At 37.8% G+C, this 280,462-nt stretch overlaps 7 protein-coding genes, 3 long non-coding RNA genes and 1 pseudogene across 33 annotated transcripts; 6 read left to right on the forward strand and 5 right to left on the reverse strand.

Annotated features, from left to right (window-relative positions):
* Positions 1 to 9,894: 9,894 nt before the first annotated feature.
* LOC109034203 (histone-lysine N-methyltransferase NSD2) lies at positions 9,895 to 40,259 on the reverse strand. Of its 3 annotated transcripts, none has more exons than XM_019047215.2 (21): positions 40,111 to 40,259; positions 36,887 to 38,379; positions 34,669 to 34,905; positions 33,777 to 33,919; positions 33,192 to 33,298; positions 31,750 to 31,915; positions 29,974 to 30,267; positions 28,848 to 28,982; positions 28,123 to 28,340; positions 27,611 to 27,811; positions 25,695 to 26,022; positions 24,840 to 24,993; positions 23,499 to 24,316; positions 22,530 to 22,675; positions 21,838 to 21,989; positions 21,312 to 21,468; positions 20,215 to 20,428; positions 19,462 to 19,681; positions 18,023 to 18,176; positions 17,222 to 17,501; positions 9,895 to 11,307 (listed from the first exon to the last, which is right to left on the reverse strand). In XM_019047215.2, exons 2-20 carry the CDS (start codon positions 38,313 to 38,315, stop codon positions 17,486 to 17,488), a joined length of 5,289 nt encoding a protein of 1,762 aa, XP_018902760.2. In that variant the 5' UTR covers positions 38,316 to 38,379; positions 40,111 to 40,259; the 3' UTR covers positions 9,895 to 11,307; positions 17,222 to 17,485. The 3 variants fall into 3 exon arrangements, with proteins under 3 accessions (XP_018902760.2, XP_072160383.1, XP_072160382.1); XM_072304282.1 differs by having other exon boundaries at positions 34,669 to 34,901; positions 36,883 to 38,379; XM_072304281.1 differs by lacking the exon at positions 40,111 to 40,259 and adding an exon at positions 39,755 to 39,997.
* An 83-nt stretch (positions 40,260 to 40,342) lies between these two features.
* LOC109034204 (uncharacterized) lies at positions 40,343 to 49,274 on the forward strand. The gene is made up of 8 exons (XM_072304283.1): positions 40,343 to 40,600; positions 42,089 to 42,737; positions 43,685 to 44,071; positions 44,965 to 45,158; positions 46,570 to 46,663; positions 47,003 to 47,131; positions 48,042 to 48,303; positions 48,947 to 49,274. The coding sequence occupies exons 2-8, from the start codon at positions 42,308 to 42,310 to the stop codon at positions 48,966 to 48,968; spliced, it is 1,518 nt and encodes a 505-aa protein (XP_072160384.1). The 5' UTR covers positions 40,343 to 40,600; positions 42,089 to 42,307; the 3' UTR covers positions 48,969 to 49,274.
* Positions 49,275 to 54,266: 4,992 nt separating this feature from the next.
* On the reverse strand, positions 54,267 to 61,773 carry EloC (transcription elongation factor elongin C). The gene is made up of 4 exons (XM_019047217.2): positions 61,619 to 61,773; positions 61,217 to 61,284; positions 59,611 to 59,804; positions 54,267 to 58,793 (listed from the first exon to the last, which is right to left on the reverse strand). The coding sequence occupies exons 2-4, from the start codon at positions 61,229 to 61,231 to the stop codon at positions 58,652 to 58,654; spliced, it is 351 nt and encodes a 116-aa protein (XP_018902762.1). The 5' UTR covers positions 61,232 to 61,284; positions 61,619 to 61,773; the 3' UTR covers positions 54,267 to 58,651.
* Positions 61,774 to 65,244: 3,471 nt separating this feature from the next.
* Positions 65,245 to 67,926, forward strand: LOC109034270 (uncharacterized). Its single transcript, XR_011900528.1, has 2 exons — positions 65,245 to 66,114; positions 66,829 to 67,926. It is a non-coding gene; the product is annotated as an uncharacterized lncRNA (long non-coding RNA).
* Positions 67,927 to 84,846: 16,920 nt separating this feature from the next.
* On the reverse strand, positions 84,847 to 95,114 carry LOC109031322 (cytoplasmic FMR1-interacting protein-like; annotated as a pseudogene).
* A 4,362-nt stretch (positions 95,115 to 99,476) lies between these two features.
* On the forward strand, positions 99,477 to 139,727 carry LOC109040515 (uncharacterized). 15 transcript variants are annotated; one of them, XM_072304288.1, is made up of 9 exons: positions 99,477 to 99,495; positions 102,741 to 102,847; positions 104,983 to 105,126; positions 107,209 to 107,384; positions 108,709 to 108,857; positions 109,597 to 109,653; positions 110,200 to 110,281; positions 111,348 to 111,469; positions 111,883 to 111,948. In XM_072304288.1, exons 4-8 carry the CDS (start codon positions 107,293 to 107,295, stop codon positions 111,439 to 111,441), a joined length of 474 nt encoding a protein of 157 aa, XP_072160389.1. In that variant the 5' UTR covers positions 99,477 to 99,495; positions 102,741 to 102,847; positions 104,983 to 105,126; positions 107,209 to 107,292; the 3' UTR covers positions 111,442 to 111,469; positions 111,883 to 111,948. The 15 variants fall into 15 exon arrangements, with proteins under 15 accessions (XP_072160389.1, XP_072160388.1, XP_072160394.1 ...); XM_072304287.1 differs by lacking the exon at positions 99,477 to 99,495 and adding an exon at positions 101,686 to 101,704; XM_072304290.1 differs by lacking the exons at positions 99,477 to 99,495; positions 102,741 to 102,847 and adding exons at positions 103,045 to 103,332; positions 104,500 to 104,628.
* On the forward strand, positions 115,173 to 135,337 carry LOC109035691 (V-type proton ATPase subunit H-like). 5 transcript variants are annotated; one of them, XR_011900526.1, is made up of 8 exons: positions 116,646 to 116,788; positions 118,494 to 118,698; positions 120,074 to 120,158; positions 121,622 to 121,800; positions 123,102 to 123,329; positions 123,976 to 124,089; positions 130,357 to 130,436; positions 131,481 to 131,678. XR_011900526.1 is itself a non-coding variant. In XM_072304285.1 (6 exons), the coding sequence occupies exons 2-6, from the start codon at positions 118,643 to 118,645 to the stop codon at positions 133,229 to 133,231; spliced, it is 414 nt and encodes a 137-aa protein (XP_072160386.1). In that variant the 5' UTR covers positions 116,646 to 116,788; positions 118,494 to 118,642; the 3' UTR covers positions 133,232 to 135,337. The 5 variants fall into 5 exon arrangements, 2 of the variants coding, with proteins under 2 accessions (XP_072160386.1, XP_072160385.1); XR_011900527.1 differs by lacking the exon at positions 123,976 to 124,089; XM_072304285.1 differs by lacking the exons at positions 123,102 to 123,329; positions 123,976 to 124,089; positions 131,481 to 131,678 and adding an exon at positions 133,218 to 135,337.
* Positions 139,542 to 170,753, reverse strand: Nedd4 (E3 ubiquitin-protein ligase Nedd4). 4 transcript variants are annotated; one of them, XM_019045894.2, is made up of 19 exons: positions 170,181 to 170,753; positions 166,046 to 166,125; positions 162,918 to 162,999; positions 161,709 to 161,747; positions 160,196 to 160,356; positions 157,752 to 157,911; positions 156,381 to 156,490; positions 155,767 to 155,872; positions 152,897 to 152,962; positions 151,977 to 152,124; positions 150,396 to 150,536; positions 150,005 to 150,063; positions 149,115 to 149,180; positions 148,172 to 148,401; positions 146,740 to 146,861; positions 146,032 to 146,272; positions 145,170 to 145,398; positions 144,483 to 144,652; positions 139,542 to 143,576 (listed from the first exon to the last, which is right to left on the reverse strand). In XM_019045894.2, exons 1-19 carry the CDS (start codon positions 170,382 to 170,384, stop codon positions 143,474 to 143,476), a joined length of 2,517 nt encoding a protein of 838 aa, XP_018901439.2. In that variant the 5' UTR covers positions 170,385 to 170,753; the 3' UTR covers positions 139,542 to 143,473. The 4 variants fall into 4 exon arrangements, with proteins under 4 accessions (XP_018901439.2, XP_018901438.2, XP_018901440.2 ...); XM_019045893.2 differs by having other exon boundaries at positions 156,381 to 156,517; XM_019045895.2 differs by lacking the exon at positions 170,181 to 170,753 and adding an exon at positions 167,789 to 168,064 and having other exon boundaries at positions 156,381 to 156,517.
* Positions 159,094 to 161,476, forward strand: LOC109033334 (uncharacterized). Its single transcript, XR_002009034.2, has 2 exons — positions 159,094 to 159,713; positions 161,262 to 161,476. It is a non-coding gene; the product is annotated as an uncharacterized lncRNA (long non-coding RNA).
* A 2,334-nt stretch (positions 170,754 to 173,087) lies between the features above and the next one.
* Positions 173,088 to 186,622, reverse strand: LOC109033324 (uncharacterized). The gene is made up of 5 exons (XM_072304286.1): positions 184,958 to 186,622; positions 183,779 to 183,844; positions 182,679 to 182,817; positions 181,443 to 181,672; positions 173,088 to 180,531 (listed from the first exon to the last, which is right to left on the reverse strand). Exons 1-4 carry the CDS (start codon positions 185,132 to 185,134, stop codon positions 181,461 to 181,463), a joined length of 594 nt encoding a protein of 197 aa, XP_072160387.1. The 5' UTR covers positions 185,135 to 186,622; the 3' UTR covers positions 173,088 to 180,531; positions 181,443 to 181,460.
* Positions 186,623 to 196,535: 9,913 nt separating this feature from the next.
* LOC140225417 (uncharacterized) lies at positions 196,536 to 208,357 on the forward strand. Its single transcript, XR_011900529.1, has 2 exons — positions 196,536 to 199,815; positions 201,423 to 208,357. It is a non-coding gene; the product is annotated as an uncharacterized lncRNA (long non-coding RNA).
* Positions 208,358 to 280,462: the final 72,105 nt, after the last annotated feature.

The raw sequence follows: 280,462 nt of genomic DNA on the forward strand, positions 1-280,462 counted from the left end.
TTGCCAGGACATTATATGGAGCCCACTCCTTGTGGAGTTTATTCTCACTTTATACCAAGCGAATATGCTTAATTATACGATGGCAAGTTAATTTTTGAATTCTCAGGAATTAGGTATGTTTGTATTCATAGAGGCATTAGGTGTTGGAAGAGCATTCCTCAATTGCAGTATCTCAGAATCTGTGCTGACGTTTCATCCCTTAAGAACACAGCAAATGTATGTAATTCATTGAAACTTTTACTAAATATTCTGGAAGATTTTGCAATGCTCTGAACGAAAAAATTTCAGAATATTCACTGAATAGTTTCCTCCTTAAAATATTAATTACTTAGCTGCAAAGATTCTGAAACCCCGCTACCAATAGGTGCCATTTCTGCATCCAATATCTCAATTGCTCAAAAAGGATTTTTTTCCTTTCTTTTCTTTCAATTTTGAGAATGAGATCAAATTTGAATCAATCTACTTACATCAAATCTAGATACTCCAAGAAAGGAACTGAAAAATGAGTTTCCCAGAACAATTTTCGGAATTTTGATCATAGGGAGTTTAATGGGCCTGTTGCAAACTTTGCTAGAGCAAAAATAAGAGTTGTTTCTTATAGATAATGCCTCAAAAATCACGATGAGCGCATCCGCAAAGTCTGAAATGCACTCATAACTTCACAATCTGCGTAAGAAATTTGCGTTATTTTAAGCTTCCCGCTTCAAAAACGATACTACGGCATAGGTGAACATTTTGTTAGAGGAGTCGCTCCATCGTCGGCGATATCATCATGGCCGACGCTTGCACGCAGTTCCGCGCGTAATTCAAGGAGAGTTCAAGGTCAATCAATTCGGGCGTGGAAAATATGAACGTTAACACACCGATTGTTATCTGTCTAATCCAGTTCAGGTGTTATCTCGTCCCATCAAACGTGTTTTGGCGGATTGGCGTCGGCTATGATGATTATTGCCGACAATGGAACGACTCCTCTTACAAAATGTTCACCTGTGCCGTAGTATCGTTTTTGAAGCGGGAAGCTCAAAAAACCGCAAATTTCTTACGCAGTTTGTGAAGTTATGAGTGCATTTCAGAGTTTGCCGATGCGCTCATCGTGATTTTTGAGGCATTATCTATAAGAAACAACTCTTAGTTTTGCTCTAGCAAAAGTTTGCAACAGGCCCATTAGAGATTATTGGCTGTTGAACTTCATAATCATTTAATAGGGATCTCCAATTAAAATGGCTCTCTTGAAAATAAAATAGAGCATACTGACCTGCATATAATTATGTGGGCCAATGATATCGTCTTCCTTGTCATTGTATTCATATACAGATGCAACTTTCATCTCCGAGAAAGAGAGAACAGTGCATCGCTGGGCAGCAGACTTGTTTTGACCTGAGATCTGCATGATCCTGAACACATCGTCTAAAACACCGCTTTTGAGTTGAGAAAGTGAAGCCCACTTCCGCAACGTACTGAGACCAGGCAGTGGGTAGTTTAGTGTATCCTTGACATATGAATAAGACCGTTGACTTAAATACCTGTAAAAAAACAGCAGTGAAATAAAGAACATGATGATAAAAATGATGGTACTTTTGTGAAGATGGGTTCAGTCGGTGGTGACCATGCAAGGGAATTGCAACTGACTGGATCCTTCACACTCCTTTGCAATACTTCACGGAAGTACACAAAGTACAATGCCCTTGACAACACTGTTTTAAACCCAAATATTGTGATGAAGTTGAAAGAATGAAACAGCATGTTTTATTCAAATACTCCGTATCTTGAGCAAACCTTCTAGATATGAAAAGCCAGACTGAGGAAAATTATTTACATCCCCCGACTTGAAATCGCGATGATAAGTAGGCCAAAAAAAAGGAGTTATTGAAAACTAAAAGATGTTTTGAAGAAGACCCTTACTTCCATCTTTTGCATTAATACAATGTAGCAGGTCTTTTCACTTAAGTATTGCCTTAAGATTTTCTCAGGATTTGCTTGACTCTAATCTGTCATTTAATAGAGTTGATAATGATATTTTGTCAATGCACAGAAATTGGTTAAGAGGCTCCTTCTTTCCCACAATGGTTCATTAACAATTTCTGTCATACAAATAGTAATACCACTGAGCAGCCTAAATTATAATACAAAAATTCGTATCAATGTTGAAAATGCAGAAATGCATTCACTTCTGCGAAGCTTCTGTTTTTTTCTGCGAAAGCCTCTGCAAAAGCTTCACAGAAAAAAAATGTTTGCTGGTTTAACTATTAAATTGTTAAAAAATATATTTGACATGTTTCAAATGTACATTTTAAAATGGTGAAAAGCTAATTTAACCACAGGGGTGGTTAAATTGGAATTTTTTTTCATAAAATTTACATCGATACATACCGAACACTTTTTTTAACTACAAAATTGTTAAATCAGCTATTTCAATTTTTTCAGGTTGGTTTGCAGCATTACTAATTTCCTGTTATACATTAATTTCTACCTTGGAAACTAACTACCTAAGAAACATCATCTTTTGAAAACCACCTTGACGTTTTCTCTCCATGTAAAGAACATTCTGCGAAAATTGCATGCCATGATGTTGGTTCAGTCTCCATTTGAAAAATAAAATAACGGCAGAGACTTCAAAACACGGCAAATGATATACTCATTTTTGCAGTTTCACTGTTAGTAAGTTTTCAGCCTCTGTTATGTGGTGATGAACGGTGAGAGATATATACCTGAGTGTGAATGCTTTTGAGAACTCTTCTTGTGTCCATCGAGCTTTTGTTTTTTTCTTGAGCATAATGTCAATTTGGTTTGGACTGAGACAATCCTTGAACAGCTCCTTAACTTTCTTATCAAACTCTGGCTGTTTCCGGCTCTCTGATGCCTCCAATTTCTTCCTTAAATCTTCGTTGACCTTCTCAAGCGTGACTGCCTTGGCTGCCACACCCTTTAATCGCGCTTCTGTGACTCTCTTCTTCCTCAGCAGCTAAAAATTTAAACCATCTATGAATAAGCATCGAAAAACCAGTTTACCGTTTTGTTACAAAATAAGACCTGTTTCCGTCACTCTGTCGCCGCAAAATTAGACTATTATAGGGAGTAATTTGGTTCTTTTGTACTTCCTTCCATAATTCATTTTTGCTGGAAATTAAGTAGCTCTCTAACTTAAAATTTCGTGAGCCTATTCTTGATTATCAAGGGAAAATTTACAGACACTTTCACGGCATCATGTTGTTTAAATTTCTATTAACCAATTGAAACATGGAAGGAAATTAGATGACATGAAATGCACTTTGACTCGGGTAAAATCTATCCAAATTATCCTTCATGTTACGTGCTTGATTTTTTATACTGCCTTTAAAATGACTTTCATGAGTAATCAACTTGTGGGTATTAGTTTTTTGAGTGAGATCATTGATTCATTTCTGTTCTTTTTATTTTTCTGGTTACAGACTGTGGTTTATGTTCCTTTTTTGTATGTTTTGCTTTGTAGTCAGAATAGGTAATATTGCCATTAATATATCAGATGCGATAGACATGATCACATGTGGCGATACTACAGGGATTTACTGATCACATCAATTGCTTTAAACTTGATCAAAATGATAACAATATCACGGACTCTTTCAATGATACTGATGAGAATACATCTATATATTGATGACTAAATTGCGAAACTACATATCTCAGTTTGCAGTTCTGTAGACCTCCTGTCATACTTTATTAAAAACTTTACTTAAACATACTTTATTAAACTAGTGAGCATAATGCCTTCAAAACTTCCTGGATTTTGCTCTCTGTCAACAGAATAATCTATAAAAATTTCAAGCTATTAAGTTGACTTGTTTATAATATAAAATCGGATTGGAAATTTTGAAAGACCGCAATGGAGGTACATGCTTTTGCACTTAAGCCATTGATGTACAACTTAAGTAATCAATATCTCCTTGTGACAAGCCTCAAATAGCTTCCATCATAATCGAGGCACTAGATACGAAAAGGGTACTTCTAGATTGTGGTGTTTCAGAATCTGAATTGCTAATTAATCCCTTGGAGAAGAATTAATGGGTAATTTTTCCAGAATTCTTACCATAGAAAATTGTAGAATCATAAGGAATATTCGGTAAAATTTTTAGTGAAATGGATGCGTTCACTTTCCTTACAATGGATGAAATATTAGAGGAGACTCAGAAACACTGCAACCGAGAAGTGCCCTTTTCACATCCAGTGCTTCAATTCAATCTCTATTTTTTTTTTTTTTACACATATCATATGGACCGCGTTAAACAGAAAGGAACCAAGCCACATCAGCTATTGCCAAATTTAACTAGGCAATTTACTTTTTTGCGAGAGAACGTTTGTGCGGATTCCTTTGAAAATTTTAAGCAATTTGCTTCGTACTATGGAGAAAATCCACTGAAATTTGCAAAAAAGTCCGCACGACCGTTTTCACGTGAAAGATTAAATTGCCTAATTAAATTTGGCAATAGCTGATGTGGCTAGGTTCCTTTCTGTTTAACGCGGTCCATATACTCTAAATAAAGCTGAACTGGGAAATTTAATTCATGGCTTTAGTAACCTGTAAAAGCTCCAAATTTTCCGTCTCAAGTTCTTTGATCCGAGCGAGAAGAGTTTCAGGACTGGTATCAGGACCAATAGACGCAGAGGGTTCATCTTCGTCCACTACATCACCTTCGAGCACAGACTCGACGAGTAAAACGGGATCTGGCTGCTGCTCACTCTCCCCTCGGCCTCGATCCCAGTTTGCGCTGGATGCTCGGCTTCCGGTTCCACCCCCGGCGAATCCTCCACAGTTTCCAGTATTGAGTCTGCTGTGGAAAGTGCTTCCTCAGGGACCTCAATTGTTTCAGTGTGCTCTTTTAACAGCTGCTCTACGAGCTGTTTCCGCTTCTTGATCTGCACTTCTTCTGGAACGGGTTTGGCCGCTTTCTTCTTGGTTAATGGTGATAGATGTTGTGTGGGCACAGCTGAAAGTAAAGAAAAAATATTTTATTTATCTATTTATTTATTTCAATTTCAACGGAACAAGTCCCATTTACATAACACTTAAATAAAAACAAAAGCAACAAAACAGGCAAAGAGAGTGTGACTAATAAATAACTAAAACTCGTTCTTTCACCAAAGGCTTAAAATTTGAAATACTTAGGCCATAAAATTGGATCCATTCCGTACAGCTATTTGCAAAATCTGAAATTCTGGGAATAACAGATCTATGCTTCCAGATGACAATATGTGAGGGGATAACAAACAGACGATTTAAATTTCGCAAAGATCTCGGAGGGACATGAAAATGAATGTAGCTAAGAAGAGTAGGAGAATCAATAAAATTATTAACAAGTTTAAAAAAAAAACATGAGATCATAATAACGCCACATAGAGACTAGGGAGCATAAGTTCAAATGTTTAGCAATATCTCCATAAAAATGATCATGGATTCCTAAGGGGCTATTAGTGCGATAGGATGCAAACTTTAAAAAACTGTGGCAAACTTTTTCAAGTTTACAAATGTTATGGGAGGCATGAGGGAACCAAATAGGAGAAGTATAAGTTAAAATTGGTAGCCTAAAAACTTAAACAACGTGAGAAGAGACTGAACATCCTGGAAAGGCGAGGAATATATCAGAAAACAGGGAAAATAAACCTTGGTTCTGAGTTTGTAACATATAAGGGATGAAGCTGAGACTTGAGAACCAGGGATGCAGGAGTCTCCCAAAAGTGCGATCATGATCACATCGAAGGCATTGAAAATTGGGAACTTAGCTTGCAATAACATTCATAGGGCTTGTTTCTTCAAAATTGGCGTAATTTCCATAAAATCACGGTGATGTTTGCATGATTTGGGCACGGGCAAGTAATTGGAGAATAATGGACAAAAAAAGGCCATAGCTCTACAAATTCTTGGGGAAAAATTTCATTACAACTGGAAGGCCATTCTGAAAAATGGGAGTGCTGATACATCTCGTCACCCGTGATGAGAACTTGTGAGGATGAATTTCTCTTGGGGCAGGGGTGCAGAAACTTTCTGACCACAGGATCTACCAGGTCGTGCAACTGGTACTGGAGATGATGGGACAGTCATACAAATTGGGAAAACATGGGGAACATATTTCTCATTTCTTTGGAACTTCTGTTGTTACAAAGTTTTCGCAGTGTAACAGTAGTGTATTATTTTTTTAAGGAGAGGAGAATTATAGAAGTTACGAATAAGGGAGGGAAAATTAAAACTGGGCAAAGGCTTGGAACTTTCAGTGCTCCTCGTTTGGGGGGGGGGGGGACATTCTAACTGCAATAGCTGATCCACTGAACAGCAGATGCCAAAAGAAATTTCACCTATGTTTTTCCATTATGACGTCCATCGACCCAGCCTAACTTTTCACTTGTTCGAGTGTTTGTGTCCTGAAGGATTTTGACTACCTTAAAAGATTGGAAACATCTGATAGAGCAATTACCAGTCTTTTTGAGCCTGACGGGCACTTTGCCCATGAGGCGAGCTCGAAGGGCATCCTCATAATCATCGTTAGTGAAGTGTTCACTGCAAATCCTTGCGTTAGACACATTGAAGTAATGATTACGCCGACTTGCTAATCGCCATTTGTCCTGGATCTTCTTATCAGCTGGGAAGCGGAAGAAACGCAATACTTGGCCATTCCGATCCACCTTCTTAGAAGAGTTCGGGCATCCCGCAACGACGCACCAATTCGGCATCTGCAACGAGTCCAAGACATTGAGCAATAAATTGATGAAATTGTAAAACGTTCCCTCTGTTCACCTTCTAATAGAATATCTTGACTTTCAGTGGTGCCAAATTCATGATAAACTTTAACCCATTCGCCTCATATGACGAGTATAATTGTCAGCCCGCGACTCGGACATATCTCAGCTGACAAGTTTATTCGTGCCATCTGTCAGCGTTGCTACGCTTGAGATGCCATCTATCGGAAAAACGCAAAATTAGCTTGCTGAGCTATGTCCCAGGCGCGCGCTGACAAGTATACTCGTCAAATGAAGCAAATGGGTTAACTCATCAGCTCTAACAGCAAACTTTCTTTATTTCAGAGGATGCTTGAAACTTATCTTCAACAATTTTTTGTGGGAAATATCTACTCCTGAAGGAGTTTAAGACATGAAGAAAACTCTGAATTGTTTTAAATGAGGATGGGAAATTTTTTTGCTTGTCCATCACTAAGAAAATTTACATCTAGCAGAGGCAGATCTCTAACCTTCCCATGTAGAAAAGATGCCCATGCAGCTGACTGTTGAGATTATGGTTCTTGCTCTTTTTGGATTATTATGTACTGACAGTAATGTGGTTCAACTGACGCCAATCAGTTGCATGCGCTAACTAGGTACTTAGAATCTTCCTTTTAGCACTCGTTACGTGACGATTACTTATATTCCCACTTGTAAGGAAGAAAGGTACAACTCCCTCCGTCTTGCACAAATGGGTTCAAAGGTGAGGCAGGCAATGTGCGAGGAAGGAAGATTTCAATCGCTACGAATGACACTATCTTCATAACTAAGCTCATCTTGGACTAAGAAATTCACACTCAATACAGCATAATTTTACTGTTGTAATGGGTACATCTGAGCCTCATTGTGACTGAGGGAAATTGCAAGCAGTCTTTGTGAAAGTTCTTTGAGAATCCTTTGGTAAATGCTTGTTAGATGGGAAGAGCTTACCTTGGAATTTAAAAAGAAGCATTAAAACAATCTTCACTTCACCATGGCTGTAAGGCTTAAAGAATTCCTTGGAAGATTATTATTCACTCATGATGGTGACAGTACATTAAATACACCGATCACTGATGGAAATAATACACGATAGAGATAAAACATCGAGTTTCATACTAATTTTTTTATTTTTAAAAGAGAATGTGTAAAGAGCTGTAAACACAATAATGATAACAGATACAGAAGTTCTAAAAGATGTATGAAAACAGAGTGGGAGTAATCAATCTCCTCTGGTTGCCATTGGTATGACGTAGTTAGAGATATGACGTCAAGCAGGATATTTGGGACTAGCGCGCTCTGACAATGATATGGTGAAGCTGTGTTTATCTATCTAAACTGCTCCCAGGTAGCAGCACTCAAGAGAGCGGGAATTTCAAAAATTAATTTATTTCCTGTCTAGCAGTGTTGTGCGATTGTGCGATATCCGCTGTAATTTATTTCCTGCTGTTTTGAATTCAACTAGGAATTAGTGAAGTAACACGGTAGTATCCAATCGAAATGCCTGGTTCGGAAATTGCCGTAAAATTTCCGTCATATAAAATGCAGAATGGACGGAATGAGCTGAGAATTGTTTATTGTTACCTCAGTCAGAATTGAGGCATTTTTCGATAAAAGTGCGTGTGAGGCTTGCAATGCTGATAAGATTCAGTAACTTTTCATATCGTTTGCGGCAGATGGATTTCATCGTTCATAAAAGACTTACTTCCTCACAATAGCTAGAAAAAACTTAGAGCAGATTCAGGGAAAAAGATTACCTACAGGACATTTCGTCAACGATTTTCTGTCCGCGCACCTTTTCTTACTGGTAACTTACGTCCACGCGTTTTTTCGGCACGGGAGTTTTGGTCGCCACGTGCCCGTTGAGACCAAACGTTGATTGGATTGAATTTTGCAAAAAGGAACCACTAGCATTGCAATGTTGCTAAGATTGTGCAACTTCTTTTGTCTTGGGGGAAAAACCCGATTATCCCTTAATAGTTTCTATTTTACTCGCTAAAAACTGTAAATTTAAGACATTAATTACCATCTAAATTTCATAGATTTTCACAATTTCCGCAATTTTATTGCAAAGGATGAAATTGCACAATCTTAGCATCATTGCAATGCTAGTGGTTCCTTTTTCCAATATGCAATCCAATTGGTCCACATGTAAATACAAACGACTGTTGCTCGCGAAGTTTTTGGATGAAAATGTATTATGTCTTGGACGAATGAGAGTTTGCATGTGTTTTTTTTTTTTTTTTTTTTTGGTCCAACGGAGAATAATATATAATTGAGATATTTGGTAATAATGGGGTAGCGTCGGCTTTGGCTCCCTGGTGTTCAGGGGGCTGGCCCTCCTATCACACTGCAGCGGTAATTGAATCAAAACTCTTTGCGTTCAAATTTCACCCAACTTTCCGTTCAATTATGTCGGATGAAAAGTTTAATTGTGTGAATTGTGCTTTCATCGAAAATGGCTCAAAAACCAGAATGAGCGCATCGGGAAAGTCTTCAATACACTACTGACTTTGTCGAAGGACATTTGGCAACACCTGAAGGCTCATGCTGTGTTTTCATCAGCACGAACAGCGTAACTGAACATTTAAAATACTTTCATTCAACTATTCGTTCAATGGAAAATTCGCAGGTCTCTGAAATTTGATACATTTTATATGAAAATGGAAACTCCTGAGTAAACTGAGCACGAGGGTACCCTTGGTTCATAAATCGAGGAATTTTCGAAGGAGTTTTGACAAAATTATCTAACCTGCCAAAATATATGTGTTTAAATGGGAAATTCCTCCAGATGACGTCACTAGGCAGTGCATTTTCTCACTTTTACATACATTTTTAGACTATTTCCCATTACAGAAAAAATACTTAAAAATCAGCTCTTTGAGCACTTTCAGATGAAACAATAAAAAATTTGCGTTCTTTCCCAGTGAAAATACTAAGGACATCCTTCTACTTGTTTTCTGTCATTGTGCTTGTATCACAAACCTATCATGTAGAGAAATAAAGTTTGAATTGGGGTTTTCACGTGAAATTTTATTGATATGACACGTCCTATTTTGGTATCTGAAATAAAGTATTCTTTAGCTCAGTAGTTGGTGACAAAAATAAAAGCCTCTCTGCAGAGGCTACTTAATTCAAATCAGTTAGAAGGAAAGACAAAGAGAACACTTTTTTTTTCATGAATTTGATTTAATTATATCTCATTTCAATAGAAGACACATAGTTACAAACAAGTTTTTTGGAATTATATCAGCTCAAATGTCTCTTAAAAATAAAAGCTTCACTTAAAAGTTTTCACAAGTAATGAACAAATGAAATTTACACAGGTCGCTGATCTAGGCCTCATCTAATGGATATGAATTCATACAGCGGAAAGGCTAGAATCAATAGGTAAATTTGATGCCATTTCCACAAGTCATTTACGGTTATACACATGATTAAAACCTGAGTGGTAAAACAAAAAATAGGCCAGTTAACTGGTGCTTAAAATTAGTTAAAGAACTTTCACGCAAACATTGATAAAATTAACCTACTTCGCAGATTGGTTGAGTAATTTTCAAGTGTCGCCTTGATCAGTTGATCAGTTCCTCATACTTTGTTTTTATTTTACATAATTTTCTTAATCGACATTATACCTGCGTTAACAAATTCTATTTTTTCTAAATTATTCAGAAGTTGTTACATTCAAGATAACTCATGAAGTCCTTGCACAGAATCCTTGCTACCCGTTATGACCATTAAGTTGCCATCACACTGGTCCATTTTCAAACTCATTCTCTACCTGATAAAAATTACTTGGAACAAATAACAATACATATGCTACAACTTCAAGAATGCCATAGAATGAGTTTTTGTTCTTCTGGGAAGAAAAAAAGGAAACATGGGGAACAGAAGACTTCCTTTGTTCGTATGTGTACATTAGACACCCTCAATGCTAAAATTGAAATAAAAATTTAAGACTCCATTGACGCCATATTTACAGAGCAAAATGGTTTTCCAGTCTGATAAAGTATTTGATTTTGAGATAAAGGAGTTCCTTACTTTGATTTTTTATTTGTGATACTGCCCTCCCCTCCCATCTAAGGAGATCTTATATTTTTTTTTCTTTAAAAAAAGAAACAAACAAAAAATGGCCACTTTCGTAGATTTCCTAGAAAACATTAACAATTTTTGCCAAACCTCCTAAGATTAAGAGGGTTGAGACAAAATACACCCCTGTTTCTTGAGGTTTAATGTGTTTCTGAAAATATAATTCCTTATTTCTATGATGCAATCAAATTTGAAATTTAGTTCAGTAACAAAAAGTGCCCTCATCGAACTGATTACAACAAGGTCAAATCAATCTGGGGCTGATCACTTCATTACAATCCTTTCATTTTAAAAATAAATTAGATATTTACAAAGAAAAGGCAGTTTTGAGCCTGCACAATGCAATTTTAGAGTATGCTCACAATGGACAGAGACAAGGTACAAACAGACTCAATTATAAATAAAGAAAATCCTAAGATTATTTTCTTTGGGTCCACGAGCTACACAGTTCATGGGTAAAAACCATCTGTCATTGAACTAAATTATTGAGATCTGAAAAATAAAAATGTAATTACATTAAGATTAAAGAGGAAAAGAGGAGTTTGAGGGAAGGGCGTTGAATGTTACGACAACTCCATTTTTGTAACATATTGTTGCAGCACACAGACTACTACACGGTGAGCAAAATTTCGAACTTATTTTCAATAAAACCTCTTACATTAGATGATCCAACAAGGATCCAGCTATTTAGTAAAAGAGGATGGCATTGTTCGGTATCAGTGATGAAAAAGTTTTAACACATTTTATTAAGTAATCAGAAATTAGTCATCTCATCTCATCTCTTGGTACCTCGAAACAATATAGAAGTTTCAAATTCCTTTGTAATATAAGTTTAGAAGTGAGATTTTAACTTAAAATGTATTATTCCCGAAATTAAAAAATTGTTCCTCGACTGCTTCATCAGTGACACCGACCTGAATTTGGAAGAAGCCGCAATCGTCGTAGGTTTTAAAATTATCAAAGGTATTCAGCGTAGTAAGAAAGAGCACAGTGTGTGGAAGAACTACTTTTTGAGAAAATCGACAGACAGCCATTCACTGGAAACATTTGATAGAGAATTGCGTTGAAATTAAAACTCGTATTCTGACAGGAGAACTGACATCAAATGAAGGGTGAACTTATATAATAGGCATCCTGTTTCTGAGGTGTAACAAAGCTAAGAAAATCAACAGAATGCATGTATCAGTAAAAGCGAAATCTGCGCATCGGAAGAATCCACGATGCCGATTTTTGTGTATACAATCAACTTTCATAGCGTCAGCCAACAAAAAAAGTTGTATGGATGGGTCCACGCTCTCCATCTGGAAACGCTATGATTGTTCCCCCATTTCAGAGAACTCAATTCTCCATGCGCAATTAAACAAGTGTTTCGTTTCTCATTAATTTAAACTCAGCAATTTTGACAGGCTCTAAGAGATTCTCCATCTCAAATTATGTTGCTTATTGAAAAAATCCCAAAATAAAAAAATAAATGGATATTGTGCTCTTTCTTACGGCAGCATAATTGAAAAGATCTTTTAAATAGATCACTTTCATACCTCATCAAAAATAAAATAAAATTAAATAGATACAATTTTCAAAAATAAAAATATTCCTGTTTGTAGTACAATACAATAAAAATATTTAGCTGAGTGTTAGGAACCAAGAGAAAATCAAAGCAAATGACAATATCTCAAAAAGAACAAACAAATGCGGAAAAGTTACAGCAAATAGAAAGTGAAAGCAGGCAGGGAATATCTGAAATGCTCCCATTTAAAATGCTTGTGAAAAGGAAAAAGGGTATTGTGAATAGGACGTATTTCTGTCAAACGGACCTAAGCGCCATGGGGTGAGGGAGGTAGAGGAAGGCTTGGATTGGCGGCGGAACCGGGCCTATGCCCTATGCTAATTCCGTCCTATGCTCGCAATGCTTTTCCATGGCGCTTAGTTCCGTTTGACAGAACGCGCTATACTGCATTCTAAATTCCTCAAAAGGAACTCAAATTGGTGCTTAGTTCTATTTGACAGAAAAACGTCCAATACAGAAAATCATGTCTTCCTATGATGACAAAACTAAACCAAGGCTAAAATGCAAAGTATTTCAAGCAGTCACCTCTGTTAATGCTTGCAAGCTCACAATGAATATTTGATGTAGGATTCAGTAATTGGTTACCTTCAGGTTTTCATTAAGTGTTATGATAGATCGAAAAATGAAAACAACTCAACAGGACATTTCTCTCTACTTCCACTGATTTGGAGAAATAAATTTCAAGCTGTCATTCTTTCTTTAAAATAAATACAAGGTTTAAGTTCTTGAAATTTTCTCAAAATATTTGACCGGTTCCTCCCCAAAACTTAATAAAAAACTTGAGAGGGCACATCAAACATTGGTTGTCTGACAAAAATTACCAAAAATGTCACCAATTAATCTGTTGATGATGATGTCAGCCACTGACGCCTGACAAAGTTTTTAATTTCTGGACGGCATCAGCCAACGGAGACTGACAGGTGAATGAAGAGCATGATAAATCAATTCGCCTGAAAAGTAGGATCTTTTGAAGTTCACGAAACATGTCTTCTATTTATAATTTAAACAGTTGAGGAGTAATGCCAGTTCAAAAATGAGCAGAAAACTTGATCTGGATTGTAAACACATCAGTCATCAGTTGCTGAAGGGCTAACAGTGAACCTATCCTTAGATATTTTTACCAAAAAGCACCTCATCATCAACATGGTGAGTGAACATTTTTGGGGGACAAGTCTAAAATTTCTATTGGTTGTACAGTCAAATTGCGAGAAAATGTCGTATTTTTCTAAATAAAACTTTCTCCCTGTGATAACTACTCAACTACTGCAAAATGGAAGAACGTTTTGCCCCTACAGACAAATGCCAACTGCCTTACGTTTCTAATTCTCAGACAACTTGTGAGGTGTTGCATAATTTCGAGAGTTTTAGAGATCAACACTGGACACTGGAGTTTAGTGACTACACTGGAACATCGTTTCAGAACACGGTTTATAAATAGAGCAATGAAAATAATCTGAAAATGAAAGACCCTTTCTCTTCTGTAATACTAATTTGGTAATCTTATTCTAGAAGTAACATCGGGAAACTTCAGTTTATATCACAAGGAAACTTAATTTCATGAGTAGGACAGAGGTATTGTACATACTTATAGGCTATAAATTTAAAAAAGGCAAAAATTCTAAGAAGCGTGCAATGAGGTGAATTTCACAACTTTGCATCAAAGAGGCAGTGTCAAGATTTGGAAAAACAACGCCACTACAAAAGAAAAGTCAAAGAAGTTCCACTGCTTACGTTGTGGAAACGAAATAGGAATGTATTTGGCCAAGGGAAAAAGAACAATTTTAGGCGACGGAGTCCCAGCTAAAAATCTGATTTCATGAAAGTGAAATTCAACTCGACCCATAATTTATCCTTGGAGGTTTGTTCCTTTTGACCACGAATAATTTTTATTTTCTGTTCTCAGTAGAAAAAAATCTACTCTTACAGGAGTAAGCCGCATTTTTGTTTGCACAGTTGCACGATTGCTTTGCTTTTTCTTGGCCATCATGATGGATATTTACATGATGAAATTTACAGTTGGAAAAATGAATGGTGAAAGCTGACAAGTTTGAGACTTGTGTGCATCAATTAAATTTGAAATATTAAAAACTCAGCCCAACTTTGTTCAGAATGGCGCAAAAAGAGAGTTTTTGTCACATGCAAATTTTCTCTTCAATAATGATTACAAAGTCAGACCTCAAATTGTTATCTCCCATATGGTGGAACGCAACTACATTTCTATGCTGCAAAATTTGTCCTCGCAAATTATATTTTTACTGTGAATCTGTTTGGCACTTCTACCTGAAAATTTTGGTGATTTTTCCTATAATTGCTGGCAAGCATTAGGAAAATTTTGGACAGAAATTGCGCCGTCATATTCTTGTAAAGAATTGAATTGTTTGAGCTAATTTTGCAGTATTGAAATATAGTTACGTTCCCCTGTCTGAGACACAATAAAATTTGCCACATTTTACTTGAGAACATTGATGAGCGTTAGAGAACTAAATTATTAGAACATATCCTGAACTGTCATGAATGTTATGATACTTAGTGAAACCAATTAAACAGACTTAAAATCACAGACTACAAAAATCAATATCCATCCGGGATAATTGTGAGCCGAAATACTTGATAGAATATAAATAAATGACTCACAGCAAGTGTTTACAAAAAATACATCCAGACAAAACTCACTATCATCTTTTTGCCTTCTTGCTATCTGGAGCTCTAAGAATCCACCTGGCGAAGACTGTCTCTTCCGCTTTTGTGAACTTTGGCTGAGGTCATTGGATACTTCTTCACATCTGGATTTCCGCTCACGGGAGCGCAATCTGGGGCTAGTTATTTTCTCAACTACTGAACTACCATTGAGCTTAATTTTATCATTAATAATATTTTTACCATCACTGGGTGACGAGACAACACCAGTCGATGCTTTGCTATGGCTCCTAGTTGGACGCTCTGATTTTTCAGGTAAACTCTCGGGCTCATCAATTTCCATTGGTTCTTCTTCATCTTTCGAAGAGTTTAAACTGCTCAGAAAGGCAATAAAAGATAGCTGAAATGAGTTTTTAGCAGGAGAAGACAAGTTTTTAGGAACAGAGTGCGTGAGATTTTTTGTGAGGTCTGGAAACTTTTCTGTGCTCTCACATGTTGAGGTGGACAGCTCTTTTTTACCAGATTCTTTTTCCCTAGTCAATTCGCTTAAACCACTATCCGATTGTGACCTTTTAAGCTGACTCGAAACGTTCTGTGTTTCGACTCCTTCTTTCAATTTCCTGATCAGAACTCGGAGATCTTTCTTTATTACTTTAGTGCCACAAATCACTTTAGTGGGCAGAGGCTGAATTTCAGGTACTTCGTTTGACTGCTTTATTTGACTGATATCTGAATTTTGAGATTTTGGGCTTTCTGATTTATCCGTAGCCAATCTTGAAGTGCTATCTGAGGACTTTGGTTGAGTAGAGGCGTTTTCTGCATTTTTGCAAACTTCAGGAAGTTCGATACTACTAGCGACAACGTTTGGACAATTTGACGGTATTGGTGACTGATTCTTTAAAATTTTCTCTCGACAAGCATTGCGCTCCGAGGACCTTCGCGGAAGAGATTCATTACGGATATTTCCACTACCTTTGGATAATCTTTTGCTGGATTCTGCGCTTGGAGTGGGCAAGGCATTTTGCGGGAGATTTGTCTGACTTTTTTCGGGAATTTTGGGAACCTGATCTAATGTCAAACTTTTTCCGCTGAAATTAGAATCAGAATCACTCTCCGACTCTTTAGGCATTGCTGACGTTTGGTGATTGGAGATGGACCCCTCTATCTTCTCTGTTAGGGCGTACGTTGCAAAATTAGTTTGAAATGAGCTTTTTTCAACGTCCTTATTGATCATAAAACAGACTGCAGATTCAGGAACTTCACTTGACTTATGACTTTCAGTTTCTATGTCCAAATCTATATTATTCGCCACATCACTCTCTTCAGTATTGGAATTTACTCTTGCAGAATTGCCAACGCTAGGCTCAGGGTTTGATTGACCATTATCAATTTTATTATTGAAATCAGAACTAAATTTTTCATTTGCAACAACGGATTTATCAACAAGATTCGGTGTTTTGCTGCTAACAACACTATCCTTGGTATCGAAACCATTAGTTTTATCACGATTAGTTTGATCACCACTAGTATCAGTGTTATTCACTGAGTTAGTTTTACCCGCACAATTTATTTCTTGTAAGCTATCACTCATGGTTGGATCTGTTACACCTATGATTTGATTGATATCAATGGTGGAGAGATTGTTTTTCCTAATTCGTCTGTTCTGTTTTTCGACAGGTGACGCTGATTCATCATCACATGAGCTCGTCTGCGAGTCGGACTCATTCTCAAAAACGTTAATTTCATTTGATTTCTCACCATTTTGATTTGCAGAATTTAGACTACCGATTTGCTTCCTCGTAGAATTGACTGTTCTTTTTTTTCTCTGACCCTGAGCTTTCAAGGGTACACTATCAGGCGATATAAATGCATTAAATTTGCTGGCTTTGTTTTGAGTATTCTTCTTGTCAAAGGAACATTGCGAGGAGTCATTTTTCACCTGGGCCTTAATACTATTGGCTGCATTTGAATTAGACTTTTCGATTTGAACTGAGTCAACAGCTTCAAGTTGAGAAGCAAACTTTCTACTTGACCTTCCGCGTTTCTTCTGGACAGGGAATTCTTCATCAAACGGGACCACAGGCAGATTTTTAAGAGGTGAATATACAAAGTTATTCTTGGGCAGACCATTGGTTAAAGGAAGAGTTTGACCATGCTCCACCGTTATATCTGAAGTGACATGCACCCTGGATTTGGACTTACCAGAGAGGACTTTCTCAGTTGTATCAGGTCTTCCACGTTTTGCTGGTGAAGATGCATTGGTATCGAAATCAAGGTTGCAGCGCGCACGTTTCAAGGGTGTTTTGTGTTTGTCTACGCCAACTTCACTCGAGATCGGCGTACCAAGCTCGTTGCTAAGAATGCTTTCTGACATTTTCTCACCCTTCGGTGTTGAAATTAACACTTGAGCTCCGTCTTCATCGACAACGCTTTGAGAGAGGCTTCCTTCAGAGACATTGTGTGTTGCTATTTTGTCTGCATCCTACAAAAAACAAATGATTGAATTGCCAATTACTGATTGAATTCTAAGAATAAAAATTGGACATTCAAAAAAGACCTCTGAAGAAAAAGGCTACAATCCTGCTAGTGTCACACTTTCAACACTCATGCATATTTATTTGAAAACTTAACAGGGTGCTTTGTGAGCCTACAGGAATAATTTTATTCTTCACAACGCTTAGGAATTTACCCTGTGATTTATTGCCTTCCAACTTTTAGAGTGCATGCACACCTGCTTTTTTTAAGGCTTTAACTTTGAGGAAAAACTACTCTAAATTTTTTGGGAACCGTATCGTTTCAATCATGAAGGTTAAATCTCAAAAAATGAGAAAGCAAGCAAGCTGGAGAAGAAAGTATTTTACAGATTTAAATGCATTTATCTACAGCTATCATTTATCTATGGAGTTTTTAACCGAAATTGTTAAGATGGACTTTTACAATTCCATTTTTCAGAGCATGAAATAGGAGAAAATTGAATTTTCACTAGGAGGAAAAAGTACTTACAACCCAGTGCTTTTTGCAACATAACCCACGGTCAGGGTCCAGGTGAATGTTGCCTGTTTTGTGTTCTTTGCAGAATGAGCTAACACAAAAACCGCAGCGAAACACCTTCCGCTTCCACAGATGTCACACAAATGCCAAGGACATAGCCACTGACCTGTAAAATTTTATTGAACTCATGAGAAAAAAGTCGTAAGAACCAAAAATTACAAAAGATGTGGCTGTTCATTGGGATAGAGCGCATAGGTCTCTTAAAATTTTAAAATTGAGGGATTAATGCCTGCACTGAGATTTCTTACTAAAATTTTACGACAATGACGCAGGGGACAAAAAAACTTTTTTTAATCACTGAGCATTTTATTGTACGTTCCATGTAAGTATGTGCTCACAAGTAAACTTCAAAATAAGCAAATATCATTCTATCATGATAAATAAATAAATAAAATCCATCAAGGAATTTGGAGATCTAAAAGATAGGAGTCAAAAAGTTAGAAAATAAAGCAAAATTTGAATTGAAAAGGTAAGAAATATTCTGAAACATAAAGTTAAAAATGGAAGCTTGCAATAATTAGAAAGTTCAAATTTTTTAGGTAATTATTATTTTTATTTATTTTTTTTTTTTTTTTTTTTGGTAACTTGGAAGAGGGAACACTTCCAGTACAAGTATTACTGACGGGCCACAGGCCAAAGTCAGTAACACATACTATCTTGCTGAAATAAAAAGTAAATGTTATTTCAAAGTAAAATTAAAACATTAAAAAAAAAAAATTAAATTTTAAGTGAAATCAGAAAATTACTCGATATTAAGAAACGATCTGACAATACTTGGCAAGCTTATGACGACGGACTTCTGCATTGAATGAAGCAGGTAACTATCTATTCCAAGGTCTCAAAGATGTTGAACTAAACTTTTTGGAACTATCCCCGTTACTGACATTATAAGGGGCTTGATGAAAACAATGTTCAGGTTCCATAATCGCTTCATTTCTGCAGCTAAAGGCAGATATTTTACCATCTTTTCTTGATACTTCAGCTCCAAGTTATGATTATTAGGGATGCTAATATCAATGATGTAAGCGGTGCGATCTCGCTTATCAACAAGCACTATGTCCGGCCTGTTTGCCATGATGGTTTTATCGGTTAAGATTGGGTTATCCCAATAGAGCCGGAAGCGCTGATTCTCCAGGACTGTGGCTGGGCAATATTATTATTATTATTTTTTTTTTTTTGTGTGTGTTGACTGGAAAAACATGCCATTAGGAACAAGCAGGGCTATGCCCTAGCCGTTGGTAATAGAAAAAGAAGAAGAGGAAGAAAAAGATTAATTTTTTCTTTTAAACATAGTTTTCAATTAACAAAGAGATTTGAATTGGAAAAAATTTTCAAAGAGCTAAACATTTGAGGTTGTTTGTTCAAAAAAGGATGAGGAGTAGGGCACATACCTTTGGGGTAGGATTTTTTCCCTATGCAATCCAAGTGATACGCTTTCGGGCATTTTTTATTATTGCAAACAATCAGTTCACCACCTTCATCACAGATAAAGCAAAAGTCATCCTCTCCAACTAATACAGATTGTCGTTTTCGGCGTAATTTTTTGTTCTCTTTGCCCCTCCGTTTTGCTTTCAAAGAGCCTTTTGGGTTGGAACCTTCACTACTGGATACCTGAAACATAATTTACAGATGATCCAGGTAATTTAAAATTACTATCATCGAGGAAATGTCAATAAAAAGGTTTCAAATATTGAAACATCGATAATAAGTGCGACAATTTTGGGACCTGCAAGCTGATTGTTGAAATTGGTATTTGAATTGATTTATTAAGAAACACGCACGGTGTAAAGACAAAAATTTCAGACCTTGATGCAGAATTTCCGCACTTTTTCAGTACTTTTGGACTGCCCTTAAAAATCAGTACTATTTCCGGAAATACCGGACTTGTAGACACCCTGAGGACTTTCTGGCAGAATTGAAAATACTTAATCGATGGAAAATAAAAAATGCAAAAAATAATGGAATTTTACAAGTAAATTGCGGTCTAAAATTCTAAAAATGAATACAAACATTCCGGAGTGGTTTTCATCCTTTGTATTTGAGAGCTTTTTGTATTGTACAAAATTTAATCAAATGTAAATAGAAACTCCTAAATCAAAGAAACCGATCTCTCTAGAATAAAAATCCATAAGTTTTTAACTCACTTTGTCAACTTTTTTGGCTCCAATAAACCCTCGACAAGTGGAAGCCCCACACAGACATTCTTTCTTCTCTGCTGTCCCTGTGTCCAGATTATAATTGAAGACTAGCTCTGAATTTTGTGGGATATCTTTCAGGGCAAACAAACCAACTCTGGTATCACCGTTCACCGTCCACTTTTGCGTTTCACAGTTTGGGTCACAGGAATGATTCATAAACCTGCCACAAACAGAGATAAATCAATGCGACAAATTAAACGAAGGAATCTCCCTGGAATTTTGTGATAAATGAAGTTTTCAGGAACTTTAAGTTCTTTAACTGTAAGATCAAGAGCCTGCAGTTTTCAAATTAATTAACTTCACTAAATACAATCTTGGAGAAAGTTATTTTCTTCTTATGCGAGGTGACAAGTATTTTTTCATTCAAAGTATTCAGGATATTTTTCCGAAACTATCATATCAATGGCCACAATGAGAAACGGCAAATCTCCATTGTACCGTTTTAAAATCTCCGCTGATAATTTACTTTTTTGAAAAGAAACAAGCCGACTTAATAACTTGAAATCCACACAGAATACTCTAAAAACAGAGAAAACAATTAAGAACATTTTCAGTAATTAAGTTCTCCAGTTTTCCAAAGGAAAAATAAAATAAGACAAGAAGTCTACAATGTAGTTTCGCACTTTGGCCATCAGTATTCAACATTTTTAATGCACATTGATGTAGAACTTTCTTAAATTCTTGCTTTGAGATTTAGAAGAGACGGTAAGACCGCAATCTATCGGATCGTGAATTTAAGATATTCCACGGTTAAATGGATTAATCTTCCGGTTTCTTCAAAGGCTTCAAACTATAAGAATTATCAGATCGATTCATCACTCCTGTGAAATCCAATAAATTGAGGTTTTTACTGCTACATTACCTGCTACTTTACTGTAGTAAACCAATTGATAAAGACTTAGCTAACTACTCGAGAACAATTGGGTTTGCTTTTCCAGATAAAATAAAGGTCATAACCGGATGAAATTAAAATCAGGATCGTCAGGAGGACTCAATATCAATAAAAAATACCGACAAGATTAGTACATAAAAGTCTACCTTACCTCGCAACGTTTCCTTTAGGTCCTGCATCTACCATTCGATTTGAGTCTATAGTGAGAAAATAGAAGTTCTCATCGTTGTTTTTCATCATGCGCTGAACGCGATTTTTGTATTCCTGTTCATTGATAATTTCCCCAACATACTCAATAACAAAGTCACCTGTCGAATTTTAAATACAAATAATCAGAGCAGAGAACTTGAAATAAGTGATAAAATAGACTAACTTAATTTCAATCTGATGCCAAGTCAAAATTTGCAGACCTTTCCACTCTGTACCATAAATAGTTTGATGCAGTGTTTGAATCAATGGAATACCATTGATGTAACATTGGACAACATTGATACAACAATTGGAATAACATAAATATTAGTTTCCTCTAAAAAATGAGTCCTTACCTTAGGAATTCGAGTATATGAGAAAAATGCATTCTATGCATTATTCGATGTCCGAATGTTATGTAAAACATTTTAGGAACAGATAGTAAAGAAATAAGATCATCTACTTAAGAGGAAGACAGTTGTGCGTACCTTTTTTAAGGTTAACCAGAGTCCGAAGGCCCCAACCGCGTTTTTCTGTTCGGAATGGCTTGACAGGTGGGTAAAGCCTCTTCTCAAAGCGCTGATTATTGCAACGCTCACCTGCTTTGCAAATCATAGGGTTGCATTCCACCATCAACATTCTGTCAAAGAAAAATAAACAATAAGCCTATCTTCTCAGACTGAGATTTATTTTAAATCTAGACACTGGTCAAAGAAAAAAAAAAAAAAAAAAAAAAAAAAAACTTGTACACATTTGTACAGAGATCAACTGGCAGACTGAGTTGTTTGACCTAAAAAACTTTGTTGTGACATAGAGCAGGAAATATACTCGGACATAAATAATTAAAGTCACTGGTGATTTTGATCTTGACTCCAAAAGTGTTTTTCATTTCATCCCCAGTGAGGAATGAGCACCAGTTTTTTTGGAAAATTTTAAGGCGAGATTTTTGAAAACGTGGAAATCTTAACCTGGTGAAAATTACAACGCTCATTTTCATTCAGTTCTGTGAATTTTTCTAAAACGAAATATTCAGAAACCGTTTAGTCGATTTCCGAATTGTCTTGTTCTTCCTAAAAGAACGAGAAACAAACTTTAAGATTAATTTTCAATTTTAAACACAAGAGAACATGGATAAAATGCATTCTGTAGAAATAATCTACAGGTTCAATGATAGACTTACCTATTTAAACATTCATCATCTTGGGAGCAAGGGTTTTCTTTGTTCGGGTCACACTCACAAGCCGACAGACCGGATTCATTCAATTCGACTGGTTTTACACTCCCGACGCACTTGTTTGCTTTAATTTTAATGTATTGTGGCGGTTTCTGCAAAAAAAAAACAAGCGTAAGTTGAAACTTGGAAGAAGAAAATGTATTACAGTTTTGAGAGGGATATTAAATAATACAATGTCTAAGGAAGTCTTCGTATTGATCGGATTTGGAAAATTTACTTGAAATGGAAATTTTTTAATCTTCTTTTAGCAAGTGATAGAATCCGTTGAGGAATCCTTTTGAATTGGGGGAAACAAATTTTAATGTCAGCATCACATTTATGAGTTTAATTGACAATTCCGATCGATGTGCTGGGTGCAGAAACGACATATCTCCATTTCGGTGTCTCAGAGTTTCCACTGACATTTCGTCCATTACCGTAGAAGCAAATGTAATTCGTTGAAATTTTTACTGGATATTCCAAATGATATTACAATGCTCTAAACGAATTTTAGAAAATGTATATGATAGTATCTTTTCTAAAGTATGAATGAACAGTGAAGATTTTGAAACAACGCAACCAAGAAGTGTCCTTTCGGCATCCGACACCTTGACTATATCACATTAATTACAGAATGTGCATTTAAGTATTCATAGTGAATCCGATAGCAATTTTTTCAGTAATCGCTCATTTTGGCCAAAGCTGATTGAGTAAACTCTACATTATTGGGGCTAAAACAATTAATTTCACTCCACAATTTTTAAAAAATCCTATTTGCAACGCTTTGTGTCCAAATATTTGTTCCGATAAGATCGATTCCAGTATGCGTAGTTTCGTAATATACACAAAATTCAACAGGAGTAGTTTTTACTCTTACTATTAGTCAAATTAGCAAAAGTAATATAAAATTTAGACACAAAATTATGGTAAAATTACCATTTCTTGACGTGACTCCTCTTCTCGTTGCATTTTGGCTGCGCACCACTCTTTGTGGGCTACGGCTGCCTCTTCGACTGCTTTGCGGTATTTGTCGTTCATGTTTTTCTTCGAACCCAGACTCTTACCAGCAGAGTCACCTTCATGGTAGAGGAACACTCTCCCTCGGCTGACCCAATTGTGATCGCCGGACCCAAAGAATTTCACGGCAAACTCGCCTCGAAGGTGGGAGGCTTGCATTACCCTCTCAGGAATTTCATGAGGGAGCAAAATTTGAGCAGGCCACCATCTATAATGCCCTAACTTGACCCATACAATCTCTCCGAAGAGCGGAAACCGCCCAGTCTTACAATCTTCACAAATGAAACCATCTGCGTATTCTTCTGGGGTAAGTTTGACACACGGGGCGTGGAAGGTTGCCGGACATAGGTCGCAGCAAATGAGATCTCCACCTGAGGAACAAATGAAGCACCAATTCGCTGAGACATGATGATTCCTCGCTTTGGGTGGATTATAATGCCGTGGGCAAATTATTTGCAGATTGCTGAGGATTTCCGAGCCTGCAGGGACACAATAATTTCCAAAATGATACGCAGTCGGGCACTTGATGCATCTGACGAGTTGCTTCTCGTGGAGAGCCCGTTCTTTGACGACGCTAGGGTTGTCTGACACACATGTATGACAGACATGCTGCGGACAGGTGAGCACCTTGTCCTGTATCTGACCGGTCAGTGTGTCTCGCCGCTTTGAGCCACCCGTCAGAATTGCTTGAGGCCAAGAATGTAGACAACTCTCATGGAAAAGACGACCGCACCAGGCTGAAAATGTAAGTTAATAGATAAGCTACAAGCAGCACTTCATTGTACTTTGATGCTGATAAATTGGATAAAAATAAAGCATCATCTTAGAGAAGAGAAATTACTATACTGGATGCGACTGGATGCATGTCACAATAAAACGAAATTTTTTACAATGTTCGTAAAAGTAGAGGTTGGTAAAGTGTCAAATTAAATATAACGACAAAAATTAGCGTAAACAACAGTTAACTGATTCTCTGATATACTGCGCAACCTACCTGAAGAAGGCAACATCCCATTTTAATCTGTTATAAAATATTTTCGCTTCTCCTTGCCATCGCACTTAATTTTTTTACTTTGACTTAATTTTAATCGAAACTTAAAATCCTGAATCAAACACCTCTAGCATTGATGTATTGATCGTAATTATTTTATTGTCAGGATTGATCAATCATGGTTTACAGCAGGAGCCTTAGGAGTCGTTTCTGCCTTTTCATTTATGTAATTGATTTTGAATTAGGTCAAAAAGAGTACTAAGACTTACGAGTTCGACATCTGATCTTGTCTTCTTCATTTGTTTTAGGATGAACATCTAGTCCACACTCAAAACAGGGTGGAATCTTTTTCAGCAAGCAATTGTGACACAGGAAGTCGCCGTTAACACTATCTTTATCACCGTTTTTGCCTTTAGTACCAGCCTGATAAAAAAAGGCATACGAAATAATGGTAAAAATTGGTAGCCACAGGATGAAAAATATTTTTAAAAAAGTAAAATTTTTACCAATAGGAAATTATTCACATTGAGAGAAAGCTTATGAACGAGCAATTCATTGATGACCTGAAGAACAAATTAGGTTGATCTAAAAATGTTTTTAAAGGAGTCAAAATTTCGCCTTTGATCTACTGACTTAAGCTCTAAGCCTTTTGCGATGTGCTGGGCAAATCTTGGCACTCATGTTTACGATGTATTGATGATTTTACCATGGACTGCATGCTTGTCACTATTTAAAAGAGTAGTGTGATTGGCCTAAAATTTATTTTGTAGAGTAGGTTATTGCTTTGTTTTGGTATTTGCATAATATTGTGCTGTTGAACATTTGATAATTTCAAATTTTCTTGAAATTTGCTAATTATAAGATTTTCTTGACTTTGCCGGCAATATATCAACGACACAAACTGATTTTTACTAAATTTTCCCCCTGTTTCCTCAAAAAATAAGAGATTAATGTGTAGTACGTTGATTTTCAACAGCAGAAATAAATTTAGAATTATTAATAAGTGTTCAAATACTGACTTTTGCCTGCCGAAATACTAATTCTGGGTACAGAAAGGTTAAATTAAGTAAAAAGTCACATAGCTACCACTTTACGCAACAATGTGGACGAATTTAATTACTCACCTTGCTGTTCTCTTCCTTCTTATCAACTTGGATTTTCTCCAGGGCGCCGTCTGGCTTCGTTTCAACACCACTGTTTGATTTAGAACTCTCTTTTTCTTCATGGATGCTATTTTTGGGCTCAGAAACTGTCCTGGATTCGTTACAGAACTCTGCCTCGGAATTTGATTTCCCTGAATTTTTATCTTCTTTCTTCGAAGCAACTGGAGCACTGTCAGATCTGCTTTTCGAGATACAGTCTTTATGAAAATAGCCGCAGCAGAAACCTTGGCACTTGAATGTCTCACCGCTTTTCTCACAAAACACGCACACCTTCTCATTTTTGAAACCCCTAGAAACATAAATATAAAGGTTTTTAGTGTTAGTAGAGATAAGAGAATAATAAAATGAGGAAAAAAATATTCATAACCTGAGATTTAATAACATGGGCTCTGCTTTCAGCCATACATTTTCTTTTCCATCATTTTCAGCTTCAATATTTGTTGATAATAAGAAATTAAAGAATAGCCTCCTAGCGATAAACTGAGAAGGCATTACTAATCAAAACGAACATTAATTAAAAAGACTGAAAAGCAAAAGAACTAAAAGTAAAATTTTGAAAGTAAACTACAATTTAAGATTAACCAAAATCTAAAATGAGTATAACATCATGACAGCACTGCTCCTTACGACCAAATCATTTTTTGTTTTAGACAACAGCAATCTGTTTCTCTTGCTCTCAATTAACCCCTACGTATTATTATCCTGCTCTACAGTTGTGATATCGTCACCTTCCAGCCAAAGTATAACAAGCGCCATCCGACATTTCAAAATTTCCGCTGCCATTTTTTTATTTTCAAAGAAATTGTTGGTTGAATCTGATTGAAAATTTCACTGAATTTTATCGGCAGCAAAAAGAAAATTTGGTGAAATTTTTTGACAGCTTTGTTAAACAATTTCTCTGTAAAAAAATAAAATGGCCGTGGAAATTTTGAAACGTCGCATGGCGCTTGTGATACTTTGGCCGAAAAGTGACAATATAAGCATTTATTTCTTGATTTTTTAAGCGAATATAAATTTCTTGTGCAGCTATACAAACATATCAATGGGCCTATTGCAAACTTTTGCAAGAGCAAAAATTAGAGTTGTCACTCATAGAAAATGTTTCAAAAATCACGATGAGCGCATCGGCAAAGTCTGCAATGCACTCCTTACTTCACAATTTGCATGAGAAATTTGCGTTCATTCGAGCTTCCTGCTTCAAAAACGGTACCACGGCACCGGTGAACATTTCGTTAGAGAGGTCATTCCATCCAACCCCTGCTCACAAGGAGACTACGCAATCTTCATTGTAGCCAACGCCAATCTGCCAAAACACATGTGACAGGACGATAATTCTGACCACATGATAACAATTGGCGTGTTTACATTCACATTTTTCTCGCTTTGATAGATATCCATCTTGATTGACCTCGTGCTCTCCTCAACTTGCGCGCAGAAGCGTCGGCCATGTTGAGCAGGGATTGAATGGAATGACGCCTCTAATGAAATGTTCACCTGTGCCATAGTATCCTTTTTGAAACAGGAAGCTTAAAAAAACGCAAATTTCTTACGCAGATTGTGAAGTTAGGAGTGCATTTCAAAGTTTGCCGATGTGCTCATTGTGATTTTTGAGACATTATCTTTAAGGAACAATTTTTACTTTTGCTCTATCAAAAGTTTACAGCAGGCCCATTAAAACATCCAATAAAATACACCTTGATGCCTAAAATTGGATTTTCGAAAGAGATAGCTAAACATGTGCAGATGAGATGGATAACCATCGAAAGGAACCCAGGGTCACTCTGACATCATTCTAATAGTCATCAATGGAAGCGTCCGTTGAGTTCCTTGAGGCATGCCTAAGCTAGTCCATTAAGCTTGGACGTTTCAATGCATACCTGAACAAGCTGTTATTTTTCCCCCTTTTGGAGACTGCTTCCACAATAGGGGGTGGGGAGGAGGAGGACAGTCTATCGCTGCTCTCTGTTACGGCCGGGTCAGAGCTGCATGGGTCGCCTTCCTCTTCATTTTCCTCGCTTTCTACTTCACTTTCTTTTTCTTCCTCCGAAGAATCATCCTTCACAAATCGTGGTTGGTACCTAAAAGAACATGAAAAGATAGCGTCAACGTTGCTCGAGTTAGGTGAGGGAAGACACTGGCTATATAGCAATGGAAGGTATCAGCAGTTTTTCCCCCAAAATTACTTACCTTCAAACATGTGGACTAAAATCCATATTGGCCACTTTGGATTAAGTAGCTGACTTTAGTAGCATCTTTGAAGTGGCTGACGTTTTTTTTCTTTCCTTTTTTTTAAAACAGAGTTAAAAATTATTTTGGTTTTTCCTTTGATTTGTTCCATTTTGAAAGACAAATATTTCTAAAAAGCAGGAAAAAAATCAAAGCTACTAACTTGAGTTTTTGATTATCATCCATCGCCAGCCAAACTTTCCGCAGATATTTCTCAATATCCTCTTCTTTCAGCTCGGGATGTTCATCTGATAAGCGATCGAAAGTTTGAGAATAGTACAAGTCGAAGTCCGGTCCGAAGTCCTGTTTCTTCTTCTTTCGTTTTTTCACTGGACTCTTCTGCCTTTTTGCCTTGGAGACTGATTCAACCTCTTCGTTTATCTAAAAAAAAAAAAATTAAGATATGAGTGAGTAAAAAAAATTTGAAACGTTTATTTGCTCCCTTACAAAGCTTTCTCCAATCAAATACTCATCACCGTTATATATTATGTATATATACTAAATGAACAAAAGATAATCTGCCACAGGAAATGATAAGATAAAGTGAAATGCAACGTCAAAATCCCACGACAGATTGTAATCCCTCTTGCAACTCTTGCAGTCATTAAAATGAGATGGGTTTAATGAATGGACTTTAAGACAAGGTAGGAATTCAGGGATTATGATTCATGTTTCTTATCATGATCATGATCAGTAGGGGCTCGAATTCCCGAAAGAATAATTACTACAAACCAGGAAAGAGAACTGCAGGGCTCCTGGACTTTCCCTGTTTTCCTGGTCGATAAATACCTTGTATGATGCTTTTCGTGTTTAAAAAATGCTACTGCAGTAAATGTAAACAGACGAATGTTAAAGAATGCAATAAAAAATAGCAAATTAGAGTTCTACCTCTACTTCTGTGCTCTCCTCATTAGACCCATGTTCTTCCTTCTTTTGAACAGATTTTGAGTTGGAGGGAATTTCTTTCTTCCGGTACGCTCTCTTGACTTTTTCCTCTTGCTCTTTAGGTGCTGATGATGGATCCTGAAATCATTTAATACGTACATCAACGAAGCATCAAAAGTATGGCTTAAAAATAATTTCTTCTTTGGAAAAAAAAAAAAATTGATGAAGAAAAAAAAAATTATCTGCTTTCTACTCTTTAAAGCTTTTCAAGAAGATGTATCTTTTTGTAGCTCTCCAAACAAAGGAAACTTCATTCCAAGGTTGCGAGACTGGCTCAAGCAATTCAATTAGCTAATGACAAACGTATGAATGCAATTTCTGCTAAACTTTTGCTGGCTTTAGAGTGTAAACAGTGGAAAAAACCAATAGAATTTTCAGTTCGAAAAACTCAACAATTTTCACGTAAAAATACGATTTATAGGTGGTATTTTCGCAACATTGGAACGCAGTTACATTCCTATTATCAAGAAACGATAGATGATCAGTGATGAAAAAAATTCAAAATATTCCAAGTAGCAGTTTAGTTTGACCTTTCACTATTCATTACAATAAAATTGAATACTTGAATAAATAAACATTTTTGGCTGAGCAACTGCCATTTTATCTTATGAAAAGATCAGTTTCCTGAAAAAACATAGTCCAAAATAGAGTACACCTAGGTAATTTTGATTTATCACTTTTAGTTGTCAGCCCAAACGGTTTTTTTTTTTAAAAAAAAGAAGTTTTGTAGGGTTGCCACAAAATTTATGAGGTTAATTTCCCTAGCACAATTTGATAAAATTTCCTGACACTTAAAGATACACCAGACGGCTAAAAAGACAACTAGAAATAGTTCTTGGGCAATATTTGTTGTTTGAACCGCAAACCTATTCAAAAAAAGAAATAAAGGTGACTTAAAAATCTGATCCTGACACTTTCATCAATTTTCTTGACATTTCGGTTGCCAGCCCATGAGGTTTTTTTCCAAAAACAATATGGGATAAAAATCAATATTTTTGACACAACTGCTACTGTTTTGTCGTAAGAACAGTACCTGAAAAATAAAAAGTCCAAGAAAGAATGTACTTACCTTCAATTCATCGCTTTCAGCTGCCGGCTCAATTGCTTTTAGCTTCCAATAGGCTCGCTTGACTCGATCTTTCTTTTCTTTTTGTAAGCGCCGCTTCTTGAGTTGCTTTTTCATTTTAAGCACTGCCAATTTGTTTTGGGGAAGCATCTTCTCCTTCAATGAAAGCTTCAATGGATTTCTGCCTTTGCTCGTCTTCAATTTGTACTTCCCGTTGTTTTTAATAATTGTAAGCTTCTTTGGGGGCGAGTCTGTGCTCATTGGGCTCGTCTCAGGAGGGGAGGGAGAAACAGGCTCCTGAAATAATCATCGATTAAGGCTGAGACGAATTTCTATGCTTTTGATCATTTTAATCATGATATTATTCTTACAATTTAGAAAATAGAATTGAATATCCTAATATCCATGGTTTGGTGCAGAAAATGCTCATCCAAGGTGTCTACTAAAAATCAATTTGGATTTTCCTGATATTCTAGATTCAATCTCCTGTTAAGGCTTGATTAAATTCACAATTCTTTGAAATTACGACAAACCAACATACTTGTTGAGTCGAATCAAATGTTTCATACATGAATGAGCTATAAACTGCATGTAATTAAAAAATGCTTCACGCACTTGGCATTTCCGAATCTACGACCGACTTTCTTGATATTTACCTCATGATAACTAATTTCCTGATATTTGCCGGTTTTTACTGACAGTAGACGTTTAAAAATCTCTGGTTATGTTTCACTTTTATCTAGGAAAACTAATCAACATTTTTCCTTGGTTTTTTGGGGGTGCTTATTCTAATGAGTGAAGATAATTTACAGAAAATTTCAATAGAAACTGTTGTCTAGTTTTCCTTTTAAAAAAAAAACTAAGAGCAGAGACTTGCTGCATGACAATCTGAGACACAAATTTTTCAACTTTAGCCATCGATACGTTGCTCTCCTGTACAGGGAATAAGTATCGACCGATCTCACATAAAAATCATAAGTACTTAAACACTGAGAATGAGCAATCTGCTTCTTGATGTTCAGAAATTGCAGCTTACTTATTGCATATTGTTTACTCTAATCTTGGGTAACCTCGTTCAGATAATAAAAGTAAAATGAAGCTATGATCAGAAGTTTGAACGAAAAAGAATAGGAATCACTTGGACAGGCATGGAATACGTTGACCTCAAGTTTATTTTATATAAAATTAACTTACCTAATCAACTCATCTAAGTAATCAACTTATCTGATCAACTTATCAATCACTTTAATCAGGAATTCCACTTTAGATTATGTTTTCCATAAATGACTTTGTTCTGTTGAGGGTAACATATTTATTTACTCTTGATAACAGCAGGATTTTTTCATTGAATTGTACCACAAAGCATAATAATCCCGAAAGAATTTCTAAATCCGTCAAAGCTGCCACCGAGAAAAGAGGGAAATTTTCTCTGAACGACCAAGTTTTCAGAGTTAAAACTCTCAAATCTAACGGTAGCCCCACTCCTGGTAAGCCTAAAATTGTCAATAAATGCTGTCACTGAATAAATCATTAGCCCGTGTCACACTATCAAAACTAGACATCAAAATATCTAGGTCAGGTGTTGTGATTGGCTTATTCGATGACTTAGACCAATCACAGCACTTGAACTAGACATTTTGATTGAGTATTTTGATAGTGAGAAACAGGCTATTATTCACTCGAAGACTGACTCAAGGGCGCTAACAGTTTCTTTCCGGTAAATTTTACCCAGTTGATTCTGCGTCTAATAAAGGAATAGTGTGCTGTGTATATTTTTACCAGTGCGCTTATAGATGGTTCAGCAGAGGCTTGAGAGGTTGTAGGATGTGATATCTGATGACTGGATGGAACTTCTTCTTCCATGAGGAGTTTAAGTAGATCTTTCTTTGTTCTTTGCACTTCCATGGGGTATAGGCGTTGGAAGTGCTGGACTCTGTCGTCAGCCCTGGGAACATATAACAAACAGGGATTTACTTTTAAAGCTGAAGGAGGAGTCATTTTCTTCGAAATCATAAGCCTTGATTAATTTGAGCACATTCGGTGGAATCTCCACTTGAATGGACCACTGATCAAGATACCAATTTACGCACTATGTGTTTCCACTCCAAAATTTCACGTAAAACACGATTTGCGCACGAAAATCATTAAAATTAACTTCAAACCATGATATTAACCATTTTACTTAGAATTGGTTATCAAAAATTATGATTTCCCACTTGCAAGAAAAAGAAGAGTCTACTTGAATCAAATTGCGCACTATGCCGGTTTTGGCGGGCTTCTCAATGAGCAATGTTCCTTCCCTGCTCTATGGCATCCAAAGTGTAAATAATGTGTAATAGCTAAACCAAAGCGTCGATATTGAGGTTATCATTTTTATTTTGCAAAGACGGTCACAGTATCATTTAACGTCTGATTTAACTAAAGTAGATTATTGTTTCTATAAGCGAGAAGTTTGAATTTATGCATCAAATATCTTGGTCAGGAATTGCTTTCGGTAACTTTTGCTGCGCAGATAGTGAAATGCATGAAATTTTGATGAGGAATCATACATTACAATGCTTAAATTCTTACCATGTATAGTGATCTATGGAGAGTTTGATGATTCTGAATATTTTCTTCAATGTACATTTTCCAAGGATATTTACCTCTTCAACTCAAAATTCAGCTTTAGAACACCAGTTCATGAGCTGTAAGACTGGTTGGATTGCGAAAAAACTTGTGAAAAAATCAATTTGTCAGGAAGAGACATATAGAACAAGACTTGATCAATCAAAATTTGCCAACTGGAGACTCCCGCATTGTTCAAATTGTCTGAAAGTGCACTCTTTTCACAAACATTTAAACCTTATACCCATCAAAAAAATTACCCTATTCCACATTTTAGAGCTTTTCCTCATTTTCATTGCAAGCTTAGGCACAAGATACCGATTTTACTCCTGTCTAGAAATTTCTTCAAAAGAACACAACCTTTACGATCAAAGACTTCCATGCTAAGCAAAGTTTGAAACATTTTCAGTGACTGATAAACTTTTTTTCCACAAATTCTCTCTTTGATCTTGTCCTTTTCTTGTTGTTATTCTTTGTATTGGGTTTTCTTTTTATTAGTTTGTAACAGTAATTGTATTCTACATTTGAGTAGAAATGCCCACTAAGCAAATTAAATTAATAAATCAATAGACAAGTAAATATTCCAAGACACTGAAGTATATAAAATAAGTTACCTTCCTAAGGACATCAAATGTTCAGCTTCTGAGACAGCTTGTTCCCAACCACCTTTGGTGTGAGGTTTTATGGTGAATTTTATGGCGAACGCTGCTTTTTTTCGAGGCTGCAAGAGGTGAAAAAAAGTGAAGAGTTGAATGCAATGGTGAGAAACGATTTCTGGTGAAGTCCTAGATTTAAAAATCAGTTATGCTGAAGTAACGATGTGTACAGATAAAATTTTGTTCTTAAGTACTATCCATTGGGATTCTTTTGATCTCAGCAATGAATTTCCAAGCATGTAGTCAATCAGGTATTTGAAATTGATTCCCGACGTTGAAATTTGAAAGAAGACCAGCGATTAAAGAGAACAAGTGATGACAGTAGATTTTTGCTATTGAGCAGGTGCATCGATGTCAATACAAATGAATGACAACAGAAAATGAGTTTGTCTTAACTAGCTCATTGAACTTTTCTAGCTCTTTTTAGGTTATATTGAAATAAAATGAATTGTAAGTGAAGTTAATTACATTGAATAAATTCTTGAAATTAGACTAAATTATTCTAAAGCTATAAAAGAAAAATGGTTTTAAAGAATAACTTACGTCTTGGAGCACTTTCGACTGTAAATCAAAGAACTGCTGCTTGTTGATGAATTCTAATAAATTTTTCGCAGGGAGCCAACTGTGTCTTCCATTATCACCACAGAACTGAAGGAAATACCACTTAGAAGTGCTTCTCCCTTTAGCTATAAACAGAAAATGAATATTACTATACAGTAAATGAAGAAAAAAGTAAATCGAAAAACAAATGAAAATTTTTTAACATACTTATTATCTGTATTAAAATGTCAATGATTTAGGGAAAAGAAAACTGATAATTTAAGGGTATAACTTTGAAAAATTTCACCAACAATGAGTAAGTTTAAGTATTCGGTAAAGTAATAAAGTATGAAGCAAGTTTAATAGTATATCACAAAAGAATGGGTTTAAGTTTTGTGAAATACTGAGGAAAAAATCGACTATTGTGGTGTCAATTTTAAGTTTAATTCTATAAATTTGAATTAAAAAATCATAATTTTCATTTATGGTTTAAGAATTTCTGGGTTTTCACCTTTTCTTGGATTTTTGATTAAATGATTAGTAATTAATTATTTTTCATATCTTGGTTTGAAGTTTTTAGGTAGTAAGATTAATAATTTTAATCTCAGTTCTATCAGTTTATTTCTATTTGCAAATATTTCTTTGATTTCTTTTGAGAAATCAATAGCAGAGGAGCAGAAAGTTCTCTGGAGCAAAAATAAGACGTAGTATAAGCCTTTATAATTTCTACTTCCTGGTATCAATCCTCCCCATCATTCCGCAAAAAAGTCAAATGCACACATAGTACAAAAACAGTTTTTAAGAGACATGCTTTCCTGGTTGTTCCCCAGTTTCTTTTTCATTTTTCACTTTGAAAAAGAGGTTTTGTCCTGAAAACTTTTCCCAAAATACTAACTTTTTACACAAACGTGTGTTCTGGAAACAGGATCGTTCATTATGATGCAAGGCCAGTAGGGGAATTTTCCAATTCCACCCCAAGCTAAGTCACCGACAGCCCAAATTTTTTCCGCATCTCCAACAAATTCACCACCTGGTATTATTGAACTTGATGGAGTTATGGGTGTTGATGCACTGGCTGGAGTCATCACAGATGGGGTCGCTTTGATTTTGGCGTCGTGAACTTTTGTACTACCTGAAGACAAAAGAAAAGATTACTAAAAAACTCTGTTGCAAGTTAGGCTACTTTAATGACCTTCAAAATGCACAGAAACAGGGCCACAAACCCTAGAAGAAAAATATTCAGAGCCAAGCATTCAACTTACAGTTCTGATATGTATGAGGTTTGCTTTACACACTCATTATAAAAGGGAAAATTTAACACAAATGAGTTTTCCCCCCCGTACGATGAGTACGTAAAAGCGCTGAAGGCTATGACTTTACGCCAATTCCTGTGTTTCAAATTTGAGAGGTACTCTATGTATACTGCATAGCTGAAGAAAATTCTAACCTTCGAAATTTTCACTCAGTAGCTTTCCAAATTTTTCCATCCGCTTTTCGCTAAAGTCTCTCCAGTTTCTGGAGTTTTTAAAACCTCCTCTTCTTGTTTAAGAGGCGGCGTAAGTAAATACCTAGAAAATGTAAGCTAAAAAGCTCAGCAAATACTTGGCTGAGGCACAAATATTGCAAATCTCTAGGCAGATCAAAATGAAAACCTACATACCTATCCCTATTTTATTGCCTAATGGCTTGTAAGTATTAATTATTTGTGCTGGCTCATTTGTTGTTTGTATAATTTCCTAACACTAATTTATTTACATTACAATGGGTGGTAGGTTACACGAATTCTGTGACACATATTTGTGTATACTGCGAGACGACGAATCAATTTGAAACAAGAGAGGAATGGGTCTGAGGCACATGAGAGATATAGCCAAAAGTAAAGGCTTCCAGCAGGTAAATTTGCACGAATATCACGATGAACATAGAAAAATCTAAAATCAACTCCTTGGCGCACATTCTGCGTTTCTACATATTTTGTAACTCGCTTTTTTAAGTTTACCTCATCCAGGGGTAATTTTTCTTAGCTGCTAGCAATTAGGTTTGTGCAGAGAGACAGGAGAGAACCTAACCTAAAGAAACAAACAATCTTGCAGACTGTTGTGAATCTTCTTTCCGTTTGATTTAAATTGTTTTGAAGCTTTTGTTTATGTGAAACAAAGAAAAACAGAAAGAATAAATGCTTGAACAAGTTTGCTAGATTGTTCACAGTTCCATGAGGCAAAAATATTTGATCATGTACTGACGAATAGGTATTTCAAGATTAATGCATAGTTATAGCAAAGCAAAGAAATCTGCAGGAATATAAAGAGAAAAAGCTTGATACAACTTTGAAAAACTTGAGATGGTTAAAATATCTCTGCAAAACATAAAAACTTACAGATAATTAGCTGATGATTTCACTTTTGAAACACTAAATGATCTAACTAAGGTTGGCTTTTTGTAGGTGAAATTGCATTAAAATTATGTTCACTACATCAGAAAAGTCTAAAATCCACTCTGTAATTGTCCATTGTACATTGAAGAGTGAAACACAAGGTGCAAATTCAAGCAATGATATATTTTCGGCATCAAAATTTCATGTAGAACAAGATTTGCACAACAAAAATTATTGAGAGTTGCTCCTAACTACGATACTTAGATTTTTCAGTGCATGAAGTCAAATTTCCGGCTAAAAAAAAACCATGATCTATTCAAGTTAAATCACACATTACTTAGACATTACCGTAATAGTCTCTGCAGTGTGAAAACATAACATCCTTCATCTCTGCACTTTGGCTCAGTTGTTGCACGTTTACACTAGGAACAACATATGACTGAGCAGGAATATTGCTTGATTAAGAAGCTGACAAAACTGTTCTAATGCGCGATTTAATTCACGTAGACCCTGGTTTTTCTTGAGAGCAGGAAATTTCAATTTTTTTTAATCTGTGCTGAATATAAAAGTGGATATTTTGATTAAAAGTTAACATCAAAAACATTTGCTGCACAAATCGTTTTCTGTGTGAAATTTTGAGAAGGAAATATGTATCAGAATACTAGAATTTATACCTTGTCCAATAGTCCATTTTTAATTGTTCAAAATTCGGAAACAGTAATTTCTATGAATAACTTGCCTGAAGGTGTTTTAACAGAATTGGCTCCAATATCTTCAAGACGAATGGAGACAGAAGTGCTTCCGATGGCTTCATGAGAAACTTCTGTGGCGGTCGTATTCAAGTTTGAGTCAGGAATATCACCATCAATTTGGGGCGTGATGGACTGTTTTGGCCGTCCACGTTTGGCAACTTTCTTTCCACTTCCTGGCAAATTTGCACTACAATTTGCTTTGACTATTGCGCTTTCATTAAGTGAACAAACAATGGTGCTTCCAATGACTTCATGTGCTACTTCTGTGGTGGTAGTTTTCGATTTTGCATCCGGCATGTCACCATTAAGTTGAGGTGTAATGGATTGTTTTGCCCGTCCACGCCTGGCAACTTTTGTTACACTTCCTGGCAAACTTGAACTACAGTTTGCTTCAACTGTTGCGCTTTCATCAAGCGAACTAACGGCAGTGTTTCCAATGGCTTCATGAGAAACTTCTATGGTGGAAGTTTTCAAATTTGCATGAGGAATGTCACCATTAAGTTGAGGCGTAGTGGATTGTTTTGCCCGTCCACGCCTGGCAACTTTAGCTCCACTTCCTGGCGTGCTTGCACTAGAATTTGCTTCAACTGTAGCGCTTTCATTAGGCAAACTAACAGTAGTGTTTCCAATGGCTTCATGAGAAACTTCTGTGGTGGAAGTTTTCGAGTTTGCTTGAGGAATGTCACCATTAAGTTGAGGCGTAATGGATTGTTTTGTCCGTCCACGTCTGGCAACTTTTGTTCCACTTCCTGGCGCGCTTACACTAGAATTTGCTTCAACGGTTGCGCTTTCATTAAGCAAACTAACAGTAGTGTTTCCAATGGCTTCATGAGAAACTTCTGTGGTGGAAGTTTTCAAGTTTGCTTGAGGAATGTCACCATTAAGTTGAGGCGTAATGGATTGTCTTGTCCGTCCACGTCTAGCAACTTTAGTTCCACTTCGTGGCGCGCTTGCACTAGAATTTGCTTCAACTAATGAGCTCTCATCCAGCGAACAATTAGGTGTTGTACCTGAAACTACTTCACCTGCAAGAGAGCTTTGAACTTTCCTCTTACCTCTATTGCTACTAGCCTGCAAGGAGCTTTCAGGCGTTGTGATAGAAATTTCGCCATTTACCATGATTCCGGGAGTTCCAGCATTTTCAGCATTGGCAAGCCTGTTCGATGAAGTGCTTGCTCGCTTCCGCAAAACCGCCTGTTGTTTTGATGGTTCAGGAGCTTGGCCATTTGTAGTGCTTGCGCAAGAGCTAGGCGAGAGGAAGTTTTTGACATTTTTGCCATGGGCCACGAAGTCAGACGATACTTTAGGTTTTCTTGCGCGACCATACCTACTAGAAGGAGTAGTAGAGGACGATTTTTCCGGAGTTTTGGCATCATTGATTTCTGAGGCGGTTGGTTGTGTTGTCTCCACAGCCATAGCTTTGATTTAGTTTATCCGGGCGGATTCAAGAAAAACTAATTACTCATTCTTGATTTCATCCCTGAAACAAAGAAATGAAGAAAAATTTATACCAAGCAATTAAAGCTACACATTCAGGGCAAAATTCTCGGTGATCATGATTCCACAATTTTAATAGATACATTTACATTCGCTTCTTTCATTCTTTACTATTTGTAAAATTAACATTTTCTCCATGGCTGTAAGTATATTATTTCCGATACATTTGACTTTTTCAGCCATACCACAAATTTTTGGTATAGCGCTGCTTTACTCTTAAGTGCCTCAGTTGAGGAGAGTTCGATGTGGGTAAAGAAATCAAGCCTATCGACAGAACACCACCAGTTTCACTCTTATTAGAGCACATTAGGCGAACATAGCCTCAACCAAACGAAGACACTCAAGAGTAAAGCAGCGCTTTACCAAAACATCATGAGATGGCTGAAAAAGTTAAATATATTGGATTACCATTTTCTATTGTAGTTGTGAATATAGTTTCTTTTCTTTCTTGACCCACACATTAAAGCCTGGTTTAAGGGTGTGTAGCATTGTATTTTCTGTCTTGTGTATTTATGTTATTTAATTTCCTTAATAGATGAACTAAACTAAACTGAACTGATCAAAAGAAATGGCCAAGTACATGAGGGATTTGCAACAGACGGGACAGCGAAAAGATCACAAGCGCTGATACATTCTCGTCTTCTGGTATAGCCTTCAATTTTGATCCATCCTACCTACAGCTTGCTTTTCTTTAGGTACTTGACTTGAAAATTCGCCTCCAATTACACTCAAATTAGCACCATTTAATGAGTATATAAGTGCCAAGATGTTGCACTGGAAGTTAGTTACAAAAATATTTACCCTATATTAACAGCAAGTAGGAGAATCACCTAAAAACTGAGATGGAAGTTCCCTTGCTACAGCTCCATTATTTCATAAAAATGCAACAAGTAGGATACTTACAACTCTGTTGCATCTAATGATAGGGTGCCTCCCGTAAAAATCATGTTCAAACACAAGCAGATCTCAATTTGACAGTTGATCTAAGCTCAGTACATGCGTAAGAATCGATTCTAAAAAGAGGATCTATAGGTTAGGTCCATGAGCGTTAGATTTAACAACAGACCTCTTGGACTGTCTTGGACAGACACAAGACAGAGCACTGAATGATGCTGTTGAATAATAAATGGGAGATTTGAAAAGGAAAGAGCGTTTACTTAGGTTAGGATAAATGAACACTAGGGATGGTATGGAACCTCCTGGACACAAAGCCAAATGCGAAGCACAACTAGGCCTCCAAAAGAGTAGCTTCGCAGATGGAGGTTTGAGCTTGAGGTTGATATCAGAGATGTTTGTCAGTCTTTTAGAACTAGCTAATTAAAATCTTTGGTAAAAGTAATGTAAACGATTATAATTACACAAGCTTTACTGATTTTCAGTGAGGCAAGCTTCTGTAAATGGACGACGAGCATTCCAATGTTGACTGCATAACAATTTGGGATCGGTGCTATATTGAGAAGGGTGAAATTATATTTGGGGCATATTTTGAAATCCGTCAACTTTGTATAGATAGCTGAGGTTCAGTTTCGAATAATAAACGAGGAAATTACTGGAAATTCGTTGCAAGCATGTGTAAACAAACTACAGTAACTACATCACACAGTTTGATTGCTACATCAGCATGTTATCAGCGAAGGGAGTGAGGGCCTAAATCCATGATAAAGTGGTAGCTTTTGATTAAATTACCATGGGAAAAAGAGAGCAGTAAACTTACTGTGGAAAATATAGGCATTTTTAGAACGTTGAAGAATTTATCACACTGTTTTTCACTATCAAAAGCGTTACACAGAAATTCCCGCTCAAAACACGTCAACTGAAAAACTTGCCGTGGAAGCAGCGGAACTCTAGGAACCAAGGAACTTTCAACCCATGCTGCTCCCTAGCAGCCAATGGTGAAACTAGTAAGTAAACAAAAAATCACAAAACAAAAGAGTGATTGATAAAAAAATACACAAGTGATATTTCGTGCTTTATGTAATTCGAGAATTTTTTCGTTTTTATTCCTAGATTTCTCGGTCCTTTACGCCAAAAAATTTTCATTGATCTTCGTTTTACTCCCTGATTAGCCGTTTTCTTCGTTTCTCCAACTTTTGCAATCTCAATGTCAACTCAATTGCGTTTTATCATCTTGAAGCCAACTGTGTGGACCATTTTGTTATCTCTACCAAACTCAATGTTTGCTAAATTTGTTTATCTCTCTTATTGTAAGTATAATATTTCGTTTACCTGTTCTGCTCTCTCCATTGTGTCTCGAAGCTCAACTTACACTGATCACCTAGTTCTCTTTAATTAACTGCTGTCAAAATCTTGAAGCTAGTGTTCCGAACTTTCCACTCTGGTCAATCCTTTGCAGTCGCGGAGGATAGTTCTGCTTTTCATAATGATTGTGAGCATTGTTCATTGAACAATCGTATATCTCATCAGTACTCACAATCTGAAAATGGGGTTTTGATAGAAGACTATCAGGGATGAAAAAGTTCAGCAATTCTCATTACCAAATTACAAAATTAGTAGCTCCGATGGGAATATTTCAGATTAGCAGCTGCAGCATGAAGAGTCTCTCTCTACATTTGCGGCAACTGATGACTGAGGCAACTCATTAGAAAATGGCCGGGAAAGTAAAGTGCTGAATTTGAATTTAAAGCACTATACTGAAGCTGCTGCTCAGAGCAACCGCCATCAAGTCAATCTATCAAATTTTTTGACAATCAATAGTCAAAAATTGGCTATTATTTATCTAACTTGAATGCTTGTCTACTTTCCTCATGCAGTTCCTTGTCACTTATTGTTACACCATCCATATCTGTGTTTAAGGAGGTCTCAGACCTGGAATATCGCAGGTAAAACTACCAGACCTCGTATTTTGTTTTGTGGTGTTTATAAATCTCCTCTTCCATTTTATTTTTTTTAAAGAGAACAAATCAATATCATTTCTTGAAATTTCCAGAGTTTTCTTTGCACAAAGAAGATAAAACATGGACGTTTTCAAGAATCTAAGTTGAGTGGTTTCCCATTTACAAAATGAAGTATGACAGGAAGTCTACAAAGTCGCAAAATGAGATACGTGGTCTGGTAGTTTCTCCGTCAATATGCTCTTTTGTGTCAATAAATAAACAGGCCAATAAACAAGGTCTCAACTTCTAAAGAAGTCACATGTCTTCCCTTATAAATCTTACATAGAAAATGATTCACACAACTAAAAGTTGGAAAATCAACTCCTGAAAGAGATAGTAACAAGTTTTTTTTAACATTTATTAAACAGAAGTTAGAGCATACTTACAAGTTAGATCATACAAATGACGTCAACTGTAATTTTGTTTTTTAAGCAATTTTAATGGTAAACACTTACATCTTGTTCTGGGATTCATTTTCAGACTGCCTCCTGATGATTCCTTTTCCTAGAGGAAATTTTTAAGGGAGAAAATGTTGCATAGTGCTTTAATTCGAATTGGTCCATACTGTATCTGCCACATATTTTGAAAGTTTTACGTCTACATTAAAAGACTGCAAAAACGACTCTGTTACCAAAGAGAAGGACTTGAACCAGAGACGTTCATTAAGCACTAGAACCTGTCAATCTTTCAGCAAGAGATGGCTCGGCTTCAAAATTTCCAGGTTTCAAGAAGTACTTTATTCAATGCCAAGAACAATATGTTTGACTAGTAATCATGTCATATTTTTCTTATTTTCAGGAGTCTTGATAATCCTCAGTGAGATACCCGTGTGATAATTCATGATATCGATCGATCAAAGTACAACTTACCCCTTTCATAACTTCCTGCATTGTGATATAACGTTTGCAGACAGTCTGACTGTGCGAAAAGAGGCCGTAACTCAAGCAGAGGTAGATAAGACAGACTTCCAACTGTTTTACATGGCAGTTGCATGGTGAGTGACTCCAATGACACACCATGGAGCACAGCGACGCTCTGATTTCAAAATTTATATCGCTGCTCCAAGTCAATGGCCATAAAGTGCTTCGTGGTGAGCTGAAACTCAAATTAACAGATGAGTTCTTAACAGAAATCAACGCTTTGCTAAAGTCCCATGTGAATTCAGTCCAGTCAAAGGAACGCAAGAACAAGATACAATTTTTGAGGAATTTTCTAGGCAACACCCTCAAACTCAAGATTAATCAAGCTAGTATCAATGGATCGAGTTTACGAGGCTCATCGCAAAGCTCCTCTCAGATCAGCAGTTCCTCGAGTGACTTTACGCAGCCGTCCTCATCGTTAGGCTCATCAATTATCTATTCAGTGTCACAAACAGTGCTGGATCTGACTGATTTCACAAAGCTGAAATACCTGGAGCTGTACAAAGTCTCGCCCTTGAATATAATAGGTAAGGTTTTCTTTTTTTCATTTTTTTTTGTCTCCCTTAACACTCAAAATTCGAAAAGACACCCACTATGCTATTATAATAATGAGATAATCATTGAATTCAAGCCATGCACTTATTGGAATAATTCGAACAATATCACTAATAATTCAGATAATTTCATCTGACATTACCTAATTCAATATCGATACTTATTTTAATTATCATAGTAGCAGAGCAAACAAACTTTAGGTATAGAAACTAATAAAGTTCAAAAATGTCAATATTTATGATAATGGTAGTAGTAATTACTTATTTTTAATTCTTCCGTATCATTGTCATTTTTTTTTTTTTTTTTTATTCTGAGCTTTACAACGTATTCTTTGTTTACTTTAATTCAGATTTTTCATTTCTTAGTATTTTAGCCTTTATATAAGTTCTAAAAAAGTTTTATCACATAGGGCTCTCTAGTGGATGAAAATTTGATACAGCTATAATGACTGTCTTTCCTCCTACTAGAACGTACTAACTAAAATTTTAATTTGTACTTAATTTTCTATTGAAAAATAGAAAATCATACCAAAAAGTAAATTGCCTGCTCCCTTGGAAAATCTTTCAAAGTTATTCATATTTGAAAATAAAGAACCAACAAAAGTTACTTAATCAACTGTTTCATGGGAAGTGAATGACATAATAGCAAAGTGTTCCACCATTCAAGCTAATAATTTTAACAAATTTCTCAAAGTTTCAATTTTTGACAATTAATTCTCAACTTTAATTATCTCAACTTTTCTTATTCTTTAATATTAATAATTCTCAACCCAGTCCAAAAGTACCCTGAACTACTTGCCCTACTTCTGAACTGACATTTTTATTAATTTGAGAATTTTCAAAGTCAAATTACGCTTTCTTTGTCAGTATGAGTACGTTTAAAAGACAGGAACTTATGTTTATGTTGATGGATTATCCAGGTTATCAGTTTCTTCGCTCACAGCTGGAGACAATAATCTGTATGCGCTGTCTGAACTCAGTGTCAGACGTTTTGGTGCTGGATGACAATCGTCGGGAGTCAAGTAGAGGGCAATATCTATGGAGTGAGCTACGATACTTGGTGCTTCAGCACAACCGACTGAAGAGCGTCGACAATTCATTCATCTACACACCGTGGCTCCAGTTCCTTGATCTCAGCTTTAATGAGATCAAGTCCATCAACAAGTCCATTTTCGACCCACTCACCAATCTCAAGTACCTCAATGTCTCGTATAACTTTCTGACCAACGTCCCCACTTTCAACATGGCGACCAGCAGAAAACTTCAAGTGCTCCTGCTTCAACATAATCTCATTGATGACCTTAGTGGTAAATTTCAATTTAATTTTTCTTCTTCTTCTATTTCTTGTTACCATAGCTTAGAATCAACCACTAGGCAAGGTCAGATAAAAAATGCTGCAAAATTATTGTTCCTTTGTGTAAGAATTTCATGGAAATAGATTTGACTTACCATAAATCTCCAAAAAGCTCATATTGGACCATCCAATTAGGTATGAATTTAAGCACTTAACCAAGATTTCATGCCGGATATGATCTGCCCAAAGAAAATTATTAAAAGTAATTCCTTTTCAAGATATTTTCGTTTCCAATGTTTAATTAAAACTTTCTTCTGATGAAAACAAAACAAAAATAAAAATTGCAATCCGTTGGAGTTAAATCCCACACTACACATTATTGTAACAGTCTCTGAGGTATGAAAATATGGCAACTTCAATCTTGAAGCTTTGACTCAACTTTTACAGGTTGTTCACTTTGAACAGCACAGGACAGGGAAGGAACATTGTTCGATTAAGAAACTTGCCATAATTATTGTAGTGCAAGATTTGATTCACAGCAATTCTGGGTTTTCTTTCGAGCGAGAAATTCCAATTTTTTGTCACCAGTGCAAAGAAAAAGCGTTAATATCGGTTAGGTGTTAGTCTCAGCAATTTTTGTTGCTCAAATATTTTTCCAAGTGAAATTCTGAAGAGGAAACTATATCAAAATACTCAAAACGTACCTTGTCTAGTAGTCCATTCTATAGATTTACACTCTTTTGCTGGCAAAAAGTAATCCTATTTGGTGTCTTTCTCATCTTCCTTTGAAATGATGTTCATCTCATGATACCTAATTTTTATTCATAGACCCTTAGCAATGTATTTTATCTGAATTCCAAGGAAAATTTTACCTCTAAATATGTCTTTTTTCTCCCAACTTTGCAGGTCTGAGCGAGTTAGAAAATTTAACATGCTGTGATCTCTCCGACAATATGATCCCAGACCATAGTCAATTGAATGCTGTATCACACTTTGTACACCTTGAAACACTAAACCTGGCTGGGAACCCAATTAGCTACCATCCAAGGCATCGATATGTAACCTGTCGTTATCTCCATGGAAATTGTGCCTCCAGTAAGGTAGGTATTTCATAAATTTTGTCAAAGGGTCATTCTCTCTTGCAGCAATTATAAGCCCTTACAATAAAATTTCGATTATCTGAGCTTGTTTTAACCAGGTTCTCAAGCTGCCATCCGTATTTTCTCCATTTTGTTGGGCCTGTAGCTCATGCTTAACGAAGGTTGCCTTTTAAAACCTTGCGATGGTGGTCCCTGGTTGGGTATATACTCAGAATTCTTTTGCTTGAGAGCATCTGATTATACCATCTTTAATTTATTTTAGCGGCTCTGGTGCTTGCACTAGAGCTGCTATTCTGGACGGTCCCAGCTGGGGAGTATCAATGGACCATGTTACATTGGAGAGACCGCGCGTTGGTTGATGGGAATCGGCGCCATTTTCGACTATGTACCTTGTCATGACTTTATTTTATTGCATATTGTTTTATTGTTAGCCAATGCTATGTTGTGTAGTGTATTTTTGGAATCATGGTGATACAGTCAATAATTCAAAACTTGTCTGTGCTTTAATCTCGTGATGGAAAAAATGTACTTTACGTTCAAAATTTGAAATTTTGAATTTTAAAGTTTTTGCGGTTTTTTGGAAGAATGCAGTGGTTGGAGCTTCCTAGGCATATTACTCGATATCAGCTGATAGCAAACAAAGGTTACCAAGGAAACCGTAAACGTTTAACAACTATCGTGGCCATCGGGGCGATTATTGAAATGACATCGACTCTATGTCGCCGCTTACGAGAGCCTTCAAAATTAAAAGTATACAACAAGTGATAGTGCCATGCATTCTGCATATCAAGGGCCAATACACATTTATACACCGGCTTTGTAAATCTGCTAAGTTACAAAACATGAATCGACAGTTGTCGGATTGTACATCAATGACAAAATGTGTCTAGGCCCTCATTCTTGACTACAACTACCGTCGCCAGAGCCGCTTTCCGACGCGAATGCGTTGGAGCTTACTGCTTGTTTTATTTTGAAAACAGCTCATAAAATTTGATCCTGAATTAAAACAGTGACTCTGTGGGCCCGGAAGGCAATGGTAATTCCTTAAGCTGTTTCAAATTGTGTTTTTTACAACAAAAAAAAAAAATCGCCAGGAACAGTACATCTGTGTACATCAGAAGGGACCTTAGAATGTACGAATGTAGTAAAATTGGAGTGAACACAGCATAGGCGGAAACTGAAAAAGTACAAAATTTCCCTGCTTGGCTCCAAGATAAGAGATCTTAGGATTGCCAAAGTCTCGAAATTTGACGCCAGAAAATAAGATCTATTGAAAAGTTGAAAGGATATAAACATTTAGGAATTGAGTGTCAATCAACTGAGGATCAATTCATAGTAACTGAAGAAGAAAAAAATTTGAATTAAAATAAATTCTGAATCTGTAGATAATCTTCCGTTTCTTTCATTTCAGTTCACACTGGACAATTGCGGCCTAACTAAACAAGAAATGGATGTTATTCACTTTGAACGGCACAACTATTTATCCACTTCACGCTCCCGTGGAAGTAAGTCATAGTTAACAAGTTTACAGACTAGTTAACAGTTGCTGTTACCTTTTTTTCGTAGAAGCTCCTCTGATTTAAAAATGCCTCTAGATAGGAAGGCACACAACAATTTTTAGGAAGGTGAATTGTAACTGTAATTATAAATATTAATTTTATGAACAGGTCAAAAAAATGAAATTTTTCTCCCGTAACTTTTGAATCACTTCGTAATTTCATGTTTATGCAGAAAAATCTGAGAACCTGAAAACTATAAGTGAGGAAGAACCATCGCCTTTATTAATAATTTATATCACTTCTTTTTAATGATCCTGTCATGATTCATTGCTTTATTTTATCTAGGTTTACGACGTAGTTTGTCAAGATCATCATCTACAAAACGTGGGCGAACCCGTGAAGCAGTAATCAATGATCCATCACTTGAAACAGAGCCCATAGCCACTGTCAGAGTACAACCCGTAGAAGAGCAAGGTTTGTTGTCCCAATTTTTGATTATCATATTTGGACGTATTTCATATCTCATGTCTTAATGCACATAGTTCCGTGTGGCGGAAATACGTCCATTTCAGTGAGTCTGTTTTCGAATCATGTATTGATTATTTCAGACTGTAAGTCAGCAAAAATATAACCTATCCAAAAACTGAGTTTCTAAGTCCAAAATCAGCAGAGATATTGCCCTTCATAAAGCAAGGTGTACGATTTCATTCATCGCGGTGGGGCATACCATAGTTTCCTCCATCTTAGTTCCATTTCATCTTGTTGTTTAAATCGAGCAATTTTTGTGAATGTGTGGATCACTGAAAGCTCGGTACTTAAAAAGCGAAAGTCTCCACTGAAGACAACATAACAATCTTTCAAAAGAAATCCTACCATGTTTCTTTGTCTACTCGTTACGCTGCTGTCAGTAACCCATTTTCACGTCTCAAGTGCTATGTAGCTTCATTGATAAAACTAAGGTGGAAGAAACCATGAATAACACTACCATGGTGGATAATGTCATACATCATGTTTTTCAAACAGTGATATTTTCATTTATTGAGCGTTGAAACTAGTCTTTTGGACCGATCTCATTAGTTTATGCTCAACTATGAGCGTACACCATCAAAACGTGATTCTGTAACTTGCCAACTGACCCATTCATACTTTAAAAACTCAAATTCTCGTTAGCTCATGGAATTTTTTCACCAGAGTTCAGCTTGCTTGCCAACCTCAAAGTGTTGTGATTGTTTAGATTTTTCAAAACAAAGTCCTGTGAAAGTTTTTGATAGATTTTGATCAAAAATAAATAGTGAACACTTCCACAGTGCCCCAATGGTACATTGATCCTGATCTTTCTCATAAAAAATTTTATCTGATATTGTTGTTTGTCCCAATGTTGCAGAAGCTAAGTCGGTCCATTTAGAAACCAAAAAGAAAATTGAGATTGCAAGAGCACGCTACGGGAAAGACAACTGGCTCGGTGGCCAAGGCGGTTCTTTCATCCAGGGTATCATGGGCCTTAGCACAACTCCTTCAGCGTATCAATCGGAATCAAGTCACGTCGAGAAACAACAGTCATCTTTACCGATAAACAGATCTCATCATCCCCAGAGAAGCAGCTCTCCTCATCGTCAGATAACGAAAAGCGTCCAACCATCCCTAAAGTAAGCTTTATTTGGATTTCTTTTACTTACGCATTTTTATTGATTGGTAGAAAATTTAGCAGAGAGAGGTTTTGGACATGTATTTGTCAACAAATGTTTTCTGAAAAAAAGTAGCATGTTTCAAAAAAAGTTGAAAATAAGTATTCACTATATTTCTCAGTATTTTTGCATCAAAGAAAGCTAGGAACTAATGTGATCATCCACAGGAAAAAAAATTTTAAAGTAGGCTGGTAAATTTTTTAGGTGGGATTTTTGTCATGTTTGGTGAAAAATATCTAAATCTGAGTTTTTAACAGAAAAACCTGTGCGCACAGCAAACGTAAGCTTTAAATCGTCTCTTCTCAAAATCTTTTTTTTCATTTTTATTTTTTCCAAATAGCAAACCTTAAACGTCATATGTAACTCCTCTCTGGCATAAAATTTTTGGACGTTCTTTGTCTCAAGAATATCTTTAAAACACTCCTCCAAACAGTGGTACCAAGACTTAAATTTCAACTTTTATTTGGCCATAAGAGCTCTTTTCCTATGATTGGTCACAAATAAAGAAATACTGCCCTGGTCTAGAATGTGAAAAAAAATCACTTGCATTCCCAATCAACAGATTGAGTGAAAATTAACTGATGAATCCATCGAACTTTTCCAGGCACCATCAGAGATCTCAATAGTGTCGTCCGATGTAGAGCAGCTTCCTCCAGGCTCATCGAAAGAATCCTCGTGTGAAAAAGACGACTCCTGTGGGCTCATCTCCGAGTCAAATACGGACAACGAGTCAAAGGCTGGTGATGCAGAGATGAAGAGTGAAATTCGGATGGACAACGAGGATGACATCTCAGTCATTACAACGGAGGAAAATCCGGACGAGAGTGCAGATACGAAATTCGAGACCGCCGTTGAGGACGTCGATGAAGTTGCTCAGGAGACAAGCGAAGATCTCACATTCTGTGAGGACTTCTATGAGAACAAAGAAGAAGGTAAGAATCTTTGGTCGAACTGAATCTTTTTCAACTAATTCTAAAAGAGATGGACCTAGTAATGTGTAGGTTCTTAGCTACCGGAAAATATCAAGAACATAGGAAAATGCTATTAATCAGAAAAAATCATAAAAGTAACCAGGGAAAAAAACCCTACAACACAGGAAATTTTAGTACTTAATGGTTGTGGTAATGAAAAGTTAAGTTTTGATTGTTTGAAGAATTTCAATACTACAGTACTACATTCGTCATCTTCTAAACTAAGGAACACATCTTGTCTGTGCTATTTCAGTACACCGACAAACCATTAACATTTAGCATAAAGTTTATCTTCTCATGGGAGAACAGTTGCATAAATTAGTCTGAAAATTAGGAGTTGAACAACGGGACAAAACTTTGCAATTAGGAACTGCAATTTTTGGCTCATCTGTAAAAACACACATTCATAGGGAAAATAATGGTATGTAAGTTGTCTCTAAATCGAGCCAGAAATTATAGTTCCTGAATGCAAAATGTAATCCAATGCAGTCTTAAAATAACTTTTTCGAACTGATTTTCCAAAATTTATCATTAAAAGTTATTTGTGATTCTGCATCAAAATCACCCATCAAATATAATCAATTAGTTTACAAAATTGTATGGAATGGAAGTTGCAGTATCCATGATTTTTTTGTTAAAATTTTGTCTTGTGCATCGAAACAATGTATCAATAGGCTCCGCAACTTTTTAGTTTGTCTCCAACATCTCTTGTTTAATTGTGTGTATTTAATGTAATTCCAGAAGAAAATTTGTTATGGCTTATCAAAATAGTGAAGGACAAATCGGAAGAGCCGATTTTCCTCTCGTTCGACCGTCACAAGGAGTTGAAGGAGTGTGATATGGTCTCTGGTGAAACACGCACTCGTTGGACGGTGGACACTATCCAGTCGTGCGTCAAAGTTTCCTCTGACCCTGTTACAATCCAGCTAACGTTTGACACCCTTCAGAAGCATCGTCGCGAGCGCACATACATCATGCAGCAGTCCGATGCAACTGCATTCCTGCACGCTATTCATGAGGAACTTGAGTCTCGGTCCTTGACGCAAATGAACCAGACAGCATTCAGGTGCATTAAATGCTCGTCTGAGTTCTCGAGAGAAAAATCCTACGCAAAGAAGCCAAGTAAGTAGGAATCTTATGTAACTTTGTCGTAAAGTTTAAAAAAGAGGCCCTGTGGGAAAAAAAAAAAAAAAAAAAAAAAAAAAAAAAAAGTGTACTCTTTTTCTCTTTTTTAAACAAAAATTTATGACAATATTTGTTTTATAACAATTAAATTATTCCAAATTTTTATCATTAATTGGAAAGGATGTATTTCTAAGTTAAGAAATCAGTGTAAAAGTCTCGTTTTTACTCACTTTTGCCTGGAAGTTTTCTTTGAACGATAGGTTTTGGCCATCTAGCCATCATCAGGTATAGACGGCAACTTTCAGTCATGTAGTCAGGGTCGGTGCCTAATGATGACTTAATGGACAAAACCCTGTTGTTGAAAGAAAATTTCCAGTAAGCGAGTGGGAAAGAAAATTTTGCATCAGTTCACTATTTGGCACTTTTGAAAAGTTTTGGGAAGCTAGAAATCAAACTTGTATTTTTTTAAATTTGAATCATTTTTGCTCCAGAGGGAGTGCTGGAGAATTTTTTTGATTAATAGAAAATTACATTTTAAACTCAGAGCTATCAAGTTATCAATTGGACTAAATTTGGCAATGAGTAACTTCGTTATACAGGTCAGTTCAGAGGCAAAGCATGAACCCTTAGTTTCTGTGTGCCTGTGCATATAAGTGTTTTTACGACTGAGCCAGAAATTGTAGATTCTAAAACGTAGTCTTATTCATCTTCTGATTAAAGGAACACGAATATAGTCATAAAAATATATGTATTGTCATTTTCCCTTGTTTCTTTTTTTCGATTGAAGGATCCCGAGAATTCCGGCGAAACATCCCAAATATCTCTTCAATTTGTAGCATTTTTTCTCCAGGTTGTGTTTTTAATGCTACATCATTTTGGGCTACATTAAATTTAATTATATCATATCGTAGTCATAGATATACATGAAGATTGGCGGTGAACAATTTCTCATCCAAGTTTTCCTCTTCTTTTTCAGAGAAAGTTGAATGTCCACTCTGTTGGAGCAATCTCGTTATTGAGCTAGACGAAATACCTGTCCCTGGCACTTCATCAGCTCATACCCCAAAGCCTTACCACAGCACACCTATCAAAAAATACTCTAGCGCTACAAATTCTGACCTCATCTCCTGACGAGGTCCTTGCATTGTCCGTGAGTCTCTATTAGTTAGAACACCCTCGCGGTTAGCTACGCTTGTTGAAAATAGTCCTTGATCTGCGTGACTATCAAGAAAACTTGTAAGAGAATCTGCTGAGTTTTAACATTTGACAAGACTGATTTTTGAAACGGATCAAATCTTGTAGGAAGAAAAGTTCTTCCACAAAAATAATTGACGTTGGACCTGAGCATTGACAGCAGCAATAAGCTCATAAGCTCTAGTAGTTTGAGCGATGATGTACCCATGTTAGCGTCTATGCAGTCGGGCCCAACTAATCTTGAAGAAATCAAGTCATACAAGCTTGAACATGAGAAAAGTCATAAATGTTTATCTATTTGTATTGTCATGCTGGTGGATATTTGCCATAAAACACAGGTAATCATCCACAGGTTTTTTTTTTTTTTTTTTGAGGTATCTAAACAAAAAGAGAAAAAGTGGCAGGATCAGCCAATTAGTCCAAGGAACGGAATGATTTTTTTTTTTTGACCATCTGTGTTCTCATTCCATTTTTCAACCATCGAGCAGTTTTGTGAGCCCAAGCCCTGTGCTTTTTTTAAAAATTTGCCAAATTCGCGTTTTTTCTCTCCGAGCACATTTGCAAAAGGAAAACATAAATTTTAAAAGACCTTATTAATGTGGGAGATTACCTTCTTCCTTAGATTTGACATTTTTAAAAACTGACGAAACGGGACTAATTGAACGACTCTCATTGGAGCATCTTTTTGTTTTATCACTAAACCTGCATCATAATCATACACCAAGAGGAATAATAAAATTAGAGTCCAGGCTATCATCTTAAATATTTGTTTTAACAATAAATAGTACGTAACAGTCAATAGGAAAAGGGTAACACTCAAAACTGATAACTCTTCAAGCTGTGTTATCGACCAACTTAGCCTGTCTTAAATCAAACCTGTGACGTATATATTTTAACCACAGAATATATAGGCTACACCAACAGAAGGTTCACTCCCGTTTACTCCAATGTATTGCGTTTTGTACTTTCCAGCGTCTCTTCATCGTTGCCAAGTGAAGTGAATGCGTTCAAGTAGAAAGTAGGGGTAGGAAGGAGTGCGTTTCGCCAAACAAAGCGTCAACGTTGAAGGTCGTCCGAGCTCCGGACAAAAGGCAAAATATAAACAATGCCTTCTAGGTGTGTTCTTCTTCTTTGACCGAGATACGCTGGGAGTGAACCTTCTGCTGGTGTTAGCCTACATATTCTGTGTTTTAGCTAGCCACCACCATTCGTTTTCCTTTAATTATTTCTCTTTGGAATAGCTCACTTTTAATTTTAAGTGCACCTACTGCTAATCTTTCGGGGACTAAAAAGTAAAAACACCCAAGTGAGAGTTTTCAGTTTCTGTTAATACTTTCTTAGCTTAAAAAATTAAAGCAATAAAAACATGATCATGATTTATTGAATGCAACTCAAATGAAAGAAGCCCTGCTAGCAAGTAATCCTCTCGCAGATCTTGCGGTGAGAGTTCGTTTATTTCATATTTTCAAGTTTAGTTATTTGTGCATTAACATTTATTCAATTTCTGACCAAAATATACCTGTATGTCATAATGATACCCACAGAAAACCTGCCCTCAATTTTTTGTTCCAACTTTCTCTCCAGAAAATTTAGATTTAAGTTTATTAATGAAGCTCAGAGCTGAAACTTGTTAAAACAAGGATCATCAGCATTCTAGACAGATATTTTATGAAAAATCTTTTTGCAAATAGTTAACGCCTCTCTGAACCAAAGTATTTTAAGTGCAATAATGTAAGTCATACCAGTGTAATACTACCCATTTCATTAAATACATCCCCACAAAGTTTATATTCTGACCGAAAAAGAGGAAGTCTGCCATATTACTGTGAAACCTCTGTCCTTTCAGTCGCAGCCAACCTTCCCTGAAGATTTATCGATGGTCTAAGTGCAAAACCACGTATCTCTGCTTGCGATGTCACAGATTTTGCTTCATATCTCATTTTCTCCTCAGAAAACTAGTCAATGTAATTTCTTGAACACTTTCCTTGAACCTTCTTTCCTCTCTCTCAGCAGAATGCATTGTGTAAATTTTAAGCTACACAGTCGGCTTGTCTGTCTTCAAAAAACAAAAAACAAAATAGGAGTAAAAATTTTGAGACTCGACAGTAAAGATACATGGTTTTGTACTTTGACCATTGTTATGTACCGTAATTTCCTTCCAGCTTTTAATTTCACATCACACCCAATCAAGAAGCAAGACAAAATTAGCATGTACAGAATTGTTATTTTCTTGAATAAAGTTTATTTATTTAATATTTCTGCTTAGTTAACTTCTCAGTTCTCCTCAACTTGGGTCAGGTATAAAAAAACCAACTGTGCCACACTTTAGGATGATAAAGCCCATTCTTTGTAAGGAAAAACGCAGCATGAGCCTTCGGACCTTGCCAGTTTTCCCTCAATAAAAACCGAATTTACGGAGAAAATTGAGAAAATTTCGGAAAAATTTTGCAGAAAGTTTTATTCGCAATATAATAAAAATAACCGAAAATTTTAAGAAAAAATATAAAAACTTCCTTCAAAAATAAATGTTTTATCCGAGGGAATTTGGCAACTCTCGAATGTTCAGGCAGCATTTTTCCTTGGCACAGCAGCATCGACAGACTGCTACAAAATAAGAAAAAAAAATCAAGGATGTTTGAAAAATTACATGATTTTTATTTCATCAGTTTCACAAAGGTCATAAGTCCAGGCTACGATCAATGTTGACAACTACTCCGAGATTTGATGACATAAACCTGTAAATCTCAGGAATAGTATTTAAAAATGACAAATGATTCGAATAGGACTTGATTCATGAATGCTTCATAAAGTCAAATTTCTACGGGCTCCATGGATCTGAGAGCATAATAGGTCCGCGGTAATTTGGATAATCGGCAAATTAGACATTGAGGTGAAAATTAAAAATGAACTCCTCCTGATACAGTTCGACTGGAGCAGAGTTACGGACGATTTCGAGAAGAGAGTGCTTTAATTTTTCACCATCAGCTGAGTCGACAATATTACCGTGGTGGATTTGCAGCAGTATAAAAATGAAATACATTAAACACTACTAAAGTGCTATGGATAAGAAAGACCTATCCCGCGTTGAAAATGCAACGCAAAGCACACACAAACAAAAAATTAGAACAAATAAAAAAATTGATCATTAGAAGATGTCGATCTTCATCTGGACAGTCACATCTTGAGGATGTTTCAAGAGAAAGTATCCACCTTGAATATCTTTTCAACGAATTTGAAGATCATCGAAACACTTGATATTTTTAAGGGAGGCCTCTTTTCCATACACTTGCACTTTTGAGTCCTCAAAAGGGCGCTGTGACGCTTTTCAATAATAGAAGTTGCTTAAAAGATATTCAATGTGGATACTTTCTTCAGAAACACCCTGTGTAGTTTTAAATCTTCATAGCATTCAGTAAGGGTCTCATTATCACAAGAATCGATACAACCTGATCGAGATATTGCGTACATGCTTATTAGGTCTGATTATGAGTTTTAATTTACCGCTAGGATTAAAGTTTAAGTAGCTCATTAGATCCATATGGTACTTTCTGATTTTTTACAAATATTTATACATAGTGAAGGTAAAGGTCATACAAAACAAAAAACAATTTTCTTTCGATACATTTACCAGAAAATTTGCATCCTTAATTACTTAACAAAAAAAGTTTTCTGCTTACATATCAAGAGTCTCCAGTACACTCAGAGAAATTTTACTGGTTATTAGAGTAAAAAAGACGAAAAAAGGAGTCGATCACACAGTTTAAAAATGTTTTAGAAATTCTACAATTCATTTCTGATGTTACAAAAACAAAGGGTTAATTACTGGGAAATGTAATAGCTCGGCGTTTTCACCACGTAAAACTTCTCTTCTAAATTGAGAAGTATTAATAGATCAAGATTAAAAGATCTTGAAACTCCAGGGAAAAATCGCAAACTTGTCAGAGCAAAGATTAACGTACTGAGTACAGACGCTAAGAGAATGGTTATTGATGTGCAAAAATACCAATGGTTAAATTTACACTTACGCAAAGAAAATTAGAGTTTTGAATTAGGACCTTCAACTACAGTGAAATATTTCCATTTACTTTACAGGGTGGAACATGTAGGACAAAATTAAAGGTGGAAAAATTGATAAATCAAAAGTACATTCAAAACAAAGTTATATCTAAAGGCTGAGAGAAGCATGTACAAGGCTGGACAATCTTCATGTTCTTCTGCAAGCGTGCAAGATTTAAAATGCTATGTAAAATATTTTCATGCATCTATGCACAGAACTAAAATTTGTAAAATTACACAGCTTCACCTCAAAAATTTTGAGCTCCAATGTAATGATACTATTTCTGTAGCTGAGCGCTAAAGAACCGTTATTTCACTTCCACCATTGTTGCCAGTATCAGCACTTTCCCCTCATTAAGCCTATGCAAAATATCCAAATTTTATTGCACAGCCTAGCAACCTTAATTTCTGCCCATGCAACAGCTCCATTTTGACCATGCTCGGGAAAAACAACATATGAAACTTCAAACGTTGCCAGATCCCTTAATAAGTCTGTCAAGAATGCAAGTGACTCGATTTTACAAAAATTGCCTCATACGTTTCTTTAGCTCTTGACTACAGATTTGACAACGATTCATTGCTCCAATCGGAAGGTGAACATTACTGGAAATAACTGTGAGATTTTTACAATTCTGTTTCCGATGAATATTTGAAGAGATACTCCGAGGCAAAGCTTGCCCTGCAATATGAATAAACTACTAAATTAATCACTTTTAAATCAAAATAAATACATTTTTCGAGTACATACAAATGTTCGCTTCAAAAAAAATAAAATAAAATGTAAAGCTGACCAGAATAACTCTTTGAAGGCTGACGGATTTGAAAACACCCAGTTCATGGAAAATCGATTCACTGGGAGTTTCATTACTCAATTTTACTCGCAGTTATGATGTCTACGTATCGAGTTCGTTGTTCAACTCAAGACGCCTCTTATACAAATTTTATTTGTTCATGACATTTTCCCATCGTGAAACAAGGAGAGGTTCACAGAGAAAAAGGCGTTCTTTTGAAGGGAATATTTACTTTGAGGACTAGCTTACTTTATTAAGTCTAGTCACAGTCTAGATTAAATGAAACGAGTTTCTATAAAAATCAAGGAAATAAATTATTAATTCTAAGAAATTGAAGCAAGGATGGCGATTAGGCAGGCTCAAGATTTTGGTGCGACTGCAATAAGCAAAAAAGAACCTTGAGTATAGGATCTCTGCTTATATGCGGCTCTTCTTCACATAATGCAGTCCACAAATGCTAACAACTAACTATGAAAATTTTTAAGATACCTAATTAGTGCTTAAGCACATAACATGATACTTGCAACTTGAGAAGAAAAAAGAGAAAAAAAAAACAATAACAAAATTAATTAAAACTAATACTTGGTCTACATGATGGATTTGCAAAAAATTTAAAAGAAAATGAAAAAAAGAAAAGAAAAAATAATAATTATAGTAATCAATAAAAATAAATGAAAAGTTGTAAATGGAGGGGACTGAAAATAAACGCCAGAAATCTAAAAAAAAAGAAAGAAAGAAAGAAATTGGTCTTCACAAGATTAACAATAGGATTTGAAATGAATAATTTTAGACCTGAAGAACACCCAAATAATGCACTGATAAGCAGTTACTTAAGACTAAATTCAGGCATTTCATTGTAATTTGTGATTGAAATTGTAAAAAAACAGACCCATGACAAACAAAAACCAAGGGCTGAAATTAAAAATTATTAGGTGGTGTTTGATCAGAAACTAAGCACATAGCTCAAACCACATTGGAAAATACTGGATGAGAAAATCTTTACAGGTCAATATGACATAATACCTTGACAAACAAAAGTTTTAAAGTGGAGGGCAATGCACAATGGGACTAAAGTAACAAAAAAAGAAAAAAAAAATTGGAGACTGAATAAAATGGAACTGCCGTCAAGAATAAATAATGCCGGTTAAATGTAAATTTTCTCAAAATTTTGTAAACGAATTTGAGCTACCTATTCTATAGTTGATCAAAAAGTGAAAAAAAAGGGTTGTGTTTATTGTTAAGCCACTTGTAAACCTTATTTTTCCTGGGGTGGACAGGTTGTCAACCATTTTAAAAATCCACCAACCACCCTAAAATTAAATAAAAGTCGCTTTTAAAAGAGATTACCACAGCAGTGACATTCTCCAAAACTTCCTCCAAAATTCTCCGAGGATGCCTCAGAAAATGCACTAAAGTTGGCACTAACGAGGAAAGCAATACAAACTAAAAAGTTCTTAGTAAAAGGTAAATTATTTGAGGAGTGGGTAGACTGAGTGAATACAGGAAATAGTTAAAAACGTAATTATCTGTTTCATTCTTTTATGAAATTAAACGAAAAAAAGGAAAAAAAGGAGTGCACCTTTTAAAATTGTTAGCTAAATTTTCAGAGATTTATCAGCTATGAAGATGGAGAAGTTAGCTGAAAAATGACGAAATACTCATTGTAGCCATACAAATTACAATAAATATGAAACATAATGACACTCTTGATGAATCATAGTTTTCTTTTTTCTCCAGGGAGTTTTTTAACATAATGCTTTTTTTGTTTGAAAATTTTAAAACATCAAATTCAAGAGATTTAAAGACTAAAATTTTCTTGATTTCAAAGAATGGTCTTGAAATTTGGGGTGATGGCATTTTTTTTTTTTTTTTTGCAAATTTCCGAACACCTCTAGAATAGTTAGGTGTATTTTAACATTCCTCATGTTTTTTTTTACAAAACTTAGATGTTGATTCAACATTGTAAATATTCTGAAGTAAAGCTCTTGAAATTTCAGACTCAAAATTTCATGTTTTGAGAAGTTCCTTTTTTTGTCAATGTATTGGTTACTCACGCTCTGAGAGAGGGGTGAAGAAAATCAAATTTCTATTACTTGCATGAGAGAGAAGGCGTTGAAGGCGTTAGATTACCAATATGAGACAAAATGAGCAACTCCAAACAAGGTATTTGATTTAACAATCAAGGAAGTTGGCAGCCATCAAGAGTTCAAGAGCGATCTGTGGAGCGATTGGGAACTCGGGTATTTCTGTTGAGCTGTTGGTGTATCGCACTTTGTAAGTAAAGTACATGCAAACTTTCTGCAAGACATGGGACCTAGAAAAACAGTAATTTAAAGCATGGAGTTAAGAACTGTAGCAACGATTAGTAAAATGATTCCTTTATTGTTCACAGACACAAAATTTTTTATCTCCCACAGGAAGGACATATCTTGTCTGCGATGTTTCATTATTTCTAAAATAATTTCATTTTTTCTCAGGAGAGCTTTCTCACAACTTTGCCTGAAAATTTTAAAGTCTTCTCTCACAGGCATAAAGAAAAATCAAACAAAATTTCAGACTAATTGTCTGATAGTTCTCATTAAAAAAATAAAGTCAGTAAAAAATCTGAAACAACGCTAGTAAGATACGCCTCCTCTTGTGAAAGATGATGTGTTGTATGGCCGAGCAATGTCTACTAAATTCTATTATATAATTCTAATTGCTTACTTCATACAATATAATCATCACTGAATGAGACATTGACATATACCTCTAATAATAATTTTAGCTTATTAGTAATATCAAATGTTTACATGAACTAAGTGATAGAAGGTCTCAATACAAAGCAATGCCTCTTCTGCACCATGTCAGATTGCCATTACATGTCCATTTATGGTATTCTAGATTTTACTTTGCCTACCGATCACAGTCGCTCATTTTCATGGGCGAATATTATGATGACAGTGAATTAGGACCAACAAGTTACATTTAGACTTACTTCAGCTTAATTTTTTGAGTACCTTTGGGCGAAAGATAATCATCTACAACAAAAGATCGAATTACTACATTAGTCATCAGCAACTTTGTAAAAGAACCGTAGTTGCAGATGGAGCCAGCGCCCAATCCTTCTAATACAAGACTCAAGTACTTACGGTATTTCACGGAAATGGATTTCATTTGTTTCGTTCTCAGCAAACTGTCCGGGTCCACTTAACATAGCTTTGATCGTGTTGGACATGATTGCGTACTCTCGCTTTACAATAAACGCATGTCCATCGCTTGATATCAACTTGACATACATGGCGTCTGGCCCTTCACACCCTCCATACACACGCTCTTCATTTTCCTGTAAAGACAGAAACCGGCGTTATAATAACATATTTAATGTTGAAAGATGGTTCAGAATTACTCTTATTGAGCCCCACTGAACAGGTTAGGCGACCGAGGTAGTTGCTCAAAGGTAGCAAATTTCCGGGAAGAAAAAAATTATTCCAAATTTTTTACTTTTCTTCACGAGGACAGCCAAGCAGGCAAGATCTGAAAAAAAAAATAGATCTGTACTTTTCAAGCGGGGTATCATTTTTTGAAGAATTGTTGGGTGAGGCCCATCAAATCTTTTCGGTACAAAAATTTTACTGCCGCAAACATCACAAGGGCAGGAAAATTCTACTTATTTTACGGCAGCAAAAAATTAGAACCAGGCATGATGCATGATTCCCGCTAAGGTGTCAGAAACATTGTACTTCTAAAAATTTACCACATAGGCAGCAAATAAGAAAAAAACTAGAAACGTGGCCAAAAACTGTAGGTTACAGGGTGGAAAAAATATTGCAGGATTAGGCTCACTGGTGAGCACGATCTACTGCTGACATCTAAAAAGACCCAGAACGTCTTAGATCTCTCGGCGTGACCTCAACTTGATATTCCAATTCAAGCTGCCTGAGCTAACCACTCTCCCTCTTGGTTGTGTACTAGTACACATTAGAGCTCAAAATTTGGACTTTAATTGCAATTTTTTAACTTATTGGCTTTGTTTCCCGCGTAAAATGGTAAGAACCCAGCATCATTTTACCACCTCGTAATAGGCAGCAAATAAATATTATCAGGAAAATGCCAGCATCTCTGATTTGTAGATCTTGATGGAAACTAAAGGGTGCACGGATCAGAAATGGTTCCTTCAACTTTAATGTTTGTATTAGTGAGGCATAATGATAATAAAATAGAAAACAAATGTTATTTAGGGATTCAGAAATGGGCTAAATTTTCGTGGTTTCTGCCACCTTTACAACTACAATAAACTTTAAAAATCATTTAAGATTACACATCCGGCTTCTGTTTTTGAACCGAGTACCATTTTGAAAACAAGGAATCAGACAGATCTTTTCTTCTCAAAAAACATAAACTTAATAAAATATTTTATCATGCTATATCTACTCAATTATTAAATTTTCTTCTAATATTACAGAACATCTATGAAAAAATAAGTTCGCAGAAAAATATGATGGACGATTCAGTGCTTACTGAGAGGAGAAATCATCGTGCTGAACATGAAGATCTGCAATTATTTTTGCATGCTTTCAAGTCACAAATAGCGCTAAGCGATTAACATCGCAAAGAAGAGAATAGCGTACGTGAATCAAAGGCTATGAAACTTCAATGACGATGCATTCATGTTGAAGGAAATGATTACAATAAGAGTGGAACTAAGAAATGGAGGGTAGGCATTGAATACAACAATAATTAGTTATGTTTCCATACCTTCTTGTCATCCATGGCTCAGGCTGCTTGTAGCTAAGATAGTGGCTTGTGTTGTTCAAAATGGGGGCCTGAAAATGTTCAAAACCACAGTTATTGATGAAGGCGCTCTCACAATGAAGGTCATGCTAACATAACCAAATCGGCAAACACAAGCAGTGGCTTGAAAATAGTGTTCGAGAAATAATAAGGAATACACTTGAAGAAAATACTTAACTAGTTGGCTATGCAATTATGATAGCATATTGATATGAAGATTACAGCCAAGAGGAAAATGACAACATTTTCCGCATGTCATACTGTGGCCTTTGTCCACATACCTCATGTTTTCTTACATAAGTTGAGAGATTGAATACTCAAATCCGGAATTAACTAAATATAATGATAGAATAGCGATAGGCTTACCAGAAGCGGTGAATTGAAATGGTGAGATTTTATTTAAAATAAAAAAAGAAAAGGAAAAAAAGTCTCTGGATGATAACAATGCGCCAAATGGGCAATGTAAACAAGATCAGTTTCAGCAATGTTTCAGTTCAGTTCCTGAAATCGCCAGGGCTATCCGAAAATCGACCAATCACCAGCTTTTCTCACCTGCCAACAACATCAACTCATTGGACCAATCATGTGTATGGCACGCATTTTTTTTATCTGTCTGCAATCTGATTGGTGGACATAGTGTACCTTGAGCAGGCGCTATTTTTAAACTTGACTGAGGTTACTGAAGTGAGCCCATTGCTGCATCATTTATAATTCGCAAATCGCGTAAATTCAGGGTAGGCTCTGAGGTTTTCAAGTTTTCATTTGTGCATCCCCTTTGACGCATAAGATATTGAGTATGCACACCCAGAATCATCCTTGGAAAATTTCGAAAATATCCGAGGGGGAAATCTTTAGGAATGTTGTCGCATTGCTGCATCATCCATAATTCGCGAATCGCGTAAATTCAGGGCAGGCTCTGAGGTTTTCAAAATTTCATGTGTTCATGCCCTTTGACACATAAGATATTGAGTATGCCCACCCAGAATTATCCTCGGAAAATTTCGATAAAATCCATGGGGGAAACCTCAAACAATGTTGCCGCATCCATCGTCAATACGAGACAAGTCGCGTAAATTCGGAGCAGGCTCTGTCGTTTCATCAATTTCATTTGTTTATCCGATTTGACGGATTATATTTATGGAGGATGGACATCGAAGACCATCCTCTGAAAATTTCGAGAAAATCCAAAGGGGAAATTTCATGCAATGTTACTGAATTGCTCAATTATCCATAATTCGCGAGTCGCGTATATTCAGGGCAGGCTCTGAGGTTTTCAAAATTTCATGTGTTCATCCCTTTGACACATAAGATATTGAGTATGCGCACCCAGAATCATCCTTGGAAAATTTCGAGAATATCCAAGGGGGAAATCTCTGGAAACGTTGTTGCATTGCTGCATCATCCATAATTCGCGAGTCGCCTAAATTCGGAGCAGGACTGTCGTTTCATTGATTTCATTTGTTCATCCAATTTGAAAGATTTTATATTGAGTATGAACACCTAGAATCATCATCAGAAAATTTCGAGAAAAACAAAGGGGGTTATCACGAGCAATGTTGCTGTTTCCATTATGATGCATGATAATTCTTGAATTGGCCGCCAATAATTTTTATTATCTTTATTTAAGCTAAATTTTTCTTGATACATGAATGAAAATATTGAATTAAGCATACATATAGTTCGTAATAAGCAGATTGTGATGAGAATTCTTGATTCAAGAGAAAATACTTCTTAGCGGCAAATTTAAGATTTTTTTTTCTTTCAGTGATTATTTACTGGGACGTAGCCCCTTAGTGATTCAAAATCTACAAAACTGCATCTCTCTTGTGTAAAGAGGTTAAGATTTTAGTAATCTATTTTAAATCCTGCAAATTGTTCATGGTTTAAATTTAATGAGTTTCTCACTCATGGTCACTCTTATTTTTCAACCAATATTAGTCGTTGTTGAAAATTGAATGTCTCTTTTTGCAACGTTGATAATTTCTTGTCACATTGCCTGTATTACTTACGATAAGCTAAGGAACAATATTTCTTGACATTTTTGCTGGTTATCCTGCGTCATGTGCAGAATATTTGGTAAAATTATGAATAATTCACTGATTTTCATTGTAAGGAAAAAATTTAAATGAAAATGAAACATCATCAGCTCTTCTTGAAACATTCCAAATGAGGAAAGTGTTTTGAGACTTTCGCCATAAAGCCATCTCAAGACAATCAGATTCAGAAAATAGGGAGAAATAAAAAATTTGTGTCCTTCAGGGACAAAATGCGACTATTATTAGTCAATAAATGACTGGGAGAAATTTAAAACACACATGAAAAAATATTTCACTCACTAATATTAGTCATAAGAAAAAATGGTGTATGAAAAAAGAGATGTTGATAAATAGACATAAGGTAGTAGAAAAAAGAAAATTTATTTAAGTTCTTGAAAAAAAAAACAAAAAATCAGTAATTTCCTGTTGACCTGCTAACATAATGATATTTCAAGGGGATACAAGTACAAAATAAGGGTTGAACATGCTAAAGAAAGGCTCAGGAGAACTTTGCCATATTTGCACTGTTAGTCTAAGAACGAGCTTGTTTACATGAGCGCATGAAATTTATTCAAGTTTCCGAAAATAGGAATAAAAATCAGCATTACTTTGTTGACTCACTAACATAATGATATTTCAAGGGGATACAAGTACAAAAGATGGGTTGAACGTGCTAAAGAAAGGCTCAGGTGAAAGCCGTATGCAAAAACGACATTTTTCGCCCCCCCACTAAAACTTATTCAAACTTCGTCTATCAGTTACTAATACTGGAGCGCTTCTTTCCTCAAATTTTCAGACCCCCTAAAAATTTTTGGGGGGGCGCTAGGGGGGGTGGAAGTCAAAACCTGTGAACCTCGATATCTTTCGAACGAAACAAGATATTGAGGCCCAATAATAATTCACGTTTTTAAAATTACAGCTCTGTACAGGACCACTGAGCGGCCAGTTGGCACTCAGTGGGCCTCTAAAATAGCGCTACGGAGCTGTAATTTTAGAAACGTGAATTTTTTGGAAGTATCTGTAATTTCTGAACTCAGCGACCCTCAAGAGTCCCTAATAATGCATTTTGCTCAGTTTAAACATTCAATCTGATTAAATAACAGTCAAATCCGACCTTTTTGCGCGCGAAAATCGGTCGGCACGCGTTGAGCGGAAACTTCAATCGATCATAACTCCGGAACCGTTCAGTTCCCCAGCTTACATGACCACTCGTTGGATGCAGAAAAAGACAAGCAATTTAAAAAACTGGTTTTGGTTCAAATACAAAATTGTGCTCTTTCAGTTTAGTGTGTTTAAAAGAAATTGTTTTTCCTCAAAAACTGAAAAAAGCACATAAGTTAAAAATGTAATTTTGGGATATTGACCTTTAGAATCTTAAAGTATGCAATTTTAGACGATTTTTCGTCCAAACCGGGCCTCAATATCTTGTTTCGTTCGAAACATATAGAGGTTCACAGGTTTTGACTTCCACCCCCCTTAGCGCCCCACCCAAAATTTTTTGGGGTTCTGAAAATTTGGGGAAAGAAGCGCTCCAGTATTAGTAACTGATAGACGAAGTTTGAATAAGTTTTAGTGGGGGGGGGGGGGGGGGCGAAAAATGTCGTTTTTGCATCCGGCTCTTTGCCATATTTGCACTGTTAGTCTAAGAACGAGCTTGTTTACATGAGCGCATGAAATTTATTCAAGTTTTCGAAAATAGGAACAAAAATCAGTGTTACACTAGCAACTCACTGACGCATTCAAACACTAATAACTGAATATTAAAATTAGCAAGTAAACAAAATGACCATTAAATTTAAAAAAAAATATGTTGTTTAAAAAGGGCAGTAAGAGAGAAGTAAAACAATTTTGCGCAGCGTCAATTCCATCTAAAAGTAATCATTGAGGAACGAAAATAGTTGGCATTTTCTTTCAAGACATGTGTTCTAGGCTGCCTGCTTCAAACATCTGAAAACATGAGAAAAGAAATAATCATCAACTGTCAAATAAGTGGTATAGCAGAGCAAGTTCCGGTTATTAAATTAATAGTCATTCGATCAGACAGGGTTGCCACAAAAATTGGAAAATGTAATTCCCTGACATTTCCCTGTTACATTTTGGTGAAATTCCCTGACAGTTAAATATATGGCAAATGGCTAAGAGGAAATAATTGAAAATATTGTTTGGGCAAAATTTGAAGTTCGAGACCTCAAACCCATTTTAGAGAGCAAATAAAGAAGATTCAACTTCCCTGACATTTCCCGGTTTTCCCTGACTTTATAAAATTCCCGGACTGTGGCAACCCTGCCCCTTATGAGGTGTTGCCAAGTTATGTAACCCAAAATTCTAAGTTTCATAATTCATCTTTTCTGGCATTTATCATTTCGTAATTGAGTCATGTCGTGCGAAAGTCTGTAATGTATATTTTTCCAGCTTTTAGTTTTCTTGTGCTTATAATAATTTTCAAGATTTGACACCGCCATCAAAGTGTAAAACGAGTAATAACGCTACATTCATCATTAAATTCAACTCTCGAATGTATTATCAACTCAAAAAAACTCAAGACTGGAAGAATGGACATGAGCGGCCTCTGCATGAAACGATTGAAATATGTATAACTCATGATAAGCCAAGGATTAAAACCATCACTGGTCAAGAGGACCACACACCTTGAGATCGAAAAAAGTAATTCTATTATTACCAACCGCTGCCTCACCAAAAGTTTTTTTTCTCTCTTTCTACAAAGAACATACGTGTCTCTTATGCCATTCACTGTCATCTGCCTATTTCTAGTTGGATGAAGTTTTCTGTATTCACAAGTCCACTGGACAATAAACTGCTTTACCAGTACGCTCTTTGAAGAAACTCAATAATCTTCCATTACTTTTATTCCTCCGTCAGCTTTGGCTTCAAAACATCACCTTGGTGGAATGCAAATAGTCTAGGACTTTATTAACGTTTTGAAAACTTGACTTAATTGTATCAGGAAAAGGCTTTATACCCTTTATTAATGGGAGATCTTCGTATTTAATTTGCCATTGTCCCTTCGAAAGCTCCTCTTATCTCAATTGCAAGGATATGAAGGTGGAATGAATATGCATGAAATCTCTCTTCAAAGTTTTCTGGAGGATAGTACCATCATCATTAAATTTACACCAGTTTCGTACCTAACTCTCATTGGCAACTGTTTTGTCACCACAAGCTTCACATTTCCAATGGACAAGTTCTCACTTCTGAGAATTTGAATCTGTAGCATCCGTTTCATTACGCCGTATTATTTCGAAACATATCTCAGTTGACAAATACGAAAAGTGTCCTCAGAGTTAGAAAATTTAACACGACAAAAATAAACAGCCAGGTCATTGCACTATTGAAAAACTTTTTGGGCAGATTTTCTCAGGGAACTTTTTAAATCTTGTCCTCATAGACCTTACTTGAGAAGATGGGTAAAAACAAAATGTGTAAAAAAGCTGATTATCTTGAATAACTAACCTGAAGGAGGAGTAAAATCTTAAGGAAACTCACTTCCAAGAATGATTTACTACGTATACAATTTTTCAGTGTACTGGCAAAAAATTGAAAACTCACTTAGTTGTCAGGCTCGTCACAGGAAGAGCCGCCATCCCGTTTAATCTACTGCATCAGTGAATGAAAAAAAAAGTCCAAGGTAACAACGCAGGAAGAGCCGCCATCCCGTTTAATCTACTGCATCTGTGATTGAAAAAAAAACGTCCAAGGTAACAAATCAGGAAATTTCGTACAGTTCAGAACATAAGAGTGATTTTGAAATCACGAATTTGAAAAACAGTAAACTTCAATCAATGATGATATTTCATTGTAAACACAACTATATCGTATCATCATGCTTTTCTAGTCAATGTTACAGGCTTGTGATAACATAACGAGCACCTAAGGAGTAGAGTTTGTTTCAATTTGAACCTCAGCATTGAGTTATCGACAGTAAAAGATTCTATACCGAAAATTTTATTTTGGAGAAAATCCCTAATTGAAGATTGAACACCATGTACTTCCTCCATTAGTTAAACTGCCCCTAAACTTTAATTCCTTTGTGACTTGCTGAACCTTTGAAAAGGGGTGTGGAAAATAGCAGATGGCTGCCCTGTGCAGGTTTCTAACATATTTTTTTTCTTTGTTTTTTTTTTTATTTATTTTTTGTTTTGTTTGAAAACATGCACAAGTTCTTTTATTGGCAAGAGACTTTCTGCTGCTGAGATGATATGTTCCTTATTATTTAAGTTTTTTTTTTCAACATGAATGGTAATTGAGAGGGGTGGGTTTGTCACTAAAAACATGTCGCCTTTCTCATTTTAAACAGAAAAATTAGAGTACTGAAGTCTTTGTCCATTAGTTACCAACGCATGGATGATGCAGGGGTAGAGATGACAACTATACAGTGGATCAGGGTTATATGTTCCCCGATAAACATGAAAACTTTGCAAAATTCGCATTCCATTCTCTCTCTATGATCTTTAGTTCATTTCTATTGTACAGAAACATGTATAAGCTACATTCATTTTATTGGATACGCCATCTTACAAGGATTCAGAAATCTTGTACTCCTGAAAATGGGCTTAATGGCACTAATGCCTGTTTACCAAAAATATCCTTAATAAATTTGTTGTCACTTCTGATATCCAAGTCTCCTCTTTGCTCTTTAATTACCGGCAAAAATGTAATTCTCGCCTGAATTCATTCAAGCAACCATGAGACACTACAGCCTGATTGTTAAAGCTTTATCAGGCTTTGTCGCCAGGCTAACAAATGATAATCCTTTATCTGATCGATTTTGTAAGTCTTTTTGTGCTAACATGAGCATCAATAATCAGGCTACTGGTCGACAGACACTTCAGATCGTCTAAAATTTGTCACTGATTCTAGGTGGGCTTTTCGCAATGATTTTGAAAAGGTGCATTTGACAATCACCTACTTCCAATTGGGGAAAAGAAAAGAAGACACATATGACACATCCGAGAATCACACAATTCAACATAAATTTAGATGGTAACAAAATGATAACTGATCCACTCAGGTTGATGCGATAATTGGCTCTTCTTTCCTTTCCCCTGTCCTGTATTATTTACTCAGTTCCCAAACAACTGAATTTCCTGATGTAAACTGCGATTTTTTTTTTGAGTACATGCAAAATTTGATTTTTCCAAGCATACCGTGAGGATCCGGAAAACCCAACGTAATTTTCGAGATCAGCCCTGAAAATACACCTAGAAAATTACATTCCTTCTTGTGATGACTTTTTTCTCTTTTTGATACAACCAATTTGAGCTTGGTTCATATAGAAGATACGCTATCAGAGACTTGCAATTGGTCTACTGTCCTCTGAAAATTCTGTGTTTCTGCAACCCATCAAACATCCACACAAACATTGGATCGAAACAATTACATCTTGAAATTAATTACTGTGCCCTTCTTTCCTTTATTCATCTGATAAAATAGTGATAAAATCTGTATTTTTATGGTTGCCAAGTTCCGATGTTGTAAATACTTTCACTTTCCAGTTCTCAATGTGTCTGCGGATGGCGGCTCCTCTATGGAACTGATTGTTATTTCTCCTGCAACACGAATTTTCAATAGTATAATTAAAAGAAGGAACCTTTACTAAAAGAATTACAGTAACCCCTAAAAACAGTAATCCTGTTTAACAACATAACCTCATTTGGTAGGGAGTGTACACTCATGCTAAAGGAATGCCGAAACACACTCAGCTCTTCCTGGTCTTCCTGGACCAACATTGAAAAAAACTTTGATTTTCCGCTACTTTGAACAACTTTTCTCAGATAAAATTTGATTGGATGAAAAACAAAAAGAGGGGCGAGATTCCCAAAATACTGATAAATTTTGATGACAAGTTCGAAAACTTAGATAACGGATTTGTTGGAAGTAAAAATTCTTCATCTGAATTGCCAAAACTAATTCTGGAACCAACGCCTGCTTAAAATTACAATTTTTCTTGCGATTTTTCCTTCCAAAAGACAATGGACAAGATCAATTGGACACAGTCCAATAACAATGACTTGGGAGACTGTGCAAACAATTGAACTTAATTATCAGCTGCAAATCTACTGCATCATTTATTTTTTTACCTCCTATACATATTTATTTTGAAGGTCAAATATAACCCTATTTTCAGTTTCCTTAAAGAACAGAGTGATTTCTTAATCCTCTGAAAGCACCTGAAGGAGACTAATATTTAACCCCCTCTGAAAATGCTCAAAGGTTCCTCGACAAAAATGCCACAAGATGGAGGAGCTTACACCCCAAAACGTCCTGCTTCATTGAACTCACATAAAGAAACTTCACGTCAATTTTACTCTTGAAGTAATGGTCTGGCAAAACTCCTTATAGTTTTATAATTAAAATGTTATCCTTGCAACTGCTAAATAGTGTTAATTCTCTAACAGAGGAATGTTGATCCTACAGTTCCTCTTACGAGAAAATAAATTAAAGACATTCTCTTTTCCCTTTTAGAAAACAGACGTGCATCATTCCCTAACGGCAACGATGAGGAGGGCACCTGAATTATCAAAGTTCTTTCCCTATTGCCAACTATGATTGCTTATCGTGAAAATGCCACCAATCAAAAAAGTAGACGTTGAACTGTCTTTCTTAAATACCCCTCAAACATGTATCATTGTCTGGTTCTCAGAAAATATCAAGAGAGGGAGAGAAAATGAGGTTTTAAGCCAAGTTATGGCAGCCTTTGTGCTATGGATAGTCCAGATGTATTGAGTCTTTCCTTACCTCCCCTCAAGTACGTCATAATCGTTGACAAATTGCCAGCCTCTTTAACTGAAATTTGTTTTTTGAACTGCTATGACTTGGACCTACAACATTCCAACATATGAAAATAGGAATATGAAGTGCACATCCTATTCCACTTGTAATTTTTTTTCAACTGTAACCATTGCAACTTTACTTATGTAAGAGGGTCGTTCCAAATAAAAGTATCTTTTTGCCGTAACTTCTTTACTACTGCAAGAAATAAAGGTCTGAAAAAAACTGTTCATTGGTCATGATGTCCCCTTTCTTGCAAGGTTTTATTTTTCCTTTAAAATTTGGTTCAGCAGAATGTCAAAAAAGTTGTTTTTGTGAACTCACCTCCGGACCACTTGGGTCCAAAATTTCACGCTACCAGTCCGTCCGAAATTTAAACAAGACATGAGATAAAACGTAACGTTGGACAAGCTTATTAATTCCCTCAGCATACGACTCCTTATAGATGAACGAGATTTCTGGGTAACTCCATGATCCGATACGAAAGCCCCCTAGCTTGTGAAGCAATTTCACAAAAAGTAGCTGAAATACAACTAATACCACGCTGATGTCCACATTGTGGTGCATCTTTGGTGATCTTATAAAAAAGGAACCTTTAGCTAAGAATTGTGGCTGTCTGATGTTACAAAATCGTGATTGCGCTTTGACACCGAGTAGTTGCTGCGCCGATGTACCAACATGGAATTTTAAACCCGTTTGGTGGTGAGGTGGGTTCACAAAAAAATAACTTTTCTGCCATTCTACTGAAAAAAATTTAAAATACTATAGCTCGTTAAAAAGCTGACATTATGACCAATAAGCGGTTTCTTACGGATTTTAATTTTATGCAGTAGTGTAGAAGTTTCAGCAAAAAGATACTTACTTTTAGTGTATTTTCCGAAGGAAATACACTATTGCATTCTCCCATGATGTCGGACCCAGACCTGAGACATTGTGAAGAGCACCGATCACGGGTCGTAGATCACGAAAATATATGCTATTCAAATTCATGTGTATATATATATATATTATATGTATGTATGTATGTATGTATGTATGTATGTATTTCCGCCTTTTGAAGATTTTTCGATTTTTGAGTGGTTATATCTTTCTTACGTTGAAAGATATTTTGACCAATTTTCTTGCATTTTGTAGAGACTCATTAGGACTACTATTCTGCAAAAAAAAATTGAAATTTGAGGCAATAGATTTTGAGGGGTGGGGCTCGAAAGTGGGGGGAGGTCAAATCTTGTCCACTCGATAACTCGAGCGAAAATGAATATTTTGAGCTGAAATTTTTACGGGTGGTAGTTCTCCCCTAGGACTGGTTTGGTATTGAATTTGAGCTAAATCGGCCAAGCCGTTTAAAAATGGCGAGCTTTGAAAGTTTTAGGCGAGGGGTGCGCGGCATGAGGGGAGCCGGCCGGAGCAGGGCCGCACAGTGGGTCGGGGGAGAAAGTTTTTGGACAAGCTGATCGTCGCACAGTGGGTCAGGGGAAGGAAGATTCTGGACAAATTGTTCGTCGCACAGTGGGTCAGGTTAAATGATCTGTTCTTGAACAAAATCTCACCATTTAACCGTCACAACCTTTCGCAGCGCGTTCGCTGGCAACGTACGCAACTACTATCTTGTGCTCAAGAAATTAATTCATTCCCTTACAGATTGATCCCCCCCCTTCGGAAAATACACTCTTCCCGCGGTGGACGCGCGGGTCGCTTAAGAAGACAGAACAACTGGAATGGACACTCAAACTAAAAAGCGCGCGCGAAGCGCGCGTCCTGGGAGGGCTTGGGGGGCGAAGCCCCCCCAAAAAACCGGCGCGGAGCGAAGCGGAGCGCCGGTTTTGGAAGTCTCTTCTATTTAAAATCTGCCCCTTCTTTAATTTTTTAAAAATTACCACTCCTAAACTTCTGGGAGAAGTATAGCGGTTTTGCATTTAAGTTTGTTCTACTATTTCACCTTATTAACCATGAGCCTTGGCCGACTCAGAGAACTGACCCTGATAGTTGCAGGAAAGAGGTGATGAACAAAGATGTTTTGTCAGAAGCCTCAAGTATCCAACTTTTTTCTTTCTAGCATTTACTTTGGATTCACATACCATTCATATTTACTTGGCATTAACATTGAAGGTTTCATTCACCGTTGTAACATTTTTCTTCATCAACTTGTTCCTGCAACAGTTCCACTATTCCGACCAAATCTAAACCAACCTTGTGATACGAAATGTGTTATCTACGGTGCAAATTTTAATTCCTAACCCTAGCTTCCCCCTCAGGAATGGGAAATATTAATACTGTGAGTAATTTCCACGATGTCTTACCCAGACATCATGGCTCCTGTGGAGGAATCGATGCAGGTGCTGGTTGCAGTGGAGGTTGTGGTAGAGGCTGCAGTGGAGGTTGCTGTGCAGGTTGTGGAGCAATTATTTCGGTGGGTGGTCCTACATGCCCACGGCCCCAGCTTGTCCTCCTCCCACGCATTGGAATGTCTGAAAGAGAGAATCCAATAGTTGATCAAAAGATGAAATTTCATAAATAATTTGAAACAATAAAAGCACTTTGGAGGACCAGAAATAACTTCCCAATACTGCCTATTTTTCCTACAGTGAACGACTAATACACTTCCATGTTCTTTACGAAGTTGGCGGCAACTGGAAAATTATCTACTTTAAATAACATAACCTTTCAACTAATTATTTACTTGCTTAGGACACTAATTACTATCAGATGATAGTTAATGGGGTCATTCCATATAGAACCTACCAGCCATGCAACCGCCCGACTCAGATTTTGATGATACATTTTTTTCTTGATCAGACCACCAAATAATGAGCTTCTGCAAAATATTAGGTCTCAAATCGAAAAACTCACTGAGATATGAATTTTTGAAGTTTTAAGAGTTTTCAAGAAAGTGACGTTTCGAACTTCCGAGAAAGAGAGGGTGATTTTTCCCTATAAAATTCACACCGGGCCCATTATTCGTCGGATTGAAGTGAAAATTTGACACAATGTCAATGAAAGTATGTATATTTGAGAAAAAAATGCATGAAATGTTCGACTTCACTCATTGATGTGCTGCGGTTGATTGTATTTGTTGTGATTTTGTCTGATTTTGGCGACAAAACCTTCCCCTCTTCAAATGCCCATAACTTTAGGGCTGCAGGTTATTTTTTGCTCCAATTTTTTTTAAAATGCTCCTAAGAGTATTAGAAAGACGCCTAAAGAACAATTCTGATGGTGTTTTGGAATTTCGTATCTTTTTTTTTCACTTTTGTCGAAAGAAGGCGTAAAAAACTGAAAAAAAAACCAAAATGATTCCGATAATCGTCCATTACCCTGAAAAGTCAACTCAAAAATCGCTCAATTTTTGCCTGAATGGTCCTTACTGTGTGTACAATATGTTTGAAAAATACAATCAAGGCGCAAAAAAGGCGCATCGCGTTCCCAGGCGACCCTCTGAGAGCGGTTGCGCCCTCGGTTGCCCTTGGCGGCTCGCTCAAGTGTGCGAGAGAGATATAAAATCGCCTGGCGACACGCTTGGGTGTGCGAGAGAGATATAAAATCGCCTGGCGGGACGCTTGGGTGTGCGAGGGAGACAAAAAACAGCCAGGCAGTTCACTCGAGTGTGCGAGAGAGATAGGAAATCGTCTGGCAGGACGCTTGGGTGTGCGAGAGAGACAGAAAACAGCCAGGCGGCTCGCGCATAAGTGCGGGAGAGAACGAAACACGCACGGTTGGACTTGCGTTGTTTTTACGGCAAAGGCGAATCGCGTTCCCCCGCGACCATCTGAGAGCGGTTGCGCCCTCGGTTGCCCTGATCAAGAGGACCCGGTGCGAGAGAGACAGAAAATCGCCCAGGTACCAAGCGTATAAGTGCGAGAGAAATAGAAAATCGCCTTGCACGACGCGATTGTGTGCGAGAGAACCAGAGAATTGTAGGGTGGCTCGGTAAAGTGTGCGAGAGAGACAGAAAATCGCCCAGGTAGGAAGCGTATAAGTGCGAGAGAGACAGCAAATAGCCAGGCGGGACTAGGGTGGTTTTTCCGTCAAAGCAGCATCGCGTTCCCCCGCGACCCTCCGAGAGTGGTTGCACCCTCGGTTGCCCCGTTTCCAGTGCGAGAGAGACAGAAAATCGCCCAGGTACCAAGCGTATAAGTGCGAGAGAGATAGAAAATCGCCTTGCACGACGCGATTGTGTGCGAGAGAGACAGAAAATAGCCAGGCGGCTCGCTAAAGTGTGCGAGAGAGACAGAAAATCGCCCAGGTAGGAAGCGTATAAGTGCGAGAGAGACAGCAAATAGCCAGGCGGGACTTGGGTGGTTTTTCCGTCAAAGCAGCATCGCGTTCCCCCGCGACCCTCCGAGAGTGGTTGCACCCTCGGTTGCCCCGTTTCCAGTGCGAGAGAGACAGAAAATCGCCCAGGTACCAAGCGTATAAGTGCGAGAGAGATAGAAAATCGCCTTGCACGACGCGATTGTGTGCGAGAGAGACAGAAAATAGCCAGGCGGCTCGCTAAAGTGCGAGAGAGATAGAAAATCGCCTTGCACGACGCGATTGTGTGCGAGAGAGACAGAAAATAGCCAGGCGGCTCGCTAAAGTGTGCGAGAGAGACAGAAAATCGCCCAGGTAGGAAGCGTATAAGTGCGAGAGAGACAGCAAATAGCCAGGCGGGACTTGGGTGGTTTTTCCGTCAAAGCAGCATCGCGTTCCCCCGCGACCCTCCGAGAGTGGTTGCACCCTCGGTTGCCCCGTTTCCAGTGCGAGAGAGACAGAAAATCGCCCAGGTACCAAGCGTATAAGTGCGAGAGAGATAGAAAATCGCCTTGCACGACGCGATTGTGTGCGAGAGAGACAGAAAATAGCCAGGCGGCTCGCTAAAGTGTGCGAGAGAGACAGAAAATCGCCCAGGTAGGAAGCGTATAAGTGCGAGAGAGACAGCAAATAGCCAGGCGGGACTTGGGTGGTTTTTCCGTCAAAGCAGCATCGCGTTCCCCCGCGACCCTCCGAGAGTGGTTGCACCCTCGGTTGCCCCGTTTCCAGTGCGAGAGAGACAGAAAATCGCCCAACTACCAAGCGTATAAGTGCGAGAGAGATAGAAAATCGCCTTGCACGACGCGATTGTGTGCGAGAGAGACAGAAAATAGCCAGGCGGCTCGCTAAAGTGTGCGAGAGAGACAGAAAATCGCCCAGGTAGGAAGCGTATAAGTGCGAGAGAGACAGCAAATAGCCAGGCGGGACTTGGGTGGTTTTTCCGTCAAAGCAGCATCGCGTTCCCCCGCGACCCTCCGAGAGTGGTTGCACCCTCGGTTGCCCCGTTTCCAGTGCGAGAGAGACAGAAAATCGCCCAGGTACCAAGCGTATAAGTGCGAGAGAGATAGAAAATCGCCTTGCACGACGCGATTGTGTGCGAGAGAGACAGAAAATAGCCAGGCGGCTCGCTAAAGTGTGCGAGAGAGACAGAAAATCGCCCAGGTAGGAAGCGTATAAGTGCGAGAGAGACAGCAAATAGCCAGGCGGGACTTGGGTGGTTTTTCCGTCAAAGCAGCATCGCGTTCCCCCGCGACCCTCCGAGAGTGGTTGCACCCTCGGTTGCCCCGTTTCCAGTGCGAGAGAGACAGAAAATCGCCCAGGTACCAAGCGTATAAGTGCGAGAGAGATAGAAAATCGCCTTGCACGACGCGATTGTGTGCGAGAGAGACAGAAAATAGCCAGGCGGCTCGCTAAAGTGTGCGAGAGAGACAGAAAATCGCCCAGGTAGGAAGCGTATAAGTGCGAGAGAGACAGCAAATAGCCAGGCGGGACTTGGGTGGTTTTTCCGTCAAAGCAGCATCGCGTTCCCCCGCGACCCTCCGAGAGTGGTTGCACCCTCGGTTGCCCCGTTTCCAGTGCGAGAGAGACAGAAAATCGCCCAGGTACCAAGCGTATAAGTGCGAGAGAGATAGAAAATCGCCTTGCACGACGCGATTGTGTGCGAGAGAGACAGAAAATAGCCAGGCGGCTCGCTAAAGTGTGCGAGAGAGACAGAAAATCGCCCAGGTAGGAAGCGTATAAGTGCGAGAGAGACAGCAAATAGCCAGGCGGGACTTGGGTGGTTTTTCCGTCAAAGCAGCATCGCGTTCCCCCGCGACCCTCCGAGAGTGGTTGCACCCTCGGTTGCCCCGTTTCCAGTGCGAGAGAGACAGAAAATCGCCCAGGTACCAAGCGTATAAGTGCGAGAGAGATAGAAAATCGCCTTGCACGACGCGATTGTGTGCGAGAGAGACAGAAAATAGCCAGGCGGCTCGCTAAAGTGTGCGAGAGAGACAGAAAATCGCCCAGGTAGGAAGCGTATAAGTGCGAGAGAGACAGCAAATAGCCAGGCGGGACTTGGGTGGTTTTTCCGTCAAAGCAGCATCGCGTTCCCCCGCGACCCTCCGAGAGTGGTTGCACCCTCGGTTGCCCCGTTTCCAGTGCGAGAGAGACAGAAAATCGCCCAACTACCAAGCGTATAAGTGCGAGAGAGATAGAAAATCGCCTTGCACGACGCGATTGTGTGCGAGAGAGACAGAAAATAGCCAGGCGGCTCGCTAAAGTGTGCGAGAGAGACAGAAAATCGCCCAGGTAGGAAGCGTATAAGTGCGAGAGAGACAGCAAATAGCCAGGCGGGACTTGGGTGGTTTTTCCGTCAAAGCAGCATCGCGTTCCCCCGCGACCCTCCGAGAGTGGTTGCACCCTCGGTTGCCCCGTTTCCAGTGCGAGAGAGACAGAAAATCGCCCAACTACCAAGCGTATAAGTGCGAGAGAGATAGAAAATCGCCTTGCACGACGCGATTGTGTGCGAGAGAGACAGAAAATAGCCAGGCGGCTCGCTAAAGTGTGCGAGAGAGACAGAAAATCGCCCAGGTAGGAAGCGTATAAGTGCGAGAGAGACAGCAAATAGCCAGGCGGGACTTGGGTGGTTTTTCCGTCAAAGCAGCATCGCGTTCCCCCGCGACCCTCCGAGAGTGGTTGCACCCTCGGTTGCCCCGTTTCCAGTGCGAGAGAGACAGAAAATCGCCCAGGTACCAAGCGTATAAGTGCGAGAGAGATAGAAAATCGCCTTGCACGACGCGATTGTGTGCGAGAGAGACAGAAAATAGCCAGGCGGCTCGCTAAAGTGTGCGAGAGAGACAGAAAATCGCCCAGGTAGGAAGCGTATAAGTGCGAGAGAGACAGCAAATAGCCAGGCGGGACTTGGGTGGTTTTTCCGTCAAAGCAGCATCGCGTTCCCCCGCGACCCTCCGAGAGTGGTTGCACCCTCGGTTGCCCCGTTTCCAGTGCGAGAGAGACAGAAAATCGCCCAGGTACCAAGCGTATAAGTGCGAGAGAGATAGAAAATCGCCTTGCACGACGCGATTGTGTGCGAGAGAGACAGAAAATAGCCAGGCGGCTCGCTAAAGTGTGCGAGAGAGACAGAAAATCGCCCAGGTAGGAAGCGTATAAGTGCGAGAGAGACAGCAAATAGCCAGGCGGGACTTGGGTGGTTTTTCCGTCAAAGCAGCATCGCGTTCCCCCGCGACCCTCCGAGAGTGGTTGCACCCTCGGTTGCCCCGTTTCCAGTGCGAGAGAGACAGAAAATCGCCCAGGTACCAAGCGTATAAGTGCGAGAGAGATAGAAAATCGCCTTGCACGACGCGATTGTGTGCGAGAGAGACAGAAAATAGCCAGGCGGCTCGCTAAAGTGTGCGAGAGAGACAGAAAATCGCCCAGGTAGGAAGCGTATAAGTGCGAGAGAGACAGCAAATAGCCAGGCGGGACTTGGGTGGTTTTTCCGTCAAAGCAGCATCGCGTTCCCCCGCGACCCTCCGAGAGTGGTTGCACCCTCGGTTGCCCCGTTTCCAGTGCGAGAGAGACAGAAAATCGCCCAACTACCAAGCGTATAAGTGCGAGAGAGATAGAAAATCGCCTTGCACGACGCGATTGTGTGCGAGAGAGACAGAAAATAGCCAGGCGGCTCGCTAAAGTGTGCGAGAGAGACAGAAAATCGCCCAGGTAGGAAGCGTATAAGTGCGAGAGAGACAGCAAATAGCCAGGCGGGACTTGGGTGGTTTTTCCGTCAAAGCAGCATCGCGTTCCCCCGCGACCCTCCGAGAGTGGTTGCACCCTCGGTTGCCCCGTTTCCAGTGCGAGAGAGACAGAAAATCGCCCAGGTACCAAGCGTATAAGTGCGAGAGAGATAGAAAATCGCCTTGCACGACGCGATTGTGTGCGAGAGAGACAGAAAATAGCCAGGCGGCTCGCTAAAGTGTGCGAGAGAGACAGAAAATCGCCCAGGTAGGAAGCGTATAAGTGCGAGAGAGACAGCAAATAGCCAGGCGGGACTTGGGTGGTTTTTCCGTCAAAGCAGCATCGCGTTCCCCCGCGACCCTCCGAGAGTGGTTGCACCCTCGGTTGCCCCGTTTCCAGTGCGAGAGAGACAGAAAATCGCCCAGGTACCAAGCGTATAAGTGCGAGAGAGATAGAAAATCGCCTTGCACGACGCGATTGTGTGCGAGAGAGACAGAAAATAGCCAGGCGGCTCGCTAAAGTGTGCGAGAGAGACAGAAAATCGCCCAGGTAGGAAGCGTATAAGTGCGAGAGAGACAGCAAATAGCCAGGCGGGACTTGGGTGGTTTTTCCGTCAAAGCAGCATCGCGTTCCCCCGCGACCCTCCGAGAGTGGTTGCACCCTCGGTTGCCCCGTTTCCAGTGCGAGAGAGACAGAAAATCGCCCAGGTACCAAGCGTATAAGTGCGAGAGAGATAGTTTGTGCGAGAGAGACAGAAAATAGCCAGGCGGCTCGCTAAAGTGTGCGAGAGAGACAGAAAATCGCCCAGGTAGGAAGCGTATAAGTGCGAGAGAGACAGCAAATAGCCAGGCGGGACTTGGGTGGTTTTTCCGTCAAAGCAGCATCGCGTTCCCCCGCGACCCTCCGAGAGTGGTTGCACCCTCGGTTGCCCCGTTTCCAGTGCGAGAGAGACAGAAAATCGCCCAACTACCAAGCGTATAAGTGCGAGAGAGATAGAAAATCGCCTTGCACGACGCGATTGTGTGCGAGAGAGACAGAAAATAGCCAGGCGGCTCGCTAAAGTGTGCGAGAGAGACAGAAAATCGCCCAGGTAGGAAGCGTATAAGTGCGAGAGAGACAGCAAATAGCCAGGCGGGACTTGGGTGGTTTTTCCGTCAAAGCAGCATCGCGTTCCCCCGCGACCCTCCGAGAGTGGTTGCACCCTCGGTTGCCCCGTTTCCAGTGCGAGAGAGACAGAAAATCGCCCAGGTACCAAGCGTATAAGTGCGAGAGAGATAGAAAATCGCCTGGCGGGACGCTTGGGTGTGGGAGAGAGACAGAAAAAAGCTAGGCGGCTCGCTCAAGTGTGCGACAGAGATAGAAAATCGCCTGGCGGGAGGCTTGGGTGTGCGAGAGAGACAATAAAAAACGAGGCGGCTCGCGCATAAGTGCGAGAGAGAAAGAATGTCGCACGGTTGGACTTGCGTTGTTTTTACGGCAAAGGCGCATCGCGTTCCCCCGCGACCCTCTGAGAGCGGTTGTCCTTGGCGGGACGCTTTAGTGTGCGAGAGAGAAAGAAAATCGCCTGGCGGGACGCTTGGGTGTGCGAAAGAGACACATAACAGCCAGGCGAACACACATCCAAGAGTCAGTAAATCGGATTTAAATGTGAATAGGGATGCCCACCAGTTAAGGGATACCTGCAGTTTTATTTCCTTCCTTTAAATACCGATCTTAAAGATAGGAGTGAAGGAAAAAACTACTACAACCAAGCATACACTATATTCACTTCTCAAGTTAGTATGCTTCCCATACAACAAGAGTCATTTGGTGAAAAATCTGGGCCCCCAATCAATTGCTTTTTTAATGCAATGGCCGGTTAATGAGATTTTCCTAGCGTTTTTTTCAGTCAAGCGAGCCTCTCTTGAGTAAAATTGTTGGGAGGAAGGTTAGGGAAACCGAACATACCATCACTTTTATTCCCCAGATGCATTTCACATGCAGTTAGAACCATTTAGTAAAAATGTGAGCAATGTGAGCAATGTTTGAGTTGCTACTCCAAAGTTGGGGCCAATAATTGGCGTAATTTCAGTGTTTTTCAGTTTTGCGCGCCTTTTTTCGGCAAAAACTCGAAGTAAAAGATATTTAAACCCAAAATACCATTGATTTTATTTTTCAAACATATTGTACACACAGTAAGGACCATTCGGGCAAAAAATGAGCGATTTTTGAGTTGACTTTTCAGGGTAATGGTCGATTATCGGAATCATTTTGGTGTTATTTTCAGTTTTTTACGCCTTTTTTGGACAAAAGTGAAAAAAAAAGATACTGAAGCCCAAAACACCATCAGAATTGTTCTTTAGGCGTCTTTCTAATACTCTTAGGAGCATTTAAAAAAAAATTGGAGCAAAAAATAACTTGCAGCTCAAAAGTTATGGGCATTTGAAGAGGGGAAGGTTTTGTCGCCAAAATCAGGCAAAATCACAACAAACAATCAACCGCAGCACATCAATGAGTGAAGTCGAACATTTCATGCATTTTTTTCTCAAATCTACATACTTTCATTGACATTGTGTCAAATTTTCAATTCAATCCGACGAAAAATGGGCCTGGTGTGAATTTTATTGGGAAAAATGACCCTCTCTTTCTCGGAAGTTCGAAATGTCACTTTCTTGAAAATTCTTAAAACTTCAAAAATTCATATCTCAGTGAGTTTTTCGATTTGAGACCTAATATTTTGCAGAAGTTCACTATTTGGTGGTCTGATCAAGAAAAAAATTTATCATCAAAATCCGAGTCGGGCGGTTGCATGGCTGGTAGGTTCTACATGAAATGACCCAATGATGTCAAACCAGAATTATCCTCTTCTTCATCAGAATTGAAGGATGTACAGTTCAAGCATTTTTTACAACCTTCCTTTTCTAAGAAATCCTCAGAAATATCGCGATCCCAAAGTCAACCACAAATTGGGTACCTCCTTGAGAGAGAATATTTTGAAGGAGTGACTATGCATTCCGTCTCAAGTTGTGTCAACGTCATTTCCCCCTTCATGCTTTTCTATTAGTTACTGCCTTTCCACTGAAGTGCATCCCTTTGTGCCAAAAAAAAACTGCAAAATACAACATGTGATTGGAAATATGAGTTTCTTTCAGTTACTTCCTCATTCATCACCGTGTTATCTACCAAATCTACCACGTATGATCACCAACTATTCCGATGTATTTTGAGCCGCTGAGTCCGAAAGTGACCTTCATTTTTCCCTGTCACCTCTCAGTTTTCCGGGAAAGCGACTTTTCCATGGAAAATGAGCAAATTTGAAGTATATTTTTCATGCATGCCATTTATATGTTTAAATTTTCCTGGACCCGTGGTACAGTCATTCTTACGTGTTTTAAGCCGCTGGATCCGAATATGACCTCGGTTTTTTTCTATCACCCCCGAATTTTTCGGTAATGTCGATCTTTCAGAGCCTAAATTTGTGTATAAGCTTTCCCGGACTCAAAGAGGATCAAAAATGTATTTTAAACATGTCTGCGACGTGTGATACATCGATTCCTATGTATTTTGACTCGCTAAACCCGAATATGATCTTGGATTTTTCTGATCACCCACGATTTTCCTTAGAAAACTAACTTTCTAGGTGTTTTTTGGACGATTTTCCTGTTGTGAGGAGTCTAAGAAATTTTCTGAGATCCTCTCTGGATCTCTCCTGCTATATTAAGAGCAGCTGAATCCAAATTTGACCTCTATTCATCTTTGACAACCCCTCATATTCTGGAAAGTCAGACTTTTCCGGGAAAAAAGCTTTTCCGAACCGTCCCCACCTCCAGAGAAATTTGAAAAATTTTCCGCAAGTGTGATACATCGATTGTTATGTAATTTGAGCTGGAAAACCCGAATTTGACCTCAGAAATTCGTTATCACCCACCATTTTTACGGAAAGCTCGATTTTCTGGGAGAATTTTGTAAATATACCAAAAAACACGTTCTCCAAGAAGAATCTACTTTACCGACAAAATGGAGGGTGCTAGGAAAAATTGGAGGTCATATTCTGATTCAGCATTTAAAACTACATAGGAATCTCCCCTTCACGGATCCAGGATAATTATTTAAATAAGACTTGCATGCCCGACTAAAATAAGTCAATTTAACTTAATCTCCCTGCAAAAAGTGTCTTTTTTACAAAACTGAGGGCTCATAGAAAAAAATAGAAGCCATTTCCGGACTCAGGGACTCACAATACCTAATGCGTAATCTAATTTGTAGCCAGGAAAAATCTTACACACATTCCACAAGGTGTAACAGTCGCAAAAACACCGTAAATGGTCAAAAATAACCATTTTTTCCAAAAAATCGAGTTTTCCGTAAAAATGGTGGGTGATAACAAATTTCTGAGGTCAAATTCGGGTTTTCCAGCTCAAATTACATAAGAATCGATGTATCACACATGCAGAAAATTTTTCAAATTTCTCTGGAGGTGGGGACGGTTCGGAAAAGCTTTTTTCCCGGAAAAATCGGACTTTCCAGAAAACGGGGGGTTGTCAGAGATGAATAGAGATCAAATTTGGATTCAGCTGCTCTTAATAGGTACAGCAGGAGGGATCTAGAGAGGATCTCAGAAAATTTCTTAGACTCCTCGCAACAGGAAAATCGTCCGAAAAACACCTAGGTAGAAAGTTAGTTTTCCAAGGAAAATCGATTTTCCGGGAAAATCGTGGGTGATCGGAAAAATCCAAGATCATATTCGGGTTTAGCGAGTCAAAATACATAGGAATCGATGTATCACACGTCGCAGACATGTTTAAAATACATTTTTGATCCCCTTTGAGTCCGGGAAAGCTTATACACAAATTTAGGCTCTGAAAGATCGACATTACCGAAAAATTCGGGGGTGATAGAAAAAAACCGAGGTCATATTCGGATCCAGCGGCTTAAAACACATAAGAATGACTGCACCACGGGTCCAGGAAAATTTAAACAAATAAATGGCATGCATGAAAAATATACTTCAAATTTGCTCATTTTCCATGGAAAAGTCGCTTTCCCGGAAAACTGAGAGGTGACAGGGAAAAATGAAGGTCACTTTCGGACTCAGCGGCTCAAAATACATCGTAATAGCCGTTTTTCGTACCAGAGAAAAATTGTACCTACATTCTGCAGGGGGTAATAGTCGCAAAAACACCAAAAATGCCCGAAAATGGCCATTTTTCCGGGTCAAATTGACTTTTTCGGAAAACTGGAGGGTGATGGGAAAAAACGGAGGTCATATTCGGATTCAGCGCCTCAAAATACATAGTTATCACCTTATCTCATCCGGGAGACATTTGTGTCATTTTTTTTTGTTGCACAGCGTATCGAAGCGCCATAAAGTTATGCAAAAAGTTACGATCTTCGACGGGAGTTCGCTTCTCCCCCGGTTTTGCGTTTTTCTTCCCTGACTTTCCCGGTCGCTAGACACCCTGATGAAGGATTCCGTCCTGCGCTCGGCCGCCGCCTCTGACCTGAAAGTTTCAGCCGTACTTTCTCTGCGCTTGTAATTCTAAGTGCCAATATGTTTGGCTCAAAAAATCAAGCAAAAATTAATCTATATCTTGTGGATCTGCTTTTGTAATTCGAGAAATATTATTTCAGTTATCGGCGAAGGAAAGTGAAATTCTCAGTGGGGACTGGTGGCGCTATCTCTAATCTTGAATTATCCCTAATCGAACCCAGGATTCACCTTAATTGATGATATTCATTAAATCCAACCTCCTTCCTCCTCCAAGGAAAAAGTTGGAAAATTTCGAATTTCAAAAATCATTTCCTAATGAGTATCAATAAATTTGAAATCCCAATAAATCTCAAATTTAGAATTACAAATTTAGAGACTTCGGTCAGTTGGAAAGGGATGGAGATGGTAGCGCGAGAAAGTAAAAACTTTTTCGTGACCGCACTTAGAATAGAACCCTAATACGTCAATCAATATCGTTCCTTCTGTGATTGACTGATTTGGAAGCAATATCATATCAGACTGTACATCCTTCAATGGTTGCTTTCCATCCTCCAGAGAAATTATGGTGTTCTTTGGGTTATTCACCTGTTGTGTTGTATGATTTATAAGAGTTGTTCCATTTTCAGAAATAATCTAGCTCTGATTATTTTCACATTTCCATCACACGAACCTCCCCACATGTCCTCGCCTGGAGGACTTTTTCCCCTCAGATGAGAAGACTTTGTTCCCAGGTGATAAAATCAAACATCAATTCAATTATAGTAAAGGGAGTAAATAACACTTTAATATATAGTGCTACGTTAAAAGTTAACTTCACATTTCATGCACAGTACATGTTTTGGATTTCTTAATGTTTTTGTTTGAGCCACTGTTGGATCGGCAGTTTGATATTGTAGTGAATGGCGTTTACCGCTGAACTTTTACTTCATCATTCGAAATAACATTCCAGAAAATTGACTAAAAAATAAAAAATGATGAAGGAAAAAAGTTTTGAAGGGTCATAAGAACTGACACATCAGCAGCCGTGTGTATGTGAGAAGTCTTAGTTGCACAAAATGCTATCATTTTCATATTCTCACTTGTTGACTTTATTCAGCTACAACTTAGAGAAATTCCGTCTCAAGAAAATATGAAAAACCATCTGAAAAATATATAATACAGTACTCACACTTAATATTCACGTCCAACTGGATATTTGCATCTTCCAATTTATTAAGTTAGCAAAACAGACAAAAACCAAGCGAATAACTAACGCACGAACGAAATGTAGCTTCCGATTTTCCGACAACCTAAAAACAAACATTAAAACCATTAGTAAAACTACAAAATATGAGACAGTACTTGTAACCCCCACATGGAACTGCGTCATAAAGGTGTCTGAACATTGTGCTGCGTATTCTCTCATCTAAGAAGAGAAGAAAGGGAGCGAATCAAGGTTCCTTTAGAAATCAAAGCAGACATTTATTGCAAATGGTGCTGGAGACAGACAAAAAATGATCATCATTCACCGAGCAGGAGGCTCATTAATTATCCTGAAGCTTCTACTGTCATCTAAGCAACGCCAACTATTTGATGCTGCAGTTTTTCACTGGTTACTGAAGTTCCAGAGGATACCCCTTTAGATTTAAAATCATCACTTCTCCTTCATTTAGATGATGCATCATGGAGAGACAAATCGAAGAACACTTTTTGTCAGTCCCTCAATTTCCAAGCACTCAGGAGGAGTGAGAGATTTTAGAGACAGGTATCAAAGAGGTACTAACATTGAAATTTAGTTACTCATATGGTGGACTCGATAGCTGGAAATGGGGTAAAGGGAGTGAATGAAAAGTTCGAATGATGGGTGAGGAAGGCTTAAAAATTAAGATAATAAATTTTTAAGTTTCTTCACTCATCTTAAGAGTTTTCCTTTGTCATTCCTGACTTGTAGTATTAGCTAGTAGTAATTGCTCTTGCTGTTAGCCACTGCCCACCAATTCGGGTATAAACTAAAAACTCTTCAAGATGAAAATTTTTAGACGTGAAGAAAATTAATAACAAATAGGCAACAAAAGTTTTGCCTCACATGTCGCATTCCAAAACATTATGAGGGTGCTTGCAGAGGGTCGTGAAAAACAAATTCTCAATATTTCGCCAAACAATCTCACCTCTAATCAACAAAATTGAAGGCAGCATTTTAATTACATTCTAGTCTGACGATCTCTCACCATCACATGGAAAGAGAAGATGTGTAACAGTGCAATGGGTGCGTACCTCATGCCTATGACATTGCCTGAGAGCAACACAGAATCAAGCCCCTGGTCATATACTTAGATCAACTGTTACCCTTCGGACAGTTAATGTTACAATCCCCTGGTGTTTCATTGCTTTCCATACCTGGTTTGCACCGTAAGATTCTTCACCTACGATAGTCTTAAAAGGGCATGAAAAAATATTTAGTGACCGTAGAGATAAGTGGTAATACTTACATCTGGCAGATTTCAAATAATTGTGAAACCTGAGAAAAAAATACTGATTGACTTAGAACCGTCTTGCTATGGAGTCAAGAACAGCGCAGAAGGACTGACAATGAGACACATGGCCAAAATACAAAATCTTATTAAAAGTTCACGAATCGCCTGAACTTCAGTTACATTTCTTGAATTAAAAAGTTTAGTTTAAAATCTAAGAGCATTAATGGCAGCGAGAATTTTTAAAAAACACTTTTCTGAGAGTAGTGTTAAAACCTCAATTTTGAGATCTTCAGAGTCTTAACTGGCTTATGACTGGAACAACAATTCACTTTTTTTCCGAATTTTTTCAAAAACACAGTAATTTCCCTGTGATAAGAGCTTGAGTTCACAATTTTGGATTCTCGTTTCAGAAAGACAGCGATTTCGTTTGTAAACAAGATGTTTTCTTACATTCAACGAAATATCAAAAAATGTTTCTTTATTTCTTTAAATTAACTGCTGCCTCTTATCAGTAGAGAAGAATTCAAGCACTTCCAAGGCCTTGAAAAAAAAGTCAGAACCAATCCCTTACGAAGGTAGAACGAATCGTGAAGATGGGATGCCATGATACTCACTTTAACCAGCATGTGCTTTTCGGTGGGTGTCAGGTACATCTTTGTTTCGAACATGTGCACACACAGTTTGACAACATCGGACAGAAGCTCTTTGTAACCGATTATTTTTTCCAAATTCTCTTTCACCGTGTCTCGAATTTCGTTCTGTGAAGCAAGAAACATGGATGAATTCTGCGACTCTTGCAGGGTGTGTGAATCTGCCATAACTTTCGAGAACTGGGCGGCACTGAAAAAAGAGGCAATGGTGTAGAGACTTGTCACGATACTTCTGAGCTACAACGGAGGTTTGATATGAATCGGAAGGAAGGGAGAAAACTGTTCGATGTCAAGGACAAAGGACTTAACTCTCCACAATGCAACACAGGGTTGCCACAGAGTTTAGAAAAGGAATTTTCCTGACTAATTTGGGTAAAATTTCTTGACAATTGAAGATATGCCAGATGGCTGAAAGACATAGAACTAGGGAAAGAAAAGAAGAGACAAATGTCACATCCAAAAATTGCACCATTCAACAGATACTTACATGCTAACCAATGGACCCACTGATGATTGATGCATTCAGACTGATGTGACTTTTGACTCTTCTTTTCTTTCCCCAGTCCTAATAAACTCTAATTAAAACGTAAGACTTAATTATTTATTTTCGGACAGCTCTTGTAGAGACTTTTGCGATATTACTTCTGTACCATAATTTTTTAAAAATAATCTCCATTCAAGTACACAGGAGAAAACTTTAAAATGGAGAAATCTTTTACTACTTTACAGACATAAACTTACCGACACTAGGTAGAATAATCATTTTTCACACATGATTTCATGTTTTTCAGTTTATCTAGCACCGCAATCATACTGATAAATTTTCCTAGGGTGAGCAAGTAGGCTTCCGACGCAATCCTTCCTCTTTTCAGCATGGCACAGCCTTTTTACCTCTGCACAAAACCTTTCAATAGCTTTTCGCTGTGAAAGAAATAATTGGAGTTAAATATAAAATTAATGATCTCACTAAATTGATTTATTCCTTGACAGTAAAAGTTATGTGATTAAAATGTGCACCAAACTTAGAAAACTCTATCACCTACGTTTTTCATGATCAGTATGCGCTGTAGTGACTACCCTCCTAGCCGCCATCAACATTGACAATCAACTGATGATTGTGACCACAGAAGCTGCTGAAATGCGGACTGAGCGTAAAACATGGTTTGTAAGTAGAAAGTAAGACTTTTCTAGATGTCATGTATGGTTTGATAGGAGTAAATAAATTGAGGAATAATCAAAGTAAAGTATGGAGAGAGTGATGGAGTGAAATTCAAATTCATTATTAGGATTTATTAAGTAATTCCAATTTTTGAGAAAATCAAAGCACAGAAAGGACACTCTTCAGTTGTAGTGTTTCAGAATCTTCACCAATTTTTCATCCATTATGATCAAGCAAATGTATGTAATTCGCTGAAACTCCGACTGAATATTCTTCATGATTTTATACTTCTCTAGATGAAAATTTTCAGAAGATTCACACGATAGTTTCCTCTCTGAAAGCATGAAACGTCTCTCAGGGCAATAGTTCAAAAAAGTAATTATCATTTGGCAAGCGAGAATTTATCATTGTATAATCAATTGAGATCTAACCCTATGGCATAAATCCTAGAAAAAATGAAATTTTCCCATGAATATTGGCAAAAATAAGACGGAAAAACTGAATGAAAATCAAAAAGACTAAGACCTTTGACAAGTCCACAGCCAAGACCGTTTTCTTGCTAAATGCGCCAGGTAATTTCAGGCACGGTGACTGGTATTTTGCATGTACTATAACAATTTTCATTGTTTCAATTGTACCAATTCATACTAAATAAATAAAAGATCACACAGTTGTGCAATATGGGCACCATCACCAGTTTTTGCACGGACCTAAAAAGCAGAGGGAAGTAATTTTAGTTAATTAAGTAAATATTTTTATTAAAATTTTTAATATTAAAGACAAAGAAAATTAATTTAATCATTTTATCAGTGTAATTGATATACTTTCGTTTAGTTACTTGTCTTTTAATTATATAACTAGAGACTACAGGTGTCAGGTGGGTAACCTAAACCAAGTTCTAGCACTGTGGCAATAGAGAAGTTGCAGGTGTCTGAAATTGGATAAATCTCGTGTTTAAGTGGAAACTACTGGGTGAACAGAACACGAGGATACCCTTGGTTCATGAATTGAACAATTATTGAAGAAGGTATGACAAAATGATCTGATCTGCTAAAATACATGTGTTTAAATGGGAAATACCGCCAGATGACGTCACTAGGCGGCGCAGTTTCTCACCTTTAAATCAATTTTTAGACTATTTCCCATTGCAGAAAAAAATTAGAAAAAACACAGAAAAATCAGCTCTTTAGGCACTTTCAGATGAAGCAATAAAACATTTGCGTGCAAGTTCTCCATTAGTGGAAATTGTGGTTTGAAGCATTCAAATATCCCTTTTTTTCTTGCATGTTTTTCTGGCCCGGCAAGATCAGTTACACATCTTAGACACATTGGTAGAGAACGTGATGCAAGTTTTCACCTGTAATACACCACTTCAATGGACCACTAGACAAGGTACGGATTTCAGCATTCTGATACATGTTTCTTTACCAAAATTTCCCGTAGAACTTGATACGCACAACGAAAATTACCGAAATCAACTCCTTACGAAGATATTTAATGATTCTTGATGCGTGAATTCAAACCACCCGCTCATGAAAACTCAATGCTCTACGTGATTCACATCGCGCGCTAAACTTTTATCATGACACTCCCTGCGATATAAAAATCTGGCAACCTCAATCTTGACGCTTTGGCTCAGCTACAGCAAATTGCTGATAGTTTGAACAACACATGATGGGAAATGAATATTGCTCGATTGAGAAGCTTGTTGAAACCGTTGTAGTGCGCGATTTGACTCACGTAGAGCTTTGAGTTCCTTGTGAGCGGGCAATTCAAATTCCTCGTAACCAATGTGAAATAAAAACGTTAATATCTTCGTTAGGAGTTGGTTTTAGTAATTTTCATTGCGCGAGTCGTGTTCTACGTAAAATTCTGGTTAAGAAATATGTATCAGAATGCTTATATTCGTACCTTGTCTAGTGGTCCATTGCATACTGAATGTCGAAAACTAACAAAATTAGAATGCTCACCTGAAAATACATGATATTAAGCAGCTTGTTCACTTCAGGACCTAATACTTCAACAGTCTTTTCATAGATTTCCACCCAGTTTGACTGCTCATTGGACTTCGGTTGTGGGATGGCTCGAGAGCAACATCGCCACGTGTACAGCATGACCGCATGTTCCAAGCCATCTTCCAACAGTTCATTCTGGAGCATTACAAATGGATATTTTACAGGATTAGTAGATTGACAAATTCAAATTCACAACATGGCAAAGCTCTGAATTTTTAAAATGACCAAAACCGGTGTCGATTAAGCCTCAATGAAAAAACCTATTGACTGTTTTCAGTGCAAATACCATAAAGGTTCAAAAATGGGTACATTTACATTTAAAGGTCGATCTGCAACGGATTCCTTGGATAGTTTTAAATCTTTAAAATTGACATCAAGGTTCAAATGACCGTCCATCAAAGACATATATGAATATCTGACTTTTTTCTAAAATAGATGCCTCTACCTATTTTCAAAATGTCTGCTTCAAGTTGAAAACACTTGCATAGAACTAACTTTATGGATATGATGTTTCTAATCCTGCCGTAGCTCTGTAATGATTTAGGTAAGAGTGAAAGATTCATATCATTTTTTCTGAGTACCGATTGAAGCATGTTATCAGTAGTTCTTGATATTATTCATTCACTGCTAAAAACTTATGATTTCCTCTCATTTTTCTCAAAATTATCTTGAAAAAGCAAGATTTTTCAAAAAATCATAAATTATCATTTATCATCCATTCAATTAAACAGATTAAGGGTGGTCAAGTAGCAGGAATGTGAAACTTCCTAAACTGGCGTGAACAGTGGCTTCTTCAATGTACTTTGCTATGCCAGTGACGAACCCATTCCGGTCTTCGAAGTTGGTATCAAAGTTAGCTTGATAAATGAGAGAGCATGGCTAAGCTTCGATAAGCGGTAGTTCATCAGGTATTGTAAGCTCACCTAAGGCGTCAACGTTGGATAAGGCATCAGTTAATGTTCCCCTAGCTGCTGCCATTTTGAGACGTTGACTCCTTAGAGCAAAATACCATCAAAGACATAAAAATGTGACTTGGCAAGTAAGCATTGTTGTACATGGAACTTAGAGAAATGAATGGTTTTGAAAACATACCCACTCTGTTCAAATAAAAACGGAGAATACAGTGTAAACTGAAAATATATATTCTTGAGTATCGCACAATTGAATACCAGAGAAGGTTGACGGTGGAGAGTAGATAAAATTGGTCAAATAACTTTGTGCCCTCAAGAGGTAGGACAAACTTGTATAAAACTATCAGAAGCAATGCTGCTAACTTGAGGTAGAAGTGTCGTCAGCTACGTTGGCACTTGAATACATATCGTTCGCAAGCAACTAAAATGTAGTCGTCCATCAGGAATCGATGATTGACAAAGCTCACTATCGGACTGCTGTCAATCCTCTATTGCTGCTCGACAATTGCATAGCAGTTGCTTGCAAGTAGAATGTAAACAAGTGCCAACTTAGCTGACGACACCTCTAGAGAGCAGAGTAAACAGCGAGGCGATTATTGAAATTTCTTGTTTGTCGGGACGACATAGATGACATAGGTTAAAAGGCGGAGCGTGATTGGTCGGCTATGTCTTATCGCTGCTTTATCGTGCCTTTGTCAGGTGGAATGATCGACAAGCTAACGGCACCTCTTAAGTTTCCGACAGTATGTCGATCATTCCACCTGACAAAGGCACGATAAAGCAGCGATAAGATATAGCCGACCAATCACGCTCCGCCTTAAAAACCTATGTCATCTATGTCGATCCGACAAACAAAACATTTCAATAATCAGGCGGCAGGTAATAGCAAAAAATGTAGACTTTGCAACAATGGAAATAAAACAGAAGAGTGGAAGAATAAGTCAGTTGTGCTGGTCTCAGAATCGTATTATGATACTTCATTCTTGCAGATCAACTAAAAATGATAAGCATCTGGCCAAACAGCAAATTTCTACGTTGATTATTAACCGAGGTATCTCACATAGAAAAACTCGACTCATGACATCATCCACCAGAGACTGATCGATATTTTGCTGACTACTTTTACTTGTGTAAACAGTCTATAGCAGACCATTAAGCCAGTCGTACAGTGCGGAGAGTGATACAGTAAGATTACTGCTGAAGTTGCTACCTCAGACAGGAGTTTAACTCAACTCAAATAAAGTTTACAAAGATACAAAGAATATGGCAAAATGCTTTAGTTCTTTTTGAATTAATTTAAGGTCTCTACATACCCATTCTGATCAATTAAAAACGGAGAGTACACTGTGAACCGAAAATAAATATTCTTGAGTGTTGCACAAGTCAATACCAGAGAAGGTTGACGGTGGAGAGTAGATAAAATTGGTCAAATAACTTTATGCCTTCAAGAGAAAGGACAAACTTGTGTAAAACTATCAGAAGTAATACTGCTAACTTGAGGTACAGGTGTCGTCAGCTAAGTTGGCACTTGAATACATAGCATTCGCAAGCAACTACAATGTAGTAGTCCGACAGAAATCAAGGATTGACTAAGCTCACGATCAGGCTGCCGTCAATCCCCTAGAGCTGTTGGACAATTGCATCTCAATAGACGCTATTAGTGGCACGTCACAAAAAAGCGTTATACATATCGATTTATTCGCATTATAGTAGCATTGAAAGAGGTTACGCCAATGTTATTGTATGGATCCAATTCGATACAATGGAGAATCCCTATGATGACTTCACTACTAATATCATCTATTGCTTGCAAGTGGAATGTAAACAAGTGCCAACTTAGCTGACGACACCTCTTGAGAGCAGAGTAAACAGGTAATTGTGAACAATTTAGGGTTGAAACAATGGAAATATAACATAGAACATAAAAGTGGAAGGATGGGGCAGTCTTGCTGGTCTCAGAATCGTGTAACGATACTTTATTCTTGCAGATCAACTAAAAATTTATGAGATCTGGCCAAACAGCAAATTTCTATGTTGAATATTAACCGAGGTATCTCGCCTTTAAAAACTTGACTTATAAAGTCATCCACCATGGTAGGAAATATCATGTTATGCACTTCCGCAGAGGATGACGCCATAAGTCAAGTTTGTCAAGGCGAGATATCTCGGTTAGTAATCAAGGTACCTAGAGAGTTGCTGTTGGGACAGATCTGTTTACTTAATGCTGATCTACTAGAACCACGCATCAAAACTTGATTCTGTTAACAGCGCAACTGGCCCATTGAATAAAGGAAGAAAAATGATCATGGGAAACAAAGGCTAAGCTATCGATTTGCAGGGAAGAGATGGTCTAGGTGAGCTTTCAAAATGATGAAATTGGCCTCTTTATCACAGCATGACTACATGCAGACAAACTAACTCTTTCCTTTAGAGATTAAACGACATGAACGTGAAAGAAGGAAAGGGTTACAGGACATACGGGGAATGAGGAAATTATAATTCTTGAAGAGGAAATGCAGGCGGGATATACCTCTGACAATGGAGTCTGAACTAGGATGATCATTAGTGTTCACAGTTCTTGCTATTTGCAGGGGATTGGAAAAGAAAAACCTGTAAAACACTCTTCACTGTGCTCGGAAGTTCCTTCTTTAAAGGTAGCTTCAGTCTCACACACAGGAATCGATCGTTGAAACTCTTATCAGCATGTCCAGGCCTAGGGGATCAAGGTCTTCCAGGCGCAAAGCTCACACATTCCATATCTTTGTCCTGGCATACCAACAGAGTTTCAAGAACCGGTCTGCATTCAATGATTGACTGTATAAGATAAGAGGAGATAAAGAAATAGCTCTTGGTCCATAGCAGAGTCTCCAAGTGCCAAGCCAAGCCAAGACGAGTCCAGCAACAGACAAAAAGACATGTTCCGTCACATGAGTCTGATGACAATTCTATCGTGACATCGTAAGTTATGGGAACTTCACTACGTTCTCATAAAGGAATCGGTAGTGAAAGCTTCCTCGATTTAGTTGAAACAGAGGCGATTGAAAGCAATACCAAAATGACATCAGGGGAGAACGCAAAAACGACTCATACACTCATACCTGTAAAAATCCTCTCAGACCTTCGGTTTCTCCGCACTTCTCATGGCTTCTTCTTGATTTTCGTTGGCTCTGGGGTTCAATATTCTTCTCGAATTGATGAAATACTTCTGAATGAGCAAAGAAGATGACAGTTTTAACGGGCTAATAATTAAATAAATAAAATTGATTGAGCGATCCGGAATTTGAATTAGGTCACCGGCCGTGGTTGCGCGGGGAAATGCATGGCTGGTCGCCATGTTGAATTTCAAACAGCTAAATATCGAATATCGTATCGAATGCGATTGTTCGACTATCGCACTATCGATTCTTTACCATAGCTTCTAACGGGGACGTGGTGATATTCGATCATTCACAAAAGTTGGCAAGAAAACCGCCTCTCAGCCAGACTCCGTTCTTCTCGCACCGGCTCACATTCGAGAAAGGCTGCGGCTAGAATTCTTACGATCAGCGACCTTTCTCCTCATTTTACTTTGAAACTTTCAATCTTAGAGGAAAATGTCATAGGACCCGAAATGACGACCGTAAAATTTCCTATCGGTTCATTACACAAAATTTTCGAAAAAATAATTTTCGTGACCAAAAATAAGGGTTTTAAAAAGGGCGCAGGCAAAAATTCTTATGATCAGCGACCTTTCTCCTCATTTTACTTTTAAACTTTCAATCTTAGAGGAAAATGTCATAGGACCCGAAATGATGACCGTAAAATTTCCTATCGGTTCATTACACAAAATTTTCGAAAAAATAATTTTCGTGACCAAAAATAAGGGTTTTAAAAAGGGCGCAGGCAAAAATTCTTATGATCAGCGACCTTTCTCCTCATTTTACTTTTAAACTTTCAATCTTAGAGGAAAATGTCATAGGACCCGAAATGACGACCGTAAAATTTCCTATCGGTTCATTACACAAAATTTTCGAAAAAATAATTTTCGTGACCAAAAATAAGAGTTTTAAAAAGGGCGCAGGCAAAAATTCTTATAGTCAGCGACCTTTCTCCTCATTTTACTTTAAAACTTTCCATCTTAGAAGAAAATGTCATAGGACCCATAATAACGGCCGTACAATTTCCTATCGGTTCATTACACTAAATTTTCGGAAAATGGGACAGGCGATGGAAAGGAATACATACAAGAAAAACGACTCGTACCTGTAAAGATCCACTCTGAATTTCGGTTCCTCCGCACTTCCCATGGCTTCTTCTTGATTCTCGTTGGCCCTGGGGTTAAAGCTTCGTCTCGAATTGATGAAATACTTCTAAATGAGCAGAGAAGATGACAGTTTTAACGGTAAATGATTCAATAAATTAAAATTAATTGAACGCGCGATCTGGGGACCGGTCGTGAATTCGTGATTGAGCAGGAAAAATGCATGGCCGCGGGCCGCCATGTTGCATTCTTCAAACAGGTGGACACAATCGATGATGACACATAATTGGGAGGGGGATGGGTGGCGTGCGGTCCGGATAAGCAAGGCAAGCACTGCTTGCCCAAATATTTCAGAAGAAAGAGGACAATTACACCTATATTACATGTTTTAAATTGTAGCAAATATTATTGATAAAATATAATGATGAGAAAATTGCATTAAAAACAGAAAGGGAGAGAGACCAAGTTACGTATGCAGCAGCCACAAAAGTAGGAAAGCGGCAGAGCGGACAGATGTGGCGCAGCGAACATGGGGATGAACATGGGCCAACTCATATCGACGGTGAAACTATACCAAACCATGTATCTCGGTTTGCGACGTCGCAGACTTCCTGTCATACTTTATTTTTTAAATGAAAAACTACTTAACATCCAATCTTGAAAATTTCTGTGATTTTTCCTCTTTGTGCGGAGAAAATTCAGTGAAAATTTCAAGGAATGATATTTATTTGGTCAACTTAAAAAAATAAAATGTGAGCGTAGATTTTTAAACACCGCAAACGAGATACGTGGTTTGGTAGTTTCACCGTCGATATGCTCTGGATAATCGCTTTGTGATGGGCTGACTATGAGCGAAGAGCCAGCCAGGGGAGCACCCATTGTGACGTACTATTGAGTGCAGCCGAGTTAGGGCCGGGCGGGGAAGTGGCTTTCAAAAAGATGCGCAATGACTGACCTGTGTGGATTGGTCTTGGCCAGACTGCTCGGCGGTGGAATCAAGGTGGGCGGGGGGTGGGGGGGGGGGGGAGCGTACGTTCCGAGTACCCCGCCGCGGGGTGTCCGGCCGCGGGGCGGCGCGGCGCTTCCCTGCGCCGCCTGCGCGATCTATTAGGCCAGGCGCCTGGCGCTAAAAACGAGGCTACCTGGAATTTCGGGTACACAGCGATTTTTTTGGCTTACTTAGGCCTTGTCTCCACGGGACGTTTTCATGGGATTTGTCTCAAGTTCGAATCGCAGGAATGAAACTTCTGGGATTTTTCTCAGTTACCGTCTCCACGGGACGAGGCTCATACGGTCCTGCGACTAGTTGGCGCCTGAAGATAAATTAGATAGGTAAAGTCGAGTATTTGACCGTCATTGAAATAATAAGTGCACTCAATTGACAATTGGACGTATTTCTGCCAAATGGAACTATGTGCATTAAGACATGAGCCCTGAGATCCATCGGAAGACATGCTTAACAGAGCTCACGTCATAATGCACATAGTTCCGTTTGATAGAAATACGTCCAATTAGACACATATTTTAACCAAACAACAGGAACAATGGAGGATTCAACAAAATATCGCACAATCCGTTTACACTTCTTCTTCCTCTCTCCTCTCGGTGGGTTCTAGGAGTAAAGAGACCATACTTGGTACTGGGAAATATATTGATAAACTCAATATTTTTCCCAACTTCGTAAGTGGGATTTTTCCCTGGGACAAATCTCGTGAAAAGGCCCGTGGAGACAAGACCGAACGCAGAAGAAAAACGGGGTAAAAAAATACTAATGCGTGATCAATTTTCAAGGACTATTCTGTAATTTCTCCTACAATTTTAAATACATTAAAACGCGTAATATTCGAAATCTAAGCTCAGATTCGGATTCCTCGTGAAAAATCGATGCGATTTCATGTATCATATGTTAGCATAACATGGAGGAAAGATGTTTAACGACGCGTTTAGATCAAGACCAATCCGTCCTACTACCCCTTCGAACTACGCCGGTCGCCCGAGATGCAACCGAACGGGGAGGCCCCGGGCGGCGGTAACTAGCGTTCGGTTTCGTTCCGAGGAATTCCTGAGCACTACCCATGTTGCCACGTTGCATTCATATGCTCGAATCAGTATGCTACGTTGCGTCTCTTTCCTCCACGCTATGCTCGGGTATGGTACATGAAATTGCATCGATTTTTAACGAGGAATCCGAATCTGAGCTTCGATTTTGGGTGTCACGCGTTTTAAGTCACATTTTCCAACTTCAAAAATCCGAAATGACGGACGTGGCTAAAAATGCTATCTCGGCTCCTGTTCGATGGATTTTTGTGAAACTCGGTGTCAGGATATGATACATGAAATCGCTTCGATTTTTTACGAGGAATCCGAATCTGAGCTTCGATTTTGAGTATTACGCGTTTTAAATCAAAATCTGTCAAAATTCAAAAAATTCAAAATTCGAAAATCCGAAATGACTGAAGTGGCTTAAAATGCTATCTCGGCTCCTGTTCGATGGATTTTTCAGAAATTCGGCTGTTCGCAGGCACCTACCTGCGGAACAGAGTTAAGAAATTTCGTGAAAGATTATAAGAAGAAAGAGGTTGTTCCATCCCCCATTAGATTTGGCCCCCTATCGGATATGATCCATCTTTTCAGGAGTGATACAGTAGCATGCGAGACGTTCAAATATGGCGGTCATTTTGACTTAGGCCCCCCCAGAGAGGGGGGGCGGGGGGTCAAAGTCAAAACCTTCAACTGCCTATAACTTTTGAGCGAAAAATCGGATTGAGTTGAACTTTTTTTTAATTGAAAGATCTCAAAAAGATCTATCTGCTGATACCAGAAAAATTGAAAAAAAAGTAAATTTAATGCAAATTTTTAGCAATTTTTCAATTTTTTTAGGGGACAAAATTTTCAATTTTGTCGTGTTTCGGCACCGCGCAATGACTCTACTAAAACAAAAACCAGTTTTTTAGATTTTACACTTAATTTCCTACAAGATGCAAAAAACCGCATCTTGGGGAAACGTTTAGATCGCGAGCTATGGCTCGTCAAAGTTAGCCCCGCGCTGAGCGCGCGCGCCCTACGCTGTTCGCATATCCTCTGCGCGTCTGCCACCGATCCTGTTGCCCCTCCTCCCCCTTCCTAAATGCAAATTAACATTCTACTACCCAGCTTTCGTATATATCTGCGTTATAGGTACGTGAAAATTTCAGCAAGTTCGTGATTTCCAGTGGAATTGATGCTTTATTTCGCTCCCCCCCCCCCCAACCCGGCCACTGGCACTGAAGTGTGCCCCTGCCAACAACGAAATCATTTTATATTTCTCAAAGCTATGTGGAGAAAAATCGTGCGAAATATTTTTTAATTCCTCAGCAGCCTATTATGAATACCCATAATAATGTCGGCCTCTCATGGATGGTAAACGCTCAATACACCGAAAAGTGGTTGGGAGGTGGGATAAAAAATTACCTCAAGTCGATCTCGTAGTCACAGGGTGCTACATCAGCAAAAACATGAAACAAGAAAATTTATATATTTCTTTTTTGCACAATATTTGGAGCACAGTGGCCGGGTTGGGGGGGGGGGGGGGGGAGCGAAATAAAGCATCAATTCCACTGGAAATCACGAACTTGCTGAAATTTTCACGTACCTATAACGCAGATATATACGAAAGCTGGGTAGTAGAATGTTAATTTGCATTTAGGAAGGGGGAGGAGGGGCAACAGGATCGGTGGCAGACGCGCAGAGGACATGCGAACAGCGTAGGGCGCGCGCGCTCAGCGCGGGGCTAACTTTGACGAGCCATAGCTCGCGATCTAAACGTTTCCTCAAGATGCGGTTTTTTGCATCTTGTAGGAAATTAAGTGCAGAATCTAAAAAACTGGTTTTTGTTTTAGTAGAGTCATTGCGCGGTGCCGAAACACGACAAAATTGAAAATTTTGTCCCCTAAAAAATTGAAAAATTGCTAAAAATTTGCATTAAATTTAACTTTTTTTCAATTTTTCTGGTATCAGCAGATAGATCTTTTTGAGATCTTTCATTTAAAAAAAAGTTCAACTCAATCCGATTTTTCGCTCAAAAGTTATAGGCAGTTGAAGGTTTTGACTTTGACCCCCCGCCCCCCCTCTCTGGGGGGGCCTAAGTCAAAATGACCGCCATATTTGAACGTCTCGCATGCTACTGTATCACTCCTGAAAAGATGGATCATATCTGATAGGGGGCCAAATCTAATGGGGGATGGAACAACCTCTTTCATGAAATTTAAGGCAATGTGAAATTTCACGAAATTTCATTCGATGAAATTTCTTTTAGCAACTCTGCTGCGGAAGGAAACAGCTGGACTGATGAGCGGCTCTCGCCTCTCTCGTTCTCTCCTCGCCCCGCCCGTTCACCTCTCGCTCTCATCCTCAGGTTCGGTAGCCGGTGTTGTGAACCCCGCGCGTGCCGCAGGAATTTCTCTCACCGCCTCGCCGCGCCGCAATATGCCGCTGTCGGAAGCCAAGCGCCCGTTCATTATTTGCTGTCAACTATTCTGTATGTATTGTTTCTTACATCCTTATAACCATAATTTATCAGTTATTCCGAAATATATTCAGGTTTTCGGCGAACACTGCAAACCCATGGACGCCGCCACGCCACTGATACAATCAGTTGGATTTTCAATCTAAAACTTGATACACTTGAATACAGTATTTTCATCGTAGAAGTCAATTTTGGCCTTACTTTTGCTCGTTTGACCGAAACGTATCATTCGTGGAGTTTATGAGTTGTTGGTTGGGGTTGGAAAAAAGCTGTTTTCATTCTAGCTCACTTAAATTTTGGGCATATTGATGGAGAGTACATTAAGTATTACTGCATGTTCTATCAATGCTTTTGAATGAAGTGTTTGTTATATTTGTCCGCCCTTTTGCATTGGTTCAAGTTTAAGATTTACCTTTCCATGAGTCTCCAAAGCACTTGCTCCTGGGATTGTACTCTTCTCAGCCGATTCTCATATTGGGTCTAGTAGAAAAGGGCTGAAAAGGAGTTGTCCTTTATTAATAAAAGGCATCTAAGAGTGGAAAAGGGTAAGGAGAGATGATATCAAAATGACGCAATAGGTGGTGGGAGGGGAAAAGTGCAGTTTTACTTTTAAGAGAGTGAGATGGGGCTGAAAAATCGCGTATTCATGTGAATCAATTAACATCAGTAAGGTCAAAATTGGGATATTCGATAAACATACCATACCATCAAGTATCAAAAATTCGATCAACGTGCATTTTCATCCGGAACTAGTGAAATCTCTCTTTGGGTAACTTCTTTTCACTAAAAAGACTAAAAGTTTGAAAATACCCTCCCCCCAGTACAACCTCTAGCGATCGTAATATCGGGGAGGGGGGGGGGGGTGATTTAACGTATCCTAGCCCCCTTCCCCTCCTCAGGGAGCCTCCCTAGAAAATTGTTGAAATGTAGATCCTCGCGAACCTCAATTTAGTCTATTTTTAGGATGAAATCTGATGGAACGTCTTGAAAAACAATGGTTTTATTTCATTATCTCTAGCTTACTTACGATCATTTGCCACTTATTTGAGGTATATCTAGTCGTTACTCCACAGCGTTTAGAATTTTTTGAGTTATTTAAATTTCTCAAAAAAACATCCCTCTGCGTTTAAAACATAGCAATCGCAATCGGGACGGGAAGAGGGAACAGGACAGCGCATCGGAGGCAAAAGCAGCGAAGCGCTCGGACTAGGAACGTACCGCTCTCCCCGCCCGCAAGAGTCGTTTTTCTTGTGGGTATTCCTTTCCATCGCCTGTCCCATTTTCCGAAAATTTAGTGTAATGAACCGATAGGAAATTTTACGGCCGTTATTATGGGTCCTATGACATTTTCTTCTAAGATGGAAAGTTTTAAAGTAAAATGAGGAGAAAGGTCGCTTATCATAAGAATTTTTGCCTGCGCCCTTTTTAAAACCCTTATTTTTGGTCACGAAAATTATTTTTTCGAAAAGTGAGTGTAATGAACCGATAGGAAATTTTACGGTCGTCATTTCGGGTCCTATGACATTTTCCTCTAAGATTGAAAGTTTAAAAGGAAAATGAGGAGAAAGGTCGCTGATCATAAGAATTTTTGCCTGCGCCCTTTTTAAAACCCTTATTTTTGGTCACGAAAATTATTTTTTCGAAAATTTTGTGTAATGAACCGATAGGAAATTTTACGGTCGTCATTTCGGGTCCTATGACATTTTCCTCTAAGATTGAAAGTTTCAAAGTAAAATGAGGAGAAAGGTCACTGATCGTAAGAATTCTAGCCGCAGCCTTTCTCGAAAGTGAGCCGGTGCGAGAAGAACGGAGTCTGGCTGAGAGGCGGATTTCTTGCCAACTTTAGTGAATGATCGAATATAGCTGTGCCCCCGTTAGAAGCTATGGTAAAGAATCGATAGTGCGATAATCGAACAATCGCATTCGATACGATATTCGATATTTAGCTGTCTTTGAAATTCAACATGGCGACCACCGACCAGCCACCAGCCATGCATTTCATTTCCCCGCGCAACCACGGCCGGTGACCAAATTCGAATTCCGGATCGCACAATCAATTTTATTTATTTAATTATTAGCCCGTTAAAACTGTCATCTTCTTTGCTCATTTAGAAGTATTTCATCAATTCGAGAAGAATATTGAACCCCAGGGCCAACGAGAATCAAGAAGAAGCCATATGGGAAGTGCGGAAGAACCGAAATTCAGAGTGGATCTTTACAGGTACGAGTCGTTTTTCTTGTATGTATTCCTTTCCATCGCCTCTCCCATTTTCCGAAAATTTAGTGTCATGAACCGATAGGAAATTACACGGCCGTTATTATGGGTCCTATGAAATTATCCTCTAAGATTGAAAGTTTAAAAGTAAACTGAGGAGAAAGGTTGCTGATCATAACATTTTTTGCCTGCGCGCTTTTTAAAACCCTTATTTTTTCAAAAAGTGAGTGTAATGAACCGATAGGAAATTTTACGGCCGTTATTATGGGTCCTATGACATTTTCTTCTAAGATGGAAAGTTTTAAAGTAAAATGAGGAGAAAGGTCGCTTATCATAAGAATTTTTGCCTGCGCCCTTTTTAAAACCCTTATTTTTGGTCACGAAAATTATTTTTTCGAAAAGTGAGTGTAATGAACCGATAGGAAATTTTACGGTCGTCATTTCGGGTCCTATGACATTTTCCTCTAAGATTGAAAGTTTAAAAGGAAAATGAGGAGAAAGGTCGCTGATCATAAGAATTTTTGCCTGCGCCCTTTTTAAAACCCTTATTTTTGGTCACGAAAATTATTTTTTCGAAAAGTGAGTGTAATGAACCGATAGGAAATTTTACGGTCGTCATTCGGGTCCTATGACATTTTCCTCTAAGATTGAAAGTTTCAAAGTAAAATGAGGAGAAAGGTCGCTGATCGTAAGAATTCTAGCCGCAGCCTTTCTCGAATGTGAGCCGGTGCGAGAAGAACGGAGTCTGGCTGAGAGGCGGATTTCTTGCCAACTTTAGTGAATGATCGAATATAGCTGTGCCCCCCTTAGAAGCTATGGTAAAGAATCGATAGTGCGATATTCGAACAATCGCATTCGATACGATATTCGATATTTAGCTGTTTGAAATTCAACATGGCGACCACCGACCAGCCACCAGCCATGCATTTCATTTCCCCGCGCAACCACGGCCGGTGACCAAATTCGAATTCCGGATCGCACAATCAATTTTATTTATTTAATTATTAGCCCGTTAAAACTGTCATCTTCTTTGCTCATTTAGAAGTATTTCATCAATTCGAGAAGAATATTGAACCCCAGAGCCAACGAAAATCAAGAAGAAGCCAGGAGAAGTGCGGAGAAACCGAAGTTCTGAGTGGATTTTTACAGGTATGAGTGTATGAGTCATTTTTGCGTTCTCCCCTGATGTCATTTTGGTATTGCTTTCAATCGCCTCTGTTTCAAGTAAATCGAGGAAGCTTACACTACCGATTCCTTTATGAGAAATGAGAACGTAGTGAAGTTCCCATAACTTACGATGTCACGATAGAATTGTCATCAGACTCCTGTGACGGAACATGTCTTTTTGTCTGTTGCTGGACTCGTCTTGGCACTTGGAGACTCTGCTATGGACCAAGAGCTATTTCTTTATCTCCTCTTATCTTATACAGTCAATCAATGAATGCAGACCGGTTCTTGAAACTCTGTTGGTATGCCAGGACAAAGATATGGAATGTGTGAGCTTTGCGCCTGGAAGACCTTGATCCCCTAGGCCTGGACATGCTGAGAAGAGTTTCAACGATCGATTCCTGTGTGTGAGACTGAAGCTACCTTAAAAGAAGGAACTTCTGAGCACAGCGAAGAGTGTTTTACAGGTTTTTCTTTCCCAATCCCTTGCAAATAGCAAGAACTGTGAACACTAATGATCATCCTAGTTCAGATTCCATTGTCAGAGGTATATCCCGCCTGCATTTCCTCTTCAAGAATTGTAATTTCCTCATTCCCCGTATGTCCTGTAACTCTTTCCCTCTTTCACGTTCATGTCGTTTAATCTCTAAAGGAAAGAGTTAGTTTGTCTGCATGTAGTCATGCTGTGATAAAGAGGCCAATTTCATCATTTTGAAAGCTCACCTAGACCATCTCTTCCCTGCAAATCGATAGCTTAGCCTTTGTTTCCCATGATCATTTTTCTTCCTTTATTCAATGGGCCAGTTGCGCTGTTAACAGAATCATGTTTTGATGCGTGGTTCTAGTAGATCAGCATTAAGTAAACAGATCTGTCCCATCAGCAACTCTCTAAGTACATTGATTATTAACCGAGATATCTCGCCTTGACAAACTTGACTTATGGCGTCATCCTCTGCGGAAATGCATAACATGATATTTCCTACCATGGTGGATGACTTTATAAGTCAAGTTTTTAAAGGCGAGATACCTCGGTTAATATTCAACATAGAAATTTGCTGTTTGGCCAGATCTTATAATTTTTAGTTGATCTGCAAGAATAAAGTATCGTTACACGATTCTGAGACCAGCAAGACTGCCCCATCCTTCCACTTTTATGTTCTATGTTATATTTCCATTGTTTCAACCCTAAATTTTTCACAATTACCTGTTTACTCTGCTCTCAAGAGGTGTCGTCAGCTAAGTTGGCACTTGTTTACATTCCACTTGCAAGCAATAGATGATATTAGTAGTGAAGTCATCATAGGGATTCTCCATTGTATCGAATTGGATCCATACAATAACATTGGCGTAACCTCTTTCAATGCTACTATAATGCGAATAAATCGATATGCATAAGGCTTTTTTGTGACGTGCCACTAATAGCGTCTATTGAGATGCAATTGTCCAACAGCTATAGGGGATTGACGGCAGCCTGATCGTGAGCTTAGTCAATCCTTGATTTCTGTTGGACTACTACATTGTAGTTGCTTGCGAATGCTATGTATTCAAGTGCCAACTTAGCTGACGACACCTCTACCTCAAGTTAGCAGTATTACTTCTGATAGTTTTACACAAGTTTGTCCTTTCTCTTGAAGGCATAAAGTTATTTGACCAATTTTATCTACTCTCCACCGTCAACCTTCTCTGGTATTGACTTGTGCAACACTCAAGAATATTTATTTTCGGTTCACAGTGTACTCTCCGTTTTTAATTGATCAGAATGGGTATGTAGAGACCTTAAATTAATTCAAAAAGAACTAAAGCATTTTGCCATATTCTTTGTATCTTTGTAAACTTTATTTCAGAGGAGTTAAACTCCTGTCTGAGGTAGCAACTTCAGCAGTAATCTTACTGTATCACTCTCCGCTCTGTACGACTAAATGATCTGCTATAGACTGTTTACACAAGTAAAAGTAGTCAGCAAAAAATCGATTAGTCTCTTAGTGAGTGGTATTATTTTCGGAAGGTTGCCTTTGCAACAAATTAAAAACCTGCTCATCATATTGCAGGTACATGAAAAAAAGAAGCCCGAAGAATTTTGTTGCCCTCTTCCTAATGTAGATTTCTCCTTTTTACAGATTTAAAAACATATCAAAATGGCGGCAGAGCCACTGGATATCTTTGAGCATGAGTTGCTCTTCAAAGCAACGGATATCTCTGAGCATGAGTTGCTCTTCAAAGCAACCAATTTATCCAAACTGGCCTTCATAGATTTGTCTCAGGTATGAGTTATAAATATTTTTCATCAAGTAAAATCATTTTGTTAATCCATGAGAACTGGAATACTTTTTTAGGTAAAATAGCTCATATTTTTTCTTTTCTCTTTTTCTTATATTAGTGCAAAACCTGTCAAAGATCTCTCCTAAAATGTTGCAGGCTCAAGAAATTAATTTCAAATTCAGAGTATTGCATTTTAAATTGATAAGTTCTTTTGAACAACCACTTACAGCTTAAACACAGCTTACAGCTTGTAATAATGACTAAGATTATGCATAGTGATGCACATAATGCATAGTGCATGCGCATGCGTGATGCATCGTGGTGTAAATAAAGGGAAGATGTCCCCTAACTTTTTAGTCCATCGTTTTTTCACCAACATTCCGTAATCTACTTAGTACAACTTTGATATGAGAACATTGTGTTTTTATGGACAAAGAATTCAGTTAAAAGTGTGAACTAAGTTATGTTGAAGCTGCACACCAAAGTAATAAATCATGCATCTCCATCGCAGTGTTTCAAAATTTCTGCTCCTATTTTTTTTTTTCCCCCCTTTTTTTGAAGCGGAGCAAGCCAACTAACTTTAAGACTTTATGAAACTTGCGTAGAGTATTCTGCTAATGGAGATGTTGCATGTGTGAGGGATTTGCGATTAGGGGATATCCCACCCTACCCTGAGAGTCCACGTCTACATCAAAAAAAACTCTCCATGCAAAGATAGGGAGCAAATACATTAGCAGGGTTGCCGTGTTTTCAGTTTTGGAGTCCCTCTGGGAGTCCCCAAATAAAGTGGCAACCCTGCTAATGTATTTGCTCCCTATCTTTGCATGGAGAGTTTGTTTTGATGTAGAGGTGGACTCTCAGGGTAGGGTGGGATATCCCCTCCATTTTGGCCTCACTTTTAGAGCTTTTTTTGAGCTTGGGAGATGATTTCAGAGAAAACCAGTGGCACCATCGTGTTTCTTGTGAACTTTTACACAAGAATCAATGGTCAAATCGCAAATCCCTCACACATGCAACATCTCCATTGTAAGAGTGAAGAAAAGTTAAGGAAACTTTCCCGGAGTTATGATGAGGAATTTTTGGAAGAAAACACATAGTATGTCAGGAAGTCTGCATTGTGCAAACAGAGATACCTGGTTTTGCTCTTAGGTCATTGCCATAGTTCTTATACAACAACTTTTCACCACCATATTCCAACATATGAATTACATTTCATCATCAAAAGATGTTAAAAAGCTAAAATAAAAATATTCACCCTGATTTTCAAGATTAAATTTTCCATTTGACTGGTACATTTTTCAAAAAAAAAAAAAAAAAAAAAAAAAAAAAAAAAAAAAATCAAACCTCGTGAATGAATGCTCTTCAAAGGAATATTGGGATTTAATTTAAAATGAAGGAAATAATTTCAAAACTAATTTTGCACCAGGAGAAATCATAATCATATCTTTGTCAGTCCAACAACCATTCGTACTATTCAAATTTAAACTGGAGGTTGATACCTAAGTTCTGAATGATAAGATTTACATTCTTCTAATGCATTGTTGTCAAACTTCATGCCCATTATCCAAAGGAGGTTGAAAGAAAGTGCCCAGCTTTCATTCATGCAGAACTGATGTATGTTTTGTGCTCCAGATCTTTGCTTTATGATGTTTGCCAAACTGAAGCAGAGAAATTTTTCATGGTATTAAGTTAAAATTTGGTGTCAGATTTCAGGAAAAAGCCTTCATGGTGACTTATTTTTTCTGGAACTCACCATCTCTTGAATTCGCAACCTGGCTGCACAATTATTAATGTTAATTTTTGAAGACACCTCAGAAGAGTTGTCCACATGGTCTTTCTACCACATGGTTCCATAAGAAAGTGGTTGGTGTGTTGGTGACTGAATATTTAAATTTATTGCAGTCTTCGACAATTTGATGAAAAAAAGCTTTACAGAATAAGAGAAAAGCTTATCAAGGCACTTAGGAGGTGCACCTTAAAAGCCTGCAAGAGAAGCAAAATATTATAGTATTTAGGTATGACAAAGCTGAGAAAAAATTATATATACTTACTTATTTCACTTACCTGTCAAATACATTTTTCAGTACCTGGAGGCATACATGAGGAATATTAGGAACCTCTACAATAACTCCTCAGCAGTATAAGAAATAAATTTTGCTGAAGCTGCGATGGCGATTCAGAATTCACTGATTATTTTTGCCAAGAATGTCGACTCAATTTGGGCAAGAACTATGAGCACACGGCTTTCTGCTAACATAAAGTAAGTGATCAAAGTATTTTCTCAGGGGCTTTACTCCTTCAATAGGCGCTAGATGAAGATTCTCCATGTACATCCCACAAACCAAGTTAGGAAAAACATATTGGCAAAACATGGCAGTCTGAGGCGCTTTAAGGCTCTCTCTCATGTATAGATGTGTCCGCCATCTGTCATGAATATGATGCAACTGTAGTTCATATCTATACCAACAGACAGTATATAAAGCCATATATGCATAGATAGCGGATGTCAAGTTTTTAAGCTTTTAAGTTTTGAGAAAATGACGTTTAAAGTTTTCAAAGCTGTGCACATTTGCGTCTGTACAGCAAAGAGGGTTTCATCAAGGAAATCATTTTAAACAAAAGAGCAAATCTTTTTCTAAAAAATGAGCTCTAGGAATTTAAATTTAAAGCAAATTCAATGGAAGGGCTTGGGAGACAAGGGGGATGAGTGCAGCTTTTGAAAAATTTTAGATATTAATGATTTAAACTAAAACTAGTCCCAGAATATATTCTGTGAAAAAGCCACCACCAAAATCCAATTTTTAACCATTAAAAACTGAGTTTGTAATTTTTCTCCGCAACAAGGCTCCATCCTACTTTAAACTTTTCAAAACCTACCCTTGAAATAGCAAAAACTGCTCTTAGCCCACTTGTCATCCAAAGCCCTCAATTGAGATGCAGTGATTTTAAAAAACGACCACATCTCCTGTTCTTACCTAAAACTATTTTTAAGACATAAAATTAACTACTTATCTAATGTAAAAAAGGGAAAGTGCTTTAAATGAATCAATGTATGATAACTGTTGAGTTTTTTAATGATTTTTCTAAGGAACTAAGTGTTTGCTAACTTTCAAATTGGAACCAAGAGTCAAATTATATTATTGATCTTCTAAAGTAGGGAAAATATTGGAGAGGATGCCATCCTACAGATACCCATATGCAACAGTCTTATTTATGTTTATTACTAGGTACTTTAATGTGCTTATTTACACTATCTTCAAGGAGATCAATGAGCTTGATTAAGATGAACAGCGAATTCTAACGTCCGCTTTTTTTAAGGTATAACATGGTTTCTTATTCATATCTTAATAGATGATTATGCAAGATGTCTGAAACTTGGCACCAACTCTTGAGGGTTCATGGATTCCATTAAATTGTTCCATTAAAGAGAGAGGGCAATGCACAAACAGGTGGATAGGTTGATACAATGGTTCTATCGAAAGGGTTAAATTAAAAACACTGTTCTCTGAGAATTTAGTTAATTCCAAGTCATTTTTGATACATGTGTCGAGGATACTTGGTAACCTCATATTTATTCTTTTCAGCCGGAAACAAAATAACGATGATGAAGACAATGAGGATTGTGATGTTGGAACTGGCGAAGAAGGTGCTAAGCAAAAAGAAAAAGCTAAGAAGAAGAAAAAGGGAACATTTAATGTTGAAGAATTTCAACTCCTTCCTTTTCTCAATACTGGTGAGAGTGAGATTGTAGGATATGTAATCCTTAAACCAAAATTTGGAAATACTTCTTGAAACTCCCATGACTTAAGATCTCTAACAAAGAAAATTTCAAGGTGTATCACAAATTCTAGCCTCTGTCTTCAGGGTTACATAAAGTAAGGGTGCCAAAAATACCTTATCTGCGAATGGCAACAAACAAGGCAAATCTTGGGTTGAAGGGCAACTTGCGGGAGTGATGACCCCTATTTTTCTCTCTTTTTAGCCCTTGCTTAGTTTTCGAAAGTCTAGAAAACCTGGAAAGTCAGAGAATATAAAGTCATCCAGGAAAGTCAGGAATTTAGGGAACTCCTGGAAAGTATCGGAATATTGCAAATAGCGCATCTGTTTAGCACCTTAACCTGGGGCCCACAAGAGAGTGGGAAAAATTTCATAGTGTCCTTTCCTGTAAATTAACTGATCCAATTTTCTATCATTCCATCAGTCAAACTGTCTCTTCATTGACCTGTTAAATTAACCAGTCAAATTGTTTGTCAATCAACCAATCAAATTCTCTGTCAATCAATAAGTTGGATCATCTCATCCGTTTCATTGACTAGAAGTCTCTCCATTGACTAGGCAAATCATTTGTCTATGTACCATTCAACTCCTCTTTTGATCAATCTACTGAATCTTCTTACGATCGATGAGTCAAATTTTTAATCAATGAAACTTCCGATCCTAATCAATTTTCCTTGTTTTTTTTTATTTTTCAGATAAAAATATTGATATGGAACTAGACAAGAAAGAGAATAAACTAGCAAAGCAATCAGGTAAACTTGTCCTTCCCATCTTAATGCGAATTAAAAGTGGTTACTACATCTAGAGATATTTTCACAACTGAAGGAGAAGTAGTCGGGAAAATGGATGAATTCAGGTATAGACTATTGTTTTTCCTCCAATACCAACTTGTATTATTAATAGTAAATATCGATGGTGAAACTACCAAACCACGTATCTCGATTTTTGTCGGTTTTGAGTTAGCTGCATAAATGAGTTGTAGGAGATGCCCTCTTTATCTGCCACCAAAATATTTTTGTCGAAAAAAATCAGGAAGTTATCCAAAACCATAGTTCAAATATCACATATCTCCGCGCTAATTCGCAATTCACATATCCCGCGCAGGCGGGAAGTTATTGTACACACGGCGCACTCTGTAGTACGCAGTGTTAGTATTACGTCGGTCATCAGCTGTTTGGTGTTTTTGTTTGGAATATTTCTCAGTTCTCTTTCTCCTCCAATTCTCTTCAAAGTTATTTAACTGTTCAAATTTTAGTATTTTTGAAGTTGTTTTGTTAAGTTTTTTATGTTTTTTTCAGTAGTGAGTCAAGTGAGTCGTGATGACACGCCGTCGAAGCAGCAGATCTGTGAAAAACAAGAAATTTTGGCTGCGGCTGAAAGGTAAGATCATTGATGATCGATTAACCTTACCTAAGTTATAAGTTATCATTTATCAAATAAAGTTTGTGCTGAAAGTCAGACTTTCATGGATATTTTATCGAAGTTTTGGATTCAGTTTCTCATCCTCAAAGCACCAGCAATTCACTGAGGTCGCAGACAGAGCAAGGACACATGGCTTGTAGTAGACTTCCTGCAAGTTTACTATCTTAAAAGCATTATTATTACCTACTAAAATATTATCTAATAGATGTCTGAACTAACGGACATTGCCAGGTCATCTTGTTAAGAGAGAAAATTCAAATAACCTTTTGATTATTGTTGGCCAATGCTGATTGAAGTTTGAATTTACTTTCTGCACATGATGACTCGGATGTTGCAGCACCATTATTTTAGAGTTCATGCCAAATAAGTTCATCCACTCATAGAGAAAGACAGTAAATTTGCTATCTTGATTCTTGTATTTATTGTCAATCCCTAACTAAAGACGGCTGCGGCTAATCTTCTGCCACCCTCCAAAAGTAGACTCATTTAGCATGGACTGACTGATAAATGAATTAGGTAACCTAACTTTGAATGGGAGAAGATTGAATTCATTCGACATCAGTAAGTAAGATCAAAATTGATATTAATAGGTGATCCTTCTTTAAGAATTTGTGTTACTCACTGTCATTTATGAATATTGGACTTGCCCACTCATCCTCTGGTCAGCTCAGATTTTTCTTGCTTTGGCAAAGAATCTTTCTCATATTCAGGTGGATGATGCACTAATTATAATATTGCCTTATCTATCGGCGCACATCAGAAGGGAACTCCTTCAGCAGGAACATGGATGCATTTAAATCAAAAGGAACTATCTCTATTGTGACATGAGCTTTGTAATGCAAGTGAACTTATGAGGCTCAGGGCTCTTGTTACAATGGAGACGTTTCCCTTTTATCTGAAAGCTTCCATATTGATGGATGAAGTAAAAAAATGTGCATCTGTATTGCAATGTTTCTAATCTCCGACTATGTTCTCTTTTTTTAAGAGGAAACCAAACCAAAATATTCTCTTCGCATTTTTTTAGATTATTTTTAAGTAAGTATATGAGTGCAGAAACTTCACAGGTAATAGCAAGGAAAAACTGTTGGTTGGTTGTCATTTACGAAAACAAAACTTGAGCAGAAGTGAACAACACTGCAATTGGAGGTACGCTCTTCCCGCCTTTGGGCATTGATATGATTACCCTTCTGCAGTATAATTTGGACGAATTTATGTGCTAAAAGGAGCTGCGTCCATAGGGTCAGCAGGCCGTATAGTTCCTTCTAGTATAAATACTTACATCGAATTGTACTTTTACCTATACAAAACTTATTGAAAACAGTTAATATGTGAATCTTTCAAAAATGAAGATACAAGTTTTTGGGGCTAAATAAGCCTCTGCCCCAAGAAGGATACGTTGTTTTCAATAATTTTAAAGAAAACTATTAAGTAACCCCTTTTTTAGTGTAAAAACGAAGATATAAGAGTAGATTATTTTGCAGGGTTTTACACCTTTACATCAATTTTCCCCAACATTATTTACGTACATATTTTGTAATGCTTTCTTTTTTTATTTTTAGGGTCAGCTCATGAAGATTGTGATGAACGAGATGATCCCAATTTTACGTTACCTCCCTTGTCACCAGAAGAAAGCCCTCAGCAATGTGAGTATGCTTCTGTAGCGAATTATTGTGTTTGCCTTATGAATTTTTAAGAACAATTTGTCTCTGAACCTCAGAAAAATAATGATTGGTTTTTTGGTTTTTTTTTACTTAATTGTTTCTTTTTTTTTTAAACAAATAGGCAGTAAGAGTAGGTCTGAAGCTGACTATTACCGGGTTTTTTATCCACCTTAATCAAAATTATGGCGTGAAATGATAATACAAACTGCAGAAGTGAACAGACCCTTCCAAACTTTTATTTAATGTTTTTCACTACCTGCCGAGCATAATAGACTTTAAACTTAATTTCTTATGTGTTGATCTCTAGAAAATTATGACCGAGAAGTGCAGGTTATAACACTTCAACTCGTGTTTTTAAAAGGAGATATTCTTGCTGGGTGGGACTTATGGACAAAATTCTGCCTGCAAGTCAATGTGGCAAGTGGCGTCTCAAGCTCCTATTGTTGCAAGAATTTTGGTTCTCTTTAGCTGGCTGTCATTTTATCCATTAAAATCCGTTGCTGCCAATTTGACAGTTTATAAAAAATTACAGGAATCTAAATGAATGCTGTGTATGTGTGAACTCCTGAAGAAGGAGAAGCTCACCTTGATCACTAATCAGCTAACTCTGCCAGAAAACGCTTACAGAACTGTTGAGAATTTCATTTTTCACTCTTTCTTTTCCTGTGAATGCTTTTAAAGCTGATTTTTTAAGCTTTGATTTTAAAGCTGCAATGAAAAATATCTTAAAATAATATGCGTACTTAAGCAATGTCAAATTTGTCGTAGAATGTGGATTATCTTTTTCCTTGCAAAATGTTTTTCAAAATGATTTAAGTGTAGAAACTTCAAGACCTGTATATTAATCACAGTTTGTGACTGGGGAAACTTCTTGCCACATGTAATATTAGCAATTAAACATTAAGTGGTCAGTGAAATTGTCACCATTTTCCCCTCTTTTGGTAGGAATACTTCTCAGTAATGTCATGCAAAAATATTACTTATTTTGTCCAAAGAATGAAGTTACAGCAGAAATTTTAAAACACCCTCCCCATTCAAGTTCAGGATTTTAAACTTTCACCATCGATTTGTTGTCTTTCAGATCAGCTGAGAACGCTCATCATCAATGTAAATTTTTTTTTTTTTTTTCATTATTCAGGCTCACCTCAAGTTTTCAACTTTTCAAGCCCTTTGCTCGATCCCTCGGTAAATGTTCAGCCTGAACCTCTCCTGAGCGGCTCATCAGGCAATGGTAAGACAGTTTCTATTGAACTTTGAGAAGTGCTCTGCCTATTTCAAATTGACAATTGATAATTACTGAAAACTTGTCACTCGTCAGATTGTTCTGCATCATGCAAAAAAGGAACCATCTTTTATTATGTAAAAAATTTATAACGAAAACATCAATGTTTTTTTCTTAAAAGGAATAAAGCAGCTGCAGAGATTTTAATAAGGTGCAATTGAGATACGTTTCTTAGAACTTTATCATTCGTGTCTGCTTTTGCTTTTGTGAAGCAGCTAAATGGTTTCATCAATGTGCTAGAAAAATTAGTTCGTTTTTGCATAATGCAGTCCAGTGGTGTCAAAGATGGATTACCTCAGAATATTCGAAGCAAACTTATCCATTCGCAATTCAACACATGAACAGTACAGTGTCAATTCCAGGATAACCCATGTGTTCGTGTCCCCTGTATTAAATCCAAATTTTTGCACCCCAATCAGAAGGTAAATCTGTTCTGCAATCGGAAATCGTGCCAACATAGCACTCTATAAATACTCTGTGATTTATCTGTTGATTTTACCTTTTTCCCGATCACTGCTTGTCTTCAGATTTTTGGCGATAGCTATTTCGATGTCAAGTACACATCATCTTCAGGCCACTTGGCCTAAAAATCACAATGCCCCACAAAATTACTTGGCCACATCGCCTAAAATCTGAAGACAAGCAGTGATCGGGAAAAAGGTAAAATCAACAGATAAAATGCATCCCGATAAAAAGAAGTTCAACTTTAAATTAAACTCTGAGATTTGAAATCAGGATCACATGGCCTGCATTTCTAATTGGTGGAAGCAGATGCTCTATACCTAATTCAAAGGGGGTTTAATGCCTTCAATTTTCATGTATGAAAAAAGCAATTTTGAATTGTAGAGCGATTGAGTTTCCCTAATTCAAATCATAGAGCTAATTTAAAAATCCATTTTGAATTTTCTTTGAAACTGCTTTCTATGATTTGAAATCTTGCTGATGTAAAATCTCATTCATTCCAAAAAATCCTCCTCAAAATTTCCTCGGTCCCTTCAGTTTCGAATTATCAGTTGCGCATTGTATGTAGCACCTCCCATTTGAGTGGAAATTCTGAACATAATAGGTGTCATCTGGTGCTGCTAGGATTGTGAAATTGTACCTCTCATTTAACGGGAATCTCATTGCTAATGAAAATTATTTTCTAATACCTGATGAAGACCAAAATTTAGAGAATACTTCTAGTTAAAAATTTCACAAAGCAAGGGCATTTTGATTCTTTCAAGATGAGAAACACCATTTATAATTTTAGGAACATCTGATGGCGTTCATCATATGTATTTTGAATTTCCACTCCTCATTTGGGTGATCAGGGTGAAAAAAAAAAAAATCATGTCCAAAGAAAATATTTTCATATATTGTCACTATGAAGTGATATTTGTAAACCTCCAGACCCTTTGCACAAGTTTGAGCAAACTCCGTTTCTTCCAAGACTTTGTCCATACGAGCGCAGTTCATGGAACTTAGGGCGGATTAGTTCAACTAACTAAGATTTCGCAGAATAAGTTAGAGCTGAGCTATGATATTTTCCAGAAACAAGTTCGCCCGAAGTTCCGCAAACTGTGGTCATGTAGACAAGGCCCATGTGTTGATGACTCGACATTCCATGCTTTTAACTTTTTACAACAGCTAATTTTTAAATGTATTCACAAAAACATCTCACATTATTATTTTCTTCCAAATAAATGAAGAGTTGGATAGTTTTTACGAGCTATTATTCTCAGTGTGTCCAATGACATTTAAATCCAAGTATAATTCATTTTCATAGATTTTTTCATGTTTTTCGTCCCTAATCAAGTGTGTGTTTACTTTTTAAAGGTGCAGTACCAAAGTTGCTGGTAAATTACTCCTTTACCTCGTCAGACATGTCACCGACCTTTTCACCTACAAGAAGCAGGTATGACTATAAAGAAAATCGGCTAGCAAATGATTTTTTCAGTTTAAATCCTAAAAGATCAAGAAACAATACATCTCGCCCCGAAACTTGGGCGAAAAATATAAAACAATTAAATAGAATGCTGGGAAAAAGTTACAAAAGTCTGCACAAGAAGAGTGGAAAAACAGTCATAATAAAAAGAAGAGAAAAGAAACTAGGACCACGGTGTGTGTCAAAGATATGCGCAGCCAGCAACAAACGATTTTGTAACCAATTCACAGAAATGGAGAGATCAGATCTTTTTCAAAACTTTTGGGATCTCTCATGGAAAGAGAAACAAGTTTTTGTCTGTTCCCACGTCGAAGTCAGAAAACCCAAAGAAAAGAAGGAAGGAAATTCTAGGAGGAACTACTCTTTCCATTACTTTTTAAATCTTTCAGGTGAACAAGTAGAAGTATGTAAGCAGTTTTTCTGCACAACTTTGTGCTTGAAAGAATGGACAGTCCACACTTGGGCAAAGAAAAAATGCCTTCCCCACGATGAAGGTACAGATGATGAATTTAATAATGCGACTGTACCAATGAATGAAGGTAGAGATTCAGATGAAGAAGATCTTGATGAGCCAGAGGAGAGAGTAACGGAAAAAAAATGTTTTTTGCTACAGTGGTTTGATATGCTGCAAAAACTACCATCCCATTATTGTAGAAAAGATACAAAAAAGCTTTATCTTGAAGAAAGGTGGAAAAATAAAACTGATTTGTATGAAACGTACAAAGCTTTTGCAGCGGAACAGAATAAGTCTGCTGTCAGTAGAACTTTTTTCTGCCAGGTATTTCATCAGTTAAATTTGAGTATTTTTTCGCCTAAAAAAGACCAGTGCAATAAATGTGTAGGTCATAAGTCAGGAAATGTGTCCCAAAAAGAATGGGAACAACACATTCTGGATAAAGACAGAGCCAGAATCGAAAAAGACTCTGACAAGTCTCGAGCCCTTCGAAAGGATATTATTTGTCTGTGCATGGACTTGCAGGCGGTGAAAGTTTCACCACTTACGAATGCAAGTGCCATGTACTACAAAACTAAATTGTGTTCACATAATTTTACAGTCTATAACTTGAGTACAAACTGGCCTCCATAGATTTGTCTCAGGTATGAGTTATAAATATTTTTCATCAAGTAACATTTTTTTGTTAGTCAATGAGAACTGGAATAATTTTTTAGGACAAACAGCTCATATTTTTTCTGTTCTTTTTTTCTTATATTTTAGTTCAAAACCTGTTAGAGATCTCTCCTAAATTGTTGCAGGCTCAAGAAATTAATTTCAAATTCAGAGTGTTGCATTAGAAAACTGGTTTTCTCAGTTGATGTGAAGTGTGCTCTATTATAATTAATAATTAACATTTTCTGTATTTTAAAATCCAGGAGGACAGGTCAAGAGTTGAAATATTTGCCGAGTATTGTGCTAAGAAGCGAGAACCTATTTGCGGTCAGTTTTTGAACTTGTTAAATGGATCTGATGGATTCATTGTGAATATGTCTGCCAGAATAATCGCCAAGATTGCCTGTTGGAACCCATCTGCCAATTTACTTGACAGCTCTGATTTCACTTTTACCTGAATCGGTTGAATGGACAATTAAAATTGAGTGTAAGTTAAATGGATCAATGATTTTCTGCTATTACTTCTAATTAATTCAGTAATGCATCTGTTGTCCTCAGAATTCTGTTTCTGCAGGTGCAAAAAGTTCTAAAGCATCTTGCCTTTGCCACATGATCCGGCGGTCTCTACTTCTTAGCAAAATTTTTGATGAGAAAAGAGAGAGAAAAAAAAGACATCACTTTTTTAAAATTGCATCACTCGATGCTGATTGTTGATGATTGCTTATTTCCTGTGATTGCTAATTTCCTACGATATAACATAAAATAAATAAGGAGCTAGGTGGCACAATGGTGTGGGGGAGCGCAGGTTGTTCTTCTGGAAAACTGATATTTCCATACAGCATACCATAAGGCACTACTGCACCAAATTTCATGACAGTATTTCAAGATTTGAGCAAGTTACAGGATTTTTTTTTTTTTTGCAAGGTTACGATTCTGTGACAATAATCATCTAGGTCATGACTGTTATCTGTCAAAATTTCTGTACAAATTCTCCACATAGCTGAAAATTGGCTGGTCTTTTAAGGTTTTTTCAATGCACGACCCCATTATAGCTGAGGAAGAGACCCTTCTCACAAGCAGCGATGGTGAAAGCGAATGTGAGGCTGAAGATTCATGATGTCTCGATTGATGAACTCAGTGGAGCTGGCCCTTCTTAATTTTGTCCCCTTTACTCCTAGACATGTACTGAGGGGGCTTATAAACTTTTTCAACATAAATATGCTTTTTTTTAAAAAAAATAATAATCTTTTAGTAGTTCCCTTTCCTTGATAGCCTGTAGTTCTCTTGAAAAACGACTTCTGTAGCGCTTTTGTAAATCTCATTTTAAATATGTCAAATACTGTATTTCAGTAAATGCAATGGTACCAACCTCTAAATGAGGGTTTGATCTATCATTTTTGTCAAACCCATGATCTCAAAATCTTTAGTATATAGCTGGTAATCATTAGAGTACCTGTACAGCAAGAGTATAGACAGGTGTGAAACTCAGGAAATTAAATCCATCAGGCCTTCACCGATGCCTGCGCAAACAAGGTTAGGGCCCAAAAGGGCAGCCAACCTATGAATTACATACATCCAGAACGATTTATTATTATAATTGTCACAACCTGTTGTTTGCATATGTATTTGACATAGTTTTTGCATAAATTTACTAATTTTTGAAGAACGCACATTTATGAACATTCTTTGCCATCTTGATTTGAATTGTAATCTGAAGATTGGCAGTGAAATTTTGTGTGTTAAAGAGCTGGCTACCCGTTTGGGCCCTAAACCCTCCATGAAGCAAGCTGTCCATACTCTCAGTATACAGGTACTCTAGGAATCATGTCTTAAAATATTCAACCTTCGTTTTCTCAAACCGCTATTTTCTGACTCATGCCGTTTTTCCACCTAAATCCTCAAATGTGATGATCTGGAAAAGTCCGACTTAATTTTCAAAGTAAACTTTTCAAGCAAAAGAAAATGAGTGAATCTGCTGGAAAAGTCACCTTTTAATATTTGAACTTGCATTAAAAAATCCCATCTCTTCCTGAAACAGATAGAATTTTTCTTAAACTTCTTAATCCACACCCTTCTCATTTAAGTATGCCCTAGGTACTATCAGTGGGCACTTTACAGTGGGCCTCAGTTCAATCTTGATCTGACGTCTTCAGGATGCGTTTACTGATTTCATCAAATTTGTTATCTTTTAGGGAGAGGACTTCTTTTTGTCGGAAGATGCTTGCAAGTAGTTCTTCGTCACGATGAATATCGTTTGGCTTTCATCAAAGTTGGAGGGCCTTCAACATTGTTGAAAGTCCTTGCCTCCGGACAAGTAAATTTCCAAATTCAGTACCAACTTATGTTCTGTCTTCGGTTACTGCCTTTCAACCCTAAATTTGCTCAAAAAATGAACAAGTGAGTATATACAAATAAGTCTAAAAGTGTTAATTGTCTGTTGAAGAAGAATTTTGTTTTTAAATTGTTGAAATACCAGGTCAGATAGCCTTATCATGCCATAAATGTTTTTAATTCCTCGCTAGGGACCGTCATGTAGGAAGTCCGGGTGACAATCGGCTCTGTCTATGAAAATAATAGGCTGTATAAAATTTGAGCCAATTTGAAGCTTTTTTAGATGATGCTCAAAGGGATTAAAACCATGGGCAAAATTACATTGGTTTGAATGGGCGGAAAAACGCCTGATCTGCGAAAATGCATTTCTTGGATCTAAAATGCGCTGAAATGAAGAAAACCTGTCCAGCTCTTAGAGAGGCATCCAGGGGCCCATTGGAAACGAGAAAATCACACTTTTGATCCATGAGTGGGGACAGCGGGGTCATGACGTAGCTGGTTTTGAGGCGCTGCGCCCACAGCTAAGTGATCGCTTTTGAGACTTTCAGATCAAACTCAAAATAAGTGTTCCGAAGTTGAAGAGGCAAATGTATCTCACAACTTGATGAGAAATACTGTATAAAAGTTGTTTCAGCCCTTTAGAACTATACTTGGCCCTTTACAATGTTGCCTCATACTATTTCTCGAGCCTAGAATGAAATTGGTGTATATATTTTATCTTGCACTTGAGTGATCTCCCCTACCGTCACCCATGGGTCAAAAGTGTGATTTTCCCGTTTTGAAAGGGCCCCTGGATGCTTCTCTTAGAGCTGGTCAGGTTTTCTTCATTTAAGCGCATATTAGATCCGTAAAACGCATTTTCGCTGATCAGGCGTTTTTCCGCCCATTCAAACCAATGTAATTTTACCCATATTTTTTATCCCTTTGAGCATTTTTTAAAAAAGCTTCAAATTGGCTCAAATTTTCTACAGCCTATTATTTTCATAGATCTAACCGATTGCCACCCGGACCTCGTCGATTTTCCTCCATGACGGAAATAAGCCGCACCCTAATGGTACCTCTAACTCAAATATCAGGCTAGAAGACCAGTTGAAAAAGAACAAGTTTAAAGGCGGGAGCGGTTCATTATAAATCAGAAACCCTTCCCTAGAATATGGATGAATGTTTAATATGTTACTAATTAGTATAATTTCAATGTATTAAACAAATTGCTGTCCTGTATGGTATTGTTACTAAATTTAGAACTTTTCCAGGCCGTATACAATGAGGAAAATGTTCTCTGTCAGTCTAATATCAAGGGATTAACAAGGAAATGATTTGATCGTGTAGTCTGGTTGAGAGAAAAGTTCATGCGTAGTAAGAGAAGACAAAAAGAAAATGAAGCTACCTCTATTTTTTTTCCTTCACTCTAACATAATTCTGGTTGCTCTTAAATTCACAGATTAGGCGTCATTCCAATCCTAGCAGATATTCTCAGTGACTCTGTGAGAGAAGAAGTTACCCGCATCATCTTGGCTGTATTCAGGGTAAGTTGGTTTTTATACCCATCCATTCTTTCATGCCGGCCCTACACACTTGCGCAGAGGGTGCATTCAAAGCATTGATGCCTGCTTGATCATATTTTAAGAATGATTGCAGATAGTTAGTTAGTTAATTTAATTAGAGTCATTCAGCATCACAGACTATTAATGTTTTTACAGAAAACATGAAGAGTGAGTAAAAATAAAAAAAATTGATTCTTAACTTAATGGAAGCAAAAAATTTCAAAATCTTGATTATCACTGACATCATCTTCGGTTAATTTACAAATAGTTTGAACAAGTATATCTATATTATGCCACTAACCCAGTGTACCATAGCGCTCTGCAACTCCTAATCGCCATTAAAACCGATTCTGCCACTCGATATCTGCAACCGTTCAAAAGTTATGTCGAAAAGTTGATTTTTCTTTGACCCCCCTTTTCTTGGGGGCTGGATCAAAAGCTCCGCCATTATTGAACTTCTGTAACCTTCCTTTACAAAAGGTGAGGGTATGACAAGATTCCGCTCTGGGTCCAATTCTCATGGGAGATGCATATAATACCTCTTTGTGAAAATCGGCAGAAGTTCAGATATGGATTGTTTGTGTCAATGTAAGGTGGAAAGTAATCAGTATTTCTTTCCCTCACCTCTTAAATGTAAGAAGTTGAGGAAGTAAAAACAAGAGGGGAAAAAGTTCGTTGATTCGAGTTCAGCAATTTTTTTGCCTGCATGTCGTAAAAATTGACGTCTACTTGTCATAGGAATGTTGGTGGTGCAGGCTAAAAAATAATTTGCTCTTGTGCTTTCTGTCTCTTTCCCTCCAAATGGAATCGCCTGTGAATTGAATGGAATTAGCCAAGTTAGGGTTAGTTGGGGTCATTCCATAATAGGATGATTCTGGATTGGTCTCACTGCGGTTGTCATTTTAAAGTCAGGGAATTTTTACATTAGTGTGTTATTGCAAATGATCAGTCGGTCTCATGCAGTGTTTTGATTGACTCTCTTATTTTTTCTTACAAGGTATCCAGGAAAGTATAATCAACAAACTGGGAAACTCTACCTCCAGATGTTGCAAGTAACAGAAAATTTCTATATACGGTCAACCCCCGCTAAATCGAACATGTTACCTAAAAATTGCCATAAATCAGTGAGTTTCTGACCAAAAGAGCTCAACCAAGTAGCATTTCAAAGCCAATGAAGTGATTTTCAAGCTTCCATAATCCACATTTGCTGGCTTTATTTGCGGAGGTTGGTGACATGACTTTTGAGATATCCCTCAACTTGGTGAAAGATGAACAACCCCCCCCCCCCCTCCTTCCCCCAATAAAAAAATTGTCAAAAACCTAGAGTGTCAACTCATTGTTTTTTGAAGAACAAACAATATGGCCTAAACAACTTGAAGGTGTGTTTTCCTGTCCAGAGATGATTAATAGTTTCTTTTTTTTTTCTTGCTTTGTTCGCTTTTTAGAACTTAATCGAAAAACCAGAAGAGCCGAACATTGCAAAGGAACATTGTATTGCAATGGTACAGAGTAAAGTATTAAAGCAGCTGAGTATTTTGGAGCAACACAAACTCGATGATGAAGACATTGTAGAAGATGTTCAGTTTCTCAACGAAAAATTGCAGGCATCCGTTCAAGATTTAAGGTATGTGGTAACTCTATTTTCTCTCCCACTATAGTACTCGGCATCCTACAAGTGAGTGGGTGTATTTACTGGTCTTTCTACCTAGTGGTTGCATACACCACATCTTGAAGGAGAACAACGGGTGAGGAAAAGTGTATCCCTGTGGTGAAGCACCTCGGAAAAAATTAACAATTGTAGTACAGCCTGTAAAATTTATGTATTTTAAATGTGGGTTCAAAAAAGTCCGGTTTGATAACCCATGTGTGTAACAACGGTCAGTGAAGCTAGGGTTAAGCCAGAGACAACATTTTTAGAGATGTTGCACTCTCCATCCTCCCAAAGAGAAAAAGTCATTTTGGGAATCATTAATTTCTTTTTGCCTAATGATGATTCATGAAATCAGTGAATAATCTGTTGAAATATGATGTAGATCAACAAACTTGCTTTGTAAATGTTCAACAGGTTATTCCGAAGTTATCATCTGCTAAGAATGGAGGCAAAAAATACTACCGTGTTAAAGAAGTATGCTGTAGGAGCCATCAGCCATCGCCAAAGCTCCTTTAATAGAATACAAAGAAATATGTGAATATTTTTTCTCCAATTTTTCAGAGAGATTTATCCGCAATCGGACCTCAGTTATCTGCAAATTCTAAGAGACAATATTCATAAATCTTCTCAAATATGAACATTTAATCGAAGGAAATTTGGCAACTCTCGAATATTCATACGGTGTTTCTCCTTAGTATAATAGAGTAGCTCATATATCACTAAATTGAAGTACGAAGTCTCTTAATGACATTTTCTCCACCCAAAAGAGTGATAATTTACGATGTATCTTTGGAAGACCATTGTCTGTAGTGTGTGTGGTATTTATTAGAGTACCTATATAGCGAGAGTATAGACTGATGCGAAACTCCGGAAATCCATCAGGCCTTCACCGATGCCTCCGCGAATAAAGTTAGGGCCCAGAAATGCAGCCAACCTATGAATTTCAATTATCCAGAGCGATTTACCAATACAATTGTTACAAACGATCGTTTATAAAGCACGTATTTGACTTAGTTTTTGCACAAATTTACTCATTTTTGCGGAAGAACGCTCATTTATGTACATTCTTAGCCATCTTGGTTAGAATTGAAATCTGCAGACTGGCAGTGAAATTTTGTGTGTTAGAAGTTGGTTAAAAGGGTGGCTGCACTTTTGGGCCCTAAGCCCTCCATGAAGCAATCTGTCCATACTCTCGCTATATAGGTACTCTAGTATTTATCATCAAGAAAGTAAATAATGCAATTTGAAATAATTTTTTTCATTTTTACTTATAGTTCTTTTGATGAATATGCCACTGAAGTAAAATGTGGGTGACTAGAGAGGTCTCTAGTCCACCGGTCTGCTCAGTTCTGGAGAGAAAATGCAGCACGTTTGAATGAGCGCAACTATGAGCTTCTTTGCTGTCTGGTCTTTTTACTTGATACTTCCAAGGATGCTTTGGTGTTCAGCGTTGCATCCTTTGATGTTGGTGAATACGTCCGTCACTATTCGCGAGGCAAACAGTAAGTAATAATTGACAATTTTTAAATTAAATCAAGATTTAAAAACAATTCTTCGGAGAAGTTTTGGTTTACATGCTCTGACATTCTTACCGTTTGACGAATGACATTTTCGATTAAATTGAGGATGGACTGCTGGGGTTAATCAACAAGGATCAGTCGTGATGAACCTGAAGATGGAGCGTGCAGCTCCGTAACAATTGTCCTTTAGTCTATAAAAAGTGAGTGAGCTTAGAGTTTATGTAATTGAAGACTGGATGTACTCTTTGGTAACTGCCTAGCTGATCAAACGCTGTAATGATCACCGGTGACTTCTAGGAGGTAACAGCCCTCTATAAGAAAGGCAGAACGGAATCACTCTTCTAACTTCTGGAAGGTCAAAGGCCTGGTTCAGGAGAGTAATGATTTTGCTTGCTCAGTGCTTGGAATGATCTACATCTTAAAATTTTGGAATCGGGTGTGTGATTTTATAGCTGATGTTGAAATGCTCAACAACATTTACCACTGAACATAGATAGAGGCATCATTTACCAGATTATATACTTCCGACAGCACGTGTTATACGTGGTAATGCTTACATCAGACTATTCTACTTTCTCTAGCTTTCACAACCTCTCTCTGTATAGTTTTCATTGTTTTTATCTTACAGTGTCATTGAACAGTTAGGAGGAAAACAACTTGCGATGCAACTTTTATCTCACGAAGATCCCAATGTTCATTATGAAGCTCTGTTGGCTGTTCAAAAGTTAATGGTTCTCAACTGGTAAGTTCCTCTCTCTACTTCTTCCATCTATCAGTTACTTATCTCTAGAGCTATGTTTATCTGGCGAACAATTGCGGCGCTCATGGGTTTGGTAATTTAGGTTTTGTCCACTGAAGTAGAATGATTTGCTTGATGTAGAACTTTTCGATCGGTCATTTTTTAATCAACCTAATTTTATTTGACTGATGTCACTGAATCTTGAATTTTTTAAGAATAGACTTCTGACAAAGGAATCGGAAGTAAAATTATTCAAAGAAATGCCATGTATTTTATCGTAAAATTTCCTTTTGTCTATTTTTAGTTTTTAGTGTATTTTTTTTCCGAAGAAAGTACACTATTTTTTTTAGTATACTCTCTGCCTTGAAGTGTACATCTAAGCCTTGAGTAGAATATGAAAATGTATTTTAAAGGATTTTATTTTATTTCCTCTTGGAAGCTATCAATTATAGATGGATATTGAAGCAGATGGGCACTCTGTCAGCTTCTCAACAAGGTACATTAAAACTTCAGTTTATCAGATTGCTCTTTTGGTCCCTCCTAGGACTTCAAGTAATTCGAATCAACGGATTTTGCAATTTAATGTATAAATTCGTCAGTCCTGTAAAATCCGATGGAGGTTTTACTGTATAGAGCTTAACATTAGACTGAAGGGTTGCTATGCCAAGAAATGATGGTCTTTCTGTATCCATTCCATTACATGTAGTCTTTTCTGGGAACTATATTGATCAATTGTCAAAATCTTAGGAGAGTTTTAAAGTGAAGAATGTCTCTGATTTGAACACTTTGTTACCGATTTGAGTCATCTTTTTTACTTTGAAAGGTATAAATTAATATTTGCGTTTTGGATGACCCTCTTATATTCTAGCATTGATAGTTTCTAAGAAAAGGAAAGTATAAAATTTTCTTCCTTTCTCCTGCTTCCCTCCCTCTCTCTATCATTTCCTATTTCATGCTCTTTTGATCAAAGCTTTTTACATTGCAAGCAACTGTTGGTATCAATGTTAATATTTTTACAAGTTATTTTCTGGATAGGTATACAGTAAATTTGCACTGAGACTGCAACAAGAAGAAAATAATTGTTGATTATTATGAATAATCTGCAACCAAAAAATTATTTGAACGACTGTCTGAATACTTCTGCTTTCTTGTTGACGTATACAACTCTTTTTGATTATTTTATGCTATACCTTAAACTTGAAGTGGTTTCTAATGAGATTTTTAATTTTGATTTGTTTTCTTTTGTTAGGCCATCAGTTGATTCCATTCCATGACTTTACAGTAATTGCTCAGTGTGTATTTCTAATGGTAACTAAGCAATGTCCTGTAGCAACGTTTGAATTTTGTAGATTAGTGATCAATGCCAGCTACAATAGCCATGTTCTTGAATTATGATAGCACGTGCAAATTATTTAAATGAATTAACAATGGAATGATTGCTATGAATGCATTCTTTTTCAAATTTTGCTGTGATATGTGCAACTAAGAAAATTCTCAATGCTGTTTTCTCACCCGTTTTCAGTACCTCAAAACTTTGTTCGAAATATTTTACTCAACCGATTTTATAAATATTCAATGAAATATAAAATTTCTAGCCCCTTTTACTCACAGTTTATTGTCTTATGCAGTTTGTACTTGAGTTTATTAAGAGTGTCCAAAATTGTCTGTTTTTCAAGCTTTCACTACTGGCAACCCAATTTATTAATTTTTTTTCTAAAACGAAACATCATTTGAGGAAATTGTATTTCTTGAGCGAATTCAAAGAAAATATTGCATAGACATTAAAATAATGAGGAACCAACTTATTTGAAGAAATTGAACCCAAACAGGGTGTCTACCAGTCCGGAATGTCCGGGAAAAGTACGCATTTCGTAAGTACCTTAAAAGTACGTAAATCTCGCCAAGGGTCCGTAATTTTTCGCATTTTGCGCTGCGCGTTCAGTTCAATCGCCTTATAGTTATGCAACCCTCTGTGCGTTGGCCGTCAGGCGTATTAGTACAATGTCAGCCTGTAAGAACGCGGTTGTTGTAGAGGAGCGGAACAAGGCATTTCCCTCGATTTGACGGAAACAGCTGAAAAAGCCACGGGAATAGCCGAAGTAAAGCGTGCGGCAGTGCCAAAATCGAAGAATTGCGATGTGTCGCGAAAAGGTACTTAAAAAGTACTTAATTTTTCTCCAAAGCAAGGTACTTAAATTTTTCCTTAAGTACCTAAAAAGTACTTCAAAAGTACTTATTTTTTTTTTGTGGACCTCAGTAGACACCCTGCCAAACCATAAATTAGAGAAAATTTTACTTCCTTCACCTCGACTTTTACAGCTCCTCAATATTTTTTTGCAGTAATTTGTTCGAGGCTTGTATTTTTCAATGATTTTTTGATGGTGCAACTGGTGTTTTAGCCCCTTCCCCTTTCAGGACCCTGTTTTTGTGTTTTTATTGTGTTTCCATTGTTGCTTTAGGGCTTTTTTTTATCGTGGATCAGGGTGGATCGCAGTGGAACGCACTGGATCGGAATCCTGAGCGATCCGGACCGATCCAAAGTGTTCCAAGTGATCAAAAAAATCCAAACTTGGAATTTGGTCTGATTTATTATTGTTTTGATCAGAGACAGTTTTGATTTGTTGGAGACGGCGACTTCCTTGCATTAGGTTAGGATCACAGTGGATCGCAAGCTTGCCCCACCTCGGAAGAGCGATCCAGCGTTCCACCCTGATCCACCTGGAACGCTTGGATCACGGCTGAGGAACGGAATAAAAAAAATACCGATGTTCATCGTGATCCACTGCGATCCGCATAAAAAAAAGCCCTTTTTACTCTTTTGAAACCCTCAAATTTTTAATTTTCTGAGCACAGGCAGCCCTTTCACATCCTCTCAAATGTTTAATAAGAAAGGATAGGCTTGGATCAGTTTCATAGAACCCTGTCCCATATGAAGTTAAAATTATCTGAATCAGTCAAATGATGAATGAATAACTTTTACCTGCTCTATCTTATTCTTCGTTTTAACAAAATCCAGAAGTTTTACCTACAGTAATATTTTGATCACCGATAAATCATGGTGGGAGCTTGTGCTGGATACTGAAAACGCCGTAAGATTAAAAAACGCCTAAAAACATTTAAAACCACATGAAATATGTATGAAAAAAATGAGAAAAACTCACCTGATTAACATGGATGAAAGAATGACATCATAGTGCGTCAAGCTTTCGATGCTGTGTGTGCCTGAGGAGAATCGTCGGTATCTGCCCAAAACTCTTTATCATTTGTCACCATCCACTGCTAAGTTATAGTCTTATCCTCATCTTCTGGCTCAAGTATTACAAGCGTCAATTGTGCTTAGGTACCATGTTGCCAAATCTTAAACTTTTCAATCTTTTACGGAAAAACTGATCAACAGAATCACTTGAAAATTTTACCCAATATTTCTTCCGCCATCAAGAATAATTTCTGTTTTATGAAAGTATGCGCAAAAGTTTTAAAGCAAAATTAAAACAATATTGAATTGTCCGGCAACACACCCTCTAAGCGTTAATAAGGCTTGTGATATTTTGGGCGGAAGATGACTAAGGTTTCTAAATGTAGGTACTGAATAGGGCTGAATTTTACTGAACCTGTTTTAAAAGTCATCGGATCTGTGTATTTAACTATTATCTGGATGAAAATTCAACTTGACCACCTGCCATGCTGAGTGAAAATGCAGTATTAGTGTTCGAATGTTGCCAAAGTTCCTTTCAGAAAATATTTATTTTTAAGGAAAGCTATGAATATATTTTCTCGTAACTTTTAGACTTTAAATCAAATTACGTACAAATTTCTCTGAAAAATCAGAAGTAAAATAAATACAGATTTTTTTAAAAATTCGATTTTTGAAAGGAATTCGGCAACATGCAGGGAAACTAGAATATGTACATAAAAAAGGCATACATTGCATGTATGAGTAAAAATGATTCATGCATGGCCGTCACTTTGATGATGTCACATGCCCTCTGCATGAATTGAGTGTGGTTTAAATCTTCAGCTATGGAGTAAAACCAAAGGTATTGCATTTTTGTGGTCAAAGAAGCACAACATGGTCAAAATAGTCGTCCTCATCAGCGCAAAATACGACCTGTAACCAAGTATTTTGATTACTTTCACTCGTGAAAATAAATTATGGCTCATTCATATTTTTTTTTATTTTTTGTGTTTGAATGGGCTATTCGGATACCTCCAGTCCTATTTTTTTTACTCATGTCGATTTTTCTAAGATTCATTGGTTTTTATTCTAGCATTTTGGTACTCAAAACCTAGGTCTCATTAAGTTTGAGCTAGATATCTGATAGGTATTTGAGCAATGCACTTTTGGATATACTTCAATGCATTCTCTTGTGCTTCAGCATGCTTTAATATAGACTATAATTTAGATGTCAAGGACTGATATCAAATTATATTATCGGTAGAAAAATTATGACATGTTCCAGTACAGTTGACACATGTTGCAACCGTACTGCCACAACATCGCTTTGAAAACCGGAGCTCTGAAATTTTGCCAACGCAGTCAAATTTTATGAATTCTAAGTCAAGGGTTAATACTTTGTACTCATTGTAGTCCCCTACGCTTCTAACCAATAAATAAAAGAAAAAAAATTAATTTTACCAACATTGCAATATTTATGAAAATGTAAATGTTGACTACATTTTTTTAAATTAAAGAAAATTTCAAATTTTATCAACATTGGCTAATTTCACGAAAATGCCGAATTTTCTCAACACTGATCGATTTACGTACTTATACACTATTAATCGGCATTGCTCAATTTCGTGGAAGTTTCCAAATTTTATCAACGCTCCAAAATTTTTAAACGTCAATTCATGAAGATACAGTAGTACTCCAATGTTACCATAACTTAACAAAACCAGAAATTATGCTTAATCGAGGTTTATTCTAAGTAGTTTCCCTAGGAAATATTTGTATCTGATTTTTAGTACCATAACATTTGGCTATTTTTTCTCTCTCAAAAAAGTTCTCAACTTTATATTTTGATCAATTTTCCGGAAATATTGTCATATTACATTTAATTTTGACCAATGACAGAAGTGACGGTGAATGACAGATTTTTACCATCTATCTGCTGGTAAGTAGTAGAAATTGCTAAGTGTCACCCTGGATTAGATAGATTGGTCAGAATTGTAACTTTAGATACAGCAAATGGAGTCTGCACTAGAACCGTGACAGTCGTCACCCCTCTACCAATTGGCTAACAACTTTAGGTGTCGAAAAAATAAAACATTTTATAAACCTTTGAAGCAATTTGTTTCAGTTCAATGTTATTTTGAAAACCTCAGCAAGAGGATAGTATGTTGAGACAACCTGGCAACTATGTTTCAAATCTTTTTCAATCAAAAATCAAAGTTTCAAACACGCGCCTTTCACTGAAAACTTTGTGCTCTTCCCTTATCTATTCAAATCTTCGCATTTCTCTCTTTTCCCACTCCTCTTTATTAGTCCTGTGAGCGGCCTTCACCAACATTTTAGTGATCTGGAGAGTGATGGCGATGCTTCGGGAAATGATTAATTCATAGTGATCCCAGTACCTATTTGAGGAAATACTTCATATTTGCGGTGGCCGTATTGTCTCAACAACTAAAGCCAATTATTAGTTTTCTCTTTGAAGGAACATCTCTGTGTTCTTTGAGTGCAGAACTTTAAACCCTTAACCCGTTGTTTAATGCCCAGCAAGCCAACTTTTAATGTTGACCAGTCCTTCAATCATTTCGGCCCCTCTTATTCTCTCCTTTTTCTTTCATTTTGAATCATAAGTGACACTTGCAGGTGATCACAAGAAAGCTGCATGGATACTGAGCATGTCATAATGCACATCTTAACAAAAGAGATATACCTAAGCTAATTGTGGGGTATAGAACCTGCCATTCATATCAACTATTTTCCTTTTCTTTTTTTGCCCAATCTTCTGTAATTCTCTTTCTTTGTAAGAGAAAACTCCGCAAAGGATAAATTCACCCGCCTTTTCCTGTATTAAATACATGTATTACCCTCTCTGTCCAGTAGGTGTCTCTCTGTACCAGATGAATCTTCGAGTCCCTTGAGATCCACTACAGAGAGCACTGTATTAGTTTTTCAGTAGATCCATGTTAATGGTAAATGATTATTGCGTGCGAATATAAATATTTTGCTACTGGAGTCTAGGATTATACCTGTCGTACAAACTTAAGGAGTAAAATTTTCTTAATTAATTATGTCGTTAATTTTTTATTTGTGTTTTATTTCAGGGAGTATCTAGGACGCCAGCTGGAAAAAGAGCAAGGATCAACAACTACTACAGCAAAATCTGCAGCTGGAGTACTCGCTGGTAAGACCTCTATGTAGCTTGACTGCTTCAGAAATTAATCAAATCTTGTATCTGAAGATCATCATTTGCTGCGGTCATATTAAACACTGAGATTTTTCCTGCCTATTATTATCAATAGACGTGGGTAAATTTACTGATGTGGCAGTCCATTGACCTGTATTAGCTAAAAGCCTGCTAATTAGGAGTATGGATTTTGGTGCCTTCAACGAAGACTTGTTACCAGAAGTATTACCCTGACTCTTAACAATGAGTCAATGATGCTGACTTTTTGTATTGCATCATTTAAAATTTCTAATTGAGGTGAATCCTTTGTAATGGGTCAGTTGCGCTGGTCACAGGAGTGCATTTTGATGGTTTCAGCTCATAGATTAGCAAAAAGGAATCAGTTATGTCCAGATGCTTAGTTTTTCCATCCAGTATTAACGGAAATATTGCCCTTTTAAAAACACAGTGTATGATGTCATCCACTGCGGTAGCTTACACCATGGTCCCGTCCACCTTTGATTCATCAATTAGTGATGTACACATTTGTATTGGTAGCTCTACTTAAATCATAGATGAAACCAAGGTGGAAGAAACTATAGTATGCACTACTGTGATGGATGACGTCATACGCCATGCTATTTGAAGAGGAATATCTCCGCTGGTATCGGAAAAGAAAACTTGGGTTTTAGACAGATCTTGTCATTTTTTGCTAATCTGATGTCATCAAAATACAATTCTGAGACTAGCGCAACTGACCCATTCAACACTTTGAATTGTAATCAAGGAGGGAAGCACGGATTTGACAAAGCTAATCGGCAATCTAGCCGAAATAGTAATTTTGATGGCCAGCTTGTAATATGCAATAATTATCTTCTCGATGGTTGTGGATTTTGAACTTGAAGAATTAATGGCTAATTAGTAATTATTGGTAGTCTCACACATCAAGACAGCCGTGCTAAGGAAGAACGCCGCATAAACCTTCAGGCGTTGCCAAATTTCCTTTCATAAAATCCGAATTTTCTGGTAAACTTATGACAATTTTTCTCCCAATTTTTTCAGATAATATTCGTAATTGCATCTACAGGTTCTGAAAATTGAAAGGAAAACTATTCATAACATTCCTCAAAAATAATAATTCTATCGAAGTAAATTTGGCAACTCTGGAATGTTCATACTGCGTTCTTCCTTAGCACGGCAGAAGAGGACAATGATTCAGTAAAGGCAGGCAGGGGCACAGAGCAGCTGAGTTCCTCAGGTTTTTTCCTAAATTCTTGAAATTGACCTTATGTTTTCTCGAGGTTCCTCTCCTCCAGTAAATATTTTTTAGCCTCTTTCTCCTCTATTTTAGTTTGTTTTCATAGATCTTTATTCAAAATGAGTATGCAGCTCAAATGAGGTTTTTAGGTTCTTGCATTTATTCCTACGTTGCAAGAAATTTTTCAGAGCTCTTAAAATGCTATCTACTTCCCTGCCTCAAAAGTAGTGAAGCAATTCTATTAATCAATCGATTATTTTGTGAAGACATTCACTAATTTCCTTTGATTTTCTTCTAGAGGTATAGATCCATCAAAGTCAGTATTGGTGTCGATACTCAATTCAAAGCTTATCAACGGCGTAAGTCCGCAATCACATATCTCGTTTGCGGTGTCTGAAAATCTCAGCCTCTATGCTATTTTTTTAAAGGAGAACAAATTGACATCATTCCTTAAAGTTTTTGCAGAATTCTCTTTGCACAGAGAAGAAAAATCACGGCAGTTTTAAGGAATTGCCGTTGAGTAGTTTTCCGTTTAAAAAATAAAGTATGACAGTAAGTCTGCGACGTCGCAAATCAAGTTATGAGATTGCCGACTTTCACCGTCGTTATGTCTTTACAACTAAAACTAAATGGAACAAAACAGAACCTCAACATTGACTCCCAAATTCAGTGTCAAAAGGGCTCCTATCTAGAAAACCAAGTACCTCAGCATCTGCTAAATTCTGTTTTTTGATATAATATTCCTTACGACCTCTTGGGCACCGTCTCACCATCAAAAAATCCCGATATCAATAAGATCAGAGTATTTTATAGGGGAATATCTATAAATCTCATTTGAATAATTTTGTGAGGAGGTCAAATTGATCCTGTTCTTATATCTGGACTTAATCTATAGTAAAAATACATTCAAAAGAATGAAATAAATAGTCAAACTTCTGAAACAATAAAAAAGATTATTCCAGATCTAATAATATAGTTGATTTTTAAAGATCGAGATCCTTCGTATAAGGATTCTCGAATAACATCTCGCCATCAAGCTCTCAAACTCAAACCTTCTATGTACTGGGCTCGAGAAAAGCAGGGCCAAACAGTGAATTTTTCTGTATTTTTTCTTGCAATATTAAGTAGATATGATGAAACATCCGACTGGTCTTCAAGGAGAGCTTTTGTTTCCTTGCTGGTCAGGAAGATAAGATAGACAAAATAGTCAAATTTTCCGAATGATAACAGAGTGAGGCGTATCCTCTTTACACCTAAACCAGGAATTCCTCAGCTCCATTGGAAAACACTTGTGAAAAGGCCAAAAAATTATTTTTTCAGCCCCGCTTGTCTCGACCTTGGCATATTGAAATTTTAAGTTCAAAAATTCATTGCGCTTAGAAAGTCGCAAAGAATATAATATTGAATAATAATTGAATTTAGCCAGGTCAGAATACCTTTGGTTCCCCATGCAGGGTCGCTACGGGTATCCTAATTTTTTGCTTTTGAAGCAACTTCTGTTGAATGAGTTCTAACTATTTCTCTTCTCTTCTTATTTTTAGGTAAAATATCATAAGATTATCTGGAAGAAGTTGGCTCCCAATAGTGGAGAGGAACAAATGCTGCTGTTATTTGGTGTCAATCAATTCTGGTGCCCTTTTAATTCTTTCTTGAGAATGATTTTTCCTCAAAAGGGACTCATGCTGATATCTTGGCAACTAGTTATGTATTAAAAAAGTATGATGGTGGCACTTTCTCAACTCATTTATTGAACGTAAATTTTTAAGATTTGTTGTCTTAAAGTAAAGTCATCCATGAAGCATGAGCTCAAATTCGCTTTAGCTGTAATTAAACAGTGGCATGAGGGTGTAATTAAAGCCTCTGAAAACATCGTAAATGTCTCTCCAATGAACGCTTAATTTAAGTACACGTATAAACAATTTTGTTAGTTTATGAATTGGTTGGAACTCAAACAATTTACCATTCCCCATTTCGAGTATATTTTGTCTAAATTCTATTTTAGTCTTTTCCATAAGAAAGTTCTCCAAAGTAGGTTAATTTGAAAATCTGTAGTAGCATCTTTCAACTGATGGAGACTTCTTCAAGAGTTGCTGAGTTTTAATAGTTGTAATATTTTCATTCTTATTAGCCTCAACTCAACTTTACAATTGACAGGGTGTGTTGGGAAAAACTACAAAAATCTAATGCAGCATTCATCTTTTTGCACCATGCCAATCAGCTGTGCTTAAATTTTTTATCGCTGTAAACTGCATCTTATTTGAAATTGGTCACCTCTAAGCCAGTCAAATAGGCCAGACCAAATACTAAACGCAGGAAAGTTCAGAGATGTTGTTTTTTTTTTTGCTGTTTTGTCCAGCCCCTGGACCCCTTAAAAACCAGTAGCTTTTCTCCACAAGCCTTAGCAGTTAATCTCAAACAAAAGATCAAAGAAAAAATTTCAATAGTTTGGAACTTAAAGTCGTAAGATGCTAAACCTATTTACCATAATGCTTATGAGCGGCTGATTTCACATATAAAATGACTCTGTTATGAACGAGATTAATTATATTTTTTCAGCAACTCTTGTGCTGTAGTATTAGTATGTAATTCTTATGTTCATTGTAGGGCTGTGCGAATATTCGCAATTCCGACTATTCGCGCCGTGAATATTCGGCGAATATTCGCTTCGTCTGCCTCGCGCACTATTCGCAAAATTGCGAATAATCGCGCCGTCGCGAATAGTGAATTTTTGAACTGACATTTTCAAATATTCGCGCTGTCACGAGGAATGAATTTTCAAATATTCGCGCCATCAAAAATAACGAATTTCCGAGTGGTAATCATGAAACGTTGCGAGGACCTGGGCTTCAGCTTCCACCCGAGACATCGCGGACGGCGGATCTCCTTTGATCTTTACCGACTTTGCTGAGTTTACGAACAGCGAGCGCGATCGCGATTGGGGGAATAAGCAAAGAGCCCAAATGAAGGTTTGAAAGACACAGAAATTTCTGAAATTGAAAAAAAAGTTCATAAACACATTCTTATTTACAGCGAAAAAAATAAAATACTAAAATGTGTCTAGTGACCCTTCGATACTAGCTTGACTGCCCGCGCAGTTACCTTCAAATCCTGGAAATGCATACATAACTGCAGGAACAGTCAAGCCAGCATCCAGGGATCTTCGAACAAATTCTTAACAGCCTAGGCTACTATCATAGCATTTCATTGTTTTCTGTGCAGGCGTATGAGCAAATGGAAAATTCTTAAAAATTAGTCACCTTTTTTTTGTCGACTTTTGTAATATTCGCGATTTTCACACTTAAAAAAGTCATTTCCAATTATTCATTTTACTATACGTAGCTGTGAATAATTGACTCAAATTATTCTTTATTTGCGAATAGTTGCCGAAATTATTCGCTATTCGCTTCGTTCGGAAAATTCACTATTCGCACAGCCCTAGTTCATTGAAAAAAATCTCTTCATGCTCCAAGCCACAATGACAACACATAATTATTTTTCCCAAGTTCATTCCACAGCAATGTCACCTACCACTGTCTTTGTTGGATCATTCTATGAGATGTTGATGATGTATTTTTGATGTGTTAAATTTTATTATTGAGGTATCATATAATATTGTTAATGTTAAATTATATGTTAAAAAATCATGCAAGTTTACTTAATTTGTGTTTCCCAAATTCGATTTTTTTTTTTTTTTTTTTTTGGATAAGAGGAGGTGAGTAAAAATTGAAGAGCATTTTGTAGAAGGGTGGCTCTGCAAGGTACTATTTATTGAGGAAAATGCAATTGAAATTGTGTTGATTTTGATCACACTTAACCCTGTTGGGTAACTTTAAACCCGTTAGCTTCAATCAACCTATATTGAACTAAAAATTGACAATAGTTTTAATCGCTAACTTTTTGAGCTTTTCAAAACTTGAAGCATTGGCGGATCAAGAGGGGGCGGTCACAGAGGTATGCTGCCATGCTAAGTTGAAAATCAGTAAATCCATAATTTGCCGCAAGTCCACTAATGGACCAGTTTAGAAGGTACAAATTAACACATTCTGATACATGTCGTAACAAGAATTTTACCTAGAACACGATTCGCGCAACAGAAATTGATGAAACTAACTCTAATTAATCTGTTTTCCTTTTTTCTGTGAATTTAAACCTTGCGCTCATGGAAAAATTAAAGTCTAGTTGAGACAAATTGCGCCGTAAGGGATTACTGTAACAGTCTCTGCGGTATGAAAAGATGGCAACCTTGATTTTGGATCTTCGGCTCAGCTGTCGCACGTAGTTAACACCTAGAACAATACAAGGCAGGAAGAAACATGGCTTGATCAAGAAGCCTGCCGAAACTGTTTTGGTATGTGTGATTTGATTCAAGTAGACCATTGTTTTTCTTGTGAGCGGGGAATTCAAAATTCTTGTAACCAATGTAAACTAAAAACGTTGTTATCTTAGTTTGGAGTTGATTTCAGTAAGTCCCTTTGTGCAAGTTGTGTTTAACGTGTTTTGGTTAAAAGCCATGTATCAGATCGCTTCAATTTTTGCCTTGTTTACTGGTCCATTACAAAATATAATTCTGCTCGTTTCGAAGAAAGAAGTTTAAGAGGTTTCCATTGAACACCTGGGATCAATTCATTTTTGATGATGACAAATGAGGGGCTTGGAGTACAAGGCACATAAGTGCAGTTTTTGCTATTTGAAAATGTACTTGTTAGAAGTTTCGAAATTTCATGGATCCTCAAGGCGGAAAGAAAGATCAAACTGACTTTTTGATGTTTAAAAATAGGAATTTGGGAGCGAATTTTTCACAAAATATGCATCAAGACCAGTTTCACTTGAAATCGTTAATATCTCAACTTTTAAAAACTGCACTAATGCGCCTTGACCTCCAAGCCCCTCAATTTCACTTCAATGCAGGAATACCAGAGAGAATTTAAATGAGGCCTTGATGATGATTAGGGGAAAAGATTAACATAAAAGAATCCTAAGGAAGCTGAATCTATATAAATGTAGGAACTTTATTTACAGGAAATTTTTTCATTATTTACAGTTGCCTCAGCTATGGTTTGTCACTTTAAAGCTTACCAATTTCATTCTTGAATTTAGTGATTGTTTCTTTAGCATTTTTAAGACGGTCCTTGTACTCGCTAATTTATTGTCTAATCTTTTTGGCATTCAAAATGGCTTGAAGGGTTCTCTCCCTCTTTTCATCAACTGAAACAAATTAGAATTAGAGTCAACTAAATTAATTTTAAAGCAACTTTAAGTTAACAATTGAAAATAAAAAAACCGAGATAAGAATAATATTAAAAGATGAACATTCCAGATACAATAAAGAATACATTTAATCTTGCAGCCAGGGCTTCGTTCTAGGCTAACCTTCTTAGGTCCATTTCATAGTCGTACCTTTGATGCAAAAGGTCTTCATTTACATCTTTTCTTGCTTCATGCTAACCAGATATTGATTGCCGAGGTCAAAAAATGCGTAACTCTGATTGTGACATTACTAATCTCCACTCTTGTGTCCCTTTTTTTAGAGGAAACTAGCCCAAGTACAGTTTTTTTTTTCATTTTCTGTAAATTTCCCATACTCATTCATAACTATTCACAGATAGTTTTAAAGAGATACTTTAATTGGTTCTCTTTTAAAAAATAATACATAATGGACCGCTAGACAAAGTACGAATTTTAGCATTCTGATTTATGTTTCATGACCAAAATTTCACGTAGAACACGATGCGCACAGCAAAAATTACCAAAATCAACTCCTTACGAAGATATTTAATGATTCTTGATGCGTGAATTCAAACCATCCGCTCATGAAAACTCAATGCTCTACGTGATTCACATCGCGCGCTAAACGTTATCATGACAGTCTTTGCGATATAAAAATCTGGCAACGTCGATCTTGACGCTTTGGCTCAGCTGTAGCAAATTGCTTATAGTTTGAACAACACATGGTGAGAAATGAACATTGCTCGATTGAGAAGCTAGCCGAAACCGTTGTAGTGCGCCATTTGACTTACGTAAAGCTTTGAGTTTCTTGTGAGCGGGCAGTTCAAATTCCTTGTAACCAGTGTGAAATAAAAACGTTAATATCTTCGTTCGGAGTTGGTTTCAGTAATTTTCGTTGCGCGAATCGTGTTCTAGGTGAAATTTTGGTTAAGGAACATGTATCAGATTGCTTAAATTCGTACCTTGTCTAGTGGTCCATTGGGGATTTTTAAATGCTTGATAATATAGAACGCGGTTGTTCTATGATTTCTTACGAGCAGTTCCCTTTCAGCGTTTAGCGGCCGCTAGCGGCCTCAGGCCCCTAGTTATTATTTATAATAATAATAATAGTTGGAAGTTATTTTTAAATTTAGTTCTTCTACAGGTAAGAAAAGTCCTCATAGAGCTAGATAGGGAAAATAGTCGCAGTTTTAGCCATAAGAACAGCCGTCCTACATTGAAAAGATTTAACTATAATCAACCTTATGCACATTAGACGTTAACTAATATCCTCTGGTATTATATTTTTTTAGCAGAAAAATGATCTACATTCTGACTTGACATTTTGCGAATATATTCTTTAAGATGTTCCAAACGAAAAACCCGAAGATTTTCCAGACATTATGGTTTGGTTCTCTATTAAAAAAATAAAACTTGGAAAGAAATCAGGCAGCACGAAATGCAGTCGGGACGATTCTGATTAAAATCATCCAATTATGCGCAGGGTTTCAGATTTTACCACTCAATAGTATCCATCTAGCTCACCGGTCTTTTATTGTGGCGTAGCCTATTCCATTTGTTGCTTATTTTATTTAAGGCGAACTACCAGTACTATCCTGTTAGAGGATACATTTTTTCGTTTTTTCAGGATTGATTTGAGTAATTTTTTTCTTAATTAGTCCTATTTCGGACAGTGAAAAATTCAGTCTCTTTTAAGAGAGCCATAGGTTATATAAACTTTACATGGTTTGGACTTCCTTCAATGCTACCTTAATGATTTGGAATTATGAACTCCATACTGATTTTATTAATTGATTCAATTAATATTTTACTAATGAAATTCAAATGAAGATAGGGAATTCTTAAGAAGAAAAAAAATGCTAGCTCACTTTTCGCTCTAAAAATAAGTAAAATTTTTTGCACTAGCATTTCCAAATGTTTTTTTCTTTTGTTTTTCAGAGGAATTTGAATTGGTGCTGTGCGCTGGAGATAGACTGATCTAGAGGCTACGTCATTCGATATTCCCTATTAAACTGTGCTGCCCTTAAAATCACAGCAAACCGATCAATATTAAAACAATTCATTTGTTCTGGGTGGAACCATAGAATGTATCAAATATTGAATGACATATTCACTACATCAGTTTATTGCTGAAGTCACCCAACACTAATATGAACAAGAAAGACATAAACTTCAGCAAAACATAATTCAGCGTTTCTACAGACTTAGCTGGAAAATATTCCCCACCTTTTCCCTGGTTATTCCCTGGTTTTTCTCGGCCAAATGATCCCCTGAATTTTCACTGACCATCACCTCGCATAAAACTGCAGACAATAATTACAAGGCAAACGACAGAAATATGTGAACCTTCTTTCTACAGGTATTAACCCTGATTTGTAATCCCGAGCATTGAACTTTGAGCAAAACTGCAACTTTGTCAAACTTAAGTTCTAATGTTTTTTAGAGTTCAAGATTCAAGTTTTTAGATCACCTGACCTTTCCCTGATTTTCCTGACCTAATAAATTCCCAGTTTTCCAGGTCTGTGCACGCCCTGTAATTTCAATACGGGAAAAATTTGAGCAAATCCATGTCAAAAGCTCACTATTTTCATGGTTAGACAGGGTCTTGTAGGAGTCAGAGGTAGTTGAAAAATAGAGGCTTACAGTTGAGAACTTTTTTCCTTTTTTTTATTAATATTATTTCCAATTTCATGCCAAGTGCTGAACCTCTAACAAAACAATAAACAATTTATTCTTTCCTTAAAATAAGAACATATTTACACGACACTAATAAAAACTTAAACGTTAAAATTTAACTAAAGTCAAACATTTACGACTTTGGAAAAGACTTCAGACTAAATCTTTGCACACTTCATTGAACATGCTGAAAGACAAGTCTTATGCTACCGAACCACATGATTTGCAAATATTGCCTAAAACCCCTTTGATCAAAACCTTCACAGGGTTTAGTGAGTCAGTTTCCATAGAGTCACAGAACCGATTCTGTTGTGGACTTTTGCAAACACTGACAGGACAAAAAAAATACTAATAGCTTTTTTTACTTTATTTTTTTTTCCAAAGATATATTTATGAATGAATTTAAATTGTCACACCCTACTAAATAGTTTTGAGAAACTGTAAATGTAAGCGAGGAAGAAAAACACAAAGTGAGGAGAGAAGAATTTCTTAGACCGAAAGGAAATTAAAACCTTGAAACCTGCAAATTATGGTTTCTTTGTAAGCTTTTACTTAGATCCGATTACTACATTACAAAGATTTTTGGTCTTAAAATTCTCACAACTCAAATAAAAAAATTTATGGTGGCCTATTATATCCTGATGAAGCACAAAATGGTTGAAGATTCATTGATTACCTACATAAAAAATATTAGAATTTTAGGGGTTCCAGTCAGTATTTGCATTACAGGGTGCAAATGAGACTTGTCAAGAAATATAACTTATCTTCCATTCAAAACATAACAAAAATGCATATGAAAAGCTTCTCACTTTTCGAATTGAGTTGAAAGACCTGCTTTAAAATTTTAAATCCTGATTCCTGCCTGTTGTAGTCGTCTAGAAAAATGTGAGATCATTGAAGAGATAACGATTGTTGGAGACGCAAATGAATGTCGAATAAAAAAAAATTGAGAAAAATTCAAACAAGCTCTGTAAAACTAATGAAATTTTTTCTTTATTTTATAGTTCTAGGGCCCCAAAGAAATTTGGCATCGAATTTTTCTAGGCTCTTTTTCCTTAGACGTTCTCACTTCAATCCTATGACTTCTTGCTTTTGGATTAACAGGACATTTAAAATAAGAGTGTTTTCGAACTGATTAATCTGAATTGACCATAATTCATTGTTTTCAAAACAAAAGAATGTAGCTACATTTCAATGTTGCAAAATTTTGATACTCAAATGAAGCTTTTATAAGTCTAGGGGATTTCCACTTAAAGTATTTTATCCTGCATAAACTTTTATGAGAAACACGATGGTGCCGTTGGGGGATTCTCCCCATTACTGCTTCAACTTCAAGATAGAGAAGATTTCTTTTGAGCGTGAAAATTCGTTTCAGAGAAACACCATGGCACCATCAAGTTTCTTTCAAAATTTTATAGAAGGAAAAGTGCTTAAATGGTAAATTCTTGCAACATGCAAGAGCTCAATTGTATTAGTATCAGGAAACTGTTGGTAATTTTTAGCTAAAAATTAAACTGATTTTTCTTGCAAAGGCAAAGCATTGATCAATAACTATCAATACTTTCCCATTTTAAGCTACGGCAAAGAATCAATTAGAAATGTGTTCATTGTTAACATCCTGATAATCAATCTTTTTCCGGAAGTTTACATTGCAGATCGATCAATGCATCGTGAGGCAGGACGCGCCGCTAAAATTAGCAAAATTTTGGACAGAAAGTGCTCATTCAAATTCATTTGAAAAATTGAACTGTTCAAGTATATTTTGCAATCTTGGAATAGAGTTACATTCCTAAGCCTGGGAAACGATGAACTTGCGCAAAAGACTTCTGAGTGTCTATGGAAACAGGATGTCATAACAAATTTCAATCCAACACTTAACAAATAGAAAACTAAAAAATAAATAAACCTACATACATGAATTAACAACGGGTAAAATTTGAAACAAAATTTCCACCTCGGATAAAAATAAAAGAAGCTGAAATTCTATACAATGGAATATGATTTTAGGTACGGATCATACAATACATATTGGATATGCAAAATAGAATTCTAATTTTTTTCCCTTCAGAAATAGAGCGAGAACAGTATGATACAAAAGTCTAACAAGATAAATAAAATACGTTGATTTGGAAATAAAATAAGTCAGAGAAAATAGAGTAAAATACGTTCTGAAAGCAGAATCTAGATAAAACACACGGAATGAATTGACGCGAGACATTAAAATCTAACTCCTGGATGTTCATAACGTATCGATGGCTAAAATCCGAAACAACGTATCTCTGTTGGCAACGTTGCAGACTTCCTGTCATACTTAATTTTTAGTGGAAAACTAGTCAACGTAATTCCTTGAAAACTTCCTTAATTTTCTCCTCTGTTCGCAAAATAATCTGGAAATAATCTCTAAAATGAAAATGGCTTGTTTCTCTTCAAAAAATTAAATAGGAGCAGAGATTTTGGAACGCTGCAACCAAGATACGTGGTTTTGCACTTGGGCCATCGATACGTTGATGACACAATCGATTTGCAACTTCATGCAACTTTGACTTAGTTATATTGTAAAACGAAAATCTTAAAATTTTCTACATAGTCTGACGTAAGAAACAAGTTCCACAAATTTTCTTGAGCATTCTCTCAAAAACGAAGACACATGAAACATTCTTAGACGAGACTTGCATAATAAGTACTATGTGCAACTACTGCCTGTTGTTCTTAACCAGTGGAAACATCAGACGAAACAATAAAAGGCAATCTTAAAATTATGACGTTTTACAGCAAATTTGCCCAAAAATACCTAAAATTGAAGATGTTGAAACATGAATCAAAAGTTGTTACATTATGTGGATCCTAATATATTTAAAAAAGAACAGCTGTATTGAATTTCAACAATGAGATGCTTAAGTTTAACGCAACGAAACAATCCAACTCCTGCTGTTACGATAGGGGAGACAACTTTCCTTCTATATGATTTTTCCCTGAATTCAGGAATATGATTCATCAGCTATTAGCACAGCAAACTTTAATACAACAATTTAAAAACCAGTGATAAATCGCTATTATAAGATACTTCTGGAGATTCTAATCCGCCTTTTTCTTGACGTCCCAGCCCTCAATTACATGACATTGCTTTCTTTATTATAAATGGCACCTCAGTACCTTCTATTTCCAGAAAAAAATAATTTCCTTGGTCACACTTTAAAGAACCCTTCTAGATGAAAGCAAGAAAAAGACACATTAAGATCGATAAATTTAAGCGTTTAACTCACTTAACGTCAGAATAGTTGCTCAAAATAAAGTTAAGAGCAAAACAAGACTGGATGAATAAGCTCCCAGATTCAGTGAAAAAAATGACGCTTAAAGTTACGTGCCTCGTAGACAGGATTGCCACAAAATTTAGAAAATGAAATTCCCTAATTTTCTTGTCACATTTTGGTAAGTTTCCCTGGCAATTGAAGATACACCCGATGGTTAAAGAGGGATATTTTGAAATAGTTTTCACGCAAAATCTAGTGTTCGAAATGTCCAACCCATTTTATGAAGCAAATACAGGCGACATAACAATTTTTTCCTGATACTGCTAGGTTTTCCATGACTTATAAATTCGCTTAGATTTCCCGATATTCCCTGATTGTGGCAACCCTGCTTGAAGTTACAGAAATTGATGGCAAATTTACGAATTTAACACACCTCCTGTCAATTTCTCAGGGAAAAGATGTTTAATAAGAGGCAAACTTTGCAAAGGCTTTGTTCAGGTGAGACTTGCATTTGAACGAGACTTCATAAGCAAGTTCCTGGTTGGCCAGAGGCGTATTGCACATTACGAGAGAAGAAGGGCAAGACGAAGGGCGGTGCGCGGAGTCAAATCTAGGAGATTGGCGGACCACTCTGGATCCGTTCCTCAGTCAACTCCTGCGAAGCCTTGTGACCCTTCGATTGCCTTGATCAGCTTCTCACGGAGTTGGTGGTAGCTTTCGTAAGGCGGCAGGTCCAATCGGTTGAAACTGAAATTCATAAGAGAGCGCTCATGATGATGCTTTTCAAGAATGGATCAGATGGAATTCAATGAATTGTGTGGTTTTAGTCCACGACATGAAAAGTTTCAGCTGAGGTGTAAAATCAAGTGATCTACCGTCTAAAGGTTGATTGGCTTTGGCGAGCAGAGGTCTTTTAGATGTGCCAATATAACTACATTTCAACCCCTACATAACAGATCAAAGCGCTCACCTGACTCTGCCCTTCAGCCGCTACTGTTCATGTCATAGACTGTAGGTAGGTAGATTTAAGGAAGCTATGGAGTTTTAACGGACATATTTTGTTCATTCTAGCACTTGATAACAAAATGAAACAGTGTAAAACATTCCTATTTTGACAGAAAGTTAATGGGCAGGGCTTAGTTAATCATAAACCGTTTTTGGAGGGGAGTTTTTTCCAAAATTTATAAATTCTTGGCTTCTTTCTAACCTCTAAATATTAAGGAACATGAAGCTTCCTGACACATCCCTAACTTATCAGGGGCGTTTAGGGCAAGAAAAGGCATCTTGCAAGACAGAACAAATTCCAAATTTGAGCTCTATCAGTACAAAAGCACGAATCTAATAGGAGTAATACATACTGCTTTCAATATAACATGAAAATTCAAGGTTGAATTTTCAAGGTTTCACCTAACTTTTCAAGAATTTGTCACTTTACTCTATAAACAAGCGAAAATGCTAAAATGACATTTAGATGATTCCTTCCTTCCTATATTGCAAGTAGTTAGTCAAAAACTTCCACACTACTGTTTTCTTTGATTATTGGCCATATGAAACCTATCTATGGCACATTTCTCATCATACTTAACACTTGAATTTTATGTGATAACAAGGTGTTGTTTTTTAATATGAAAGCGCTGGATATTAGCGACGTACCATGTATGAGCTCGAGGATAGTTGTCAACTGACCCCCACTTCTCAATCGTAAACATTTGCGGCCCATTGCTTCCATAGAGCTCCTTGAATCCATTCATTGGCACTCGAGATGTCCCGGTTACGAACTGAAGGAGACGTGCTCGCATTTCATTATTGAATGACAAAACAACCTGATAGAAAAACACAAAAATAAAATGAAAATACTAATCACAATACAAAGATAAGGAAAGAAAACGTAATTTTTGTGCTTAACTGCGCGAATTCAGAATCTCAGAAATGGTAACTTCCACTTCGGAAATGACAAGTCTATGTATGTGATAGTCTGATATTTGGTTCTTTCTGATCTTTTTTTTTGTAATGATTTAAGTACAGTTTGAAGACATTTTCAAAGAACAAATGAGAGTGCTACGGATGATGTTGAAACGAAGAAGGAATGAATCATTCAAGAGTTTCTTCACAAAGTCCATAACTTTATCTATTCTTTTAGAACTACGATGTTCAGCTCACTTCAGAAACAGTGTATGTGCCATCATTTTCCATGTGCAGGTAAGTGCTTTTACAAATGAGTCAGGTATTGCGATCCCTAATTGCAAAATGAAGTTCAACTAATGTATGTTACTGTGGGATAGCCCGAAAATGATGACGACACGCATTTGCAATCTCAAAACAAAACAACAAGGAACTTACCCTCCAGAACCATTGAACAACGAGATGATTAGGGTGGTAGTCTCCCTTGTAGACAGTATTCTGTTTCCAGTCTTTAACATCGATGTTTTGAATCCCGCACATGAGAAGCTCTAACTCGTGCTCATCGAAGATCTTGATCAGGTTAAGCGGAATCAGCGCGTTGAACCCTTCCAGGAACGCGTCCATTTGCTCCTTCACACGCGCTACAAATCGCCATTCAATCACTAACCTGCAAACAACAGCAATAATAAAGGTTGAGAAGTGTTTTTTTAATCAACTAATAAAACGAAAATCGCCTTCGAAAGATGCACAAGAAAACGCCGAATTAAAAAAAAAATTAAAGACTCAATTGCGCTAGTTGATGGTATTCATACGGACGCATTTCTCCCTCTTTAGGAGAGCGTCCTCAGAGCGACTATTTCTAAACTGAATGAAATCAAGGGATGTTTGATCGAAACTTTGCAGTATTGATAAAGCACCATCTATTACTCACTCTGTATGACGCTGCAAACATTGTTCTAGATGCTTCATTTGTCAAATTTCTATGAAACAATAATTACTATTTTAGGTTATGTTAGATTAAATTACGTTGAAACATTCCCACAGAATTGAGTAGACTTTAAACAAATTGAGACCCATCAATTGGACTACATTTAGCAATTAGGAATTTCGATTTCTGGGTCAGCTTAGAAACAACGTATGTACCATTGGTTCCCCTAAGCACAAGAGTGTTTTTACAGATGAGTGAGAAATTTTAATTACGGATTGCAAAATGTAGTGCAATTTATCATAGATATTGTTTTTTCTTATGTCATCTAATGTCATGGTGTTCATGTCATGCAGAGCAACTTTTCTAACTTACTTGATGTATTCATCTTTGTTCTGATCAGTAACGGGAATGTTAGCACCATTTGATTTGAGTTCTCGTAAAGATGTTGACCCGAGCAGCTCTTCATCGACAGAGAACGTTAATTCTAATTCGGCTGGGTTGTTTTCCTTGATCCACAGCAGGGAGTTGTAGTACTCAGAGTCGACGCTCTCCATGTCTTTCAAGTCGATTGGCTTGCCCAGCATCATTTTGTAGAATGGTCGGATGAAGAAAGCTTCCGAAAAAAGAACAACATTAGAGCTATATGCATTTTGTCCTTTATCAAATAGTACATTCACGAATGGACTACATTTTGCAATTGGTGACTACAATTTCTCTCTCAGTTGAGAAACAATGTACGTACAATTAGTTTCCATATGCACGTAAGTGTTTTTACAGAAGAGCCAGAAATTGTAAATCCTAATTGCAAAATGAAGTCCGAATATAAAATAGTTTTGGCTACTGTTTCTATTGACCGTTTGAGACCGGTAGACACCACAATCTATTGCTGCTTGCCCGCAGCTTAAGCAGGGACAGTAATTTTCATCATATGATTTTCTCCTTGCTTCAAAGCACAAAAAAAAAGAAGAAGTAAAGTAACAGAGTCATCTCCCAAGAAGTGATTTTCATGAGAAAGTAACACTAGATTCCATCAATTTACATGTATATAAAAATCAATGGACAAAAAATTGGTGAACATACCATCTAACAGTTTCCCGTGATACACAGCCATTCCAGCGATGCGTCCAATGAATTTGAAGTAATTTAAATGCTCTTCATTACAGAGACCGGATATTGGATTAATCTGAAGCGTGTAATTATCCCTAGAAAATAAAAAATATAAAAATTCAAGGCGCGGCTATGAATAAGTGCGAGAGGATTATCGCAACATCAGAAATATCTTCACTTCTCATTTTCAAGAGGTTCCAATTTGAAAGTATTATGTTAATTGTTAATTTGACAGAGAAATTAGGCGTCTAGAACAAGATTCGGCAATCTACAATTTTTTCATAATTAATTTAGGAGCAGGATATCATTCTATGTAAAATTCTAAATACGAAAAAGCAAAACAAAAAAATAAAAAAAATTGGCCAAAAAGCTGTTAAATCAGCAAGTGGAAATACCCCTTCAGTGCTAACACAGGCCATCTCTGCACGCTCTCTCTTCCAAAGTCGGCAATCGCCAATGCCACCAATGGCGTAGCTCTGTTTGTATAAATAAACTAACCTCACCTTCACCTTTCATTAGTAAATCCTATCATTCTCTATCAAAGACAACAGTCTGCTTGGTCACCTCCATGATTTACTTCTTAAATCCGGCATCATCTTTAAAAAAATTCATTCCAAATGGCAACTTCCATTTCCATTTTTAGTTTCAAAACTGGCAATCTCCAAACATGAACGTTAAAAAACATTGTTAAGGATACAAATTTTTACTTCGAGAGATTTGCTGTAGATTCTATGAATATTTTGTGATTTTTTAATAAAAAAATCATGTATTTATACGTAAAGGTTTTGTGTAACAGAAGCTGGTGTTTTCCATGAAATCGAGGTCATCGGCGATTGCCGGTTTTGGTTCTAGACGCCTTATATGACATAAGCCTTGATCAACCAGATTGTTGCAACAGACTCCTTTAAATCAGAAAAGACTTTCAGGATAACAAACAGCAAAAGAATAAAGAATTTCTTTTAAAGTTCTTTTAGAGGAACAACAGTTCTTTGGATATTAAAAAGAAAATGTGTCTAATGACAGTAAAGGGAAGGATAGCAAAACTAAAAATGGACGTATTTCTGCCAAAGGGAACTATGTGCATTATGACGTGAGCCCTATTATGCATATATTCTTATGGGTCTCAGGGCTCATGTCTTAATGCACATAGTTCCGTTTGGTAGAAATATGTCCAAATGTACCGAGTCGACAGAAATGCACCAAGTCGCATTCTGTAAAAAAATGAGGTAGAAGTAGTTTTGAATTTAACCGGTCAGTGAATTTTTCTCCTAAAAATGATTGATTTCTGATCATAAAGAGTTGTTCAAAATGCAAAATAATAGATGAGGAGACTTCAATTATGAGATGAGAGAGACAGAATTTTCTCATCACCTTGAAAAAGAGAAATCAGAAAAGAATGCCTTACATTGCAGAATACTCGAAAAGGCCATAATACGGGTTGAACATTTCTTTGGACAGAAGGAAGAACCATTCACGGGCCAGACCACCGTAGTCCAGACCGACTTCACCTTCAAATTCTATCCAAAGCTTTGTTTTGAGTAAGTCTATTCGATTGACGGAGCTAATTATTCTGTAGGAGTCTTCCAGGATTGTCGACCTTCTTACTTTAATTTCGAACTTATTCGGTGAATTCGTCTGGAAAAAAAGAAGAGAAATAAAAAAATGAATTCGACATTTAAACGAGGAAACGGATTGTTCTGTTTGATTCATGAATGTCGGCTGATAGGAGCCTTCTGAAATAAATGACTTTGCTTCTTATGTTCAATTACTATCTGATCACAGAATTCATTAATGATCCGATCTGCTGAACTCTACCATTAAGTTTTCTTGCAGGAATTTTCCTGGTAAAATAATCCTCTAAATTATGATGGTTTACAATTAATAACGGGAAATAAGCTACATAAATTTTAAAATGTCTTGGGTGCTTTTGAAACAATTTGTAATCAGGACTGTCTTTTGACGAACAATTCTTAACATGACAAGTTTTGAAATAACCTGTTTAATCTTTAGAACTGAATCCAAATAAATTATCATTGGTACTAAAGGTAGAATTAAGATGTCTGAAAATACCCCCGGAAGTAAATCCTCTTTAAGGAGCTCTCTCTTTTTTAAATTTTGATTTATTTTCGCTGTTTCAAGTTAGTTCTGAGTTGATAGTTACCTAAATTTTTCTGAGGATTGTATGATTCTTCTAGGGCTCTAAACTTTTCTGTTCTGAATCAAGCCATTACTTATGCTGATTCTTGATTTTCTTTACATTCTGTAGCATCAAAACGATTTTGATAAATGTAACACCAGGTAATAGGAGATATTACGACAGGGAAATTAAAGAGGAAATTTATACTTACAGGTTTTCTTAATTGTGATTTCAAATATTCATACTTTCGTTTATAATCTCTTGAATAAGGCACAGCCTGGAAAGAAAAAAAAAGTTTCATTTGATAATTAGACTACAGATAAAGCTAAAACTTAAAAAATCAGAACAAGTTTGGTTAGTTTAACATATATATTGCGTAAACTTTTAAAAGTTATTACATTCCTTACCAATTTTGTTTGGGATGCTTTGTTTCGGTAGTACCGCTCATGTAGATCGGTTATTAATTTAATAGTAAAACCCAAACCAAAACCAAGTAAACTACAAATAAAAACATAGCCGCATATCATTCCGATACAAAGCATTTAGTGAACACTGCTGTCTCCAAAAACTTTGAGCTGTCAAGAATAAATATTTCTTTATGCTGGAGCACAAATCATCTTTTTTTTTGTTCAAAGAGCTTTTATATCCTAAAAACTTTGCAAAGGAAGCAAGTTCTTAGTAACAAGGGGCTTCTGGAAAATACAAAGAAAATTTTTTTACTGAGAATGTTTGTATTCCACCTGGTGCTTCTAAAAAGCTCTCATCAGCTGTTGATTTTTAACCTAAAAAAGTACAGTTATTTAATTTCCTGAACAGTTGCCAGATTTCGCTGAAAATCAGCATCCTGTCCGTGAGACTCTATGAAAATGTTGATTTTTCAGAACCATTTGGCAATAGAGCTTTTCAAGGTTGATTAAAGTTGTATGTTGTCTAGATCAACAACAGGGAATGAAGAATACAAACAAAAGATTCTTCACATATTATGTTTTCATTCTTTAAATTTAAGAAAGAGAAAAACAAGCAAAAGATACATAAAATGGTGCTCAAATCAGTTAGTTTCTTATCATGAAACAAGACAGAAAACATTAGAAGATGACTCACCGGCCCGGCAATTAGAGGATTTGATAACCTAGGATCTTCCCACTGTGTGGTTCTAGTATCTGCAAGATACAAAATAAGACAAAATTAGCAAAAATTGATGGAGGGGCAAAAATTTAAAGAATTTGTATCAGGAGTGCAAAAATTGCTCGACTCCGACCGCAAAATGCTGTTGGCAATAAAAGTTGCAATTGAACTTTAGCATTATTTACGTTTTATAAAAATAGCCGCTTTGATTTTCATAAAGTTTCAACAGTTTCAACATTATCAATTCGGTGAGATTTGTTTTGAAAGCATTAAAATCATCAACAGTGACATTTTGAATCAGGGAAAGTGAAATATTTATAACGATCAAAATAATTAAATGCATTCTAGTATTATTGAAAATACTTACTGTGGTCGATGAAGAATATCCTATTATCGGAATGGACTCGTTCTTCCCAACCTTCCGGTAATGGGCCTAATTCATCTTCTGGTTCTTGTCGATGCTCCTCGCTTGTTGAATGTGACTGGTTGGGCATGGGACTTGCCCTCCCTGGCAAACAAGAAACGATCATGAGAAATCAGATGGTGGATACATTCGAGTAAGATAAAACGTATTAGATCTCTCTGCCTGACTCCAACTGAATATTCCAATGCATCTGCCTGAGCTGAGCTTGGATTGATAATCACTAGAGCTTAAGGTGATTCGATGGACGCCATATTTTGTGTCAGAACGGCATGCGATATATCGCATCAATTGGTTCCATATTTTCAGCTACTAGTCATTTTTCTCCAATTTTGAGATCGCAATTCTGTTGTCAGGAGACTAAAGCACTCACTTACCAATTTTAACAAAGAAATTCAACGTAATAAAGGCGCGGTTTTTTTAGAGAGAAAATATCACATTCGAGTACAGTTTCGATATCAGTATCGAATGCAATGTTTTCTCTCTAAAAAAATCCGCGCCTTTATTACGTTGAATTTCTTTGTTAAAATTGGTAAGTGAGTGCTTTAGTCTCCTGACAACAGAATTGCGATCTCAAAATTGGAGAAAAATGACGAGTAGCTGAAAATATGGAACCAATTGATGCGATATATCGCATGCCGTTCTGACACAAAATATGGCGTCCATCGAATCACCTAAAATGTTTTACTTTGATGGGCCTATTGCACGCAAGAGTTACAGCCAAATAAATACACTACTTGTAGATAAAATTGAACGAAAATCACATTGGGCACATCAAAAAAGTCTGAAATTCATTCCTTAGTGCGCAATCTGAGTAGTTTGTAACACACTTTTTCAAGTTCCCTGCGTCTGCGGGCAGTTTTTCTCCGTCACTGTTGACCAGGTTTGCACAGACAGAGGAGTCAGAAAAACTGATCTGAGCAAACAAACGATTCCACTAACTTTTAAAATTGTATGATTTCAATCGTTCTCAAGCCTTTGTTTCCTTTTTCTTTCTTCATTTTACACAGATAAAAGCATTGAATCAATTGAGATCTTACACATGGAGAGTTTATAACAGTTCGCAAGATGGTTTGTATGGGTTAGGTCTCTATCCGGGCAAACCTGACTGCCAGCCATCATGAAAAACTGCCCGCATACGCGATAAATTTGAGAAAGTGTGTTACAGACTAGGCGGATTTCGAGCTAGGGAGTTGATTTCAGACTTTTTGGATGTGATGAACATGATTTTTGAGCGAATTAACCCTCAGAGATGTATTCAGTTGGCTGTATCTCTTGCGTGCGACATACCCATTGATTATTTTTGCATTTTTTGGGCTTTCTTTCCCCACAAAATAATGTGGAGCCATCACTATTTAACCACTTTGTTACATAAAGTGCAAGCCGCATTTTTTGTGTTTTTTTTTGTTTGTTTGTTCATAGATTTTGTAGCAATGGGAGTGAATGCCGAAGCACTGTTGTGCTTAATACATGATACTGTATATGCTTGCAATGAGATAAACTGAAAAGAAGTTAATTCGTGAATACCTGTTCGGGGATCCACCCATGTTGTTGCCCGTGTATTGTGATCTATGAAGAAAACGCGGCCATTCGGCGCCACTTGCAATGACCAACCTGCGGGTAATCCTGCACCACTTGTGTTCTGGTTTGTTGATACAGGAGTGTGAACGACTGGCTAATAAAAAACAAAACAAGATAAAATTAGTAAACGCAGCACGCAGCAATTAAGCAGCCATTTAACTTTACTGCACCTATTTGTTGCTAATATATCCGTCAAGTATAAAGAGTCCTTTCATCTAGGATAGAAAGCCAAGGGCGTTTTCTACTTTATGTGAATGAGAATTCATCATATAAACTTACCCTTTTGTTATATTCCAGGCAAATAGGAAAAAGAGCCTGCAAAAATCCTGGGTGGCTATGTTTTCATTGATTCTTATAAATATTATTTTTGACGATAAATCCGAATTTCAACTTTGTGCCGAAGAATCCACACCGGAAAGCTGCCAAATTTGGAAAAAATGGCCTAAAACTGCCTCTTTTGCCCGTTGTAGCCTACCACTTGCCAAGAATTGCTCTGATGACAAAATTATTAACTCCAAAATTAAAGCTTGCTTGATTTCATATAAAGTTATTACACTAATTTTTTTTTTTCTCAAGACAAAATTAAACGCGCTATGGAGCTGTGATTCAAATCATGAACACACAATTTCGTGTCAAGAAACTATCTATAGCGACTTTGAAAGTTTTTCTCAGCTAAAAATTGAATGAATGAAAAACGGAAAATTGCAGGCATTCTCATTTTTCACAAGCTTTTCAGAGATGAGTTTGAAAAATATCGATCAAAAGCCCCATTATGAAGAATTTCATAAACGTCAGTGATGCCACCCAAAAAAAATGTTCAATATTGGACCTTATTGCAGAACAAATAAAAAAAATAGTCAACTTACAGTGCTATTACTAGTTGGGGTTGCTGCTGCCGCTACTGCTGTACTACTATCAACTGAATCAGTGCTCTGAAAAATAAAAAAATAAGTATCATCTAAGGTCTATCAGGACTAGGTAAATCATTATTACGAGGTGAGCAGATCAATTCAAAAAAATTAAGGAATGGGAAGGGGCTCGAACACCACAATGCAGGCTTCTCTCCTCAAAGTTAAAGCGTATTTTCGTTGATGATCGGTCGAGCCAAAATGCCGCGACAATGGCGGCGAGATGATAATCGGGTTTGAAAACAGACTTTCGAAATTGATGCTGGTTGGATGCCATCATCTTCATCAGGTCATTTCTAAACCCTACTTTTTCTAGGATTATATTTTGGCTCCAACGTTTGCAAGAATTCCACCTTCTACCTGTCCGGTGAGTCCCGATGTTGTTCCGAAAAATTATGATCGCGTCAAAACAAAATACGAAACCGCTTGATCCACCCATTTTGGTTCGACCGATCATCAACGAAAATACGCTTTTATTGTAGGATGCAGTGAACAAATTAAAAATTCCCAAATTTATATAATCACTGTCCAAGTAAAGAGGGTATTACCTGGATATTATTATTTTTTTTTTTTTGTCCGGTTTTTCTAGATATCTGAGTTAGAAAACCGGACAAAAAATAATATCCAGGTGATAATAATCCATCCGGTAAAATGATAAAACCATACAATCTAAAGAGAGGGTCTCAATTCCATAAGAAACTTTCGATGATGATCGTTTCGATTCTGTGACGTTTCCAGGTGATCGAGAAGACAGCTTTTGATTCTAAAAATCTGAGATTAGGAATTGAAAACAATCGATACACTGAATGCAGGCGGGATGCTTTTCAGTCGCAATGTCTCAGAATCTCTGTTGACACTTCAATTATAACAAGGAAAGCAAATGCATGTAATTCGTTGAAAACATTACTGAATATTCTATGATTCCAGAATATTCATACTGATTAATTTCAGGAAAATAATCTGTTAAATACCCCTATTAAATTCAAAATAATAATAGAGATTCTGAAATGCCGCAACCGAAAAGTATCTTTCTGACATTCAGCGCCTTAATTATAAACAAATACAAAAAAGAGATGTTGTCCTATAATTAATAATTGAAAATACACTAAAAATGACACTTCATAATTTTAGGAAGCATAAACTAAAAAAGTCAAGGATTTTGAGAGGAGAGACACAAATACCTTAAACAATGCTTTTATAACTTCAGCAGAGATTTTTTTAGAATTAGTAGAATTTTGTCCAAATTTCTCTGCGAGTAAAATGAAAGAGAACTTTGACAAAGAAAGCAGGTAGTTACAGAAATACACTGCACAGTCACGACATTTTTTTGATCAACCCAATGATAAAATTACAGGATCCTCAAAGATACCGTAACTGCCAAAAAACAAGTATTTAACCGTTTGAGGAAGCTAAGATCTCAAATGCTACGGGGGAAGAAAGTCATTACAAAAATCTACAAATGGAGATTTTCAATCAAAGACTGAGACTGTCCAGCTCAAAAATACTTAGAAATATTACATGGGAAACATTCTAATTAACAGATCTTGTGCGATGGACAAAATCTAGATTCACGACTCTAATATCCAATGGATGACGGGGCAAGGAATCTATGGAAAAAGCGGCAACCACTGCTACAAGGAAATCTGAGCAGTGTTTACCTCCTCCAGATTGAACCAGGTCAAACGACCCAGTTCTTCATCTTCATTATCGTTTACATCGCTGTCATACTCAAGGTCATTCTCTAAGGTTTGCTCTTCGCTCGATGCATCAAAATCACCGTTCAGCCTGTGATCTGTGTTTGACGAATCACTTTCCTTCGAGATTTAAACAAAAAAACATGCAACTATTTTGTTTACTTCAAAGCAAAAAAAAAAAAATTAAAAGGAACCTAACATAAAAAACCTGATATTTCATAGAGTCCCTTTATACTGAGAGTCAAGACAATTTGAATCCATTTCTGATTGGTTCCCGTATATTAGGCCTCCACAGTGTCACAAACGGGAATAAAGATTACATTTTCACCAATTGCAAAGATTATAATCTGGAATGGACCAGGGAATTACGGGTTCGGCAAGGAACAAACGGAATGAGAGGAGGAACGGAGAAAGGCATTTGAGAATGGGCCGATCAAAGATTACGAAAAACGTTCAATTTCTGTAATCTTTATTCCCGTTTGTGACATCCATGAGCCGAATTGTCTTGACTCTCAGTATATAGGGACTCTAATATTTCAGGGAAACAGATACTTAAATGATAGTTAATCAATTAAATGTGCCATTCATCATAACGGAAACCACAAAGAGGAACAGTCTGGTCTGGAAACGGGTGATGTTGATTGGGTTGCGTCAGGTCAAGATTGACATAGTCTTCAATTTATTTTTTTTTTTTTTTTTCAATATTTAGGGTACATCAACTTACGGTAAGATACATAGGATCTATATGAATGTTTGATAAGAATATCTTAAATATGTATACGTAGATCAGAAATGCCCGAGAGGACATAATAAGAAATCCAATTCCCAGGAAGGCAAATGGTCAGTAAAAGGAAGAGTTCTTCTAGGAGTCATGCAAATTTCTATTCAAATATTAATTCTACGAGCAAAATATTTATTTTCACCCGTTGAAATTCACAAAGACCGCAGACACAAAATGTCTGAAAATGTGATCTTTTTATGAATTTCTCGTGCACAGCAAAAAAAATCTCAAAAACAAGTAACCTGCTTTGAATGATGATATTTCAAGTTCATTGGAATGAAAGAGAGTGATTAAATTTTACGGAAAACTGAAATTTAAAAGTGGGAAACAGGAAAAGGAATTTTTTTCGTTACCTGTAAACTATTTTCTCTGCGGTCATTGTCAGCACTAATGTGAAATCTTCTTTGAAACTCTGTGGCGGCTGTCTCTAGACTTTGATTATTCGGGACCTCCTGAGCCCTACAATGCAAAAAATACAGACCTCAAATTTAGATGCATGTCAATTATACTAAGAAAGCATATTAATAAGAATCATTGAATTGACCACAAGACAGAGTAAGAGATTAATCATAAAAGAGAATTCTGCAAAAAAAACCGGCTTTGTTGCTAACTAAAAGTTGATAGAATCTTTACGACCTCTTAGACACCATGAGCTTTGAAAAGCGTGCTGTCAACACTCCAATTTTGAGAAAAAGGGAGGTAAAAAGTGAATTTTCCAGCATTTTTTTGTAGTACTAGGTAAATATTTCGCAAATTCTGATTGGTAATTAATGAGAGATTTTGAGTTCTTGCCAGCAAGGGCAATAAGACAGACCAAAATGATCTAATTCCTCCAAATAATAACAACTTGCTGTGCAGTGTCCACACACGCTGATAGCCTGCTGCAAGAATTCATTTAAACACATCTAATTTTGAAGATTTTTTCGTATTGCATAAAAAGAAATTCAGGTGAAGTGAAGATGCTTACTGTTGTAGGGTCGGACGTTCCCACTGCGTAGAGCGTGCTATGTGATTGACGTAGTAGGTTCTTCCATTGGCATCCTGTCGCTCTTCCCATCCAGGCGGAAGAGCATTTGGCTGTTCCACGTTACCAACGAACACAGGCTGATTAAATGTACATCGGAAATAATGGCGTTACTAAACATCTAGTAGTGCGGCAGTTTTTCATGGCAATGTGCTGGCATCATGCATAATATCATGCGAATTTTTAACTTAGAGGGTTTTCTAATCTTAGGATTCTTCGTCACTCTGACATTCCCTCATTCTCCAGGTTCATTTTTTCCAAATCAAAAGAAATGTAAAAATAAACATAGCTCTGCACAAAATAATGCGGATCAGTAGGGGCTTGAACTTCTGAGGGGAAAAATTCACTGAAGACAGGTAAAGGCACTCCTAGGCTCAATATCAAAGCCGAGCGAAGCTATGCAAAAAATCTTATTCTTGCACAGGAGTGCATGAATATCTCGTTTACACTAATCTTCTCCCTGATTGTTTCTTGAAGAATTTTTTGTACTGACTTTCCCGGCTTTTCGGGTCACTAGAAACCCTGGCCTTTTTTTGTACGTTTTACCTTTTGGGCAGGATACCTAGGAAAAATCGCTTAAGAAGGCAACATTTTAAGTTGGAAACATTGGTATGCAGTAGTAAAATTCAGCTTAAAGGAGGCAAGACTGTACTTTCAGATCTCTTAGCAGTAAAAATATTTTCAATTTTTAACTTAATATTACGATTTACTGCTAACTTCAAGTCCTCCTCCATAAGGAACAGAATAAGAAAAATTCATTGAGCTGCAGGCTGATTGTTGAAATAGATAGACAAAGCTACAGACGAAGAAGACAAAAGTGATATGGAGGGATTCTATTGGTGGAAGCGGATGGTTGCAATGGACAAAGAAGGCAGATAAAAGACTAACTATCTGCAACCCATGAAAGACTCTAAAATTATTCCATAATTTTCTCCCTTAGTCTATGGGAACCCACCATTTCAACCAGTAGGATTGCTCCATACTCCCTTTGTCCTCTTTATATATTGCTTTGTCTGTCAATTTCAACAATCAGCAAGCTGTTGGGGTATAAAATTCTCAACCTCATTTTTAGACTATGAAATAAAAGGTATAAAAGATGCGTCAATGAATTTTGTGATGTTGGAAATTTTGTTTTGTTCATCAGACACCTCTTTCTTGAGTATTATATTTTCTTGTATTGCTAGGCAGAGTTTAAAATTTAAAAGGAAAAACTCAATGATCAGATTAAAGGATGTAAGCCTGAAACTAGAAGAAAAAAAAAGATAGAGAAAGCAGAGGAATGCAAAAGAATAGAAGCAAAATACGTGCATATACCTGAGCAGGCGTTTCGACAGCTGTCTCTTGGTCGACCATTTCCCACCCGTACTCTTCTTGTAGACTGCCAACATCATCACTAGGAACTCTCTCACCAGGTAAAAACGCGTGGTACAGCTCTAGGTTACCTTTCACACGAGACCTGACGCCACGCAATCCACTGAAAAGAAAAAAAGAGAAACATTAGGGACCTAAAAAGTTTCGATAAACAAATAAAACCCATAAACCACCTCTTTTCCTTTAAATATGAACTTCTATAAAATTTTAAGAGATATAATGGGTGGATATAACGCCAAAATAGCAAAAATATTTGGAATTGTGAATGAAAACTATTTTTACCAAAATGTCAAGATTTTCTTACTATATAAATCACTATGATTCTTTTCCTGCAGCAACAAAAATTATATAGGCTAAGCTCTGCAACAAAGCACAAACTACATGAAGAGAGTTGGCATATTTTCTTTTCTTCATTTCACTTTAACTTTTTGACAGCCATTTTGTGCTCATGAGCTTGGCATCAGGGTATCTCTTCCATTCTTATAGGTTCCTCTTGACAAACGTTTGCTCCAAATCATACTCCATAATATAAAATCACAAGAATGCCTTGTAACAAATAATGCCTGAGAAGTAAAGCGCCTCCCGGCAGGAGGGGGGGGGGGGGCGCAAAGCAGTCAGGGAGTGTAGTAGCCTCCCAGTCAATGATAACACATAATTGCAGAAACCAACATAATGTACTACACATTATCTGTCAGCTGAAAATCATTTTCAACTCTGGTTTTAGAGTTTTCTCAATTCAAAGTTTCCCCTTTTTTGGCATCTTTTCCACGCAAGGTAGACAAAAAAAACGTTTGTCAGTCACAACTTGTTAAAACAAACTCGGGGAAGAATGAGGTGAATGGTAACAACTGTGCATTGAAGTATGGACATTTAGTACATTAATGTTATGTGCTCATTTTATTCAATGGTGAATGACTTTTCACCCAATCACAATGCCTAGACTTTACGAAGAGTGATCGTTCAAACCTGTGCCATTTTCGTGTTTGTGCAAAGAAGCATCTTGAACAGAATCCGTATTTACACATCTGAAAATTGCTCAGGGAAAAAGAGAAAAGAAAAAACCCCGATGGAGTAGCACTAAGCCACGGTAAAAGAGATTAGTATAAATAACTCAACAACTCCACTCTTGACTGAGCTGGATAATTAACCACATTGCCAACATGTGCTCATTGAGTGATGCCCGCTAATTTTAAAACTAATGGGTGAGACTCCTTAGAAATTCCTCAATTAAGCTGATAGGCGTTATTTTCAATACTCCCTGACAAGTTAAAACACCTCTTACAATTAGCTTGATCAAATCTGATAACAGCTGCTGATAAGACAGAAGTAAAGAATTACTAACACTCAGAAAATTGCATCACTTCATATACAACACAGTATGCACTCACGTTTTTTCTTGATGATCTGTGAGTGTAAACTCCTCCAGATTCATTTGGAGAATAGATAGGTGTAATCAGTGAATTACAGGTTAAAAAAGGGTGAAAAAGTTCACATTCCAAGATGCAAAATTTTCATGATAGGAGAAATGTAGAGGGATATTTTAGACTGCATTTTGCAATTTGGAGCAAAAACTTCTGACTTAGTTTAGAAACAACGTATGTACCATTAATAGAGAAAACATTAGTGTAGTGCCACTAAAGACAAATACGTTTTATGGATAAGCCATAGATTATAGTTCCGAGTTGAAGAATGCAGAGTACTTGATTTTCTTTGTTCGTCAATATTACTGTTGTGTTGTTGATGTAGTTCCTCATTTTTCTACTGTCTTCTAGTGTCTATTTTCTTTTGAATCCCCACAACTTGGGATATTTTCTGGTATTATTTGCCACAGGATGCAAAAATGCTGGATCGCCAGAAACAGTCAGCATTACGCAGACTTTGTCATTGATTTCGTATAATACACAGGTAAAATATCAAATCAGGCATTTTGTCAAATACCTAGGCAAAATGTCAAACATTCTCACTCAGATTGAAATTTTGACTCTCTGCTAATTTTGGACAAAATAATATTTTTAAAAATTTGCATCATTGTATGGATTCTGTATTAATTTTTAGCCCAGAAAAAAAAAAAAAAAACATTAATTTCAAAAGGTACGGTATTTTTTAAAAAACAGGATTTTCACAGTTTTTACAGTTGAAACTGTTAAAAGTACATGAGGAGCATTTCGAAAATAAAAATACAAAGATAGTTCGTACCTAGTTTGATGAATTCTTATTTTAAAAAAATTGAGAATTCGAGAGCTCTTTGTCCAAGTACATAAGAAACTTCAAGAACTTTCGCAATTACACTATCTGCCTTGGCATTTCATAAAATGCCTGATTTGACTATTCGCCTGCAATGCATGCATTCAGACTTAAAATGTTAAAGTATAATGAGTTCAAGTAACCTGCGAGGGCGCAAAATATAAAATTTTGGGGGTATCACACGGCCTTCAACTTCTTTTGGTAGGTTGGACAGGTAGAGCTCCACCATACCAAGAAAATCATCTCTTGTCAGTCTATTCTCATCAAAAACCTGAAGAACTAACTTGTGCTCAGCTGGTTTGACCTGCAAAAACATTACATTTCAATTTCATTGGTGGTCAAAAAAGCAAGGAACCGCTGACATACAAAAAATTCAATACCTTGTTAATGATGGGCCGCTAGTTTTGAGCTAGAAAAAAACCTCACATGTTTCCTCTTCAAAATCTCAAAAATTAGACAGACCTCATTAAGACTTAAACTTAAAATTGTACTTATCGAATTGAAAATTAAAACCAAATTGCTGGATTGGAATACTTTTTCCTTAATACAGGAGTTGCCCGGGGAATTCCAAAACAATACTTTCTCTAACCTAGGATAGCGAGAAAGTAAAAAGTATTAATGTCAAGATAAAAAGATAAACAATCATTCAATTCATATACTTAATCTGGTTTTATTTCCCCTTTTTGGAACATTTTGACTAAAAATCAGACGAAATTTGGGAATCTTGAGTTTTGAATGTAAATAACCACATGCACACAAATTTTCTTTGCGTTGTAGTTAGAGTCAGGTGGGAAGGGGGGGAGGAGCATGAACTCATTTCTAAATCTAAGTACAATGAAGCAATTACTCTCTCCCTTCAACATTAGTCTTAAGGACGAGTGGTGTTCACATTTTATCAAAAAGTCAAAACCTGACTACCAAATTAATGGCTTAAGCTTGCGGTTAAAAATGATAGAAGCAAAGGAAAAGAAACAAATTGTTTCGAGGAATGGGAAAAACAGGGAGGAAAGTAGATAGGCACTTGGTGGGTTTCTTCACACTGAGGGTGGAGGATGGAGGTGGTGAGGCAGGGTGTTTTAATAGCCGGTTAAGTGATGCTATCACAAATGCTACAAACTTGCTTCATTCAATAGCCGACAAATCAATTCTTCATAATTGCACTTCTTTTGCAGACCGAGAGAATTAATACAACAACTGTGCTTGTTACAGGAGGCAGTGACTACGGAGCCGAGAGCTGTGCAAGAGGAAAGGGAGGGCTTCATGATTTTTTCTTTCTTGGAAAAGGAAAAAAAGTAAAATTTTATTTTCGGAGAATGAAGAAAAAATCTATTTGGGGAAATTTTAATAATGACATCGATTTTTTGACAAGAAGTCTCGAATTCTGGAATTTTCTCATTCCCAAACTTATAAACAACTTAATGAGATTGGTTTTTTTTTGTACTTGATTTTCAAAAGAGAAAGTTTTTTTTCTCCGATGTTGGATTTAAATTTTGAGTAATTGGTGAGACTTTTGGTAGTCCATTTTTGGATGGAATCAGATCCATTTCTTATGTTTGCGGTAAGTTTGCTCACCTGAGAAAGTACATTTATGCTAAAATATTTTTAAAAAAATGTAGCTTTTATAAAAAGAAAAACAGACAAAATTGCAAAACTTACTCGAAAAATAAATTCTTCATGCCAACTGGGATTTAAAGTCTGAAAGGAGAAAGAAAAAAATTATCAGCACAGAGTAATTTATTCCTGATGCACAAGAGAGAAATCTGCAAACTCTTTACGAGCATTTTTAGGCATGTAAAATTTCATTCACTGGTCTATTTGCTGGTAAGTTTCTACCCTGAATGGACTCAGATCAACAGAAATGCATCAAAATGAATAGAGTTAAAACTGAGTAAATAAGGTTTAAAGTTTTATTCCTTCATAAGACTGAATATTAAGGACAAAGTTTAATTACTATTTCCTCGTTTAAAACATTTTTTCTTGACTTTTAATTACTACCACTACTACAACTTTAAATTACTTTCATCTCATTTTTTCAAAGAAATAAACTTGGTGCGTTTCCATTTGACTCAATTGGACGTATTTCTGCCAAACAGAACTATGTGCAGTAAGGCAATGAAACCCATAAGAATATGTGCATAACAGGGCTCACGTCATAATGCACTTAGTTTTGCTTGGCAGAAATACGTCCAATTCAAATTACCACATTCAAAAATATTAGGGAAGATTTTTTTTCAATGCTTCAGTCCATCTATTAGCATTGAATGTATGAATAAAAAATCACCCGCACCATAGGTTATTTTGCTGTGATAAATTTGGTAAACAAAATGTTCGATTCTCTCTTTGCCTTTAATGTATGTACAAAAATTAATTTTTCAATTTCATTCAATTTATATTCATTGATCCTTTCAAGTGAATATCAGACCAATATTGATGTGAAGGATGAAATAGTTGACATCATAACAAGGAGGCTCTATTGTGAAGTTCCAGTGATTTTCCTGGTTAAATATGTAACCGTTTAAACAAACCCTGAGAAGAGATTTTAGGCAAACATGGTGGAGACTAAAATCAAGAATTGATATTACCAGGGTTTTTTTTGCTTTAAAAAAGACAACCTTTGACTGTTATTGAAGAGAAGAACTTAGCATTCAAAGCAGTCTTCTCTTCATGTGAAAAAATACCCTTACTTTTCCAAGTTTTCTATGATTGCATGTCGCCACTTTGAAGAACATTCCTCCAATTTTTTGTCGCAATAAAAGAAAATATTGAGAAAAATTTGTGACCCAAACATACGTTGGATCCATTAGAAAAAAGGGACACATGATTTTATACTTATAAAAACACAACAGAGATGAGAGAGGTACTTACTTTTTTCTTAGTTTTGGTGAGAACTGAGTCAATTGTTACATTTCCATTGATTGTGTTAAGATCTATTTTGACATAAGGATCGCTGGAACAAAAATTTAGAAAGAACTTGAGTATGATTAAAAATACATTATGGCCTCAGAAAGCAAGATTCCGATGGCTCCTGGAAAATTTTATTCAAAAAATTTTGCTGTTTCCATATTTAACGAGTGACTTTAAAGATCAGTAAGAAAATTATGAATAAAGAAGTATTCATGGGTAGAGTGATGGGATAATGGACAAATTCTAAATTGCAGAATCTTCCATTACTTGCGTACGTTGTTTCTTGTAAGGAACGTGTCCATTTCCAAATAGTGCCAAAATAATAGTAGATATCATCATGTTCCTCAAGAATCATTTAAAACTGCACATGTTTCTATTTGGAAAAAACTCGTTCATGTATGTTTTTGTTCCCAATTTCCACACAGCAAAAAAAAAAAAAAAAAAAAAAAAGGACGAAAGCTTCTTAAATCAACATTGAAGCTGAAAACTGGCAACTGATATCAATATTTTTCTAATTTGTTGAGAGGAGAAACGGCCTCCCCCCTTTTTTCCCCTTAGAATGAATGGGTGTAAACATCAACATCTGGTTCCGCAGTTCAGCGCTGAAATTTTCAATACCTCATGGCTGATCAAATCATTCCTCACTCAGAGAGAAAAAATTCCTTCAAAACTAAACTTTAAAAGTACTATTATGAGCGACGACTTGTCACTATTTTGAGAGCAGACGTTCAAATTGCAAAAATAAATGTCAGGATAAAGTTGGGAAAAGTTCTCCTGAAAGATGCTATAATCTCAGATAAGTGGATTGATAATATTGAATACCATGTAACTGGGTCAAGAATGACTCGTGCAAAACAGACCGTCTATAATTAACAGGAAAACAATCTATTTTAAAATAAAATCTTACACTCTTCAATATCCCTATTCAGCTCATCTTTTCAATATGTAATGAAATTATTCTGTGAAAATATAAAATTGCAAAGAAAATGTGACGGAGAGTTGCTATCAGAAACTAGGGTAATTTTAAATTTTTCGTTCCACATTTAAGACATTCTCGATTAGGTTACAAAAAGGGTGGCTTTGAAAAACTCAACAATACTTATCTTTTCGACCTAATGGATTTTATATGGGGGCTTAGGATGGCATTTCTTAATTCATAATAGTATTTTTCATGCAATTTCTGGGACTGACTATACCTATTCACTTCTTATTCCTAAAGCTATTCAATGTTCTGAACTGTGCTACATCTCCCTTCCCCCAACTTTATTTACTCCCATTCTTTGTTGCAAACTAGATAAAAAAATTTCATGGCATAATAGATACATTAAAACTTAACTGAGAGAGCTCATACATTATTAATGCTGCCATACTGAGGAAGAGAGCCGTATGAGCATTCGAGAGTTGCCAAATTTCCTTTGATAGAAAGTTTATTTTTGAGTAAAGATATGTGTATTTTTCCCTGAAATTTTCAGGAACTTTAGGTGAAATTGCAAACAAAATTATCTGAAAAACTGGAAAGAAGATATTCAGAAGTTTACCGACAAATTTGTGTTTCATCAAAGGAAGTTTGGCGACGCTTGAAGGTTCATACGACGTTTTTCCTTAGCGCGGCAGAATGAAGGAGAAGACTCACTGAACTTACAATATTGGGCAGTTGTGACAGTTGAGAGCAAAATCATTCAATCAACTAAAAAATCTAACTGAACTCAACGACCTTGAGAGTCGAACAACTTCTTTCCCCCCAACATTAATTCCTTTCTTTCTTATTTTCTTTTGACTCAGACCCAGTGCTTGTAAAAACAGGTTTAACAAGGAAATAACGAATCTGTCTCTCACTTGGACAAAAGATATGGTTAATTGGCTCTTTGAAATGTCACAATGGGAAAAATTAGACAAGCGAAAGTAACACTCAGGAGGGGCAGAAGGAGGGTCACAGCAGGAAGGAAAATTGGACTGCATTTTGCAATTTGGAACTATAAATTCTGGCTCATCTGAAAAAACACTTATGTGCATAGGGAAACTAATGGCACACACGGTGTTTTTAAACCGGGCCAGATTTATAGTTCCAAATTGCAAAACGCAGTCTACTTAGTGTGGCACCACTGTATAAACTTCTCTTTTTCTCTAGAGCAAACCTGAACTTGGCTTTTTACTTAAATGAGGATTTAACTACTGCAGGTTTAACACCTAAATTGAGTAATCTAAGTTCTTCTTTGGTGTGGACACCGAATTTTCCTATGAGAAAAATGCACATATTGATGGTGAAACTAGAAAATCTTGAAGGTATCTAAATTGCAGTGATGCAAAAATTTCATTCTTACTTTATTGCTTCCAAGGAAAATGATAAAAATTTAGGGCTTGAAATTTTTTGCAAAATAATTTCAATCGGAAAATACATTGATGAATAAATATGTCCATTCAATGTGTGTGTGATTGAGTCAGAAAATGTAGTTATTTTAGATTGCAACATTGTAAGTTTTAGCGCATCTCTAAAATCTTCGAGGAAAAACTAATTAACATTTCTTTCAAATTTGTTTTTAATTTTTCTCCCTTGTTTTGAAAAATTTACTCAAAATTGCAAGTACAAATTTTGATTGTTTTTCCTTGAAGAAAAATGAAACATTATGGGAGATTTTTCAATGTTGCGATTGAGATGTGCATTTTTCAAACTGTGCTATAAATGTATTGCAGAGGGTTTCAATAAACTATTATAATTAATTTTCGATTTTTAAAAAAGAGCATCCGAAAAGATTCCCAAATCAGTGATCGAGAGACAGGATTCTCTGGTTACACTATCAATATATTCCTTCTTCTTAAAATAATTTCTCCTTTTTTGCGGATAGATAAGTGAAGAGCATTGTAATAAAATTCCTTATCCTTATCAATAGAAAAGTAGCACCTTGAAGCAACCTGTTGGGCTGTTTCTTCATGTTTTGTGTTTATTCATAAAATTATTAACATATATTTTATTTTAACTTTCTTCCCTGCAGTTTCAAAAACTTCAGAGAAAACTTAAACACTCATGAAAGATTTGAATAAAATCTTGTGTTAAGAAAATTACACTATAAAAGGTAAAATAAGAAACGTACCTGGCTCCAAAAATATCTTTCTTGGCAAGTTCATGTCCCGCAATGACCTTCAGCCGAAGTTGGTTGGTTCCTTCCTCAGCCTGCAGAAAACATGAACATCAAAAAGTCAACAAAAATCCATAAAAACTTGCTAAAATACACATCTAAACGAAGAAACAGTACCTATGCAAAAACTTTTAGAGATTGACAGAACTTCATAAATGGACCGCGTTAAACAGAAAGGAACCAAGCCACATCAGCCATTGCCAAATTTAACAGGGAGATTTCATTTTTTACGAGAGAACATCTGCGCAGATTCCTTTGAAAATTTTAGGGAATTCTGTGGAAGAAATTCACTGAAATTTGCACAAAAATCTGCACAACCGCTTGCATAAAAAAAATTAAATTGCCCGCTCAGATTTGGCAATAGCTGATGTGGCTTGGTTCCTTTCTGTTTAACGCGGTCCAAATATATATAAAAAAAATCGGAAATGCCAATACTTCTAAGGATATTAATTTCAAGAGCTGTAAAATGCATAAAGTACATAACCCGGGAAACTTTAAAAGTGGGTTGCTATAGGCTATACTCACCAACAGACTCTTACATTTGGTTTGGCCTTCAGACTCGGACCCTCCTCTGGAATTTTTGAGCCAGGGATGATAATCTCTCTCAACACTCCGTACTTTTTTAACCTAATTCATGTCCTACAGTTACAACACATGTAAGGACAACAAAATGTTAACCGAGAGTAAATTGCGTCATTCGATCACTATTAATACCATTTTGATCTCAACCATAATTTCTACAATTTTTGAAAAATTAAACACACAGCCAATAGTGTAGTTTCCCACATTTAATAGTATCCTATCCTGAAAAGTCAACTACGTAACCATGAATGTTTCCTCTTGCACAGTGCATCAATGAGTCATCCTATTACGCAATCTCCTGGTCTACAATGCAATTGGTTAGACAGGGTATTTCCAAAGCCTAGCATGCTAAAAACTTACTGCTCGGGGCTCAGTAGTACTGGCGGGCAGCAATATGTGTATTTGTGATGCCTACAAACTACTTAAAAGCCCAAAAAACGCCTGCCCGTCTAATGCTTTCCTGCAGAGCTAGGTATAATGAGAAGATCTGGATTGACAGAGAGGCGTAGTATGAATTTGTAAGCAGTTTACAAGAAAAACTAACAAGATACAAGGTAACTTTGGGGCAAACAAAAGATTATCAAATGCGATGGAAGTTTTATTAGGTTTGCGATGGACTTCGTGCGACTGGCGTATGCTGTATTGATAAGAGCGTTGGTTTTGTGCGCCGGTAACCTGTTGGGTGCCAAGGCTGATTTGGGATTTACGGTTTTGACAGGTAAGGTTCGACGAGGAGTAAAACATTGGATAACTTGACTGGGAGAGGTATGACAAAACATTTTTAGACATGCGAAGATACCCAAAATGAGCCCTCTCGATGATTCCTGAGACTCTAGTCGTAAGGGTGCAGGGTAATGACAGAAGCTGATACAACTGAAATTCTTCATGTGATAATGCCAAACGAAGTAAGCGAAAGGTATTTCAGGGCGGATTTAAGACAATAATATTAGTGCCAGGTGTATATGTCAGAGATAACCAACAAAACTGATAACATCAACTGCCCACTATGGGCTTCATGGGATGGGGAAGGCGAATAGGCTGGCTCCTCAAATTTCAAAACTATGCGGTAGTTTTTGCTTCTTTAAATGACGTGAGAATGGATTAATAAAAACTTACACGGCCAGAAGTTCCAGGTAAAGGGCGGTATCCATAGCACCTATTCCTATCAGCCATTGAGGAAGATGGTAAGTAGCTGAATTATAGACGGTAATCCTATCTTATTATGAAAACTTTGATTTTAGAGCACATTCCGGGAAATACGTAGAGTCGAAAAGAGATCACTTAAGAACGATTAAAGCTGCCAAAATCGAAGATATCCCGGAAATTCGTCTCAATACATACAGCCACATATCAGTTCGCGATCCTCACAAAAATACAGCTGTTCCGGGCATTTTATTTTGACAAGTGTACCAACAACATTTCAAGTTCAACCTTGTTTTTCGAAATTTGCAGCAGCTTCAAAATTGTAAAATTGCATTGAAAATGTTTGTTAAATTTATGGGGTGTAAAGTATGATGCATATTCACTATTTAAAAGGAAAATTTATCGGATCGTAGATTAATTTGTGCAGTGTCAAAACATTGCGAGCATCGCAATGCACGATGGAATGTTGGTATGCCCGATCGGTGCAAATTTTGAGCGCCATCAATTTGAAAATTATGCAAATTTTTATAAACACGGAAGAAATTTTTCCAAAATCAATGAGAATGTGACTGGGTAATGATTTCCTGCAGAAAAATAAGTCGCTAAATCCTCCTCAAGGCAAGTATGAATCTAGAACCTATCTTCGGAATTACGTATGCGGTGTTCCAAAATAGTTGCCTCATCCATGCAACAGCTGCTCATTTAAGTATTGTTAGTGGGGCTAATTTATCTGATTGAGAGGGTCCTTCTCCACTTTTTTGGACGGTTATCAAATAAATGTCATTAGAACAAGGGAAAATCATAAGTGCGTCATACGTCATTTTGTGCAATAGGTAATTATCAATCAACCTCCAGAAGCAGGGGCATCATTCTAGCCACATCTGAGAGGATGACGGACGGGGGAGGGGGGGGGGATGAACTTATAAAAATCAAGATTATTTCCTAAAATTGTGAAAAATATGACAAAATACCTATCTTAAAATTTAAAGTGCAAGGAGGAGGGAATATTGCCCAGTTGCGATCTCCAAATGATATCACTTCCAAAAAATTAAATCTGTTAGGAAATTGCTGCAAAATTGCAAATGAGGGGACCTTAGAGCTTTTGTTTTCTCACCTATAACTAAAACTAATTTAATGCATATTCTGAGGAAATTCGCTCCCAAATTCCAATTTTTAAGTATCAAAAAGTCAGTTCGAACTATCTTTCCGCCTTAGGGATCCATGTAGTTTTGAAATTTCAAACACGCATTTCTGCAAGAACTGCACTGGTGCAGCTTGTCCTCCAAGCCCCCCCCCCCCCCCCCCCTGCTTCCATTTAAAACAAATTTATACTAAGAAAATAATTTCGAAAAAATTTTTAAACAAATTTTCCGACGATTTTGTTTGCATTTTAATCTATACTATCTGAAAATTTTACGGAAGAATATGCCTTACATTTCTCAAAAATATATGTTTCATCCTGAGAAATTTGGCAACCCTCGAATGCTCATACGGCGTTATGGCATGCAGTACATCAGTGGAGAAAGTCAAAATACACATATTGATGGTGAAACTCTCAAACCACGTATCTCAGTTTGCGACGTTGCAGACTGCCTGTTATACTACATTTTTTAAAGGAAAAACCATTTAACACATATTCTTGAGAACTTCCGTGATTTTTCTTCACCGTGCAAAGAAAAATTTTTGAACTTCAAGAAATAATATTGATTTGGTGTCCCTCAAAAAAAGAAAGTGGGGAGATTTTCAGATACTGCAAACGAGATACATGGTCCCATACTTTCACCATCGAATCCAATTTGCAACATTGAAGATTCCTTGTCTTGTTTCATTCTTTCAATGGAAATTTGAAATATTTCTACTAAATATTCTTCAATCCACACAGAATAAGCTATCAAACTTTTGAAAATGCTCTCAAAAAATTTCTTTTTTTTAAAAATTAAATGGCAGTATTGAAACGTTACTTACAATCGGGATACTTGGATCGCATTTTGCAAAAGGGTACCTGCGTGATATAACAGGGTTGGAAAAATGTTGCCTCTTCATAATTCTCTAAAAAATCTCCCAGAATATGCTTAGCTTGGAGTGTTTTCTTTCCCACCAAAAAATTGTTAATTTTAATGTAAAACAATTGTGTAAATTTTAATACTTAATGTACATATATTAAGTATTTTTAAAAGAAAAGAAGAAGTTGCACAATTTTGAAAACAATGTTGGTTCCTTTTTGCCAAATGCGATTCACTTGTTTTCGACTTCCACCATGAATGTGTGGCCTGATTTTTAATTTAACTCTATTCATAAACTTTTCCTTAGAATGAGCCTTGAATTTAAAGTCAAGGAGAACAAAATTAAAAGTCCAAATACTCACCAAGGTAACCCCAACAGGTGGCACACAAACAGATCTCCTACTGGGTCTGACTGGCCGAGCAGGGACGGAGATGAGCCCAAGGGGCGCTCCACCAGTTGATCTTCGACGACTTGGCGCATCCGCTGTTTGCTGAGTTTCAGGTATCGAGGCCTGAGAACTCGTAGGGGTATGGAACCTACCAAGATTTGTCCTCGTCTTCATCATAGTTTCACAGTTCTTAGGTGTTTTGATCAAATAAAACAGTCACTAGTCACGGTGTAATGGACACGCACTGAATTCAGATTCACAAAATTCATACTCACTGCACCCAAGTTCTAGTTTATTCTTCTCATCTCTGGGAGAGGCCTTTAAAAAGGCAAATTAGGGAAGATCGTGCTTCTAAAAGAATTCTGATGCTGTGAAGTTAAAAGGATGTCACTGCAACGATTGAAACGATTAATAAGTAATTTATAGGTTCATAATTCAAAATTTGAAACCTCTACAACTTGGTAAAAAATGAAATTCGAAAAATATTTGATTTGTAGAAAAATTCATCTCGTATGTCTCAATAATTTGATTTCGTGTTTTTCGTACATTGCATCAGTTTAAATAAAAGTAGACACACTATTTTGCTTCTGTTACCGTAAAATGAAAGTTTATGATAAATTTCACTGAAAGGATACGTGCATTTTCATTTTTCCTTTTCACTACTGGTGGAGTAGTTTGAGATTTTGCTTTAAAAAAATATGGCTGCCTTCCACTTTCACTCATTTAAAATTGAAGATATGTATGCACAAATCCCGGTCAAAAGATGGTTCGTAGTTTAATACTTTTATTCAATACTTGGTTGGATGATTTGCAAAACGAATAGAATTTTTTCGAAGTGGCAAAAAACCACGCAGCACAATAAAATTGATTATTCACACAGAAACCACTAAAAAAAGAAAATGAAATTCAATCTTGATCACAGAATTTATTTTTAGACGAAAGCTCAGCGATAAGAAATCTTTAATTTGATGCAAGAATCAATATTTTCTGTTGCTCCGCTGCTCTCATCGGATAGCACTTTGAAAAGTTCTGAGGGGAATAGCCATCTTGAAAATCACTGGAATTCACTATTTTCAGGAGCTGAGTAGCAGGAGACTTTAAAATAACTTTAGAATTAGTAACATTGTTTCACCGTTCGAAATCAAAGTTACTCCACTGAAATGCACAGATTGTATCTTACTTTACGCACTGGAAAATATAGAAAAACGATTTCCTTGAATTTTTTCAGAAAATAAATTGACAGAGTACAGAGCTCGTTTGCGAAAGCATCATAAGCACTAGCAAAATACTGATAAGGTGGTGACGACTCGGGTGACTTTTGAGCGAGTGATGTGCGTTGCCAGATTGCTTGAGTAACCATTTTTTACAGTGCTCAAAGAGGTAAACAAAAAATGACGATAGAGTCAGAGAGACTATCAAATAACTACTTCCAAAAAAATATAGGATTTCTTCCCATACTATTTTTCTTCACGTTTTAAGCTGGGAGAAAAAAAAGCGAATGCTCACTGGCCGCAACATCAATCGCCATTCTCTCATAAATATTTTTTTAAAAAAAAGTAAGCAGATTAATACATTAAATTGTGATAATCAAACAATTAATGACGGGGGATGTTGTTAATAGGGAACTTCAGATCGGATATTTTAACAAAACGGCAACACACGCACAACTCAGGTCAACAATGTGGCATTAGTTCACTGCTGTTCTGTTACATCTTTTTTTTCTTTATTTTTTTATAAATTTATCTCTACAGTTCCTTTCTCCTCACTAATATGTCAATATGAGGTGTCTATCTATAGCATCTATATTTTTAATTCCATCAAAACGAAACTGGAATCTGAGTGTAATACTCATTGCTCATGGAAGACGTAAAAGGATACCATGAAATGTACACGAATTTATCATTAAAAAATCTGGTGTCAAAGGTAATTACATGTAAAATGTCATTTATAATTGAATTATGGTATCAAAAAATAAAATTTCTACAACAAAGTAGAAAACAATTTGAATCAAAACCAATTAATGAGAATTGCCTCAACAGGATTTGTGCATAGGTATGGCAACAGAGGGTACAGCCACTTGAGAGTTGAAATGAACCAGGGAGGGATTAGTGAGTGCTCATACTTAAAATATCAAACTCTAGTGTCTTGGCAGATAACTGCCTGCTTATTCAATCGCAGTCTTGGATTCTGCTAGCCCTCCCTTGTGTCCAGTCACAATTAGTGACTGATGTTAGTAGAGAGATCAGCTTCCAGGTGGAATAAATCGAACTACTGCAATTTAATTTCCGAGATATTTTCGAATGAGCGATGTCTACTCCCCGTAGAATACTGAGCCCTCCACTAACTTAATTTTTGGGCCACCAAGAGATTTCTCTTTGGCATTCCACTGCAGCACTACAGTAGGTTTGCTATTGACCTCACTCTGATATTGAATGGACCACTGTAGACAGCAAGGAACCACATAAACTATTGCCAAATTTCATTAACAGTTTATTTTTTTACAAGATTCTTTTAAAAATTTTAAAGAATTCGCTTCTTGTTATAGAGGAAAACCCACGAAATTTTGCAAACAAATTCACACTATCGTTCTCCCGTAAAAAAAGTAAATCATTGGATGAAATTTGGCAATGCCTGCTGTGTCTTGGTTTCATTCTGCTTCACGTCTTCTAAATTACAGTCCAGTGGTCTAGGGTTCATGTGTTACCTACACATATTGATCAATCTTTTGTGTGAATTGTCGCAGTTTTTCCTCTATTGTGTTTCTTCAAGAGAAATTGTCAATTCTAAACTCGAAACAAACATAATGACTGAGGCAAAGAAAATTGTGCTCTTGGGACGACGCGCTGCATCATTTACGACAAAGACTTCACAAGAAAAAACTTGTTTCTCTTTAAAAGACAATTTTATTCCTTGTTTACTCTGATAAAAAATATTATAAATTTTATAAAAATTCAATCTTACATACGCACCATAATTGACACAAATAAAATATACACATGAAAACAAAACAAAGAGAGAGAAAACAATAAATTAGAACAAAGGAATAGCAGAGACTTCGCTTTTCAAACCTCACTGAATTCAACCCTCGCACGAGTGCCTCGTGAAGCAAGAGGCTCTGATGAGGTACACACCGATATACCTGCTCACAATAAAGGCTACGGACAATTTTGGGGGACTGACATGGTACACTCTTTGATACTGATTCCTTAGCCTGCCTTGTGAGTTAATTCTTTGAAATTCAATTGCAGAAAAAATAGTATGAAAAAAAAAATGATAATATGGATGAAGAATGAATGAGAAATTGGAGAACTTGTGGAGTTAACGTTGTAAGCTCTAAAAGTTTTCTGATGGTAAAAAATTTCAAGGCCTGAATATTTTTAAGTAATCGAATCATTTTGAAAATTTTAAAGCCCCATTTAAAGTGTAAAAAGATAGTTAGATTTGTTGGTCCACAAGTTAACTTTTATCATCTTCATATGGTTTCAGATTGTAACATAATTTTTATCCCTGACTAAACGCACTTCTATACCACACTTTTTCTATTTTTGTATCATGTTGGCTAAACATTGCGCAATTCTGTCCAGTTGGTATGCTAGGCACTTCAGAAAGAAAGTAACTCTGTTACTATACTTCTGATTCAAAACTTGTTTCAACGTAATTCAATTCAAAATGAATTCCTGTATTTTTTTTGAGGAAGCCATTTGAAGCTGAGATGAAGAATTAAAATTAAAAATTACGGAGGATGGTTTAATTAGTGAAAAAGGTGTCCTGAAAATATTTTTAACTTTATATTTAGATAGAGGCGTGGAAAAAATTCAAAGGTTTGAAAAAGGATGCCTCCAATTACAATAACTTCCTTACAATTATCTAGTCGAACAGTTATGATTATTTTCTCAATAGTGATAACAAGAAATGACAGAAATTAAAAACTGACGATAACAATGCATAGATATCATAAATAACCAATTAAAATTGATAAAAGAGAGATTTACACAGTTATCAGATACAAAAAAGAAAGAAAAAACTCATTAACTGCCACAGTCATGTTTAAAATCATTCACTAATTTGATTCCTGCAATGCTGAACAGTTAAATTATTTGAACTGAAAGACTAACGATTGAAAATTATTTCCTAAACGGCGAAAATTTTAGTAGCCAAGGAGACAAAGAGTTGCTTTTTTACGTGATGAAGACAATCTTTAGAAAGAGGATTTTTGCACAGTTTGGAAGATTTAGAGGACACTCAATGTCATTGATAGCCGAGTAAATAAATAAATAAATCAACCAATTTAGAAATAAAAGAAACAACTTGAAATACCTCTTATGGCAACAACAAGTGTTGCAAAGATGATAGAAAATGAAATAAATAAGTTATCAGATAAAAAAAGTATCATAAACATGTAAAAATTCTAAAAACATGTAATTTTAAGCATATTGCAGCATGACAAAGAAGACAAAAGATAAAAAACAAAACGGTCAACACCTAAAAAGTCTGAAAATTAAACCCTAAGATTTTACAATTTCAATTTCCCTAAATTCCAAGTCCTTGGATAAAAAATAAAATCCTTTGATTTTTGTGCTTGACGAAACAGTCACATGAAAGTATACAGAAGGACAGAGGAATAAATTACACTAAAACATCCTGAATTTTGATTAGAATAACAACATAAAAATGCCTCAAGTATAACGTTAAAATTTACCTTATTTCCTACACTGCCCTGAATTAGACGATAAAACTGTGCGCGTCAGTGTACAGATCAATGGGCTCTAATATTTGCCAGGAACTTCAATGCGTTTCTTCAACAACTCTTGAAAAATGTCTCAAATAGCTATGTAATTAAAGAATCAGGAAGCCAACCGAGTAAAAGTTCCATAATTTGTCTTTAAAAATTTCGTTTATACATACTCAGAGAGCTGATATGTGCATTAACTACGGGTACTCTTTAGGAGTTATGTTCAGATGAAAATAACCGATTTCCTAAAAATTTAGATTTTCATCTTAAAATTTTAAATAATACGTAACAATTCTTTTTTTCTTTTAACAAAATGACATTTGTGGCACAGGGAAACAAAAGAGCTTGAATGTCGAAATAAAACAAATTTTCAAAGGAGAGAATGAAAGTTTGGTTTTGTGTGACTTGCGAGCTGATTATTGACATGATAGACAAACAGAGAATTGAGCAATCGTACTGGTGAAAGTGGGTGGTTGCAGTGGAGTGACCTCATACTCAGTCCATCACTTTCCATCTTATCTTATTCTAAAATAATCACCTGTTTAAACCAATGGAGATGTTGCATGTGTGAGGGATTTACGATTTGACAATTGATTCGTATGTAAAAGTTCGCGAGAAACACGATGGTGACACTTGTTTTCCCTGAAATCATCTCCCAAGCTCAAAAAAAGCTCTCAAGATGAGGCCAAAATGGAGGGGATATCCCACGCTATCCTGAGAGTCCACGTCTACATCAAGACAAACTCTCCATGCAAAGATAGGGAGCAAATACATTGGCAGGGTTGCCGTGTTCTCAGTTTTAAAGTCCCTAAATAAAGAAGCAGCACTGTCAATGTATTTGCTCTCTATCTTTGCATGGAGAGTTTGTCTTGATGTAGAGGTGGACTCTCAGGATAGCGTGGGATATCCCCTCCATTTTGGCCTCAACTCGAGAGCTTTTTTTGAGCTTGGGAGTTGATTTCAGAGAGAACCAGTGTCACCATATATAAATCAACAGTCAAATCGCAAATTCCTCACACATGCAACATCTCCGTTAGGATTGCTCCATTTTACCTTCGACTCCCTTATCTATTGCTTTGTCCATCAATTACAATAATCAGTCCACAATCAAAGTGACTAAAAGTTGGTAACAGTAAAAATTTACATTCTCGGTGACATGAGAAATTGCCAGCAAGCAATCACAGGGACAACTCTTCTTCATGCGAGTCAAAGGTAAAAAGATGTTTCGGCACCTGAGCACTCAACTTTGAATGGCAAATAAACAATGTAAGAAGTTAGAAACAGACAACAAATTACGATGATAAACTCTGGAAAGCAGAAAATTTGAAAACAAACATAAACTTTCTTTATTACACAACAAACAACTGGTAAATCGATAATTTTAGATAGAATTACAAATTATCCTCCTGCTGACAAAACAGAAATTATTTCCTGTTTTTAAAGGTATTCTTTTTATTTCTCTATTCGGATTACGACGCTTAGTTACATTTTAACTGATTACAATATGCTGCCTGCACTGGAAAAAAGGCTGAAAGAATAGCATCTAAATAAGACAAGCTGAGAATTTTTCAAATCAAAGTTTGATCAGTTTATCCAAAATCGATGATCAACAATTCAGATTTCCAACCTTTATAATAAACTGATAAGACGTTGAAATAAGAGAATGGAACGCAAATTCATCATTAAGCCTTTTCATTATTCAATTTGCACTATCGCTTACAGCTCTGTAACTATCTTGCGATTTTTAAAATCAAAATGTTTACATAGATACCAGTGTATGTAAGAAATTACTTTGTTACATACCAAGGGTAGGTACAACATAGATTAAGATTTTATTTCAAACATTTGAGGGGAATAGCTGGAAGTAAATGAAGAGAGAGAGGGGAAAAAATCTTGCTGGAGTCAGTGTTGGTGGAAACTGACCTGTAAAGTAGGAGATATTTGACTCTGGATAATTTTTTTCGTTATGGACTACCACTGGAATTTTTTACAGCGACAAATTGCTAATTCTGCTGTGCCAAGGAAAAACGCTGTAGGAATGAAGGATTCGCCAAATTTCCCATAAAAATATTAATTCGTGAGGAACGTTAGGAATGTTTTTCCTTGAAATTTTCACTGACTTTAAATTAGATGTCTAGCAGAATCCTCCGTAACCATAATATCAGTGATGACTCTCGGTAAAATAAGAAACAGTAATTACTTGTTTTCATTGGTAGCTACTTTCAGCCACAGGGATGCAAAATCTCTCCCTCACCGAGTCAAAGAAAGGGTTTAAAACCATTCACTTAGTACAGAAAAAATTATGTAAGAAATGAAAATAAAATCTACTTTCATAAAAATTTAAAAACACTGGAGTTTATCATGAACACATGAGAAACGCTCGGTGAGCAAGGTTTACACTCTGAAACTATTGATTTGACATTGGACCTGAGTTAGACTCTACAAGCAAACTGACTCGTGAAATGCTTCTGAAAATATTTTTGCTTATTGCTTTTGAGGTGGCAAATTAAAGGAATTAATTTGGCTGAAACCCTAAAGATATCATAGACATAAGTTAAGCATATATTTTTCCAATCTGCAAATCTAACTCGAGGTTTTTATCCCAACCATGCTTGCAGCATTATCACTGTTTGATGTGAATATTTTTTTAGTTTTTTTTCCCGATGAAATCGTTGGTAAGTTATTTAAATAATGCGGCAGGCATGTTTCATTGGATCCAAGTTGGTTGCAACCATGAAACATCCCCTAATATGATATCATAAGCTTCAGGCTAATGAGAAACATTCTTTTCATAACATTATCTTTAAGCCTTTTATTTTTAGCCTTTTTTTTATTTTCAGTCAAACAGCAGATTTCAGACTTTAAAAGCTCAAAAACACATTTCTCGCTGGAATATACTGAAGAAACGTCTATTTGTTAGGCAATTTCTGAATCTTACAATAGCCGCATTTTATTTTTTTGGGAGGAAAAAATTCTGAATGATTTTCCGCCTTGAGTGATGAATTTGAGAAAATTTGATTTTTAAGACTCTAACCAACCTCATGCTTTCTAAAAATGGTTCTTGATGTTAAACTTTGAGACTGGAAAGTAAATTACTACTGAGTCAATGAATAAAAAATGAAAAAATTAATAAAATCAGAGCTTGGAAATTCTTTCCATACAATCTTCCAAGATACTTGACACTGGAAGGGTGGAAGGGACCTCAAAATGTTGAGCCATTGTCATTTCCTCCATTATACTGAGACCACAATCATGTTTCTTCGGAACAATTTGCAGGTAGAGCCTCGGCCACCAACAATAGTAGTGACGAACCGAAAAGAAAAGGACAAAATGCTCGCATCTATGTTAAATTATGAAAAACTTAGAGAGAAACAGGTTTAGTAACAGTACCATAAAAATTTGCTAAACTTAAAGTACATAAACAAAATGTTGAAAAGTATAAACGCAATTTTAAGAACAATTAACCTGGTTATGCGGAGTCTCCTGAGACGCACTCCCTTAATTTGCAGCTGATTTCTGACTCATTTCAAAAAACTTCAGAAGAGTTCATTGATTTAAAATTATTTTTCTTTCCTCTCAAAAATTCTTAAAAACTTTTTGACATCTTTACAGCTTCTTACTCCTAAACTTATTGCAGCTTCTTCTAATTCGCTTAAAATGTGGCTGGTATCTTTGAATCTCTAATTTACTGAAGACTACTGGACAATTTTTTGCTACTAAGAAATTTTGTGAAACTTGACAATTCTTTTCATACTCCGATTATGGAACCTAATTTATCATCTTAATCAAATTTCTAGAAAATTATGCCATGTTTATTTTATGTCCTTTTTTAGGCCCTAGTCAATTACTCGTTAAGTCTCATGAATATGATTTTCTTAAAAAAGCATAACTCTCGCGAAGTCTTCGAGATCCATTGATTTGTTTCATTTAAAGATGCCACATAAGTTTTAACATTTTTTACAACTTTTTCGAATCAACCTTGAAGTCCTTTGTTCTAAGTACAAAAAGAAAAGATAGTAACATTAAAGACTTGTTGATGCGATGAATTCGAAAACTAACCATAACTAACAAACTATCATATACACTTGACACTTTGCGCAGTTAGAAGGTAGTTGAGAAAACTCAAACTTGCAACTGGACTACGTTTCGTAATTAGCAACTACTCTCTCTAGCTGATTTTCAAAACAGCATACGTGCATTTTGTTTCCCCATACCGATAGGGGTTTTTATGAGCAAGCCAGAGATAGTGGCTCCTCATCGCAAAATGTACGCCAACCGATCCTTCTATGAGCTCTTGGCCCCTTTTAATTTAGGGCAGAAAGCAGCTGCACTCTACTGGACGAGCGAATGTCTCAAAATACCACCGACTAACTTACATACAAGAAAAACGAATCCCTCAAACGTCTAACAAGGGCTGCCTAGTTGCAGCCACTAACCTTACTCATGCAATAAATGATTTAATTAATTTAATTTAATTAAAGTTTAATTAATATACATACAATATTCATACACAAAACATGAACTGCGTCCGAATGCAGATGAGATGCCGTGAAAAACCGAATCTTACTTATGAATTTGAGGTAAACCAATATGGCAGGTACGCTGCCTAATATTATTCTTCAATAGGAAATTCATGAGGCCTCACACAATTTTTCAGCGGTTCCAAAGAGTATTTTTGTGAAGTCACCATTACATAACTGCAAATTTGAGATGTATTTTTCTATGTTACGCTTGAAAACAAATTTCCATTAATTAATTTAGTCTTAGACATAAAACCATCATTACAAAATTTACGTTGAGGAGTAAAAATGGACTGCTCCTTTCATTAAAAAATGAATAAATAGCTTTTATTTGATGAATTTAAACATCAAGATAGGTATACCTCCAATAAATGACAGGAAATGTTTCAGTGATTGGTAGTTGATAATAAAAGCTATTCTGAAGCATCATTCTGAGCAAATTAAGTATTAAGTATGAATACTTAGAAACAGAGGAAGGCAAAAGGGAAAGTTACTTTGTTTTTCAATAGGTCAATATTGCAATATGACTAGACATACATTACAGTCACGCAGTAGAAAAATACGTATTGTGAATAAATTTTTCACTTCAAGATTGTAACTTTCTCCCTTGGAACAAGGAGTTGTGAGACAGGTTTCAACTCAATCTTCTGATAAGGATTTTCTGCACTGAAATTCTTGATACATTTTAAGAGAAATGTAACAGCAGTGTTGAGATCCTACAGTAATGGTTCAGTTTTCTCTGTGCAGCTCATCCGCAGGCGATCGCTGAAAATACTCAACATTCAACATTAGCCTTGAGAGTATGCTTAACAAGTACAATTACGTTAAACTGCAAAAAGGGTAGAAAAACTTATTTTACAAACATTTAATAAATTATAATCACTACCTGTGCGTCGTAAATTTGTGGTTGTTGGTTTGGCGCGGCAGCGGTCGGATTTGAAATTTGACCACTCCTTCAGGAGGATAGGATTCCGTTGGAGTCGATGCACAGCAATCTTCATGACCGGACAGGTCACCATGCAAACGCAACATTTGCGTTGAAACTGCCGCAGAGGGAATGAGATCAGGATAACTGAAAGATAAGAAACTCTTTATGTCAATTTTTCATATTCTTTCTGTATATATTTCCATGTATTTTTTGATCTCCTTTTTTTAAAACTACATAATACAGGGTCGCCACTTTTCCGAAGTTTCCACTTTCTCAGAATTTTCCCTGTGTTGGTGGATAGTTCAAAACTAGAGACCCCATTTTCTCATGATTTAAAATGACCCAAATTCTGGCTAAAAATTCCAAAATTCTCGCTAAAAATGTGTGTTTTCTTTTCATCTCTTATTTTAAATTTGAAAAAAATGGTTGGCAGTGCCAGTGGTTTACTGCGAAATAAAGCACAAATCTACGATTTGTCGAATAAGGAAACCGGAGTTTCACGAAGTTTCCAGCGTCCCCCCAACTGGAATGATCGGCAGCTCTGCACATGATAGCCATAATTTTTCGCGGATTATCCAGCAATAGCGCAAATTTCGTCAAAATTCGCGAATTCGTGGTGTTAACTGGCGAAATTCTCGATTACATATTCGAAATCAACGGAACTCCATGATGCCTCTGAGCTTGGTCCAAGTGCTTGAAAAAGACTTTTTGAAAATTAGCGCGAATTGCGCGAACGAATTCCTGGAGTTTCTATTCAAACTGAAGCAAAATTTAAGAAAGGAGCGTAAGCTGATGCGTGTTACCATTTCGCATAGACTAAGTGTCTCAAATAGGATTCAGCGGTTGAAAGCTGCACTCATACATCATACGTTCTATCTAGACATATATGTATTTTTCGTCTCTTTTTTCAATGCAATTTAATTCAATGAGGCAAGCAATTGAGGCCTTCAGGACCCTAAAGTAGTGAAGAGTTCTGGATTTTTCTGATAATTTTTTCAAAAAAGATTATTAACTTTTTCCTGGTCAAGTAATGTTGAATGGTAAAATAGACTTACTTTTAGAAAGAGAGCCGACTACATTCTGTCGAGGCGGAAGTGGTCTTCGGTTGCCGGATCAGCAGGCATCATGTTCGGATCGGTGAGCAGCTGGAGTCCGTCCAGGTCAATTGGATCCAATCCTTCCCGCATGCTCTCTACAGACGAAAACAAGTCATTTTCGAACGCATTGCAAATTATCTCCTTCCCGAAGTCCGACCTTTGGATATCTCCATCGCCATTGGAAAAATCTGCAGGAGTACATGTAATACAATAAAAGTTAATGGGCTCAAGTTGATGAAACTAGCTCTCAGTGCTGATGAAATTCACACTTCAGAGTTTCCATAATTTCTTGATTTGACAATTATTCCACTTTTTTGCTTCTTCCTGACTCTAAAATTTCTAAATTCTTTGACTTTACCATACCGTCGAACAAAACTTCTTTTCATATTTTTTTCTTATGGTCGCAGTCACTATTGCTAAAGTTTTGATGGAATTTCTACTTTGCATGATTTAAATTATAAAAATAGGCACTCAGCCGTTTTTCTTGCACTCTGAAATGGCAAAAGCTGGAGTTGCTGAGCTGACACTCAACTCGCAAAATTTCCTGACTTATTTGATGAATTGGACGTATTTCTACCAAACAGACTTATGTGGAGGTGAGAAATATGGGGTGTGCTCGTTAGTTCTCTTTGTGTAAGAGTGAATGAGAATAATAAAGCGCCAGTGACGTCAGCGGCAAGGAAAAAGCGGAAGCACACGAGGGGATGGTCGTCGGGGGGCATTAACTCATGAGCCCTGTTCACAATGCTCTCTTGCCATGCCCGCGGCTCATGAATCCCTCATTCAGTTGCCACATAGGTCTGTTTGATAGAATGTAATATCCCACTTTTCCAATGGAATCACGCCCACTTTTACATTGCTTCTTATGCAGCTTCGACGAGCACACTCTATATTTCTCACCTTCAAACACCTGTTTGGTAGAAATACGTCCAATTCTCTGTCTTTCTTTGACTTTTAATGCCCTTTTCTGGAGGAAATTTTCAAATAATATCTTACTGTGGCTCTCTTTGTACTTTGTTTTGGGCCATGTTACTTTTAACAATAGTTAAGATTTGCTTGCAGTTGTTTCATGTTTTTCTCGGTGCGTATTTTGTGCATGAATAAAACTTGCATGTAGCGACTTAAAGCAGATGCTTCAAAATCATCGTAACTGGAATGGATTTCACATATTTATTAAAGAAAGGGTTTAAATACCTGTTAATACGATATCAGGAATACTAGAGGGTGTATTTGGCGTCGTGTGTGAGCTGTTCATTTGTCGATTGTAGTGCGTCGGTGATGTGCTGAAGTAACCAGGATCTGCACTCAGTTCACCGCTGCACCCATCATCGTTCTGCAAAACAAATCAATTTTAAATGAGGAGTTGTGAGAAAAATATGCCTGGAAATCAATTGCATCAGGGTAAATGAGGCAAAACTTGACTTTTCCCCACCACGGATACAAAATGGAGATGCATAACAGAGATGCTATGGATAGCCGATCCAGAATTCTTTTCTACTCAAAACTTTCTGTACATAATGAGAAAAATCAATCTAATTTTACAGGCGTTGACTGCGAAATTTTTTACCTGCGTAATTCGAGAGGTCAAAAGTTTCCAGACCTTACTTGAATGTATAGGGACGTAAATGCATAAAAAAAAAAATTTCCCTCTGAAAAAAGTTAGGTTTTCAGTGTATTAGGGAAGCTGCGGACACTGTGATTGGCAAAGATTTTAATCTTCCTCCTTTGATGATTTTCTGTCCTCTATTTGCTCTAATAGCAGAAAAGCGAAGAAGAAAAACCTTAAAATAAAGATAAAAATTTGAGATATTTTGTGTTCGTTTTTCTTTAAACAATGTCTCTGCTCTAATTATATGTTTTAAATGAGCCAGAAATTCTAATGAGTTAAGTTCTATGGAATGGAATGATAGCGCAAACAAGACCATTACAGTACTTTTAAATGCAGTCATTTACCTTTAATAACTGTAAAATGGACGTATTTCTGTCAAATGGACCTAAGCGCCACAGGGTGAGGAAGGTAGAGGGGGGCTTGGATTGGCGGCAGAATCGGGCGTCTGGCTTATTCCGTCCTCTACTCGCAATGCTTTTCCATGGCGCTAAGGTCCGTTTGACAGAACGCGCTATCCGGGATTTTAAATTCCTCAAAAGGAACTCAAATTGGCGCTTAGTTCCGTTTGATAGAAATACGTCCAAATAATGAAAGGATTTGATTAAAGGATTTTTAATGTAACAACAACCAGAAGATTCTCATAATGATACTTAGAATTTTAAACATTTTAGAAATCAGTGCATACCAGATGATAAGAAGCATTATTTGGAGATCCTATGTAATCTACAGTATTTGATACAGGACTGTCCATCTGCAAAACAAAATATGAAAAATCACAAATTACAAAAAAAAATATTGAGAGGAAAAAACGAAAAGAAGGCAAAACATGAAAAACTGATGATCATCCATTCACTTGTTTATCGGGAATATAAGAAAAATTTATTAAAAATATGAAGATCCAGGATTGAAAAATACAATCAACATGAAAGGCTGAAAATGATGATGGTATGTTGTTAAAAAAAAAAGAAAAAAAAAGAGGTTCAGTTGGAAGAGCTTATAGTTTATGTTCTCCTTTACATCTAATCTCTTCCATGAGCTTGTCTAAAAGTGTGAGCTGCCCAAAGGAAACTTACCTTTTTTCTTTTTGTTTTTGTTTTTTTGTTATGTTCCCAACATACTTCAGGCAGACAGATAAATGACAGATAATAGAGCTAAACACACCCAACTGGCCAAAACCAGTCGAACATTCAAACAAATTTGCTTCATAGCAAACAAAATTCTGTCAGCAAAGGATTACCAAAAAGAACGAAGGGCAAAAAAAAAAGTTTGAACTGTGAGTGAATAGAGGGTAATTACGATTTTAAAAATGGTGAACCATTCAATGATAGAAACAAACAACAAAGAGCATGCAAACCAAAATAGTACAAAGCTATTCAACAATTAAAAAAGACGAATCACATAACAAACAAAAGGCACTGGATCCTCAATGTCAAAGTTGCCAAATTATGCAACAAAATGTGGATACTTGATGTGGGTTCAAATAGGGGAAAAGTGCTGCTTTCTTAGCACTATCTAGCAGCGATGCTCAATGTCCTACTCAGTTTGGGAATTCTGTACTAAACAGGAGAAATAAACAAGTTTCCTTTATCAATTTTTGATGTAGCTAGGGGGCTCTTAGCTTCTGTATCTATTTTGATCTTCGCATCTGGCGTATCAGTTTTAGGTCCACTGAATCAACAATGATTTCAATTTTACTTTCAGTGGTAACGCACAATCTGACACTGTTGGTGTACCAAAGCATTCAATTTGGTTTTTTTCCACGACATGACACAAAATCTCTCACAAAATTCAAATTTGAATGACTCTTCGTGAAGACAGAGAGGATCGCCAGTGAAAATGAATCTGCGGTCACAGGTGTGAGTACCTGAAGCTGGGATATCCACTCAGACGGATTGGCCTCCACTAGAGTGTGCAATAGTTGACTCCAATCCTGAGCCGCGTTAAAATCAAAGCAAACAAACTCAACAATTTTGTTCAAGTGTTTAAAAATGGAAAAGATCTCCCGCCGAAAGCAAATACAGATCCCGGAAACATTGAACATTACAGAAACTTTCTGAATTCAGCAGGTTTACAACGACCAAAAGTGACAAGATCAAACTTTGATCAATGTGTTTTAAACAAATTCATAATAAAGGTATGATTAATTTGACAGTTGTCATGAAAGCAATGATGGAATGTCAGTGTTGTGTTGAGAGCAAGTTAACAAGGTCTGAACTAGCAGAAAAAGTCGCATGTTTCCTCTTCAAAATTTTGCGTAGAAAACGATTCAGAAGTTAACTCCTGAAGGAGATATTAACAAGTATTTTCAACACAGTTCAAATAGAAATTGGATTATACAAGTGACATCATTTGTATTCTTGCCATTTAGCCTACTTGTATTTCTGTCATTTAACCTATAGCCAATGTTAATATTGTAAACACCAATATCTTGATTTAGGACCTCTTCAAATTCGTTCCGACAGTCAAAGTTGGACAACCTTTGTGGTAAAATCTCCAACCCGAAACATTCAAAGGTAGGAATACAGCGACAGATTTAACAATGATCTTTACTTCTCTCTCTCTCTCTCTCTCTCTCTCTCTCTCTCTCTCTCTCACTCACTGTTTCTTGAAAGTGAGTACATTGAATTAACAGTCAAAAGCAAACGACGAATAAAAGACAGACAACTCACCACTCCTTGCTATGAAGCAAAAGTGAAAAAAAAAAAATGAAATATGATCAAAATACAATGAAAAACTACAAACATGTGAGGGTAAATTTTATGTGCAACAAATGTAGGTAGGGTGCCTATTCACGTTTGAGGAAGTTTCTAGATACAGTCTTTTTCGCACGAAAATATAATTTGGAAAGTTGCCACAATCTTTGTGTATTCCTTAATTTTTCATGGAATCTTGAAGTATGTCACAATCTTGGCATAAAAATTTTAAGAGTTAACACAACATGAAGGACTGTAGGTGATAAATGCATCCTAATGCACTGTGTTTCCTGATGGAGGGAAATACAAATTCTTTCGAGGCTACGGAGAATTTTCAGGTGCGGAGGAAAAAATTAGCGTGGATCAAAGTACTGTCTGCATTTTGAGAGAAAAATAGCACTTAAAACAAGTAGAAGAGGAATGGGTTTTAAGGAAAAGCCAGACAAAAGAAAGTATTCACTTTCATTTTTGATGTGTCGAGATGACTCTTGAATCCTTCAAAGACAGTCAAACTTTATTAGATCAGAACCTCTGCGAACTCATAAAAATGGTCTGGTCCCATTTTTTTGCCCTTGAACGCAATGCTAAGAAAGTCTACATAAAGTATTCAGCAAACTGACGTATCTTAAGCACAAAATAGAGATTACGAAACAGGATAACAGGTAGTAGACTAGGCTCCAAAACCCTGTTAAAGAAATGAACCAACAATTTTAGTGCACTCCTGCTTAAAGAGGATTGACTGTACGTCATCAGCTAATTCTATGAACCTGTTTCTTGGGCAGAAGTTATATTGGCCCTGAATCCATTTTACCCAGGAATTTTCTCCAATGAAAAAATTTAATAAGTCTATGAATGATGAAACACAGCACTTACCACAGTGAACTGTTGGAACGTCTGTTGGAGAGCGTTCGTTTGATCTTGACTTATGAAGTAACTACCTGACGTTGAGAACGGGCTAGCCGCGATTGAGTTGGAAGGTGATGCAGGACTCTGAGGATTACTACTCGTTGGGCTGTTGCTGTCGCGCCCATACTAAAGGACACAAATAATATTACGTTTAGATATTACCAAAAAAAATTCACATATTTAGATCAAAAAATGATCACAATAAGTTGGAAATGTAGCCAACATGCGTTAAAAACCCAGAAAACTGGGAATCTCAATACAAAGACCTCAATACTACCTTTACAACTTGTGCGTCTACCGCAATCAGTTTGTAAAGAATAATCAGTTCACTAAAGAAGCCATACAGTCTGTTTAAGCGTAAGGTGGACATTAGTTTGGGATAAGTCATACATCCAAAACAAATATTTGAGAGTCTAGATTATGGTCCACCCAACTATCCAATGGATCATGAGAGATCACCTCCAAATAAGTTGCATTGGACATAATAAGATGTAAAAAGATGAGACGGACTTTGAAAATCGTCCTGATATCCATAATTTAGCCTGTGATTGTTGACAAAAGAGGTAAAAAATAATAAAAAGGGCTATTGAACTTTTAAGGCTTCAAACAAAAGTAACTTGTGAACTAGATGCAATCTTCGATTAAAAGAAAATTCAGTTCATTAGAACACAGAAGAATACATTTTAAGCTGAAGACATGTCATTTTCCTGTTATTTCCTCCCAACACGCCTGATTTAACGGATTGGATTTGATCATCATGAGACATTTTTAAAATGGAATTTGTCGGTTTTAAAAACTGAGATGTTTGCTCTAGGCTCAATTTGTGATTTTTACATCTGTTACAGCGAGTGATCGAGAATAGGGAAATGTCCCTTATTGGCCAGCCAATGTTGGCCAAGGCCAAGCAATGGTGACCAATGTTTAATTTGTAATCCTTTGACAATGGACCACTGCACAAGGAATTTAAGCTTTCTCATACATGATCCCTCTTCAAAATTTTTTCCTGTACAACATCCAGCTTCTCAGCCACCCTAAGGTAATCATAAGAATGGTCGATTGAAATGAAATTTCCTTTAAAACAAATGGCAAGTATCACATGAAGTGAACAGATTACAATGCTAGTGCTACATTTTAAATTGGACAATTTTGATAAGCATACCTAAATCATGCAGCATGCACAGATAATTAGGGGAATTTTTATGAAATAATCTAGGAAGTTGTATAGGATTCAAAATTTTCTTCTTAAACGAGCAGAAATTTGCTCATTAAAGCGCAGGAAAATTATGATGACTTATTTCAGTCTTTTTATTTTTCAAATAATCAACTTTGAATTGAACCTCAGATGTTTTTTGAAAAGAAAAAAATAATTACCTTAACAGTAAGACAGGGTCCTGGGGAATTTTGAGGACTCCTACATTGAGCATTTCTATACGATCCTAAAGAATTTCCAGGATTCTATGAGGAAGAGAGAAATAAATGAAATGATATGAAATGAAACGAAATGATAAATATTCTAGGTAAATCAGTTGTTGAAATCTGCCACTCTTTTGATTATGTTTTTAACTTTTCACAGGACTAATATGTAAAAAGTAGAAGCAACTCACAACTGGAAACAAAGCCGGGATAGAAGGGACACTTTCAAATGCCTTTTCATCGCTTTCTCTACAGGGCAAATTTGAATGAAAACTCAAAGTACTCGATTTTGAACTTCAAACAATATTTTTTTGCGTTTATTCTTCACTATCACACAAATTATTGGATATGTATAGCCATAAAGAGAAATTTTTCTTTGCTCACTGATTGATGATACTCTTTGCAAACTTGGAGAAATTTGTTCTACGTGAAAGAGAAAGCAGACGCTATGACCTTCATTGAAGAAGAAAAAAAAAAAAATAATATGGAACTAAAAGAAGTAGAATAACGAGTGATAAAATTTCATAACTGGCTTGTTAAAAATTGTAAAGTGTAAAATAAAACGAGAAAAAGTCAAATCAATGAAAAAGATGTTTCTGACAAAGAGAGACTTAGTGAATGATTAAAAGTTACCATCAGTGGGTTGAACTAACAAGGAAAAAAACACATGAATAAAGTTTTGTACTGGCCCTCATATTATAGGAACAATTTAAGTGTTGTGAATCTTGACTTGAGGGTGCCCCAACAAAGTTTTTGTTGCTAAGAAAGAACACAATCTACAAATGAAAATAGAGATTCAGTGACGATGACTGCATTTAAATTAAAATTGAATTCAACAAGAGAAGAGGGAGTCTAATAAAGTGCAACTAATAGAGATAGTGGGCAGCTCTGAACAATGGACAATAACTGAGGACTCATGCTGACACTGATTTCTAGAACTACGCAAGTGGCAGATTCAGATTTTTTCTCTCAGTAAGAGATTATGACTAATTACAACTACGGTTCATAATATATGAGAATAAACCTTTTCAATCTGATAGTTATATTTAAACAATGGTGCATTATACTATCAAAACACCATCCTCTATTTGCTACATGTTTAATTTCCGCGGGTGTCCAGTTAAGTTTCAATTTCAAATCCCTCCCGCATTTTGGATACTCCCTGAAAAAGGGTCTAAAATGTATCATGGGCAGTTAGAATCGAAAAGAGTGCGCAACGCAAAGGAAACCACGCGATTTTAAACTTGCTGAATTGTACTTTAAGGCCTGATGGCGAAAAAACAATTTTTGCATTGCTAAGGGATTATAATTGTTGACTCCTTGGATAGAATACGCTCATCGTTTGAATACATTAGTATTTGATGATACATTCAGAGTTTCCATAATTTCTTCATTTTCCAATTCCTTGACTTTCCTAACTGTTTTTTGCTTTACCCTGACTCCAACATTTCCGAATTCTATGACTTTTCCAGACTTTCAAACAAAACTTCCACTTAGATTTGTTATCCTTAATTACACTGGCTACCTACTGCTAAAATTTGGACAAAATTTCCTCTGATGGAGACTCAAGTTAAGGTGAGGTTTTCAGAAGACATTAGCACTCTCTTATGTGGCACTGACTGAAGTTAAGGAGCAAAAAAGTTACTTGCAAAATTTTCTGACTTTTCTAGGTTGGCGTATATTCCCTGACTTTCCAGGTTTTCCAGATAGCAAAGAACCCTGTGATTTTCTTTTAGCGATTAAAATCGATCGTGACTTGGTTTTCTCATCTACTCGACACCAGGGCTACTCTAGAACACCTACTAGATCTAAACGGAAGGTCGCATGCTAGCAAACTGAGGCCAGTGCATACTTACGACAGGTATATTTTGGGGGTTGGAAATGTTTAGCGGACTGACACTCACGGAGCACTGGGACTGCTGCTGCGAGTGTTGAGGTGATGGTATTTGCGGGTAGACAAACTGCTGCGGGTTGCCTTGGCCCTGGTTCGGAGCCTGTCCGCCTCCTCCCTGCTGCCCTTGCCCCGGCGACGCTTGCCCATAGTTGTTGGGTGCTTTTGAGTCTAGGCTTCCGTCCATTGTTATGCTTTGCTGTAACATCGTAAATCATCGTGAATCAATTAGAGATATCACACAATGCACAGGATGCCGATTCTTTGACGTAAGGGCGTATCTCTATTATTATGTGAGCCCTGAAAAGCATGGAGCTATATGGAAGAACAGGGCTCTTGAGGAAATTGAGACACACCCTTACTTCAAATGGACAACGAAAAGAAATGTGAATTGTTTGAGGTAACAGTTCGAACATGTTCAGACTGTTTACAGACTGGAGGGAAGAATTCCCCAACTTTTCCAGATTTTTCTAGTGACAAAAAAAATACAAATTCCCTGACTTTTCACATCAACAGTTTGTACACGTAAAACTAAAGATAAACAAAATGTCTGAAACATTTTAACCTTTTTTCTTAAGGTATTAATCGTTCAATTAGCTGAAATTGCGATTCCTCCTTAAAAATTATTCCTCTGTCTACTATTTTCCGTGTAACTCAGAGCACTGAAGTCAAAACCACGTTGATCATACAACCTTCGGTTTCGTCTCATAATTAGGATATTTTAGAGAGGAGATTTCAAGGACTATCAAGCTGAACTTGAGGAATCTAATATTTCAACAAACAGGACGAACAAAAAATTAAAATAAAATGAAAAAGAGCATGCACGTTACTTGATAAATTATATGAAAATTAGCAAACCTGAGATTCCATTTTTGTGATGATGGGGATAATTTTTGGATTCCTAGTGAAATTAAAAGAGCCTGAATTTAATTTAAACCCGCTCTAAAATGTTTGAAAATTTTGAAAGATTCGGAAACTCACATGATCAAAAACCTTGAATAAAACTCTGCGCTCAAAGCTAGCATGCTAAGCATGCATGTAGTATTATTAGCTACATGCTAATAATACTACATCTGGAGCAAATTATAGGAAATAGTTGAATCAAGTTAGAATCCTGTAAAGGAGGTTTGAGGTTTTATTCCTCTAGAAAGACTTGATGTTGGAGACAAAGTTTAATAACTATCTGCAAGTTGAATTAATTTTCCTCAACTTTAAATTTTTGACAGGAGAAAATTTACAACTAGCAAAACAACTCCCAACTCATTGGTTTCCTTAATGTGACTTGTTGCGCTCCTGTTAAACTCTTTTCTTTTATCCTAATAAAAAATCATTCCTTTTCCTAACCTGACAGTGGGATATTGATAGTTTTTACCAATCAAAATTTAATAATGAGTCAATATTCAGTGAGAGCAAAGTAAGTGTCACAGAGATACGTACCTTCCTGTTTTGTAGGAACCTAGAGTTGACATGTGAAGGCACAGAAAGATGGTTCTGGAAAAATGACAACACATAGCAAGCAATCAACACTACACAAACAACAGCTACAAATAGGTACACTAATACACACAAAATTTGGTAGTTCAGTAAAACAGTAGTACGGTTACACACATGGCACACCACATTCTCCTTGCAATTCTACAACTAGACACATGTTATGAACATATGGCTGTCTAAAACAGCTTTATCTCGAAAGCCTCCACATTAAATACTCTATTGAAAGAAATATTTAAAATTTTCTTCTGATCTCAACGCTTCAGCTTGATAAAAATCGCCTATAAATCTTGTTCACTTAAACTGAGTTTGTGCTTTTTCTAATTAAATGAATTAATTACAGCATGGGGCTGAAGTCTGACAAAACCTCTTAATATATGGATGGCCAAATGCAAAAAATGCGCATCTCAATTGCATCATTTAAAAATCTCCAATTTTGTTTAATTTCCTGAGAGGAAAACTAATCAACATTTTTCTTGCAATTTCGTGGATTTTTATTATTTGAATGCTTGAAGGAAACTCACGAAAAATTTCAGAAGAAACTATTGGTTAGTTTTCCTTAAAAAAAAAAAAAAAAAAAAAAAAAAAATATGAGCCGGGACTTACAATGGTGCAATCTCAGATACACATTTTTCGACCTTAGCCTTTCGCCATCGATATAATGGATTAAAAATAGTGGAAGTTAATTACCTACTTTTCCTTGGTGCTTTCAAATATGATAGATTCAAGGACTCAAATCTGCACTAGATTTCTTCATCTACTCAACTATATGATCAATTACTTTCTAGTCAATGCTAGGCAATGCTCTAATACTAGCAACTAACATTGGATAGATATTTGTCTACAGGAGGAAGAATTTCATGCAAGGGCTCATAGGTTTAGACGTCGTGTTTTAGACAGGTTTTATTATTTTTGCTAATCAATGAGCTTTAATTATCAAACCTTTTCTGTGACAAGCTTAACTGGCCGACTAAAAAACGGTCATCAAACTTCGAAATTAATTAATTTTTGATTGCAGTTCAGATCGGATTTTTTAGCAAATAATTTTTTCATAAAATATTGATAGCTACTTCCAGTAGGTTTCGGATCTTTTTCTTCACATGAGTGCAAAGGTTTTTGCAAGGAGATTTTTAAAAGGAAGAGCGGAGAACAAGATCAAAAATAGCACTGTAGAAGACAGGCACTTGTATGTCTTAATGTTAGAATTGGTCATCAAGAGTAATGTCCTGATTAGAATAAGCCACTCTGTTAGAACTATATTTTCAATTAGCTTCGCTATTCTAAAATCTATGTTAATCCCATATTAATTTGATAAGAGACACAGGAAGTCAGTAAAAGAAAGATCACTCAAAAAGGTCCAATTGAATGAACTCGAACAGAAAACTCTTGGAGCTCGTTTTGAGAGGTTACCAATAATTGGTGTAAAAACTTACAACTTTACATCTTCATTTTAAATTGACAAACCTACTTCAAATTCAAAGCTGTGTGAAACTTAGTGAAAAAATGCTTAATCATACTTTAAAATGAGTTTCTTGGCTCAGTAGATACATCTGGGTACACAGATTCAAATCTTTCGTTTTTCTAATGAAAATTTTCAGCCAAGTTTTAGAAATGAACCTAACTTTTTACCTTTTAATGAATCTTAAAGAACATTGAATATTTAAAAAAAAAGCTTTGGAAGGGTTAAAGATTCCTTTTTATTAAGGTGTGAAAACACATATTTGAGAGATTGTTCATTCATAATGATAGACTCGGAGATTTGTATAGTACAAATGCATAAAGTTTGGAAGAGACAGCTGAGACTTCAGGGCATAAATTTGCCCTTATCAGTGACTTCCTGCCTCTCTCTATTAATCTACACTCTATAAAACATGGGAACATCCAACATATATACATGCACCAATGAATATCAGTTTGAGGAAGCACTTTCCTTGTCTTAGACTTTTAGATAAGTGTATGGAGGAAAAGTGCTGACTAGGGGTGTCTATTCTTGAGTGAAAATTCATTAGCATCCGAGAAAGTTCACTTTTTATTGGGTAATGGTACTTCATTAGGAAAGTATACCAATTTCTGAATACCAATTAACTGACATTCCCACACATCGATGGCTAAATGAGAAAAATGCATGACTCAATTGTAACGTTTAAAAATCTCCAGCTACGTTTTTTTCTTTCAAAGAAAACTAATTAAAGTGCTTTCTTGCAATTTTTTTGTTTCTCTTTTTCAATGATCCAAGAAAATTCAAAAAACCGAGAAAATTCAATAGAAACTGATGTTAAATTTTTCTTTTGAAAAATAAAACATGAGAGGACACTTGCAACATCGCAATATAAAATTTATGTTTTTCTAATGCCAAAGATAGAATATCAATGATAAAAGTACTATTGTGCTGCGTACCTCAATTTGCAAAGTTTGGTCACATTTTACTCCGTGAGGAGGATTTTGTCACTGTTTCTGCACATCAAATATTTTGTAAGATTTGTTTTTCACTCTTTCGACAATATTCTCTAAGAATTTTGCACAAAAATTTCTGGGAATATTTTTTTAAAAAATGAATTATGAGCAGAAATTTTCCAACTCTGCAATTGAGATCTGTGATTTTGACAGTTTAACTATCAATGTGTTCATAATAACTTTTTGTAAACAGTCAATTGTTTCATGCTTTTTCATATTTTAGTCTGATAAGAGAAAATTCTTCTCAAGGAACCAAACTAACTTTTTATGAGATAATTCTTCTCTATTTTTGTCCTAGTCTGAGATTCTTTCACTTGACAAAAAAATATGTATTTTTACAGAGAAAAATCGGAAACTTTAATGTTGGACTAAACTCTAAAAGTTTATTTAAGATGGTGCATTCTAATAGTTCCTTCAATGGGATCTTCTAATCTTAACTAGGTTGCATATATACTCAAAAGGAATTAATAACTTAGATAATCATAAAACTAGAAAAAATTATAGGTAAAATAAAAAAATTCTTGTGGGGGAGAAAAATTAAGCTATTCCCTAATTCTGAATGTTATCAATGTCTTCAGATTAGAGCCACTCTTTGGTTACAGGTTGTGCAAATAATTTTACTTGAAGTGAATTTGGTTCCTCTTTGTTTAAACCTCCTCGCAGTAATCCTCTGAGAGGCTGTGATGGGGAGGGTAATACACAAAGAATCCTAGCAAGAAAATAAGTCTACTCACTGGTGTTAGGGGACTTTGTGGGCTGACAGGGCTGTACTGTGGCGGTCCAGGTGACTCATGCGGCGGTGAACTCTGGAATGAGAACCGGCCAGGAACTCGCGTGGGTATCGATGTCGGTGACAACGTAGACGTACTTGTTCCTTGTGGACTCTAAAATACGTAACAATTAAGATTTAGTAAAACGTGAATGAGGAAAAATCCTTCTGACTTAAATTTTAGGTTGAAATTCAAGGACGAGATCAGTGCAGTTTTCTGTCCAAGTTTATGATCAAAGGAGATGTACCAGTTTTGTCAGAATGATTGAAAAGACTCTTCATAGGATAGGATTTTTAAGATTGCAAGCGAGTAAAAGAATCTGATAGATATTGATTTATAAGGTGCAAGACTAAATTTTAGAGCCTCCTCTGTTATAGAAAAGTACAAAATATTCATTAAATGTATTTTGATGGTGAACTTAGAGAGACTTACACCGCAGTCTGGGATTCTGCTGATTTTATTTTATACTTTACTTTTCAGAGAGAATACATTTTTGGATGAAAACTTGAAAACTGATCTCTTAGCACGACGTAACAAGATTTGCTCCTCTGAACAAAATTTCTCCATGTATTCAGGGACTTCTTTTGAGGGGGCGTCCCTCGACTAAGCACTGAATTAGTGATTCTACATTAATTAACTATCACTCATGAAGGCCTTAAAACCATGGTGTCTAGAATTCTTGACCAGGCTTGTTCTCTGATTTTCCCCTGATTTTCAGGAGCTCATTCCTCGATGAAAAACCAAAGTTTTCTACCACTTCCCCAGGATTTTCTGGGGAAAAAGAACACAATTCTCCAGAGTTCCATACACAAATATCGATTTTAATCCATCTTTTCGCCAATTCTTTGGCGCACATCATTCAAAAATTTTAATTCCAAAAGCGATCCTGTGGGTACGGAACACGGCGGCGTGCTCCAACCTCACATAACCTGGTTTTTCCATCTCACAGCGGTCAGGTCGGTTAGGGGTCGCTACGGCAGCTCTTCACCAGCTGATGGCCGTTGCCGTCCCGGTATTTAATGGGCCCCTTTCATGGGAGGCGTTTCGGCGACCCTCATGATGGAGGCACTGTGGCAAATTTTTCCCTTCATCAAAAAAAAAAAAAAAATAAAAAAAAAAATAAAAAAAAATAAAAAAAATAAAAAAAAGATAAAAAAAATAAAAAAAATTAAAAAAAAATAAAAAAAATAAAAAAAATTAAAAAAAAAAAATAAAAAAAAAATAAAAAAAGGTAAATAAAAAAAAAATAAAAAAAAATAAAAAAAAGATAAAAAAAATAAAAAAAGATAAAAAAAATAAAAAAAATTAAAAAAAATAAAAAAAATTTAAAAAAAAAAATAAATAAAAAATAAATAAAAACCAATCCTGATGTTCATGTTACGTGGCCAATGAAAGCTTCTCCAATATTTTGACGATTTCGATTACTTGATTATGTCGGCAGTCAGGTACTCGACCGCCAAATTTGAGAACGAAATGATCCCTGAGCGGTAGAAGAAGAGATTCCCGGTCTCTGGAACAGATTTCCAGATTTTCCCTGTAAATTTTCATTCCCTGATGAATCCCAGTTTTCCCCATTCTAGACACCATGCTTAAAACTCTCTTGAAAACCTTCCACAATCTTTGCGGAGCTTTGATGTTGAGGTGACTTACATTGCTGTACGTGGAGCCACTATGCTGATCATCTTGATCCAGAGGAGTTGGAAGAGGCGACGGAAAGTGGAAACTAGTTAAATCGGGCAGCGAGCCAGTGTTGTTCCCGATCGGGATCTGTACAATGCCCGGGTCTTGTTGCGAAGGATAAATGCTGAAATCATACAAGTCATCAGAATAGTAAATGAGAAATTTCTAATGTGACCAGTTAAATTTTAAATGAGATAGTAATAAAACACTAGGAAGTGGCCCAAACTGTATGTAACAAGGTGGAGAAATGTTGCTGGGTCCACATCATTTTGCGGAGAAAACAAAGTCAAGAAGTTCCAAAAATTACAATTAGAGTCAAAAATTAATGATTCATGCCGTGAGCCCTGTAATGCGCATACACTTATGGGTCTCAGGACTCATGTCTTAATGCACACAGTTCCGTTTGGTAGAAATACGTTCATTTTGTCATTCCCTGGCGAATCCTACTTTTTCCCTGTCTTAGACAGCGGACCGCAGTCTTCAATAATCGGCCGTTTCAATCAATAGGATCGCTATATTTTTTCTTAGTCTTCTTTATCTTTAACTTTGTCGATCAATTGCAATGATCAGGCCATTGCCGGTCATATTTCTATAAAAAATCGAATTCCTTGATCAATTTTCCAACCTTGAAACGAGCTTACGTCCCTCCATCAAAGGATCGACGAATCAAGACATTATCACGCATCAAATCGTCGCTCCTCCGACGAAAAGACACATCTCAATTTCCACGTGAGCTTTATTTTCCATACAAATCTATGCTTCCAAGACTCATGCGGAAATTGTTATACGCCCATACGTCAAAGGAGCGACGTCTATGACGATCTGGCGAGGCGGGAGCCCAGGATGTTGCGTACGAGATGAGGATGAGATGAATGGCTATAGGTGAAAGCATCTCTTCATCGAGGCGGTCATCGCATGGTGCATTCGAGCATTCGTGTCGGCGCAATTGCCCGTTCGGGGAAATGCATCCTGATCATCTTGATCGAGACGCATCGGATGCGCGGGTCCGAGAGGATTTCACAAAGCTCAATCCAGGCAACATGACAATAGCACATTAAATCCAAGTCCTGGTGTCTAATTCTGTTGTGCTAAGGAAGAACGCCGTATGCGCCTTCAGGCGTTGCCACATTTCTTTAAACAAAAACCGGATTCACTGGAAAAAAAAAACACAGTGGATCTAGAGTCCAGACTCTTAAAAACATCGACAAGAAAAAGTACTCTTGATTCAATCAGAATTTAGCTTAAATCAAGAAGCAAGCCTCTTAACTTAAGCGGATTTCCAATTGATTCAAGCAAAAATCCGATTGAATTAAGAGTATTTGTTCTTGTCAATGTTTTCAAGAGTCTGGACTCTAGATCCAATGTGTGTTTTTTCCAGTGTTGGCTCAGTTGCGCTGGTCACAGAATCATGTTTTGTTGCTTGATTATTGCGGTTCACCTAAAATTAATAAGATCGGTCCTAACAGCAACTTTCGACGTTCAATATTAACCGAGATATCGCCTTCTAGAAAGCTGGAATTTGACGTCATCCACCGCGGTAGTGACACCCTTCGTTTCTTCCACCTAGCTTTTATCAGTCAGCGATGAATTGGTTACTAAGCGTGATACTTGGATGAAAGCAAGGTGAAAAAAACCAAGGGTGTCACCACCGCGATGGATGACATCCAAAACCTGTCTTTTCAAAAGACGATATCTCGATTAATATTGAACGAAGAAAGATGCTGTTTGGACGGATCTTACTATTATTATAGCTGATCTACAAGAATCAAGCATCAAAACGCGATTCTGTGACCAGCGCAACTGGCCCATTAAGTGGGGAAATTGTGAATATTTTCCCCCAAATCTTCAGACGATTTTGTACGCAATTTAATCTAAATATCTGAAATTGTAAAGGAAAAATAGACCGCGTTAAACAGAAAGGAACCAAGCCACATCAGCTATTGCCAAATTTAATCAGGCATTTTAATTTTTCCCATAAAAACGGTTTTGCGGATTTTAGGGCAAATTTCAGTGAATTTTCTCCGAAGTACAATGCGAATTCCTTAAAATTTTCAAAGGAATCCGCACAAACGTTCTTTCGTAAAAAATTAAATCGCCCCCTTAAATTTGGCAATAGCTGATGTGGCTTGGTTCCTTTCGGTTAAATAAACGCGGTCCAAATATGCATGGATGTCGTAAAAAATACATGCTTTATCGAGGAAAATTCGGCAATTCTCGAATGTTCATATGACGTTCTTCCTTAGCACGGCAGAATTCAAGCCGAGTCGATTGCAATCAAGAAATGCCGTGAAGGAGGAGTGGATTCTAGATTTTTCCTATGTGATTTATGTTATTTTTGAGTCATTTAAACACTTGAATTCGTATGTGGTACGCCCGTGGCAAGGGTTCGCGACGACCCACACCTACGCAAAAAAGGGAGGCACGCTTGAAATGACAAATTTTTCTGGGGGGGGGGGAGGGGGTGTCTGGAGGTAAATGACATCTAGGGCAAAAGGAGGAGAGGTCAAAGGTCGGGGAAAATGGGCTATGTGATTCATGGACGAACCCTCACTACTTTTCAGCAAAAAAAGGAAAGTTGTGAAAAGTGAGAGATGAATTAATCCGGGAAATCCAAAAACCCTCATTAATTATTGTAATAATTGGACGTATTTCTATCAAACGGAGCTATAAGCAATATGACATGAGCCCTGTTATGTATATATTCTTATGGGTCTCAGGGCTCATGTCTTAATGCACATAGTTCTGTTTGATAGAAATACGTCCAATTAGTTTTCAGTTCAATGAACATATTTTCTTTTGTGAGCTTGTACCGCTTTCACCGCGGGGAAACCCGAAATGTAGGGATATTTTGGAAATCGAAGCCACTCTTTTGTTTTCGAGAAGAACAAGGAAAAAGTTGGAGACCTCGAGGGCTCGGAACTTTCGGTACTTTGGTCAGTCGAAGTCGCGCAGCCGTAGGGGTTGAGCTAGAGCTCAACCCCTAGGAGGATAATCGAATCGGAAGTATATTTTATCGGAAATATATTCATCTCGGGACCGCGTGTGATAGTCGTGTGCTTCAAGTGTATTACCATCAGTGTAGTTTCGTGTTCGGTACTAAATTTTCGTGTTCGGTACTTTATTATTAAAATTTCTCTGTGTGAACTATTTCGTAAATATAGAAGGTGCAGTGAATAGTTGAACAACCTTACTATTCGAAAGTTTTCTATCCGCCGAAAGTTTTAGTCTGCAAGCCTCTACTTTTTCCGTTCAGTGCGATAGTTTGCCGTGTTTTACAATAAGTGGAAGTAGTTTTGTCACTCGTGTCGGTTGTCATCGTGCGAATTTTCGGTAGTGTCTTTTCAGTGATATTCCAGTGAAATTTGATTTGAGGATATCGTTTCGGAAGTCATTTTGCTCACGTGTATTCCTCAGCGTTGATTCGGTAAGTCGCTTGATGTCATCAACAAAATGTTTTTTTTTCTTCTTTTTTCTTTTTTTTAACGAGAGAAGTGTGGTTACATTTATTAGCGATAACTTAAGTGTGAAACCACGTATTTCCCGTAAAAATGCTACCATTTTATTTTTTCGAGGAAAATTAAGTCGACTGTTTGGCTTGATATCTTTACAGAACACTGGAAAAAAAACACATTGGATCTAGAGTCCAGACTCCTGAAAACATTGACAAGAAAAAATACTCTTGATTCAATCGGATTTTTGCTTGAATCAAAACGAAATCCGCTTAAATTAAGAGGCTTGGTTTTTAATTTAAGTTAGATTCTGATTGAATCAAGAGTACTTTTTCTTGTTGATGTTTTTTTAAGAGTCTGGACTCAAGATCCAATGTGTTTTTTTTCCGTGAATATTTTGCTAAAAGAGAGGAAAAATCGAGGTACTTTTCAAGGAATAAGTTGACTAGTTTTACCAAGAAAAAATAAAGTGTAACAGGAGGTCCGGGACGTCGCAGACGGAGGTAGGTGGTTTCGCACTTCGGCCATCAATATATAATTTGAGAATCCCTGTGGGCGATAATCTTTTGATTTTCTCGAGATTTTTTTCACAATCAGTGGAGTTATCGAGGTATTCTGCGTATTGAAATGAGTTGCAATTTTTTGCATTTGCGAATTACCTAACTTCTTCATAAATCGATGGCCAAAGTGGAAAATCATGCATTTCTATTGTGGTGTCATAAAATTCCCACCTTTATTTCATTTTTTCGAAGAGAAACAAGCAAACTTCGTAGCTTGAAATTTATACAAAGTATTCTGCAAACATTGAAAAAAAATCACGGAAGTTTTAAAGAAATTAGGTAGACCAGTTCCCCCGAGAAAAAATGAAGTATGACAGAAAATGTGTTGAGTAGCAGACGGAAACGCGTGTTCCTACACTTAAGGTGATTCGATGGACGCCATATTTTGTGTCAGAACGGCATGCGATATATCGCATTAATGGGGTCCATTTTTTCAGCTACTCGTCATTTTTCTCCAATTTTGAGATCGCGATTCTGTTGTCAGGAGACTAAAGCACTCACTTACCAATTTTAACAATGAAATTCAACGTAATAAAGGCGTGGTTTTTTTAGAGAGAAAATATCACATTCGATACTGGTATCGAAACTGCACTTGAATGCGATGTTTTCACTCTAAAAAAACCACGCCTTTATTACGTTGAATTTCTTTGTTAAAATTGGTAAGTGAGTGCTTTAGTCTCCTGACAACAGAATTGCGATCCTAAAATTGGAGAAAAATGACGAGTAGCTGAAAAAATGGAACCAATGGATGCGATATATCGCATGCCTTTCTGACACTAAATATGGCGTCCATCAAATCTCCTTAAGTCGTCGATATGAAAATGTTTAATCGTTGAAAATTGATTATTATTGAATACATTATGTGAGAATATTGTAATTTTGTGGTAAAAAAAGCAGTTTTATTCCATTATTTTTCAACATTATTTCAATTTATTTGTTAAGCTGTTCCATATACTAGACAATGTGCAACAATGCGTTACGTTGAATTTATCTCTAAAAGGGTTTAATTTTTTTCTTTGCAGCCAACATTCGAGAAGGCGATGAACGAGGATGGAAATCTTCACCCTACGCATCAGAGCTGTTCCTGACCTTGCAGATCATCGCTTCTTCACGGTAAGATCTCTCAAGCTTCCTCCTATTTCGAAAATTAAGGTGATTCGATGAACGCCATATTTTGTGACAGAACGGCATGCGATATATGGCATCGATTAGTTCCATTTTTCCGGCGACTCGTCATTTTTCTCGAATTTTGAGATCGCAATTCTATTGTCAGGAGACTAAATAATTCACTTATCAATTTTGATGAACAAATTCAAAGTATTACAGGCGTGAGGAAAATAGAGGAAAAATACTGCATTCGAATGGGATATTTTGTCTCATAAAAAAAGCCCACGACTTCAGTACGTTGAATTTGTTTGTCAAAATTTGGTAGGTGAATTCTTTAGTCTCCTGACAACAGAATTGCGATCTCAAAATTCGAGAAAAATGACGAGTAGCTGAAAAAATGAAACCAATCGACGTGATATTTCGCATGTCGTTCTGGCACAAAATATGGCGTTCATTGAATCACCTCAACTTCTAATGAATCGGTTACTGTCAATAATTTCAATTTTTGAAATGGGCTGCTAAAAAATTTGAGGGGCTTGGAGGACAAGGCGCATAAGTGCAAATTTTGAAAAAGTTGAGATTTTAATGATTTCAAGTAAAACTAGTCTAAGTGCATATTTTGTGAAAAATTCCCTCTCAAATTTCAATTTGTAAGCTTCAAAAAGTCAGTTTGAACTTTCTTTCCGCCATAAGGATCCATGTAATTTCGAGACTTCAAACACATATTTCTCCAGGTAGCAAAAACTGCACTTACGCGCTTTGTCCTACAAGCCCCTCATTCTTCCTCAACGCTGATCATCGCCGCTGTCATCATTCAGGCGATTTTAGGTAAAATCAACTTAAGGTGATTCGATGGATGCCATATTTTGAGTCATGAATGGCATGCGATATATCGCATCAATCGGTTCCATTTTTTCAGCTACTCGTCATTTTTCTCCAATTTTGAGATCGCAATTCTGTTGTCAGGAGACTAAAGCACTTACTTACCAATTTTAACAATGAAATTCAACGTAACAAAGGCGTGGTTTTTTTAGAGAGAAAACATCGCATTCGATACTGATATCGAAAGTGCACTCGAAAGCGATATTTTCTCTCTAAAAAAACCACGCCTTTATTACGTTAAATTTCATTGTTAAAATTGGTAAGCGAGTGCTCTAGTCTCCTGACAACAGTATTGAGGTCTTAAAATTCGAGAAAAATGACGAGTAGCTGAAAAAATGAAACTAATCGACGCGATAAACCGCATGTCGTTCTGACACAAAATATGGCGTCCATCGAATCCCCTTAACTTCTAATGAATCGATTACCGTCAATAATTTCAATTTTTGAAATGGGCTGCTAAAATATTTGAGGGTCTTGGAGGACAAGGCGCATAAAAGCAGTTTTTGAAAAAATTGAGATATTGATGATTTCAAGTAAAACCAGGCTTACTGCATATTCTGTGAAAAATTCCTTCCCAAATTTCAATTTTTAAGCTTCAAAAAGTCAGTTTGAACTTTCATTCCGCCATAAGGATCCATGTAATTTCGAAGCTTCAAACACATATTTCTCGAGGTAGCAAAAACTGCACTTACGTGCTTTGTCCTACAAGCCCCTCATTCTTCCTCAACCAGTGGCGTGGCGTGAATTGCGATATATCGATTGCTATGCCCTTTAAACCTATGGAAAAGGATCGATAAACAGGGTGTTCGCAGCGAACACCTGAATAATCGATTCTCTACCATACGTTTAAGTGGCATAACAATCGATACATCGCAATTCACGCCACGCCACTGTCCTCAACGCTGCTCATCGCCGCTGTCATCATTCGGGCGATTTTAGGTAGAATCAACTTAACTGCATTTGACGGTGCCTAGTTTTTCCTGATGTTCTGTTTCTGTAATACTGCAGAACTACGGAACATACTGCCTTGAAACTGTCTTATTTTGCCAAGATTCTGCAGAATAAACTATTCACTGAATTCGTTGCGACAGGATTCAGCTTCATTTTGTCATTTCCCGGACAAAGAAACGTAACTCCATTCCAAGGTTGTCAAATTCATTCAAAGAATTCAATTTTTCACAAACACGAGAATGCGAAATTTTTGTCCAAAGTTTTTTTTCGTTTTTCATGAGATCAGCGGAAAAATCAGTGAAATGTACAATTAATACCTAACATTTTCCTTTACAAATTCAAATTTACGAGGCGAAATCTGGAAACAATGAAATGGACCACATTTTGCAAAAAGGAACCACTATTTCTGGCTCATTTTAGAAACAACGTATATGCCATTGGTTTCCCTGTGCAGAACGGTGGTTTTATGGAAGAGTCAGAAATAGTGGTTCCTTATTGCAAAATGTAATCCAAATGTAGTTATGTTCTTTCGTGGGAGGTAACGACGAATTGGACTGCATTTTGCAATTTGGAACTATAAATTCTGGCTCATCTGAAAAAAACACTTATGTGCATAGGGATACTAATGGCACATGCGTTTTTTTTAAACCGGGCCAGAATTTATAGTTCCAAATTGCAAAATGCAGTCCAATTGAGGGAGGAAAATAGATTAAAAAGCCTCCCAATGAGTGGCCCCGTTTCGCCGCTCCTCTGACGAAAGGGCGAATCTCAATTTCCTCGTGAGCCCTGGGTCACATTCAAATCCATGCTTTCTGCGGTTCATGTGAAAAGTGAGATACGTCCTTATGTCAGAGGAGCGACCTTTTTTGACACCCGGGGATTTCATTCGTACGTGACCGAAATGAAACCTTATGATGAGACAAGCCTCCGGTAAAAATTTTAGCTTGAGGATACGTTTGGTTTTGGACAGTGGCGTGGCGTGAATTGCGATGTATCGATTCTCATGCCATTTAAAGCTATGGTAAAGAATCGATTATTAAGGTGTTCGCTGCGAACACCCTGTCTATCGATCCTTTTTCATAGGTTTAAATGGCATGACAATCGATATATCGCAATTCGCGCCACGCCATTGGTTTTGGAGCTACAGCGTTGCAAAGTTTGCATGTTTGAGTCTTAAAAATCTTCATATTTTTGAAGAATTTCTTCCAAAAGCCAATTTCAAAGTAATGTAAGTAACAAGTAATGTAAGTTTCAAGTAAACATGACGCGTAACTGAAAAATTATAAGAAAATCCGTAGTAAAAGTTTCAAATTGTGGATGAGCCGTTAACGTACAACGTTGCAAAAATTACATTCTTGCTCTTTAAAAATACCCATTTTTTATAGTTTTGTATATTGTAGCAGTATTTGAGACATAAAATATACAATAAGAGATACTCGCAGACTCATAGTAAAATTTATATCAGTATACGATAATTTTAGGCAATGCAGCGTTGCAAAGTTTAGACGTATAGCATAGATTTAATCAGTATACGATAATTTTGAGCAATACAGCGTTGCAAAGTTTACATCTTTCATCTGTGAAAATGTCTACTTTTTCTTGTTATTGTATTGGAGACAAGATACAATATGAGTAAATGGTTAATAGTGTGAAGCGAAATGTGGAGGCTTTATGTTGATCCTGGGTGACAATTGCATTAAAATAACATCGTTGCAAATTTTATCTGCTTTTCTTTTAACATTCGATTGTATAAAATCAGTTAAAAGTAAGGATACTTCCAATAGTAATTTTACTTTTAAATGTAATTCCAGAGGATTTTTGGAATACAATGGATGATTCAGCATCAGCGTTGCTTTCAAGATCTGAAATATTCTGCCTAGACTTAGTTGCAAATTCAACCTTTTTTAGGTGTAATGAAGAAACTAACATAAAATATGGAGGCGTTTGGGTTTTTTTAAGTAGAAATAAATCTTGATATAGACGATACATTCATTATGCCTTAAAAAACTGAGTATGTTGAACGTAAGAATGAGAGATTTTGAAAATATTAAAGAAATAAAAAAAAAATAATAAAAAGAAAGAAAGAAAGGAAAAAAAAAAACAAAAAATGCGAAGTAAATTAAATGAACGAAAAATAATAAATACACCAACAAAACAATAAAATATAATTTAAAACCTAAATAGAATATTTAAATCACTGTTGCGTTAATGTATAAAAAAACCCCAGACGCCTCCTTAAGAGAAAATTTTAAAATTATTTAAATATGACTTTTGGAGGGCGAAAGTTTAAAATTGGCATCATGTTGAGGTGTTTTCTATAGATTTGAAGGCAAGGCAGGACTGACACTGAAGCATCACACGAATAAAATATTTTGAAGGAAGAAGATAAAAAACTATAAAAAATACAAAAATAAAAAAAAAAAAAATGAAAAATAATGTACGGTAGAAAGTCATATAAAATTGAAAGAAAAAAATGTCAATGTAAATAAAAAAATAAGCAAAATCAAATAACTACTGGAAGCATCTTTATTTTAAAATCGTCTATTATTTATTGCTTGGAGAGAATTGTGAATAAACTTGGCGAAAGTATTATTGCAAAAACCAATTGTCACTTGGAACAGACATCAGACCTTGATATTTTGGCTTGATAAGAGGGATGATACCCATTGATTTTATCTTTAACTGGAAAAAAAAAATTTAAAAAAAAATCATATTTCGTAGAGTTCAAAATTGTAAGCTTGGCAACGCTGTATCACTACAAATCAATCTTACATCTGCAGATAACGTAAATGGTTTATTTCATAAAAAAAAAAAAAAAAAAAAAAAAAAAAACAAACAAACACTGAACTTAAAAATAAAAACATTTTTAAAGCTTATATACATAAACTTTGCAACGCTGTATCGTTAAATCTATACTTACACTCGCGGTAAAACTTTTACACAAGACTAATCTTATCATAGAATTTCAGCTAAACCACATTATCATACCTTTAGGTGGTCAATAAGTTCGTTTTTTAATTCAAAAACGGAACAAAATGAGCATTTTTATGGGTCTGTGATGTCAAGTTTGCAACGTTGTATCAACAGAATTAACAGCATTAACGTAGAAAAATTATTTATTATTAACGTATTTTTTTAGAAAAATGTACACTGACTGTTGATAAAATGTCTCAAAATATCATGAAACATCCAATGACAGTTGTTTACAGAAAGTAAGATACTTGATAATACGATAATCTTTAAAGCTTAAATATGGAAACTTGTCAACGCTGTATTTCTAAAACCAGACGTATCCTCAAGCTAAGATTTTTATTGGAGACATGGGTCATCATAGAGCAAAGTAACAATACGTAACAATTTTGGATGATTATTCATGAATTTCCAGCGTGCCTCGTGGCTTTGGAAGAATTTTTGACGAGCCGGGGTCTAGTGCGTCGTGGTGGAAATTAACTGTTAAACCTTGTTAGGTTATCGACTGCTTTACTTCCTTCTTGCCTTCAATCTGGTGAAGATTGAGCAGAGAGCGCCGAGAGCGGTCTGAGTCAACTTAATTTGAACTAAATTTTCCAATTCGGAGCTACAATTTCTGGCTCATCTATAAAAACACTTATGTGCATATGATACTATGAGTACTTACGTTGTTTCTAAACTTGAGACACAAATTTTAGTGCTCAATTGCAAAATGCAGTCCATTTGTGTGTGGATCTGTGTAAAAAGAGCCTCTCCTCCGGGAGAAAATTGTTCTTAACTTTTTGCGAACACATGAACAACATTTTTCTACAACCTAGGAATTTTTGTCTTCAAGCTTCACGACAGTTTTTGAGATTTAGGATCAAATTTCCTGAGTAAAGGAATTTTGTCCTCAGAAAGATAGGTCTTTTCTTACAGATCTGGTCACTGGTAAAAGGGGCCCGGCATATTGTTATGAAAGGTAGCTTCCACATGAATAATAAGTTTTCCTCCGCTCCAATAGCCTCCAGACTCATTTGGACCACATTTTGCAATTGGGAACTATAATTTCTGACTCAGTTTAGAAATAACTTATGAGCCATTAGTTTCCCGATGCACAAAAGTGTTTTTAAGGATGAGCCAGAAATTTTAGTTCCTAATTGCAAAATGTAGTCCATTTAACCCTCGTCTGTCACATATAAGTAGAACTGACCAGACGTTTAAATGTAAAACTTGTCTCCCGTACGAAGGAATGTAACTCCATTCCAAGGTCACCCAATTGACTCAAACAATTAATTTATTTTACAAAGTTATGCCTGTGCAATTTTCAGGCACGACTTTGTAAAACAAATTAATGAAAATGTGCCTGTGTAATTTTTATTTTAATTTTGCATGAAATCTCGGGGAAAATCATCAATGAAATTTCCAGTTAGGAAAGTTCAAGATCCTCCTACTTAATATGCAATTTGCGAGGGGACATTTGGCAACATTGAAATGAAGTTACGTTCTTTCACGCGGGAAACGATGAACTCTCTTAAGTTTAGTTTTACTGTGCCGAGGCAAGTGAACCACCAAAACTTTCATTATTGCTATACTAGAGGTTGTTTTGCAAAACGAAAAAAATTCCGCCTGAGGTTACTGTTTTACGACTAATATTTACAATCTGTCTTGGTCAATTTTGCTCTTTCAATGATAATTGGTATTGAAAGTGTTGATTTACAACATTATGGTAGTAGTTTTTGTGTAATTTTTGGTTTGTTGGGTAGCCAGTGCTATGGGTTAAAATAAACTGTTAGCTCACGTTAACTTGAAATTCAGGAACTTAATAGTCGAAGCTTTTCGGCCTCAGCCGTCGTCAGGACTTAGCAAAAAGCACAGTTTGAGACAATAAATGATTAATTTTGATTAATATCAGTTCATACATATGATGAACGAGTGTGTTTCGGTGTAGATGTGTTTTATTGAGTTTCTTATTGATTCAACGTTATTTCTACCGGAATAAATGATGAAAAATGGACGGCTCGTGCAGGGGCGTGGCGTGCTTTGCGATATATCGGTTTATCGGCCATTTAAACCTATGGAAAAGGATCGATAAACAGGGTGTTTGTAGCGAACACCTTAATAATCGATTTTTTACCATGGATTTAAATGGCATAACAATCGATATATCGCAATTCACGCCACGCCACTGGGATCGCGAGTTCTTCTGTCCTCAGGACTTTTGTCTAGGAATGAGATTCTTGATTATAAATAAGATGTTCAACATTTTTCTACTGCTCACCATTTTGAGACTTTTCCTAACTTCGAATGAAGTGACCGAATCACTTCCTTCGTCAATTCTCTGTCTCGGTGACGGAGTATGCGTTTGTCTTCTGAAGCACTGTCAGAAGTCTATTACTGGCTACTAGATTCCCTGGGGATCAAATAGACTATATTCTACGATAAAAAAACTACTATTTACGGCTCATTCGTGAAAGTACCTCTTCGTATAGGGTAAAATCAAAGTTTGAGGAGAGGGAGAAGAATAGAAAGAGGAGGAAGAAGATAAGAGAAAGAACAGGAAGAAAAGAGAGAAGAGAGGAGAGAAAAGAAGAGACATGGGAGAATAAGAAGAGAAGAATAGAGAGAACATAAAAGAGAATAAAATAGTGAAAGCACACAGTAAAACAGTGAGAGGGAAAGCGAGAAGGAAATTGAGAAGGAAAGCGAAAAGGAAATTGAGAAGGAAAGCGAGAAGGAAATTGAGAAGGAAAGCGAGAAGAAAAGCAAGAGGAAAAGCGAGAAGAAACGTGAGAAGAAAATCGAGAGGGAAAGCGAGAAGGAAAGCAAGAGGAAAAGCGAGAAGAAAAGTGAGAAGAAAATCGAGAGGAAAAGCGAGAGGAAACGTGAGAAGAGAGAGAAAAGGGTCTGGTGCCGGAGCCTCCTCGTGGTGGACCTGGGGCGGGTCTCTGACCCGTGCCAAACGCCGGCAAACTGTTGTGATTCTGCACCCTCCCTCGCCTCTGGTTGTTAGCCCATATCTCTTCACACATCGTAACGAGCAATTTAGGATCAAGCGCATCCTTGGTACGTTATTACCTTGGTTGTTAGCCCATATCCCTAATACGCTCGGGCATGGATCAACCACTTCCTCGGTGCCCTGCTTCGCGCGCAGCAGGGCTGTTTACACCTTGGATGTTAGGCCATATCCATTGCAGCCTTGGATCAAGCGGAACCTTGGTACGTTATTACCTTGGTTGTTAGCCCATATCCCTGGCTTACGGAAGAGATCAAGCGGAACCTTAGGAACATGAGGGGAACGATGATCTTCAGAGGACCACTGATAGTAGTTAGGCCATATCCTTGAACCGCGAGGTGCAAGGATCAACCGGTACACAGTGGTCTGAAAATCCCGATCTGTGACCGACTTTGCGCGATTCGCCAGTGACCAATTGCAGGGGTGACCGATCGAAGCCTGGCTATCCTGTACTGGTCAACCTCCGGTATCTGCCGATGCTTGCGCATTAAGTCTAAAGCCGTCATCCCCCCCGGGACACTTTAGACCAGGCAAAGTCGGAACCGGAGGGTCGGACGCCTCTCAAACGGGCTGGTGGTTGGGGCGATGTTGCAGATTGAAGTAGGTTTTGATGCAGGACGAGCCGAATACTTCACGAGAGTTCCGGGGTCTCGTGGCTCAGGGTATTCTGTTCTCCTGGGCCGAACAAGCCGGACAAAGTTTCAGCAATCTCTATCTCTGTAGAGAGTATCCAGCTACGAGTTTGTCGTCTCACTGCTGGATCGCACGGTGGTAGAGGAGTTCCCTGCATTCGGTCAATGGCGAATTGTTCACTGTTGTGAGTGAGGGTGCGCCCAGAACGCCAACCCAACTCTTCATGGCATGAGATCTTTAATAATTATTAAATTTTAAAAAAAAGGTTATCCTTATTAAATCTCACTAACAACAAAGGCATGAGCCCCATGCCTTTGTCTTTTAAATTTCTTCTCCATTTTTCAAAATTTCTTCTCCATTTTTTCAAAATTTCTTCAAAATTTTGAATTTCAAATTAACGTATGCCATGGGAGTTGTAAGTTGGACGGTGGAAGCGTGCCGTCTGATGTCGGTTCCTCCTCGTGGTGGACGGTGGAAACGAGGGTTTTACCCTCGGCTAAACGCCGACAAAATTGGTGCTAGTTTTGGTAGTAATACACAGGGGTCGATACTTCAGTCTATTTGATGTTTCATGACCCCTGGTAGCACCTTTTTCAGATGAATACATCTTTGACTTATAGTTTTTGACCATTCTCACGATTTCTATAACTTATTCATTCATCTCATTGATTTCTATAATATATTTCAGGAGACAAATAATTATATGCCTAGAAAAAACACAGATGATTAACAAATAAAATATCAGAACACATGAATTAGAGCATCTTAGCTTTTTAATCAATACGATTTTGATTTTGGGGCTAAAATGCTCCTTTTTCAAATATAAATTTAGAAGTTTTGTAGTGACGAGCGTCCAAAGATTTGCCATTGATTTTGCGTAGAAATAATTTATCAATTGATCGAGATTTAATCTGTTGGAGAAGAGGAGAAAGAGAAAGATAAAGTAATAGAGAGAGAGAGAGGAGCAGAAAAAAAGAGAGAAGAAAAGAAGGTAAGGAAAATGAAGGAGGAGAGAGAGGAGAAAAATGAGGAGAAAGGTGATTTATCTTCAGTGACGAGTGTGATCTGCTGATGAGGTATAAAAAGACCCAAACCAGTATAAATCTCTCGGCGTGACTCCAACTTAATATTCCGATGCAAACTGCCTGAGCTGAACACTCTCCCCCCTCAGTTTTGTACTGGTACTCATTAGAGCTAAAACAAATTTATTTTTGACTCTGATTATAATTTTTGGAACTTCTTGGCTTTGATTTCCCCGCAAAATGGTGTGGACCCAGCACCATTTCTCCACCTTGTTAAATTTTAAATTCTCCTTGTTAAACGAATCTTCTGACTTGCAAAGGAAATAAAATTGGAACTCTCTATTGTGCAATCAGTCAAGGATGCTGTTAAAATGAATACCAACAGCAAAAAATTGAAATTTATGCTACTCTGGTAGCTAAATAATAAATTTATTAATTTACTGACTGTTCAGTTATTGATGATCGAATCTTTTTTTTAATATAAAATAAAAGATCTACAGTTGCTCCTCAGTCGTGAGACTACCAGTGGCTCCTCAGTCGTGAGACTACCGGTGCCATTTTTTAATTGAGACATATTAAAAATTATCGACATACAGAATTTGCTCAAGACTTTCCTAAAGATTTCTCTAATTTTTGGATTGGTCTTCCAGCATCCAGATCAGTTCCAATGGTTCACTGATACAAGTGTTCTTTTCTCAATGATTTTATGTCATGATTTAATACGTATGTCTTTGTGCACAAAGTGTTACAATTAAAATGAGAAGAATATTACTCACTTAATTCCAGGAACACGAGCCACATCGTAACATGACCTCGGCCTCCCATCTGGTGAAACTGACAAATGTCTATTGTGCCTGCTGATCTCGTACTGTTGTCCGTCTGTTGCTGTGTAAAAATAAAAATGATCGAATGAATAAAAAAGTGAGAGAAAATTAAAAGTAATTTTTTTCCTTTACATGGGTTAACTATTGACCGCAAGACTACTTCGGGGTTTGAATACTCGCACGCTTGGTGTATATTGACCAGTGTTGATTCGTAAAACATTTTTATGCAAATTTCCATGAGCATTAAACAAAAACGCGGTTTATCCACTAGTTTTCTGAAAAATGAAATAATATGCGCGATTTTCATCTCAGTATCGCGGCAAATACGCGGTTTTTTCCGACGGTTTTGCAAAAGGCTGAGAAATTACGCGTTTATCATCTCAATATCGCGGCAAATACGTGGCTTTTCCAGCGATTTTGTGAGGACATATAAAATTACGCGTATTTCACCTGTGTATCACAATAAATACGTCACTTTTCAAGCGATTTTGTATAAACGTCAGAAATTACGCGTATTTCACCTCAATATCACAGGTAATACGCGACTTATCCAGCAGTGTTGAAAAACGAAGTAATTACGCATTTTCCTGTGAATATCGCAACATTCATTCGTCAGTAATTTGAAACAGGCGAAAAACCAAGATTTTTTTTTTCATTTTCGCGTGATACCGCATGACTGCTACAATGCGGTAGGCGTGAAACGCGTACCAACGGCGCCTACAAGACTGTGGGAATACTTCACGCATTGCGCCAAATACGGGAAGGTCGGCGTGGAACGCATGTCAGCGTCAGCATTGTTAGCGCCTACATGACTGTAGGAATACTTCATGCATTACGCCAGACACAGTGCGATCACTCGGTCAGTGTGAAACGTATTAGCGCCTACAAGACTTACGGAATACTTCACGCACTGCGCCTCGCGGTGCGTGTTCTTCAATGGTTGAATATTTTCTCGAGTAATTCCTTCATGTCAGACTTACCACCCGCGCACAGTGGATCGAGTCAATAAGAGAGGTCACACACCACATTTTTGACTAAAACTGCACATTTTGATGTTTATTTTGTCACATTTTAAATTTCAAGGGGTGCTTCTAGATGAAAATTTCACGAGGAAACCAATGGCGTCACTTTTAGATAGCCCCAAAATTGTGTATAAACCGAGTTTTAAAGTTTCCAAAGTTCGTCCGACCTCTCCCACTGACTCGATTCATTGTGCCGCGGTGTACACGATTTCCAACCTGTGTGCAACGGGCGAAAACAGGGTGTCTACTAGTTATGAGAACCCAGAACTGGGGACTTTCGGGGACTTTTAGGGGCGTTTTTTCAAGAAAATCGGGGACTTCCTTTACGGAAATAGTAAGAGAAAGGGAGCTACTTAGAGCGTTAAAAGGCGTATTTTATACGACTAATTTTAAAAGTCATGTTGAACCGATGAAAACATACGAAAAACCAATCAACACTTCGGTTTTTTCATTCCTGGTTATACCGCGCCGCCGCCGCGGCTGGCGGGAAAATTTGAAAATGCGGTGGTTAGGACGATTTTTGTCATTTTTTGGGGACCTGAACAAGAAAATTGGGGACTTTCGGGGAAATCGGGGGAACCATTCCAAAATCGAGCATAATTGGGGACTTGGGGGACCGGTAGACACCCTGGAAAAGCTAAGATTTTCCTTCATTTTTGAGTCAAACAACATGACTATACCGGAGTTGGAATAGTTTTTGTGCGCTTAGTGTCCGCTGAGGGAAGGAAAGTAGTAAAACCTATCTTTCTAGATGAGGTGTCCTTTCGGACGCCCATATTTTCCTGGTTCTGCCGATGTGTAGTGGTCTATGCCATGGTTGCCACCGAATTTGGAAAGTGAAATTCCCTGACATTTCCCTGATTTCCCAGACACATTCTAGTGAAATTCCCTGACAGTTGAAGATATGGCAGGTGGTAAAAAAGACATTCGAGTAATTGAAAATAGTTTTCAGGCAAAATTTGTAGTTCGAAACCTCAAACCTATTCTAGAAAACAAATAAAGGTGATTTTACACATTTTCCCTGACATTTCCCTGTTTTCCCTGACTTTTTAAAATCCCCTAACGTTTCCCGGTTTTCCCTGACTGTAGCAACCCTGCTATGCCAGGGTGTCTACTAAAACGGCTGCCCGAAAATCAGTACTTTTACAGTGCTTTTTCAGCACATACCTAAGAAATTCAGCACCTCATCAACAGAAAAATTCAGTACTTTTTCAGTACCGCCAATTGACGAAATTCGAAAAATGTCTAACATTTGCATTTCTCGCTCAAATTGCGACCAAAATGACGAAAAATGAAAAAAAAAATCCGGACCTTCTTGCGGAATTTCCGCACTTTTTCGGTACTTCCGGACCGTCCTTGAAAAATCAGTGCTATTTCCGGACTTGTAGACACCTTATATGCTCAGACCCTGATTCTGAGGTGCCGCTCTACCCCATAGAGAAGAAAATGTCATGTTTGCATTTCGGGCATCTTGGAATTTTTTTGATGACGTAGGTCGGTACAGCGACGTTTATCATCGATTTTCTTGGAAATGGTGTAATTTAAGGAAAAAAGTCATTCTATAAAAAGTGCTTGAAATTATATCATGAGTTGATTTAAGCAAAAAAATGGGACATTATGGTCCGTTTTTCATTCTTCGAATTCCGGATTTCGCTGGCCAGGTTGTACCGACCTACGTCACAGGGTAAACAAACCTCAAGATGCAAACACCTCCTTTTTTTGCTCTATGATTCTACCCCCCGAAAAGTCCCTGGCCAGGGTGTCTAGTGTTTTTTTAATTTTGAAAAGTTCTGACATTTTCCGGATATTTTATAAAAAATTCCTAATTTTTTTCATTTTGAAAATTCCTGATATTTCACCGATTTTTCTCGACTTCTGGCACGGTAGGCAAAAAGCATTAAGACTTTCTCCGCTGAGGAGAATTTCGTAAGAAAAACTCCTGATAAAACGTCCGATTCTTCCGATTTTCCTGATCGGCCAATATTCCTGTTATTTTCCGGTTTTTTCTGATGCTAGACACCCTGCGGGCTGATAATTGAAATTGATAGACAAAGCAATAGACAAAGAAGACAAAAAGGATTTGGAGGGATCCTATTGGTAGAAGCGGGTGTTTGCAATGGACAAAGAAGGTAGGTAATAGACTAACTAACGGCAACCCACGAGAGACCCGACAGTTAATCTATCATTTTCCCCCTTAGTCTATGAGAACCACCCATTTCAACCAACAGGATTGCTTTATACCTCCTATGTCTTCTTTGTCTATAGCTTTGTCTATCAATTTCAATAATCGGTCCGCTGCTGACTCGGCCTATGCTTACTCGGATGTTTGATAGTGTATTCTGTGATACTGACCTCTCCTCTGGGAGCCGGGGCTGTGGTGGGAGTGTGCGTCGTTCATCTGGGTGCTCTGGTGGAGGGCCGAGTCGGAGTTGGTGCGCCGCCAGCCGTCCTGCGAGGGCGGCGACAGGAAGGGCCCGCTCGAGTACGGCGAGGTGTCCGTCCGCCGCTCGGCCGGCCGCGAGGCCCGCATCGGCCCCACCCCCACCCCCATGCTCCGCCCCCGCTCCCGGTACGCCGGCCCCGTCACGCCTCCGCCTTGCATCTCCTCCAGGTTGTTCAGCGCCGCCTGCCAACACACCAACCAATCAACCAATCAAAAATCAGCGCTTGCAGAAAAAAAAAGTCAACGAGAAAAGCCATAAACACATTCAAGAAAATCTAAGATTGAGTACCTGTACAGCGAGAGTATGGACAGATGTGAAACTCCGAAAATCCATCGCAAGGAAGCGGAGGCCATCGAAAGGCCAAAGGCCTTCACCGATGCCTCCGCGAATAAAGTTAGGGCCCAGAAATGCAGCCAACCTATGAATTTCAAGTACCCAGAGCGATTATTAATACAATGGACCACTAGACAAGGTGCGAATTTAAGCATTCTGATACATGCTTCAGAACCAGAATTTCACGTAGAACACGATTCGCGCAACGAAAATTACTGAAACCAACTCCTAACGGAGATATTAACATTTTTATTTCATATTGGTTACGAGGAATTTGAACTGCCCGCCCACAAGAAACTCAAAGCTCTACGTGAGTCAAATCGCGCACGACAACGGTCTCAGCAAGTTTCTTAATCGAGCAATATTCATTTCCCACCATGTGTTGTTCGAACTATAGGCAATTTGCTATAGCTGAGCCAAAGCGTCAAGATTGAGGTTGCCAGATTTTTACATCGCGCAGAGACTGTCATGATAACGTTTAGCGCGCGATGTGAATCACGTAGAGCATTGAGTTTTCATGAGCGGGTGGTTTGAATTCACGCATCAAGAATCATTAAATATCGTTGTGAGGAGTTGATTTCGATAATTTTTATTGTGCGCATCGTGCTCTACGTGAAATTTTGGTTACGGAACATATATCAGAGTGCTGAAATTCGTACCTTGTCTAGTGGTCCATTGTTACGAACCATCGTTTATAAAGCACGTATTTGACTTAGTTTTTGCATAAATTTACTCATTTTTGTGGAAGAACGCTCATTTACGTACTTTCTTAGCCATCTTCGTTAGAATTGGAATCTACAGACTGGCAGTGAAATTTTGTGCGTTAGAAGTTGGTCAGAAGGGTAGCTGCACTTTTGGGCCCTAAGCCCTCCATGAAGCGATCTGTCCATACTCTTGCTATACAGGTACTCTGATCTAAGACAGCACTGAAAAAAAAAGTTACGGGCTACATATACATAGAGATAGATATAGACATAGACATAGCGTCTGTTCCAAGCTCAGAGACCGAAACTTCCGGGTGCTGGAGCCGTCGCTTCGATTGCTCCGGGTGCAACGCAAGGAACTTTCGGCCGTTGAGCCCGGAACGCGGACGGTAAGTCTGCACATACAGCCCACATATCGTCACCTTCCAGGCAAAGTATCACAAGCGCCATGCGACGTTTAAAAATTTCCGCCGCCATTATATTTTTTTACTGAGAAATTGTTGGTTGAATCTGTTTGGAAATTTCGCTAAATTCTATCGGCAGCACAAAGAAAATTCGGTGAAATTTTCGGAGAGCTTCGTTGAACAATTTCTATGTAAAAAAATAAAATGGCGGCGGAAATTTTTAAACGTCGCACGGCGCTTGTGATACTTTGCCTGGAAGGTGACGATATATGGCTTCCACGGCCGGAGTTCTTGCTTCAGTGAGCTCGCCCAATGAGACGATGGGTAGGCAACCTGGATTGCATGCACTGCTAGGAAATGGAGATGTTGCATGTGTGAGGAATTTGCGATTTGATTGTTGATTCTTGTGTAAAAGTTCGCGAGAAACACGATGGTCCCACTGGTTTTCTCTGAAATCAACTCCCAAGCTCAAAAAAAGCTCTCAAGTTGAGGCCAAAATGGAGGGGATATCCCACGCTATCCTGAGAGTCCACCTCTACATCAAGACAAACTCTCCATGCAAAGATAGGGAGCAAATACATTAGCAGTGATGCTGTGTTTTCAGTTTTGGAGTCCCCAAATAAAGTGGCAGCCCTGTCAATGTATTTGCTCCCTATCTTTGTATGGAGAGTTTGTTTTGATGTAGAGGTGGACTCTCAGAATAGCGTGAGATATTCCCTCCATTTTGGCCTCACTTGAGAGCTTTTTTTGAGCTTGGGAGTTGATTTCAGAGAAAACCAGTGGCACCATCGTGTTTCTCGCGAACTTTTACATAAGAATCAACAGTCAAATCGCTAATTCCTCACACGTGCAACATCTCCATTCAAGGATGCGACATTATGGTTGGACGGGTGCGAGACATGCATACCTACAAACTCAACGGCATTTGGTGCTACATGTACACGGAGAAAAAAACTTCCTGCGTGGGACCCGAAGTTGAGATCATATGGATCTCTCAAGTTTTTGGATCACGCATCCGAAAACTTGAGGTCCGACTGCCGAAGTTCGGGTTAGACTTCTGAAGTACTTCGGTGTATACCGAAGGGTTCGGGTCACACATCTGAAGTACTCCGGTACATACCGAGCGATTCAGATGTCTGACCCGAACTTCGGCAGTTGGACCTCGAAACTTCAGAGATCCATATGACCTCAACCTGGGGCCTCATGCACGAAGTTTTTTTCTCCGTGTACAATGGACCACTAGACAAGGTGCGAAGTTAAGTCATTCTAAATTTAGTTTCTTCACTATTTCACGTGGAACACGATTCGGGCATTGAAAAGTACTGAAATCAACTCCGACCGAGATATTTAATGTTTCTTGGCGCGTAATTTTAAACTTCCCGTTCATGACCTGTCGTGCTATGACCTTCGGTAATACTTATCGATCTCGATCTAATCGACTAAGAAGCGAAAAATTAAAAAATACGAAAATAATTCAGGCTATTTAATTGTCTCAGTAGAGTTTTTTCTTTCTTTCTTTCTTTTTATTTCTTTTTTAAATTCTAGATTTGTAAAAAAATTCCTCGACTTTTCACACTTCTTAAAAACAGGCCGACTGTCAGCGAGCGACCGGTGGCAAGGCGTGAATAATCGATTATCGATACTACCTATTTTGAAGCAATTTGGCAAAGAATCGATTATTGAGGTATTCGTTGCAAACACCCTATATATCCACCCTTTTCCATGGGTTTAAATAGCAGATCAATCGATACATATCGCTCGGCCTCCTCCCCCAGAAAATCCGAGGAATTCCTCATAGAATCATCACCGATGTTGAAATTGGTGCTGCTAGAATACGTAATGTCTCGTAAATATATTTTAATGTTCCACAGGGAGACATAAATTCCTCTCTTGATTTTAGGTGCTATTTCGATGATAATGACAAAATTTGGTGGTCATGGACTCCCGAAAATAAGAGGGGGGAAATGTGATATTTTACCATGAAAGCAACAAAAAATTCCGTTCCGAGGGGTTCAACATTTTTGAAACTAGACCTCCTCCGCTGGCGAAACGCCTCCCTCCCCAATTTCAGTCCACTGGTCTTATCAAGGTTTCCTGGTTGCCCTCCCATTCTTTCCTTTACGCTTTCAAGCCCTGGTGAAAATTGACAGTTGAATGTGTGTTCTAAAATACTATAGACCTAAAGCCGGCTGTAAGATTTCCAATAGCTTCTGTAGCCGGCTGTACAATTTTCTTATAGCCTTTTATAGCCGATGGCGATTAAGCAACAGCCAGACGATAAAGTTTATGCTAAACGTTACTAATTACGGATACTGGGACTTAGTTAGTTTTTAGACTACCGCTGTCTTTTAGTGCCGTAGTATCTTGATTTATTTTGCAAGGAAAGCTCCGTACTTTTGAAGGATGCCTGTCATTCTCAATATGTTGGAGCGCCTTCAATTTCTCATGATACTGTGCAATACCTCTGGTGTGAAATAGTTGATTCAGACGCCGTGGCACGCTGCGGCGCGGCGCCTACAAACCTAACAGGGATACTTCACGCATTGCGCAATGCGTGAAGTATCCCTGTTAGGTTTGTAGGCGCCAGTGCGTCGCCGCGCAATGCGTGAAGTATCCCTGTTAGGTTTGCAGGCGCCAATGCGTCGCCGCTCCGCTTTGTGTTGGGCTCTAATATTTAATCTCGCGGAGTCAGCGTTTTTCAACTCATGATTTTGAAATGTTTGCACACTCTGTATGGACTATTCTCATTTTGATTGATGAAAAAAAAAAAATGTTTTAAAGGAAAATGTAATGTGTGTTTTGTAAATATTAAGATAGTTCCGTATCAAGCTTAATGATTTCCAAAGCACACGAATTTCTACAAAATTTATTTTAGCCTTTTATAGCCAATGGCGATAAAGTGTAAAGCCCGGCGATAGGAACCATAGCCCGACTGCATACTTTTTTATAGCTTCGTATAGCCCGGCTATATGATTTGCTCCGCTTTCTACGGCCATGATTTTTGATAGCCTTCTTTAGTCGGCTATGAGAACTCCTATGGTATTTTGAAACGCAGCTCCTATCGCCAATTTTTACCAGGGAGATTTGCCAGACAGCTAGAAACCCCGAAGAGCAACTAAATAAAAGTTGCGTTCGACTCTCAAACATATTTTATGCGATAGAATAATAGTTGAACCGTGTTAAGGAAAAATGGACCAAACCACATCAGCTTTTGCCAAATTCAACTGGGAAATTTACTTTTTTACAAGAGAACGTTGATGCGGATTCCTTTGAAAATTTTAAAGAATTTGTTTCGTGCTATGCAGAAAGTCACTTGAAATTTGCACAAAAATGCGCACAACCGTTTACACGTGAAAAATTGTTTTGCCCAACTGAATTTGGCAACAGCTGATGTGGCTTGGTTCCTTTCTGCTTAACGCGGTTCGATGGAGATGTTGCATGTGTGAAGAATTTGCGATTTGACAATTGATTCTTGTGTAAAAATTGGCGAGAAACACGATGGTGCCACTGGTTTTCTCTGAAATCAACTCCCAAGCTCAAAAAAAGCTCTCAAATTAAGGTCAAAATGGAGAGGACATCCCACGCTATCCTGAGAGTCCACCTCCCGGGTTCGAATCCCGGTGGTGGCGACAAATTTTCATGGAACTGACGAGTGGATCTGTAAGCAGAATTCGCTCGGCCTTAATCCGTGAAAATTTGTAAGCCCGAGCATGGATGTCTACCAAACTCCCTGATGTCTTCGGACAATAAATAGTGCCTATAGATGGCTGTAGATTCCGAAAGGAATAGAAGCCACTAAACTCTCAATAAAAAAAAAAAAAAAGAAAACACGGCAATCCTGCTAATGTATTTTCTCCCTATCTTTGCATTGAGAGTTTGTTCTGATGTAGAGGTGGACTCTCAGAATAGCGTGGGATATCCCCTCCATTTTGGCCTCAAGTTGAGAGCTTTTTTGAGCTTGGGAGTTGATTTCAGAGAAAACCAGTGGCACCATCTCGCAAATTTTTGCATAAGAATCAACAGTCAAATCGCAAATTCCTCACACATGCAACATCTCCATTCTGAGAATTGTAGAAAAGGTCGGGTCTGATCGGTGGCGCTTCCCGCGGGAAAGCGCGGAAGCTCGCGATGCGACGGTGGCGCGGCTCGCGGAGAGCGTGGGAACCGCGGGAGTGCTACTAACACAGATCGCGGAGCGTCAGTAGGTGAGGAGGTAAAAATGATAAAGCGAGTACAACTACGAATACAATCGCTCGCAGCGCCGCGCGTAGCCCCCCCCCCCCCCCCCCCACTTTCAACCCCCCTGCGAGGTTCCTCCTCCCCACCCCCTGCGCCTCGGAGGGGTCTGTTCTTTAGTTCCCGCGACGGGATACATATTCACCCCCGATACGTCACGCTAGAGAGGTTTGAGACCCACGTTTTCCTTTGCAGGTTTCCAATTTTCCCTACAATTTTCATCGGTAATTATAAGACCACATCTTAAAATTAGAATTAGGGTCTACTATTTCTGGTAAAATCGCCAATCTGCATGGGAAACTACTGGCTCTTCTGTTGTTTTGAAATGAACTAGAAACAGTAATTTCTTATCGCAAAATGTAGTCCAATTTTTTTGCAACTATAGTTCCTAATTGCAAAATCTAGTCCAAATGGTCGTCTATCGCACGAGGGAACGTAAATCCATTCCAAGACTGCCAAATTGACTCAACAATTAATTTATTTTACAGAGTTGTACCTGGGTGATTTTTATCAACAATTTTTCTGATTTTTGCGTGAAATCTGAGGAAAAATTAATGTGATTTTCAGTGAGGAATGCCCAAGATCCTCCTGGTTTAAATGCAATTTGCGAGGGGAAATTTGGCAACATTGGAACGAAAAACGACGAAATATGGCGACCGTGTCAGGCGGACGATAGCAGAAACGAGCAGACACGAAAAAGTAAAAATTCGCCGGACTTTGAACAAAATTCGGTCTGCCGAGCTCAGGAAAAACGCCGTATGAACCTTCAGGCGTTGCTAGCAAAAACACGAATTTTCTGGTAAACATATGAATATTTTTCTTGCAATTTTTCAAAAAATAATGTCCGCAATGGAGATGTTGCAAATGTGAGGAATTTGCGACTTGACTGTTGATTCTTACGTAAAAGTTGGCGAGAAACACGATGGTCCCACCGGTTTTTCTGAAATCAACTCCCAAGCTCCAAAAAAGCTCTCAAGTTGAGGCCAAAATGGAGGGGATATCCCACGCTATCCTGAGAGTCCACCTCTACATCAAGACAAACTCTCCATGCAAAGATAGGGAGCAAATACATTGACAGGGCTGCCACTTTATTTGGGGACTCCGAAACTGAAATCACTGCTAATGTATTTGCTCCCTATCTTTGCATGGAGAGTTTGTCTTGATGTAGCGGTGGACTCTCAGGATAGCGTGGGATATTCCCTCCATTTTGGCCTCAAGTTGAGAGCTTTTTTTGAGCTTGGGAGTTGATTTCAGAGAAAACCAGTGGCACCATCGTGTTTCTCGCGAACTTTTACGTAAGAATCAACAGTCGAATCGCAAATTCCTCACACATGCAACATCTCCATTAACTCGAGAAAATATTCAACAACTAAAACGCGCACCTTGCTGTAGGCGCAATGCGTGAAGCATTCCAAGAGTCTTGTAGGCGCCAATAAGTTTCCTGCCGGCCGCACTGTGTTTGGCGTAATGCATGAAGTATTCCTATAGTCTTGTAGGCGCTAACATGTCATCACCTTCCGGCCAAAGTATCACAAGCGCGATGCGACGTTTAAAAATTTACGCCGCCATTTTGATTTTTTATAGAGAAATTATTGTAGGTTGAATCTGTTCGAAAATTTCCCCGAATTTTATCGGTAGCACAAGGAACGTTGAAGAATCAACAGTCAAATCGCAAATTCCTCACACATGCAACATCTCTGTTTACCTTAAATTCCTGAAAATTTCAGGGACAAATGGACGTATTTCTACCAAACAGACCTATGTGGAGGTGAGAAATATGAGGTGTGCTCGTTAGTTCTCTGGCCTTAAGAGTGAATGAGAATAATAAAGCGCCCGTGACGTCAGCGGCAATGATCGAGCCCGGGCGCGAGGGGGAGATGGTCGTCGGGGCGCTGTAACTCATGAGCCCTGTCCACAACGCTCTCTTGCCATGCCCGCGGCTCATGAGTTCCGCATTCAGTTGGCACATAGGTCTGTTTGGTAGAATGTAAAATCCCGCTTTTCCAATTCTTCAAAAGGAATCGCGCCCACTTTTACATTGCTTCTTATGCAGCTTTCTAGAGCACACCCCATATTTCCCACCTGCACATAGGTCTGTTCGGTAGAAATACGTCCAAATATCCAAACCTTTCTTCAAAAATAAACATTTCAACGAAAGAAATTCGGCGACTGTTGAGTGCTCATACGGCGTTGTTCCTTAGGACGGGAGCACTCTCAAAGTCTCATGCAACGACCCCCCGACTCCCCGGGTCCGGGTTCGGTTGTAGCGATCCCGGCTCCCGACCGCAACTACGCAGCCACGACGAGGAGTAGCGTACCCCCCCCCCCCCCCCCGCGGGCCGGGCCGGGGTGCGTGCGGAGGGTGGTATTGATTGGAGGGAGCGCGCCTAAAGACATCCAAACCTTTCTTGAAAAATAAACATTTTAACGGTAGAAATTTGGCAACTGTTGAATGTTCATACCGTCACCTTCCAGGCAAAGTATGACAAGCGCCATGCGACGTTTAAAAATTTCCGCCGCCATTTTATCTTTTTACAGAGAAATTGTTCAACGAAGCTGTCCGAAAATTTCACTTTCATTTTATTTCTTTACTGAGAAATTGTTGGTTGAATCTGTTGGGAAATTTCACTAAATTTTATCGGCAGGACGAAGAAAATTCAGTGAAATTTTCGGACAGCTTCGTTGAACAATTTTTCTGTAAAGAAATGAAATGGCGGCGGAAATTTTTAAACGTCGCATGGCGCTTGTCATACTTTGCCTGGAAGGTGACGATACGGCGTTGTTCCTTAAGGACGGGAGCACTCTCATGCAACGACCCCCCGACTCCCCGACTCCCCGGGTTCGGTTGTAGCGATCCCGGCTCCCGACCGCAACTACGCAGCCACGACGAGGAGTAGCGTACCCCCCCCCCCCCCTCCCCGGCGGGCCGGGCCGGGGTGCGTGCGGAGGGAGGTATTGATTGGAGGGAGCGCGCCTGTCTCGTCCCTTGCCGCGTCCCGGGGGGTCGAAGGGGGGGTGAAGGGGGGTCGAAGGGGGCTCCGCGCTCGCTCGGCGCAGCGCCCCCGGTCGTTCCCGCTCCAGACCCCGTCGCCGAGCCGCCGGCGACCGGTCACGCTTCCGTCCCGCTCGTCGCCCGAGGGCCCCCCTCCCCCCCTCCGAGGGATGGTTCCTTCCGGAGATCGTTTGGACCGACGGACGGTTTCCGTAATTTCTTCGTTTTGGAAGTTCCTCGTCTCTATGTTGGCTTCCTTTTGGTTTCTTCCCGATTCCGAAATTTTCGGATTCTCTGACTTTTATGACCTTCGAGCGAAAACTTCGCTTACCTACACCTTTTCGAGAAGAAAAAAAAAAAAAAAAAAAAAAAAAAAAAAAAAACAGAATGAATAGAATTAGGGTTATCACACGGTTTGTCGTCTCCCTGACGAAAGAACGAAACTCCATTCTAAGGTTGAAAAATTGACTCAAACAATTCAATATTTAACCAAAATAGACCTGTGCAATACTCGTCAAAAATTGGTCTGATTTTCGCATAAAATGAGAAGAAATGTCAGTGAATTTTTCAGTCAGAAATGCCCAAATGGACCGACGGACGGTTTCCGTAATTTCTTCGTTTTTGAAGTTCCTCGTCTCCATATTGGCTTCCTTTTGGTTTCTCCCCGATTCCGAAATTTTCGGATTCTCTGACTTTTATGCCCTTCGAGCAAAAACTTCGCTTACCTACACCGTTTCGAAAAAAAGCACAAAAAAAACAGAAGGAATATCAGGCACGGCTCCGTTGAAGGAAAGTTATATGAAAAGTGAATGTACATCTCCGATCACTTCGGCATCTTCAAGTAGGGTAAAAATACTATATTTTTAGCCAAAAATCGAAATGTGTTGTTCGAGCTCCTCGAAAAATATATCAACTTTTCGGTTCTTTTCTAAAAAAAAATCACGAAATCGAAGAGATTTCATTTTTTTACAGGGACAAATCTTATCGCAAACTAAGATCCAAATAAACCGTTAAAAAGCTCTTGCTTTCAGCTTTCTAACGGTCTATAGATTTTGTAAATTGGGCTTCCTTTTGGCTTCTCCCCGATTACGAAATTTTCGGATTCTCTGACTTTTATGCCCTTCGAGCGAAAACTTCGCTTACCTGCACCTTTTCGAAAAAAACAAAACAAAAATAAACAAACAAAAAAAAAAACGGAAAGAATATCAGGGTTATCACACAATTATTGGACTGAGTTAAGCAGAAAGGAACCAACCCAAATTTTGGAAAAAATTGAGTTGTGAGTGGTTTTGAACTCGACCACTGCTCTACTATCGATCGCCAAAAATTCAAAGTTTTTGTTGGAGCAAATTGTGCAGAAATTGAACTTGAAGTTTAACTTTTACACTGAGTCTTATGCAGGAGCTAAACTTTAAACCTCTTTTTCTCGGTTCGATCCCGATGTGCCTTGGTTCCTCTCTGTTTAACTCCGTCCAATGCGTCGTCTCCCTGACGAAAGAACGAAGCTCCATTCTAAGGTTGCAAAATTGACTCGAACAATTCAATATTTGACCAATATGGACCTGTGCAATTTTTATCAAAAATTGGTCTAATTTTCGCATAAAATGAGAAGAAAAATCAGTGAATTTTTCAGTCAGAAATGCCTGGAATTCTCCTGGTAAAAATGCAATCTGCGCGAGGAAATTTGGCAACATTGAAATGCAGTTACGTTCCTTCGTGCGGGAAACGACGGATTTAGAAGATGAAATTCTCTGATATTTCCCCGATTTCTCGGTCACAATTTGGTGAAATTCTCTGACAATTGAAGATATGTCAGATGGTCGAAGAGATATAATTAATTCGAAATAGGTTTTTGGGCAAAATGTGTTGTTCGAAACTTCAAACCCATTCTGGAAAACAAATAAAGGTAGTTATCAAGTCACCCTGACATTTCCAGGTTTTCTCTGACTTTTTAGAGTTCCCTGATATTTCCCGATTTTCCCGGTGTTCCCTGACTGTGGCAACCCTGACTTCGCTTACGTACACCTTATCGTAAAAAAAAAGAAAAGAAAAAAAAAGGAATATCCCTCCCCGAAGATGGTCCTTTCCAAGAACGATATGGACCGGCAGTTTCCATAGTTTTGTCACTATCGAAGGAAAGGTATCTATATAGGCCGTTTTTGGGGTCACTCTGGATTTCCTCAACTCTACGCATTTTCGCTCATCGAGGATCTACATTTTACAGAATGCATCTGGTCATTTTAGGTATCTTTTTGGGTCTAATACTGGCCCTAACTTGAATCAGCATCAGGCTAATTATGGCGAAAAATGCGGATTTTTCGGCACTTGTTAACTAAGCTGAAAAACTCGTCCCCAAGGCCCCACAAGGGCCCTCATCGACACCCCTGCTTTCCCGGACTTTTTATTGACTTTCTTCTGGTTTCAATCAAAAATGAAATAAAAATCGAGTATTACAGAGAGGAATGAAGCTTTCAGCAAAAAAGTAATGTGATCTGAGTTCGTTTTTAAATGATGGAAAAGCTCCATGGTCCATATCGACGGTGTAACTCGGCAATCACATAACTCGTTTGCGGTGTCTGAAAATCGCCGCTTTTATGATACTTTTTTAAAGGAGAACAAATTGACGTTTCTTCTTGAAATTTTTGCAGAATTTTCTTCGCACAGTGAAGAAAAATCACGGCAGTTTTGAAGAATTTGTGTTCATTAGTTTTCCGTTTAAAAAATAAAGTATGACAGGAAGTCTGCGACGTCACAAACCGAGTTATGTGATTGTCGACTTACACCGTCGATATGCATCACTACGTCTCCTGAACTGATTTCACCAATAGGAGATCCGAGAGGAAACCAACTGTAAGTACAGTGCATTTGGGTTCTTCATTTGAATCGATTAGAAGCTTGCCGCATTCACGGGAGAAAAACCTAATTATTAGACATTTAAAAAAATATAGTGATTTTTCCAGCAAATTTTACTTTCTTGTTCAGAAATAAACAAACAGAGCTCCTGTATAGCATACCTATTCAAATTAAAAAACTGAAAGAAAAACCTTTCCTCGTGAGATCTAAAAAAGAAATTCCGACACAAGCGGACCCCTTGTTTTCCGATGACAACGATTTGATTTCTGCTAGAATAGATACCTATCGTAGATTTCTTTGTAAAAATACGGAGTGCCTACTAAAAGCCAGATAATTAAAACATAGTAATTTTCAAAGGCTCTTATAACGTCTCTCTTTTTCCTAAAGAAAAACGGCCGCAAAGCGTTAAGCATGAATAACATCATATTCAATGAGTTTGAAAATCAAAGTGCCTTCATTTTGGAACATGCAACACAGACAACTCAAGAGTACGAATAGTTGCATCAAGGCGTTGACATGAAAATGTCGTAACTATCTGTTTCATGCGGCTAAAATTTAGTTAGAAAATCAACGGAAAGCATATTGAGCTATCTATTTTGGTAAATACAACAGAAATATCCTATTTCTATTGGAGAAAGTGTTGGAGCGAGACAATTTCACTGCGACGATAATTTCTTTTTGCAGTAAGACAAAGAATCACGGGAATCGCCAATGAGTGTCACACAAAGATTTTGTCAAGAAAAACGGTTAAATAAAACGACATAGAAACTGTAGGTTGGTGGTGGCCCACGAAAAAAACGTAACAAACAAGGAGCGGTCATTCGATGGGCGGGCGGGGGGTGAAGCTGTCCAATTGGACCACATTTTGCAATGAGGAACCACTATTTCTGGCTCAATTCAAAAACAACATATATGCCATTGGTTTCCGTATGCAGAAAAGTGATTTTACAGAGGATCTAGAGATAGTGGTTCCATATTGCAAAATGTAATTCAATTACTATTCTCATCGTAACCTCAATAACATGGGATCTCACGGGAGGTAGTACAATAAATGATTGATAGTGTTGCAATTTTTATCGTAAACTCACTTAGAGAACGGCTATAGGTTTCACATCTGGACACAGATTTTCAAACAGTTGGTTCTGAATTCGATGCAAGTCGTCCTTAACCGACAATCCTAGTCCTAACTTATAATTGAACCGATTATTTTCCAAATCATGTAATTGCCAAAATTACGAATGCGAGAAAAACAAGAAAAACGGTTTTATTCGCTTTATTGACAATCTTCGGATTCCAAAAAATGTGTGTTCTTTCAGAGGGCTATTTTGAAATCCTACATGATTGATTGGACTGCATTTTGCAATTTGGACCTATAAATTCTGGCTCACCTGAAAAAACACTTATGTGCATAGGGAAACTAATGGCACATACGTTGTTTTTAAACTGGGCCGGAATTTATAGTTCCAAATTGCAAAATGCAGTCCCATTATACCAGAGAAAACAAAGACAGAGCAACACCTCTACCACTAAAATAGAGATTAGCGCTTACGTGATTTAGAAAGTAATCGGTTCAATAGTTGTTCCTGCTGTGTTGCGAAATCCACCGTTGGCGCGGCATAAGATCACCCTATCTATAGTTCCTAGATCGTTGGTTAAATACCATAAAGTTTTAAAACTTGACAAAAAGTCCCTTTCTGAGACGATCCCCAACTTCCTTCCGATGTAATCGACAAAATTATTAATGCGAGAAAAACAAGAAAAACGGTTTTATTCGCTTTGTTGACAATCTTCGGATTCCAAAAAGTGTGTGTTCTTTCAGAGGGCTGTTTTGAAATCCTACATGATTGATTGTACCAGAGAAAACAAAGACAGAGCAACACCTCTACCACTAAAATAGAGATTGGCGCTTACGTGAATTGGAAAGTAATTGGTTCAATTGGACTGCATTTTGCAATTTGGAACTATCAATTCTGGCTCTTCTGGAAAAACACTTATAAGCATACGGAAACTAATGACCCAAACGCTGTTTTTAAACCGGGCTAGAATTTATAGTTCCAAATTGCAAAATGTAGTCCAATTGTTGTTCCTGCTGTGTTGCGAAATCCACCGTTAGCGCGGCATAAGATCACCCTATCTATAGTTCCTTATTAAAACTTGACAAAAAGTCCCTTTCTAAGACGATCCCGACTTCCTTCAGATGGAATCAGTACCAACCTTTGCACGCAAACACACGACACTGAACCGAATCAAGGATTTCGGCGTTTTCCAATTGTCGATGGCTCGGGTTCCCCGTGACTTCAAGTGCGGGGGCCGAATTTCCCGGTGGGCGTGGTCGCGCGGTCTGCGGCCCTCTCTCATTGGCTGATCCCGCTGATTTTGAGGTTAGGTTTACGCGATCGACGGTCGATCGGAACAAGACGGGCCCGGCGGCGTTCATTATGGCGAAATTGATGCTGACAGGATGAATAAAAAACACTAACCGCGAGGAGAATTGAGCTTTGTTTCGACACGAGTTGACATCGAGCAAAGCTCAGAGGATTTTTCGAATTCCGAGTTCCCCTCGTTTTCTGCGTGTTTTTCCAAGAATGTTTCGTGTGCTTGCGCGAGGATAGAGAGGACGGAATGGACACTAGACAAGGTACGAATTTAAGCATTCTGATACATGTTTCTTAACCAGAATTTCACGTAGAACACGATTCGCACAACGAAAATTACGGAAACAAACTCCTAACGAAGATATTAACGTTTTATTTCACATCGGTTACGAGAATTTGAACTGCCCGCTCACAAGAAACTCAAAGCTCTACGTGAGTCAAATCGCGCACTACAACGGTTTCAGCAAGCTTCTCAATCGAGCAATGTTCATTTCCCACCATGTGTTGTTCAAACTATAAGCAATTTGCTATAGCTGAGCCAAAGCGTCAAGATTGAGGTTGCCAGATTTTTATATCGCAGAGACTGTCTGATAACGTTTAGCGCGCGATGTGAATCACGTAGAGCATTGAGTTTTCATGAGCGGGTGGTTTGAATTCACGCATCAGAAATCATTAAATATCTTCGTAAGGAGTTGATTTCGGTAATTTCCGTTGTGCGCATCGTGTTCTACGTGCAATTTTGGTTAAGAAACATGTATCAGAATGCTTAAATTCGCACCTTGTCTAGTGGTCCATTCCCTTCGTTCTCTGCGTGTTTTTCCAAGAATGTTTCGTGTGCTTGCGCGAGGATAGAGAGGACGGAATTTAGTATTACTCATGGTGTCTAGTTTTCTTGGCAAGGCTCATTCCCTGATGTTTCCCTGATTTTCCTTGATTTCCAGGAGCTCATTCCCTGATGAGAAACCGAAGTTTTCTCCCACTTCCCCGGGATTTTCTTAGGGAAAAGAATATAATTTCCAGAAATTTAGATATGAACATCGATTTTAATTAATCTTACAGCCATATCTTTGGCGCACGTCAGATTAGACCGCCAAAGAACACGAAATGATCCTTTGGTGGTTGGAGAAGAGATTACCGGTTTCTGAAACAGATTCCCTGATTTTCCCTGATTTTCCCGGTTAATTTTCATTCCCTGATGAATCCCGGTTTTTCCCGGTTTTTAAAAAACTAGACACCATGTATTAGATCCACTCGAGAGATCGAAACTTGAAACTTAAGTTCGTCACTACAATGTGGTGGATTTAACTTTCATGGTTTCCAGGTTTCTTTCCCCTTCAAAATTGTCAGTGTTCTTCAAGATTTTTCCCGTTAATACAGCGGGCTGATTGTTGAAATCGGTAGACAAAGACATGGGCATAGAGGAAAAAAAGGATATGGAGGGATCCTATTGTTGGAGGCGAGCGGTTGCAATGGACAAAGGAGGTAGGTAATAGACTAACTAACGGCAATCCACGAGAGACCCTTCCGTTTGCCCATCATTTTCTCCCTCAGTCTGTGAGAGCCACCAATTTCAACCAATAGGATCGCTCCATACTTCTTATGTCTTCTTTGTCTATAGCTTTGTCTATCAATTTCAACAATAAATTGGCCCGCAGGTGGTCATTATTTAAATAACATTATTGGAGCTTCTCGGTCTTTGAAAACCTCGCAATTAACATTAAGATACGATTCTAAAGAATGAGTTTTGGATTATTGGACATATTTAAAAAAATCTCTAAGTTTTAAACCACGCTACACTTCGCCGAGTACTTTGAAGCTGTGCTTTGGGAAAACGCCAAATGAGCCAAATTTCCTCAGAATAAATATTTATTTTTGAGAAAACTTATAAATATTTTCCCCTGAAATTTCTAGATATTTTGAATTGAATGGCGGTTAAAATTCTCTGGTAAGGTGGAAGAAAACTATTCAACGTTTTCCCTGGAAATTCGTATTTTATTGAAGGAAATTTAGCAACACCTGAGGGTTTATACTACATTTTTCTCTAGCATGGTAATTTGCACGACAGTATCTTCTATACCAATTTAGGGGCTTGAAGGACAAGGCACATGAGTGCAGTTTTTGCTATTTCGAGAAATACGTGTTTGAAGTTTCGAAATTACACGGATCCTTACGGCGGACAGAAAGTTCAAACTGACTTTTTGATGCTTAAAAATTGAAATTTGGGAGCGAATTTTTCACAGAATATGCATTAAAACTAATTTTAAGTACTTGATATCAATGCTGTATCATTTGTTCATAAAAATGAAAAAAAAACTGCACTTATGCGCCTTGTCTTTCAAGCCCCTCAAATCTTGTGTTCGAGTACCTTATGGACTAGAGTGTTTTGAAAATGTTCGAACATATTTCCAAAATCCACAAAATATTGATTAATTGATCGACTATCGAACAGTTCTCAAAAAACAGGGTGTCTCCTAAAATTTTTGGGATTTTCCTGATATTTTAGATGAGTTTTCCCAATTTTTCGCGTGAATAAATGGACACTCGTTTGATTAAAAAATTAACACAGGTACAAATTTAATGGACTGAATCAAATGTTCGATTTGAAGCACTCAGATTTGCCAGATCTATGACCGATTTCCCTGATGTTTTCCGGGCGGAATCAAATTTCCTGTTATTTTCCGGTTTTTGCGGTTTTTTCCTGACACCCTGCAAAAGCTGACAAAAGCAGAAGCTGCAAGCTCGACAATAATCATAACCTTACCGGGAAAATTCGTTAAATTTGCGGATTTCCGACAACAGAGCTCGGAGCGGAAAACAATCGAAAGTAAGGTATAACGCAAAGGCAGCCGAGAAAAATAGGAGCGATAGCCCGGCTGGCTTATCAGCCTTTTCAGACGTCAAAGGCCCACGGAAAAGCGGGAGGGGGTCGGACGTGGTTCAACGTCATCTTGACGAAACCTATGCGACGGCGTAGGTAACACCAGGCGGGAGGGGGGTGGATTTCGTAATATTTTCGTCGTGGTATCTTCATCGACCGACATCGTTGGATCTCGAATTCCAAGTTTGTTATTTGAAGATGGAAAACTGGACGTATTTCTATGAAACGGAACAATGTACATTAAAACATGAGCCCTGATACCCATTAGTACATATGCATCACAGGGCTCACGTCACAATGCACATAGCTCCGTTCGATAGAAAAACGTCCAATTCATGCAGAGCCTAGAGAGCGCCATCAGCACTCACATTCGGGTGTCCACAAACTCGGCCAGGTTTTTCCTGGTTTTTTAGATTTTACCAGATCAGGTAATCAAAATTCTCTGAATTTCCACATCCAAAATTAGTACGCGTGCACAGATGAAAATTTCAACACAAACGTTTGGTTAATACAGGGTTGCCACAGAATTTGGAAAATGAAATTCCCTGACATTTCCCTGATTTCCCTGACACATTTTGGTGAAATTCCCTGACAGTTAAAGATATGGCAAATGGTTAAGAAGACATAATTGAAAATACTTTTCAGACAAACCGTTTTGGAGCGCAAATAAAGGCGGTTTCACACATTTTCCCTGACATTTTCGTCATTTTCCCTGACATTTCCCGGTTTTCCCAGACATTCCCCGGTATTTCTTGACTGTGGCAGCCCTGTTAATATGGGAATTGAAACACAAAATAATCTTAGCCTTCTGTTGACAATTTCAGGAGAAAATGCCAGCTAGTTTTCGTGAAGAAATTTAATAAAAAAAACGAGTGGTGAAAACCGCAAAACCGCAATCGGAGGAAGGCATTTCCCCAGTTTCTCTATTTTTTCTGCGCTGAATCCGCAAACTGTACCAAAATCAACACAAAATTTGTGGTGGTTCGTGTTTCACTCCCTATATTAACCAAAAGTATCACGAGAACACGGACATGCTCATCGGTGCGGAACTGCAAATGAAAATATGCGCTAATTAGGTTTTGAATTTCTACTCTTCATCATATTTTACCCTCGTCTGTACTCAAAAGTTCGGCCAGCAAATTACATTGACGCCATCGCGTCGGCGAGGCCGTGCTGGGTATTTTCGCTTGTAACCGAATTTTTGACGGTGGATTCACTCGCCGTCAGTGGCGTGGCGTGAATTGCGATACATCGATTGATATGTCATTTAAACCAATGGTAAAGAATCGATTATTAAGGTGTTCGCTGCGAACACCCTGTTTATCGATCCTTTTCCATTGGTTTAAATGGCAGATCATTCGATATATCGCAAAGCACGCCACGCTACTGCTCGCCGTAATTTTGTACGTGTTAATAACCTCCGGTGCAACAAAATGCAACTTTTCCGGATGCGGCAGGGGCATAACCTGCCGTTTTAAATCGATTGATCTGCCATTTGAACCTATGGAAAAAGGATCGATATACAGGGTGTTATAAGGTTGCCTGCTCTTTTGGGTTTTAAGAGCGCCATACTTCGACAAGTCAGTACTATTTGCAGGGTTGCCATAGAAATTTAAAAAATGGATTTCCCTGACACATTCTGGTAAAATTCCCTGACAATTGTAGTTATGCCAGGTGGTTGAAAATATAAAATCAGAAATAGTTTTCAGGCAAACTAGTTTTTCGAAACGCCAAGCTCGTTTCAGAACGCGATTGGAGGTGACTTAATAATTTTTCCCTGACACTTCCTTTCAGGGTGCCTGCTAAAACAGGCTGGCCAAAAATCAGTACTTTTACAGTACTTTTTCAGTACATTCCCAAGAAATTCAGCACCTCCTCAACAGGAAAATTCAGTACTTTGTCAGTAGCTCCAATAGACGAAATTCGAAAAAATTAAAAAATGTTGATTCCTCGCTCAAATTGCGACAAAAATTACAAAAAATGAAAAAAATTCCGGACCTTCTTGCGGAATTTCCGCACTTTTTCGGTACTTCCGGACCGCCCTTCAAAAATTAGTACTATTTTCGGACTTTCTGGACATTCCGAAATTGTCGACACCCTGCCTTTTTATCGCTGATATTTCCAGGCTTTCCCGACTATTTAAGATTCCCTGACGATTCCCGATTTTCCCTGTATTCCCTGCACTAAGAAAAAAAACACATTGAATCTAGAGTCCAGACTCTTGAAAACATTGACAAGAAAAAGGACTCTTGATTCAATCAGATTTAAGCTTAAATCAAAAGGAAATCCGCTCAAATTAAGAGGCTTGGTTCTTGATTTAAGCAAAAATCCGATTGAATCAAGAGTATATTTTCCTGTCGATGTTTTTAAGAGTCTGGACTCAAGATCCATTGTGTTTTTTTTTTCCAGTGTGACTGTGGCAACCCTGCCTTCTGGGCTCTAAGCGATCCGCATATTTCAAAAAGTCCGTACTATTTATTTACTTTTATTTTCTAAATTATTTCTGAGCCAAGAATTGATACGGACTCCATTCCTTAAGATCTACTTGTCGAGACCCCCCCCCCCCCCTCCGCGACCCTTCATCTCGGCGTCGGCGATGCGCCGGAATACGTCAATCATAATTCGAGATGAATCATTGGCCCGATCGGATCGGAAGAACGTCTGCGTTTACCTTGCCCGCGGATCGATCGATTCACTTGACCGAATACTTCCAGTTGTTTCTTCGTCTGATAAAAATAAGCCTCGAGGCGGGGGGGGGGGGGACCGCGGGACCGAGGGGGGCACAGCTACGTAGGTGTTTGCTTTGCAAACGGAGCCTAATCACAAGAGACTCAAGACAAACAGCCCTCGGAATGAAAACATTGATTCGAACGTCCAGTTACACAAATCTTCATTGTTGCCGCGGCGCAAGACCAAGCTCGGGATATTGCGTTGTGCGTACTGGACACGGGATAAGCTGGACTGCTCCAGAAACCCATGGTCGGGGCGTCGGGGGAATTTTTTCATCATTTTTTTATCAATGGAGTGGACACTGCACTGGGAAAAAAACACATTGGATCTAGAGTCCAGACTCTTGAAAACATTGACAAGAAAACGGACTCTTGACTCAATCAGATTTAAGCTTAAGCTTAAGCCCGCGTCCCACGATCAAATCAACCCATCAAATACTCATCAAATGCAAGATGGCGACTGGTTTTCGCGCAAGTCCGCTATCAAAAGTTAGCGGGCCGTCAAATGTTGATGAACCCGCCATCTTGCATTTGATAAGTATTTGATGAGTTCATTTGATCGTGCATGGGACACGGGCTTCAAATCAAAAGGAAATCCGCTTAAATTGAGAGGCTTGGTTCTTGATTTAAGCTAGAATCTAATTGAATCAAGAGTACTTTTTCTTGTCGATGTTTTTAAGAGTCTGGACTCTGGATCCAATGTGTTTTTTTTCTTTTCGAGTGTGATTTCAAGGCGCCGCACGGTGGATCGAGTCAATCAGAGAGGTCGGACATGAAATTTTTGACTCAAACAGCATAAATTTTGATGATTATTTCGCCACATTTTAAATTCTAAGGGGTGCTTCGAGAAGAAAAGCTAGCGCGAAAACTGGGACCACTTTTACAGGGTTGCCACAGAATTTGGAAAATAAATTCTCTTGACATTTCTCCGATATCCCAAACGCATTTTGGTAGAATCCCCTGATAATAATTGAACCGATGGAAGATTGTTCAAAAGACATAGAAATAGTTTTCACGCAAAATTTGTTGTTCGAAACGAAAAACCCACTCGAGGAAGGAAATGAAGGTGATTTGACGATTTTTCCCTGATACATCCCCAGTATTACTTGACTGAGGCAATCCTGCTTTTAGAGCCTCGAAGTTTTGTATAAACGGAGTTATAAGGTTTTGAAATTCCCAAATTTCGTCCGAACTCTCTTATTGACTCGATCCACCGTGCGCCGCGCAGAGTCCATGGTTTATGCAATTTCTCGAGCTTTACAAAGGGGTGCAGAAAGTTCTAGTTGCTCGGGAGTTTTAAACAGGGTGTCTACTAGTATATAATTTTGGATTTTCTAGATGTGTTGAATGAAATTTCCCAATTTTCTATACGAATGAAGCGACATTTGTTTGATTCCACGAAACCAACTTACACTTACGTATTGAACTGAATCAAGAGTTTCACTTGTGCATGGGCTAAATTGCACCCTGGTAAAAATTGGCGCTAAGACCTGCGTTTCAAAATACCATAGGAATTCTTATAGCCGGCTAAAGAAGGCTACAGAAAATCATATAGCTGGCTGTAGAATGCGGAGAAAATCATACGGCCGGGCTATACGAAGCGATAAAAAATTATGCAGCCGGGCTATAGTTCCTATCGCCGGGCTTTACACTTTATCGCCTGGCTGTTGCTTTTTCGCCATCGATTATAAAGGCTATAAGAAATTGTGTAGAAATTCGTGTGCTTTGGAAATCATTAAGTTTGATACGGAACCACCTAAATATTTACAAAACACACATTATATTTCCCTTTAATGCATATTTTTTTTCATCAATTAAAATGAGAATAATCCATACAGGATGTGCAAACATTTCAAAATCATGAGTTGAATAACGCTGACTCCGCCAGATTAAATATTAGAGCCTAACACAAAGCGGAGCGGCGACGCACTGGCGCCTACAAACCTAACAGGGATACTTCACGCATTGCGCAACGCGTGAAGTATCCCTGTTAGGTTTGTAGGCGCCAATGCGCGTTTCGCGCTGGCTTCCCGCCTGTCGCGCCGCAGCGTGCCACGGCGCTTGAAGCAACTATTTCACACCAGAGGTATTGCACAGTATCATACGAAACTGAAGGCGCTCTAATATATTAGGAATGGCAGGCATCTATCAAAAGTACGGAGCTTTCCTCGCAAAATAAATCAAGATACTACGGTCCAAAAAGAGAGCAGTAGTCCAAAAACTCACTAAGTCCCAGCATCCGTAATTAGTAACGTTTAGCATACACTTTATCGCCTGGCTGTTGCTTAATCACCATCGGCTGTAAAAGGCGATAAGAAATTGTGTAGCCGGCTATAGAAGCTATTGGAAATCTTACAGCCAGCTGTAGGTCTATGGTATTTTGGAACACAGATTCTATTGCCAATTGTTACCAGGGCATGTAGTTGAAAAACGCTCGACGCACTTAGAATCCCCTGAGCCATGGCCGATTTTCCTGATAAATTTCGGATTTTTCCTGATGGCGTCGAATTTCCTGGTATCTTCGTATTTTCCGGCTTTTACTGACGGGTAACATCCTGTTAAACGATCTGGGATTCCTTCCGCACTTGCCGCAAGACTGTCCCCACTGTTCCAAAGCGAGGCTTTTTTTTTGGCGTTTCACTTTGGAAAATTTTTTCAAGTTTCACCCGATCCGGATTGTGTTAACTACTGGTCCGCTAAGTTGGAAAGATCGATCAGTCGTCGGAATTTGTCCGGAGATTTAGTTTGGCCCGGTTTCCGACAAGGACTTTTTCACTTTACTGAATATTTTAATTTTTGTCTAGGTTACGACTCTATTTTCGTTTCTTAGTAAAATTCTTTGAGTGTAATTTGATCAATTTCTTAAAGTTTACGACGTAACTCGAAGTTGAGACACTATTTTGTTTCTTAGTAAAATTCTTTGAGTGAAATTTTATCATTGGCAGTGTTCCTGTCAAAAACTCTTCTACAATTTACCGTTCTATTTTAAGACGGTAGACATAGTTAATTTAGCGACAGGTATTTATACATTTTATTGATCATTATAATTTAATTTGTTCGGGGGTGAGGAGATTATTTCCCCCTTGTAACGCAGCCGTAACGCAACCCTACACCCCCTCCCCCGGGGGGAATCGGGGTCGGTAAGGGCGGGATTTTCAATTTTTGCACGTTTTTTAACCCCCCCCCCCCCCTTATCGTGCGATTTTACCTGTGAAAAGAGCACCTTGTCGGCCGCATCACTCGTGTGAAACAGACCCATTCGTCGGTATCCAGAAAAAGACGGATCCCACCCCCCCCCCACCTCCCCACCCCCTGCCGCCCATGCTCGTTACCCGCGGACTCGTACTCGTTAGCGAGCGGCGAGTGCAACACGCCGGTTGCAGATCTAGCGCGGCGCGGGGCGGGGGTGTGCACGACGCGACGGGGGATGAGCGGAAATCCTCTCTCCGCCGCATTCGCGCCGAGAACGAGGTCAATGACTCGGCGGAAAAGTAAACAAACTCTGACCCATATTTTTCTCCCGGCCAACGACTTAACGGCCAAGGAACTCAACTGGGGGCGAGAGTTTTCGACCCCCCCCCCCCCTCCCCCGATCTCGCGCATCCGAATACGCCCCGTTTTAATCGGGGTGGCCCCGAGTTTCTCCTGCGAGAGGGGAAGGGCGAGACGGGGTGCTGGGTAGTAGTGCTATTTATTTACGGAGTAGCGCCAAGTTTGAATATCATTTGTCTCGCTCTATGTCCTTTGATTTATTCACTTACGTCTGTACACTGGAAAAAACAAAAAAAAAAAAAAAAAAAAAAAAAAAAACTTCGGCCATGTCTAGTTTTCTTGGCAAAGCTCATTCCCTGATTTTCAGGAGCTCAATCCCTGATGAGAAACCGAAGTTTTCTCCCACTTTCCCGGGATTTTCTTAGGAAAAAGAATTTAATTTTCCAGAGTTTTAGATATGAATATCGATTTTAATTAATCTTACAGCCATTTCTTTGACGTACGTCAGATTAGACCGCCGAAAACGAAATGATCTTTTGGTGGTTGGAGAAAAGATTATTGGTTTCTGGAACGGATTCCCTGATTTTTCCCTGATTTTCCCGGTAAATTTTCATTCCCTGATGAATCCCGGGTTTTCCCGGTTTTTAAAAAACTAGACACCATGAGTTATACTTACGAGCTATATAGACATAATGTCCGCGTTTCGGGCTCGGAGGCAAAAAGTTCCGGGCGTTGCACCCGGAGCAATCGAAGCGACGGCTCTAGCACCCGGAACTTTCGGCTTCTAAGCCCGGAACTGACGGTATGTCTAAGTAGCCGTAGCCCGTAACTTTTTTTCAGTGTATGAGAAGAAAGAGAAACAGAAGTCCTAGTCTTTCCCTAGTCCTAGAGCCCTAAAAGGTCCTAGTCGTTTGTTGTAGAAAAAGGAGACGAAGAAGAAGAAAACCTATTTCAATCATGTTCAAATGTGCTATTGTAATAATAAGACGATCTTCGAGCTCAAATTCCGCACATATTGGCATGAATAATTCGAAAATTTTCTCAAATGATCTCTTGAAACAAACAAGATGTTACATTATTTCCATTCCTAAGCAGTTGCATTTTCCCTGCGAATGAATAAAATTAAAACATATTCACCCATTTTAAGTGATTCTCTTATTTTCGATAGGTATTATTTGAATTATCACAATTTTAGCAGAAAAAAATCGAACGCTTGGTAGAACATTTAGTTAGAAACGAGCTTCAGAGAAACCAAATCATCACGTGATCAGAAGGCCCAATACACCGGATAATTATTGGTATTGTCATCATTTTCTCGTTGTATTCGGACATGGTAAAATGTGCAGCAACCATGAAACATTAGAGACTAATTTTTCTCTCCCCGATCAATTTAAATTGATTTATTTTCATTTGCAGGTTCAGCAAATACTTATTGCACGCTCGGCTAATTTTAAACTTCTTCGTCTCACTGATTAACAAAATGTTCAATACTACAGTAAATTTGAAGGAAAAACTATTTACAACAAAGTCAACGAACTATCTTATTTTCAATAGGTATTACTTGAATTATCACAATTTTAGCAGAAACAAATCGAACGCTTAGTAGAACATTCAGTTAGAAACGAGCTTCAGAGAAACCAAATCATCACGTGATCAGAAGGCCCAATACACCGGATAATTATTGGTATTGTCATCATTTTCTCGTTGTATTTGGATATGGTAAAATGTACAGCAACCATGAAACATTCGAGACTAATTTTTCTCTACCCTGGTAATTTAAATTGATTTATTTTCATTTGCAGGTTCGTCAAATACTTATTGCACGCTCGGGTAATTTTAAACTTCTTCGTCTCACTGATAAACAAAATGTTCGTATACTACAGTAAATTTGAAGAAAAAACTATACACAACCAAGTCAACGAACTGGACCACATTTTGACTGCATTTTGCAATTTGGAACTATAAATTCTAGCCCGGTTTAAAAACAACGTATGTGCCATTAGTTTCCCTATGCACATAAGTGTTTTTCCAGAAGAGCCAGAATTTGTAGTTCCAAATTGCAAAATGCAGTCCATTTTGCAATATGGAGCCACTATTTCTGGCTATTTTAGAAACAATATACATATGAATCATAGGTTTCCTTATGGAAAAAGGTGCTTTCATGAGAAGCCAGAGATTGTGGTTTCTTATTGCAAAATGTGATTAAACTGACAACGCAAGGTATGTAAATAAGAGATACGAAATTTAGAAGATTGGTTTTCACTCTATCGACAAGAATAAAACTCATGTAGTTAGTTTTTCAGAACTTTAACGACAGGCTCGCGAACCAAACTTGTCGATTGAAATGTTTTTGTTTCACTGCAGGGACTTTTTACTTATAACTGGAGGACTCAATTGACGACGAATCAAAATGACCGGTAGGCGGAGTCAACGCTAGATGGAAGAATTAATTGATGCATTTATGATAAGACCACAGGAAATGTAAAGTTGTTAAGAGTGCAACACGGTGAATGAACAACACCAACTACGCAACAAAAAACGAGGGATGAAGTAACAAAAAACAGGATTGCTACAGGTGCAGGTCAGGTCAATAGTCAGATCCGGTCAATAGTCAGGACAGGTCAATGATGGTCAGGTCAAGCCGATAGTCAGGTTAAGTTAATAGTCAGGTCGGGTGCATTCATTTTCACTGCACTCTTGATGACGGGATTTTTTTTTATTTAAATCAATGGTCTTTGATCCCAGGTCCAACATCAGGGATCGGGAAGAAAGCAATAGTGTGCTTTATTCGGAAAATACACTCACTAAAAAGAAAGAAGGAGACACTGATCTCCTTCTTTCTTTTCAGTGAGTGTTAAAATTAAGTGGTTATTACAATAGTGTTAGACGCATACGGTGTTATGTTACGAGCAGAGTGCAAATTCAGGCGAAACTTTGACAACGACTTCAAAAATAGTGAAAAAACGAAAATGAGGGTATCAGGACAGTGTTCATGTGCGGTTAGGACAATGGTGTTACATGTGTGAGTGGTTACTTTGGGAGAATAGTGCAGGTTCAGGTGGAAATAAAAACATCGACAACGACATCAATAATAATGAAATGAAAAAGAAAAGTGCAACGTTAAGAAATGGACTACGAAACGTGGTCAAATACAGTCTTCATTAATGTGTTGAGATAAGAATGAAAATGTGACCATGATTCAGGGTGACAAGCTCTTTCAAGTTTCGAAATATTTTGCATTTTCAAGAATTTTGAGCATCGGCTTGTTCCTGATTTTTAGAATATTTAGCATGTAATTATGAAAATGCTTTTAATCAGAGATATTTAACGATCACACGTGGAGACTCATAGACGCGCATGGCGGGATTTTTAAGTAAATGGATAATGCGCAAAAAGCAACGTTAAAAAATGTCCGATGAGTTTTTTCTCGTTTAAATGTATGATTGGTTTTTTTTTTTTTTGAAAAAACATTACGAACTGATAGCGGTGGACGCACGCGTCGTAGGAGTCTCTTGTCAACGTGCATTAAAAAAGCTGAAAATCTCAATACTTTTTCTCGACTTTTTTGGATCCTTAACATCATGCTTTTACAGAGCTTGTCACACTACATCACGAGAGAAGGTGGAAAGTTACAAAGGGGATAGGCAGATCCAGCAATTTGGCAACACCGAATTCCCTCCGTTTAAACCAGAGACAAGAGACCCTCCACTGACCTCCTAGCGACAGGTGGAAGCTTTTACTTTCGGGGTTTCAACAATTCCTTATGGACAATTACTAGGGAGCAACAGTCATCACCCTAGTTTCGGCTGTTGACCTACCTACATGGTCGATGATGAGCTTCGGGTGACGTCATGAGCCAAACAAGTTTCCCAAACGTCGGCCATTTTCGGCTTGTTTGTAAAACAAACCTGCCAACACGTTGTTGAACATCAACCATGTGGGTAAGTCAACAGTAGAGTGCTGAAGTCCCGAAAGTAAAAGCTTCCAAGATACAAGTGGAGGGTCTCTTGTCTCAGGTTTAAACCTGTGTTAAATAATCGAATCTTGTGACGGCACCACGCCCCTCCAAGAATCGATACATTTCCATACGTTTAAATGGAGAAAAGACAATGTTGCCGATGGAGATGTTGCATGTGTGAGGAATTTACGATTTGACTGCTGATTCTTATGTAAAAGTTCGCGAGAAACACGATGGTGCCACTGGTTTTCTCTGATATCATCTCCCAAGCTCAAAAAAAGCTCTCAAAGTGAGGCCAAAATGGAGGGGGGATATCCCACCCTACCCTGAGAGTACCTCTACTCAAACAAACTCTCATCATAGATAGGGAGCAAATACATTACCAGGGCTGCCGCTTAATTTGGGGACTCCAAAACTGAAAACACGGCATCACTGCTAATGTATTTGCTCCCTATCTTCGCATGGAGAGTTTGTTTTGATGTAGAGGTGGACTCTCTCCATTTTGGCCTCAACTTGAGAGCTTTTTTTGAGCTTGGGAGATGATTTCAGAGAAAACCAGTGGCACCATCGTGTTTCTCGCGAACTTTTACATAAGAATCAATGTTCAAATCGCAAATCCTTTACACATGCAACATCTCCATTTGCTGGGTCTGCCAATGGGGATAGGAAAGGTATACGAGTGCAGGAAGAGAACGAACACAGTCGTGCGGGTGCGGGTGTTGTTGGGGGGAGCCCTAAGGTACAACACCAACTGGGATGGAGTGGCGTGCGACTAGGTGCGGGGCTCGTACCTTAAGGTCGACGGTGGAGGAGGTTTTCTTGTGGGCGACGTGGTTGACGTTGGGCAAGGAGCCGCCGTGGAAGGAGCCGAGACTCGGGTTGATTCGCAGGTGTTGGTTGTTTTGCTGCGACGTCTGCAAAGCAACAAGCCCGCATTAGGACACGCCCAGCCAAGGGGCACACCACAAAAAGACTCAAACAACATGATCAAAAAAAAAATGTGCTTTTCTTCGGAAAATACACAAAAAAGGGATGACCACAGTGTTCGAAACTCACCTTCGAGTTGTAGGAGCCATGTGGCGCATCAAGCTCGATTTTTAGGCGTCATTGAAGATTTTTTAGGGGTAAAATTGACTGTTTGCCTGTACATTACGGCGCATTTACTGAGAAGTTAGACGCAAGATGTTTTTGTAACAGAACTAGTAAGAAGCTGTAACTTGGGGACGACAAAAGCACTAAGAATGAAATCGTGAGGAATAAAAAAAGCTTTCACTTGTAGTGCTGACAGTTCTGAGTTTTTTTCAATTCAAATAGATTTGGATTTCTTCCTTCATGTGATATCCTGTGAAAATCCAGATTTTTAAGGGCCACGTTGGCGCAGAGCCTTCATTTTTTAGGCGCATTCGGCGCGTTGGCGCCTGTGAGTTTCGAACACTGGTTGGTCATACCTTTTGCAACCCTAAAATCAACTCAGTTTTCGAGGACTTAGCGAGAAATGGAGGATTTGCAGGTGTCTGAAATTTGAAAAGTTTCATGTTGGAGTGGAAACTACTAAGTGAACTGAACACGAGGATGCCGTTGGTTCATTAATCCAGCAATTATTGGAGGAGATGTGACGAAAATATCTAATTTGTTAAAATGGGCTAATGCGCCCCTTTTGAAAACATCTTGTTCAAATAAGTATAGCAGAATCGATTAACTTTTCTGACAAAAAAAGAAGAAAAACCTTCCTGATTTTCGAGGTTTCTTTTTCTGAATTCCTTGATTTTCATTTTCCTGCATTTTTTTCACACTATCACCAGCCTATTGATGAATCTTTCAAGTTCTTCTACAAAAATGTCCAAGTGCCATCAGAAAATTACAAAATAAAAAAAATTGCACGTTTTAAAGACAGCATTCGAAATAGATTATTTTTTCCTCCTTATATACATTTAAACTTAAAGTAGCAAATATGTGACATCCTCACGAACTCTGATACATAAAAGTTGGGTCACACGTGTTTCGTGGTGAGTTTATTTAAAAACAAGCATTGTGCTACGAAAAACACGGCATTATTTGTTCATTGAGCGTGATACAGCCGCGAATGTTTATGTCAACGCCTTGATGCAACTATTCGAGCTCCGGCGCTGTCCGTGTTGCATACCCGATGGATTGAAGGCGCTTTTATGAAGACCCGAATTGAGACCACGCGAACATACGCTGAACGCATTCATTTGTATCTTAAAACGTGATGCGAAAAAGCACAACGGCGTGTTCAGTTATTTCTAGATGGTAGACGACAATAGCGACAAGAGATACACACCAACCGTTGTTTCAACGTGCTGATTTATAAAGAACCCAGATTCGAGAAAAAAGGGGAGGAAGAAATACTTACAAATATCGAGAGAAAAAAGAAGAAATAAAAACAGATCGGAGCCAAAGCTTTTCAAAGATATGAAAATACTTTTAACGCGTTTTTCCAGCAAGTGGATTACGCACTTTTTTGTAAATGAGCGCGTTTTAGTCGCAAGCAGGAAACTGCTTCACAAATTTGCCGAATTTCCATTGGTAATTTTTTTTTCGTTCTACGGGAAAATTATCAACCGACTTGGAAGTTGGAAACACTGGATTTCATTCATATAAACGTGTGAAAACAATCGATATTTAACGAAGAGGGCTGCCTCGACTTGAATCGATTTTTGTCGATACATTTAAATACCCGAAAAACAGTGTTTGTTAACTTGCGACCGCGCAGGATCATCAACAACTCTGCCCTGATAGCGAAGAGAGCAGTAAGTGTCTTCGAAATCTAGTTTCCTTCAAAATTCGTCTCATCACTTTCAGGTGAAATCACTGAGATAACTATAACAGCAAAATTAATCCTAATTGTGCGAGCACGAGACATATATGGACTACATTTTGCAATTAGGAACTATAAATTCTGACTGGGTGTAAAAACAACGTATGAACCGATTAGTTTCCTTATGCACATACGTGCTTTTTTGGATGAGCCAGAATTTATAGTTCCTAATTGCAAAATGAAGTCCATATGAGAAAGCCCTAAGTGCGCAATAAATTACGTACTTTCAGACAAAACAGCAGTAAGTGACATTATTCCTCCAAAGAGCCAATGAAAACAGCGCTTTCAAAGTAAAGTGCCGCCCTCTTCTGCCAATGTCAACCTGAAAATGCGTTTGTTGTGTTTCCAAAACGCAACCACAAATGCATGGAGAAGGTAGCATTTACGGCTGTTTTGCCTAACACTATAGCCTAACATGAAAATTAAAAATACCTCTCTTACGTAATTGAAATAAAATCGTTCGATTTTTAATCACCAAAACGATTTTTAGGAGTCTTTCGGATGATTAGTAGCAATTTGACAAAGAACGGAGGCTTCTTTCAATAAAATTTTCCAGTCAGACGCTTCTGAGCCCGTATCCTATTAACTTCATTTTTGCATTTACTGCTCTCTTCGCTATTACGGCAGAAATTCACGACAAGTCGCTTCAACACCACGATCACGAGCTTCAAAGCCGACCGATGCTGACAAACCAGCGATTTTACTACCGAATTGGCAAGGGTGTTGAGAAGGGGGGAAATTGATAGGCGTTGAGCAAGCGTAACTTTTCTTGCCGGCATTTTTTAAAAGTCCATAAGCCACCTGTCTCTCAAAACGAAACAAAAAAAGAGGAAAAACATTAAGAAATCCAATCGATCATTTGAAACTCGTTGGGGGAGAATCCCGCCAGAGGAAGCAAAAAGCATGGATGAATCGCAAAACTATTATATATAAAACATTTTTTGCACGAAAAACTAACATTCTGGCCAAAATCGGCGAGGCAGAGACCAAAAAATCCACAAAAACCGATCACGCAAGGCCACTAGTACTAACACCGGCTGGGGGTGAAAAAAGGGAAGCAAAAACTTCCCCTCTATATAGTATTCGAAAAAAGAAAGAAAAAATTTAAGAAAAAAGACCATAGATAAAAACACAGTTCCAACCCCGCCAACTAGTGCGATGCACGCAGTCTTCTCACAGAACTCCAGATGAGGAATGAAACCATTTTTCAGCCAAATAGAATGGACCACTAGATAAGGTACGAATTTCAGCATTCTGATACATGTTTCTTAACCAAAATTTTACGTAAAACACGATACACACAACGAATATTACCGAAATTAACTCCTTACGAAGATATTTAATGATTCTTAATGCGTGAATTCAAACCACCCGCTCATGAAAACTCAATGCTCTACGTGATTCACATCGCGCGCTGAACGTTATCATGACAGTCTCTGCGATATAAAAATCTGGCAACCTCAATCTTGACGCTTTGGCTCAGTTATAGCAAATTGCTATTAGTTTGAACAACACATGATGGGAAATGAACATTGCTCGATTGAGAAGCTTGCTGAAACCGTTGTAGTGCGCGATTTGACTCACGTAGAGCTTTGAGTTTCTTGTGAGCGGGCAGTTCAAATTCCTCGTAACCAATGTGAAATAAAAACGTTAATATCTTCGTTAGGAGTTGGTTTCAGTAATTTTCGTTGTGTGAATCGTGTTCTACGTGAAATTTTGGTTAAGAGACATGTATCAGATTGCTTAAATTCGTACCTTGTCTAGTGGTCCATTGCCACTTTACACTGAAAAAAAAAGGAAAAAAATGTGCTTGGCTCAAGCATGATGATTCTTGAATTTGCCGCCAAGAATTGTTTCTATCTTGATTTAAGCTGAATTTTCCTTGATACAAGAAAAATAATGCTTGGTTTAAGCAAAAAAGTAGTTTAAGTAGCAAAATTAGGTTAAGTAGCAAAATTCTTGATTTAAGAAAAAATACTTCTTGGCGGCAAAAAGGTCCTTTGTTTTTCAGTGTATTTTTATCCCTTGGTGCATCCTCTCTGGAGCTCATAGAATTTGAGATAAACCTGTGTCACACTATCAAAAGACTCCACCAAAATATCAAGGTAAGGTGTTGTGATTGACTTATTCGATGACTTGGACCAATCACAGCACTTGACCTCGACATTTCGATGGAGTATTTTGATAGTGTGACACAGGCTTTACTCCAGAGCGACGAGATTTGCGGAAGGGATTGACCCCGAGTTTTAAAGGGTTCGCCAACACTGGCAAGGCCATTGAGGGAATGAAAAATGCGTTTATTATCAATTATGTCAGAGCACAGGCCAATCATCAGCGACGTACTTCCAACTTTCTTTTCCCTATTTTCCTCAATTTCGGGTGCCCTTGTTGATGGCAAATAAAAAACTCATAAACGAGTGAATGTTCAAACACCGTGAGTCGCTGATGCGACTAGCATCGTTCAAGGTTCCAAGGAACATGTTGTAACGAAATGTTTAACCAGCTTTTCTTGAGCGTATCGCTGCTCGACACTCTACTCAACCGCGCTAAGGCAGAACTCCGTTCCAGAATTTGAGAGTTACCAATTTTGTTTTCCAAAATTAATAATTTCTTTTCGAGGAATATCAAGTTTTAAGCTTTTTTCAAGAAAAAAATGAAGAGGCAGACGATTAAGTGGATCGCATTTAGCAAAAAGGAACTAGCACGATGACAGTGTTTTCAAAATCGTGCAACTTCTGTTCTTTTTAAACTACTTGATGTATGTACAGTATTGAAAGCTACACAATTATTTTCCTTTAAAAATAAAAACAAAATTTGATAGAAAAAAGAAAAAAAACAGTTTGGTATTCTGGGAGATTTTCTTACATAATTATGAAGTAGCAACATTTTAACAACACTGTAATCACGCGGGTTCCTGTTTGCTAAATGCGATCCAACTGGACAAGTTTTACCCGAATCAGCATAACTCCATCAGACTTTACCTAATTCTCTCTCGTGATGTATTTTTTTAACAGAAAATTGAGTAATATTATTACCTACTCAAACATTTTCAGAGTTTATTCTGACATGAAATGGCTGACATGAAATCCGATTTGTATCGGCATGAATTAGCAAACTTATGGATGTACATAAGGCGTTTTCCTGGGTAGCCAGTGCTAAAAACTCCAGTGATTCTTACTTAAAATTATTATAATCGATGCAACAGTAGGCCTTAAAAACTGTAAATCTTCAGCGACTGCATTTATTTTCGGAAAAAGAAGGAGGAGAAAGAGAATGATAAGATATTCCTCATTAACACGCAACAGAACCTTTCGTTGATTTACAATCTTAGCCCCTCGAGATGGACACGTTCATCAAGGCGCTTGGATGCAACTATTCGTGTTCCTACGTTGTCCGGGTTGCGTTCCGAAAAGTGAAGGCGTTTATACTTTTCTGGGTCTAACGACTGCTTTGCGGTCACGGTCAGTAGTCCAGGCAATAGAGCTCAAAATAGGAGGTTTGAGGGAAAGTTTAGTCGAACTAGCAATTATGGGCTAACTTTATGTTTTTTGGGTCGTAGAATCCGAATTTCGACTTGCCTGACAGATCCGACCCTCCCCCCGGCCGCCATTTTGAAAAAACGACTAAAATTTACGGTTTTTCCCCATTTTTCGCTCATAACTTTTTTTCTGTTCAAAATATCGAAAATCCCGCCACTTCTGTCGAAAGACGATTAAATTTGCAAGAGATTGGTATATACATATGTACACTTAACGTGAAAATCGCGAGAATGGGAGCGCGAAGAAGGCAGCGGGAGATATCGATCTTGCGCCATTAGATACTTAACACCCTGCATCCCTGCAACCCTTTACGTGTCAGTCATATTAAACAAGCAGTTATTTCAATGTATTATTTTATTAATCCCATTACATAAATGACTGATTACGGATTTAGACAAAATCAAAAATATTTTCAAAATGTGGACATGTTTGATAAGTAAGTGAGTTAGTCCAATCGTGGGCGTTTGGCAGCTCGGTGCATCGAAGTTCTAACTTTTGGTGACGGACAGGTGGATGAGCCTGGTTCCCGTCCATAGACATCACGGCCGGCGTTGATCTCCGACTCTAACACAGTATCCAGAATATGAAGCTAGAAGTCAGACGAAAAAAAAAAGAAAAAGAAAGGAAAGGAAAGAAAAGAAAAGGGAAGGAAAGAAAAGGGGGGAAAAAAGGAACCTAAATTGAAGGAAGATTAAAATTTTTGCATTACTAATCCCAAATAGAAAAAGCATTCTGGTTTACTGTATCAAGCAGTCTGGTGTTCATATATGGTGTGTATTTCTGATAATCCTGCAAGTGCAAAACGAGTTGTCCAGGGGCGTGCGGTTGCAGGAAAGGTGGGCTTAAATGCTCAGCATTGTGCATCAACTGCAGTGATACATGCGAAAACATGCCTGAAATTGCTTTAGCGGACTCTGAGGAAGAGGATGATGTTGAAGCTTATGACTTTTTCGACGAGCCAAGTACAGAAGAAGATTTTGAAGCTGTCATGACTGAAGTTCAAGACCTTCCAGAAAGCCCACACCCAGAAATAAACAATGAACCTAAAGGTTTGTTATTTCTTTTACACTGCTCGCTTGTTATCAAAAACTTCTTGCATAGAAAAAATACCATGACAAGCTTTATTAAACAATCAGGTGTTCGTTAGTGACATGTATTCCTGATAATCATTACCAGAAATTTCGGTAAGGATTATCAGAAATACACACCATATATGAACACCAGACTGCTAGATACAGGAAACCAGAATGCTTTTTCTATTTGGGATTAGTGATGCGAAAATTTTAATCTTCCATCAGTTTAGGTTCCTTTTTTCCCCTTTTCTTTCTTTCCTTTCCTTTTCTTTTTTTTTCGTCTGACTTCTAGCTTCATATTCTGGATACTGTGTTAGAGTCGGAGATCAACGCCGGCCGTGATGTCTATGGAGGAGAACCAGGCCCATCCACCTGTCCGTCACCAAAAGTTAGAACTTCGTTGCACCGAGCTACCAAACGCCCACGATTGGACTAACTACCAATCAAACATATCCACATTTTGAAAATATTTTTGATTTTGTCTAAATCCGTAACCAGTCATTTATGTAATGGGATTAATAAAATAATATATTGAAATAACTGCTTGTTTAATATGACTTACACGTAAAGGGTTGCAGGGATAAAGGGTGTAACGTACGAGGGTCATCCAAACTGTAAGGTTCCCTACCTTGTATCTTCCGAGCGAAACGAGACAAATCAAATCGGTAAAAAAGCACATATTAGGCATACTCTAAGCTTTAAAACAAGCTCAAGTGTTTGAAAATCGGTCAAAGGATTCGCGAGTAAACTTAATTTTACAGAGACAACCTCCTATCGCCGCGTGCCCACCTCCGAGGTCAGGATGCGCGGAGAGTCGATTATTGAAGACTCGGGTTATCGCCTCTATACATCACATCAACAAGGAATTTTAAAGTTTTCATTGAGTAGGCCTTACCTTACTTTTTGACGTAGTCTCCACATCTTTTTTTGACATTTCTGGTATTATTACAGCATCTTCTTGATGCCCTCCGCGTATAGGAGCTTTCGCCTTGACTCTGAAACCAGTCATTGACAGCTATCTGTACCTCTGAATCAGTTGAAAATCGCTTCCATTGTGGAAGTTTTTCCGCTCGGGAACAAATGAAAGTCACATGAAGCTAAAGTAAGAGAGTTTGAAGGATTGGGGGAAAATTTCCCTACGCAAAGCAACTGATTTGGAAGTGCAGATCGCTGTCAATGACTGGTTTTGGAGTCAAGGCGAAAGCTTCTACGCGGAAGGCATCAAGAAGCTGCTGTAATGATACCAGAAATGTCAAAAAAGATGTGGAGACTACGTCAAAAAGTAAGGTAAGGCCTACTCAATGAAAACTTTAAAATTCCTTGTTGATGTGATGTATAGAGGCGATAACCCGAGTCTTCAATAATCGACTCTCCGCGCATCCTGACCCCGGAGGTGGGCACGCGGCGATAGGAGGTTGTCTCTGTAAAATTAAGTTTACTCGCGAATCCTTTGACCGATTTTCAAACACTTGAGCTTGTTTTAAAGCTTAGAGTATGCCTAATATGTGCTTTTTTACCGATTTGATTTATCTCTTTCCGCTCGGAAGATACAAGGTAGGAAACCTTACTTTTTGGATGACCCTCGTATCTAATGGCGCAAGATCGATATCTCCCGCTGCCTTCGTCGCGCTCCCATTCTCGCGATTTTCACGTTAAGTGTACATATGTATATACCAATCTCTTGCAAATTTAATCGTCTTTCGACAGAAGTGGCGGGATTTTCGATATTTTGAACAGAAAAAAAGTTATGAGCGAAAAATGGGGAAAAACCGTAAATTTTAGTCGTTTTTTCAAAATGGCGGCCGGGGGGAGGGTCGGATCTGTCAGGCAAGTCGAAATTCGGATTCTACGACCCAAAAAACATAAAGTTAGCCCATAATTGCTAGTTCGACTAAACTTTCCCTCAAAAATCCTCTATTGCCTGGACTACAGTCACACTAGTTTTTCAAGACTGCAAACTGCCATGTTTTCCTTCACTTCAGCTTCCTCCTTAGCATTGTCTATCAATTCCAATAAAATATTCAGCCCACAGCTGTACTGTTGTACTGATAAAGAAAAACGCCGTATGAATATTCGCGAGTTGCCTAATTTCCCCGGATAAAATATATATTTAGGGGGAAAGTTATGCATATTCTTCCTTGAAATTTTCAGATATTTTAGATTGAATTGCGAAAAAAATTGTCTAAAAAATTGAAAGAAAAAGATTAACAACTTTTCTCATTAAGTTCGAATTTTATCGAAGGAAATTCGGCAACGCCTGAAGGTTCATACGGCGTTTTTCCTTAGAACGGCAGTGTACCAGCATGGTGTCTAGTTTTCTTGGTAAAGCTCATTCCCTGATTATTCCCTGAGTTTCCCTGATTTTCAGGAGCTCATTCCCTGATGAGAAACCGACGTTCTCTCCCACTTTCCCGGGATATTCTCGGGGAAAATAATATTATTTTCCAGAGTTTCAGATATGAATATCGATTTTAATTCATCTTTCAGCCATTTCTTTGGCGCACATTCAAAACTTTACTTTAAAAAAATGTTCCTGGGTGTTCTGAAATGATCCCTGGGTGGTTGGAGAAGAGATTCTCGGTTTCTGGAACAGATTCCCTGATTTCCTCCTGATTTTCCCCATAAATTTTCATTCCCTGATGAATCCCGGTTTTCCCCGGTTATTAAAAAAAACTAGACACCATGTGTACCAGCCGACCGCGAGAATTGGCGGGAACCGTCAGTCAGTCGTAGACGACACGCCTCGCGCCTCGTCGCCTCAAAAGTAGGGGGCCCGTATTTCCAACTGCGACTCTTGCTCTCTCTTCATTTGACCTACCTCTCCAGGCGAGAGCACTAACCCCTTTCCGTGAATCACGATTGCAAAAACGCAAAAAACCAACAAGAAAAAAACCCCCGACTTTTGTCCGCGCGGAGTAGTATTCCTCTTTTTACGCGCGCGGATTTCCAGTCATTCAGCGTGGAAAATTCCCCTTCCGAGAGGGAAAACAATCGACCGGTCGAACGATACTATCGAACTCCCTCGATCGATACATCCCTATCTCAGCCATGTAATTAATCGATCGCGTTCATTCGAACGAATCGAATTCCCCTTCCGAGCGGGAAAACAATCGACTGGTCGAACGATACTATCGAACGCTCTCGATTGATGCATCCCTATCTTCGCCATGTAATTAATCGATCGAGTTCATTCGAACGAATCGAATTCCCCTTTCGAGTAGGGGAACAATCAACTAGTGGGTCGAATGGTCGAACGATACTATCGAACTCCCTCGATCGATACATCCCTATCTTAGCCATGTAATTAATCGATCGCGTTCATTCGAACGAATCGAATTCCCCTTCCGAGCGGGAAAACAATCGACTGGTCGAACGATACTATCGAACGCTCTCGATCGATACATCCCTATCTTAGCCATGTAGTTAATCGATCGCGTTCATTCGAACGAATCGAATTCCCCTTTCGAGTAGGGGAACAATCAACTGGTGGGTCGAAGGGTCGAACGATACTATCGAACTCCCTCGATCGATACAACCCCATCTTAGCCATGTAATTAATCGATCGAGTTCACTCGCACGAATCGACAATCGATCAACTGGCGCTGTTAATTTTGATGCGACGGGATTTAAATCGGACTCCGTGCAGTTTTAAAGACGGTATTGCCAGCGAGGTGTTCCGCGCGGCAGGGTCAAGTCGAAAAGTGACGTTCCCCGACGTGAGAGCGGCAACAGTGTAAAGATCTCGATGTAAGTACTTCCGAAGTTCGGGACGTCTAATGGACTCTAAATTAAAGCGCCGAGTTCGGGCGGTTGCTCGTTGGTCGTGCTGGGCGCCTGAGTCTCTTCACCTCGTGATACGATAAACAAAAAAAAGAAGAAAAAAAGGAATAGACAGAGGAAAAAGGAGGGCTTGATGTGACAAAATCAGGAAATAGTTCCGGGAGCCGGTGCGATCACAGAGGCGGATCCAGCAATTCGTTCCCTCCGCTGATAGCTATGTTAAATAATCGATCCTTATGAGAGCACCTGGCTCCTCCAAGAATCGATACATTTCCATAGATTTAAATGGAGAAAAACAATGTTGCTAAATTGCTGGATCCGCCTCGAAGTCGTTTACACATTTCGCCTTCTGGCCGAAGTTTCACGAGCGGCAGAAAAAAGGAAGAAGGAATCGACAGGGAAAAAGGAGGACTTTATGTGCAATTTGGCAATGGAGCGGTTCACATATCGTCACCTTCCGGCCAGTATCACAAGCGCTATGCGACGTTTAAAAATTTCCACCTCGATTTTATGTTTTGCAGAGAAATTCATCAACGAACCTGATCCAACTTCCCATCCGAAGTCAGCCTCACCCCCAGGTACTTGCATTGTTTGCAACTTTCTTTGTGCTACCGATAAAATTCGGTGACATTTTCAAACAAATTCAACCGAAAATTTCACTATAAAAAATTAAAATGGCGGCGTAATTTTTTAAACGTCGCATGGCGCTTCCCTAATAGCACAAGTGGTGTCACAAAATTGGGAGAGGTTTCTAAAATGTTTCGGTAAGTGTCTATATCGGATCTTTCAATTGATACATTTCTAACACAGTTTTAAAATGTTTCAATGAGAGGAAAGTTTTCCCGTATCATTAACACATTTTATAAATGTATTAAAAATATTTTTACGACACATATTAGAAACGTTTTATTGATAGGTTCAGGGACAGTTTTTCAAAACGTGTAAGTTATGTCTCATGCTCCGGCATTCGGCAAGAAAATAGAGAGTTGCAGGAAACGTTTCAAAAACGTGTCAAACACCTTCCCCAAGTGTTTCGTTGTTACATTTCTTACGCCTATCTAAAATGTTTTTTTGCGTTTCAACATTTTTGGACCACAGATCAGCTTCGTTTTAGACCCGTTTCAGACCCGTTTCAGACACATGGGAACGAATCATCGGCATGAAAATAGAAACTTGCAGGAAACGTTTCAAAAACGTGTCAAACACCTTCCCTACGTGTTTCGTTGTTACATTTTTAACGCCTGTCTAAAATGTTTTTCTGCGTTTCAACCTTTTTTCGACAACAGATCAGATTCGTAATCAGACTCGTTTCAGACACATGGGAACGAATCATCGGCATGAAAATAGAAACTTGCAGGAAACGTTTCAAAAACGTGTCAAACACCTTCCCTACGTGTTTCGTTGTTACATTTTTAACGCCTGTCTAAAATGTTTTTCTGCGTTTCAATCTTTTTTCGACAACAGATCAGATTCGTATCAGACTCGTTTCAGACACATGGGAACGAATCATCGGCATGAAAATAGAAACTTGCAGGAAACGTTTCAAAAACGTGTCAAACACCTTCCCTACGTGTTTCGTTGTTACATTTCTTAACGCCTGTCTAAAATGTTTTTTTGCGTTTCAACCATTTTTGGACCACAGATCAGCTTCGTTTAGACCCGTTCAGACTCGTTTCAGACACATGGGAACGAATCATCGGCATGAAAATAGAAACTTGCAGGAAACGTTTCAAAAACGTGTCAAACACCTTCCCTACGTGTTTCGTTGTTACATTTTTAACGCCTGTCTAAAATGTTTTTCTGCGTTTCAACCTTTTTTCGACAACAGATCAGATTCGTATCAGACTCGTTTCAGACACATGGGAACGAATCATCGGCATGAAAATAGAAACTTGCAGGAAACGTTTCAAAAACGTGTCAAACACCTTCCCTACGTGTTTCGTTGTTACATTTTTAACGCCTGTCTAAAATGTTTTTCTGCGTTTCAACCTTTTTTCGACAACAGATCAGATTCGTATCAGACTCGTTTCAGACACATGGGAACGAATCATCGGCATGAAAATAGAAACTTGCAGGAAACGTTTCAAAAACGTGTCAAACACCTTCCCTACGTGTTTCGTTGTTACATTTTTAACGCCTGTCTAAAATGTTTTTCTGCGTTTCAACCTTTTTTCGACAACAGATCAGATTCGTATCAGACTCGTTTCAGACACATGGGAACGAATCATCGGCATGAAAATAGAAACTTGCAGGAAACGTTTCAAAAACGTGTCAAACACCTTCCCTACGTGTTTCGTTGTTACATTTTTAACGCCTGTCTAAAATGTTTTTCTGCGGTTCAACCTTTCTTCGACAACAGATCAGATTCGCATCAGACTCGTTTCAGACACATGGGAACGACTCATCGGCATGGATATTAGCACATACAGGAAACGTTTCGAAAACGTGTCAATCACCTTTCCTACGTGTTTCGTTGTTACATTCTTTACGCCTGTCTTAAATGTTTTTCCTCATATGCAATTTCTTCCCGTGTGCTTTCGAAAAATAAGATTTTTTTCCTTCTTCTTTGTTTTTGCCTCGGTTTGGCCTATGTTATCAGCAAAATTTCTATTAATTGAACGTAAGTTCTTCTCACATTTCTGTCTTTCAGAAAATTTTTTACTCTAATGGAAATTGTTGGAACTTTCTCTGGCCTTGATTTCCCTGCAAAATATTATCCCAGGACTATTCCACCAACTTGTTACTCACAGTCAGGGCCACATTTTTAGTGACTTTTTCTCTTCTAGTTTTTAAGTTTACTAATCAATAGTTACCTATTTTGAATACTTTTTTTCAAAGTGTACTAATGGTATTGTCTAGTTTCTTAATTCCTTTTGTTTCATTTCATTAAAGTTTTTCTTTGTCTTTTCAATAATTAGCATTTGTCTATTGGAAAATGAACTTTCAACTCGGACCTTTGAAGCTTTTAAAAACTACGTACCTAGTAAAGTAGTGAAAGAAATTAAAACTAACCTTTAGTTCTTTCCTCCTATGGAATCTTTTGAGAACATACAATTTTTAGCCTTTGTACAGCCTTAAAGAGATAGTTAACGTTTTAAGCATTTTTTTAAGCCATCCTTTTGGGAGCAAAATTATTAGATTACGGAGAGATATAATGCTCAATAGTAATATTCTGGATATTTTTTGTGTTCACTAAATTTAAAAATATTGAAGCAATTCACATTCAGTATTATGTCAGAAACTTTGCTCTGATCTATAATGCGGTCTGTTGTAATGTTTGCTGAGAATGTTTCATAGATGTTCCCATGTAGCATTTGGATTTCAAGATTAAGTAAGGAAAGAGTAAATATTACCTAATCATTAGATCAATTTAATGATTATATAAACATTAGTTAACGATTAGGTAATCATTAAATAAAAAATTTTTGAAATTTTTCTTTACTTAATGATTAGGTAATCATTATTTAAACTTTATTTAATGAAGAAGTAAACATTAATTTATTTTATTACTTCAAAATGAATTAATCATTAGCTAATGATTACTTGTTCCTTACCTAATAAAGAAGTAAACATTATGTTATTTTATTACCTAAAGATGAAAATATGTATTAAATAATTATTACTTGTTTATTACGTAATGAAGAAGTAATGGTCAAGATATTTAATTACTTCAACATTAATTAATAATTAAATAATGATTACTTGTTCATTACCTAATAGAAAAGTAATTTTTCAAGATATTTTATTACTTCAGGATTAAATAATGATTAAATAATGATTTCTTGTTCTTTACCTAAAGAACAAGTAAATGTTAGAGATATTTTATTACTTTGAGATTAAATCATGTTTAAATAATTATTACGTTTTCATTACCTAAGGAGGAAGTAAATTTTAAAGAAATTGTATTACTTTAAGATTAATTAATCATTAAAGCATCATTACTTGTTCTTTACCTAACGAAAAATAATTTTTTTTTTTTTTTTTTTCTTTTTTTTTTTTAAGGTTCATTTGAACGCGTTATCATACATAAGGGTGGTTTTTCCATTTGGACGCAAAATGTTGGGGTCTGTTGCCCCCAAGGAGTCCCCCTGCATAGTTAGGGGGCGCGGCCTTGACTAAGGAAAGGCCCCGAACGTTTAAATTTTTACCTCAACTAAGTACAAAGTTAGAAGGGGGGAGGGGGCTTTCCAGGTTGCTGTTAAGAATGTTTCTAATCACCACCCTGTATATGTTATGCTTCTTCAGTGTTAAATCATCAGCTGGAAAAACTCCTAGTTGCTTCATCTATTTAACTCTCTTCAAACACAGTTTCTTCTCAAAACAGAGACAGAACACAAAATACAGTGGTGTGAGCTGAAGTGTTGCTTCTCATTTGCGCTTTAGATTGCTGACCCTTGAACCCATGCGACAGAGAGGAAAGAGACAAAATGCTGATTACCTCATCTCTTTTTGCCACACTTGAGGCTTCCAAGGTAACTCACAATCAGGGAAACAGCCAGTGAGATACAAAATGTCAGCTCGCGCTCGCACCACTGATACATGCAGATATACACATTGTTGTCAGCTCCTCATCGTTTTAGAGGCCATCAAAACCAAATTTGGAGGCATAATACACATGTGACAGTAGGTAACAAATTTACTCATGCACCGGCACAACCACCCAAAAACTCAGATTTTGTTGAGCGTCAAATCATGATAAAATAGAATTATCAACGTTTCTCTTCTTAAGATTTGCCCACTGCTTGCTGAGACTAATATTGGAGATAACCGTGTAGAATAAGTGGATGACATTGATCAAAACATGGCCAAGTACATTGGGGCATTTACAGAAGCACCTATCCTGCGTGAAGAAATTAATTGCAGGTAATGTTATGTCTGAAATAAGCCAGAAATGTTGGTTCTCTTTCGACACGTAAACTCTGCGCAGACTATCTATGCACATACGCTTAGATTATTCTTTCCTGACAAGACTTCTCATTGTAAGTAAAATCAGGTATCAAGTTAGGGAATTAATTGAGGGATTACTATCCACCGATTGCATGAAAATTGAAGTCTCTGCAAATATAAGTACAAAGGGTCAATATAATGTCAGCTGTCACAGCCCTCCAGAAGAAAAAAAGAGAAATTATTCACATGGCAAATTACTCACTGGCAGCAGGTAAAGGATGTTTCAATTGCCAATCGTAGACATTTCCGTTTGAACTCATACGAAGAACTGTAATAATAAAATTCCGTGGGGATTTGCTAGCTGTTCACACTGATAATAGGAAGAAATGTATTCAGGAAACGAAGTGTAACACTTCGACTGGTAACGCCTTAAAGCCTCGGTAAATAACTCGGGAAAGCCCCAAACGTGCATTTGAGGTGATACACGAAACCATTTCTTTCTCATTCTCATATTTCCTTCGTGAAAACTAGAGTGTGAAAACTGTAGTGGTCTGGTGAAAAATTGTGGTTTGATTTGTTTACGAATTGTTATCACGAGTTCTCAGTTCAGTTCAGTTCGTGTTCCGGGAACGAAATTCCCTTTTGGTCCGATGATCCGCGTCCGCGTTCCGCGTACATCGTTGAGGAATTTTCAGGATGCAACTTGAAGGAGCCGTTAGCCGTTACCTCGTTGTTACAGCCTGAGACGATGTTGGTCTATTTTTCCAGTCTCTCTTCAAATGCAGCCTCAAAAATAAATGTAAGTACTTAAAGTTTGTTAGTATATCATTCAGGAAATGTAGATCGACAGATCCTACCCAAAATTAATGATCTAAATCAACTGAGATCTTCCTCCCTCCAGCAACGAAATTTCTGTTCTCACTTCCTCACATGAGTCACATGAAATGACATACCTGTCACAGTGTCATTATTATGAGAAGAAAAGTCGTTCTGGAAAACATGGAGAGGGCAGGTATCGTTTAGGACTCACTGGAAACCATGAAATACTTTTGTCTCACAAGTTGTAAGTGGTAAGTCTCCATTACTCTCATGAGACTACACTGCAGTGATAGCGAAGAGAGCGATAAGTGCAAACTAGGATGAACCTCAAAACAAAGAAAATCATGTGCTAATCATGGCTCATGCAGAAATGCGCTTATGGCTCTCTTCGCCATCACGGCAGAAAGGTGTGCAAATTTAGACCTTCGTCCCGATTTGACCAATGTCCCACTCAACAAGTTGGGCCAAGCTCATCTCGCCATCAAAACATCTCATCACTTCTTAATTATTAGGTCATACCTCCATTTTCACACGAGCCCTGCAAGTACGCACCAAGCTATATGAACATTATGTCTCAGTACAATACAAAGTTGCGTCCATTTGTCCTAGGAGTGATGATATGTCCCGTTCTCTATTATTTTTATTACCCACACTACCTGGTACGTTTTCATTAGGTTGATCCAACACATAACCTCTTCTAATTCTCTCAGTGAATGTAAAACGATACCTCTTGAATATTCAATACATCACTTGCGTGACTCAGCACTGTCAGTGTAAAGGACCTGCAACTATCATAATTTGTTTCTGTGACATATACAACTGACCCATTTTACTTTTCTTAAAACTGAGCTTCTGCATGTTAGAATATCCAATAGGGATTAAAGAGAAACGATGTTCCTGTGAGCCCTACCTCCGGCTCTTTGTCCCTTGATTATTTACTACCACCAAGGCAACGTAGACTGCCGTAGAAATTAAGCATGAGCAATCATCACATCGGAATAGCATTTCATTAAACTGCGTGTAAGGACCAAGATATGAAAGGACCCAAGCGTTCAGAGCGAACCAGTTTATCGTCTCTCAGGCTCCGTTTTACTTGTACTGAATGCTAGAGCATTATTACACAAATGAACTAGAGTGCGGTAAACAGAATGTTTGTTTTTTCCAAGAGCACAATAAATGAGAAAAATCATGTTACATTGCACTAACCTAAATTTTGGGAACGTTGTAAGGTAAATTTTCAAAGAAATATGTGTTAATGATGTAACAATTTCAATTGTTGCGTTTGATTGGAGGGGGAGAAAAGAAGATAATTAAAGTCCGATTTCGGATGCCTACTTTTTCTCAGTTTAAATATTTGCCGAGACTGGTTGAAAATAAATTGTTGGCAACTCGATTTTGGTAAGTGTTCCTTACCTCACCTTAACTGTACCTCACTTAGGTACCTGTTTTCTACTTTAGACAGGGCAAAATATTAAAATCCTCAGTTTCAAGAGAGTTCTGAAAAAAATCTAATTTTTAAGAAAAATTCTTTGGTATCAACAATTGAGAAGTTACACCGATTTTTAGTTTTTGAAAGAACTGCAATTTTATGATTATTTTAAAATATCATTCTAGGTACTTAAATGAAACAGCTTGAGATCTAGGTAATTTTTTTTTCAACGGATAAAATTTGCACTTCAATTATGAGTAAAATCTAAGAGCTAAACAGTCACAAGTCACCTCATTGAACTGTCACCATGCCTTGTATAATGCTGTTTATTTGTCTGTTTTTCAGGTTTTTGAAGGGCTTTCTGCACTTCAGCTTGCTCCCTCTTTCTGGATTTCTTGCATTCTGGATTAAGAAAGCGGCTACTATTCTATGACATGGCTGTCAGTTTCTCACCTGAGCAGTCATCCGATAGGAAATTAGCAGCGACTAAAAATCATCTGGTTTTGAGAAATTCACCATGAATCGCCTCAAAACAACATCATCAAAAGAAATTGCAGTGTGTTCAGAGAAAATAAACATAAGTAGCAGCTATAGTTTTCCTAAAAATTTTATGTCTGACCGGAAATTTCTTAAGAAATTTGAAGTGGTGTGAAGTTCGATTAGTTACCTTAATTATTAATTATACCTTAATATTCATTGCTCTAATCTAAAGGAGAAAATAAATGAAAGTGAAAGTGCTGTGTTCCAAGTATCATGAATAGCATCATTGGTGTTTTTCTTCAGGTTTTATTTTTGATGAAGGATCAGTTGAATTTGGTGAGTCAAATCTATTATATTTTCCTTTTGCATGCTATTTTGCCACAGGAAACTGTCAATAAATAAAATAAAATTACCTAATGCCCTTGTAATTGAATCAATTCTGCCTTTTTCCCTTCAGTTTGTTGGCTCCTTGAGTCTGAAGGATGTACGAATTTATTCTGAGAAACAAGCCTGAAACGGGTGGTGTATATCACCCTGTTAAATTTCACCATAAAGTACTGCAGCTAACAGGCCTCGTTCCGACACTGAAGCTGCAGTAATATTACTTAAGAAAAAAAAGATAAGGAAGGAGCAAATGGAAATTTTCAGCTCTGAAGTGATGTAAGCTTCAATTGACAATCAATGCATGAATAAATCGTCACCTTTCGGCCAAAGTATCACAAGATCCATGCGACGTTCAAAAATTTCCGCCAACATTTCATTTTTTTACAGAGAAATTTTCCGACAAAGCTGTCCAAAAATTTCACTAAATTTTCTTAGTGCTGCTGATAAAAATCAGTGAAATTTTCAAACAGATTCAACAATTTCTCTATAAAAAAATTAAATGGCAGCAGAAATTTTTAAACCTTGCATGGAGCTTGCGAAACTTTGGCCGGAAAGTGGCGATATAAACATTAGCTAAAATTTTGATCCAGAAATGGACACCTCAGAATTATATCAGTGTTACTTAATGCATAGTAAATCGTTAGGTAATCATTTGGTAAAACTGATTTTTAACCTCAAGTAACGATTACTTAAAATCCTTCTCAAAAAAAGTGACAGTTTTACTCAAAATTGATTAAGTATTACTTTATCGTGAAGTAAACGTGAATTCACCATTACTTTAAGCTTACTTCAAGCTTACTGCACGTTTATTACTCCCTTACTTAATCTTGAAATCCAAAATGCTACATGGGAATTGTTGTTGATTTGTTGATACATGGTTACATCACATTTTTTGCCACTCAATCATTGTTTCCAAGAGTTTGAAACGCTTGTAGAACCTAGATATAGACTTCAAAAGGATAACAACTTTTTTGAAACATGCGTTCAAAACTTTGAGATAAGGCACCAAAAATAATAAAAAAAAAAAAACCATGTATTCTGACTGCTGGGGCAACAACTCAGTATGAAAATATTTGTACTCTAAATTTTGCTGACATGTTTCCAAGTGATGATATATGGGACGTTTCTAAGATGGTGTGGACGATTAAAAATTTCTAAAACAATTTCTATGTAAAAAATATTTATTTGTCAGAAAATAACAGAAAAGACAAGTTGAGATTTGAAATGAAATAAAACCTTAAATGTTTTCAGGATACGTCTCTAGAACATGTCCCCGCAACCTTTAAACCAGTTGCATAGAGAGGTGTCAATCATGGTTGACCCCTGTCTATGCAACTGGTTTAGAGGTTGCGGGGACACGTTCTAGAGAGGTATCCTGAAAACATTCAGTTTTTCATTTTTTGATACGTTCTTTAAACTTTTGAAACTCATGTCTGAAACATTTCTGAAACGATTTTAGATTTTGTGACCATTAAAAAGTATGTGTCACAAATGAGTCAAAAACAAATTTGAAAGGTTTTCAGGATAGATCTCTGAAAGGTGTCACCTGACACCTTTAAAAGGGTGACATAGAAAGGTTTCAGGCACGTTTCTGAAACGTGATTTAAACTTTTTCAGGCGGAAGTCATGTCTGAAACATTTCTGAAACATTTCTGAAACAATTTAAGATTTTGCGATCTGTTTTAAGGAGGTGTCAAAAATGTGTCAAAGAGGTACAGCCTTCCCTGACCTGAGTCTGAAATAAATTGAAAACGAATCTGAAAGGTTTTAAGGACACATCTCTGAAAGGTGTCACTTGACACCTTTAAAAGGGTGACATAGAAAGGTTTCAGGCACGTTTCTGAAACGTGATTTAAACTTTCTAAGTATCTAAAATGTTTCAGTGAAACATTTTATAAATGTTCAAAGGTTTCATTGACACCTTTTAAAAACGTTTTTAAAACCAGATGTGCTATTAGGGTTGTGATACTTTGGCCGGAAAGCTACAATGCGGTAGGCGTGAAACGCGTACCAACGGCGCCTACAAGACTGTGGGAATACTTCACGCATTGCGCCAAATACGGGAAGGTCGGCAAGGAACGCATGTCAGCGTCAGCATTGTTAGCGCCTACAAGACTGTAGGAATACTTCATGCATTACGCCAAACACGGTACGGCCGACAGCGGCCGCCAAGAAACTTATTGGCGCCTACAAGACTGATGGAATACTTCACGCATTGCACCTACAGCACGGTGCGCGTTTTAGTTGTTGAATATTTTCTCGAGTTGATGGAGATCTTGTATGTGTGAGGAATTTGCGATTTGACTGTTGATTCTTATGTAACAGTTCGCGAGAGACACGATGGTGCCACTAGTTTTCTCTGAAATCAACTCCCAAGCTCCAAAAAAGCTCTCAAGTTGAGGCCAAAATGGCCGGGATATCCCACACTACCCTGAGAGTCCACCTCTACATCAAGACGAACTGGACTACATTTTGCAATTTGGAACTATAAATTCTAGCACGGATTAAAAACAACGTATGTGCCATTAGTTTCCCTTATGCACATAAGTGTTTTTTCACATGAGCCAGAATTTATAGGTCCAAATTGCAAAATGCAGTCCAACTCCTAGGCAAAGATAGGTAGCAAATACATTGACAGGCTGCCACTTTATTTGGGAACTCCACAAGTGAAGACACGGCATCACTGCTAATGTATTTGCTCCCTATCTTCGCATGGAGAGTTTGTCTTGATATAGAGGTGGACTCTCAGGATAGCGTGGGATATCCCCTCCATTTTGGCCTCAACTTGAGAGCTTTTTTGGAGCTTGGGAGATGATTTCAGAGAGAACCAGAGGCACCATCGTGTTTCTCGCGAACTTTTAACATAAGAATCAACAGTCAAATCGCAAATTCCTCATATATGCAACATCTCCATTTCTTGTTGTCAGACCTACGGTCCGCGGTGTGCAGAATTTTTTAGAAACATTAGAAACGTCGCATGGTGCGTGTGATACTTTGGTGGGAGTGTGACGACATTCATGCGTAACACGCTGAGGTGGAGCACCATCGTGTTTCTCGCGAACTTTTACATAAGAATCATCAGTCAAACCGCAAATTCCTCACACATGCAACATCTCCATTAACTCGAGAAAATATTCAACAACTAAAACGCGCACCGTGCTGTAAGCGCAATGCGTGAAGTATTCCAACAGTCTTGTAGGCGCCAACAAGTTTCCTGCCGGCCGCACAGTATTTGGCGTAATGCATGAAGTATTCCTACAGTCACATGAGAATCAACGGTCCAATCTCAAATTCCTCACACATGCAACATCTCCATTATCGAATAATCGATATATACCCATTTGAAGCTATGGTAAAAGCTCGATTACGAAGCACGGCACGCAACCGCTCAGGTGCATACATCCTCTTAACTCTCCGTTTCCCCGGCCGACGACCGAGAGGGACAGGGACGGCCGAGAGGGACAGGGACGTAATCGAGTGTCGGTGGGCCGCCACACGGACCGATTCTCGGAAAACGTCGCCCTTCGAACGTTAAGGCGTACCTTTGTCTTCACATGAGCCCCAGAAAGTATGGATTTAAATGTAAAACAAGGCTCGCGCGGAAATTAAGATACGCCCTTACGCCCGAGGAGGGACGAAGAGTCTGGAGTGCTCTGCTCCAGGACGCGCGACGGTTCCTTTGAGCTTTCGTTCCGTTTTCTAGGAAGCCTCGGTCTTTGTTCTGCCGTCCTTAGGAAAACCGCCGTATGTGTGTTCCGACGTTGCCGCATTTCTCCCGATCCGAAAATTGGATCAGTGAGTTCGAAAACACACCAACTCGGAAAAAAAATTGTTCAGGAAACACCTAAAACTGCGCAGCGAGCGAAGAAGTTAGTTTAAGAAAAACCTTTTTGGTGCCAAAGGACGAGTACTTAGAGACTTTGTAAAGCACCAAGTTGAAATCGATACACCCTGTTTGATGATAGAGAATCATGCGTTTAAAAATTTCCGAGTTGGTGTGTTTTTGTTCTCACCGACTTTCAGATACTGATTTTTCATAGTCTGCCCAGAAAAATGTATATTTTTCGACCTGAATAACGCTTGAATATTTGTATAACTTGTTGGTACAAGGTATACTGAGCCGAAAAGAGAAAACCGCAAAATCGGATGGTCACCCGTTTCCCTTGAAATGGTCAAAAATTGGTATTTCCAATGAAATACTTCGATTTTTCCCCTTTTCCCTTCGCTGTTTCGAGCACTTCCGATTGCAATTTCGAAATTTCCTTTTGCCTGCAGATAATTCTATCTATAAGTGTAACTAAACCGTAAAAAAGTGAAACTCGAAAAAAACCCGAGTTGGTGTGTTTTCGAACTCACTGATTCAATTATTTTCTGGAAAAGTTTTGATCGTTAAGTTTAGGCACCATGTAAGTATCTATATAGTATCAAGTAACTTTTTTAACAGACCAAGGATGCTGAAAATATACAGGGTGATCCAAAAGTCCCTTCCACCCCCTCTAACTTTTTACCTAATTGAGGTACAGATTTGAAACTTGGGGGATATTCCTAGGTAAAAGGGAGCTACTTTTTGGCCCCCCTAAAATTTTCAGGGGGGCCCCCCTTGGGGGGGCAACGGCCCCCAACTTTTAATTTTCAAATGGGAAGACCCCCTTTGTGATAGCTCGTTCGAAAGAGCATAAAAAAAGAAAACTTTTCGCGCAAACCCGAAGTCAATATCTTAAACCGTTTCAAAATGGCGGCCGGTTAAAGTTCAAAATGGCCGAAAATTCACACCGGTTATTTGTCGATGGATTTGCGCGAAAATCGGTATGTAGGGGTATTTTGACACGAGAAAAACGAATTTGACGTTAGATTTTCAAAAAAAAACCGAAATTTCCAAAATGGCCGCCGGTTAAAGTTCAAAATGACCAAAAACTGATTTTTTTAGAAATCTAAGTTCAAATTTGTTTATCTTATGCCAAAATACTCTCAAATTCCAAGTTTTAGGCAAATCCATCAGCAAAAAACCGAGGTGACAATTTTTGGCCATTTTAAACTTTAACCGGCGGCCATTTTGGAAATTTCGGTTTTTTTTTGAAAATCTAACGTCAAATTCGTTTTTCTCGTGTCAAAATACCCCTACATACCGATTTTCGCGCAAATCCATCGACAAATAACCGGTGTGAATTTTCGGCCATTTTGAACTTTAACCGGCCGCCATTTTGAAACGGTTTGAGATATTGACTTCGGGTTTGCGCGAAAAGTTTTCTTTTTTTATGCTCTTTCGAACGAGCTATCACAAAGGGGGTCTTCCCATTTGAAAATTAAAAGTTGGGGGCCGTTGCCCCCCAAGGGGGGCCCCCCTAAAAATTTTAGGGGGGCCAAAAAGTAGCTCCCTTTTACCTAGGAATATCCCCCAAGTTTCAAATCTGTACCTAAATTAGGTAAAAAATTAGAGGGGGTGGAAGGGACTTTTGGATCACCCTGTATAAAATTAAATTATAATTCTTTAACGCATTTTCGGATACAACCCATCATCAGAAGATTACAATGAATATTACTTTCAATATAGAAAATGGGGCCATGGTGACAAGGCACAAACGGGTAAAACACAGCGTGTGTTAACATACAGAAAGAAATATTATACATGCTGATTAGGAGGAATTAAAAAGAACTACATATTGGAGATCTGGAAAAATTCTATAAGCAACTACAGGAAATGTGAATTAGTAAGCGTCATTACAAAAAAATACAAAAAATGAGTCAATCGACATGCAAATCAGTCAATCTACTGTAATTTTTTGTAATGACGCTTACTAATTCACAATTTTTCTGTCGTTGCTTATAGAATTTTTCCAGATCTCCAATAAATAGATCCTCTTAATTCTTGCTTAATATATCTTTCTATATATGTTAACATACGCTTCGTAGTACCCACTCGTGCCTTGCCACCATGGCCGCATCATCTAGATTGTAAGTTGTACTCATTGTTATCGTCTAATGATGGATTATATCCGGAAACGCATTAAATAATTTTAATTTAATTTTATATATTTTCAGCATCTTTGGTCTATTAAACAAGTTACCCGAACGTTTTGAATATTTCGAGCAAAAACTTCACACTCCTTAGATTTAAAAGCGAGTAAAGCTCATTGGAAAATTTGAAGTTAAGTACTCTGTTGACTTCCCTGCGAATTCTATTTTGTGGAAGGAAAATTGGCGACGCCTGAAAGCTTATACGTGCGTTCTTCCTCAGCATCGGTAGTATTAGAGCTTTTCGCTTGTTTTTCCCCCCAGACATGTTCGTTTTTGACGTACTTGAATGTTGCCCGACCTCTTCTGAGAAAATATGTACATATTCTGCCGTGATAGCGAAGAGAGCAGTAAGTGCACGTTGGGATGAACCTCGAGACACATAAAAGCATGTGCTAACCATGGCTCATACAGAAATGCACTTACTGTTCAGTGGCGTGGCGTGCTTTGCGATATATCGATTGATCTGCCATTTAAACCTATGGAAAAGTATCGATAAACAGGGTGTTCGCAGCGAACACCTTAACAATCGATTATTTACCAAAGCTTCATATGGGGAAATATCGATAGATCGAAAAGCACGCCCACGCCACTGTTACTGTTTTCTTCGCTATCACAGCAGTATTGATGGCTAGAGCACTGGAAAACAAATTCTCGGCGTTTTTACCACGGTCCGTTGGTACCTTTACCATCTCACTTTTTTTTACCAATTATTGGTACTTTTACCAAGACAGACTGGTAAGCTTACCTAAAACCGGTATTTTTACTGTTTTTTCCAGGTAAGAATACCACTTTTATTGGTAATCAATTCCCGGTAACTTAGCCATTTTATCTCGGTAATTCTACCACAGTCGATAAAAAATAATGGCGTTTTTACCAGGGTCCAGTAAAATTACCGAGAAAGTTCAATAATTTTACCGAGCTTTCTCGGTAAAATTACCAATTCCATAAATGGTAATTTTACCAAGAAAAAACTGGGATCAAATAGAACCCTGAATTCTTAGTAATTTTACTCTTTTATTAGTAAATGCACCGAAATTTTTTTTTCAGTGGGTGACGCAATGTATCTCCATGGCGGTGTTTCGGAATCTCTCCTCCTATTTTATTTTTTCGAAAGGAACATTATCCACTTTTAGCTTCTTTATAATGAATATTCTACTAGCAGGGCGGAAAAATCAAGGAAGTTTTCAAGAAATTACGTTGGCCAGTGTTCCAAGGACAAAATAAATCATGACTGAAAGTCGACAACGTCGCAAACGGAGATACGTGATCTCGCACTTTAGCTATAGATGTACTCGAGAAAAAAGAAGAATAATTTGCGTCGAAAACATGGTGTCTGGAATTTTGATCAGACTCATTTCCTGAATTTTCCCTGATTTCCAGGAGCTCATTCCCTGATAAGAAACCTGAGTTTTCTCCCACTTCCCGGGGATTTTCTGCAGGGGAAGAATATAATCCTCCAGAGTTCCATAAGTGAATATCGGTTTCAATTATTCATCTTTCAGCCATTTCTTTGGCGCACATTCAAAATTTTAATTCCGATAGCGTTCCTCATGTTTATATGATCTGGTCAATGAGAGCTCCTCCATTTTTTTGATGATTTGAAGCTTCGAATGTGTCATTTAGGAAGTAAATAATATTGCTCGGTCAGATTAGACCGTCAAATTTGAAATGAAATGATCCCTAAACGGCAGGAGAAGTGATTCCTGGTTTTTGTAACAGATTCCCTGATTTTTCCTGTAAATTTTTATTCCCTGTTGAATCCCGGGTTTTCCGGTTCTAGACACTATGATCGAAAAAGGAACACGCGTAAGTTTGAATTGCAAATAAAATTTCCAAAAAAAATCACCTGATTTTTAAGGTCTGAATGTTCGAACAGCACTTTTTTCCTCAGCATTGCTGCATACTGCTCCGGGTTACGAAATTTTTGGGAATATTTTTGAATTCGGGAGGAAAATTCACGAATTTAAAGAAAAAAATGTATATAAGTTTTCTTTAATGTATATAAGTGTAACTAGCGAGCACACCTGACATCATTCCTTGAAGTTTCCGCAGAATTTTCTTCGCATAGAGAAGAAAAATCAAGGCAGTTTTGAACAATTGCCGTTGAGCAGTTTTCGGTTTAAAAAATAAAGTACGGCAGGAAATCTGCAACGTTGCAAACCGAGTTATGTGATTGCCGACTTACACCATCGATCTGTTCGATAGAAATACGTCCAATTCCGTGACTGTAAGGATGAAGAACTCTTAGATGTAGGGACTGTGGTTGATGCACGTTCAGACCTACGTCACAATCAGCTATTTATCAGTCGACAACGAATCGATTCCAATTCATAACATGTTCCTGCTCTTGGAAGCGCTGGTAAACATTTTTAGGAAAACGTTTCGAAAAATAGATGACTCGTATTTTGCAAAAAGGAACCAAGGGCATTCCAATGTTGCTGGGACTGTGCAACTTACATTCTTTGCAATAACACTACTGAAATCATGCAGAGAATTAATTTACAAGGAAGATTTTCGTATTAAATAAATGGATCTATTTATTAAATCTTGCCCCTTAACATTGTTAAATTTCTCTTTTGTTTTGTTTTCCCTTTACAAGTTATATCTACACTTATATTTGGTACATATTATATTAAGACAACAACTGCAGTATTAAATACTGTTAGTTAGAATAATAAGTATCGTATTAGAATACTTATTATACGTTCTTTACTTTTAAAACTTTAACTTAATATTAAAAATAGTCAATAGATACCTTAGGTTAATTAGGTAGTAGTGACATTTATTGTATTGGTTAATATCAATAAAATTTATAAAAAAAAAAAAATAAAATAAATGGTTTTTTGGCGGTATAGATAAAACGTGTTTACATGATCAATTTATACTTGCAGGGTGAAAAATGTTGCACAATTTTAGCGCCGTTGGAACGCTCTCGGTTCCTTTTTGCAAAATGCAATCCAGATCTCTGTTTGAATGGGGAATCTCATCGTACGTCACGTTCGAAAACCACGTCACGAATGGTCTCTTGTTGATTAAAAAACTGAAGTGAAACCGAAAAAAAAATCCAGCTTTTTTTTTTGCTCGAGTATCTACGATACGTGTGATACGTATACCGAAACCACTAAGTGTATACAAACCACGTCACGGAGAAAACACCTTTAATAGCTCCTCGTGTGAAATTTTAAAGAGAAATCGAAAAAAAAAGAATAAAAGTGAAAATTGATTTGCGTCAGAATCATAAACTTTCAGTTTGCAGTGGCAAAATGTCCCCGGTGATCCCAGTGGCGTGGCGTGCTTTGCGATGTATAGATTGATCTGCCTTTTAAACCTATGAAAAAGGATCGATGAATAGAATGTTCGCACTGGAGAAAAAAAAAAAAAAAAAAAAAAAAAAAAACACATTTGATCTCGAGTCCAGACTCTTGAAAACATTGACAAGAAAAAGGACTCTTGATTCAATCAGATTTAAGCTTCAATCAAAAGGAAATCCGCTCAAATTAAGAGGCTTGGTTCTTGATTTAAGCTTAAATCTGATTGAATCAAGAGTATTTTTTCTTGTCGATGTTTTTAAGAGTCTGGACTCTAGATCCAATGTGTTTCTTTTTCCGGTGCGCAATTAACACCTTAATAATCGATTCTCTATAATGCTCGATTCTAATAAACGGGGAAAAATCGACAATCGATCGTTAACGCCTCGCCACTGCACGGTGAATTCAAATAAGAGGTGAGTCAAAATGTATTCCCTCTGCTAAAGTGCAGATAAAGGCGTGTGAGCGTTTTTTTAAATGCATTTCTCGAAGTTTGCCATTGCTGCAAAGAAAACGAGGAGACAATGGTATTGATTGAATGAAGCTAATGTATGCTTGCATAATGAATTTTAGTGATTGTTCCTGGATTTTCAAAGTATAATTTGTCGGTCATCTCTAGCGGTCTTGATCAATCAATCTTTAAAACAAGGACCTCAACGAGGGAATCAGCCAGAACCTTTGCAGTCTGGTTGCCCTTTTACGTGAAGAAACTCAAACTGCGGGATTTTTCAGCGAGAGGGGGTGAATACGGCAACCAGAGTTGCCACAGAATTTAGAAAATGAAATTCTCTGACATTTTCCTGATTTCCCTGACACATTTTGGAGAAATTCCCTTGCAATTGAAGATATGCCAGATGGTGAAAAGACATAATTAGAAATACTTCTCAGGCAAAATTTGTCGTTCGAAATGTCAAACCCATTCTAAAAAGCAAATAAAGGTGACTTGGTAATTTTTCCCTGACACTATCGTCATTTTCCCTGATATTTCCCGGTTTTCCGACTTTTTAAAATTCCCTGACATTTCCCGGCTTTTCCGGTGTTCCTGACTGTGGCCACCCTGGACAACGTTTTAAGATTCCCTGGAGGCTCCAGTAGCCATGACATCTCAGCGCCATGCACTTCTTGTACCGTTTTTTTTCAATTATCATTACCGTACCCTACTTAGTGATATGTATCTCTATTTTACAAAAGGGATCTCGGGGGTTTCAAGGCGTAAAATGGAGCTTTCTTTGAAAATTTTGGGGACGCTGTGCTGACTGGGACCACTTTCGGAGAAAAAAACTTCACAAGGGAAAAATGCCTTACATCCACTCCATTCATACTGGCCGCTCATACACTTAGGCAAGTACCTGGAAAAGTACCCACATTTTGACGGTGTCAGTCCGCAACCACGTATCTCGTTTGCGGTTTTTGAAAATCCTCACTCCTTCATTATTTTTTGAAGGGAGAACAAATCGACATCATTCTTCGAAGTTTTCGCAGAATTTTCTCCGCACAGAGAAGAAAAATCACGGCAGTTTTTAAGCATTACCGTTGAGTGGTTTTCCATTTAAAAAGTAAAGTATGACAGGAAGTCTGCGACGACGTCGCAAACCGAAATCCGTGGTTGGGGACTTACACCGCCGATTTGGATTCTTGATCATGGAGAGCTTAACGTATTCTAACCTAACCTACCAATTGTTACTTGAACTCCTACCCCCCCCCTTTTTTTTTCTTTTTTTTTACAAAAAACCTTTTTTTGCAAAAAATCTCTCCTCGCGGATAAATTTCAGTTGTAAATTCCATATGGCCAACGTCGAAGATTAACAATCAAGATATCCACATCAAAAACCCTGCAGCTGGATTTTGAGAAATCCGCTCAAAAAGTGGCGAAAAATACACTCCAGAACGCTATTATACAAGGCTGCAAACCCCCTCTCGCCATCTCAACCGGACTTTTTGCGCCGGATTCACTCATATCCCAAATTACGCAACGCCTATTATGCAAAGGCCAGTGATGCGGATGGTTCGAAAAAGCGGCTACAGCTTTTTGTTTCCCCCTTTCGTACTGGCACCGCGCACCGTCCTGACGACATTTCGGAGGCATTTACAAATATTTTCTCGAATGCACCTTTTGTACCGCGAACTGACGGAATTCGCCGACTACGTGTTGGTACATTGACGTTTACACCTGCCTTTTCCACTTCGCGTGCAAGTTTTTCTTCTTGCCTCTCTACGGTGTGGATGACAAACCCCGGCCATTATTTTGATGACGAATACAATGGAGGGCTCTATTTTTATACCGGCTCGAAGTTCATGAGGTCATAGATCGAACTTTCAGTGGGCGAAGTATAAAATCGTTGAACTTAAAATCTGTTGGCAAAAACGGTTGTTTTATTCCTCGCAAAAAGACGGAGGGGATGACAATCGTTTTGAAAGAAAAAACAATTCAATGGCAAAATTTCCCGCAGTCAATTCGTCGAACTGCTGAGGTGTATTTGAACCGAGTTCATCAGAAAGGAACCAACCTATATTTGCGAAAAAATTAGTTAAAGATGATTTTGAGTTCCTCTGTAGTCGTACGTTTTTTTCTGCCAATAACTCAAAGTCGAAAAAAAATTAGTTTCTGAAAAGAGGGGTTAAAGTTTAGTTTCTACATCGAGTCTTATGGAGGAATAAAACTTCAAACCTCTTTATCTCAGTTTCAACTTAATGTAGGTCGGTTCCTCTCTAATAAACTCGGTTCAATTTATGTGTCAAAAAAATTATTTTCTCCCTGTGTATATACAGCCCCCCCCCTCCCTCCCGGCCAGGAGAACGCTCCCCTACCCAATCTTTGGGACATTTATTTTGAATTTTGGCTACGGTCATGGACCAAACCACATGAAAAATGGTTGTTCCCACATTGTATAACGCTTCACAGCGATGCACTGCAGCACAGTCTACCTTAAATTAGTTAACGCACTTTTTAAGGGCAGCAAAAGATCTGCATTTTCCGATTCAACATTGATAGCGAGTGCCAGAATCAAAATAACGGAGCTTAGATCTCACTCTAGAAGTGCGTAAACTTTTTTTTAGGTGCTTTCCAGGTTTTTAATTCATAACGGAAGCACGTAGATTACTTCTTTACACTACGAAGGGTAGTGAGCTTTTAAACAGAAAAACATATTAAGCATTACGTAACCAGGCACTAGAGGAGGGGCAACCGGACTAAAGCACTCAGTTACATATTTTCTCTTACAACTTGTAGCGTGAAAAATGATTCATGACGTTACAACTAACGTCATCCGTATGAATTGCGTTCCAGTTGATCAGCGTTAAACGTATTACAGGCGTGGCAGGTATTGCGATTTATCGACTAATCGACTATTTAAACCTGCAGAAAAGGATCGATATTGCAAAGGATACCCTAATAATAGATTCTTCACCTCAGCTTTAAATGGAGAGATATCGATAATCGATCATTCACCCCCCACCACTGAAACGTAAATGTTAAATTCTCGCGTAAGAGAGTATTTTCGAATTTCCCATTACGTAAGTCGCTTTCTGAGTAAAATTTAAGCGAAGGAACATACCAACGCAGTTATTACGGTCGTATCGTGCTTAGCAGTGGCGAGGCATGAGTGATCGATTATCGATATTCCCCCATTGGAAGCTATGGTAAAGAATCGATTATTAAGGTGTTCGCTGCGAACATCTTACATATCGATCCTTTTCCATGGATTTAAATGACAGATAAATCGATGTATCGCAAATCACGCAACGCCACTAGTGCTTAGCGATAAATCGACCGAACCGCCATTTGTACTGATGAAAAAATCGATTAGCAGGGTGCTTGCAAATACTCGAGCCTTTATCACAGCCTCAAACGTGAAAATATCAGGAGTCCATACTGCCGTGCTGAGGAAGAACGCCGTATGAACATTCGAGAGTTGCCAAATTTATGCGGATAAATTATGTATTTTCGACAACATTCACGCATTTTTCTTCTCGACATTTTCAAATAATTTAGATTAAATTGCGTGCAAAATGGGCCTGTTGCATGCAAGAGATACAGCCGCGCGAATAGGTATTTTAAAGGTTAAATGACACGAAAATTACGATGGTCACATCAAAAAAGTCTGAAATACACTCCTTACTGCGCAATTTGCGTTGTTAGGAGAGCGCTTTTTCAAATTTCCCGCGTCGGGGGGCAGTTTTCTTACGGAAACAATAGATCGTATTCGATACATCAAACGGCTGAGATTGTATCGATATCGATTGGTTCAAAATATAAACATAGCCTCAAAAGTAAATTCAGAAATCTGAGAGAACGAGTCTTTTGTAACAGATTTTTTATTCTTTAGCGTACCTAATGCCAATTTAAAGTGAAATTGTTAGGAATTTTCTCATTTTCAGCTTTTCCAACTTAAATCCTTACAGTTTGGTTTGAGGTTATGTGCTATTGTTTTGAACCAAACGATACATCGAACCGTTATCGAATACGGTCTATCAACGGCAACTCGCGGCTATTTCCGGTCAACTAAAACTGACAACATAACCTAAAAATCTTCTTCTTCTTCTTCTGATGGTTTATTGGCTTATATTCCAAGAGAGGAACCTACAGCCATCTATAGACAGGATAACAAATTAATAACCTAAAAATCGAAGCTCGTGATATCGTGAAATGAAATGCAGAAGGATTGCGTTGGATATTTAAAAGTTGATCGATTTGGTGACCGCATAAAGCGTATATGGACCACTATAAGAGATCACGTTAGGTTTGTGAACAAACTGAAGGAAAAAATAACAACAACAACAACGACGACTCGGCATCTTCCGGAAATCACCGAGCCCGCCGTTTGCTCGTTTCCGGTCATTAGAAAACTGCCCCCCGACGCGGGAAATTTGAAAAAGCGCGTTCCTGACAACGCAAATTGCGCAGTAAGGAGTGTATTTCAGACTTTTTTAATGTGACCATCGTAATTTTCGTGTCATTTAACCTCTGAAAAGTCTATTCGCACGGCTGTATCTCTTGCATGCAACAGGCCCATTGTCTGAAAATTTTGAAAAATAACATTCACGATTTTCCCGACGGATTCGGATTTTATCGGAGGAAACTTGGCAACTTCTGAAGGCTCATACGGCGTTCCTCCTCAGCACGGCAGCACGGCTCTCCACGTCGTGTGGCTCATTTGGGAATGCATTAAGTTCTTAGCCTCCTCATTTTAAAAACCCATTTTCCCCCGCTAAAATTGTCAAAATAAGTAACGGGGTTTTTTTTTCGGGCACTCTACGAATTCACACGATTTGGCGGGAAACACGCCAATCCGGATCGGTCTTCTGATCTTTCACGCGATCGTTGCACAGTTGCGTGGTTGGGAGGTTTCTGACCTCTGACGTAGAGATTATTCGAGAGCCGATAAATATTGTTGCATACCGCCATAAAAAAAAAAAAAAAAAAAAAAAAAAAAAAAAAAAAAAAACGAGATACGTCTAAAATTTTTTGAGTTTGATGCGTCGCGAGTGACGTTAAGTTAGAGACCGTTCCAGTATTACGTAACCTACTTTTCCCGATTTTTTGACTCCCTCCCCCTGTGTAACGGAGCCCAACACCCCCCTTTTGAATTTCGTAACGCTGGCCTGACCCCCCCCCTGACACTCCCTCCCGGGGTGCCATAAAATTTGTCTTCAAATTTAAACGTATTTCTGTCAAACGGAACTATGTGCATTAAGACATGAGCCCTGAGACCCATAAGAATATATGCATAACAGGACTCACGTCATAATTCACATAGTTCCATTTGACAGAAATACGTCCATTTTAAAGTATGCGCGGTGCTCCGTATAGTAAATTTTACGAGAAAACCAATGGAGCCACTTTTAAGACCTCGATGTTTCGTAATGATGGAGTTATGAGCAGGGTGCCATGAAATGTAAGAAAGAAATGACAGCTAGGAAATTTCAGTGATATGCTTCATGAATTTTTACGAGGATATGAAATATTTCATATTTTTCAAGGGCTAGAGAATGCAACTCGCACTCAAAGACACAGAAATAGAATTCAGAATGCTTCTCTCTCGGATTTTCAGGGATTTGGATCATACAATTTCAGACTTTTCCCTGAATTCTATAGTCTTTATGGCGTGATTTCTCATAAAAATTCGAGTCCCTAAATAGTTCATATAAGCGTACGCGTCGTCCCTTGAAATTAAGAAAATGCAAAAATTCAACTCGAAGGAAAAATGTCATTATTTTTTCAAGGTCCCGAGGGGAAAATTCCTTCACTTTTACAGACTTTTTAGGATTGAGAGGCCAAGTTCCCAAACTTTTCCAGGTAATTCCTGACCTTTCAAGAACTTTTTACCCTGTCCGTCCATACAGAGCCCCCCCCCCCCCCACTTTCCTTTTGCCAGCCCCACAAAAAATTCACAAACCCTCCAATCAAGGCACTCGAGGGTGACTGGCGAAGAAAAGTGGGGTGGGGGGCTGAAAGTGAAAAACCGCGATTTTCCGGATATCGCGTGGCTACGACGCCTGTCGGCAGAAACGCGACCGCAGCGTTGCCGGTTCACTCGAAAAAATCTCGGGTTTTCCGGCGACTCGCGGGTATTTTGAGCCGAAAATAGACAACTCGGCGACGGACCACTCTCACGAATCACGACAGTCAACATGCGATTATCCCGATGGGGGGAAGGGGGGAGGGGGCTCATCCGTGCATGTGTCAGTCTGTCCGGGACGGGCGGGGGGGGGGGGAGGCGTAGGATCAGACGTTGACATAACAATCATGGACGGCCGGCCGCCGCGAACCAACTGAGCTTTCGAAAAAAGGGACGAGTCCCCACTCCCGAGGTGAATTCACACGAAGGGGAAGCACACACTGGAAAAAAAAGAATCTTAAATTTGCCGCCAAGAAGTATTTCTTCTTAAATCAAGAATTTTGCTGGTTAATATAAGCTACTTTTTTTTTGCTTAACCCAAGCATTATTTTTCTTGAATCAAGAAAAAATCAGCTTAAAGCAAGATAAAGGAATTTTTGGCGGCAAATTCAAGAATTATCATGCTTGATCCAAGCTACTTTTTTTTTGCAGTGCATGGAAACAGAGAATCGTGTGGGTTCCATTATTTTATAGATAGGGACTGTGTTTTTTGAGGACGGGGAAGGTTTGGGTCTGCTCTGGAGTCTGGATACAGACATTCTCGATCACCCTATGCAGGGTGTCCCAGGGTTAAGTGGGAATATTGAAGGAGTCGATTCTCCGGGTCAAAAAAAGACGTTTTTGCGGTGTAACTTTTTTTCCAAAAACGCCCTCCCTGGGGGACACGGCCCCCGAAAGTTGGGAGAAAAAGAATCGTCTTTCTAACACTGTGACAATGTTTATGGACCAATATTAATGAAAATTGGTGAATGGGGGTCATTTTATGCTAGTTGTGCATAGTTTGTGGCGCATTGCTGGAGGTGAAGAATTTCAAGGCGCCCTCAAATGTTTGAAATATGCAATATGGGCATCCTCTGAGTAGATATGGTTGCATACAAGCGTTGCAGAGTCACTAACGCTGAGTTGGGTTGAAAATTTTGGTGAGTGCGGGGGGAATATTTGCGTTTGGCTGGTGAAAGCGTACACTGATGAACTTTCTGCGCCTACGTCCTGTCATACTCAATTTTCTGCATGGAACACTTCTGCACTTTTTTTTTTTTTTTTTTTTTTGAAAATTTTAGTAATTTTTCTTCTCTTTACATTAATAATCTGTGAAAACTTCAAGCCATGATGTTGGTTCCGTATTCTTTCACAAAATAGGCGAGTGGAGATTTCGAAAAACCGCAACCGAGATACGCATTTTTGCAGTATCACCGTCGATTCAGGGTTGCCACAGAATTTAAAAAATGAAATTCTCTGACATTTCCCTGATTTCCCTGACAGTTGAAGATATGACAGGTGGTTAAAAAGACACAATTGAAAATAGTTTTCAAGCAGAAGTTGTGGTTCGAAAACCTAAAACCCATTCTTGAGAGCAAATGAAAGTGATTTAACAAATCTACCCTGGCATTTTCGTCATTTTCTCTAAAGCCCTTGTCCCACGATCAAATGAACTCATCAAATAGTCATCAAATGCAAGATGGCGACTGGTTTTCGCGCAAGTCTGCTATCAAAAGTTAGCGGACCGTCAAATTATGTTGATGAACCCACTATCTTGCATTTGATGAACTCATTTGATCCTGGGACACGGGCTTTAAATTTCCCGGTTATTCCTGGTTTTTTAAAATTCCCCGACATTTCCCGATTATCTCAGTGTTCCCTGACTGTGGCAACCCTGATATCCGATATGCTTTGATATAGATCCAATTCGATTGTGAGTTTTACACACTAGAATCCCTTTCTCCGAGAACGGTATCATTTGGTGATAAAAACCCTCGGTACAAGTTTCATATTTCCAAAGTTCAGGGTCATACGGCGAATCAGCGCGTCTCCCTCTTTGCGGGCGCCCGTTAACCCTATCGATTTTCGACAAAAATTTTACGTCCCTTTTAACAACCCGCGCGCGGCTCGTTACAGGAAAACGGTCGTAAGGACCAGGGCCATATCGCTCGCTTCGCGTGCGAATTCTGCGGTATTTAAATCGTTCGATGCAGGGACCTACACTGCCGTGCTAAGGAAAAACGCCGTATGAACATTCGAGAGTTGCCAAATTTCCCCGAATAAAACCTATATTTTTTTAGGAAACTTATGGGTATTTTTCCTTTAAACTTTCAGATATTTTAGATTAAATTGCGCACAAAATTGTGTGAAAATTTTGGAAACAAATAATCACCATTTTCCCAGTAATTCCGGTTTTTATCGGAGGAGACTTAGCAACGTCTGAAGGCTCATACGGCGTTCTTCCTTAGCATGGCAGTACACTGCCGTGCTAGGGAAAAACGCCGTATTGACCATCAGGAATTGCCACATTTCCTCCAGTTAAAAACCGAATTTACTGAGCAAATAGTGATTATTTGTTTCCAAAATTTTCACACAATTTTGTGCGCAATTTAATCTAAAATATCTGAAAGTTTAAAGGAAAAATATTCATAACTTTCCTAAAAAATAAAGGTTTTAGTCGGGGAAATTTGGCAACTCTTGAATGTTCATACGGCGTTCTTCCTTAGCACGGCAGTATAGGAATATTGCTGTTTTCTGAGTGGACTCAGAACATGCGCATGCTGATGAGAGGTCACCGGAAAATAGACAAGTTTCGTTTTATTTTTGTCGTGACTGATGACTGAAAAACACACGGCGTCTATTTGGACCGCGTTGAGCCAGGGTGTCTATTAAAACAAACTGGCCAAAAATCAGTACTTCTACAGTGCATTCCTAAAAAATTCAGTATCTCTTCATAGAAAAATTCAGTACTTTTTCAGTACTTCCGATTAAAAAAATTCGAAAAATATCAAAAATTTGAATTTCTCGCTCAAATTACGTCACAAGTGACGAATTTGAGCGAGAAATTCAAATTTTTGGAGAATTTCAAATCCAACTCGTGGCCGGTTATGATTTTGATGAAATTTTGACGAGAAAACTAGTCCTGTAGTGCATGATGTTTTATCCTGCTGTTATGGAATTTGAGTAGAATTACACCAGTTTTTTAATGCCCATCTTTGAAGTTGAATCTTTAAAAAAAGGCTACAAACGAGCCACCGATTCAAGAAACCCTCGCTGATTCGGGTCAGGGGCAGCATACAACTATTTGAACGTCATGGATGTGCATGAA

Source organism: Bemisia tabaci, chromosome 9, assembly GCF_918797505.1.
Source record: "Bemisia tabaci chromosome 9, PGI_BMITA_v3".
Lineage (NCBI taxonomy): Eukaryota > Metazoa > Arthropoda > Insecta > Hemiptera > Aleyrodidae > Bemisia > Bemisia tabaci.

What these genes read in the sequence shown, in the direction of transcription:
- LOC109034203 (XM_019047215.2), bottom strand. Translation starts at nt 38,315, where the DNA reads ATGGCTGTGGAGACAACACAACCAACCGCCTCAGAAATCAATGATGCC. An exon ending in AGTCGAAAGTGCTCCAAGAC is followed by an intron (nt 33,299 to 33,776) that starts GTAAGTTATTCT and finishes CACCTCTTGCAG; the next exon opens with CCTCGAAAAAAAGCAGCGTT. An exon ending in CATTTGATGTCCTTAGGAAG is followed by an intron (nt 31,916 to 33,191) that starts GTAACTTATTTT and finishes ATATGTTCCCAG; the next exon opens with GGCTGACGACAGAGTCCAGC.
- LOC109033324 (XM_072304286.1), bottom strand. Translation starts at nt 185,134, where the DNA reads ATGTTCAATGTTTCCGGGATCTGTATTTGCTTTCGGCGGGAGATCTTT. An exon ending in ATAATGCTTCTTATCATCTG is followed by an intron (nt 182,818 to 183,778) that starts GTATGCACTGAT and finishes TTTGTTTTGCAG; the next exon opens with AACGATGATGGGTGCAGCGG. An exon ending in TCCTGATATCGTATTAACAG is followed by an intron (nt 181,673 to 182,678) that starts GTATTTAAACCC and finishes GTACTCCTGCAG; the next exon opens with ATTTTTCCAATGGCGATGGA.
- LOC109035691 (XM_072304284.1), top strand. Translation starts at nt 118,643, where the DNA reads ATGTTCTGTCTTCGGTTACTGCCTTTCAACCCTAAATTTGCTCAAAAA. An exon ending in TTTGCTCAAAAAATGAACAA is followed by an intron (nt 118,699 to 120,073) that starts GTGAGTATATAC and finishes TTAAATTCACAG; the next exon opens with ATTAGGCGTCATTCCAATCC. An exon ending in TGCAGCTGGAGTACTCGCTG is followed by an intron (nt 130,437 to 131,480) that starts GTAAGACCTCTA and finishes CAATTTTTTCAG; the next exon opens with ATAATATTCGTAATTGCATC.
- EloC (XM_019047217.2), bottom strand. An exon ending in ATCCATTTCCGTGAAATACC is followed by an intron (nt 58,794 to 59,610) that starts GTAAGTACTTGA and finishes CTGTTTTTCTAG; the next exon opens with GTCCCATGTCTTGCAGAAAG.
- LOC109034204 (XM_072304283.1), top strand. Translation starts at nt 42,308, where the DNA reads ATGGAGCACAGCGACGCTCTGATTTCAAAATTTATATCGCTGCTCCAA. An exon ending in TCTCATTGATGACCTTAGTG is followed by an intron (nt 44,072 to 44,964) that starts GTAAATTTCAAT and finishes CCAACTTTGCAG; the next exon opens with GTCTGAGCGAGTTAGAAAAT. An exon ending in ACAACCCGTAGAAGAGCAAG is followed by an intron (nt 47,132 to 48,041) that starts GTTTGTTGTCCC and finishes CCAATGTTGCAG; the next exon opens with AAGCTAAGTCGGTCCATTTA.
- Nedd4 (XM_019045893.2), bottom strand. Translation starts at nt 170,384, where the DNA reads ATGATGAAGACGAGGACAAATCTTGGTAGGTTCCATACCCCTACGAGT. An exon ending in CTGTCGAAACGCCTGCTCAG is followed by an intron (nt 156,518 to 157,751) that starts GTATATGCACGT and finishes ACATTTAATCAG; the next exon opens with CCTGTGTTCGTTGGTAACGT. An exon ending in CCCCAACTAGTAATAGCACT is followed by an intron (nt 152,125 to 152,896) that starts GTAAGTTGACTA and finishes GTTTTTTATTAG; the next exon opens with CCAGTCGTTCACACTCCTGT.
- LOC109040515 (XM_072304288.1), top strand. Translation starts at nt 107,293, where the DNA reads ATGGCGATTCAGAATTCACTGATTATTTTTGCCAAGAATGTCGACTCA. An exon ending in CCTTCCTTTTCTCAATACTG is followed by an intron (nt 108,858 to 109,596) that starts GTGAGAGTGAGA and finishes TTTATTTTTCAG; the next exon opens with ATAAAAATATTGATATGGAA. An exon ending in TAAACTAGCAAAGCAATCAG is followed by an intron (nt 109,654 to 110,199) that starts GTAAACTTGTCC and finishes TGTTTTTTTCAG; the next exon opens with TAGTGAGTCAAGTGAGTCGT.